Genomic DNA, 288,358 nt, shown 5'->3' with positions numbered 1-288,358 from the left:
ATATCTTTTCAGATTATTCTCCCTCCATCTGTGTTCACAGGACAAAAAAAAAGGGGGGGGGGTAGAGGAGATAAATGCACATGTACACACTATTTTAAATTGCACAAAATTTTGTTGAACTGTTTGAGATTAGTTTTTGTTTTTCTGTGAGGACTACATATTTGCTAGTGGTCCTAGGGCTATTGAATATTTTTAGAATCAATTATTCTAAGTTATGTATGTATAAATTGATTATTTGAGAATTGGATACAGATTTAATTTAGACAATACGGTAACACGATGGAAAATTGGTTGTGGCGTCTGCCTGACAGTTCTGACGCCTGGAGTTCAAATCCAGGCCCCACCTGCATGGAATTTGCACATTCTCCCTGTGGGGTTTCTCCGGGCATTCCGGTTTCCTCAAAAATCCCCAAAACATGCATATTAGGTTCAAGGAAGACTCTTAAGTTGCGCCAAGGTGTCATTGTGAGTGCGACTGTTGTCTGTCTCTATGTGCCCTGCGAATTCAGATCGTACCCCGCCTCCTGCCTGAAAATCGCTGGAATAGGCTCCTGCAATCCTGGAACTCTTGTGAGGATAAGCGGCTAAGGAAATGGATGAGTAATCATGATACCAAAAGTAAATATCCATGTGAAAATATCCATCTGCTCATCTGGTCACATCACGATCATTTATTTGATAGCTTGTACTAAGGCCTACGATAGCCAAGTACCCATGTGAAACACAATGGCGGCAATGTATTTGCATGTGTTTGCATGGCTTTGTTGGGTATAAGTAAGTTTCTTTCGGCTTGTCCCTTTCGGGGTCGCCACAGCGTGTTCGCACATATGTTTGGCACAATTTTTACGCCGGATGCCCTTCCTGACGCAACCCTTCTCAGGGAGTGGAGGCCCACTTCAATGGCGGAACATGAGGGCAGCAAAAAAAAACCGATGTATGGAATGATGCAATCAAACTTTCACCATGTAGTAAGACCATGATGAAAACATGCCATCAAAGGAACAAAGGAGTAAACATGGGGCACAAAAAGGAAGGTTTTAGACTACTCATGTCACTTTCTAGACTTAAAGCCGAAAGAACATGCATTTGGTCTTTTAAAGAGTGTGACGGGGTGAACTCTTATTTTCTTTCAAATGTCACTGAACTACAAAAGTGGAGTAAGTGCATGTCATCAACCTCATTTCTGTGATTACCATAAGGTTGCAGGTGTAACTCTATTGTCATTACATGTAAATGTTGAATAGATTAAAACAAAAAAAATCCTTTATTAAATCTGCCTCAGCATATTTAAAGGGAAGATTGTGAGATATTCAGTATTTATCAATTCAAAAGGTTGATCACAACCAATGTGATCCATCCATCCAACATTTTATGCACTTTATGCATGGTCACAGGAGTGCTGGAGCCAATGCCAGCTATTTTCGGGCACGAGGCAGGCTACACACTGAAGTAGTCACCGGCCAATCACAGGGGACATAGAAACAAACAACCATTTGCACTTACTTTCACACCTAGAGGCAATTTAGGGTGAGGAATTGTTAATTATCCTCAAAAACCATGTGAGAGAAAAAGTTGCATAACAACCAACGTTCTGGAAAAGGTTTAATTCTACACCACGCCATTTTGAAATAAGACAATTTAGTAATCAGTCAAACTTTATAGATGATAGTACAAGAAATGAGAGCACATGGAATAAATCATTGGAAGATCATGTTATATGCAAACAATTCTCATTACTTTCATTACCTTTCTTTTGCTTATCTTTTCTAACATCATTAACATTCTGACCTGTTTTTGAGCAATCTGAAATATTCATAGCATCCCACCAGGTAATCCCAGTTAAGGATGTACACACATACAGGCAGGCGAGCAAACAGACACGCACACACATGTGCACACAGGCAGACAGACAGGTTAACATCTGCTGTGTATTGGACTGTTGAATATTTCAGAACTACTCACATATCCTTCCACGAGCATTCCTCTGCTGTGGGAGGTGTCAAGGCCAATAAGCACATTCTTCACTTATTAATGCAACAGAGAAAGATGCTTCATGATGGATGATATAGGAAAATAATGAGAGTTTGGGCTTTTGATGAAGGTGAGAATAGATGACAGTGTATTATTTATGTGTTTGCTGCAATGTGCTAATTATGATTACTAGTTTCAACTTTTTGGGGATAAACTCAAAGTCTCTTTAAAATTCTTCCAGACATACTTTACATTGGATTTCCATTTATCACTGTCCGAGCATCTTCTCCTTCTGAATTATTTTGGACATAGCTGGCTACGTTTTCATCATAACAGCAAAATTGTAACATGTGCATGCCATACAGCATAATACATTTTCACTGCTTGCTTTGTAGTTAAACTGATTATTTTTGTGCTATATAGATTGAAAAAAAGAACAAAAAAAAAAATACAAACTAGCTGAGCAAAAGCTGATGAAGGTTGTAGGAGCTGACAGGAAAAATGTTTTTCATGCAACTGATGTAGAAGTGGTGTGCTTTTTTTTATAGACCTAAATTTGCTTTGCTTGGTCCTCTTCACACACTTGCTCAGTGATGGTGATTCACCTTTGTTTTATTCAGAGAAAAGCTTGTAAGCAGTGATTGGCCAATCCTGCGGGAACAGGCACCAGTTCTTCAATATCATCATAATCATCTTTAACCATGTATTTTGTCATCAGAGCCACAGTATGTTGTCTTAAGGATATATATCCATTCAATCATCCATTTTCTGAGCCACTTACAAGGGTCCCAGGAGTGCTTGCGCCTATCCCAGCTATCTTCGGGCAAGAGGCAGGGTACACCCAGGCACAGTTGAGGCAGGAACAAGAGGTGGCTGCGGCTCAGGCACCGCCGAGGCAGGAGCAAGAGGCGGCTGCGGGTTGTGCACCGCCAAGGCAGGAGTGAGAGACAGCTGCGGGTCAGGCACTGCAGAGGCAGGAGTGAGGGGCGGCTGAGGGTCAGTCACTGCCGAGGCAGAAGTGAGAGACAGCTGTGAGTCAGGCATCACAGAGATAAGAGTGAGGGGCGGCTGTGGGTCAGCCACCACCGAGACATGAACGAGAGGTGGCTCAGGGTCAGGCTTCGCCGAGAAATGAGCGAGAAGTGGCTCAGGGTCAGCCTCCGCCGTGACATGACTGGGAGGCTACTCGGGGCCAGGCACTGCTGAGACAGTTAGAGGTGACTCGGGGTTTACAGATTCCTCCTCAGCCTGCAACCCTCAGGGCTTGGTAAAAGGGGATAGGAGAGGAGCAGAGAGCACAGGGACTCTGAAAGGTTGACACGTGGGTAGTATGGAACAAATTGACAAGCCGTAGCTTGGGTGGAGTGAAACAGGAGGCATAAAGCTACTTGGACGTCTCCACTGGCCAAAATAGGGAGGGAAAAAACAAAATCTATCTCAGAGGCAGAATTGGACAGGTGGTCATATAAATTAAGGTACCCTCAAAATCAGAAAAATCAAAGTCTAAGAACGTGATAGTGAACGGGTCGGGCGTGGAGGATAATCATAATACATGGGGAGCGCAAGTGAAAAGGAAGGACAGTACAAAAAGACAGAGCCCACTCAAAGAGGGAACGCTTTGTCGGCAGGTTGAGTGCGGTGGGAGGCAGACTTGTGGTGTGACCCCGCTGTGTCCCATTCTGGCCAGTTTGTTCTGTCACGAATATGGGACAGGTGATAGGACACAAATGCAGGACTCCGCAGCAATAACAGGATTACAAGGATAGTTTTATTCCAGGCAGAGATCATATACAGGAAGACCATCCAATAAAGGCAAAGGCACAAAAAAAAAACATGGCAAAAGGCAACGTCCTTGGTCTTCTTTTCCTTTTGGCTTGTCCTGTTACCACAGCATGTCATCTTTGTTCATGTAAGCCTATCCCCTGCATCTTCCTCTCTAACAGCAACTGCCCTCATGTCTTCCCTCAGAACATCCATCAGCTTTCTCTTTGGTCTTCCTCTCCATTCTCAGCACCCAATATACTCTTGCCTATGGACGTGTCCAAACCATCGAAGTCTGCTCTCTCGAACTTTGTCTCCAAAACATCCAACATTGGTTGTCCCTGTAATGAGCTCATTTTTAATCCTATCCAACCAGCTCACTCCGAACAAGAACCTCAACATCTTCATTTTTGCCACCTCCAGTTCTGCTCCTCGTTGTCTCTTCAGTGCCACCGTCTAATCCACACATCATGGCTGTCCTCACCACTGCTTTATAAACTTTGCCCTTCATCCAAGCAGAGACTCTTCTGTCACATAACACACCAAACACCTTCCGCCAGCTGTTCCAACCTGCTTGGAACCATTTCTTCACTTCCTTACTACATTCACCATTGCTCTGGACTGTGAACCACAAGTATTTAAAGTAATCCACCCTTGTCATCTTCCTGGAATCTCACTCTTCCCCCTCCACCTCTCTCATTCACACACACATTTATTCTGTTTTACTTTGACCAATCTTTATTTCTCTCCTTTCCGGTGCATGCCTCCATCTTTCTAATTATTCCTACACCTGGTCCCTGCTTTCACTGTAGATCAGAATGTCTTCTCCGAGCATCATTTTCCAAGGGATTTTGCAGTCTAATATAATCTGTCAGTGTATCAATTACCACAGCAAACAGGAAGGGGCTCAGAGCTGATCCCTGATGGAGTCCCCCCTCCCCCTAAATTCTTCGGTCACACGGCACAACACACCACGGTTCTGCTGCCCTCATACATGTACTGTTGTATTCTAACATATTTCCATGCCACACCAGACTTACGAAGGAGTACCAAAGTTCCTCTCTTTGTACTTTGTCAGGCTTTCTTTAGACAAACAATGACACATTGTAGCTCCTTCTGATCTACTCTGTACTTTTCCGCTGGCATCCTCAATGGAAACAATGCATTTGTGGTACTTTTTCAAGGCATGAAACGCTGTTGCTCGCAGATACTTACTCCTGTCCTGAGGTTGGCTTCCACTACTCTTTCCCATAACTTCATTGTGTGGCTCATCAACATTTTTCCTCTAAAGTTCCCACAGCTCCGGAAATCTCCTTTGTTCTTAAAAATGGGAACTAGCACACTTTTCCTCCATTCTTCAGGCATCTTCTTCCCTGCTGGTATTCTGTTGATTAAGTTGGTCAAAGACTCCACAGCCACCTCTTCCTGCATTCCTCTACCTCCACTCTTGTAGAGTACCCCATGTTCCTGCCTCTTCTGGAAAAAAAGTGTTCACCACTGCCATTTCCATCCTTTTTGCAAAGTCCACCGCCATCTGTCCCTCAAAGTTTCTTTACTGGATGCTGTACTTATCCATCCCTTCTTCATCGCCAGTGTTTCCTTCACCAATATGTCCATTATTATCTGCACCAATCACAACTCTCTCTGTCTGGGATGCTCAGAACTACTTCATCTAGTTCCAGAATTTCTCTTTCAACTCTAATTCACATCCAACCTGTGGGGCATAGCCGGTAATTACATTATATATATATAAAAAAATTCAAATTTCAGCCTCATCACTCGATTTGATACTCTTTTCACCTCCAAGAAATTCTTAGCCAGCTCTTCCTTTAAAATAACCCCTACTCCATTTCTCTTCCCATTTTGTCCATCGTAAAATAATTTAAACTCTGGTCTTAAACTTCTAGCCTCGCTACCTTTTCAGCTTCTCTCTTGGATACACAATATATTAATATTTCTGGTAATGATCATGTCAACCAACTCCTGAGCAACATTCAAAGTCCTAACACTCAGTTGTAGGCTCTGTGCATCCCCCTTCTTCTTCTGCCGACAAACCCACTTTCCTCCTCTTCTTTGTCTTCAACCCACAGTAGCTGAATTTCCACCCACACCCTGCAGGTTAGCGGTGCTGTGGGCGGGCGTTGTAAACCTGGGCCACGACCGATCCGGTATGGTATTCTTTATATGAATGCTCATAGTTGTTTGGAAAAGTTCAACACCGGATGCCTTTCTTGACGCAACCCTCTGCATTTATCCGGGCTTGGTACAGATTGCACTGACTTGTGCCCCCATAGGGCTGCATTAAGAGGGCGTCTGTATACATTTATAAAATGTAATGCTCAATCAAAACAGTAGAATGAAATCTGTAGAAGTCTATTGACCGGACCTCTATGAAGGAAAAGGATAAAAGTTGTGTTCAATTGGTTTTGTTGGGTAATATTAGAATTTCCCTTGTCCTATTACAGTATCTATTTTTGTCCATTTGAAGTCCATGTGCTGTTAAAAAAATAAATCATAAATCTCCAATGAGGATTGGAGTAGTTTATTTTTGTTGTTTGAATAGTTACTGAATTTAAAATACTTTTCTGGAAGACTAATTTTTATTGTACTTGAATCATATTATTCAGAACTCTATCAGTAACAACAGTATTCTTACATAAGTACAATTTGTGGTTCAAAAGGAAGTAGGGCAAAAGTGCATTCTAGAAAGTTGTGTCATATGTGAGAACAACACACTCAACTCCACCACACCCTATTCGTATTTCACCCCATCCTTCGTTAGAAGGTCATGACAGTTGGTGTCTAAAGTTAACTTGAGTCATGATTTTTTTTTTTTCATTAAAATGTGTTTTTAAGTGTTTCTGTCAATCTAAGTTTCCACAAGCCAAAACTCAGGGATCATTCTCAGATGTTTTTTTTTCAGCCTTCAGACCTAAATGAGGTGAAAGGTTTGTTGTTTCTGGTGCTGTTTTATCAGAAAGCGCTTTTGGGTAAAAGGCAGTACAAACACTTGACGTGAAAGGGGGTGTTTTTTTTTTTTTTAAATATCTTTATACTCTTTTGATGGCTCAATTTGACTAGACTGAAGTCAACATGGAAATTTCATACTGATCTAATCGGGCATTCTATTCAATATGAAGCTGAGGCATAAGCAGATGTTTGATCTGACTGTTGTACTGCTTGCTTTGAAAAAAAAGTAGTTGACCAGGTTAATTACATTTAAAAAGTTGGTCTTTTGTGCGTGTGTGTGTGTGTGTGTGCGTGTGCGTGTGTAGGAAGTATATTTTTGCTCAAGATAAATAACGGTGAGGTAAATATACAGTAGAAGACTCAGAAGCGTGTTAACCACGTGATCTCTCCTCATTTCCATCTCCTACACGCAAACACCCACACATCCACACACAATTTGACTGTTTTGCTCACAATGTTGAAAACATTTCCAGGTGTCTAAATGACATCTGTGACATTCTTTTCTGAAACATTCTCAAAGAATAATAGAATAATGTCCGATTTTGGAAAATAATCTTGTGATATTGAAGGCCTTTTACAAGCCGGCTGTCGAATAAAATTAAGTCAGCCATAACATTCTGCCGAGAACCCTGATTGAAATGTCAAATACTTGCTATAATATGTGTAAAAATTCTTCTTTTAAGCAAAGGAAATTGTTTTTGTTTGTTACTGCCATTTTTGCATGTGCAAAGCATTCTGGGATAGATGACACATAGTGGTTTCTCTTGACTGACGAATATTTAAACTTAGAATGGACACTTGCATGCTGAACTGTCATTCATTGAAACAAAGTATAAATAAATAAATAAATTGCCACTTCCGTGTGAGCTAAAACTACGACAGTTTAAATCTAAATATGTGGTCTTCTTCACTTTATTATATATTTAGTTTATCATACAGTAAATATACAAACAGGGTGGCACAGTGTCCCAGCTGTGGCGCATTGACCTCACAGTTCTGCGGACCGGGTTTCAAATCTCCCCCCTGGCTGTGTGGAGTTTGCATGTTATCACTGTGCATGTGTGGGTTTTCTCTGGCCACTCCTTTTTCGTCACACATCCCAAAAACATGCATTCATTGGAGGTACTAAATTACCCCTAGGTGTGATTGTGAGTGCGACTGTTGTCTGTCCATGTTGCAAAAGTTCCAGTCATGTCAATGGATGCTAATGAATCTCATATTTGATTCCAAGCCCGTTTTACAAGTCCAAAGAGAGTCCAAAGTTATTTTTCTGATGTAACATTCCTTTAAGTATTTTTTCTATTCGTGTCTCCTTCATTATCTATTCATATGTTACCATCACAGAACATGATCAACATCATCCGTCACCGAAGAGGGATGTGAGGCTCACACATGCCCTGAAAAAGATTTTTTAAAAACGTGTGGTAAAACCTTTTCAACTTCTCTTGAACTTCTGAAACAAAGTGATGAATCAGTCAGACATTGAAAGGGGTTACAGTACATTAATTTGAGTGTTTCACTTGAAACGCTGCCAGGAATGCCAAAGGATTGTGAGAAAATAAAAAAAAATGCATCAAGATAAAATGAATTTCTCAGCAGGCAGAACAAACAAACAAACAAACCAAAATAGGGAAGGGAGTGGGAGAATGGAGAGGAAAGAAACGTGATGAGGAAAATGTGACTTTATCTTTCACTCCAACTGGCAGTGTCACTTTTTAGTGTGAGGAACAATTCCAACTCAATTTATTTTCCCATTAAAAATGTAATTGCACCACAAGATGAGATAGTGATTCAATCAAGACTTTGAAATCAAAACTCAAATGATAGGAAAGAATGTATTGCATATCCTGTAATAATGTAGTAAGGGAGTGGCAAGGTGTTTATTGCGATGACGACATTATTTCCATGCCAATCCAGGTACCTCAATTTGGTCGAACTGTGCCAAAATGGATGGATTCATTCTCTGCAGGCAATTCTAGGACTGCTGTTGGGCTGAGGGCAGAAAAGCTGCGTTTGGCAAAAAAAACAAAAACAAAAAAACGTGAAGCTTGACTAGGGACTTGAATTAGTTCTTTTGAATTTTTTGTAAGTTACATAACTTAAATTTTGAATTTTAATACATCTCAGTTACAAATAGGCTGTAAGTAGTCTGTACAAGTAAGTTACAAGGCTGGTGTACGTCGTATCTGAGTTTTCTCACCATGCTGTGAATTTGCATGTACATCAGGGGTGCTCAATACTTCAGATCGCGATCGGAAGTATTGTATGTAGTATTGTATGTAGTATTAAAGTCATGTTGTATTGTATTGCATGACATCGCGTGATATTGCATGACAGTACCCCCCTCTCAACGGCCCAGGAGCGTCTGGATGGGCCCCGTGGAAGTCCTCGATGAGGGAGGGGTCCTAAATGAAGCGCGAGGGGATCTGGTCCATATCCCTCCCAATCCACCAGGTACGGGAACCCCCTTCCTCTGCGCCGAGAAGACAGCAACCGGCGCACTGTGTACACCGGCCCGCCGTCCACCATGCAGGGCCCCCCCCCGGGTTTGGCCGGAGGAGCCAGCGGCGAAGGACGATCCGGACGTAGTCTGCTGACGTGGAACGTAGGGTGAACCCTCATCGACCTGGGTAGTCTAAGTGATACGGCGACCGGGTTGATGATTTTGGTGATTGGAAACGGACCATCGAACCTGGGAGCAAGTTTGCGGAATTCCAACCGCAGCGGGAGATCCTTGGTGGAGAGCCACACTCGCTGCCCAAAACTGAGTTCTGGTGCGGCTCTCCTCTTGCGGTCCGCTGCGGACTTGTAGATGTTGCCCATGCACAGCAGCTGCCTCCCAGGTCCGTTTGCAGCGCCGTACGACGGCCAGGGCCAACAGCACCGCGGAGTCTGTGGCCAATGAGGGAAACAGAGAGGGAGGATAGCCGTGCTCAACGTGGAGTAGAGCCATACCTGTTGAGGCGGAGGGTAGGGAGTTGTGGGCGTACTCAACCCATTTGAGGTGCTGGCTCCATGTGCTCTGGTCCCGAGATGCTAAGCATCGAAGTCCGGTCTCTAATTCCTGATTTACCCTCTCTGTTTGGCTGTTAGACTCCGGATGACGGCCCGAAGTTAGACTGGCCGAAGCGCCGATGAGGGTGCAGAATTCCTTCCAGAAGCGGGCGCTTCGATGTCCCAGGGGAACTCATGGTAGCGGACGACCTCGTCCAACACCACGACAGGTGAGAGAATACCTTTGGCATTATAGAAGAAAACTATACAACATAAAAGAAGATATGATGGATTTGTTAAACATCTGGAGCACCCCATATTGACCCCTTTGATGGGTATGCGTGTACATGTGCGTGGTGTTCAAACCTGTGAAGAACCCCTCTATCATCCTGTTCTTTTTTTAATCTTCTTTCATCTGCCTCCATTCTAAAGCCTTTAATCATATATTTATATTCTATTTGCATTTACGCTGTATCTCTATTTTTGCCTAAAAGTTTGAGAAACTGCACATCCACTTTGCAAGAATATAAAAGGGTGTCTTGGTGGCTCTAACAACTACTTTACAATATTGGTCTGGGTGTTTGTTATTCAAATTGTCTGGAGATAGCTCACAGTGGCCGCAGAGAAATGGAACCAGTGTTTCTGTACAAGTACACGACCAGGAGGTAAATTCGATTAGGAGATGGAGAGCGTGACAGAGTGAGAGAAAGGAAGTAAGAAAGACTCAGGGAGGTTAGCTCTGGAATGAGCTGTCAAAGTGACATGGTGTGAAAAAGAGCTTCAATATTTTCTTTCACCATAATTCACTACCCTTTTTCTGTGCACTCGCAGAAATATTCAAAACGGAGCCTCCGGAGAAGCTGTCCTTGAATCCTTTATCACAAATCTTTTTTTTTGCCAAGCTGGTTTGTTTGTTTTTTCTGTTGCAGTTTCCATGGACAGTGTTGGTGGGCGGACTGTCTTTTGTCACACATGCCAGCACTTGTCGTCATCAGGTAATTTAGATGCAGGAGGGATGGAAGGAAAATGCTTATTTTTTGTTATTTGCGTGTCATCATTGCCTCATTTTACTACACTCATGCTTGTTCCACAACTTCTTATTTCCTAACCCTAACCCAGTAACTACTTTTCATCCAATTGTTTGTGTACTAATGTGATTTCTTTGCTTGTCCGGGTTTTGGTGATGAGTTTTTGTTTGGACCGGCTGTTTTTCTTTTGTCGCTCTCTGTCCATCGCCTTTTGTTTTATTACTTACTTGGCTAATTTCAAAATGACCCAATGTCAAGTTTATTTGTTTTATTTTCATTTCTCTAATTCTTGGATGCGCTTTCCCCCCCTTAAATCAATACTGTAAGCTATTCATGTGTTTATTTGCTTTTGAATCCATCATCAGTGCCTTTTGCATCTTGATACAATCCAATTATTTTCTATATTACTTGTACTTATTACAGCTGGCTTTAGACGAAAGATTGACTGCACCCATGGACTTATTTCAGGTCAATCACAGGGCAGAGAGAAACACATCCTTTGAGACGCACATTTGTACTGCCACAGCATAAGAACTGAACCCATGCTGTCTGTATAGAATTTTGGTGAATGAACAATTTCCCAATCAGTGACTGTCCTTGAATCCCTGGATTTGTATGCATGCATTACATATTTTCAATCATTTTTGCAGCTCAGTATACATGTGGACCATTTTCTCATTGCTGATGTGATTTTTCTGACCATCCAAATAGTAAAATTTTCATTTTGTTTATTTTTTTTTGTTAAATAATTAAACGAAACTCTAAATTGACTATAACCTCTGCAAACAAAGTCCTTGTAATTTTGTTCAAGAGTTAATCAGGGATAAACAGCCACACATTTCTGAAATCATCAGTAAGAACCTCAACAATGTTCGCAGTCTGTTTGCTGGGGTTGACAAGCGCACAAACCCCCTGAATCAGATAGTTCTAGAACTCATAACAGATGATAAATGCAATTAATTTGCTTATTTTAGTGAAAAAATACAATCCATCAAGTTGAATATGAGCACAAATCAGCAAAATGGTACAATGATACTACATCTGAATCTGCCCAGGGAAAACGCTATTAGAATTTGGTATACAGTGAAGAAAATAAGTGAAGAAAATAAGTATTTGAAAACCCTGCTATATTGCAAGTTCTCCCACTTAGAAATCATGGAGGTCAAATTCAAAAGTATTTACACTGGCTTCCAGTCCGAACTTGTTTTGTATGGGATTAAAGAAGAACATTTTGGCTCATCCAGTTATGTTTTAGACAGTGACATGACACCTCAACTCAAGTGTAGTCATCTGAAGACACTGCTCCATATAACTGTCATCAGCATATATATGATAGTCAGAATTAAGGTTCTGAAGCATTTGACCCAAGGGTAGCATAAACAGGCTGAATAATAGGGGTCCATGAACTTACACTTGAGGGAACCCATAGGTCATTGCCATTTGATTCCAATGGCTACAAAATAGCTCCTTTCTTCCAGGTAGGATCTGAAGCATATAAGGACTGTTCCATTTAATCCTACCCATATTTCCAACACGTTGAGTAGTGTATTATGAGCCATCCTATCAAAAGAATCACAGAGATCCAACAAGACCAGAATTGACACCTTTGCCTAGTCCTTAATCAACCATACATTATTTACTACTTTGATAAGAGAAGGTTCTGTTCTATGATGAGTTCAGAAACCTGATTGAAATTTGTCAAAAAGTCAATTTAAATTCAAGAAATTGCTGAGTATATTAAAAGGAATGTTCTCAACAATCTTGGCTATGAAAAGGAAATTCGAGATGGGTCTTTGGCTCACTAACATACACTATATAGAGCTCGTGTACGTGACGTCACCATTTTCACGGCGCCATATTGCCGGTCAAAAAGAGCTGCTCGACAGTGTGGGGGACATTGAACCGGAGCAGAATATTCACAATGCCCGAGACTTGTTGTGCTGTATGTTGTTACAACAGATGAGACAGGTATTCAAAGAGGTCATTCTACAGAATACCAGCTGAAAAGAAGAAAATAGAGAACATATTGATGGATTTCGACATGATGCCCAACCAAATACACATGGCTGTGTAGCGATCTCTTCACTTCAGGTAGGAATTATTCTTCTCAATCTCAAATTCCCAAGAAGTATGTATAATGCCAAGTTGGGTCATTTGAGAACAATTTGTTTAAAAAAAAAAAAATGACAGGGAGTCATCTCCAACATGCACAGAAGTGTCTTACGGCCACACGTTAAATTTAAACTTCTCATCGACAGATGTTTTTTTTTTTTTTTTTTTTAATATGCATTGTTCTCAAATGAGTCCAATGCCTATTTAAAAAAAGAAAAGAAACCGTTGGTCACAGTGGTCTTTACGTAGGTTAACATGTGGTTGCAACACGCTTCCGTGTACGGGGGCTGAAGCCCGTCCCAGCAGTTTTTCTTTTTAAATATGCAATTGACTCATTTGAGAACAATGCATATTTAAAAAAAAAAACATCTGTCACGGAGAGGTTCACCGAAGGTTAACGTGTGGCCGCTTCATGTATGGAGGAGCCGACTCCGTCTTATTTTTTTTTAACGCATTGTTCTCAAATGAGCCAACTTGGCATTATAAATATTTCTTGGGAAACGGTACGGAGGAGCTGACTCGCTTGTCCTCTTTTTTTCCATTCAGTTAATGAATGCGAGTGGGGTCATTTATTTAAATATTGGTATTTGTATTGAATACTAGCTGGAAAGATCAATGGATTTCGGCAAAGGTTAACGTGTTGCCGAACACACTTCCACGTTTACGACCCGTCTCCCTGTTGAGAACAGATCCAGCAACGAAGTATTTGTATGCGTCCTGATTTTTCTACGCTTTCAAACTCTTCCGTGTAAATCTTGATGACTTACTCACCAGCTGTCCAAGACAAAAGGAATCGGGTTAACACTCCAATTTGTTATCGACGAAAACACAGACTTCAGCATTAAATATGGGCCCTCTATGCCAAGTGTCTCTCATTTTTCTACGTACCTTCGTTTATTATCACCTTCTAAATGTTTAACAGTATCGGACAAAACTCTGGGCGTTATGCTATAAGACGTATTTTCGTGTCATGTCCAACCGACTTAGCATTGAGCAATGCTTTGCTTGGGCGGCAGGAAGGCCAGTGATGTATGAGCTATATGAAATTGTCAACGATGTCGGATTGCCTCATAAGCGACAGTCACGCACCAGCACACTTTCCGGTCAGTTCAGTTTTTTGATCTTTTCACAATTTTTTAGACAGCAAACAATTCATGTGTTTCATGTGAATCAGCTTGCCTTTAGATGAATCTTTAATGCTATTATGCCAATTTTTTTTTAATCCAGGTTCAAATACTCATTTTCTTCACTTCAGAATTATTCAGCGCTCTGTTTTTTAGAAAAGGCTCAACAGCAGCTACTTTATGAGCTTTAGGAAATTCGCCTGGCTAAAATGAGCTATTGATTCTTCTTCTTCTTCTTTCGGCTTGTCCCGTGAGGGGTCGCCACAGCATGTCATGTTTTTTCATCTAAGCCTATCTCCTGCGTCTTCCTCTCTAATATTGATTTTTTTTCCCCGATTAAACATCCATCCATCCGAGTGTGGTAAGGAAGTGAAGAAATGGCCGGCCTCACCACTGTTTTATAAACTTTGCAAAGTTTATGGAGGAATTTAATCGGGAAAAATAAAATCAATGTTAGAGAGGATTAGAGAGATAGGCTTAGATAGAAAAAGATGACATGATGTGGCGACACTTAAAGGGACAAGCCGAAAGGAAAAGGAGAAGAAACATCCATCCATCCATTTGCTTTTGCCATTTATTCACACAAGAGTTGCGGGAGCCTATCCCAGCTGTCAATGGGTAGGAGGTGGGGTACACCCTGAACTGGTAGCCAGCCAATCGCAAGGCACCTTGAGACAGACAGCAGTTGCACTCACAATCACACCTAGGGGCAATTTAGAGTCTCCAATTAATGTTGTATGTTTTCAGGATGTGGGAGGAAACCGGACTGTGCGGAGAAAACCCACGCAGGCACGGGGAGAACATGCAAACTCCACACAGGCGGGGCTGGAATTGAAGTCTGGACCTCAGAACAGTGAGGCCAACACTTTATAGCTGCACCACCGTGCTACCCCCTATTAAACATCCCTTATTCCATTTTCTTTGTTGCTCATCCTCACGAGGGTCGCGGGGAGTGCTGGAGCCTATCCCAACTGTCAATGGGCAGAAGGCAGGGTACACCCTGAACTGGTTGCCAGCTAATTGCAGGGCACATGGAGACAAACAGCAGTTGCACTCACAATCACACCTAGGGGCAATTTAGAGTGTCCAATTAATGTTGCATGTTTTTGGAATGTGGGAGGAAAGCGGAGTGCTCGGAGGAAACCCACGCAGGCATGGGGAGAATATGCAAACTCGACACAGGCAGGCCCGGTATTGAACCCTGGACCTCGGAACTGTGAGGCCAACACTTAACTAGCTGATCCACCATGCCGTCCCCTATTAAACACTTGTTCATAAAATTTTAATTTGATGGTGTTGCCTCCTATAAAAGTTTAATAACAAAATTTCCAGAAAATGGGTCGTAATGATGTCATGGAATGGGAATGTGTTCTGCTCAATTTTCTTCTTTCATTCGAGCTCAGTGAGCAATATATCATGGAAACCAGAATTTGAATTACAATAAACGTCACCAAAATCCTCCTATTAAAATCTGTTATTTTGCATAATTTCACCTCGTCACAGGGATCACTGCACTACAGGTTCCACTTAATAAACCCTGGACAAGCTGATTTGTATGCTTTCAAGAACTTTACAAGCATGCAGCCCACACCACACAGGAAATGTTGCTCACAGTCGTAGTGGAGCAACACCACAGTAAATATGGTGCCGTCACATTCCCTCCTTGACAGTAGCTTACTTGGGCATGCAAAGCTGCAGGCTGAATGAGTCTGAAGGCAATAAATAAAATAAATGGGACAACAGAATCATTATTAGCACCGTATATCATATTTGAACAGCTTCACGATGCATCACTACTCTGCTTTCTTGTCAAGTGTCTTTCTCACCTGTTGTCCCCAAAGTGCTTTTGTACTTTATGTATTTTATAGTCTGTTCTTACTCTCCTTGTGTGATGTCTGAGCTCCTGCAAATTTGTCCAGACCGATATGATCACAATTTCATCATAATATGAAGTGAGCAGACAAGTAATGAAAAATATTGTAATATTGTGTGTACCACTAAAATGTCAATTGACTGCAATGGTATAAAAGCTGCATCAAAGGAAAATAAGTCTACTCCCCCCCCCCCCTACTCACACACAAAAGCCAACATCACATACAAGTAAGAATGGAAGCGTGCATTTCACTCTGTTATGCATGTGTAAGCCTAACGGTGAGAGTGTTGTGAGGGACGATTGTTGATACAAAAAGGCGTAAACAGCAAAATAAAGCTGAAGTTATCAGCAATTCTAATTGTTTCCACCAAAATGAGAGACTATCTACAATAAAAAATAATGTTTCTAGCTGCCATCTATGTGTTAAAGTAATAGGGGTAAAAAGTTGCAGCTTCTACAGTAGTTTCAACTTTTTGGTATATCCCGCCCTGTAAGAAATGAATATTTTAAGGTTTAAAAATTTTAAAATAAAACACTTGATGAATGATAAAATAGTCATTAAAACTTAAAACCTATTTGCTCATACAAATAATTAAGGTTGTATGATTATTAGTTACTTGTAAGGTGACAAGTTCACTCTGGCAGGAATGTATTAAATTAAAGTGTTTCTAGTGAGAATACATTTTTTTCGTTTGTTTTTTTTGCTTTTACCAAATTGATTTTTTAAAAAAAGATCTAAACAGTAATCAATATTTGCACTCAATTCAACAGGAAACTAATCAGTGGAAACATATACTGGAATGCTGTCTACTGCATATACCTACAGTATATTGTAACCACAAAAAATATGAGTAACAATATTGAATTATAACTGGTTGTACCCTAAAGGTATGGCATCATTACATTTGGTAATTGAACTTTTTTGTTATTTCAACTTGTTTTTTTCAAAAATGATTCACATCAGCCTGCTTATTTGTGCCACTAAGTCAAGCCTTTTACTATTTAAAATTTGGTATTTATGTTAAAAATACAAGATAAAGCTACAAATGGCATTGGGAAGGCCGATGGTCTAGTCACTGGCTTACCGACTGATACATACATTAAAGTGATAACATTCAATTGAGCAAAAGTTAATTATAAAACATGCGAGCAAAACTAATCGTCAATAATCCATCTTCGTCTCCACATTGCTTTTGCCCTTCCAGGACCACATCGACTTTGGACTGCAGCGCTGAGGACACCTTTCAAGCATGCCAGCATAGAAGTATGCCTCCACAGACAAAAAGACACATACCTGTACTGTATTCGCGCAAAGTGGACATCAGTGCAGCCAGGTGAGGAGGACAATAGGGGAACAAGAACATTAGCTTTCTACTAAAGGCCCCATGAGGCATTCTAAACAGTATTGCTATTTCAAGATCATTACTGCACAGCATTCATATCTATTGTCCTCTGTAATGACCCCTGCAAACCACTTTTCCTTCCTTTCTTTCCAAGCGTCCCATCCATCTTTTTAGCCTCTGTTCCATATCATCCTTTCTTGTTCTTTCTCTCAACTGTCATGTGGAGCACAGATAAGAGTAGGTTTATCTGGTCTAATTTTCCTGCTCCTCCTTTGCTTACACGATGTGCGATACAATACCGAGTAGAGTTCTATCAAAAAATTTGCTGGTGTATGTAGGATTCTTATAGAATAATGCAGTACAGTGCTCCTACGACACTTCAAGCAATAATAGGAGAAAGTCTGATAATCAACACAAGACTGAACAAACCTAATGCTCAGGTTGAGTGTACAGCAGTTGAGGGTGTTATTGAGCTACTTGCATCTCACTATTACTTTTTCTGTCTTATTTAGCAATTTTAAAAATATGAATTATGAATTATAAACAATATGGTATCTTCTTCTTTTCCTTTCGGCTTGTCCCGTTAGGGGTCGCCACAGCGTGTCATCTTTTGCCATCTTAGCCTATCTCCTGCATCTTCCTCTGTAACCCCAACTGCCCTCATGTCTTCCCTCACCACATCCATAAACCTTCTCTTTGGTCTTCCTCTCGCTCTTTTGCCTGGGAGCTCCATCCTCAGCATCCTTCTACCAATATACTCACTCTCACGCCTCTGAACATGTCCAAACCATCGAAGTCTGCTCTCTCGAATCTTGTCTCCAAAACATCCAGCTTTGGCTGTCCCTCTAATGAGCTCATTTCTAATCCTATCCAACCTGGTCACTCCGAGCGAGAACCTCAACATCTTCATTTCTGCCACCTCCAGTTCAGCTTCCTGTTGTTTCTTCAGTGCCACTGTCTCTAATCCGTACATCATGGCCGGCCTCACCACTGTTTTGTAAACTTTGCCCTTCATCCTAGCAGACACTCTTCTGTCACATAACACACCAGACACCTTTCGCCAGCTGTTCCAACCTGCTTGGACCCGTTTCTTCACTTCCTGACCACACTCTCCATTGCTCTGTATTGTTGACCCCAAGTATTTGAAGTCGTCGACCCTCGCTATCTCTTCTCCGTGTAGCCTCACTCTTCCCCCTCCACTTTTCTCATTCACGCACATATATTCTGTTTTACTTCGGCTAATCTTCATTCCTCTCCTTTCCAGTGCATGTCTCCATCTTTCCAATTGTTCCTCTGCATGCTCCCTGCTTTCACTGCATATGACAATATCATCTGCGAACATCATGGTCCAAGGGGATTCCAGTCTAACCTCATCTGTCAGCCTATCCATTACCACTGCAAACAGGAAGGGGCTCAGAGCTGATCCCTGATGCAGTCCCACCTCCACCTTAAATTCCTCTGTCACACCTAAGGCACACCTCACCATTGTTCTGCTGCCATCATACATGTCCTGTACTATTTTAACATACTTCTCTGCCACACCAGACTTACGCATGCAGTACCACAGTTCCTCTCTTGGTACTCTGTCATAGGCTTTCTCTAGATCCACAAAGACACAATGTAGCTCCTTCTGACCTTCTCTGTACTTTTCCACGAGCATCCTCAAGGCAAATAATGCATCTGTGATACTCTTTCTAGGCATGAAACCATACTGTTGCTCGCAGATACTTACTTCTGTCCTGAGTCTAGCCTCCACTACTCTTTCCCATAACTTCATTGTGTGGCTCATCAACTTTATTCCTCTATAGTTCCCACAGCTCTGAACATCCCCTTTGTTCTTAAAAATGGGAACTAGAAAACTTTTCCGCCATTCTTCAGGCATCTTTTCGCCCGCTAGTATTCTGTTGAATAAGTTGGTCAAAAACTCCACAGCCATCTCTCCAAATTGCTTCCATACCTCCACCGGTATGTCATCAGGACCAACTGCCTTTCCATTTTTCATCCTTTCTAGTGCCTTTCTGACTTCCCCCTTAGTAATCATTTCCACTTCCTGGTCCTTCACTCTTGCCTCTTCAACTCTTCCTTCTCTCTCATTTTCTTCATTCATCAACTTCTCAAAGTATTCTTTCCATCTATTTAGTACACTACCGGCACCAGTCAACACATTTCCATCTCTATCCTTAATCACCCTGACCTGCTGCACATCCTTCCCATCTCTATCCCTCTGTCTGGCCAACCTGTAGAGATCCTTTTCTCCTTCTTTCGTGTCCAACCTGGTGTACATGTCTTCATATGCCTCTTGTTTAGCCTTTGCCACCTCTACCTTTGCCCTACGTCGCATCTCGATGTACTCCTTTCGCCTCTCCTCAGTCCTCTCAGTATCCCACTTCTTCTTCGCTAATCTCTTTCCTTGTATGACTCCCTGTATTTTGGGGTTCCACCACCAAGTCTCCTTCTCCCCTTTCCTACCAGATGACACACCAAGTACTCTCCTGCCTGTCTCTCTGATCACCTTGGCTGTCGTCGTCCAGTCTTCCGGGAGCTTCGGTTGTCCATCGAGAGCCTGTCTCACCTCTTTCCGGAAGGCTGCACAACATTCTTCCTTTTTCAGCTTCCACCACATGGTTCTCTGCTCTACCTTTGTCTTCTTAATCTTCCTACCCACCACCAGAATCATCCTACATACTACCATCCTATGCTGTCGAGCTACACTCTCCCCTACCACTACTTTACAGTCAGTAACCTCCTTCAGATTACATCGTCTGCACAAAATATAATCTACCTGCGTGGTTCTACCTCCGCTCTTGTAGGTCACTATATGTTCCTCCCTCTTCTGGAAATAAGTGTTCACTACAGCCATCTCCATCCTTTTTGCAAAGTCCACCACCATCTGCCCTTCAAAGTTCCTTTCCTGGATGCCGTACTTACCCATCACTTCTTCATCGCCCCTGTTTCCTTTACCAATATGTCCATTACAATCTGCACCAATCACAACTCTCTCGCTGTCTGGGATGCTCAGAACTACTTCATCTAGTTCCTTCCAGAATTTCTCTTTCAACTCTTGGTCACATCCTACCTGTGGTGCATAGCCGCTAACCACATTATACATAACACCCTCAATTTCAAATTTTAGTCTCATCACTCGATCTGATACTCTTTTCACCTCCAAGACATTCTTAGCCAGCTCTTCCTTTAAAATAACCCCTACTCAATTTCTCTTCCCATCTACTCCGTGGTAGAATAATTTAAACCCTGCTCCCAAACTTCTAGCCTTACTACCTTTCCACCTGCTCTCTTGGATGCACAGAATATCAACCTTTCTCCTAATCATCATGTCAACCAACTCCTGTGCTTTTCCTGTCATAGTCCCAACATTCAAAGTCCCTACACTCAGTTGTAGGCTCTGTGCATTCCTCTTTTTCTTCTGACGCTGGATCCGGTTTCCTCCTCTTCTTTGTCTTCGACCCACAGTAGCTGAATTTCCACCGACGCCCTGCAGGTTAGCAGTGCCGGGGGCGGGCGTTGTTAACCCGGGCCACGACCGATCCGGTATGGGATTCTTTAGATGAACGCTCATATTTGTTTGGCACAGTTTTTACGCCGGATGCCCTTCCTGACGCAACCCTCTGCATTTATCCGGGCTTGGGACCGGCCTACAGATTGCACTGGTTTGTGCCCCCATAGGGCTGCATTATAAACAATATGGTATGGAGTGTACTATTCAACAATAAAAACCATTTCCTTTATTAATAATGTCAAATATCATCAAAAGTCCCCACTGTGTAATAAAGTTGACTGAACATCACAGTTCTCATCAAGGTGACATTTTCAAGATGAGTTGAACGTGGCCTAGGGTCAATGTTGGAACGGGACCCCGTGTCCTGGATCTGATGGTTTGTGCGAAGCCTCAGCACAGGAGTATTCATCTCAATAAAGACACCCCCTCCAAAGACATGACGCCTGAAAGCAGAAGCAGGCATATTCTTTATCGAGAGAAATTACAATAAATGATACGTTGGGTGAGTAATTAGGTCTTTTAAATGACTCCAGAGATAAAAAAGGTGGTGCAGCTCGAACTTGCAGAGGACTGGCTTGAAACATGGTGAAGGGGGAATTTGATGAATTGTTTTCATGTTCAGCAAGACATGCACTAAGATTAGAGAATGAATTATGATAAAATCCTAAATGTCAACAGTCTACAAGTTTAAAGGACCAGCTTCAACTTTTCACCCATGCATAATGAAATGAATCCAAGTCAGCATTGCATATCGAAATAGTGTGACCCCAAGTCTTCTCTCCTCATGGTAAAGTGGTTTTAAAGGTATCATGATGTATGGCTATGACAGAAACAACACAACAACTGTCACGAAAAAACAGTAATTTATTGTGATAGTAAAAATGACTATTGGATTTCGTTTCTGGGAAGAGCATTTGCAATACAATATGAATAATAACTAGGTCGGTTTGGAAGGCATCAAAATTGGGTGATGCATGAGAGGTATGGAAGAAATTGATGAGGAGACTAGGACTTTTAATGTAAACAACAATGAGCAATAGCATTTTATTTGTTGTTATATTTATCTTTTTGTTATGAGGAAAGCATCCAATGGAATTCTATTAGATTGGATTTCATCTCAATGTTAAACGGTTGCCTGCCAACAAAGGGAGCAAACTGTTAACAAGCCCCATAAAACAGATTAGGGTGATCCGTTTTGGGTGACAATTACAGGTTCTAAAGGCCACACTTAAGAATCTATCCTCCTTTCACAATCCAAACCATTGATTCGCTTGTGTGAAAATCCAATGCTTGTAAATCAAAAACAATTGTGATAGTGTGTAGACATTAAGAAGTAATTCTGAGATCAGACAACAGGGTTTTAGCTCCAATATTAGCCCAATTAACCATCACAGTAATCCTCAATTCCTCAATTGGGCCTGACATATTTTTGGGGGACCAATGCGATATGACACCAAAATGAAAAGTCTAACACAGGGGTGCCCAGACCTTTTTACTCCAAGATATACTTTTCAAGCAGCCAGCCTCACGCGAGCTACCGAGGGGGGGTGCTCCCAAGTCGTTTTATGGTGAATGCTATGTTGCCTCCTACATTTTTTATGCACTGTATTGTCTGTGATTTCATCCTGGATCAGGCTGAGCCAAGGTGAAATTTTAAAATTACACACCATCTCATCCTGCACTATTACATTGGCTTCTGATCTGACCTTTCCCACTCAGAAAAGAGAAAATCTCATCCAGCTTAACCACTCTTTCATCGATTATTCACATACTCCGACAGTGATTGCATCTTAAAACATCTTTTTTAACTTTCTCCATTAATATTGAAAGGAAACATAAGCAGCATGTATAGGTCATCTTTGCTCCACGTTGCCCAGCTAACTAAAGCAGCGGTGGTGGATGCTGTCATTATAAAACATATTGATGGGCTGAGTAAGTACTGTATTATTTGAGAGTGGGGGTGGGGTGTGTAAGGTAAACTAGAAAAAGAGAGTGTGGCGGAACAGCGGTCGTTGGTGGAGAAAGTTCCGTGTGCTGCCGAAAAGAAACCAGTGGCTTCTCCTTTTCATTTTTTACAGTACGTGAATTGTGCCATTGGCTGTAACAACCGGTCATCACTCACTCATTGAATCACATTACAAAATGCCACAAACTGAATAGCTGTATGTTATATTTTCAATTTGCATTGGATTTTTTTTTTTTTTTTTGTGCGCAACGCAGAATATCTGCGAAGAGACTGCATCAGCGGTGCACAATTGCGCACACACAGTTTGGAGGGAACATTGGCTGATGTTTTTTTTTTTTTTTTTTTTTTTTTGGCACGCGCCGTGCTGCGATCGAGGCATTGAGCAACCTTGGTCTAGCATGTTCGATTTTTTTTGGCTTCCATGGAATGTGACATATCAAAAACAAGTCTTGGACTGTGTAGCTTGATGTCAACCAATAGGACTCTGTATTGTGACCGGCACTTTGTCTTCTGTGGTTGCCGTTGTCAACATACTTGGACACAGTTGTCAACATTTATTCGTGCACAAACCAATGTTTACCAAAGCTAAAGAGCATGAATCGAAGGAACACGAGCATGTTTTCATACAACCATTACTGCACTAGCTTGCTAGGCTACATAATGTTTTGGTGGGTGCATACAAGCTGAATTGTATTAGAAGTATGGATACATAACTCAAACAATCCTTCAATGAAGGGTGACAAGTGTATCAAGTTGAATTGTCCGTGATATGTTTTCTGGTTCCGCCACTCCGACAGGGTTTCATTTGACAAGATAAGGCCCTGTGATCATAAAAGACCGGATTTAGTAATATTGGACATGTCGTGTAGTGTTGCCACTATCTGCCTTAGATACAGCAAGATTTTATGCCAATAGTCAGAAATAGTTGAATTAGGAAAGAATAAATTTGACTTTAAGTCTGATCAACATGTAAAATATTGTAGTCACTGAACTGATCGCAATTTTTGAATTGTGCCTCAGTGCAAAAGATTTTTTTTTCTGAGCTTTTGAGAAATTGCATCAGGAGTTGCAGTTCTACCTTTTGATGTGTGAAGAAACTTCCTTGCTGTAAGAATTAATGATACGACTTATTTCTCATTCTAGCCATAGGATTGAAATAAAATGTGTTGAAATGTTGCAGTGGGATGGAAGTGTCAAAAGCAATGCCTCAGTGAACCTCATGCTGATTTCAGACATCTGAATGAAATGTTCACAAAATGAACGTCCCTATTCAACCATCCTTTCTTATCCCAATCAAGCAGAAGAGAAAGTGATTCTCTCTTGGTTCGCTTTTATCTCTGATCTATGTCTCTGGTGCACACAGAGAACATCTATAATATGCAGCAGTACATATGGAGACAAAGTTGAGGAAAGCCCAGTGGGAAAAGCATTACTTTAAGGCACTCAAACCAGTTTAGGGCAGCAGATGCTGTACATATCGAACAAAACATTTCATTTTCAAACCTAGGTCCTTTGTCCAAATAAAAAATTAAAAACAAATAAAAATTGGTATGAGCCTTGGCATCTTCTTAAACCTAAAATTTAACAGGAGGAACAGTTAGAATGATGGAGGCATGGATTAGCAGAGAGAGGAATGAAGATCAGGCAGGCAGAATATATGTGCATAAATGAGAGCGGTGTAGTGGGAAGAATTAGGCTACAGAGAGAAGAAGTAAAGTTGAAGGAGAATTATTGGGGGTCAACAGTCCAGATCAATGGTAGCTGTGGTCAGGAAGTGAAGAAATGAGTCCAAGTAGGTTGCAAGAGTAGGAGGGAAATTTAATGTGTGTTAAGTGACGAAATAATCTCTACCAGGATAATTGGGCCAAGTTTAGAAGACACCTGTCATGCAGGAATTATAGACAATGCCACAGAAGAGGCAGGAAGCAGAGCTGGTGGTGGCAGAAATGAAGATGTTGAGGTTCTCACTCGGTTGGATACAATTACAAATGAACTCAAGAGAGATGACCAAGGCTAGATGCTTTGCAAAGAGAGAAGAGACTGTGAAGGTCTGGACTCGTCCAGAAGAGAGAGAGAGAAAGTACATTGGTAGAAGAGTGATGACAATGGAGCTGCCAGGTAAGAGAGCTACAAGAGAAGAGAAGGTTGATAGATGTAGTGAGGGAAGACATTAGGGCAGTTAGTGTCAGAGAGGAGGACGCAGGAGAAAAAGATGACACGCTGTAGAGACCCTTAATAGCGCATGCTGAAAGAAAAAGACCTGGTCACATTGTTGCCACACCAGCGAATCGCTGCAATTACGCATCGTCTTCTTCTGAACTGAGCTGTCGTTGTTCGATATATAAAAAGGGAGTGAGAAGTCACTTTGATTGGACATGACTGAAATTGACTGTGTTCACGCCTACAGAAGTGCAGACCTCCCTCTTTTAAATTGGATGATTTGCTCTCATCTGTAAAATTACAGAAACTTGGTCTAACCTGTTTCCGTGCAGATTTATGATGGGTATGAAAATGGAAAGCCTTGTGTTTTATTTTTTGCTCATGGTGGTGTTCCAGTAAAGTACAAAAAATAAAAATTCCATTAAAATAAAAAAAAAATAATGCATTTCCAAAAAAGGCAAACAATGATGGAGATAATTTATAATTAAAAAGTCCAAAAATCTAAAACAAAGTTAAAAAAAAAAAAAAGCAGCAATGGGGGACAAATAACTCACCACCACAAGACAGGACCAGGAAATATGACACATGACTACCCTTAATATACAACATTCAATAGACCAACAGAAACAAACAATTCAGGGAACTAAATGCAAACAAGGAGGAAGACCTGGACAAGATACGGGTGGTTGGGGGCGCTGATTGGTTGAAAAGAACAGGTGGCCTCAATAACTAAATGAGCATTAAGACCACGACAGTAATCAGACCCCTTTTAAAAAATAGATTACAGACCACATGACCACACAATGGTGACTTGGACGCATGTTTGATTGGTTGGAGGCGTGGAATGAGGTGGCTTGGGCGCCTCCGATGTCCCCCACGTAGAGGTCACAGATAGATGGCTGAACAATGGCCAAATAAAGGTCAGAATGTAATAACATTGGCTTGGACAAGCAGGGGTTGTAAAAGGGAAAACGTGACGGAATGGGTAAGAAGTTTAGTTGTCAGATTTAGGTCGTGTGGTTTCTGCTTGGTCCTTGAGTGGTTGATGCATTCTGTCAAGGTCGGGTTTTCATAGTGTTGAACGATAAGATACAATGTGGAGACCTAAGTTCAGGGAAGCAGGGAAGGAAGGCATGAGTGCAGGAATAACCAATAATGTTTTAACCCCCCCCCCAAAAAAAAAAAAAAGAAAAGGCAAAAGATGATCAAGGAGGTATCACTGAATTAACAAAAGTCCAAAAATCAAAACAGAAAGTAACATCTCACCACTACACGACACACTACACTACACTACATGTTTCCCGGTCCCAGGAAACATGACAGGAGACATGACTACCTTTGACCTACAACAAAGAACTGAACGAAACCAGGGAACTAAATACAAACAAACAGACGAGACAAGGAGGAGCACTTGGACAAGACATTAGTGGACGGAGGGAGCTGATTGGTTGACACAAGGTCTCCGAGAACAGTTGGACATGATGACTAAAGGAGCACACAAGACAGGAACAACATGGGACACAAAAGGAAACTAAAACGAAAAGACCAGGCTACTCACTATTTTGACAGAAAAATGTTTGTGTATTTTACACAATTCAATCAAAAATGTTTTTCATTCAGGCTACTACAAACACAAACAGATTCGTATTTTTTTTTTAAGAAAGTGCCATTATGAGAATATCATTTCAAAATTAGTTAGAGATGCCAATATTCACGAGGTTATTACTCATTAATTAGTGTTTGTTATAATCAAGTGTTTGAAGGACTTTTGCAAACTCTAGCACTTTAAGAGTCTTGAAGACACATTTGTTAGTATTACTACAACTCGTAAGTGCACCCAATAAGTTATACTTGGCAAAAAAATAGTTCACCTAAAATTCCACTTCTCACATCTAAAATGATCGCACAACAACAAAAATCACCGCCTTCACTGATCCAAATCCCTTTACGCTCTCAGAACCCTGAGCAATAATTGCTGTTACAAAGTAGGCCTAACACTTCTTAGTGTGATATAATAACAACAAAGCCATTGGCTTAACAATATCTTCTACTGCATTTCTCCTCTTGTCTCAGACAGTTACTGAGACAAAGGAGAACTGCTAAATTGCGCTAGAGCTGTTGATGCTCATGGTAGCGCTTGTGTCCATGATTGTGCTTTTTGTTTTGTCTCTTTTTTTTGTTCTTTTTTAAATAAATGTCCCATCCATCAGGATAAGCAATACGGTCTTGCTTCTTCCATCCGGTCATTCATTAGCTGAATGGTCTGTCTGGTACTGTGATGTCACTCATCAGTACTATGGTATTGCTGTGCCAGCAATTAGGGCACTGAGAAAACTTCCTTTCTTGAGGCCACCAATAGAAAAGTGATTAAAGGGTTGTCCTCTTTTGCATTTTTCCCTCTGATTAATGACTAAAAATTAAAATTCAAGTCCCAGTTCTCCTAATTGCGTTTTAATATTAAAAATGGTGACTTTTCCCTTAAAACATTCCCTGGTCGTTTCTTTAATCTTTATTATGGTAGATGTTTGACCTCCACTTTCATTTTTTCATAGGGAAAAAAGCTTTCCCGCTTTGTAATGCCTCCCAAAAATACAGGTGATTTGTATACACTGCAAACTACATCTACAATAATAAAGACGTTAATATGCCTTTGATGGTAACAATAAAAAAGAAAGCATTTTTGTTTGGAAGGTCAACATTTTACACTAAGCTACAGCTCATGAAGTTGTGGCAGTAATCTGGAAAGCTTCGGGATATATGTGCATATTTGCCAAAAATGAACAGTTGTCAATTAGTTTTTGTATTTTGCTTTTTGCCCAAAGGAATAGCAATTTTGATTTGCAAATATCTGCTTTCAGAATCATCAAGTTCAGCTAGTTGGAGTGAAATAGTTAAAGGTATTTGTCTCTTTTCCCACCCCCAACCAGCTCTAACACATGAGGTGGTTGAAAAATTTAGAGGGTTTTTCTTGTGACTGTTTTGTCTCCCAGCTGCAATCCATTCCCCAGCTCGACTGTTTCCCCAAGTGATTCAAGTGATAAAAGTGCTTCAATCGAGAAAGTTCTGGGCCCATTATTTCCTATCCTCATTTCCACAGCAAATGTGCAACACAGATAGATATGCAACGCAGAGAGATGTCAAGATAACGTGATAAATTTGCTACCAACATTGGCCATCGGGTGGCAACACACATTCAGCTATGAAGCCACAGAAGCTCCTGGCCCCACCGCCCACTGAACATAACGTCAATCCTTCTGTGAACAGTTCAAAAACGGTAAAGGTAATTCAAAATGAAATATGTCTGTGCTATTTTCCTCTATAAATATGTTTAATACATTTTGTATATCGAGCTGTCCATTTAAAATGAGACATGTGTATCTGAATTTAGTGGTATGACATTAAAGGAAAGCTTTTTTACAAAGGATACCTTACATTTTGTTGCTAATTTTGTGTTACAGATGCTGAACAAAACATTGTCCATCCTACTATTCATGTTCTGTACCGCTTATCCTTGCTCGGGTTGCTGCTGTGCTGGAGCCCATCCCAGCTATCTTCGAGCTTGAGACGGGGTACACCCAGAACTGGTTGTACTTGAACCCAGGTCCTCAGGACTGTGAGGCAGATATAATAACCAGTCGTCCACTGTGCTTCCCACGAATCATCATTTACATAAGTATACTATATATTAGTAATGTGTGGCAGACTGATGACAGCCCTAAAAAACGCATTTTAAGTAACAAGCAAAGTGATGTTACTTTTCCCATGAAAATAATTCCACTGCAATAGTTACTTTTGCATCATCGTCTCCCACCTATTACCAATTTGTAAGTGGTGATTTCAACAAAGTGTAGTCAAGATGCACAGAACCTTTTAACCAAGACCATTCTTCTCATCAACAAATAGAAGAAAGCAATTCGGCAGTGATTGTTTATTACACAATGCACATGATGGTACAGTGATATAGAAGTGCAAAAAAATATCGCCGTGCTATTTTTATTATTTTAAAGTTATATGACTGTTGTTACTTTCTTCTTTACACATTAAAAATACAGTTTTACTGGCCCATTAAACATGTAATGGATTCTCTGTTAATTATTCATCCCGACATAGGTGGGCAAAAATTCGTCATGAAGGACTGATTCATGGGAGGACTTACAATACTCAGCTCAAATAATATTTAGAATAAAAAGTGAGAACTTGTAAGCTGGTTGGACGTCTGTGCATGCGTTTGCGTGAGCGTGTGTGTGTGTGTGTGTGTGTGTATCACTCACATTTATGTACTTGCAGTGAAACACGCACACAGTTGCCGACGTGGACCGCAACAATTCAACTGAGAATAGTGTGCTTGTTTACATTTAGCTAAAGTACTGACTGTACTGTGTTGGCATGTCAAGTCTCAGTTGCTGATTTGATGTGGCTTCCACTACACTTAAGTTATTGCTTCTTATTGATGACATCATTCTAAAATTTGTGCAGCGTAATGGATACAGTTAAGCTAATGGTTTTTTTTTTTGTACTGTGGATGAGTGATATTACTGAAGCCTTCTGAAAGTAACTGAAAAGCAACAAAACAGTTACTGTTTCGCCCCCCAAAAATAAGTAATAATAATAATAACAAAATAAGTCACCCAACCAATCAGGAAAGTAACTAGGTTACCTTTTCAAGGTAACTGCGGCAACACTGGTGGTTGAAACCTTATGAATGTCTGAGACTTTCCTTCAATTTTTTGAAAGAACAGATTCAAAGCATTGGTTCTTCAGCGAAAACATTAGTCGGCTGCCTGTTGCAGCCGACTAATTAGTCGCCTTTACTAGGCATTAGTTGCCTGGTCGCCAAAAGAACTCACAACAACCTCAACTTAACTGCTCAACAAGACTCTTTTGTTCTTTTTCAGCAATAAAATCTAAAATACGATGTTGGTTGTTGTGTTATTTAGAATCAGAATAAAAATCAGAACAACACACAAGGAATTTGTCTCCGGCAGTCGGTGTTGCCCTGGTAAGACATACATGTTGAGTACAGAGAAGAACAAACAAACTTAATAAAAACCAGGAAGAGTATTTTCATAAGTCTGCTCATACGTCCATTTTCTGTACCGTTTATCCTCACGAGGGTTACGTGCTGGAGTCTAGCCCAGCTAACTTCAGACGGGAGGTGGGGTACAACCTGAACTGGTCCCCAGCCAATCACAGGGCACTAATAAACAAACAACCATTTCTACTTAGCATCAATATAGAGTCTTCAACCAACCATCCAATTATGTTTTTGGGATGCGGGAGGAAACCGGAGTACCCAGAGAAAACCCGCTCACGCACACAAAGGACATGCAAATTCCACACAGGTGAGGCCGGGAATCGAACCCCGGTCCTCAGATCTGGGAATGGAGGGAGATGTGCTAACCAGTTCGTCACCGTGCCATCAGTCTGCTTATGTTCATCTAAATTAAGGAAGATGCCATTAAAACGCCGGATCCAATATGCTGGTCTCACCTGCATCTTTATTAGAAAGGGATGACTTGTGAACGGAGACCAAAGTGTGCCATTACTGGTTTTTATTCAAACACAACAATTGTTCAATAGCTTATTTAGGAAGCACCAAGCGATTGAACAACTCGGTGGTTCCTAAATAAACACATTAGCGCCAAATATGCTGTCAAATCTAATGACAGCAACCAAGCCAGTTCCAGTTGTCGATACGTGTGGTGAAGCTTCAAACTTAAAATGGTCACATGATGTTTGGGGCATTTTGGAAGCTTTTGGCTTAATTTAAACATCACTCATGTATATACTGTACATACTAAATATTCTGTAGTTTGTGTGTGTCTGAGTGTGTGCTAGTACAAGCTTTATTGTATAGTACTACTACTGTACTACTATTGTTTATTGCGATAAAATACTAAAAATAAAGTCAGAGTAAAAGATTGTTACAGTGTGTGCTTGTCATCGATTGCCTTATTTTTCTCGTTTTGTGCTGTTGATCCATTTGTGCTTGTATAAAAGCCTTTTTCCAGTGAGATTTCATATCGAGAGTCTTCTTCCTGAGGCGAGGCTTGAGTTGGATACTAAACGAAACGTCTTGAGGTTGTCAGATGCAATAACAATTTGATTCTGTCAAAAGCAGGAACAGGCACTTTTATTGGATTTAAAAAGACACAGGTGATTATTATTTTGCCACCATTTTGCAGTTGTCATTCTCTTTCACTACTGGAAAAAAAACATTTTATAATCACTCGGTTTAAGAAATTGCTATGCCAGAAAATGTGTTCATATTATTAAAACAGTTAAAGTTTAGTGACCTACAAGAGCGGAGGTAGAAGCATGCAGGTGGATTATATTTTGTGCAGACGATGTAATCTGAAGGAGATGACTGACTGTAAAGTAGTGGTAGGGGAGAGTGTAACTCGACAGCATAGGATGGTGGTGTATAGGATGACTCTGGTGATGGGTAGGAAGATTAAGAAGACAAAGGTAGAGCAGAGAACCATGTGGTGGAAGTTGAGAAAGGAACAATGTTGTGCGGCCTTTCGGATAGAGGTGAGACAGGCTCTCGATGGACAGCAGAAGCTGGACTACGACAGCCAAGGTAATCAGCGAGACAGGCAGGAGAGTACTTGGTGTGTCTTCTTGTAGGAAAAGGGAGAAGGAGACTTGGTGGTGGAACCCCAAAATACAGGGAGTCATACAAGGAAAGAGATTAGCGAAGAAGAAGTGGGATACTGAGAGGACTGAGGAGAGGCGAAAGGAGTACATCGAGATGCGACGTAGGGCAAAGGTAGAGGTGGCAAAGGCTAAACAAGAGGCATATGAAGACATGTACACCAGGTTGGACACGAAAGAAGGAGAAAAGGATCTCTACAGGTTGGCCAGACAGAGGGATAGAGATGGGAAGGATGAGCAACAGGTAAGGGTGATTAAGGATAGAGACGGAAATGTGTTGACTGGTGCCAGTAGTGTGCTAAATAGATGGAAAGAATACTTTTAGAAGTTGATGAATGAAGAAAATGAGAGAGAAGGAAGAGTTGAAGAGGCAAGTGTGAAGGACCAGGAAGTGGCAATGATTAGTAAGGGGGGAGTCAGAAAGGCACTACAAAGGATGAAAAATGGAAAGGCAGTTGGTCATGTTGACATACCGGTAGAGGTATGGAAGCAATTTGGAGAAATGGCTGTGGAGTTTTTGACCAACTTATTCAACAAAATACTAGCGGGCGAAAAGATGCCTGAAGAATGGAGGAAAAGTGTTCTAGTTCCCATTTTTAAGAACAAAGGCGATGTTCAGAGCTGTGAGAATTATAGAGGAATAAAGTTGATGAGCCACACAATGAAGTTATGGGAAAGAGTAGTGGAGGCTAGACTCAGGACAGAAGTAAGTATCTTCAAGCAACAGTATGGTTTCATGTCTAGAAAGAGTACCACAGATGCATTATTTGCCTTGAGGATACTAGTGGAAAAGTACAGAGAAGGTCAGACGGAGCTACATTGTGTCTTTGTGGATCTAGAGAAAGCCTATTACAGAGTACCAAGAGAGGAACTGTGGTACTGCATGCGGAAGTCTGGTGTGACAGAGAAGTATGTTAAAATAGTACAGGACATGTATGATGGCAGCAGAACAATGGTGAGGTGTGCCTTAGGTGTGAAAGAAGAATTTAAGGTATAGGTGGGACTGCATCAGGGATCAGCTCTGAGCCCCTTCCTGTTTGCAGTGGTAATGGATAGGCTGACAGATGAGGTTAGACTGGAATCCCCTTGGACCATGATGTTCGCAGATGATATTGTGATATGCAGTGAAAGCAGGGAGCATGCCGAGGAACAATTAGAAAGATGGAGACATGCACTGGAAAGGAGAGGAATGAAGATTAGCCGAAGTAAAACAGAATATATGTGAGTGAATGAGAGAGGTGGAGGGGGAAGAGTGAGGCTACAGGGAGAAGAGATAGCGAGGGTGGAGGACTTCAAATATTTAGGGTCAACAATCCAGAGCAATGGTGAGTTTGGTAAGGAAATGAAGAAATGGGTCCAAGCAGGTTGGAACAGCTGGCGAAAGGTGTCTGGTGTGTTATGTGACAGAAGAGTCTCTGCTAGGACGAAGGGCAAAGTTTACAAAACAATGGTGAGGCCGGCCATGGTGTACGGATTAGAGACTGTGGCACTGAAGAAACAACAGGAAGCAGAACTGGAGGTGGCAGAAATGAAGATATTGAGGTTCTTGCTCGGAGTGAGCAGGTTGGATAGGATTAGAAATGAGCTCATTAGAGGGACAGCCAAAGTTGGATGTTTTGGAGACAAGATTCGAGAGAGCAGACTTCCATGGTTTGGAAATGTTCAGAGGCAAGAGAGTGAGTATATTGTTGGAAGGGTGCTGAAGATGGAGCTGCCTGGCAAAAGAGCGAGAGGAAGAACAAAGAGAAGCTTTACGGATGTGGTGAGGGAAGACATAAGGGCAGTTGGGATTAGAGAGGAAGATGCAGAAGATAGGCTAAAATGGAAAAAGATGACACGCTGTGGCGACCACTAACGGGACAAGCCGAAAGGAAAAGAAGAAGAAGAAAGTGTTATATCTTGGAAATCTGGATGAAAGAGGAAAATAGCATCGCAGGAAGGAAAGGGAGCTAACATTTGTACGAGTGCTTTAAAATCTTTTTAAAATCAAGGTCATTTTGATGAATGGCTCTAGCAAATGTGTTAATTACATATTGAAGATTTCCATTTGTTCCCATTTGTTCAATTAAATAATCTTGACAGATCCTTAACTAGATTTGAAATGAAAATTAAGACAGGGTTACGGAGTATGCTCAAAGGATGCAAAGTCAAATAGATGGCAATAATCTCTAAGTCTCTCAAACTATGTTTTATGTTTTATGACTCAAGAAAGTCACTGGCTACAAACACATACATAGTCTTAACACCAGATACGGTACATTAGTCAAGATTAGAAAAAGAAAATCTTACATTTTACATTTTTTTTTCTCAATAAACTCAAAGGGTTTGGAAGGCAAAGACAAAGTATTTTTGGAATAGTGACAACTTTGGCACTAGAATGTCTGAAATCAACTCAAGCATGATATTATGGAACATTAGATCATGTTATTATTATTTTTTTTAACATTTTCTTGTGCACATTCCAGTTACTTGGGATGAAACAAAATAATGTCATTAAATCTGCGACCCTTTTGAGGATAAGCTGCTTGGAAAAAAGATGGATGGTTGAATTGTTATCTCAACTAGCCAGTATTACAAATTAATACTGTCATTGTCTTAATAATAATAATAATAATTATAATAATAATATATTATATATAATGTATTATATTGTGAGCTACTCTTTGGTTGGTTGGTTCAGAACAACCTTTAATTAAATTGACATATACTATGTCCTTAAAATATTGTAAATAAAGTTAATTTTTGCCCTCATGTTTTATCTCTGGATTCATGAAATTGTGTGACTCATGTTTTATGAATTCTTCATAAACTGGGATTAGAAAAATATAGATAAATACTGAGTATAAATTTTATCCTTACTGTCTGAAAGTGTTCCTATTGACTTGTTGAACTAACAAAGACAACAAGGACATCAAAGAATGAGTTCCAGCCTTCTTTGGTTGGAATAAGAGATGTGAATGTGGAATAAATGAAATAATGGGCAAAGAGCAGCAAACACAGGCAGTCATTATTTTTATTTTATTTATTTTGCCCAACAACATACTGCACACAAGATGATAAAAGCAATCCGAGATGGAAAGGCAAGCTAATTTCATTTCATAACACCCACTCAAAGCCAGTTGGTCCATGTATCTTTCATGATGAAAAATAAAAAGTCCCTTTAAACATACATCTAAGAAATAAGGTTGTTAATTGCCTTATTGCTTTTTTTGTTTAGTGCTTAAGGCTTGAAAAAAAGGCATTATATTTTTAAGACAACAGTGCAAACATTAAATAATGAAAATATTTTCATGAGGAGCAACAATAATCCTGTGACATGTTTGTCAATAGTGGCGACGAACTAATAATAAAAATTCCTGGTTATAGTAAATATCCGTTTAACTAGGTCCCCACATCTTGACCAAACAGTGGAAAGCAACATATTTATTTGGTAATATAATTGCAATGAGAAAGAAATGTTAGGAGGCTTGCAGCAAGCCAGACAAGGTATTTCCTGTTAATTTCATGCATATATGTACAGGGTGAATGTATAATATATATGTCATACATTGTGATGTGTGGACTGGCAAGTTTAAGAAAATTGAAGAGGAGCTTATTGTGGCCGAGTGTCGCTCAGACTGACAGCTAGCCCGCCCACTCAAATAGTGTGCCATCTTGTCAGCACTACATAGTCATCACTGGGGATACTTCAATCTCAGTGTTCATCCAGACACCGACAGTACCACAAGAAGACCAAGGCACATTGCAGCGAGTGATATCACAGTTATATATGGATCAATTTTAATTTATGGACTGAGTCAGAATTTGAACAAGGATTATTAACTCTGGGCATGATGCAAATAGTGTGTACTATTTGTACGTACAGTATGATGTTGCGAGATCATTTGATGTGCAGTATTGTGACAGTGTCATGCAATAGTTTGCATGCCTGTGTCATCTTTGTTGATTTTATTTTTGCTTTCCTCCTGTGTCAGTAGTTCTTTGAAATGTTATTCCTCGGTGGTTGTCCAGAACAAATCAAATCAAATTTATTAAATAGCAATTTTCATGCCAATGCGATCTCAAAACCGGTGTGAAAAGTTCTTGCCCTCTGGTCTTTGTCAGCCTCCAGAGCAACTGAGTTCTGCAGTAGTTGTAGATTAGAGTCAAAAAGTAATTGATAAAGATACAGCAGGTGTCATCCACTTGCTGTATCTGTATCAATGACTTGGTGTCGTTACCTTAATGGAGCTTTCGCTGAGCAAATTAACGCATTAGACAGTCACATGAAGTTCACATGTGAGGATGTCAAAGACAATAAATTGCCTTATTTGGACTGTAATGTCCACATTGGACATAACAGGGCCCTCCATAATGGGGTTCACAGAAAAAATCTACACATGCTGACCAATAATTACTTTTTGACTCACAACACCCTCTGGAACAAAAACCATGCATTATCTTTACCCTACAACGCAGAGCAGAAAACATTCCAACCAATCCACAAACTGAGGAAAAGAGCACAGACATGTGAGGGAGGCCCTCAAAAACTGTGGTTACCCCAGATGTTCATTTGTGAAAAGCATTCAATTCCAGAAGGGATGGGAACAAGGTAGATGAGAGAGAAAGGAGTGACAGATGCAACTGCTGTATGGGGTCAAGCGCAATGAGGAATGCACAGATTCTTACAAAGGGGAAGCCAACTAATCACTGAGCAGCCACATGGCACAACACAGACGGGCAAACTCCTCAGGTCAAGACTCAGCTGTTTGCTTGCTCATCGAAGAGAAACAGGATTTTTTTTTGTGGACAAAAATATATACATTCTGGACAGGGAAGACAAATGGCTTGAAGGAAGGGTGGGAGAGGCCATACATAGGTGGAAAAAAACATCACTTAACAAAGGAGGGGGCTCGCGACATCTCCTACCTCCCACTTACAATGCCGACCTTTCGTGCATTCCAAAGAAACTCAATAATTCTCCCTCCAACAAAAAGCACAGAGTCACTGACTGTTGACAACCACTTTACAGCTGAATGGAATATCAATGAGGGAGTTTCCACCATCAACTCTGGTGGACAGACAATGGCGTCTTGGCTAGGTGGCTTCATGGCTGTTTCCCCTTTTTTTCCATTCCAAAAGAATGATTCTACCAGTCCATGATTTTCTTATTTTGTGTTAAAAAATGTTTGAGAAGATTGGATTTGTTTAGAATTTCCAATTTGAATCTAATTTACACTTATCCCTAAATTAGAGCATAAATAACTGAGTCTTCCACACAAAGTCTGGCTAGTGAGTGCTAACTGATGAAACCTGTTCGTTTTCTAAGACAAACAGAACAGTCCAGTTACAATTGATTAATTGCCCAGAGAATAATCTGATCCTTAGAAACTAGGGCTCACTCTATTCCTGTACTGTAACACTCATTTATCCAGTGATATCTATTTTGATACAAACCTAGTTATACAATTTTAGTAAAAATGCTCGTATAAAAATGACAAAAGTCATCAGCTCGACTTCACAATGTTCCCTTACACGTTGCTATGAACTCCAATCCCTGCCAAAGCGGTCCAAAGAAAGATGTTTTCCAGGTGCGCAATGTATGTTAACTTTGAGTGCAAGTGCAGAAAACCAGCTCAGCAATAATAGCAGCAAGATAAATAGAAATTAAAGCGTCTGTCAGCAAAACATCGCAAACATATCCAACACGCGACTAATACGAGACTTCATATTTGTGTAGCTTAAAAAAAACAGCTGGTTACTGTATTTTTAAGGGTAAAGCAATGTTTGAAGATGTTTGTAACACTATTAGTGCTTTGGAACCAAAGTTCTTGCTGTAATTATGGCTTAAAATATAAATATATGGAATTATTAAAAAAATTAATTTTCAAGGGCCAGCCATTCTTTTAAAGAAATTCAGTAATCATGGCTTGGCTGAGGTCAATATGTTACAGTGGAGTCTGGCTTTATTTGGGACAGTACTTCTCGACCCTGTAAGAGAGAGATACGATAGGATAGGAAAGGACAAGACAGGGCAGAAAAGGTCAGGACAGGAAAGAAACAGGAGAAGAACACGACAGGAGCAGTTTCTAAATACCTGTAGAAACTGAATGCAAGTGAGAGGACAGTTCAGAAAGTTCGCAGTCATAAGAATGTCAAGGGTCTCATATTCAATTTACCTTGGGGCTGATGGAGGCAGAATCTGGCTGAGGCTGGGTCGCAGCCTCAATGCACTTGCATGCGTGTGGTTTAAATTAGTACCGTAATTCCCAGCCTACAGAGGGCACTTGGTTACACTTGCGTTCGGCGGTCATAGCTTCCACGAAGGCTGTGCGTCGGGCTTTGCGACAGGGGCGGCTTTAAAGAACCCAGCCGAGAATGCATTACTCAGTCGCGTGCGTGCATAAAGTGTCCCGGCTCGATTGTGAACACTCCCCCCCCAAAGCAGCACCACTCGGCTCTGTCATAAGCCACACCGGCCGGCTGCGATGAGCCGCGATAGCTCATATCCACCACGGAAGTGGATCGGTCGGGATGCGGTTTGGCCGTGATCGGATATTATCTGAATATAGCTCGAAACAATAATGTAATATTGCGCCGGTAACTTCACTCGTTTGTGTGGTGCTGTCCTTTTCGAAAAGAACTTCGGTGTCAGAAGGGGCGTCAGAAAAATCCGAATATCTCTGTTGTTCGACTTCCAAAGTAGCAGGCACTGCGCGTTTTCAACGGCGGAAGTGACGATGACGTCAAAGACAGAGGACGCGAGTAATATGGCGACCACTTGGATGTCGAGGGACATTCAATTGTGCAACTTTGTGCATGGATGACGCGCTCTCCGCTCACTTTTTTTTTCGTATAGACATTGAAGTGAATACTGTTATATGTATTTTTCCATTACAATATCTATTTTAGAATGTTTATAGGGATGTCAGTCCCACTTTAAATGGCTGAAAGGGATGGTAGTTCAAACGTGAAAGAAAGAGGAAAAAAGACTTGTGAATATGTGTCCATCATATAAAGGTTATTTCGTGTCAGTGATTTGTTTGATTTCAATTTTGTTTGCTTGTGAGTTGCATTTAGCCTAGTTATTTATCAAACCAATGCATACAAATGAATGCAGACCAGCTTACTTCTACATTGTCTCTGCTCTCAAACTGTTTCCGTTCCCTTCCAAGCAATTTCATTTTGGCTTATTCCATTCATAAACAAATGCATTTACTGCATTATTTTTCATTGCTGCTGCATTGGCCAATCTGCTGTCTTAGTGACCGTCAGACTACAGTGACAGATACATTACCGCGCACCTTGTCATCCAGAAATGTGCTTAATTATCAGAGTAGGCCAGGGACCGACTGTCACACACCCAAAACACATATACTGTAAATAAATCCATTTATTCTCTCAGCACACACGTCTGCATATGTGTACACTCATTATGGTCAATAAGGGTTTAGAAAAAAAACGGTGAGCTCGACCAGTCATCACTTCTTTCAAAGAGACAGACACAGATGGAATAACACGCATTTGTACACATTGACATACAGCCTTCTGTTGTTCTTTACACACTGTAATGACCCACTTTCAAAGTGCTGAATGAAGGGATATAGTGACTTACTGTTTCTTTGTTTTCCTCGCAGCAATAGTTCAACATACAGAAGCTGACAGATGAAAAATAGCTCTTCATCGTTAGCCAGAAAGACAAATAAAATCTTGCTTGCTTTGCATTTTTCTGAGACTCAACCAGTGGGGTCCTTTTCTACCTTACCAATAATAAGAATAAATCACACTGCACCCATACAGAACCCTGAGAAATACATTGAAGATCACTATTTTGAGCGATGGTAAGTAACTAACGGTATCGTAATTGCATTTTGTCGTCGTATAGCTGAGCAAGAAACTTCACCCACAATGACTACAGATGAATGTGGTAGGATGTTTGATGGTGGTCGTCTGCGCAAAATGGGAGCCACGCTTCTGTCAGATTGTCTCAAGGCAGCTGTGACAAAGCAAGTAGCCTTCTACCGCCAGGTTGTGACTCATGAGTGAGTGAATGCCTCCAGAGGATTTTCATGGCGGGAGCTACAACAATCCATGTACGACAACATCATGACGTGTGGGGAAAAAACGGATGGGTCCATTCCAGCTGTCCTTTTTATATTAAAACCATTATGCAGTACATGTGGGTAGGACTTTAAGGATTCCTCCCCCCCCCCGCCCACATAAAAACAAGCAGATTTTTCCCTACAAAAATAATTTCAGTGATGTAGCATGTTCAAAAAAGTTGTCTTGTTGGGAAAATTAACCCATGCATTTACTGCAAAGGACCAGGATCTGTTCCGCCATCTTTCTTTCTTCCTTAGCCCCCTACCCCCAACACACACACACACACACACACACACACACACACACACACAAACGCAGACACAGCTTGCAGGAGAATACACACTGCAGGCAGATACCTCCATGCCAGGCCCTGTGTGAAGTGTAGAAAAGTTTGGCAATGACATCATTCTGGAAAGTAAGGATGGATGTTTTTCTTAGAAAGTAAAGCTTGGCTGACCATATCCAGCTTTGGCTTTCCTCAAAAATTTGGCCTTTAGGTCTAAACCCGGCATTTAAGGCTATTAAGCCCGTAAAGCATGTCTGGCAAACTCAGATTCCAGGACTGATGAAAAGAATATTCTACTCCTCCATCACAGCCTATCTTGCTTAATGGGTGGCAATGCTCAATGATGCAAACTCTGTTAGAACTTCCATCTATTACCCTATTCTGCTATTACCCAGCAAAATATACCACCATAGTAGTTGGGGTAAGTTGTATTTGTGTAATGAAAAGCACAATTCAAAACTATAACATTCTTTCTCAATTTTTTTTTAAATAATTGTCATGGTACAAACATGGTACGTGGTCATGGTGCATGGTAAAAAGTTCAATAAATTTATTGTAATGGATTATGTATTATGGTTACTTGTATTAATGTGTCACTGAAACAAAGAAGTTCTAAAAATGTCTTTTTTAAAATTAACACTTGAATTTACTTAATCGTGTGATCCATATATTTCATACGTTTCACCGTTTTTAAAAAACTTTTGTTTTCTTTCCATTCATACTCTCTTACATCTTCAGTTATTTAAGTATTCCTCCGTCAATCCAAAGATGTCCCGGACGACAGTCATTCACTGGATTTAGTAGTATTCACAGAAACCTGGCACTGATATTTGATTGATGGAAGTGCATGCACGCGAGGGGAATTTGGTCTTCAAATGTACACAAGCATCATTGCTGTGTTATTGCAAAGTTAATATAGTTTTTAATTTTTCTTCAATGCATGTAGACATCCCGACTGACTACAATCATCTCCCTCTTTTTTTTTGTCCAATCTCAAGCATCTGGTTGGAGCATCATTTGCTACTCTCTGCACCACAAGTGTCAGCTTGACAATAGCCCCACACCCTTTTAATTTGTTTGGCTACCACCTGAGCCATTGCATAAGTCTCTCCTGTTGTTTCTTTTCGCTACTGCCTGCAGGTATTTCTGAAAGCTTTTCCTCACACAAGATCTGTGCTGAATGCAGAGGGAATATACACAGCCACAAGCCATTGTTTCATGGTCTTGAAGCAAAAAAAAAAAAAAAAAACAGAGGAAAGTAAAAGAAAAAGGAACAGAGGACTTCGGTGAAGTTTGCTTGATGTGCCTCATTTCTATTGGGATGGAGAGGTTCAATCCCAGGGTGGGGTACTCCATCTCCAAACAAAGGTGCATTGAGCTCTGTCTGTTCTGTTCTGTTCTGTTCTGTTAAAATCACTCAGATATGTTTCAACATAAGCTTTCTCTACTGAATAATCACTCTTTATTCTGGTGCCATGATACTGTACATTTTGAACTGAAGAAATGTGAAGATGCTTGACATTGTCAAAATGGTTTCAGTCACTTCCATTTTTGCTGTAGACCTGTGTCACTGACATTCGCAAAAAGAGAGAAGTCTTGTGCGAGAGTATATTACCAACATAAAAGGACAGCTGTATACACGTTCCTCACCAAAGAAGTTAATTCAGTATGGCTGATTCAAGTCCTTCCATCTCTTGCGAACACACTATCACCAATGCAATTAGTAGTTTACATCAAAAACAAAAAAAAAGAGATTGTTTTTGAGAGTTTTTTTTTATACAAGAGTATTTTATTGTATTTATTTAGACCCCGGGCTGTTGAACAGTTGAAGCTTCACAGTAAGTAAATGGGAAAGAATTCCAACTAGAAACCTTCAACAATTAGTGTCCTCAGTTCCCAAACGTTTGTTGAATGTTGTTAAATGAAAAGTTGACGTAACACAGTGGTAAACATGACCCTGTCTTGGTTTTTTGAAACGTGCTCCAGCCATAAAATCCAAAGTTAATTATTATTTACTAAAAACAATAATGTTTATCAGTTTGAACATTAAATATTGTCTTTGCAGTATATTAAAGAAAATATAGATTGAACATGATTCACAAATGATTGTATTCTCTTTTTATTTATGTTTAAAATTATCGCAACTTCATTGGAATTGGGTTTGGATATATAATATAAACACAGTGTTACACTCATCCTCTCAAGGTTTTAAGCTACCCAGAGGCTGTGGAAAGTTACCCTGAATTTTTGTTGTTGTTGTTGTCATCTTACCCCCACCGTCGATGATTGGTTTCAAGCATGAAAAAGAACCCCAAAAGTCCTGTGCTCTCTCACACACATGCACACGCACACACACACAAAACATGTAAACTCACACACACAACACACACACACACACACCACACACACACACACAAAACATGTAAACACACACAAACACGCACACGCAAACATGTAAACACACACACACATGCACACACAAACAACAAATCCTGAGCATATAGAAATCCCACTGCTTTCCAGCAAATCCTAAATAAACTAATCCTGAAACATCAAATGCAATTTTCAGCTTAGCACAGCGAACATGCAAATGGAACACAACCTGGGGCACTGATCCAGTATGAGAATGTGTTGGTGATCGTGGCTTGTACTCAATGCTCAAGGTATATTCAGTTAGTAGAGGAAGTGATTCGTGTCAGACATCGTAGTTTTCAACAGTCCAACGAAAAGATGCTAAAAAAGATCTTTTCCATGGGGGTTACACAAGAGCTGAAAGCCTTTTATTCTGATATGAACTGACGCAAAGTGGAAAAGTGTGCAGCTACAAGGTGTCAACAATGAGTGTCCCCAATTCCCAAATGCTACCTGACTGTTGTTAAAAGGAAAGGCGAAGGAAAACTGTGGTAAACATTCCCCTGTCCCAGCTTTTCTGGCATATAGGAGGCATCAAATTCAAAATGAATGAATATAACTTAAAAAAAATGACAGTCATCGGTTTTAGCATTAAAGTGTAACCAAACTAATTTTTGCGTTTTGTTTCTGTATTCATTAAATATGCTTGAACCTGAGCCATGAAAATGTGCAAAGACTGAAAACAATATAATAATGGTTGAGATATGGCTTCAATCTCTTTTTCTTCTAGATTTTTCCCGACTTTCCCATTTGTACATTATGATGTTCAATAAACACAAATACATATTAGAATATATCAGTCAACCATGACTCATGATCTATGACTCACTCAGAATGGGTCTGCAAACTCATTTCATAAAAGCAGCATATTCTTTGTATCCTTGTAAAGTATGTATGTACTGTATGTATGTACAGGGCTCAAAGTTGACTGATTCACAATTGTCCAGAGGAACTCAAAAACCGGCACGGGCAAGCTACCAAAACATTCTCGATTCACGTTTGGGTAATCATATGAAAAAAATATTGATGAATTGCAGGATGTCACAATAGTCGTGATATTGCAAAAAAGGTGACTCGTTATTGTTGTGGCCTTGCCTCGGCATAAAATAATAAGCCATTTTGCTAAAAATGTAGTTTTCTGCTGAAGCCAAGCTGCTTAGCCAGACTGCTGTAGCAATTCAATTTCCCATTTGAGTGTAAAAACACCCAATTGGATGTGTAAACCACGTGAGCATGTGTGTACGTCTAAAGAAATACTGACTGGCCCATGTGACCGCAGCATTGAGAGGAGTGTGTTTGCATCACAATTGCATCACAGTGTCCTATACTTGTAATAGCGTCATTTCACAATAGACTGGGCAAGCGAGAGCAGCCTTGTTTTTCACACAGAGCCTCTGTCCCAGCAAATGTAGACCCACGTGCCAGGATTAGTTTCTGCAGACCTCTGCTTTGGCCTCCATTTGAGTGCAATTGATTGAACAGCAAAGAAGTTCAAGTTTGCCATTGGCAAGCAAAAGTTTTTTCACACTTAAACTAAAAACTATATGTAACCCGTGAGGACGCTGGACAGAGGAAAAACCACCTTCACCTTTCTTCACTCCTTTTTGGGGGAAGCACCACAGTGACACTGGGGTTTGAATTTCGTTTGCTTTGCCGGCTAGATTCATATTTGTTTGGGCCCTTAGCTTAGGTTAGCTTAGCACGTGTGCAGTGTGTACCTGTTTTGTTCAATTTATTTACTTAATGGCTGTTTGTTGAGTTCAGAGATTTGCTTTTCTAACCTTTATTTTGTTATTAAATCTTCACACTTTTTGTTACATAACCAGGTGTATTATTTGACTATCTGTGGGGTGTCACGACCCATCGAGATGGAGGAGGACCCAAATGCAGGACTCCAGAGACGCAGAGGCATTTTGGGAAAAGTGTTTATTCGTTGCAAGGTCAGGGATCAGGCAGGCAGTCAAGTAGAGCAGCCGTAACTAGGATGTCGGGCGTAGAGAGCAGGTCCGCGGGCAGGCAGGAGTTGGTGCACGGGAGATCGATCAAAGATAGCAGGAGTGTCAAAGGCGTCAGGCTTACGGGGTTGGTTGAAGAACAGGCGGAGGTCGGTACACACGGGTTTACGATCAGAGATACGGGAGTGCAGGAATGGGGCATGAGTTGCGACGATCTGGCAAAGCCAGACCGTCCACTGGGTTCTATATATACAGGGGTTAATCAGCCAGCATGAGGTGCAGGGGAACCCGCACAGCCAGGGCTGGACCGGCAGGACCATGACATGGGGAGTTTAAGTGATAGTTAACCTTTACTCATAAGGGAAACATTATTTCAGAGACTTTTTGATAGAGAATTAAGTGCACAAGTAAAGAGTAAAGTGGTAATAGACATTTAGAGTAATTACCATTGAGTTAATTTATTACTTTCCTACTTTGGAGTGAGGAAAGAACTCTTGTCGAAGTATTTTATACTATAGAGGCGCTACTTATATTTTAAGCTCTAACGCATGTGTCTATATATGTGTATACATGCATCATTTTTTGTTGTTGTATTGGCAGTATAAGTAAACGAGCATAGAAATACTTTCAACATTGTTTAATTTGGGTTCATTTGATCACTTGATGCTTACATTTTCCAAAACATAAGGTTTCATCTTTTTTTCTATTTAGGGACCCCAAATAAAACTCAGCAACTGCGGAAGTCTACTGAATCAATGCCTCCTTCTCCATAATTAGGCACAATTTTGGCCTGCACCAGTATGAAAGCGTTTTATGCAGACATGGCATATTAATTTTTTGCTGAGCCTTTCCGATGTTAACTTTAATTAGAGGGGAGGATGCCAGTTGTCAGCTTGAGTACTAATGTGTTAATAAGTCTTCTTGTCTACTTCTTGTGTCTTGCTATCAAGAGTACATGCTGTGTTATATATCCACGTTCACACAGAGCTGATTAAATACTTCACACTCAAAAGAGGATGGGGAATAGTGCAACCTGGACATATTTCTAAAATAAGTGGGGATTCATATCAATCTCAAATGAGTACAATGACGTGTGTTTGGGTATACATGTGTGTGCAATGGCGTGCACTCAGCTGGATGTGTGTCTCCTTTCTTTTGAGGAAGGGACCCAACTTATTGGGGGAAATTTAACCCACATACGCATGTACGCACCAAACACAAACAGTGAATATTTGCAACAATAGGATTTGCAATTCATTGTATTCTGTTTATTTACATTTTACACAGTGTCCCAACTTCATTTGAATTTTGTATTTTGGATGGGAGATTAGAGGAAGCACAACGATAATGGCAGATCATATTGCATTAAATTAACAATTTGTTTTGGAAAATACACTATCAGTCTTTCTGTTGTCAGAGAACCATCGGAAAATATGTATACTGTATGATAGCTGGATGTGAGTAAAGTTATGAGTCCATGTAAAGATAAGCATATTGGTTTCCTCACCATTGATGTGACTGAACACTGTTATCGACTCTAAAATTAAAAGACAGAATGAAGAGTTCTTAAGATGAGATAACCAACTATTTGATTTCTCTAGAATGACCCAAAATGATGACTTTCCTGAACCAAAACTCCGGTCTGCTACCAGGGCAGATTTCAATTAGTCCTAAATCAAACAACTTCCAAGAAGACAAAGCTCCCAGAACTGATATCACTTCCATCTCTTAGACAAATAAATTTGTGTGAGACCTCTACCCAGGCAGCGTTAAACAAAACAAAACAAAACAACAACAAAAAATACTACATGAGCAGCAGTGTTCACTTGGAAAGCAGTAGGGATCCAATTTTCAAGTTATTATTATTTTTTTTAACAAAAGAGCTGCGTGATTGAGTGTGTCTGCCTGCTGAATTCAGTATTTAAATTCCTTGTGGTCCCATGAGCCGTGTCTCTCTTTCCAATTTGTCCTCCTCATGAGATCAGGATCAGGACTAAATGAAGGGCTTTGGATCCCATTGCTTTGTGTTTTAAAGTCCTTCTTTTATTATTATTATTATTTTTAGGCTGAAGACTTTAACTAGGTTGATGAAAATACTTTCAATTGTGTTCATTACTGATCAATTAAATTCATATAATTTATAGTGTTCCCGTCAATATGTTTTTAAAAATTTGGAATTTGAATTATATTTGAATATCTGAAGACGGAAAAAAAAAGCATCTGGGTGGCTCATCATCAATACGAATGGTATTATTGTACAAGTATTGAGAATTTGAGCCCTTTTCTTATCCTGTTTGACAGAAGTACAGTTAAGTGGTCTACTGTTCCATATGTGTCATGTAGCTCTGACCAGCTATTAGTGAGCTAAACTGACACTAACCGCTTTAGTAGCTGACGTGCAGTGGGTTGCATTATGACAGATAAAGGTAGACATGGAAATACTCGTGTAACCTATCCATCCATTTTCTTAGCCGCTTATCCTCACAAGAGTCGAGTGCTAGAGCCTATTCCAGCTGTTGAGGCAGGGTACACCCTGAACTGGTTGCCAGCCAATCGCAGGGCACATAGAGACAGACAGCCGCAATCACAATCATACCTCGGTGGAATTTAGTGTCCAATTAATTACGTGTGTAACGTTCATTCCAATTATATTTGTGGAACAGTTAATCCTATTAAACTTTTACCTAAATCATTGGCTGTTCAGTTAGTAAACATGGTGTCGAAGTGGCAATCTTTAAGGCATGCCACCCATCCGATTGAGTAAAATAGGTTTTGGTAGGGGGGGACAGAACTGAAAATGGCTAGCACTTTTTAACACGCTTGGAAGGATTTCAGATGACTGCTGTACAACATTCTTAAAGGGTCAATCGAATCAGCAAATACTGTAGTTGTAAACTACAATGCATAGTCAATCATTGTCATTCAGGAGAAATTATAAATTTAAAAAAAGTCTTTATAGGCGGTGTTTGCTGTTGTTGTACTTGAAGAAAGTTTGTCCAGTTCTGAAAAAAAAACAAAACAAAAACTTTCATTCCATCTAAATGGTAGTGCTGTCTCCTCAGACGTCTCTGAACTGGGCACTGGTTCTCCAAATTGTACAAATTGAATCCTAGTGAGCGGGGGTGGACTGACCGTCAGGCAGAATGTTAAGATGGCTGGTGGACTAGCAGTTTTCAAGGGCTGATTTCGCCCCCAATCCCAAGAGACCAGCCCACAGTTTAGATTGGACAGTTTGTTGATCTCTATTTAATATAGACAGTAAATTGAACCAATCAGAATACAGTATGAAACCAGGTCAACCACTTTAAGAAATCTTGAGCGGTGTCCCACTAGTCCATCTTTAATATTTTTAATAGATTGAACCAATCAGAATATGGCAAGAAAGTGGGGCCTAGTCTATGGCGTCAGTTTGATATCATAACAACGAGAGCTCATACTACATAGAAACGTGCGCGAGAGAGTGGACACAATTAAAATGCTTCCTTATTTTTCCATAAGGACCTCTCACTTTCTGATTTCCACACTCGCTTCCATTCATTCCAGTCCATTGCTTCCAACTGAGCTACGCTTGCTTCCAACTGAGCTTCGCTTGCTTCCAGTTTACCAGGGGATGAGGTAACCGATTAAGACTTGACTAGACGATCACAAGGACCATGGCTTCAACAGTGGGTCTGGAGACAGACAACAGTCACACTCACAATCACACCTAGGGACAATTTTGAGTCACCAATTAACGTATGTTTTGGGGATGTGGGAGGAAGCCGGAGTGACCGGAGAAAACACATGCAGGCACGGGGAGAACATGCAAACTCCGCACAGGTGGGGCTGGGAATGTAACCGCACTCCTCAGAACTGTGAGGCCAACGCTCGAACCAATTGCTCCACCATGCTGCCTGAAGGAGGACCTTGAATCACATTTATTAAACAAAAGCATTCATATTTGCTAGTTGATGGACCAAAAGCCTCACATTCTCCAGATGCCATAGCTCCATGTAGTGGAAAGGCCTGGCTAAAATGCACACGCATTGATACCCAGGTAGGTGCCAATCGGAAATCGTCTAGTCAAGTCTTGATCGGTGACGTCATCCCCGGTAAAACTGGAAGCAAGCGAAGCTCAGTTGGAAGCAAGCGTAGAGCGTAGTGAAGAATCGAGAGCAAGGAGAAAGGAAGCAAGTGTGGAAATCAGAAGGTGAGAGGTGCTTTTGCAAAAGTGAGCGAGAATTTTAATTGTTTGCACCCACTTGCATTCATTTCTACGCTGTTTTGATTGGGGGATATTGCTATACTCTCCTCACCTTAGGATTCTAGTAGTCACACAACGTGAAACACGCTGCTTGTTTATTTCAGTCATGTAAAGCGTGCCAGTTTCCAATCTGGAAAAACAAAAGGAAGTTGCATGAAACTGAAGAATCACATCTCAGATGTTTCAAAATGTGGAAAATTCTTTTTTTTTTCTGAGGAACTGCTATAGCATCTAAGTTTTTGACAGCCAGTCACCAGGAAATGCAAGCTGAACAATCTAAAGACAGCAGCAGAAGGCAGTTGTACAAGCAGATGCACAAGCAGATTTTTGAAACCAGCTAAGAATCAGCATTAACAACAAAGTGAAACTGCCAGTAAGCAAATTTTAATCAAACAAACAATCTATTTGTAAGTGCTATTCACACAACAAGAAAAAAAAAATTCAAAGCGCTTTTTCATAAAATAAAAATGTAAATAAAACATAAAAACTGCCAGCCAATTGTCAACAAGAACTATGTTGGAATATAAAAAAGTGACTGAGGTGATGAAGCTTTCATCCGTTCCATGTCTTGTGTTCATTGTAGGCTACATCATAGCACATAACTGGCCAGACAGGAGAAATATGGAGTAATTTCTTCATGCCTTCAACTAAAATAAATAATAATAGTAATAAGAAGAATAAGAACTTATACCTGGGATGCTCACACTCTTTTCTACCCCAAAATCTACTTTTCAAGCAGCCACCCTCTTACGATCTACCAAGAGAGATGTGCATCGCCTCGACTCCAATGGAGAAAACAAGAGAGAAACGGTAATTAGAAAGCCAGCACATGCACAGTGAGATGTCAGAAGAGGCCAGGATCGGTCAATCAGTTGACACGCACGATCAACATATTGACCACACCTGAATCAAGGAATGAGATGGATGAAAGGCTGACATCTCTTTTTTTTTCGATGTATTGAGCAAACCTGCTTTAGACTATAGAACAACTGATGTTGCTCAGGAAAAGAGAATGGGAAAGAATTCCACCATGAAACCTTCAACAATTACCGTTTTCAGTTTCCAAATCATTATTGGGTGAAGTTAAAATGAAAGGAGATGTAACAGAGTGGTATAGGGTGCCGAGCTTTTTGGAACATGTTGCAAGCATTAAATTCAAAATGAGTGAATATTTTCAAAACAATTATATCTATGTGGGATCATTAAATATCTTCACTTTGCCATATATTCAATTAAATATAGGTCAAAAACGATTTGTTTGTATTCTGATTTTATTTACATTTTACACAACTTCATTGGAATTGAGTTTTATATAAAATGTCCAGTACACGCAAAACAAATAGATGCTTGTTCTGAATATTGTATGGCCAAAATTCATGACCCATGCACCTGCACATGTATCGGTAATTGGTCTAATTTTCAATAGATGAGTAGATGGGACAATTTATACTTGCATTAAAAAAACATGAACAGGGCCATAAATCCTGCAGAGAGTGAGTAATTAAATAAGAACGGACTGTTTCAGTATCACCTTTTTGTCTGTGCTACTTTGATACCCCTGACCGAGGAATTAACTTCCACTATAACAGGCCTCCTGAGGGCTGCTTGCTTAAAGAAAATCCCGACTTTGTCTTTTATACCACCTCCTGTGGTGAAAAATGATAAAAGGAGAAGATGTGGGTGTTAACGTTACAATCTTCTCTGTAACCCCATAGTGAGATGTGGAGCGAACATAGCCTAGACTGTATAGTTGTTATAATGAATGGATGACAGAGTGCACACCAAATTAATTATCCCAACGATATTACATGGTTGATGGTTTTACTGGGATTCATTAGAACAATGTCAAAAAGAATGAGAGAGAGAAAGAGATGACGCATCGCCTGGAAATTCTCATTTTGTCTTTGTATCAAGTAAAAATATGTATTGGGATCATGTAATGACACGTAGCCATCACCCCATACAAGTACGATATTTCATCTCTAAGCAACACAGTCATAATAACCATCCTGCCTTCCTACTGGAAGGATGTTTAAATTCTTTGAAAGTTTGCATTCAAAAGGGTGCTTTAGTCTCCATGAACATCTTATGTAATGTTTTCTTGTGCCACTTGTCAAGTTGAATGACACTAAGAGGGACGCATATTTGGCTTTACATTGAAAACTGATGTGCATATAATTTCAAACATATGCCAGTCGTGCAAGATGCAAAATGTGTAGTTGGATTTGGAGAAAAAGAAATCTGCTACCTGAAAGTTCAGACCCCTAACCTCTATGGCCATAGTCTTGGGCTCAGAGAAGGTTGAACTATTAGACCCAATAGAGCTTAATCCTATATATCAACTTTGTTTGGCATATGGCAGGATAAGTCATATTAGCAATGGAAACAAAAAATGATACTAAATGGGCTAAATTGATTGTTAAATATAGAGTTTATGTATCCCTGTGCGCTTTTTGGGCTGTTTTTTGTACTAGTTCAACTTCAACAATTTTTTTGGGGATTGTGAGATGGGCGACGGAAGGCGGGAGGTTTTGGTGAGCTCACCAGTCCTTTTATCCAGTTACTGTTGACCCGGCGCTAAAATCAATCACCAAATATAGTATTTATAGCCGCCTACATTGGAAAGGTTGTGCATCTTTGAGCACTTTTTGGATACTTTCCTTTGGTCATTCAACTTAACAACGCTTTTATTAAATTATGCAATGTGACTTGGTACACCTTCGCTACCGAATGAGCTAACTAGCCAAGGTTGTTGCCACATTTCTACATTTTCCAATAACCTCTCACCATTATGAAAGCTTGATGCTTATTAACAGAAGCCTGGCATTAGCACCAAGATCAGCCATCAAGAAGCCTCTCTGTTCAATTGACGACTAATGAACTGCTGCAGAGGGTCTCACTTCTAGAAACGAAGATCCACCGTCTTGAAGTGTACCTGGATGTGAATGGACAGTCGGGAAATGAAACCACCTTACCGATGTCTCAAAATAGTGAGCAGAGCAGTGCTAACAAACAGCCACTTAGCTCAACAACAAGGAGAGATGTGGTCTGTAGAATCAATAACGGATTATCCAACAAACCTCCATGGAATTCATTGGGAGCAAAGCCAAAAGATATGGGACCTCTAAAAGGGAGCTCACAACAGCAGCGGATTACTGATGAATCTGGCTGGCCTGAGCTACGGTCCACCTCCAGCCCGAGTGAGCGGCCATGAATGCTACAATGAAGAGCAAGAAAAAAGCTAAGTCAATGCACCATGTTGTGCAAGAATATGTTGACAACTCCAATAACACTACAAGACGATTGTATCACACAACTAATGAGATTAATGAGATAGAAGTGATATCGAGGTAAATCTAGCATTAGTGTTACAGGGACGGAATGGCTCATTATCTCTGTTCCAGTTCATCCCATAGCCTTGCATGCCTTTATGCACTTGGCTTTGTGCAGGGAGAACAGAAAAATACTTTAAGGCCTCCTAAAGTATTCCCACAGTTGGAAGCATACGAATCTTCAAAATGGCGTCTAAAATGAAAACTTAAATTGCAGAACAAAGCAGTTAATCCAAAATGTTTGATGAAAAAAATATTTTTTGTTCTTGTCAACGCAAGAAGTAATTGTACTTCTATATCTTTTTCTATTTCCAAATATATGATAATTATTGTTGCAGAAAGGTGTGCAAAATGGACCCCCGGCACCAATTTAAAGCAGGTGGAATATATTTCACACGCCTCTGACATTCTTCAGTCAAAATACACAAGATAATTAAAGTTCCCATATGATCCACCCATAAGACGGAGGTGAAATTACTTTTTTTTTTTTTTAACTTTTGGGGATGAAGTGTCAAATCAGCATTCCTCACTCCTCTCGTACAGAACTACTTGGGTGGATTGGGGTGAGTGGCGACTACTAACCTGGGCTGTGAGGTAAAAAGCATTTAAAGAGCTGTTGTAGTTTCACTCACGGATGCAGCACTTCACCACCTAACCCACTGATTGACACTGTCAATTAGTGGAGGTCAGCGATTCTCAAAAGTGGGATGTGGGCCCCCCTCTGGTGGTACCAGAAATAATCAGTGAATATTGTTGCAACCCTGCAGTTGTGTTGAGCATATTCTACATGAGTCCCATAATTTCCGATTTTCTGGGTGGCCACGGATGTAACAGAATGTGATTTGTGATTGGATTTACATGTCAAAGGAAGCAGCAAAGGATGAATCTACATTGGAGGTTGCACTACATACACCAGTTAGTTTAATGTTGTGTTGGAATGATTTTGGCAAACAGTAACAATTTATTTTGAAATAAAGAATTCAAGATGCGTATATTTGAAAAGGTCAGACAGGAGGAGTTTGTTAAGGCAAGCTCAAGGTTTAAACGCTGAAACGAAACAATGAAAGCTCAAACAAACCATTAGAATGGCTTCAACCTGTAAACAAAAATATGGGTCATTGAAGAGGATACGCGTGATCCAAGCACAGGTGTTGACAGTGGCTATTATGGGAACAAGTACAAGGCATTGAGAAAAAAATGACTACAACTATAGTACATATAATCTGGTTTTATTTGGAGAGGGCGAGAGGAAGAACCTGATCCGCAGTGTGAGGTTTGTGGCCAAGTGTTCAGCAATACATTTATGAATCCATCACAATCAAACACCATCGTGACAAAACAAGAGGCACTTGTGGACAAACCGGGAGATTTTCTTTGATGAAAACGTGATTAACTGAAACAATCGAAGTCCAGTTTTGAACCTTGCTGAGGCACAAGCGCAGTCAAAGCAAAGGAAGCTTGTTATCCTGACAGCTTCCAGAACCAGCGAACAACTGTTTACCTTTTGCACAAAAGTTTTTTTGCTTACCTTTCCAACCTTCGATCGGTGTGAGAAAAGCTTCTCATAATTTGTGTGCATTACTTTTGCTGGAATAAGGCACTGAAGTTTCTGACAGTGAGAATTTCTAGTTGTAGCTATGCATGCAGTTCTCTAAAATCCTTATCAAATATTTGTATTATATACTTAACTATGAATTTGAGAGAGGCCCCGTAGCTCAGTGGTTAGAGCACTGGTTTGGTAAACCAGGCGTAAAAATTGTGCCAAACATATATATGCGTTCATCTGAGATGACGCGCTGTGGCGACGCCGAAAGAAACACACACTTAACTATAAATTTGAGATCTGTGTGAGTGTAATGTTACTGTTTAAACTGCCTGTTAGTGTCTTGCATTTCTGACAATATTAAATATACAGTGAATATTTTGTAGGAATAAAACCTCTCCCTCGGTTTTCACAAATACATTGGCCTAATGCACTAAAGTATTTTAATGTTGGTCATGATGGTGGTACTTTGAGAGCCTTGTATTTTTTCAGGTGGCATTGTTGTAAAAAGTTCAAGAAGCACTGGTGTTGGTTTGTAAATGTGGAGCATGCACCCATTCAGCAAGCAAACGTTACACTGCTCATCAAAGTTTCCATGGCCTTACAGGGAGAAGATTTCTTTATGGGCAGCATGTCACCGAAATGTCTGCATTTAATCGAAAATGACCACCACATGACCTCCAAAATAGAGGTGCCAGCCAGCGTCGTCCTGCTCCATTCACTACGCCGATTGGCTCAGTGCTGTATTCATTGCCCAAGGTGTGTTGGAAGTCCAATGACTGCTTCACCCCACAGAACAAGAACACAGGCCTTGTTCAGCACATTTTACTGTGAAAAGCAATATCGACTTTTGAAATAACTTCATGTTTGCAATGAAGATACACTAATCATTTGAGAAAATGTCCCTGATCTCTCGCAAAAACAGGACAAAATACAATGAATAGCACTTAATGAGCATTAATAAACAGCAAAAATCAGCACCTGATTCCACCTCTGAGAGCTTTCAGTAGGGGAGAAAAAATAGTGAGCATTCAATTCACTATCTCACTCACATCATTGTGTAAGGTTCATCATTTAAACCACGTGTCAAACTCGTGGCTGGCACAATTGTTTGGTGTTGACACATTTGTTTTTAAGTGCCATCCCCTGTTAGACTGAGTTGAATGAACCGTACACTATTATCAAAAGCAATAACTGGTTTGGTTGAAACAGAACTAAGTGTGGGGGGCAGAAAGGTGGAAATAAAATGCAAACTTTACATACTTTAAAAATGATCACAAAACGTTGCTGAAAATACAGTAAATCAGATGCACACCGATGTGTATTCTGTTTTACTAGACTGTGGAAATCACAGACCGCTTTTCAAGTTACCTAAGGTGTGCTGCGCAGGGATGGAAATGGCCTCCTCAAGCTGGGAAATGCATTTGTTTTGACAGAGGCTTGTCAGACAAATGGAAACCTGCAGTCTGGCGTGCTTTCCTAAGGCTGGCATCGGTGTGCTGGATGTTTGCCGACTGTGTGGAGTACACATCGACAAACATACGTGTACAGTAAATACCCTCTTACCCCAGGGTGATAACTTAATTGAACAATTGAATATGCGAACTATTGCTAAAGCTCCTCCTGACAACTCTGATAGCAAACAGTAGTTCTTGGTAAAGCTGCAGCTCTGACATGATCATGCTTCCCTGTTGTCCAGTGGATGGACTGCGGCCACGGGCAGTTAATCGTCCACCCTACAGATGAAAAAATCTAGTTAAAATTTAAAACCACGTTGCTCAAGAACACCTTTTGAGAAATAGGTGGGTAACAAAATATTTACTTAAAAAACTACAAAACAAAACTGTATCTTCTAACAATGTTCTCCTGGAATGCATTGTTCTGTAGTTCGGAGCATCCGCATTGTTATTGGTGATTGCTTTTTGATAATTCAATTTTTTATGGATTCCAGACCTTGCTTACTACTTTACCACTTTTATTAAGATGGGATGGATTTAATGGTTACATTAATTTTTTCGAGAAAATGAATCCACAATAGGGTTAGTTTTCAATGCTGTTGAGTCTTATGAGGGTACTACAAAAATATAGAAACCCCTCTCTTATTAATCTTACTATATATATGTATGCAATAGTTATTAACAGATGTCATGTAATATATAGCCATAAGATCACTCATGTATCCCTCCATGTTGCCTCTCGTTCATGCAATAATGAACACCAGATGTTGATCTTAGGCGAACGAATTAAAGGTGAAATCTGTGTCAAGTCATTGGACATAGAGTTAGAAGCTCTAGCACAGCGTGTCAGGAAAGTAATAGAGGCACATGTTTACCCCAATTAACCCAAAGTGGAGGCTAAAACCAATCCTTGTTGAAATAAATACAAATAAATAAGGTGAGATAAATTTAGCAAGATGGCTCAAGGTTGGAAAGGTTGGAAAAGTACACTTTTGAATTAAATTACATGTAATCTAGAATACAAACCGCAGATCCTATGGGAGCAGAGAGGAAAAATTGTCCGTTCTCGAGACACTTTAAAAAGAATATCTTTATTTATTTTGTTATTTTATTGGTCTTGTTATATACATGGCATCATTTGTGCTTTTTATTATCAAGAGTAAAATCGTTAGGAGAACAAGTCAGAAACAAAAACAAGATTGTAGTTCATTTTTAAGTTGGCTATACTGAGACTACGTGGGGGTAGAAAAGGAAATGGGTAGGTAGGTCGATAAATAGGCTGACACTTGCAGATGTCCACCGAGGGGAGTGGGAATGTCCAGAATGGGATGTGCTTTTACCAACAGCAGCAAAGGCACCTGTGTATCGCTTTTGTAAAAAACAGTCCATCGGTCAGCCTCTGGGCCTTCATCCTACTGAGCACGTACTCCTTCAGTTCATTGTCCATTGGACTGTGGGGGGATGACACCTATTCAAATCATTTGTCACACTCTCATCACACCTTTCCTATCATTAAAAAAGAAACCAACCATTACGAAATGTTTTTGTTAAATCTATTGTTGAGTTTGGAGAGCTGTTAAAAGGTCAGCCAGAATGGATGAAACACATTCCTGTAGTCATTATGTAGACAAAAGTATTGGGACACCTGTCCAACAAAGCAAAAATGGCAGAAAATATGGAGGCGCAGTTAAAACAGCTTTCTTGAGTGGTTTGCTCACTCATAATCACAAAGATCTTTGGTGGGTCAGGTTGTTCCACACTAATCTCATCTGAGCATGCCGGACCACATAAGGGTCTTCTTAAAAAGTTGGAAGAGAAATGTCCAAATGTGTTGGTTGGTAAGATTAAGAATTCAGGGGGACCACTGAAGAAATACATTTAAGAGTTGTCGCAAGACTTTTTAGTGGAATCAAATATCAGATAAGCAACACATAAATGGGGAAACAAACCAGTTGTGGTTCATAGTTTCTAAAACTGAAATTATGAAAACCAAAAAAGGAATATACAGAAATTACAGTAAATATATTTAGGGCTTGGCTGGCAAACAGTTGACGGTGTACCCCAGCTCCTCGAACTTGGGATAGGCTCCAGCACTCCTGTGAGTCTTGTGATGATAAGCAGCTCAGAAAATGGGTATTTGGGAATACAGGAAGAGACTCTGAGGCTGTGTTCACATTGCACTTAAAGGCCAACTGATAGATATTGGTATGAAAAGTACATATATTATTCACTTCAATGTCTATACAAAAAAAAAAAAAAAGAGCAGAGAGCATGTCATTAATGATCAAAGTTGCGGAAGTCTCACTCGACATACCAGTGGCAGCCATATTGCCTGCAACATCATTTGCAGATGTCACACTGGGTGAGTCGCCATTGAAAACAAGCCATACCACCTGGTATGGGAGAAGAACAAGAGAGATTTTTGGATTTTTCTGACGCCCCTTCTGAAACTGAAGCTCATTTCAAAGAAGAGAACATCTCACAATCGGGTGAAGTGACCGGGGCAATATTACCCTTTCGTTTTGAGACAAATTCATATATGCGGATCACTTCTAACCAACAGCAGAGTCCTCAAGGAACCTAATGAAATATTCAAAATGACAGACCTATAATTGTTCGATTTCCCAACACTTTTACAAGTCTTGTGTATGTAGTGTACTTAGGAGGACCCATTGCGGCGAAGTTATTACTTCGGATGTGCCCAGACATCGGTGGTCGGTGAAGTGGGGGGGCTCCTTTTTCCTCCCTGCCCGATCCACCTTCGCATCGGGGATAATGCCGCGGCCGCCGGTGAGCAACAGCAATGCCACGGGCGCACACATCAACACGTTTTTTACCCCTAACTTACATATTTTATTAAGTTATTATGATGCGGGTCTTTAGTTATGTTCTGAGAGAAGGATTACGTCGTCGGACGCGGATGGGGCTTTTTATGATTGCTGTTTTCGGAAAAGTTTTTCGAGTTTGGTGACTAGGTCTAGTTAGCTAGTTAGCTCGTGTTACAGGCTACTAAGCTGTCTTTGTACTTCTATTTTGTTGTTGTTTTGTGTTGTATTGTATTGTATTGTGTGTGATTAAATTGTCTTCAACGCAATACAAGTGCTTTGTTATATTTTGCCAGTGAGACCAAGGGGATTTATTCTAAATTCACACATAACATATGTTATAAACTGTGAGACAAATTAGTCCCCCACAACTATTTTTTTTCAATAGCTCTATACACACCTACCTGTCATTTAGAACCCGCAAAGCTCTCGTCGTTTGCACCTGTGCAATTTATTTTTCACGAAAAACTGGGTGTTTTTGGAAAAGTGTGAAGAGTGAATACATCCTCCCGAGTGGTTGAGCAAAATCCAGCAATACAATCAACTGGCATTTTGGCTAACACAATGAAAAAGAAGTAATTTTTCGGCAGTACAATAGGTACAAACCAATATGAACACTCGACCCCGCTACTGCAGAAAATGACACTTCCTGATTCTTCCTCAACACAAATACCTCAAGAGGATTTTGATGGGGCAGCATGGTGGATCAGCTGGTATATTGTTGGCCTCACAGTTCTGAGGTCCCAGGTTCAATCCCAGACCCGCCTTTGTGGAATTTGCATGTTCTCCCCATATTCTCCGGGCACTCCGGTTTCCTCCGACATTCCAAAAACATTTAACATGAATTATTCTTCTTGTCTTTCTTTCAGCTTGTCCCGTTACGGGTCGCCACAGCTTGTCATTTTTTTTTTATCTAAGCCTATCTCGTGCATCCTCCTCTCTAACGCCCACTGTCCTCATGTCCTCCCTCATAACATCCATCAACCTTTTCTTTGGTCTTCCTCTTGTTCTTTTGAATAGCAGCTCCATCTTCAGTACCCATCTCCCAATATACTCACTCTCTCCCCTCTGAACATGTCCAAACCATCGAAGTCTGCTATCTCTAACTTTGTCTCAAAAAAATCCCACTTTGGCTGTCCCTCTAATGAGCTCATTTCTAATACTATCCAGCCTGTTCACTCGAACAAGAGCAAGAACCTCACCATTTTCATTTCTACTACCTCCAGTTCTGCTTCCTGTTGTTTCTTCAGAGCCACCGTCTCTCATCTGTACATCACAGCCGGCCTCACCACTGTTTTATAAACTTTGCCCTTCATCCTAGCGGATAATCTTCTATCACATAGAACACAAGACACCTTCCGCCAACTCTTCCACCCTGCTTGGACCGGTTTCTTCACTTCCTTACCACACTCACCATTTCTCAGCATTGTTGACCCCAAGCATTTGAAGTCGTCCACCCTCGCTATTTCTTCTCCTTGGAGCTTCACCCTTCCTCCTCTGCCCCTCTCATTCACGCACGAATATTCTGTTTTACTTCGGCTGATTTTCATTCCTCTCCTTTCCAGTGCATAGCTCTGTCTTTGTAACTGTTCCTCTGCCTGCTCCCTGCTTCCACTGCAGATCACAATAGCATCTGTGAACATCATGGTCCAAGGGGATTCCAGTCTAACCTCTTCTGTCAGCCCATCCATTATTACCGCAAATTGGACACTCTAAATAGCCCCTAGGCGTGATTGTGAGTTTGTTTGTGTTGATGTGCCCTGCAATTGGCTGGAAACCAGTTTAGGGTGTACCCTGCCTCTTGCCCGTTGACAGCTGGGATAGGCTCCACCACTTCCCACGACACTTTTGAGGATAAGCGACGAAGGAAATGGATGGATGGATGGATTTTCATGGCGGCAGAGGCAAAAATCCATATACTACAACATCCTGACGTGTAGTGAAAAAATGGATGGGTTCATTCTGGCTGACTTTTTTTCATTAAAAACATTAAAAATTATCTTTTAGGTGTCAGTTGACCTTTAAGATTGCCTGGTAACAAGCTGTAGTTTGTGGTGTATTTTGTTCACCCATTTCAAAACAACGATTTGTCTGCTACACTTCACAAATATGACTTAATAAATCGGCTTTACACTCGTCAATATTTGGTCTTACCAGTGTGAATGCTGAATGCTTGTGTTTTTTTTTTTCTTTTTTAGTCCTGTCCAAAAAAAAAATTACAAGAGTCAACACACCCTTAAAGTCCATTGTAAGACTAGAACTGATTAAACTGTTGCTTGGGTGAGATAGTGAAACCAACACCATGGCCCTGTTGATCTGCCGGTAACCTGAGCCTCCATCCACCATACAAAACAAAAAGGAAAGAGCAACTTGTAGTCACAACAATCCTACTGATGTTCTCCCTAGTGCTTGTATTCCTAAATATGTTTAAGTATAAATTTCAATAGTAAATTGTGACTCGAAAGGGTTCATTAGTGGAATAATTCAGGTGAGGAAAAAAATGTAATACGGAGAGAATGATATGAAGGCTGAAGCACAACTGGCTATTTTCTGAGAATTACTGACGCTGTTATGTGATTAATGCAAGGAGGTCAGTCATTCTTTAATATTTGGGTGAAAATACCACAGGGGCAAGGGGGGGAAGGCCTTTCTGGTTATAGCTTGGTCCAGTAGCTAGCCTCGGATTCCCATTAGATAAAACCAAAAGCGGGAGCTGGCCACAGCTTGAGCACATAATCATCAGTTGAGGTTAACTCACGATCCTTTTCCATGTTCCTGCTGGTGAGGTTGGGGTCTTTACTATTGTTTTATTAGCTTTTTGGTCATTTTATGAACTCTACACTTGCTTTCTGGCTGATGACCACTTATTTCGCACGGATAAAACCATAACGGACACAAGGGCGTGGATATCTGATAGTTCAACATAGTACAGTTGTCCATCCATGTCCTTCAAGTGACACCTTTATCACTGTGTCAGCTTTACCAAATTATGTTCACTCTCATGATGTATTGTCCGAGTCCATTTTAGCAAGTGACTTGAGCTGGTGGTCCATTATCCCCTCTTATAGTTCTTATCCTTGTTGATTCAGGTCTTTAGCTGGAACTGTCCACAGCCCATGATGACTAGTGCTGCCCAGATCTTATCAATATTACTGTGTATGAATTGCCATACCACACAATCCATGGCAACTGGTTTCTTGGCTTACGGTATAGCTTTAGTGCCAGTCATGATCCATATTGAGTCAGTGTGTTGGCTAGCTTCAGCTTCTCTCCAATGGTCTGCTGTCTTTTTGCTCTCTGTCGACCTACTTTCAACTCCAAAGGCAAAAGTTACTAGTTGTTTGGCAGGTGGAGCCTTTCTCAGCAGCAGATAGGTAGAGCTTGCCATTAGCGCAGGCACACAGTTCATAGACACCCGTCTGTTTGGTGTAGGTAGTACCCGCTGCTGCACCTTCCAGAGGGTCCGCTGCACTGCCAAGGGGAATGTTGCCCAGCCGGATGGTGTTTGCATCTAGAAAGATCTGAGAACATAAAGAATGTAAGTTTTACACATTCAAAATTTGACCGTAAAGAGGGATAAACAAGAAAACAACAATTTGTAATATAAAGAAAGGAGGAGTTTGATGTAGGTATATGAATTGTACGGGGGAGTCAACACAAGAGACAAACGACTAAAACTTGTAATTGAGATACAGACCCTAGGTGATTGACAGTAAGAATGATGAGGACCAAAAGTGATCACTTAGAGTGGTGAATTAAAACCAAAAGGTATTAGAAAACAAAGCTATTAGAAAACAAAATCTTTAAATGCTGAAAAAAAACCAAGCCAAAAAAACCCCCAAACAAATTCAGAATAACTCCAAAATGAACATTTTTGAAAAGAAGCAAAAACATCTCAAAATAGGTTAAAGTAAGAGGATTTACATGCAAATCAATGTAGCCAAATTAAGGATACAGCATTACCGGGTATTCCACCAATGTCGATGCAACATTGAAGAAGTAGTTGACCTTTTTTATTTTAGCCACAGGGATGACTAAGCAAAATGATGACGGCCGTATGAGTCAGAAAAGTACACAAAGTATTGTAAATTAGATTAGCACCCACTGATAGACAGCAACATGAGTTCTCAAAAGTATTGTGGAATGTTTTGTCTGACAATTATTGTTAAAAGTGAAGTGAGGTGACTTTACTGCTTTCTGCTCATTTTCCATTATGCTGTTTTTTTCATTTTTTTGGGTGACAGTGTTGAAAGTTTAAATGTTTTGTAGACATTTCCTGTACTGTTTTTGGGCTTTCAGAGGCAACAGTTTGACACTTCGACACATTCTCCCCACACTTGAGGTTGCACAAGAAATCGGTTTTCCTGTAAAGAAGGAAGTCTAACCAAAAGCTAATATTGGGAAAAACATTCAGAAATTTCTTCACAGAGGCCCAAACTTTAGGTTTTCATACAGGAATTCAATCCAATCAGATGTCAGATGTGCTAGAAGAATTGCTTCACTCAATTTGGGGACGACAGAAGTTCATTGTGTTAGATAGCTTTGACTGATGATTAGGAAGTACGATCAGGAGTCTCTAAAAATGTGGAAAGTCTTGAAAATGTACACAAACTTGAAATCCATCCAACAGATGAGGAAGACAGAATGATAAAAGTAGTATTTTACTTTGCCATTTTCAAAAGATGGGAAAATAAATACAGGGACAAATGACTGACAGGATGATGAAATAAGTGACTTTAGGGTTTACCAAAGAAAAAGGGATTGCACTTCAGAAATGTGGAGTGCAATGCCTGCTGGATTAAGGAGATGACAATTCAAGAGAATGTGCAGTAGGAGGTGGGAAACAAAGACAGGATGGCAACTTGATGGCGAGCCAAAGGACAAGTGAGGAATCACGTGAGAAGCAATTAGTTTAACTCATGATTTCACTTTGGCTGACGGGGCATATTTTGATGGGTGAAAAAGTACATGCACAAACACTATCGCTTTGTAAGATGACGTGAGCCAAAGTTAGAGCTTCAATTACCTTTTAAATATCAGCATAGCTAAAAGCAGAACATCCATCAGCCATTAATCCGGATCAAGATATGCGAGTAACCAGAACATTTCAAATGGACTCAATGGCTTTCAAATATGAACATCCTCGTCTCACAACATTCCCTGGATAATTACATGAGATTTCCTAACGTATGTGCTCCTTAGGCACTTGTAGATACAGTAATGAACGTGTAAAGGCTCAGCTCCTGATTAATATTTTTTGTTTTCGCTATCTAACAATGATAATTATTCTTCACTCTCCTCATAAAAAAATATAAGTGAATACCCCCCAAAATTTGGTTAACTAAAGTGGCAGGTATTCAGGGTGGTCACATTGTTGTCTCACGAAATACTGTATACTTCACAGGTTTTTGAATATACAGAGCAACTACTTGTATTCTAATCCATCCATCTTCTACCGCTTTTCCGGGTTGGGTCACGGGAGAAGTAGCTTTAGCAGGGATACCAGACTTCCCTTTCCCCAGCCGCTTCATCTAGCTCTTCCAGAGGGAGGTGTGAGTATACTCACACCTGCTCGGCGTCTCTTACCGTGGGGAACTCCAGAGTGTAACAGAGTCCAACCCCTCTCGAGAGGACTGGTACCAGACCCCAAGCGGTGCGTCGAGGCGACTCCAACTATATTTAGTCAGAGGTTTTCGACCTCCTGCACCAGCCCGGGCTCCTTCTCAGCCAGAGTGGTGACATTCCATGTCCCTAGAGCTAGTTTCTGTAGCCAGGTATCGGATCGCCAAGGTCCCTGCCTTCAGCTACTGTATAGTTCACATTGCACCGGACCCCCGTTGACCTGTGCCCAGGCAAGGGAAACCTGAAGCCATCAATTTTTCTCGTTACAGGAGGGGGCCTCCACTCCCTGAGAAGGGTTGCATCAGGAAGGGCATCCGGCGTAAAAATTGTGCCAAACATATATATGCGTTCATCTGAGATGATACGCTGTGGCGACCCCGGAAGGGACAAGATGAAAGAAACACATAGGAGTTTATGGAGCCGTACTTTTTCTGTACTACTACTACTTGTATTATGTACTGTAATGTAATGATACTTTCAGTCCCTCACTGTTTTACTTCAGGTACAGCAGTGCCGTGATATACATACAGATGACTCAAATTGCAAGTTTTTCAACATACAATCCCTCATTCAACCAATTTTTTTCTTGGATTTGAGATTGGAGTATTGTATGGAGGCTGCCAACAAGTCAACACAACTTACAACAAACAGCAGTTTGGCAAAGTTAACAATTCAACAAAAATTAGGCTTGAGGCTGTGTAATGCCAGCCCCAGTTGAAGTTGACTGTCAAACTTAAGATGAAATAAAGACGATTATACTCCTGCATTTGAAACATCCACATAATGTAGATTACTTAGAATTTCAGTTCGCATGCTTGATGCTGGCGATAGTATTTCCTGATTGAAATGCAGTTTCCCTTGCTACAACGCAGTTCACTTTACATTCCCTCGCTGTTACACACTGTTTTGTTTTGTGTGTGTGTGTAAATTTTTTTACAGTGTAGCGGGCTTTTTTTTTTTCTTTTACAGCACATGAATGTGCATTGTGCTCTGCATCCTGACTGACTAAGGGACTGTAATCCATTGTCAATCAATCTCCTTTATGCCATGTGTCCTATTATGTACAGAATAAATTCATCTTGAATAATTTACATAATTGTTTGATGCTTGCAGTGTGGCCCTTTAGTGCTGTACTGTATGTTTAAAACTTTTCTCCCAATTTCAAAATGCCACTGATGATCTGTCAGAGATGGCAAAGCCAGCACGAGGGGATAAGGGAGAAGAGGAAGAAGAGGACATAAGTGTTGAGGATGAGGAGGAAGGACCAACATTTGATTGCTAGACAACCATAATGAGATTGGCTAATAAACTTCAGTGAGCTGCACAAGAATGGGACCCTTTGATATTTCATTCATTACTGTTCTCAAAGGTGAATATTCTCACCCAGAAGAAAAAAATGACTGCCAACAATGACCCATAACTCGCAAAAAGACAGCCGCACAAAGGTGTTTCAGCGGAAAAATACACTATAGCAGAGATACACCAGGACGAAGAGGCACACCCAGAGGAGCTATAAAATATGCGTTTTCACTATATTCACTATTAATAATTTCATGTGTGTCCAACCGCATAGACTGATTGTTAAAATTAAAGTTATTTCTAAACACTATCATGGTTTTCTTTTTATAGGAAAACACATAGCGAGTCCCAGATAAAGCAGAAGGAAATGGATGGGATATTATTTGGCAAAGGACTTTATGTAATTTTCACTAAGCAAAGCATTTCTAGATTTATTTTTCAAAAAAATGTTTTGGTCAAAATAGGTTTTGATCTTTGGTTTCAGTCTATATTATGGTAGTTTGCTTTGTTTTTTTAATCTACAAAGGTTTGAACTTTGAGAGCGTTTAAATGACAGAAATGTGAGAATTGTAGTCTGTCTGAGAAAAGTTCATAAAATGTGTGGTTAAGGGTTTAACAGCCTTAAAACATATGTAAGAAATAAAAAAAATACTCTAAATAAAAAAAAATATTGAACAAAATAAACTGTAGACAAAAACATGCTCAGTAAATGGAAAAAAAAATAATCCTGTACATTAAAAAAATATCCTGTAAAAAAAAGAAAAAATCCACAAAAAAAACAAGAAAAAAACTACTACATGAATTATTATTTTTAGTAAAATGTGGGGGTTTGTGTACAATTATTGTTGTTTTTTGGGGGTGAGTGGAGGCTGGAATTTATCTGTGACAATCCAATTAATTTCAATGGGGAAAAAAACGATTTCGAAATGTTTTGTTTGAGTTGCAAGCATGGTGATGGAACAGATGAAATTCATGTGTCAAGGCACCTCTGCATATCAAAGGAACTGCGATCAAAATTTGATTAAAACAAGAAAATAGCCCCAAGACCTTTGCACAGTTTGCCTGTTCAGCCACCAAAATAGATTTGGTTGTATAGTTGAAGAAAAAAAAATGGTAAATTTGACAAACACTCAAATAAGCAAGGTGTTTTGTCCCCAGCCTCAAAACCTAGAAATAAACAAAAACAAACAACACAATGTATTGCATGAGCTTATAAAGTGATGATAGACACCACATTAAATGCATATAAAAAAATCATTTGGGTCCCAACCACAACTTTGAAAAATATTTTAAAATAATTTAAAAAAGATTGCCACCACAATCAGCCCATTGCTGTTCCTCTGATTTTTGACACAATTAGGCAAATTGATGTATTGAAAACTTACAGTATGTGAGCAACTTTCACCAAATAGGACAACACAAATAGTGCACAATCTTCAATTGTCAAGGTATGTCTTCATCACATACTCTAACCTGTTACCGTCCTCCTGCTTCTCCGATAAAAGCTGAGTTGGGCTAAGGTATTGCGTTTCAGAGGAACAAACTCAGTCATGATTGGAAACATGGCCTAAATATAATTTGACACGGCATACCCAGCATTGGAATGAGACCTAAAATGAACTACGGCATTTAAATTGGGTGGGGGAATGAAGAGAGATGGTTTTGTTTATATGAGCTAACACCGTCTGAATGATGGCGGAGGGTACAAGTGGTACCTGGGAATTCAGTGGAACTTGCCGATATTAATCCACGTCTTAATACCATCACTATCACAGCGCAATTTCACAAATAATCAATACTAAACAAAAACACAATTTAACAACTTGCAAATGTGCCATGTATGTCACCTGGAGCAGTTCAGGATCAATATTTATGTAATGACTCAAGATATACAAACAATTGCCATGAAATACATCTTACTTACCATAGATGCTGATTAATGTGTGCAGATAACGACAGGCGTTCATCAAACTCGAGATGGCTGCTCAACCAATCAGAGGACACGAAAGTGCTGACACTACTGAGGGCCAGCTCATTGGCCCTCCGAGAAAAACTTTAAATCTTATTAGTTTAAGAAATAGTCACATTGCCAATTTATTTTGAGTTAAGGCTCTCGGCTGATTAGAGTGACGTGACAGGCCTACTTTTGATTATATGATTAAAAAAAAAAAACATGTACTGGATGCTGAGTGGAGCGAAGAGAAATTCCATGGAAAAGAAACTGTTGCATGTTGAGGAGAGCAGTGAAATTTTTGTGGAAGCTGAAGGCCCTCCACTGTTTTTGAATTAGTTTTCTCTTCCATAACAATGGAAAAAAAACAACATCATACAATGTCGGTATGACCACAAAGATGAAGATCAGAAAGGCAGTGGACGCTGATTATAAAAAAAAAGAAGAGGGAGGGTAGAGTTGATGTTTTACAAAGAGAAAAGGATCAATGGAAGAGGCAGGAGGTGAAAATGAGATGGGAATAGACATGATCAGAAATCTGATGAGTGGAGGTAGAGCCATGGACGCTTGGAGGCTTGGGTATGTACAACAGAAATCATTTGTTGAAGCTTAAGTTTGGATTAGTACTGGAATTTATCCAAAATGAAAGTGTGTGCAAGTGTTAAGTTTGTGTTGGCAGCTTTAAGGGTGGGATGTTACTATTTGTCAAAAATGTAAACATTGGTCTTTGGTGCATGACCACTACGATTAATTCATTTGAAATTAGTCTTTGAAGAAGTGAGTCTTTTTAAGCACTATTTTTAGAGTATCTCTATTGCTTTTTAACTAACATCCCACATTTCCATACTATGTGATAAAAGTTGCTTAACTGAGTTCCATCCTGGAAGGCCGATCATTTCATCTGTGAGCCTCTCTCGAGGTTTCTTCCTTTTTTTCTCCACAAATGCCCCCTTGATGGAGAGTTTAGACCAGAGTGTCGTTGATCATTGTGAACTGTGAGCCTGTGAAGCCTTGTGAGAGTCTTTTGTGATTAAGGGCTACAATAATAAACATGACTCGACTTTTGGGATGCACAAAATAATGTGAGCAAGTCACGTTGGCATCTTACAACAAGAATAAGGGTACCCTTATGAATGACAGAGTTAATCAATTTGTATGGGCTGGGAATCAGACAAGCTCAAATTAGAACCACACTACAGAACGAATATATAGTTACTATACTTTGAGGTCAACATTAGCTGCAACGGTTACTGACAACTGAAACCTTTATGTAATGTTAAACAATTAGGTATTATCATTTACAACTGACAATGTAAGGGACCGCAGGGTCATTATTTGGCAAAGGACTTTATGTAATTTTCACTAAGCAAAGCAAAGCAAAGCAAATTTATTTGTATAGCGCATTTCATACATGAGGTAATTCAATGTGCTTTACATAATTAAAAGCATTTGAAAAGAAAGAGATAGAACATTTCAAAATGGGATAAAAGTAATAAAAATGACAAACAATATTAAAAAAAGACAAATTAAAACTGCATACAGTAAAAGTAATATGATCAAAAAGTGGATATATTCTAAAAAGCATGAGAAAAAAGAAGAGTTTTCAACCTGGATTTCAAAACATCCACACTTGGGGCTGACCTCACTTCTGTTGGCAACTTGTTCCATTTGTGTGCAGCATAACAGCTAAATGCTGCTTCACCATGTTTGCTTTGGACTCTGCGCACCACTATTTGACCTGAGTCAGTCAATCTCAGAGCTCTACTGGCTTTGTATTCCGTAAACATTTCTTTCATGTATTCAGGACCTAAATCATTTAGTAATTTATAGACCAGTAGCAGAACTTTAAATCTATTCTAAAGCTAACTCGAAGCCAGTGCAAGGACTTTAGGGTTGGAGTTACATGCTCTGACCACTTTGGTCTGGTCAGAACCCAAGCTGCAGCATTATGAATGAGCTGTAGCTATTTAATTCCCTTTTGGATGAGTCCAGTCAGAAGACCATTACAGTCGTCAAGTCTACTTGAGATAAAAGCATGGATGAGCTTTTCCTGGTCTGCTTGACACATACAAGACTTCAATCTAGATATGTTTTTCAGATGATAGAAGGCAGTTTTTGTGATTGATTTGATTGTTGAAAGTCAGGTCGAGGGGCCTCACAGGTCACAGCCATTCGCTGAGACCGAGCACCTCCAATGATCACAAAGTAGCTCCTTTCCTCCAGTTGGGACCTCGACCATTTAAGGACTGTTCCATTTAGTCATACCCACGTTTCCAACCTGTTTAGCAGTATATTGTGATCTACCGTATCAAAAGCCGCGCTCAGATCCAACAGGACCAAAATTGACACCTTTTTCTGAGTCAGTATTCAACTTTATATCATTTAGCACTTTGATAGGAGCAGATTCTGTACTATGATGAGTTCGGAAACCTGATTGAAATTTGTCAAAAAGTCAATTTAATTTCAAGAAATTGCTGAGTAGATTAAAAATAACTTTCTCAAGAATCTTTGAGAAGCTATGAACGGGAGATTTGAGATGGGTCTATAGCTTGCTAACATAGAATCGTCTAGTGCTCTGTTTTTTAGAAGAGGCTTAACAGCACCTACTTTGAGAGCTTTGGGAAACTCGCCAGACTGAAGTGAGCACTTGATTATTTGCTGCACCTCAAGCAGCACTGACTTCACAATAGTTTTGAAAAAGTCAGATGCTATTGAGTCGAAACAGCTCGTTGATGGTTTCAAGTGCTGAACAGTTTTCACTCCAGTTTTTTGATAAACTGTATCAAATTCTGACAAGTTAATTGAATTTTCTCTGGGTGTATTGATATGTGAGATCATTCTATCTTTTTGGTGATTTGTGCTGACTTTTGACCTGATGGAATGTATTTTGTTCACTAAAACTACCAAGTAATGACATATCAGTTCATAAAGGCTTCCTATGGGCTCACCACCTGTGGAAGGGGCCATAGGGTGGGGTGCAGTGTGAGCTGGGCGGTGGCTGAAGGCAGGGAACTTGGCATCCGATCCCTGGCAACAGAAGGTGGTTTTAGTGATGTGGAACATCACCTCTCTGGCAGGGAAAGAGCCCAAACTAGTGTGTGAGGTCACAAAGTTCTGATTAGATATAGTCAGACTTTCCTCCAAACTCCGCATGGTCTCTGGCATCAGTCCTCTTGATGGCTATGCCTGAACATGTTGGTGGACACCAATGGTGAGGGATGCTGTCAATCTGAAGAAGGAGTCCAATCAGGCCTTTTTGGCCGGTGGGACTCCCAGAGGCAGCTGGTGTGTACCAGTTGACCAAACGGAATGCAGCTTTGTTGGTTGCTGTAGCAAAAACCCGGGAAGGGGAGGAGTTCAGTGAGACCATAGAAAAACACTTCTGCATGGCTTTGAGGAAATTCTGGTCCACCATCCAGGATCTCAGGAAGAGCAGCAGTGCACCATCAACATTGTATATAGTGAGTATGGGGTGCTGCTGACCTTAACACGGGATGTTGTGAGTCAGTGGGGAGAATACTTTGAAGACATCCTCAATTTTACCGAATAACTTCCCCATGAGGTAGCAGAGTCTGATTACTCTGAGCCGGACTCTCCTATTTCTGGAATTTATGTCACCGAGGTAGTTAAAATGCTCCTTTGTGGCAAAGCCCCGGATGAGATTTTCCCCGGAGTTCCAAATGGATGTTGTGTGGCTGTCCTTCCGCAAAATTGCATGGACATTGGGGACAGTGCCTCCGGATTGGCAGACTAGGGTGCTGGCCCCCCTTTTTAAGAAAGGGGACTGGATGGTGTGTTCCAACTACAGGGGAATCACACTACTCAGCCTCCCTGGTAAGGTCTATTCAGGAATGTTAGAGAGGAGGATATGTTGGGTAGTTGAATATCAAATTCAGGAGGAGACACTGTGTTTTTTGTTCTGGCCCTGGAACAGTGGACCAGCGCTACACCCTCAGTATGGTCCTCAAGGCTGCATGGGAGTTCGCCCAATCAGTCTACCTTTTTTTGTGGACTGGAGAGGTTCGTAGCTGAGTGTGAAGCAGATGAGATGAAAATCAACATCTCCTCTGAGACCACAACCCAGATAAGTTGAGGAAGATGAATGGATGGACTGTTCACAAAGGATTTTACCAAGTTATTATGCAAAAATTTAAGTTAAAATAAATGTGTAAAACCTTTATGCTACTTTTATTTGATAATAAAGGACAGTTTACAGTTGTAAGCAATAACATTGACTTCACTAACAGCACTAGGACAATATTACCTAATGAGAGAAAAATGAAATTTATGATCAATTAGGTGATATTTTGTCTCAACCAGTTCGATTTTCCACTTAGTCCCTCAAGGGTCAGTTTTCGGAACTCTCCTGTTCAGCCTGCATATGCTATTCTTGGGTCGAAATTTCCATAACTTTAGTTTTACTAATTATCAATTAAAGAAGACAAGGGTTGCATGTGTCCAGGAGACCAGGAGAAGCTCATGCTGCTCAGGTTGTGAACAGAACAAACTGGTCAGAATATATAACTCCATTTCTGAAGTCCTTGCACTGGCTTCCAGACAGCTTTAGAATAGATTTGAAAGTTTTGGCACTGGTCTATATATCACTAAATGGTTTTGGTACTGAATACATGAAGGAAACGCTAATGGAATGCAAACCCAGTGGAGCTCTGAGACAGACAGACTCAGGTCAAATAGTGGAGTACAGAGTCCAAAGCAAACTTGGTGAAGCAGTATTTAGCTATAATGCAGCACAAAAATGGAATAAGTTGCCAATAGAGGTGACATCAGTCACAAGAGTGAATGTTTTAAAATCTTGACTAAAAGCATTTTTTTCTCATGCGTTTTAGGGTGCTTCCCCATTTCAATGACATTTATTGCACTAGAAGCTGTTTACATTGTACATTTCAAATGTTTTTATTTATGTATTTGAATGCTTTCACTCATGTAAAATGGTTTGAGTTACTGTACCTTGTGAAATACACTATAAAAACATTGTTTGCTTTGCTTTTTTCTGTAAATCATGGATGTGTGAAAGGGTGTTCCTCCATGTCATGGACAGCTCATGTCTTGGTATTGTCGACATTAAAAGGCACCAATTATGTGTGCTGAGCATAAATCATACATTTTTAAGTATCTACTGTACTTACAGTAGTTCAAAATAAGAGCAGTCCAGTCTGACAAACCAAATTAATAAACATTTCGGTATATTTTTTATTGCTACGTCAAACAAATTACACTTGGGTGCAGAAGATTCTCATAAAACCAACAGTCCAATGTGACTAACCAGATTAATAAACATTTTCAGAATATTTTTTATTGCTACATCAAACAAATTACAAATGGGTGTAGAAGATTCTCAGAAAACCAACAAAATCTAGCATTCATGATATGCCCGCTCTAAAGGCCGTGCAATTGGCCACATTAAAAACAGTTATAAATAGTCTGCCGTTGACTTTACAAACTCAAAACTATTTTGTACAATTTTTTTTTTGTCTAGGATTTACCAATCCATTGAATCACTAAACTAACTTGTATGACCATACTTTCTTCAACTTGCGACACCTTTCAACTGTTATTCCACTCCAAGATGGAATGCTGCTGCTGTTACATCGACAATACCAATACAATTAAAAGGAGAGTTTGAGAAAAAGGAGGTGAAACTTCAGAAATAATCAACTTGTTTAACACAAGAAAATAGTATTCGCACGTGTTAATCACCACAAATAATTCTGCACACAATGTTCATACCCAGTATTTACCAATTGTGGTCAAATAGTGACAAATTGTCACACTCACACACGCAAAAAAGCCTGTAGCAACACAAACAGTTGGCAGATGGTGACACAATCTGAGAGTGTTACACAGACCATTAGGCTCACTGAATGGACTGACTCACAACAGACCAAATGATTGAAGGACAAAGCGACGTTAAGTATGACCTGTCTGCGTGACCACATGTACATTCACATACATACATATTCCATGCGCAAGGCCACTGTAAGTTGTTATACTGACCTGCATTCACACTGTGAATTAGCGGTACAAAAGACATGTAATTAACATGCAGCTGGAATTATATTCAATCAAGAATTGAAATAAATAAAACAAAGAATGAGAGTGGCAAGTAAATATCACCATGTGGTACATACCGAGCGATATAGTCAGCATTGGCAAACTTCATTTTCTACATGAACTAGTTCAAAAGTGTATTAAGTGTTCCAAAAATGAAGTAGTCCAGTTCATTGTTCGTAATTCTGAATTCTGAATTACCTCAGTGTGCCAAAATGAAGTACTTCATATTTCTTCTTTTTTCTCACAAAATGTTGCTGAGATCTGATCAACTCCGGTCCTGCCTGGGTGGAGTTTGTGTGTTCTCCCGTGCCTTTGTGGGTTTTCTCCAGGTACTGTACTCGGGTTTCCTCCCACAGGCCCAAAACTTTCACAGTAGGTTATTTGAAGACTCTAGATTGCCCGTAGGCGTGAATGTCACGGTGTTCAGGGTTTACCCATCCTCTTGGCCGGAGATACCTGGGATAGGCTCCAGCACTCCAGCCACTCTAGTGAGGTTAAGTGGTATGTTAAATGGATGAATAAATTAATGTTACTGAGAGCTTTCATCCTCCAAATATTGTAATTTCTCCATTGTTCCCAAACATTAATTCCACACAGGTAGCCAGCAGCAGCTTTCACCCTATAGTCTCAAAACCTGACAAAAAAATTTCTTTTGATAGTATTTTCCAAATGAGCAATTAAAAAAAAAGATGGCTATCCTGAATGTACAAGCACAAACACAATCTGAGGTAGAGAATTAGGTGTCACTGGAGCTACAGCATTCCCCTCTAATTGCCCAACACTAACTAAATTCCCCCCTACCCTTCATGTGACACTCGTGAGGGTTTTTTATATGCACTTAAACCCGTAAGCATGGAAAGGCAACCGTAAAATGACAATCCAGCTGTCTCTTTGGAGTACTTCACTCACTTTCTTCACCACAATTTCAACCCCCCCATGAAATACGAAGGGAAAATGATTTTATTTCTACTCGCGACAAAAAAACACGAAGGTCCTGTTTAGACTCGCGTGTGTGGCAACTGTGGTGACGTCACTACGGCTATCTGGAACCGAGTTTGCCTTTATACTCGAGCGCAACCCACGCACTCAGTTTTGAAAATGTGCTGAAGATAGATTACTTTAAAAAGACAGGTTCCACTGAAAACAGACCTCAACATTGTACACCAAAGAAGTTGTGTATACAAGCTCAACGTCATATCTTGTAAAATTCAGTTATGAGAGCTGCCAACATTGCTGCAGAGTTTGAAGGGGATGACATGGCAGTGATCTGAAGACACGCCTCACACTCTATGCATTAATTTCTACATCGGTTGTCCTTTTTCTCAGTACCCTTAGGAAACCTTCGTATCGAATCTGGATAAACCCCACACCAGCATGGCCAGAACATCCAAAACTCCAGTGATGCTCCAACTTAGATTCAAAGCCAACTACGGTGGCTCTGAGGCAGACATCCCAACTGATATTTGTGCTCCTGTGGGGTGAGTCAAATCTCTAAGTCTATTTGTTGTTTTATTTTGTGCGAGCCAGTTTAATTTGAAAGTGTCATTTCCATTGTGAGGCCCAATGACTGTGTATAATCCTTTCTAACGCGCACAAATTCATTCGCTATTCTGCTGCTTTACCCACAGGTTAATGGACAAACTGAAGCAGAGCAGCCAAAATGCAACACTTCAGTCAAGCAACATCTCCAAATTACATTCTTAATAAAATGTTTTTATCGTTACCAGCAGAATGAGGAACACTGATAGTACTTCGTTCAGATTGCAGTAATAGATGTATGTTAAGATAAAGAATGTGTGGGTTGCGTCAGGAAGGGCATTGGCACAAAACTGCCAAAAGAATCATGTGAGTGCCCCGTCAATGGCTACACCTGACTGGATCAGATGAAAATCAGGACATCAATAATGAAAACAAATATAAATTATGTTTACTCAAGAATGAGGTGGTTAATAAATGTACGTATTCCATGAATCATTGTGTGACTGTGAATTGGGCCACAGTGTTAGAAATGCTTTAAGTATGCTCAGAGTGGAAAAGCTACTAGTACTAGTACAGTAGTGACGCCAATTTACCAATTATCAATTAAAGAAAACAGTAACACTTCCAACACACACAAATATGCACGCACATACTTTGGGTCCCTAAAATATAAACAGTATAGTGGATCCTCCAAAAAGAAACACCACCCAAATTTAGAGAGCCAAAATGAATGCCTGAAAAGCCAAACAAAGCTCGGAGCTCTAAGATGATCTTTTGTGATATCACCAAATCTTGGCTCAGTGAACATCTAAACAGGATTAACTCTTCAGCTGTGATTTGCATTTTCTTTTTTTGTGTGTGGGTGTGCAATAATACCACAGAGGTGAGTGCCTCCTGCTGCTCAATACAAGAGGAGATTTTTTTGTTTTCATGTGGCTTTTGACGTATTCCAGCAACACCTACAAAATGTCAAATACTGCAGTGACAGCATTACTCTCTTAACACTTTTAGGGTTCTCTTTCCATTATTGTTCTCTGGTAAGTGTTCTCAAAGGGTGAATAGTTAATTTTTTTTTTATTTGTATTTCACAGCAGTTTACTGTTTGTACAGTTATGATAATGATAAAAAATGACCTAAATTCCCAATACACTTAATAAAGGTTTTTCAGATAGTAATAGTCTGAGCATGGAGCAAATGCATTCATTTTGCATTATATGTGTGGGAAAATTGTTTTGAAATTATGGTTATATAACAACCCATTAGTTTTATTTTAGGCATCGATTTGTGAAATAAATACTGATGATTTTTTCGAGGTCCTTCACTTTATGGTGGGCTGGGATTAAATCAAATGTTCCCGGTGGAGATGGTAGGCGAGAATGAAAGATTAAAAAAACAATAACATAATTGAGGAAAAATAGAGGAGCCGCCAGATACAGAATAATTTTAATGGAAGTCATTGCCGGTTTACCTTTTTCCCATCAAGCCCTCCTTTCAGGAATGTCTTTCCTAACTTTCTCAATTTTAATAGTCTTCTTAAATGACAATTGCTAACATGAATTTCGTTTTGAAGGCTTGCCTTTATTTTGTCCTGCAAAACTGACAGAAACCTCTATTTTTTGCCATCCTCCTGTAGCTCCAACTCGTTCTACCCACAGTCACATTCTTCCAACATCAGCGAATGAAAGGGAAAAGAAGCTGGATAAGCTGTCCTTTAACAGATCTATATATGCTTATTTGAAAAATGGCTTCGGTGGGCATTTTGGCATATAGCGATGATTCCATTTTGTTTGAGATGATTGTAGGATGAGGCAACATATGCAGCGCAATGATGTGCTGGTGCTGCCTCTCATTTAACATGTTCAATGATGCAGAGAACAACATTTCCACAGCGCAAGACTGGAAGATGTCACCGCTCAGTCTCTTTCACAAGGTGTGAGCCTATGCTGGCATGAGGAGATTCTTTGTCATCCAGGTCACAGTCACCCATAAAAAAAAAGAAAAAAAAACATTCAATTGAAGGCAACATGATGTCTAGTTTGTGGCAAAAGGCATTTTGCTTTCAATCTAAAAAGCTTCTTATTCAACTCTGAACAGGCGAAGCCTTTTGAGCAACCTTCACCTTTTCTCCAAAAGGCTCTCCACACAGAAAATCTTTCCAATAAAATATCTTCAGCCACAAAGAAATTCTCCACTTGCCTTTCTTTGAACTGACTGGAATGATTGTTTACTGCCTGTTAACATCATGGCCATCTAGCAGTGACTCAACCCATCACAATAATTGTAGGTTTCACTGCTAAAATCAAGCTAATAGTCAAATCAGAGGCAACAGTCTCAGAAGAAATTTCTTCAGCCATAAGACATGACAGACTCTCAACACTTCAATTCACTCAATGCTCTTCACGTTGATGTGACAATGCATCCCAAATCCAGCACAAGCTTCTTATGTTTATGTTATACTGTATATTCCATGAATGGGGCCTAATAGACAATTTAGCTCTGAAGACTTTACTGTCATAATGGCTTTCTTGTATTAATGTATTAAAAATACAAATTTATTTAATAATAAAGGCTACTGTCATCACTCAAGTAATCACATTTACATCTAGATAACAATAAAAGCAGTCACTCACATTTGATGAGCGTGACTGCACCCGCACGCCTTCGTGCTCGCAAATCTGCACAGTTGAGCATGAAAAATGCCGTGCGTAAAATTTCTTTTGAGTAGAAAAAATAAATATTGAAAGACGTCGCTTATTTCGACATTAATTTACGTGTTTATTTAATAAGCGCTATTAAATAAAAAAAGTCTGCTCCGAGACAATCAGGATTCACCCGTAAACAGGAAATGCAAGTTCACCGTACGGAGCATGTTAGGAAGTTACAGGGCCCTCGCCATACGCGAACACATACTAAGTCTGGCGAGTAAAGTTTTAAAATGGCGAAAAAAATTGGCTGTTTGTCCTAGCATACGATTCTGTACTTTTATAGACTTTTATGTATACTACAAGAATTTGTATTTGATTCCAGGCTTTATCGTGACGAAAGTTTCGTCGGAATCTTTACCAGAAGTTGAGCAAATAATTGTTTACATCGGAGACAACTGCATCTGTGTTCCGCATCAAATCCACGCTTCGTCACCATCGGTTCATGCTACCTGTGGATGCTATGGAAAATGTCTAAATCTTTAGGATTATCTTCCGAAAAACAAAGAATGGCAGTGGTATAAGTGCAGCATGTCAGCTGCGACCTTTGACTGATATCCATTACGCGGGAAAGACACCCAACACAACTTTGTTGTCAGAAAATGTACATCCTGTGCAGGGCAGAGGCAAAAGATTTGCCAGGGAAGGTTTTCTAAATTCAAATGGCTCAAATTGAGAGAGACAATTTTTTTCTGGCAATGGTGTATTGACAGTGGAAGAAAAAATCTTCTCACACGCTGAAAATCATCGGTGGCGCCGAAGTTGGATGACTTCATGAAGCATCAGTAGGCAGCTGATCACAAGTTTGCTGCAACTGCAAAGACGTAGTTGACGTAGAACGTGGCTTCGGCAGGCATAACATTGTAAAAACATACGTAAGGAACTGTCTCAAAACAGAAAGTGTAAATGAACTCGTTAAAATTGAAAGCCCTAAATATAAATTGTTTGATTTTGATACAAGTCTCTATAAATGGGTGAGTAGTAAAAAGAGGACAATCTTTATGACAGGATTCATGCAAAAACTTAGTGTTGAACACTGATGTTATTTTCTACAGCCAGGAGTATAGAAGAGGATTGAGAAACTTTTTTTTTATTGTTATGACACTGACTCTGTCATTCTTGATGTTTATTAGATTCAGGGACCAATAAAAATATAATTCCTTGTATCACATTTACGTCTGAAAGTTATTTGTATGCATGTAACCTGAAGAACAAGAAAGAGTATTAGTTATGTTAGTAGACCGCAGTGTGACCGGCATGTGATTGGCTATTTTTTGGCTATGATTATAGAAAAGTGGCTAATGAAAATTAATTTTGGTGAAAAAAATGGCTAATGATGAAAAATGGGTAGCCAGGGCCCTGAGTTATGTCAAGAGCACATGCTCAGAACTTCTTCGCGTGCGGCGAGCACATTTACATTGAAAGTCATCAACATCATGAGGCATGTCAAAGGAAATTCAGTTACACTGAAAACATTTTTGGGATATAACACAGGTGATGTTTTGGTATCTAACTATAATAAGTATGAGATTGTGATTTACTTTGACTTGGTCTAAGTTCTAATGTTAGACTAGTCTGTCCATATATCATATATATCATAACGCGAATGGTCATTTTCCCCGTGGTATGCGTTATCTTGATATTGAAATCTTTTCTCCCCTACATGCTTTAGGAAGATATAGATCAACTACTGCTAGCTTTTTGACAATAGATAATTACTCTAGATCATAACAATACCTCACAATTGCCTACAGGAATGTTTGTTCCAATGTATCGCTAGCTTGTTGCCACTAACGCCGATTATGTCCAACTAAACTTTCAGCTTTTTCAAAACATTGCGAGTATAGACCGTTCGTGTTTATTCCTTGACAGGCCAGTGCATTTAACTTTTTTTCAGAGAAAGTGTGTCAGATCGAGAATTTTTATTGATGAAAAATTTTAAATACTGTTTTATAACATGTTCTACTAATATCGGTTGAAATTGGAAATTATCATTTCTGAGTTTTAAATTTTAGTTTTCTATTTTAGTTTTGTATTTGTTTATTTTATTTTTAATTTACAGTTATGTTATATAAATACAGTATGTTATTTTAAGGTCTTGAGACTCCATCCCGAATCACACCCGCAACTTTATCTGCAGGCATGACTGGTGGACCACACCCGTAACTATATCTGCAAGCACGACTGACCACACCCACATTCTGACCACACATTTTTCAAATGTGAGGGACTGAAGAAAAGTGTTACTTTTCAGCTGTATATTTGAAAACTATCAAAACATGACTGATGCTTGAGAATCAGAATCAATGACAGATTTAGCAGAGAAATAACTACAAATTTAGAGTTCAGTTTGGAATCGATTCCTTCCACACTTTTTCTGACCCGCTTCTCACAAGAGTCACAGGTGTGCTGGTGTCTATCTTAGCTAACTCTGGGTGAGAGGTGGACTACACCCTGAACTGGTGGCCAATTGCAGTCCATATATAGCCAACCATTCACACATACGGACAATTCAGTGTTGAATTATCTTTCCATGCAACTTGGTATCCGATCCCCGGCAACAGAAAGTGGCTCTATTGACGTGGAACATCACCTCTATGGCAGGGTAAGAGCCCAAACTAGTGTGTGAGGTCAAGAAGTTCTGATTAGATATCGTCAAACTTTCCTCCAAACTCCACTTTGGCTCTGGTACCAGTCCTCCTTATGGCGAGCCCCCGGTGGACACCAACCATGAGGGATGCTGCCAATTTGAAGGAGTTCTACTGGGCCTTTCTCCTCCCCAAACCGTCTCCCTGCCCAATTCACCTCGACATCAGGGAAAACACCACGACCGCTGGGGAACTACAACGGCGCAGCCACCGGCAAGTGACAACAATGCCGCGGCCGCTGGCAAACGACAACAACACCGTGGCCGCCATTGAGCGTCAACAACGCCGCGGCCGTCGAATGCCAGCGAACGACAACAACACTAGGCCACACACATCAACACATTTAGCACCCCTCACTTACGTACTTTATGAAGTTATTATGACGCGTATCTTTTGTTACGTTCTGAGAGAAGGATTACATCGGCGGACACGGACAGAGGTTTTTATTATTGCTGCTTTCAGAGAAGTTTTTCGAGTTTGGTGACTATACGTCTAGTTAGCTAAGTTAGCTCGTGTTACACAGTACTAAGCTGTCTTTGTACTTCTATTTTGTTATTGTTTTGTGTTGTATCGTATTTTGTGTGATTCAATTGTCTTAAATACAATGCAAGTACTTTGTTATATTTTACCAGTTTGACCAAGGGGATTTATTCTAAATTCACACATAGAGATGAATGTGGACATTCGTGAAAATTCCTGAAAATACAAATGTGAACAGTAAAGGTGTGAAGTCCTGCTAGGGGCTCTGGGGGCATGCCCCCCCCCCCCCCGGGAAATTTTTGGAAAAATTGATGGAGGGATGGATAGTTGTGCTGCATTCTGGCGATATCTGTGAACAAAATTTAGACAGAAGTTCCCCAAGGGCCAAGCACAGATTTTTTTGCCCCCCATTCCCCTATCACTGGATAGCACAAAATCACATTTGTCATTAAAATATGCTATCTTATCTCAAGACAAATGAATTAAGAGAACTATTCAATAAAAACACATCTAAAATTGTCCTTTTCCCCACATTACACACATTATAGTATAGCTATAGAATATACATATACATAGACATATCATTTCTACCCTGTACAGCAAAACATGTTAAAGAATTTGATCTGTAGTAATTACTATTAACATTTAAGTCTCAAACTTGTTACGTTGCGTTGTACTGATACACTCTGATACACATTGCTCGTATCTTGGATATCGATCTAGTAATACTAATAGTATATATATAGTAATCAGTTGCCTTTAATATATATATATATATATATATATTACACACACATATATATATATATCACTTACATTTGAAAAATGTACAGGTGTGGTCAGTCATGCTCGCAGATAAAGTTGCGGGTGTGATTAGGGATGGCCTTAAAATAACTTACTGTATTAATATAACATAACTGTAAATTAAAAATAAAAGAAACAAATACATAACTAAAATAGAAAACTAAAATTTAAAACTTAGAAATGATAATTTCCAATTTCAACTGATATAAGTAGAATATGATAGAAAACGGTATTTAAAATTTTTCATCAATAAAAATTCTTGATCTGACAAACTATCTGAAGAAAAGTTACATGCACTGGCCTGTCAAGGAATAAACACGAATGGTCTATACTCGCAATGTTTTGAAAATGCTGAAAGTTTAGTTCGACATAATAGGCGTTCGTGGGAACAAGCTGGCGATACATTGGAACAAAGATTCCTTTCGCCAATCGTGACGTCTTGTTGTGTGTGTGTGTGTGTGTGTGGGGGGGGGGGGCATGCACCACGGGACTGCCGTAAATAGGAGGCCGGCTTGCTAGAACCTTTATGTGCATGTGCTCGACGTATTGGCCACACCTGTTTTTTTTTTTTTAACGCCGTCACACTGCCTCGTAATCGACCAAATGAGCACCCCTGGTGTAACTGAATTTCCTTTGACATTGCTCATGATGTTGATGATTTTCGACGTAAATGCGCTCGCATTACATGAAGCAGTTCTGAACATGCAGTTTCGTACATGCTCCATACATGCTCAGGATGGGTAACTTGCATTTCCTGTTTCCGAGTGAATACTGCTTGTTTTGGTACAGGCTTGTTTAGTCAACACCGTTTATGAAATAAACACGTAAATTAATGTCAAGACCACACAAAATAAGCGACATCTCGAGAGAATGCGAGGGGAGGGGCGTTACTGTTACCAGTGTTAGTGCCTCAACATGGCTACGCTTGTGAAAGCAAAACAACGACCTCAAACGCATGTTCGTTCAATGTTATCAATTAATATCCGGATTAATTTTAGGCAATTTTCCTCAATTTTCCAGAGCAATTTTCCTGAAAATGTAAAATTCCGTAATTCTGGGAAAATCTGGAGGACTTTCATCACTGTACACATATCATATGCTATAAACTGTGAGACAAATTAGTCCCACACCACTATTATGTTTTTAATAGCTCTTTACACTTTCCTACCTGTCATTTAGAACCCAAAAAGATCTCATCCTTTGCACCTGTGCAATCCATTTTTCACAACGAACCAGGTATTTTGGAAAAATGTGAAGAGTGAATCCATCCTCCCGAGTGATCGAGCAAAATCCAGCAATACAATGAGCCGCCATTTTGGTTAACACAGAAAAAAAACAGATACTTTCCTGCCGGTAAAACAGGTAGAAGCACATGAATCTGCAAAAAAAGTCACTTCCTGGTTCTTCCCCAACACAAATGCCTCAAGAGGGTTTTCATGGCGAGAGATGCAAAAATCCATGTACGACAACCTCCTGACGTGGTGAAAAAACGGATGGGTCCATTCCGGCTGACTTTTTTTTCTTAAAAACATACTAAAAATGATCTTTTACGTAACTGTGGACCTTTAAGTGGCACTGAACTACTATACATGTCCTTCATGCTTGTGTTCCTCGAATAACTGAGCTTTTCATGCAGTCAATTCGTGCTACAATACTTGTCATCCATGTTATTGTTCCCATTCTGGGAAATATCTATTAATACATGGACAAGAGTAAGTGAGAGAGAGAGGGGTGGGGGAGAAAGAGAGCGAGAAAGAGAGCGAGAGATGAGAAGAGAATGGAGGATAAAGAATGCATGAAATCCAGAGACTGAGAACTGAAACAAAAGAGGAAAAAATATTCCCCTCCTTCTTTCCATAAAGTGACAGTCATGTTGATGTACAACCCTGGCAGAGGAAAGTTAATTAGATAGGCTGGGTTACTCAAATATGACTGACTGAGAGGATAGAGAAGGACGACATGTAAAAGAGGGCTTTCCGAACTGTGGTGGGAAAAACTATAAGAGTTCATTGTTTGAGTTACCAAAAAATATACCATCAATCTGAATTTAATGTTGGCTCTATTTATGTGTGAGTGTCTAAATATATATATAAAATCAAGGGTCCTGTTCAGTTCAGTGCATATTTATAGGGATGATGCTATGTACTTTTCCTGATTAAGAGCCACTGGGCAGTGGCAAGATAAGCAAAGAGGTGCGAGAAGAGCATACGACACTATTGTAAGAGGGTTGTGGACAGGAGGAAATGAGAATTGCATTTTGGAGAGGATGATCAAACATCTATTGTGTGTGTATTTGTGTGCGTATGTGCTTGGGAGAGTTGGAGAGAGTGAGCGAGAGAGATACGAGAGGAAGTGTATTTGGGATTGAAACGTATATGATGGAACCTGTCAGTTCGTCCAATGGATGGAGCATTCTTCTGTTAATTACAAAATTAATGGCACACTATGCTCCAGTGGACACATGCACTGTTGCATGAGTGGACACAGAGACACACACACATGCACACGCGCACACGCACGCACACACACACTGACAATGGCCAAGCATGAGTTTGTCGTTCCATGTACGTGACAGGCTGTTATTAAATAAGACAAGACACTAAGATAGCATGCTAGTAGAACACACACATGATGGCAGTGGATGACGGGCAACTTCATCAGAGCACCTTTAATGAAGTCACTTTCCAAAGCACAAGAGAGAAGGGGAAAAAAGACGAAGGTCACTAGATTGATGACGCTCATTAGCCTAATAAGGTACTTTAATGAAGGGGGTCTATACTGTCTTGTATCTAGAAACATGGAAACCAGTTGTGATGAATACATTCATACACACTAGAAATATTAATTGCAGACAGAGTCATGAAAATCCTCCAAATTCCTTTTTGAAGATCGTCTCAAATACTCAGAACTCACCTCTCCTTCTGAGGACTGCAGCACGAGCTCTTTCCTACATGACGCCGTGAAGTCTCCAACCCCAGCATTCACCTCCACACCTCGAGGTGCCTCCAGGCTTAGGGTACGAGTTGGGGATTCAAGCCTGAAAAATATAATAACACTTTATTTTTGGGAAAACACGGTCGATGTTGTAATCGCTATTGCTGAGCACATAATGTCAATGTTATCGAGGGGTGTTCAGGTTCTTGTAACAATGAACGCGAAAACTATTACAGCAATTGGTGAGGTCATTCGGTGTTACACTGTACAGTTCCCACTCTGAAGTTGGATAAAAATTTAAATGGATGAAATGTGTTTCTTTAGTACACATGGCAACCGAGAACTTTCCTGTTCTTTAAGAGGATAATTTGAATAAACAGCACATCAACAATAGTTGCAGTGCTAGAAAAAGTAACAGTATGTTTAAATATGGACAGCACAAAAAAAAAAACAACAACATTATACTTGTATTTCTACGAGTGAATATATAGTGTTTCAAAAGATCTTAGCGTCCCTGAAACTCACTGTGAACACTGAATCTGAAAAAAAAATTAACATTCTGAAGAGCTCAAAAGAACATAGACTATGGTTGGTGTTGCTCTCCTTGAAGCCGACAAGGTCAGAAGCTCTCGACAAAACAATATGAGAAGATTGAACAGCACGATGGCATTAGATAAGTGCTACTGTTCCGCTCAAGGGTAAGCTGGCAAATCAAATTGAATAAAAGGCCCTTTTGCCAAAGCGGAGTCAATTACAATTGGTGATGGGGGAGTATAATGAATTAAACAAGCACATTCACAATAGAATCAAATTGGAAAAATGCTTGGCTATTGGCACACTTGTCGAGATTAATTTTGTTCTGAGACTCTTCCTGTGGTTACCTAAACACTACTCGGGGATTGGGAAGTGAGTGGGGTGAGAGGCTGGTAGGGGGTATATCACAAGCCAATAAACAGGTTATCCTAATGCATGGTGTCCAGTCTGTGGCCATTAGGGGGATCGCGGGCAGTGTCATCCTCGTGCTTGACAATAGTTAAACTCCCCAGAGGAGAGAAAATTTATTCTTGGGCTCGCACTGAAAGATAGGGTTGCTGCTTTATCTTGACAATTTGCACCAAAAGCAAATAAGCAAGAAGCTCCTTAGAAGGATTCCCCCCCCCCACCCCCCATTTGTGCACAGAATGCACAGTAAAAATAAGCATACAAACTACGACAACTATCGCCTGGTACTGTATACTGAAGTTAAGAAGCCTGTTAAGATGGCCAGTAAAGCAAAATTGAAGGCTCCAAAATAATTCATTGGTGCAAGAAAGAGCAACAGCAAAGATGGGGGTGAGGGGGGGTGGAGAAATGGATGTGGCTCAGGAGACTAGGTGAATTGACCCCTCCGTGGATATTGCGCAATCCGCGTCACTGACCAATCAGAGGCCAGAGATCTGCAAAGACCAAAGCCCGTTTTTGCTCCCGCCATTTTCTCTGACAACATTGAATGGTCCAGTATAGGTTTAGTTAGCGTTTTATCGCGTATTTGGGTTATTTAACAAAAAATATGGTTAAGAGGTGTAGTCACGGACTTTGTAATCGTGACAACAGGTATCCTGAAAGGCTAGTTGGTGGAGTTCGATTCGTACCCTTTCCAAAACCGAAGACCCAGTACGAAAAATGCCATCGATGGATCAAACTAATGTGGAAGACCGCATCATCAACTAAATCCATCTAATATCAACTGGAACACATATGTTTGCACGAAGGTATGCCCTTTATTTGATTTTCAATAGATGTCTCGTATAAATGAATTCGAAGTTCTTCGCTAGCATAACACTGCTCCGTGTGAACGATTGCCACTCTTATTCTTTGTTGAGCGGTATTTAGCGATGATCGGACTGCACAAACGTGTTGATTTCTTGCTGCCTCGCGGCCGAAGCTTAACCAGACTGTGTTTGCACGAAGATATGCCCTAAATTTGATTTTTAATACACGTCTCGTATAAATGAATGAGACGTTCTGCGCTAGCATAACATTGCTACGTGCGAACGATTGCCACACTTATTCTTTGTTGAGCGATATTTAGCGATGATCGGACTGCGCAAACGTATTGATTTCTTGCTGGCTCGCGGCCGAAGCTTAACCAGACTGTGTTTGCACGAAGATATGCCCTGAATTTGATTTTTAATACACGTCTCGTATAAATGAATGAGACGTTCTGCGCTAGCATAACATTGCTACGTGTGAATGATTGAATGAAATCAGAAGCATGGCGTCTCTCTCAGTTAAGAATGTATTGTATTTAGAATCTATAATATATCGTTGATTTGAATGAAATCAGAAGCATGGAGTCTGTCTCAGTTCAGAATGTATTGTATTGTATTTGCCATTTTTACTGTTTGTCTTACGTCAGCGCACGTGGCGTGACGTCACTTCAGGGGGCGTGGTTAAGTGCCCTGTACGGAGGGGTCAATTAACCAAAGTCAAACAACAAGGAGCATAAACACAGGAAATAGAAACGGTTCATTGAAACAGCCTTAAAGGTCAGGTCACTTAAAGGAAACAGAGGTTGTTATATCTCAGAGATTGAAAAACATTTGTGGTATGTCTGTAACCAATACTTTGACTCACATGTCAGGAGAGTAAAACATGACTGCACGCTGCACACCACATCCTAACCCATGCACATGACCTCCAGAAAGTGTTTCTGGCTTTGCATTACCATGACGACTACAGCAGTGGTGACTTTTTTCCACGGGGGTGTTTTATAGGCAGCATAGTAGAAGACTGGCACAACCATATCATAGTTCTGAAGAACGGGGTTCGAATCCCAGACCTTCCTCTGTGGAGTTGGCATGTACCCATGCCTGTGTGGGTTTTCTCCAGGCACAGTGATTTCCTCCCATATCCCCAAAACATGTGTGGTAGGTTAATTGAAGACTAGCCCATAAGTGGTTGTTTATTGCCTGGCAACGAATTCAGGGTGTACCCCGCCTCCTGCCCTAATACATACACACACACACACACACACACACACACACACACACACACACACACACACACACACACACACACACACACACACATACACATAACAAACACACACGCACACACACAGCGGGTGAAAATTGTATTTAGCATATCACTATTTTGCTCACTAAATATATTTTCAAAGGTGCTATTGACATAAATATTTTTAAATCAGTTGTTGGAAACAGCCCAATTAATCCCCACATACAAAGAAAGTCGAAGAGACAGACATGAAGTTATGTGTCACGTGAAATGACAGTAGAGAAAGTATTGAAAACGCTAACTCGTATTTATTTAATACTTTCTACAACAGCATTTCTTTACATTGAGGGCTTCAAGATGCCTCTTGTATGGAGAAACTAGTGACATGCATTGCTCTGGTGTTGGTTGGCATATTCCTCCATACTCCTTCACAACAAAATTAGCATTCTTGTCATGTCGAATTTGAAGGTTCCGTGAGCTTCTTTTATGGACCTTGAGTTTCCATTCTTTCCATAGATTTTTGGGTCAGGAGATTGACTGGATCTTTCTAGGATCTTTAATTTTTTTGAAATCAATTAAATATTTCCTTGGCAGTATGTGTTGGATTGTTATCTTCAAGAAATGTCCACCATTGTTTAATTTTCATCATCTTCGTAGATGGCAGCAGATTTGTGTCAAGAATCTCTCGGTACATTCGCTCATTCAGCCTTCCTTCAATAATGTGAAGTTTACCAATACCATTTGTTGAAAAAGCAGGCCCACACCATCATGTTCCCACCTCTGAACTTCAGTGTTGGTTTGGTGTTTTTAGGGTGATATGCAGTGCCATGCATTGAGGCATCCAAATAGTTCGATTTTGCTTTTATTTGACCAGACTGCATTCCCCCAGTATTAAACTGGCTTGTCAGCACACTTCAGAGAAGCTTTAACATGCTTTTTTCTTCAGCATTGGGCTCCGGGGGTAAGCGTGTGTACAGGCCGTGGCAGTAGAGTACATTACTCACCATTTTAATTGTGATAAGCATACCTGCTTTTTGAAGCAGTCAACACGTGGTCAGAGCACACAAAAATAAATAATCATTAATGGTCACATTCACACCTACGGGCAATTGTGAGTCACCAGTTAACCTACCATGCATGTTTTTGGGATGTGGGAGGAAACCGGATTGCCCAGAGAAAACCCACGCCGGAACAGTGGGGACATTCAACTTTACATAAGTGGGACTGGGATTTTAACCCCGGTCCTCAGAACTAAGAGCCAGATGCTATAAATATTTGCCCATTGTTCCACCATGAAAAATGTTGAAATGTTCATTAAAATACAGTCTGGAAACAGTTTGACCTGGAACAAATTATTTCCATCAATACAATTCTTCATGGGAATATTTATTATACTTCCAACCTAATTATAGATCAACCAGTGTCCTGGAAAGTGTACTGTATATGGGGATTACATTGATATTGTGATGTAGATTGAGGGGCGTTATAAATGGACTCCTTTCTTCAGGACCTAGTCTGAGTGGCAAACCATTTGATTTTCATCCTGTTATGGTGCATGTGCAGTGGACAGAGAAAAAAATTGACATCATCTGACTTGACAGCTAACACAAGAAGGTTGAAGCGGAGATGAGTTGACACACACATGCTGACAACTCACAGCCCATTTCTCTGGCATCATTTTGACACCTTTACCTCCCTTTCCTACAAATGCTAACGCATCTTGTATTTCTCGTGCTCAGCTTTACATTTGCGTCATAATGAAAAGTAAACATCCTCATTTTTGCCAGGTTCTAATTCCATCCATCTATTTTCTGAGCCGCTTATCCTCACAAAGTTCGTAGGCGTGCTGGAGTCTATCCCAGCAATCTTTGAGCAGGAGGCGGGGTACACCCTGAACTGGTTGCCAGCCAATCAGAGGACACATAGAGACAGACAACAACTACGCTCACAATCACACCTTGGGGCAATTTAGAGTCTCCAATTTATGCCCGTTTTTGGGGATGTGGGAGGAAACCGGAATGCGCGGAGGAAACCCACGCAGGCACGAGGAGAACATGCAAACTCCACAAAGTTGGGTCCAGGATTTGAACCCTGGTCTTCAGAACTGTGAGGCCAACGCTCTCCTGTCCACAGTATTAAATTAACATGGTGTTAATTATTTTGGTAGTTGTTTTTACTGTTATAGAACTGGACTCCATCATACAGAGAGGAAAACCATTTGCACCTTTTGGGATGCAGCTCACGCAACGGCCCTCATTTGCTAATGCAAGTGTACGTGACATTTTGACTGATGTGTGTATAGTAGAGATTCCCTTTTAATGTCATTTCTATTGCTGTTAAATGACTTTTAGTGATCAGGTTCTCAATTCATGAATGTGCATGATTAATACAGCATGTGCACCAGCTTTACTGGATGCACAAAGTAAAATGGTTTAATCTGTTTATCAATCCCTTCAAGAATCATGTTGAATTACAATTCGGACATTTGTGTTGAATAAAAAACGCTCCTCTCATGAGACATTGACTTTACCGTTTAAAATTGGACTGTAAAAACTGGCTAAGACATTGTTTTACAATGGATCGAGGTACAGAAAGTCATCATTACATAATGTTACATAAGGATAACTGTCTAAAGGTTTTTTGAAGGTCTGCAGTCTTCCCCAAAAAAGTAAACTATTTCAGCACACTCATGGTTGGCAATCCTTCGTGTGCTTGATTGTGTGCTCAGGCTCTATTTTTATACACTGCACATCTAAAAAAGAACATAATAACTGGTGTTTCTTGATTTATCATGGAAGTAAAAGGCTCAGTCCTCATGTTTTCCAATTTATTTACACACATTCAAAAAAGAAAATGGGGTGGGGACCAGCACAGGGGGGCCACATGAACGATTGGTGTAGAGGCAGTCCTTAAGTGCCCAATTCACAGCGCTGATAATCTCAAAGATCTCCTTGACATCATTTCTTCATAGAGGATTGCTTGCAGTTCCCTGTAAATGCGTTTTGCACACTTTGACCTCCCTGACTTGAGCAAATTAATTTCTTCTTTGGCCATGTCAAAGACTCCCACTGCACTTTGAGTGTGATGCATTCCAAGGGAATGAAAATAGCTGCTATGAAGGGATAGGAAAGAAGTCTGGTGTGATCATACTCCGAACAGCATCTTTTCAGGACACTGGTATGTGTTGGACCATAAATTCATTGCTGGGTGTAAACCGTATGCATTGAGAGTTACATCACTGGATATATGCCAGTCACGAAAACAGAGCCCCTTAAGTTTGAATGATTTTTACTTTTTTTTTAATCTGTTTCTGACAGGTGAAGCTGAGGTTATTGACTGTCCACTCCAAAGTCTGTAATAATAAAAAATCCAAGTAGCGAAAAGCCTCCCAGGAACTTTTTTTTTCTCTAGTTCCGAAAGAAATTCAGGATACTAAAGGAAAAAAAATGGCACTGGATTCCACCACATGTAAACATCCTTTACTTTTTATTTTGGTTTGAAAAGTAGCGCGATAAGAGCTGCTCTCCAACTGGCTACTCCCGGAGCATATTCCTGGCATCATATTGGCTAGGAGGGATGTCAATCTTTACCCATGACGCACATCCTGTCTCTTGGTTTGTGTGGCGTGATAGATCTGCTCTACCATTGGCTTTCACGTAACATCTTCCTAGCATCACATCACATCACACCATTGGTTAGGAGGGACGTCATAGAGAATGAGGCATCCACTATTCCATCAGCCACAATAAAAGAAGTGTTGATGAAATTCCATGAGATTTCCGAATTTATTCAAAAGAATCATCCAGAAAATGTGTTGAATAGTCGGGCTATTGCTCACTTCGATGATGTTCGTCTTGCACATTTCTGCGAAAATATTAAAAGCTTTCAAAGGCTAATATCTTTGCATTAATACGTCACAAAACATTGAAAGCTAATGTTAATCGTTGTTTTGAATTCATAGTTTTAGCAATTCTTTTATTTTAGTCTAAGTTGTGTGTGTGCCTCCTCTGTCCCCCACAACGCCTCATCACCCATCGTTCTCTTTGCGCAACGTCAAAGGTACATGAATATCATTTTTTTATCATTATTTACATTATGTACACTTTAAATGCTTATTTTTAAGGTAAATTGACATCATTTTGTATTATTCCTTACATTATGTATAATTTGAATGCTTGCTGTTCACGGTAGGGGTGGGGGGGTTTACGGATTAGGCTATTTACATGTAAAACACGTTTCTACTTACAAAAGTTTCACATTATGAAACGGCTTCCGGAATGGATTGATTTTGTAAGTAGAGGTGCCACTGTAATTCAGTTTGACTCAGATGCTTAGAAGGATTTGTTTTATAAGAAATTAAGACTATATCCACATTTAATCAGCAAAACTCCAGCTGATGGTGATTGTTCTGAAAATGGCAAAAATTGTCCCTTATTATTCTGCTAGAAATTTCATCAGCTCCCACCGAATGTGAGTTTTCTATTTTTATGACAATATTACAAACTTCATTGCTGTTCGTGAGCTTCGCAAACAATGAATTAGAATAGCTGCCTGATGTACTGCTCAAAGGGGGATTTTGAAATTGAGTTACATCATCCAATCCATTGTGAACAACGGAAACAAATTCATCATTAAAAGCATTAGCTAAACTGGCCTTCAAATTGGAAGTGTCGGTGTGTAGGTGTATGTCTGTGTTATTAGTTTCAGAGAGTTCAACAGTTTTGAGCACTGTGATTTTCTTTTCTGGTGTGTGAATGAGAAAACAACAAAAGGCCGCAGGAACAATTCATCAGGGGAACTATTTTAGCAAGAACGTAATGCTGAATACAGTACAAGAATGCTAATTTTGGTGTGAAGGAGTATCTTGATTCAGAGTTCTAAATATTTCTCCATTTTCTACTGCTTTCCCACTTGAATTGAGAAGAGAGTGTGGGTACATACTGAACCTATCACAGTCAATGTAATCAAATAATATCCGCCAGGCCATCTACATCACAGATTCAAGCCTCACCAATTTTTATCGCTAGGCACAATTTGAAAAAGACAATCATCAATATTTCCCCACTGATCGGACTAGACGTGTCTTGCATTGGTGTTTGTAGAATGTGTTTTGCATAGACATGAAAGACTTACAGTATATTTCCTAATCAGCAGTCAATGCTATTTTTCTTCAGCGAAAGCAATATTGCTCGGGTAAAATGTTTATTCAAAAATGCCTGTCGACGTAACATTTCATGTGAGAAATAGTTTCTCCCTGTACTAAGCCTTTTCCATTTCCATTATTTCCCCGAAAACCTATTTGAAAGCAAAACAAATCAGGGATTGTACCGCATTCCTTGATTGGGTTTGACCTCGGAAGTTTCACTGGTCAGCTGAATCACTTAATACTTAACATTCCTGCCATTTTCAAAAGGATAGCTTTTGCAGAAGTTTAGATCATTTTAGAGCACAAAAGACCACCAAATAACAATATAATGCTTACTACAAATTTTAGCTGTCAAATTTCTGATAACTGTGTACACTCTGCACCTTTGTGTTGCAATGCGTTTACCTGGTAAGCAACAGAAATTAAACATGCTGAGTTAAAAGCATCCTTTTCCCAGCTGGGCCTTGGACTGCTTAACAAAATGCTAAGATTTCAAAACCATTAATGGCTGGGCATTGGGCCCAAGAATCACAACAGAAGCACTTTGTTTGTCCCATATGGTGTAAACTCTCTGTGAAGTCGCAGTTTACATGCCTGGGATGGAATTCATGTTTGCTCAGATAGCTGGATGGCTTGTCCCTGCTTGATCATTCATCAGGTGTATGTATTTTGGCAAATGTTTTGTTTCGAAAGACCTATGAGACATCAAGGAAGAATGGAGGGCGGAGGGGGTAATTAGGACCACCCCCTTCTCTCCTAGACAATTTGTTTGCAAGGGAGAAAAACTTCAGTAGACACCCAATCCAGGCCACACCCATCCACGAACAGTTTTTGAGGGGCATTGAGCCACCCCAATGAAATTTTTGTGGCAACACCACTGCTTAAAATAGAGTTGCAGAGGTGATTTATAAAGCACATTTTTTGGGGAACTTTGTCTCATAAATGCTATTGTCCAATTGGTCAATTAATTGTAAATCCCGCTGATGAAATATGTTACCATTTAAATGAAACAGAATCTATCAGTACAAAGGAGTAGCACAGCATGTCTGCTTCAAAGGTGAGACAAGTCTACGATCCGAAGCTTGGCTCAGGTCTTCCTATTTTGTGACGTTTACCTATCATCCCGATGCTCATGTTAGATTTCTCAGGGTACTATTGCTTCCCCCCAGATTCCAAAAATTTTCATGTTAGGCTAGATCAAGACTGTCCATATGTAAAGTGGGATTGGCTAGTGACCAATACCCCACCTCTTGACAAGTTAGCTGGGATACTGATTTCATTTTCAAAGCTTTTAATTTTTTCAATAAACTTTTAAAACAATACAAACAAATTTAAACACATAATAATAGTGAAAGACATTAATCCCAATGGATAACACAAAAATATTGTAAGATCCAATTAAAAAAAAAAAAGGAACAACTGTAGTAACGCTGAAAAAAATCTGGGATGTAGCGGGAACAAGGGCAGCATGGTGGGTGACTAGTTAACACTTCTGCCTCACAATTAGAGATGGAAGAAAAGAACCACGGCTCAAATCCCTGCATCGCCATTGTAGCGTTTGGATGTTTTTTCTCTGGGCACGCCGGTTTCCTCTCAAACCCACGTCCCAAAAACATGCGTGGTAAGTGGATTGAAGATGACTTTCCATCCATCCATCCATCCATCAATCCATCCATCCATCCATCCATCCATCCATCCATCCATCCATCCATCCATCCATCCATCCATCCATCCATCCATTTCTGTAGCCACTTATCCTCACCTTTTATTATATTCAAATCAAAAAATGTAATGTAGTCACATTTTTATGACACTTTAATGGAGGTAACAACACTTCGCGGATGTCGTAATGAGAGTACAGTATAAGCTTGTGCAAGACCGTTTGTTGGTCAAATACTGTATGTTTGAAAAGTGACTTTTAAATTTGATTTATGCTTCCTATAAAACTTGGGTGACATTCATCTTGCCCTTTCCTCTTCAGAGCCATTGAAGGCCTAAACACCTTGCCATTTGTGACACAAACCTATGACCTTTGCACATTAAATGCAGTGTCATCTGACTCAGTGCCTCTGTCACAGCTATTTAATCATGTTAATGAAGGATGTAAAACATATTAAAATGTTTTTTTCTAAAAGGTCTGAATGAGGCACTGACATAGGACTGGACTAGATCAAGTACAAATGTAAGAATATGTGATTCCAGAAGCCTCATGAGTTTGTGTTACAAGGAGGAAAGTTTGTTGCTCTGCCCCATGAATCGTTCAGGTATCAGAGAGAGAGAGAGAAAGAGAGAGAGAGAGGGAGAGAGAGAGAGACCCTCCAGCTTTTTCCAAAGGTTATATGGTCCCCACTGAGTTAGTGAAGTGGCTCTTGATTGAGCCAATGCACAGTACAGTTTTTGCTTTCAGGAGAAATTGGAAATTGTACATGTTTGTGTGCAGAGGTTATAGTGGAACTGAGATGCATCCACTTGAATAATGTCAACAACTGTTTTAGCAATTAATTTTTTTGGTAACTTTAAAGATGTGGAGTGGATATCAGTACTTATGGGCATACTGTAAAAACATTTGAAAATATGTGGAATCTGCAGTAGAAATTTACAATCCTCCTTGTCTGCTTTTTACACCACAAACCTTAACTTTACAAATGTGCCTGCTGTGAAATGAATAACAGAAGTCTGGGGGAAGAAAAAGTCAATTTCATGCTTTTGCCTCTAATGGGGCACCAAGCTGATAATTTAATCAGTAGTGAAAGACTAGCCACACTCCTCTGCAGGTTCAACCAATGTAACTGTGGTAGTACATTTACTTCATATATTCATTCGTTGGTAAAATGCAGCCCTATGGGGGCACAAACCAGTGCAATCTGTAGGCCGGTCCCAAACCCGGATAAATGCAGAGGTTTGCGTCAGGAAGGGCATCCGGCGTAAAAACTGTGCCAAACAAATATAAGTGTTCATCTAAAGAATCCCATACCGGATCGGTCGTGGCCCGGGTTAACAACGCCCAACGTTTCCAAGTAGGTTGGAACAGCTGGCCAAAGGTGTCTGGTGTGTTATGTGACAGAAGAGACTCTGCTAGGATGAAGGGCAAAGTTTACAAAACAGTGGTGAGGCCGTCCATGATGTATGGATTAGAGACGGTGGCACTGAAGAAACAACACGAAGCAGAACTCGAGGTAGCAGAAATGATGATGTTGAGGTTCTCACTTGGAGTGAGCAGGTTGGATAAGATTAGAAATGAGCCCATTAGAGGGACAGCCAAAGTTGGATGTTTTGGAGACAAGATTCGAGAGAGCAGACTTCGATAGTTTGGACATGTTCGGAGGCGAGAGAGTGAGTATATTGGTGGAAGGGTGCTGAGGATGGAGCTGCCAGGCAAAAGAGCGAGAGGAAGACCAAAGAGAAGGTTTATGGATGTGGTGAGGGAAGACATGAGGACAGTTGGGGTTAGAGAGGAAGATGCAGAAGATAGGCTAAGATGGCAAAAGATGAGACGCTGTGGCGACCCCTAACGGGACAAGCCGAAAGGAAAAGAAGAAGAAGATTCATTCATTGCTAAAACAGTTTGTAGCTGATATTTTGTTAATCAACTCCAACAAAAGTAAAATTAAGTAAACCGGGGCTGGCATTCCTGTGAGGCATACATGAAAATGGTGATGATGAGGTCCTTAAGTCAAGACAATCATGCACTAAATGATCAACTTGTACAATTTTTTTCCCATTTTTTTTAAGTAGCTGTACAATCTAGTTTTTTTTCAATGTCCCTTTAAGGGCTCTGTACAACAACATGTAAGTAATGTTAAAAAAAGGGGGATTTTATACAGAATGACTAATGACATTCAGATTCAGAATTAACTAAAAATTACTCATCCATGTCAATGCTTGTCATTTTTTATTTGCCATTATATGATGTCCACATACTGCAGATGAAATGTTCATGTTGAACTCATGCTGCCACAAACTTTTTCTCTATAACTGCCAGAAGTCGTTGCTCTCACTTCACTTTACTTTATAACGCCAACTCTTATTCTTCTCCGCAATTCCTCAGGGACACATTCAGCTCCTTGATGACGACACTCATAGCGTTCTTAGCTCTTCCCAGCCATACCATCATACCACTAACACTCTGCTTCGATGAAAATCACAATCAACACGCCTAAAACGGTCCAGAATCAGTCCTAGAAGCCCATAGCAGAGGTTTTTTTTTTGTGCATCTTTATGGCTGTGAGGCAGATAGACTTCCAATGTGTGTTTTTATTTGACACTAATGATGTAAAAAACGGGAAAACCAAGAACTTCAATGCATATAGAACAAACACAATGTTAGATATTTTCTGCTCGAATAAATGGAAATGTTCACAGCAAGATTAATACAATACACAAACATATTCACTCAGGATTGTTTATCATCACACAGATAACCTACTTTTTATCTAAGTCTACTTTCTCAAGTAGACTTGGCTTTTGTAATGGTCTTCTGACTGGACTCACCCAAAAGTGAATTAAACAGCTACAGCTCATTCATAATGCTGCATCTTGGGTTCTGACCAGACCAAAGTGGTCAGAGCATATAACTCCAAGGTTTTTCTTTGGCTTTTTGTGGCATTGGTCTTATTCCAAAAAGAAGACAAAGGACTATTGTCAACAAGAGGACAAACCACCTCTCAAAAAGAGATGTACACATAAGAATGAAGTAAAAAAGACACTATAAGTTACATTGGAAACAAGCATATATAGGCAGGACCGTAGAGCACATTCATTATCGTTCTATTACTTCCAATTTGATTCTATTGGCTTTTTACTATAGATGCATAAAACTCTACTGCAAGATAAAATGTCTGCATCAGGCCACCAACCATACTAAGTGATTATCCTTATTATTAACATACACTCGTGCAAAAAATGAAGCGCAATTCTTAAAGACACATTTCATGAGAATCTTTTCCCAAAGGCGCAGTTCAAAGAGAAAGTGGCTTATTCTAAAATCCAATGATATCCAATTACTTTGACATGAACCACACTTTTTAATCAAAAAAAAAAAAAAAAAACAGCCAAGGGCGGCCAAATTCAGTAAGTTTTATAGAACTAATTAGGTGGTGCTCTTTGGCATCCCACACTACATTCCTTCATCAAGTTCTTCAATGAAAAAGACGGTGAAATTAACGCTTCAACAATTATCTGTAAAATATTTTACTTCGGCTCCTGCTGTTTAAATAAAAGAAAAGCGAAGGCTAGGGCACGTTTTAGACACGTAATTTGTTAGACCCATGAGTTTAGCCCATTTGAATGTTCCAAGTCACTTGCTGAGAATCTCATTATACGCAACTCATCTCACTGGTTCCCTGTGTTTGAAAGCTATAAAATGTTTATTAATTGAATATATCTTCCAACCTTGAAGTAAGCTTTTGTTGTTTTGAAACCAAGAGGTTGAGAGAGGGGAGTAAGATTGAGTTTCAGTGATGACTCATTTCTCCACTCCCTCTTCTGAAATGACACATTTCTTAATTGGGCTGATGTGGAAGTGCGCCGCCAGGATGCAGGGCCATTAAGTCAAATTGCTTCTGTCATTTAGAGACGTACGACATAGAAACAACTTATAACCAAAGCAACAACAGACAAATATCCTTTTTGGAGTATGAGGGATCACACTAAAGCACCTACTTCAGGTAGGCTAGAGAGAATTGTGACAGAAATTAGGTCAGGACGTGATGTCCTCAATTTGGTTTAAATGTATCACTCTCCCATTGTTAAGGACACTGAGCCACACTCAAGGCTCACCACTTACTAAGTAAATACAGTAAAACTGGGACAACTGGTGAGATCATTTAGCAGTAATTACTTGTCCACCAGCACCACTCCAGGACTGAGATTGAAAAGGCTGAGGGATGAAACATAATCACTTGTTAGTTTTGCCCATTTAGAAGACTTATCAAAAAGACAGTAACTCGGATCTTTGAACAAAGGCCTTAAGGGTTTTGTTTACCCATGCAAGTGTTTTTAAGAACTGCTTGAATGTTTATTCCCGATAAATTACAAAAAGAAAAATTCCTTCAGTGTGTGAACTGTGTGCTTGACGGAATTTAGACAATTGTCTGACCGTATGGCGGCACGGTGAACGACTAGTTAACACATCTTCCTCGCAGTTCTGAAGACCGGGTTCAAATCCAGCTTTGCAGGTGTGGAGTTTGCATGTTCTCCCTGTGCCTACATGGGTTTTCTCTGGGCACTGTGATTTACTCTCGCATCCCAAAAAAGATGCATGGTAGATTCATTGAAGACCCTTACTTATCCATCGGTGTGAAGGAGAGTATGAATACTATGTGCCTTGTGGTGGGTGGCAACCAGTTCAGGACATGGTCTGCTTCTCGCCCGCAGTTAGCTGGAATAGCCTCCAGCATATCTTGTGATCCTAGTGAAGATAAGCGGTGTAGAAAATGGATGAATAGATGCCTTACTGTATATTTCTGTGTGAGCATATTACGTACATTTTGTACTTCAGAGACCAAATCTCTGTTAGTTCAGTTCGGACTTCTTAATTCTAATGATAAAAACGTCAAATGCATTCTTCCAAGATTCCACATGAGAATAGTTGGGTGAAGCTTAGCAAAAAAATAAAAAATAAAATAAAATCTTGAGAATGGAAATAATGATTTGGCGTGCATGGCAAGCTACTTGTCATTATTTCATGCTACTTAAATACTGGAACCTCAAAAGTAAATGTCTCTGAGTTAATGCAATAGGTATTTTTTTACATATTGGAATTTGCATCTATGACCAATGAAGGATTCACTTGCAATTGTTTTTCCCCTCTTTTTGCGTTTTTGCAACACTCACTGTGAAAAATAGGGACCAAAGCCATTGAGTGAAGATCATAAGAAGACAGGAATAATACACGAGTGATGCGGGAATCGATAGTGAAATCTGGATACCTCTGATACCAGATCTTTTTGCTCTAAAATTGATACTCAAGTCAACATAACAGTTTCACTAAATGTGCTTTAGTAATAGGAATACAGCGGAAACAACATTAACTAATTGGTCAGCCGAGATCAGGAGTCTCAACAGTTGGCCCGCGAGATGGTATTTTGTGGCCCCCTCCTTAATATGAAACTTTAATGTTAGTGCGGCCTTCAAGTTTTAAATGAAATGCACTTTTGCAGTATTGTGTGCGGCGCTGACGAACCTCCCAGTCACGATGGCTCTCTGGGGTATAACGTCGACAGGGCTTGATGCAAGCAGAGAAACATTTTTCAATGAGTGAAACTTACAGCAGCTTTGCCAGTTTTTTTTTTTATATTAGTTTGCACACAAGTTGCTCACACCTGCATCCTTCATCTTATTTTGTGTTTTGAAAAAAACAAAAAACAAAAGATGTCTGAGAAGATTTTTTAAAATTTATAATTTATAGCCTCAGCCAGACCTTGCCTCCAGCGGCCTCAAGGTAAAATGAGTTTGAGACCCCTTCTCTAGATGCAGTTTGGGAGTTTTGTGGAAATCATTTATGGTGAAGCGGACAGAAAGGGTGTTAATGTCAGCCAATACAGACACGAGATGTAATTAAACAGAGCCTTTGCAGTAAAATGCTAAGGTGAAATTGGAAAAATATGAATAAATATAGTTTATATGCCAAATCGCCATATAATCATTTAATTTGCTTCAAATTTAGATGAATATTTAAAAAAAGTTATATCCAGCCATTCATTTTTTGAGTTGTGGGAGTGCTGGAGCCAACCTACCAGTCATCGGGCAGGAAGCAGGGTACACCTTGAACTGGTTGCCATCCATTCGCAGGGCATACATAACTATTCACATTTACATTCACACCTGTGGGCAATTTAGAGTCTTCAATTAGAGAACATGCAAACGCCACACAAGGGGAGGCCGAGATTTGAATCCCGATCCCCAGAACTGTGAGGCCAGAACTCTACAGCTGCGTAACCCTGCCTCTTTTTATTATCTTTACATTTAATTAGAACGTTGTCATTTTTCTTCAGAATTGAGTGAAGAATGAGTGGTTAACACCTCCACATCACAGTTCTGAGGTTAGGGGTTCAAATCTGGGCTCCAGCATTCTTTTTTGAAGTTTGCGTGTTCTCCCCTTGCCTGTGTGGGTTCTCTCCAGGCACCCCAGCTTCCTCCCACATTCCAAAAGCATGCTTCTTGGATTAACTGAACATTCTAAATTCTCCCTAAATGTGAATGTGAGTATGAGTGCTTCTCTGCCTGTATGTGTGTACCGAAACTCTTGCCCAAACGTCGGCTGTGATTGGCTCCAGCTCACCCGCAACTCAAGTGAGGATAAGAGGTACAGAAAATTTGATTTTTGTCCAGTGATTGGCTCAGCGCAATTACATTTGAATATGGTTTCAAGTCAAATAATGAAAAACGATAGAACTGAGGCTGGTGTATGTGACTGGGTCATCCACAGATGAGCACAGGCTTTGGAGCATCTGGTCCAACTAATATTTAATGGGGAAGAGAAACACTATTTTAAAAAGAGTTGGGTCTAAGAATTATGAATACCCGAAAACAGTGTGCAGTATTCTCTCAAGAACTTGTATGAAGCCGAAGCATTGTATGTTATAAACTTGGACAAGACTGGATTATACAACCACATGAGTTTTTTTTTCTCTACCAATTGCATTGCATCTTTAATGACTAGCCTCAGCTGGGGTTTATGCAGGAATAGGGCTATAATTTGTCGCACTAAGAAATTGAAAACTGTGTGGTACTTGAAATCATAACTTAATCATGCTTAAAATGATTTTGTAAATAATGCTTCACAACAAAAGTAGGGTATTGCTTGTTTATCAAAGTACATAATGAGCAATACTGATATATGAAAACTTTTTTTTAAAAGTCCGGACTGACACTGTACTGTAATTTGCATTATTTTTGTGACTGTCTCCAGATGTAATACTCTCCCATGGCCTTTACAAACAGAAAACGGCGAAAGGTTCCTCTGCACGTGAAACTGCAAATGGAAGGTTACATGGATACAGTCTTGGGGATAAGGGCAAAATGGCAAAGAGCTCAAATCAGTGCCTTTGCCTATGTAAGAGTTAAGCCTTTCTCAGGTGCCATTTCAGATACCATGAAGGAATTAGATGAACAGAGGAGGCACAGCAAGAGAGAGAGGATGGAAGTTGCACAAGGGAGAAACTGACTCAGCAACAGCTTGCTTCTCTCTGATGTGGATCCAAGCAGATAAAGTTACAGGCCTGACTCAAATGTCTTGAAGCATGGTGATGTTGCTGCAGTGTGAGACATCTCAGCTATTGATTTTGTATTCCCTCCTCAGTCAAAGTATTGCTTTCCCATGCAGTTGTTTATTTATTGTTGCTGCCCTCAAGACTTGGGGATACTTAAGCACTCCTCTCCAATATGAGAACTCTGTGGCCCTTGTTAATATAAAGGTGATCATTAGTGTACTTTGAAAAGTTATGACCACTTTATCTACTGTATATGTTTGTGTATGGTGCTCAAAGGTACCTACATTTAAGATTAACAAGATTGGAGAGGAAAATTCTTTAGTCTGTAGTACACATAAAAAAAAATAAATCAGCAGAACCACAAGTCAAAGCTATTCAGTCAATATGACCTGCAAAAACAACAAACAAACAGACAACAGCATATGGAGCTACTCCTTTTCAACATTGTCCCATAAAACAAATTTCCATTTGTCATTGGTTTTCTGAGCTGCTTATTCTCATCAGGGTCGCATGAGTGCTGGAGCCCATCCCAGCTTTCAACGGGCAGGAGGCAGGGTACACCCTCAACCGGTTGCCAGCCAATCCCACAAAAACAACCATTCGCACTCACAATCACATCTCAGGGCAATTTCAGAGTCTCCAATCAATGCATGTCTTTGGGATGTGGGTAGAAACTGGAGTGCCCGAAAAAAAACACATGCAGGCACGGGGAGAACATGCAAGCTCCATACAGGGTGGCTGATATTTGAACCTCAGTCTTCACAACTGTGAGGCAGATGTTCTAACCAGTTGCTGCCGAATTTCTAGTCTTTGTTTTTAAGCAGTCACACAAATCTAATTACATTAAAAAGTCCAAATAATGGAGTGGAAAGAGATTTTCATTGGGTAGCAACAATTTTTTTTCTCAATAACATTTTGTTTCTTTACATAAACCTCGACAGAACTGGAACCCTTTCTTAGTCAATATTGTGATTCTACTTAAATATGTCAAAACAAGCCAGTTTCACATATTGTATGCTTGGTACAGCATAACACTAGTTTCCCTCCCAGCCGGAAGGCGAATACCGAGAACATGACTTCAAGTGGTTATCACAGAAGACACTTTGACAATAGATGGCAAGGTATGTTATTTGGAAAAGAGCATTTTGTTGCCAATAGCAGCAACTCCGTTCAAGCACTGTGAGCTTCCCTTTCAAGTGTCTGAAACTTCCTTCACAGTTTCTGTCCACGAGGGAACTCTTTTAACATTTCAAGTGACAAATAGTGATCTGAGGTGCCTCCAGCTCCCTGGTCACTGTGATTGACAGTTAGCAAGTAGAATCCTACTTGTCGCACAGAAAGAGCATGAAAAAGAACCATTTACTGTAGTTGAAGTGCTGGTAGAATTTTGGGGGTGGTTTTTTTTCAACTGTATAAATAGTGTACTATAGTAAATGGTATTACGGTTGGTTATAAAGTGATAGTCATAGAATAGTCAAACAAGGTAACTTATTTTCCTCCTCCTATTAATGTTTATCACATGGTAAACAAAGGTTCATAGTGGATTCCCTTTTCCATTCATTTTGTGGAGCCTTTGCATCTTATTTAAAAGAACATTACACTATTTCTATTTCACCAGAACTTCAAACTCTCTTCGTTCCCCACCAATTTTTAGTATGCAAAGAGGTGGATTTTCCCTGAAATGCATATGCTGTGCTTTCAGTTCCCATTTTCTTCTCAGTAGTTGTGACATTGGTATCAGAGTGGAGTAATTTCAATTTCTATTCTATTTCTGAACTAGAGACATTAGATAATGGATCGGATGAACAAAAGAATAGAAATAGAGAAATCTTGAACAAATGACCCCAAATTAGAGGGAGAAACCATTATGCCTGTAATGTTTATTCTACCACCATTAGCTGTTTCATCATACTATTGTATTACAATTACAAAATTTTGTAAAACTATGCAGTCATCAAATACTACTTAGAGAGAACGTTATGGAGTACCGGAGATTGTTAGTAGAGGGAGGTGGATATGTCTTAATGTGGTTGCATACGTCAGAACTCAATGACAGAAGAGGCATACTTTCTAGCGTGAGAGGAGAGTGGCCGTGTATCAGTTATACTTCTTTTGCCCTATATACAGCAAAGTACTCACTTTAAATCCTGGAAGGGCTCTGCCCTCACGTGTGACGTCTGTACAGAATGGCTAAACACGACTCCTTCTGACCCTGTGAAGCAGGAGAAGAGATAGATTTAAGGTAAAGTTTAGCAGAAGTAAATTAAATGATTAAAAACTGAATTCTGATACTATTCGTTTTTTTTTTTTTTGATAAATAATAGCTCCTTTCCCATTGCCTGTAAAAGCCAATCTTTTATAACTCAGACTGGGGTAACAAAGTCATCCTCCAAATAGCCCACCTTCAAAGTGTTTTGTATTGAACCTGAATCTGAGACTGCACCAAGACCAAGACTTCGATAGATACGGACAAAAGATGGTTTGGAACTAAAATCAGGAAGGGCTTTAGGTGAAAATTTCTTGGCAGAAATATCTGATATTGTTGGTTCCATTCAAATCTTAAATGATTAAAATTTCAAAACAATAAAAAAAAAATCATACCGAAGGTGATGCACCATAAAGACCCCCCCCCCCCACACACACAAAAAGAGTGATGTCAAGACTTAGACTGATTGCGTCACAACTAATGCCAAAAACTGCTCATTTTTTTAAAGGTTGCATAACAGCAGGCTAAAATGTTAGAGTTAATAAAGAATTTAGAAGTCAGTTTGACAGTGAATTAAATAATTTCAAATGTATTGATGTAATATAACTATTTATTTATTGCACTATGTATTTCCGATGGGAATAAATCATGTCGAAATCCAACAGAAGAAATGTGGTTCCCTAATCTGTAACTATGGCTCAAAGCAAACAAAAGCACAACACATTATACTTCAGTACAAGAGAGGCATGCTATTGTTCCTGCCGTACAGTATTTGTATTCTCTCTGGATAAGACATTAACTTCTAATGGCGCTGATCTCTCCCCAATTATCAGGATCAGCATGTGGATGAAAGTTTAACTTGTATTTGAATAGTTCTCCTTGGAATGTGTGTATTGTGTTTTTGTGTACTGTTGGTAAAGACAACAAAAGGGCCCTTCTAACTCGAAGTATTAGAGCACCTGTCACAATGAGTTTCTCTGTGCCGATGCTGATCTCCTCTTCGTCTGCAGAGAAAAGAACTCGCTCCCCATCGGCACTTTTCACCTCAAACCTCTGACACTGGACTTCCACTATTTCGGCACCTGGCAGAGCAAAGAAGAAAATTGGCTCTGAGTCAAAGATTTGGAGTACAGGAACATTCGAAGCGTACTTAATGTACCATGAAGATGGCTCCATATATGGCTTGCAACAGAACCACTTATGTGTGGGGGTTTAGCTTGAATGGCCCTTGAAGAATGCAAAGCCTGTACCGCAATATGATGAAAATTGTTCACTAACCCATAAATTATGCTGATACTCTGTGCGTTGTTGCTGGGCCAACTGTGCATGATCTGTTAAGTTTGTGATATTTTACTAATATCAGATATAGAAGATGCTAAATGAGACATTTACGTATTGTAACAGATTGCAAATGTTGTTGAAATCATTTGGAAAATTGGTGCAGACCTCCGTATTTTAACGAGAGTGCTACGCTTTAGGAATTTGAGAGCAGCAAAAGCTAAAAAATGAAGTTCGAATGATGGAACTGAACATTTTTTTGGTAGAGGCAAACAAACATTACTGACTTATTGAAATAAATGTATTGTTTTGCTAATTATAAATGACATTTAATCCATGTTTTGTATGATTGATGTTGCCCCAAATGTGTGGGAATGCTTTGTAAATATTTTGGCTTTTTCATGCGAAAATATTTTTACATTCCATCTCACTAAACCATATTGTTGAGCTAATTAAAAAAAGTCAACTGTTACAGTATCAGCAACTATTCTTCAGTGCAAGCTATTGCCGCAGGAAATACAAAACCATCCTTTGCCAAATTCATTTGCGCACTGTGGGGTGGGACATCTCACTAACAATTATTGTATTACAGAACAACGTGCAAGATTCGGAGATCATGAAGTTAATCACAAGTTTGCATTGAGCTAATACATTGAACAAACACAAAATACATATTTGCAGGTTAGAGCCTCCCTGGACACCTCCCTTCTTTTGCAAACTATTAAGAGTGCCAATTAGACACCAGGAGTGTCCTGTCAGTCACAATCAAACGTTGTTAGCTGCCATCAATGTGAGAGTAGCAACCAACCCATCACACCCCTACGCGCTGTCCTTGTTAAACTGAGACAGTAAGCAAACAACGTTTGCGTTATGAAAATTTCACTCCATCTAAACTGAAGTGTGGGAAAAATGCACCCAACGATTGAAGGTTTGGAGAACGTTGACAGACAGCATCACAGTGGAATGAAAGTCTTCTTCTTTTCCGTTCGGCTTGTCCCGTTAGGGGTCGCCACAGCGTGTCATCTTTTGCCATCTTAGCCTATCTCCTGCATCTTCCTCTCTAACCCCAACTGCCCTCATGTCTTCCCTCACCACATCCATAAACCTTCTCTTTGGTCTTCCTCTCGCTCTTTTGTCTGGGAGCTCCATCCTCAGCATCCTTCTACCAATATACTCACTCTCTCGCCTCTGAACATGTCCAAACCATCGAAGTCTGCTCTCTCGAATCTTGTCTCCAAAACATCCAGCTTTGGCTGTCCCTCGAATGAGCTCATTTCTAATCCTATCCAACCTGCTCACTCTGAGCGAGAACCTCAACATCTTCATTTCTGCCACCTCCAGTTCAGATTCCTGTTGTTTCTTCAGTGCCACCGTCTCTAATCCGTACATCATGGCCGGCCTCACCACTGTTTTGTAAACTTTGCCCTTCATCCTAGCAGAGACTCTTCTGTCACATAACACACCAGACACCTTTCGCCAGCTGTTCCAACCTGCTTGGACCCGTTTCTTCACTTCCTGACCACACTCTCCATTGCTCTGGATTGTTGACCCCAAGTATTTGAAGTCGTCCACCCTCGCTATCTCTTCTCCCTGTAGCCTCACTCTTCCCCCTCTACTTTTCTCATTCACGCAGATATATTCTGTTTTACTTCTGCTAATCTTCATTCCTCTCCTTTCCAGTGCATGTCTCCATCTTTCCAATTGTTCCTCTGCTTGCTCCCTGCTTTCACTGCATATGACAATATCATCTGCGAACATCATGGTCCAAGGGGATTCCAGTCTAACCTCATCTGTCAGCCTATCCATTACCACTGCAAACAGGAAGGGGCTCAGAGCTGATCCCTGATGCAGTCCCACCTCCACCTTAAATTCCTCTGTCACACCTAAGGCACACCTCACCATTGTTCTGCTGCCATCATACATGTCCTGTACTATTTTAACATACTTCTCTGCCACACCAGACTTACGCATGCAGTACCACAGTTCCTCTCTTGGTACTCTGTCATAGGCTTTCTCTAGATCCACAAAGACACAATGTAGCTCCTTCTGACCTTCTCTGTACTTTTCCACGAGCATCCTCAAGGCAAATAATGCATCTGTGGTACTCTTTCTAGGCATGAAACCATACTGTTGCTCGCAGATACTTACTTCTGTCCTGAGTCTAGCCTCCACTACTCTTTCCCATAACTTCATTGTGTGGCTCATCAACTTTATTCCTCTATAGTTCCCACAGCTCTGAACATCCCCTTTGTTCTTAAAAATGGGAACTAGAACACTTTTCCTCCATTCTTCAGGCATCTTTTCGCCCGCTAGTATTCTGTTGAATAAGTTGGTCAAAAACTCCACAGCCATCTCTCCAAATTGCTTCCATACCTCTACCGGTATGTCATCAGGACCAACTGCCTTCCCATTTTTCATCCTTTGTAATGCCTTTCTGACTTCCCCCTTAGTAATCATTTCCACTTCCTGGTCCTTCACTCTTGCCTCTTCAACTCATCCTTCTCTGTCATTTTCTTCATTCATCAACTTCTCAAAGTATTCTTTCCATCTATTTAGCACACTACCGGCACCAGTCAACACATTTCCATCTCTATCCTTAATCACCCTAACCTTCTGCACATCCTTCCCATCTCTATCCCTCTGTCTGGCCAACCTGTAGAGATCCTTTTCTCCTTCTTTCATGTCCAACCTGGTGTACATGTCTTCATATGCCTCTTGTTTAGCCTTTGCCACCTCTACCTTTGCCCTACGTCGCATCTCGATGTACTCCTTTCGCCTCTCCTCAGTCCTCTCAGTATCCCACTTCTTCTTCGCTAATCTCTTTCCTCGTATGACTCCCTGTATTTTGGGGTTCCACCACCAAGTCTCCTTCTCCCCTTTCCTACCAGATGACACACCAAGTACTCTCCTGCCTGTCTCTCTGATCACCTTGGCTGTCGTCGTCCAGTCTTCCGGGAGCTTCGGTTGTCCATCGAGAGCCTGTCTCACCTCTTTCCGGAAGGCCGCACAACATTCTTCCTTTCTCAGCTTCCACCACATGGTTCTCTGCTCTACCTTTGTCTTCTTAATCTTCCTACCCACCACCAGAATCATCCTACATACTACCATCCTATGCTGTCGAGCTACACTCTCCCCTACCACTACTTTACAGTCAGTAACCTCCTTCAGATTACATCGTCTGCACAAAATATAATCTACCTGTGTGGTTCTACCTCCGCTCTTGTAGGTCACTATATGCTCCTCCCTCTTCTGGAAATAAGTGTTCACTACAGCCATCTCCATCCTTTTTGCAAAGTCCACCACCATCTGCCCTTCAAAGTTCCTTTCCTGGATGCCGTACTTACCCATCACTTCTTCATCGCCCCTGTTTCCTTTACCAATATGTCCATTACAATCTGCACCAATCACAACTCTCTCGCTGTCTGGGATGCTCAGAACTACTTCATGTAGTTCCTTCCAGAATTTCTCTTTCAACTCTAGGTCACATCCTACCTGTGGTGCATAGCCGCTAACCACATTGTACATAACACCCTCAATTTCAAATTTTAGTCTCATCACTCGATCTGATACTCTTTTCACCTCCAAGACATTCTTAGCCAGCTCTTCCTTTAAAATAACCCCTACTCCATTTCTCTTCCCATCTACTCCGTGGTAGAATAATTTAAACCCTGCTCCCAAACTTCTAGCCTTACTACCTTTCCACCTGCTCTCTTGGATGCACAGAATATCAACCTTTCTCCTAATCATCATGTCAACCAACTCCTGAGCTTTTCCTGTCATAGTCCCAACATTCAAAGTCCCTACACTCAGTTGTAGGCTCTGTGCATTCCTCTTTTTCTTCTGACGCTGGATCCGGTTTCCTCCTCTTCTTTGTCTTCGACCCACAGTAGCTGAATTTCCACCGACGCCCTGCAGGTTAGCAGTGCCGGGGGCGGGCGTTGTTAACCCGGGCCACGACCGATCCGGTATGGGATTCTTTAGATGAACGCTCATATTTGTTTGGCACAGTTTTTACGCCGGATGCCCTTCCTGACGCAACCCTCTGCATTTATCCGGGCTTGGGACCGGCCTACAGATTGCACTGGTTTGTGCCCCTCATAGGGCTGCATTCACACAGTGGAATGAAAGTGAGGGGAATAAAATACTTTTAAGTTTGATGGCAAAAGAGAGGCAGCTTTAAACTGGAGTTGTGCTGCCGCAGACATCCAGCAAGTGGTGTGAGGCTGTTCAGCTCTGTCCCATAATATCGCTCAAAGAGCAGCTATCCTTGCATCAGAAGAGGTCAGCACATTTTGAAGGATGCGATGTGTGTTTTATTCACTTCATTTTTTTTTCTTGAGGGTGGATAAAAGATTTTAAGAAAAGCTGAAGATCCATGACAGTGCAAAACTGTGATAAATAGTATATATATCACATTTGGAGGGAAATGGAGTTCAAGTGGGCAGAAAATACACAGTGGGGACACATTTTCTTCAGCCTGTGTCCCAATGCATTTTTGTGACCTCTATTTTTCTCTCGAGTGTATATTTTTGAATTCAAACAAACAATGGCAATAACAATAACATGTTCCAGGATCTAGCTGGCAAAATCATAAAAACTTTTTGTACAGGGAAGTTTGACTGTCTTAACAACTACACTATTTTAGCACTTACAATGATTAAAGATTATAGTTTGATTTCTTTTCCCAATTTTGAAAGAACGTTTTGGACATTTTCCGTAAAAAAGTGGATTAAAACCATTGATTATTTTGGAATTAACCAAATATTTTTTCTTTACACAAATCATAAACTGATAAAACATGAGAAAATGCAAAAACAATTAAAAAAAATAGTTGGTTACATTACATGTGAATAGCATGTGGAAAACGTGATACATGATGGTGACCCAATGACAACAGCGCAAAATTTAGACAACATTGCTTCATATGAAAGCCCAGATTAAGTAAATGTTTCATTAAAAAGTCCCAACTTTTAAAGATAAAACTTGTTGTTCAATGCCTTCAAAAGACCATCTATGAGTCCCACCTTTCCAAAATGTCAGCGAAACAAAAATACATTTGAAAAAATGTGTCATTTTTGCAACTTGAGCAAAATGGCACATTTCTGGAGAGCCACTCACAAGCGTCACCTTTAGAAGTGGGAGGGGAAATCAGAGCTTTTGGAACTATTTTTCAAATCCATCCATCCAGTTTTATTGCCACTTATCCTCACAAGGGTTGCGGGGAGTGCTGGAGCCTATCCCAGCTGTCAACGGGCAGGAGGTGGGGTACACCCTGAACTGGTTGTCAGCCAATCGCAGGGCAAATAGAGACAAACAGATGCACTCACAATCACACCTAGTCCAAATAATGTTGCATATTTTTGGGATGTGGGAGGAAACCAGAGTGCCTGGAGAAAACCCATGCAGGCACAGGTAGAACATGTAAATTCCACACAGGTGCGTCCAGGATTGAACCCGAGACCTCAGAAATGTGAGGCCAACGCTTTACCAGCTGAGCCACAGGTTCCAAATGTAACTAAAATTACAGTGTAAGCATAAAGCAAATGTAATTTCATCACACATCATCATCTACTGAATTTATGGAATCTATATTTACGTGTAATTAGTTACTCTCCAAGATTGTCTACTACCTAATACAGCTTCCTTTGTCTAAATTAGGAGAGAGATATTTACAAAAATAAGATACTGAAGGTTGGTGAGCAATTTATAATTTTATGTATGCAGAGCTGTAATTAACAAAAGCCAGAAAAACAAAAGCATGTTTTGTTTTGTAAAAGTTATCCATCTTCCATGTCACAGAGTTATTCAATGTTAGTTCAGAGTGAAGCAAATGTGATTGGTCGATTTTCTGGCTTCTCGTCTGACAATACATTCCAGCTACAGTTGATCTACTGAGTAAAGTAACGACTGAAAGAGTTGTATAATTTAAACCCATGATAAAGAGTATCTGAATAATTCTGCGATCAATTTTCATTTCATAATTAAATAAAAGGGCCACTAAAATGATCACCAAGTCACTTTTGTTTTATTACTGTGCATTAAAACATTAAGTCCATAATAAAGTTATAAGGCCTGGCTATGGTGGACTTTTAATTCAAGGTTTTGAATTCGTGTTTGTAGCTACTGTATAAACGCAAATTATGCAAGATGGACTTCAGAAATTTTGAGGATTAAAAACAGAAAATAAAGTGTGAATTACACAAGTGAACACATAAGTTACATTACCAAACAATCACTACAGAGTTCTAATTAAAATTGTTTTTACTCTGGTTTGGCACAATGCAGTCCTACTTATACCTTTTTTTTTTAAATAAGTGCTTCTTTCATTCTTTGCCGCTGCAAGTAAATAGGGGTTTAGAGGGATAAAAAACTTTAAAATGTTAAATGGAACCGTAAGACTGTTTCACAACTTGAGCTCACTTTCACCGGTCCAGTATCTGCGTTATTGTTTTTTTGATTTACCCTTACTGCTTTGAATGGTCGACTGAGTTTGGGTTTGTGCTAAATGACTCATCACTGTTCACCTTTTAGGAATTGGAGTAAAGCTTACATTTCTCAAGCGAGGCAGACTACACACTTGGACTCAGTCAACCACGAGGTACACATGAAGACAGACGGCCATACACACTGATTTACAATTTATAGTTTCAGGAAAAACTTCACTTCCAATTTTGAAAGCTGAAGGTGTGTCCCTGGAGAGTTTGTGTTTGATCTTTAAAGGCTCCATTATAAAGTAGAATCGGAAAGTTCCCCACAGATATTTTCCTACTTATTTACGGTTACTCCATCAAAATGCGATACAATGCAATAAAGCTACTTTATACACTGGTTAGTTTGGTATTACTTGGCCATTGTGCCCATACAACAAGTATTTTCTGTGAAAATCAATATTAACATGACACTAGGTTATACTGTCGGTGGTTTAGCATAAGGAGATGCATGGAATTCAGGTAACATTGAATAATAATATCAAGAAAATGGGAAGGAAGAGGCTTTAAGTGCTTTTGGTCATTAGTCTGAAATTGATTCCAGCATAATTAGTTAATTTATAGTTTCTCAATGATTCAGACAAATCTTCTTTGTCTGCTCATATAATGACCAAGATGTTTGATTTGAGTGTTTTGTATGTAGGTAGTTAGCAGTAATGTGAAAAATGAAATCTAGGTCGAAGCAGCAAATTCCCTCTTAATTTAGTTTGGCAATGAGCCTCAAAGTAATCATGCTTCAGTGATAATCAACCCATTTGCTAGCCAGTCTTGCCTCGAGTGACAGAACTACACGGTAAAGGTTCTTGTTTGTGTTTTGAGCTGTTGAACATGTATCATACAATATCAACAAGGTAATACAGACATTTTTTTCTCTATAAAGCGGAAAGTAAGCAAAGCCGGAATTACTGTCAATGTGTACACAACTTCAAGTCATGGACCAAGTAAATATTGGTGAAAAGACCTTGAACCGTCAAAAGATGACACTCATTAGCTTGTCACATGCTTAAAGGTATGAGTGGATTTACAAACTAACATCCTGATGACTTATTCAAATTTATCTGTGGATTCATTGCAGCATTCTGTGGAATGAGTCAAGCTGATACGATTGCCTTTTCCTTCTGTCAAGAATATTGCATTTATTACATTTCATAAATATTCAAAAACCCTGTTGGCTGTGTTCTGTAAGGTAAAACATTAAGGATTAGAAAGATATTGAGTGGTGTGATGAGCATGACCTATTGATATGACATGCAGGAATGGTTTTGTGTTTTGTATTGATTAAAGGTAGATCAAAGTTATGTGTCCTACATCTTCAAACTGCTTAACTTAGATAAATATAAACAAGACTTGCAATGCCATAACACAAACAAATTCCAATGATGTTGTGACAGTCCTTTAAATTAAAAAAAAAATCAAATGAGGTTCATCCCACATTAATTTGAATACACTACAAGGACAAGATATTTAATGCTCAAATATATATATTGTGTTATTTTTAGCAAATAATAATTAACTTGGAATTTTATAGCCGCAACTATTACTTTTAGCCAATAATCATTACTTTCCGGACTATAAAATTGATCTTGAGTTTAAGTTGCAAAGAAGGAAAAAACATATAGAAGTCGCACTGGAATTTATGTTGCATTTTGGAGAGGAAATTTAATTGATAAAACCCAACACGAAGAACAGACATTTCATCTTGAAACACAGTTTAAAATAAAAATATACTAGAGAACAGGCTGAATCGGTGTACGGTATTGCTAACGTTGCATAACGCATATACGACGAACTGAGAACGTGCCTGGTTTGTTAATGTCACATAAGACTGATTCGGATAGCTGTAACATAAAGAACATGCTCACAAGCTTACCAAACCATCAGTGTCACTCCAAATCAATAAATCCAGTAAAAATCTTCATCCTCTTTGTCACTTCTAAACAACTCTAGAGGTAGACGACGCATTGTTTCTTCTTCTACGTCACTTTTGCTAGACTCATTGTCAGTTGCAGTTATACAACGAGCCTTTTCCAGCCTTTTGAATCCTGACAGGATGGTTCTTTCTGGTTGTCACTGAAGCCCGTACTTTGTTGAGTCATCCAATGACTTTCCAGAATGCTGCATGGCGCATGGAGTATTTTGGTTTAAAAAACTGTGCCAAACAAATATGAGCGTTCATCTCAGATGACACACTGTGGCGACCCGTGATGGGACAAGCTGAAAGAAATGCATGCAATTGCATTGTGTTTTTATTTTTTTAACACAACGTCCCAACTTCATTGGTTTTGGATTTATACATTGGACCTTACGAGTCAATTTTATTATTTGGGACTTTACCAGACTTTTCAAGAGAAATGTCATATAAACTCGGGAGTTTGAAGGAAGCGAAGTAATAGCAAAAAGTCAAAGATTCTTTAGATGCTTTTGTGACACAAATGTCATTGTAGGATTACTAGTGACCCTTTTGGCTCCATGACGGTTACTGCAATGTCTTTGTCTCAATTGATCGTCTGTTGTTGTACTTGATATGTATGCCATACTAGAGCGGGTCCAACTACCGGAGACAAATTTCTTGTATGTTTTTGACATACTTGGCAAATAAGGAAGATTCTGATTCTGATTAAAGTTATAGTTTATTATTTTGTTAATTTTGCATTTGATCGTGAACAACGGCTCAGCTATTTTTACATTTTTATGAGTGTAATTTTTAAATGTGACTTAATATGCTCCCTGTCTGATTAATAAAGAATTAGTGAGGGTGGCCATATCTACTTCCATTGTTTCCTTTGGGGAAAAAACCTTTTGAAATCTGAAAAAAAAGAAAAAACATTTAACAAGTGGATCTGGAATGCATTAACTTTAACTCAATGCATCGATCGCAGGCAGTCATGGTCGATCGCGACGGTGTGCCGAAAAAAAAGACTCCAGCCGGATTTTTCTGACCTTTAGCTTACTGCGCATGTGCAAACAATGACACAGTGCAGGAAAACACGCTAGTCAGCGAGTTCCCCCAGTATTTTAATCCCTCGCTTTTTTGTTAAATTAAAGAATTCTTATCAAACATGAGTATGGATGCTGGAGCAAAGAAGAAGACAAAAACGTATCACTTTCATACAGAATGAGAGGCTGACTTTTTTTTCATGATGTCATTTTCAAAGTGTGTTTGCCTCATCTGCCAGTGTAGTGAAATGTGGAGTGGCATTTTCAAACTGTTCATGCCAAATATGACACCGGCATTCCACCAAAAAGCGAGTTGAGAATAAGAAAAATGAACAAACTAAAATCCCAATTGGCCGCACAGCAGTCACTTTTCACACACCAGAGTTCAACAGCAAAAGTCACCATTCGTTCCAGGTTCGTCACCTCATTTTTAATAACAAGAAGTCCTTCCAAGATGGAGAGATGAGGCATAGCTGACTCGTTGTTGCGATCTTTTAAAAATAAGGTGGAAATATTATCTTCAATAAAATCTCTGCAGCTGGAAAGGAGTACAGTTACACTGTACTGTGAAGCCATGTCAGATGTGTGGAAGGACATTGGAGCTTTGTGAGTGTTTCTCACTGCAGTTGGACGAATCTCCTGACGTGAGTGACACAGCCCAGGTGTGCATTTTCATTCGTATGGTGTTTAGTGATCATCAACGTGAACTCAGATAGTTACAAAAAATGATCATTGTTATGTTGTGATGTGCAATATTGGCTCATGCGGTTATGCAAGGCACACAAACATACATTTACACTTAAAGAATCCTCAATACACTTTAAAATAAATGTTTTTGTCGTGGGTAGATCTTTGTCGCTTTGTCATTCTATTTCATAATTGTTCGTTCTAAAAAAAAAAAAAAAAAGAAGACGTCATCCCCCACGTCAATCGCGAGAGGCTGCCTGCTTGAAAAGTAGATCTTGTGGTAAAAAAGTCTGGCCTCCCCTTATTAGATGATAACATACCGTATAGGATTACAAGTCAAGCTGGTGATCGTCAAGGTCGACTGAGTAGGCTTATGAAAAGTGCCAAAAGAAAATTTAATTGATGTGGGATACTATTACTACACATTCATACAAATTGCATTTTGCAAAAATCAGACCTAATGTATACATTTCTATATGACTGAAAAGTATTTTTACTATTCAGTGAAGGGTTTGCACTTCTGCTAAATAATATTAAGCGGTTTATGTGCGCAATGTTGGAAAAATGACTGCTTGAATCCCAGTATAACCACCATTAAATCAAAAGTTTTTGTTGTTTAATATTTGAAATAAAAATGATGATGGATGGGCTTTGGAGCTGACAAAAAAAAAATCACCTTTCATGAAGAGAAAACTAAAGTTAATGGTTTGATGGAGGAGTTTGTTTTTGCTGCATTTACCTCCACTCAGTTGAAGAACCAGATTATATACAATAAAATAATAATCTATTTGTCTGTTTAGTCCATTCCAAGATAACAGAAGGCAAAATTTACCCTGGATTGATCACCTGTAAGTCACATGACAAACACATTCATATCCATACTGGAATGCCACAAAAGTTAGCCAGTGTGTCCAGCTACTCGCTCAATCAGTGTACCAAAACTCGCAATATCCACAAAATTATATATAATTGTACTTTCTGTAGTGGTAGGAGCAAACAAAACTGGTACTGTAACTTTTCATCATACGTAAGACCAGCCACTCCTCAGTGAATAAGAGAATGGATGAAAGTGGAGGCATGAAGGCCAAACGCAATTCCATTATTTTGGCACTTCTATGAGGCAACAATATGAAACCATAGGGTCACCACGCATGAAGGAAATGTTTTTAACTTGTCAAAAAAAAAAAAAAAACAGGCCAAGACCTTCAATGTTTTTAAGTATTTCTTGAACGACTATAAGGAAAGAAACTCATTTTGAACAAAAGTGCTTCATAGCAAATAAACCCACTAAAATGTAAGGACATTCACTTCTTTGCAATTGTTTCACATGGGAGCGCAGGAGTCATGTCGAGTGGGGTACAAATTCTTTTAATAGCGGATTATATTCATTAACAGTAAAAGATGAGAGGGAGAGGCAAATTACTCCTGTTTGTTGGCTTCATTCATCAGTCTTATCTCTTGAGTCTCAGATGGTAAATAGGAGTGATAAAGTGCTAAAAGAGATATGGTCTCTTTCATTTCACATTAAAATCATCCATTAACATAATATGTAATTCGGCTTTCTTATCCTCTGGTTGTTGGTATGCTTATTCACTCCAGTCAACAATGAGGTGATTCACTTGAGAACAGGGTTGACCAACCAGTCGGAGATTTTAAAACATCAAACACATCAAAGAGCCACATCATACACATGAATATCATTCACACAAAAAATAGAAGTTCAAGGACTAAGTCATCGAGCCAAACGGTGAATAGTCACCAACGTTGAACGAATGGTCCCAAACAGGCCAATGTTCTTTCCAGTGAATATTCACAGTGAACGAATGAGGCCCTGTAGCTCAGTGGTTAGAGCACTGGTTTGGTAACCAGGGGTTGTGGGCTTGTATCCCACTGGGGCCTCCACTCCCTGAGAAGGGTTGCGTCAGGAAGGGCATCCGGTGTAAAAATTGTGCCAAACATATATATGCGTTCATCTGAGATGACACGCTGTGGCAACCCCGAAAGGGACAAGTCGAAAGAAACACATTCACAGTGAATGAATGTTCCAGAAATCTCCAAAGACGAAAGGCAGCAGCATAAAAAGTATGAATTGAAAATAAAGAGAATAAAAATACACACACACATAAGAGTGTGGTGCGACATTTGAAGGTCTGATACCATTTGTTTAAAATTTTTGTTTTCAGGACACAAAATTTCACTGACATCACTGAGGCAGATTTTAAAAACAAATTACCCTTCAATATATGGCTTTTTGACCCTTCCAATGTTCCAAGTCACTTGATATGATGCAAGCATTGGTCTCTGGATGTTTCATTATTTTTCTGAAAAAAATGCATCTGCTTTTCTGAGTGATTTTTCAAAGTGAGTAACTTGTGACTGGGAAGTTTAGTCTCTTTTGAAAATTCCTGGTTGATGTTAGCGTGGAGTGAGCTGAAGTGAAGATTTGAAGCTGTAAAATGCGATAGATGTCTGAAACAAAAGGCAGAGTGGCTTGCTGTTGCGCTAACGAACGTCCTGTTATAAGACATAAGTATATATAAATCATGTCTGTAAAGAGATTGCTTTGTTTTGCAATAGGTTTAGATGAAAAAGGCATTGTGTAAAGTACAAGATTATTTAAAGAACTGCACATGGGCAGTTTTTTTTCTCCACTGTCTAGACAAATGTATAGCCATAAACTGCAGGATTTAGTTGATATTTGCGTATGATTTACCGAGATCTTGCAATAAGGCATAGTAACATTTTACTGCATTGAATGAGTTCATTTCTCTCACCAAAAAACAAACTTTTTTTCCCCTAATATCTGACACATCACAATCATGAAGGTCTGCCACATTTCCTAAACAGCTTTATCAGAATCTGATTGAGAATCAGACTTTATTTGCTGCAGTTTCCACTATACAACAATTTAACAGTATAATAAAGACCAAAGAAAAGGTTGATGGATGTTGTGAGGGTGGACATGAGGACAGTGGGTGTTAAGAGAGGTGGATGCATGAGATAGGCTTAGATGGATAACATGCTGTGGCGACCCCTAACGGGACAAGCTGAAAGAAAAAGAAGAAGAATAAATCTCACTTCTTTGATTTGACATATAATAGACAATGCACACATGTGAAAAAAAGGTAGCTTCAGTCAGTGTATGATCAAATCTGTGAGCCTACATTGCTATTACCCACAAAGTTAAATCATTTATCTGGCCAATAATGAGTGCTGAACATTTATATGTGGATCATTGCTAATATAAGAGTGAGGAAAAAAAGCAGTGACATTTCCCAAGAATCTCTTTTGGCTGTCATAAGGAGCAAGTATAAAACTAAATGTTGAAAAAGGGTTTAGTATACGACATGGATCTTTTATGGTACTCAATAAAATAATTTTCCGACACATTCCAAGCTCATAAAAATGCAACAAAAAAAGATGTCAGCTTTTTCCAGAATTCCTTTTACTTGATTAATATTGAACAGAGGAATGTTAGCCTGAATTTCAAGGTGAAGATTGTATCTTTAAAATGATGAGTTAGCTCTAGAATTATCACAGAACTATAAAATATGGCACATTTCCACACAGGTCAGGTGGAATAAGTCAGCGGCAGTTCATCAATGGTTTACAGTATGTGGAGCGCGTGGGCACCACAGACGGGCTAACAAAAGGAATAGTTTAGTAGTTTCTTTACAATCCTGACTGACATTCAATAAAAACTCCAGCTTGTCTATGACCTTTTCCTCAAGCAAAAGAGATGATAGGTTTCAGTGATAAAAGAGTTTGCAGACCTAAAGGAAAGTTTGTTCAAGTATTGTCACTGCCAGGTATTTGGTCCAAAGTCACCATTATTAAGTCCTTAATTACTTCTTCAATAAAGTATTTCCTGGTTTCTGTTGAAGTACATGGATCCTTATAATGTAGCAATAAACATAAAAACAATTTTCATCATCCTAATTGCAGAGCATCTAACAATCGAGGTGAGGATTAGCAAGGTCATGACTCGAAGTATTACACATTGTCTAAACAAGGTTATGATGTCGAGCTTGAAGCTAACTATCAAGTTGAAGTGTGACTCCATATGGCAGTTGCATCCATTCATACACATATGGAAAAGTGTTGAAAATGTTGCGTGGCGTATTGCACAGTGTGGTCAATTGCCCTTTGCTTAATAATGTTGAATTAAAGCTCGAGGATCAACAATGGCAGTACAGCCATGCCTTTATCGAGTCCTTGGCAGCTTCTTAAATGTATTTCAGTTCATTAATGTGTCAGCTATGTATTATTAAAAGGCTCATTAAAACTATTGACTTGATCATGGAGCGGCTTTGTAAAATTGGCAAGCTGGGCTGTCTGATCTATTGATTGGATAAGGCAGTGACGCAGAATCATACTAATTACAGAATTATCAGGTTTTTTTGGGGGGTTCACCAATTAAAGCCAGAGGCCTTGCTAGTTGAAAATGCGATTGCTGTGAAACATGATTGTTATGTACATCATTTGTTTCTTGGAGGGGGATTTGCGAAGATGTAGATTTGTAATTAGAATGTGTGTAATGGAACAATTGAATTTTATGCAGGGCTTTGCAAGCACTCACTCTCCACACTAATCAGAAACCAATTTTCGCTGACATTCAGCTGTTTAACCGCGACACCAACATCATGTTTCAAAGAACTTGATTACATTCATTATAGTTATTGTATTCTTTTTTTGTGTTGATGCAAATCCACAAGTCCTAACTACAGCGGGACATAAAAGCTTTTGCTTTTGGGACATTAACATAAATTTAAGTTTATACTGTATCATTAGGCACCTATTAACCTTTTGCCTTCAGTCCTTTAATTTCAACCGTTTTATAATCCCAATTTTGGAGCAATAGCATCGGAGAAATGAGCTGAGTGATTCCACTCTGATAAAAGAGAATGTAATTAGTGTAAGAAGTTAAAGATGATAACGATAAAATGGAGTTTAGAAGGCACTAACAAAGTCAATGGGGAATTAATGTGTTGCATGGAGATGTGAGATCTCTGCATGATTAAAAAGCTTGCGTCAATGGTGCAAATGACAGTCAAGGGGAGGGAGGACTAAGACCTTAAAGAAGAGGACACAAAAATATGCAGTCAAACAAATTATACTTCTTTTTCATTGACATTCATAGAAAATTAAAATTAGAAAGTACTTTAGGATGCACAAAAACATGCAAACGCAGCTTGAATAACACTGAGAAGAGCATCGGTGTCCACCAGTTGATTACAGTTTCTGCAATTGGCTCTGAAAAGATCAAGGTAGTGGCTTTGGGGAACTTTCATGCAAACAGAAAAATACAAACTTCAGTCCTGCTAATCGGTACTTAACTTCTGGTGCGACATCCAGTACATGCCATTATACACAAAATGCCAAGGAGAGAAAAGAAAATTTCTGTCTGAATGAATGTCAAATAAGAAAATAAAACTTCCATCCATCCATTATCTGAGCCGCTTATCTGCATAAGGGTTTCAAGAGTGCTGGAGCCTACCCCAGCTATCTTTGGGCAGGAAGCGGGCTACACCCTCAACTGGTTGCCAGCCAATCGCAAAGGCACATAGAAACAAATAACCATTCGCACTCACAACTCTAAAGGCCTAAGGGCAATTTAGATTCTCCTACCAATGCATGTTTTCGTGATGTGGGAGGAAACTGGAGTGCCCGGAGAAAACCCATGCAGCCACGGGGAGAACGTGCAAACTTCACACTGGTGGGGTCGGGATTTCTACCTCAGTCCTGAGCACTGTGAGGCAGATGCGGTAACCAGTGGCAAGAAACATGCAATGAAAATAGTTTTACGACGCTTGATTATACAGCTCTTATATTTTAATGATGGAATCTATTTAAATCTTCTCTATCACATCCTGGTAACGCTACCTCACTAGCAAAGACACAAAAGTCTTTCATGCAACCCTGAGCAAACAACTCATCTCCATCATTCCCTCAGTCTCCCCTCATCATGCAGGATATACAATGTCCCAAAGACCAGAAAAATAATCCCTAAAACAATCATTCACATCAACTCCAGTCACATCCGCCAACACTGGAGGATATGGTCAATGGCTGAACGGGATGATCTGATGGTAGTACATTTCTTTGAAGAAATCAATATATGATCTGGTCTATCAACTAACTAACTCACTCACTCACTCACTCACTCACTCACTCACTCACTCACTCACTCACTCACTCACTCACTCACTCACTCACTCACTCACTCACTCACTCCAGTTAACTTAAATTTCAGCTCTGGAATTTTATTATGAACCACTGTTTATCTAACAGGACAAAAAAAGAGGATGTTTGTGATTTGGATTATTAGATTAGATTCTTTGTTGCAACAAAGCTTCTTGGCAACAAATCGGATACCCTTGGAAAACCTATTTATTATCCTTTTAAATGGTGTCACATTTGTTGGGATCATGTATTTGTGGAGTGAGCAGCAGAGCTGAGTATTTGGGTTATACCCATGAAACATTTGCCAGTTTTTCCTGACAATGCCCAAAATCTCATTTTACTGTTGCAAGTGACTCTTATTTGGCATTCGGCAGATTGGGTTATTTAAATTTGAAGAAACAAGAGATGTTGGCATCTTAATGAGGTACTGTATTTATTTAACAATTAGGAGCAGTTCCTGGTCATCAGCCTGGTCACACACTTCTGCGAGATGGCATCCCATTCTTCAACCAACAGGGAAGTCACTCAACATGGGTGGTTTTGTTGGTCCCTTTGATATGAACACCATTGCAGATCTGAGCTGTCATAAATAAAGAAAATTTCTTTACAGTAGACTGGCGCAACTGTTAGTTATTATAAATATTTAGGTCATATTGTTATGTCATTTGTCTTGAAATTTAATTCAAGTGGTCATTTTACATCCTAAAAAGATGAGATGATTAAATTGTCAAGATAGCAGTATTTCATAAAAAAACAGCCATTTCTGTTTTAACAAATGTGCACATACTAAATACAATATACCATATTAGCATAGTATTACTTTAGAAAGTTCATCTGCGTAAATTTGTGTATTTTCAATAACCATGCTTTGCTATTATTTAATTGGTACCATTATGGGAGATCTCAACCATAAGCGTAGCGTCGGACCCTTTTCTTGAAGTGATTGGGCAGTTGACATTGACTAAAGAGTCACTTCCGTAAATAAATAAGTACATAAAAACAAATTTGTCTCAAGTTTGAAACTCCCCCCTACCCATTCACCCTTACCTTTCCAGAGATTGACATTAAAAAGTCTGCCCAGAGGAGTGGATTTTAATGAGCTATGCATGGTGTGCTCTCCAAGGTAGCTTGCAATGACTGCCTTAAGTCTGTTTGTCTTCATAACAAACATCATTTTATGTAACTTGTTTTGTTTTTTTGTTAATACCTATGAGGAAACTTAATCTACACATTTTAAACACACATTAAGTACTTTGTATACAGTACATGCACCATAGGAGCCCTTGCATAAAATACAAATAAAGCTAAGCTATCATTAGCCTCCATGAATTTAGGGGCCTTGCCTGAGGGCACATAAACAATGCTCTTAATTACCACTCACAATTTAGACATTTCTTTTAGGCACAAAGTAATCTCTTTAATTTTTGAATATAATGTGGAAATACACAACCTTATCTTTACAAAACGCATGTGACCCGTCTGGTTAGCCAAATAAAAGAATCGCACCACCACAAGAAGTAGATGCATCGTTGCTGCCAATACTTTACGTGGTTGAGAAACATGAGCATTCATTCGCGAATTATGCAGTTCAGAAGATTAAAAAAAAAAGATCTCCTGAATTGCCAGGGCAAAAAAACACTGTAGTGATGATCAGTCCTGCTAAAATACTGATGCACAAAAACAGGAATAAACCTGAGGAATAACTACTCTGGTCAAATAAAATACATGTTGAACTGCTGCTGTTTCACTTCAAGTGCACAACTTTACATTTGCTGAGAATATTAAGGAGGGACATACTAATCAAATCAGTGGTTGGGCTGGACTCCTTTGTCCTCTGAATCTTATAACGCTATCATATGACATTTTGGGCAATGCTGTAATTAAAAGTTGGGAACAGTTTGGGGAAGGTCCTCTTACTACATTCCAGCATGACTGTGCACCAGTGCACAAAGCAAGGGGCATAAAGCCATGCGAGGATGAGTTTGGTGTAGATGAATATGAGAACCCTGAGGTCAAGCGTATTATTTTTTTCGGATGAAAGATGGTGAGCCAGGCCATGAATGATATGAAGAGCAACTTAACAATGCAGTACAACTACAAAGCTTTTTTACAGTAAAATTAGTCAAAAAGGAAGTGGGAGATAGAATAAGTTCAATTTAAACTTGTAGTCTTTGTGCCATCTTCTGTGATGGTTCATCCCAATATTTAATATCTTGGAACTGTGCTGAGCCAATGGCCAGATCTGACCAGGAATACATTTGCCAATTCCTTTTGATGGATAGGATTGAACTCCCAATTCTACTACCTAGGTGGGTGAAAGGGTAGGGCTTCAAATCTCCAAGTCGACACATCATCTTTATGCTTGCCCATTAAGAAGACAAAGATGAAAGGTCCTCACTCACATAAATGAGCTGACAGTGGCAGAGGATGGAAAGAAAGAAGGAGGGATGAATGGAAGTGAGTGCAATAAAAAGGAGACGACGTGCCCAAGGCCAACAAGCGTACTCACTATCTTTTCTGCAGTGGATGGATCCTCAAGGGAGCTTACATGTTAAGTGTGTTTTTGAAACTTAAGTTACGGCGCTTACAAAGTGAGAAGTTTCTTTCATCACAAGGGAGATAGGAAACCAACCCCCCCCCCCCAACTTCAGGAAAGTGCTTTCACATGAACATCTACAGCTTTGTCTGGACTTTTTGACAATGACTTCATATAATGTACGCATGCATTAATCAGGTTCCTGACATACTTTAGTTCAGGCTCTCCATTTTTTTAACAATTCTTTGTGAAGCCCCACTTTACATAATTTACTTCGATACAGTATTTGGATAAACTAGGTCTGCTTCGCACAGTAGGTGACAAGCATGCTTCTTTCAACTTGTTTATCAGTGCATTATTCAAGAAGGAAAGGGTTGTTTTGATGGGAAGCTGGATTGTGATCACTACTTCTCAGTGGTTAAATTGATAATGTTAAAACTCTTTAAATGTCATAAAGAATGGGTGCTAATGTTTTATATTTTTGCACAAAGGTCTCCCTTGACCCCTGTGGATAAAGAAGTGATCAAATCCAAGAGGGAGGTGGACCAAATTAATCCTAAAGTGTTTCAGTGTAGTTGGCCCACTTTCACAGTAAAGGTCATTATTGATTATACAATCATAGCATATAATATACAGTAGTATAAAATGGAGACAGTTTGAAAAAACAAAATACACTATTGCATCCCATGTTAGAGTTTAAAACAAGTTTTATAAATCCAGTGCTACTTTTTAAAATTATTTTTCCAAACTACTTATTTTCTTGTTGATTAAATATTTAATATCAACAACAGAATAAAAAAATAAAAGTGGCTACATGGGAATGGAATGCTGTTTATAATCAAATAATCTGGGTGTGTTAATCCAATTTGTCAAACATTTCTCATTTATATTTTGTAACAATTAATTTAGTATTTGAAAGCTGGTTTATTTCCCTTTTAAAATAACAGCCCAATTGTAAGGAACGTGCATCTGGGGGATGAGCAGCGCAATTGGGTGTGTTTTACCCATGTAAAATGTATTTTGGGACATCATTTAAAATGGAAATTGGCTGGATTAAAATAAACATTTTAAAATAGAAATAAAGAGGATTTCTAACTGAACTAAATGTACTGGCAGGAAGCGATGGACTTACTGTGAGCCAGTACAGTCTTTTGTTTCATTTTTCCTTACAAAATATATTTCCAGGCATGCCTTTATTTTGAATCATTCGTAGTTAAGGTACAGTTAATTTTCCATCCATCCATCCAACCCCGGTCCTCAGAACTGTGAGGCTGATGCTCTACAGCTGCACCACTGTGGTGCCTGTTTCCATCTGTGCATTATAATCCATCCAAATTGTTACAAACTTCACATTTAACACCTTTCCATTTTTGTGATGTGATTTTGTGCCACTTGTATAGCAACAGCAGCTGGTGAAACATTTATGGTTCAAATGTGATAAGTATATCGCAAAGAGGGAAACATTTTTTGGGAAGTAAATCCCAAGAGAACTAACTACAATTCTCTATATGTTTTTTTGTGTGTGTGTGTTTGATAGCGACAGAGATGTGTTGCCAAGTCAGCACACAAGGAAGCAGTGGCAGGCCATGTCTCAGGGGTTTGAGAGAATCCTTCTGAGAATTAATTCTGTTCCATTCTGTCTTATCAAGAAACCACTTAGACCTTCAACTAATCGTGTGTGTGTGCGTGAGGGTTTGGGTCTGAACTGGTGTATTTTTTGAATACATTTGTCACTAGGTGTGCATTACGTTTTAATGTGTATGTAAAGGCATACATCATGAGAAATTCCTAGCTTGTGCCTGGCTTTGCCCAATGTATGTGCGTGAATGTGCATGTGTGTTACTACACAAGGTAGGTCATGCAACGAAGTTCATGTCATCCTCTAGCGGCCTGACTAAATTGACTGCAGACTGTCTCGCCAACCAATTTTACAGACTGATTCTGCCGACTCCAAGATAGGCATGCAGACACACTCACATACATCAGCATTAAAGTGGGTTTTTTGGTGAGGAAAGCTGCTTTGGGGAGCTTTAACAGTAGGAAGGGAGCTGTCAGGGATTTCCGACCTTCAAAGTCTGAGAGAAGGCAAGATTCCCAATATGTGTGGAGGTTGAAGTGCTTGGTCAGCCAATGCAAATACACTATGGTAAATAACACAAGATAAGAGAGCATTCAAAATAAAAAAAAAGAAAAAATCACCTAAATTTGTCATATTTCTCAAACCCAGCCACTAAAATACCAATTGTGATATGAGTTGTATTAGCGGTCATTTTATTTGAAACATTTTTACACTACCTTGTAATGTGTACAATAATAATAATATGTGTACTGCGTTTTTCTGGACCCATCTATACATTGTTGATATCACAAGACTCTGAACATAGTGGAATTGCTGCTGTTTTGTCACATAGCTGCCCCCTGCTCTTCTATTAATGGTGTCATTTGTTAGAGCTCTTGTGAGCTTGTGACAATCAACTTTAATGATGCATAAACAGTGGTTAAGAAAGCAAGTATGAAAATATACTACCATTATTATTTATATTCCAAATTGTTTCTCCACCAGAACTTGGCTCTTCTGCTAAGGGTTAATATTGTTATGTGGCTGTAATCATTGCCTGGGGAGTGTTTTTGAACAGAAATGTATTGTAAAGATTAAAATTTTAAGTTATCCAGACTGCTTAGTTAATCATTTTTCACATTTTATCCGATTTTTAACAAGTAAGAGACATCAAACACCAATAAAAAACAAAATATCTGTGTGTGGACTTATGGCACCTATAATATGTGGTGTACTTGAAGTTACCAATACAGCACATCACACATTCAAAATACCCATATAGCGGATATGCTCCGATCAACCGGAGGTGTCACAGTCAGTCTCCCATGACTTGAAGTGCTTTCTCTCAAGTTAAGTTGAGACTACCACGAGAAGACTCCTATTGGACCAAAAATTAATTAGCCGGTCCAGTAGAAATCTTGGTTTACAGTCAAGAAAGAGTCCTTTCTTCATTTGAACTGACAGCAGCCACAAGGTGGGATCATCTCTGTGGGAGACCAAGCTGGGACAAGGCCTCTTGTTGGCATTGAGAGGATCTGCAAAGCCATAGTGAACACACATTTGATGTTCACCCAATGAAAAACTTCAGGTTTATGGACGGCACGGTGCTGGAGGTATAGAGTCTTGGCCTCACAGTTCTGAGGACTGGGGTTGAAATCCCGGCCCTGCCTGTGTGGAGTTTGCATGTTCTCTGCGTACCTGCTTGGGTTTTTCTTTGGTTTCCTCCCACGTCCCAAAAACATGCATGATTTGGAGACTTCAAATTGACCCTAGGTGTGATTGTCAGTGCGACTGTTGTCTGTCTCCATGTGACCTGCAATTTGCTGGCTGTCACGGTCCTGCCGGTCCCAGCCCTGGCAGTGCAGGTCTCCTGCACACCTGCATGTCATCAGGGATAATTAACCCCAGTATATATAGGACCTAGCGGACGGTCTGTCTTTGCCAGATCGTTGCCATCCATGCTTCATTCCCGGACTTCCTCGTTCCTGATCCTGAACCCCTGTCTACCGACCTCCGCCTGTCCTCCGACCAACCCCGTAAGCTTGACGCTCTTGATACTACTGCTCACCCTGACTGATTCTCTGGCTTACAACCTTGGAATGAATAAAGATCTCCGTTTAATTGCCTCCCTGTCTACCGAGTCGTGCATTTCGGCCCTAGCGTTTTGGTTATGACAGAACAATATGGCCACGAGATGGACCCAGCCGACTCAGAAGCCATCCGCCGCTCTCTACAGATCCCGGGCAGACACCTGGCTGAGCAGGAGACTGCTCTTCAGGTAACCAACCAGAGACTTCTCGAGATCTGTGCCCGATAAGAGCCATGGCTAGCTTCTCAGGCTAGCGCCGCTAACGCCACATTGACAGGGCCCGCCACAGTTCCTACCTCAGTCCAGGTCACTCCGACTACCCCACCAGTCACGGAGTTTCAGTGGTTCGGGGCCACACCCCTCTCCCGGCCTGAACGCTTTTCCAGCGACACGGGGAACGTCAAACCCTTCCTTGCCCAGTGCGACCTCCACTTCAAGCTACAGGCTTCCGCCTTCCCGACGAACCGCACACGAATTGCCTTCATCATATCCCACATGACAGGAAGAGCAGAGGCGTGGGCCACAGCAGAGTGGAGTCGTAACTCCGAAACGTATCACTCCTGGACCCCTGCATCATGTGCTATGATGCAAGTTTTCCAGTATGCCTTGCTGGAACGCAAAGCAGTAGCGACGTTGATTATGCTACAACAGGGGTAACATCGTGTGGCAGACTATGCTATTGAGTTTAGCATCAGAGCAGCTGAAAGTCCATGGAATGAGGATGCGCTTTGCGACGCCTCTTTCCAAGGGCTTTCACCGCAGATCTGCAGTCACCTCATTGCAGTCGATCTGCCTACCTCGCTCGATTCGCTAATCACCCTATCTCTCAAGACTGACCAGGGGCTAGCGATCCAGGGACAAGTGGTCGCATTACAAGAAGGAGAGCAGGGTGCATCTGCCCCACTGGTTTCCCTTCTGCCGACGCCCATAACCACAACGGATTTGATGCAGGTTGAGAGGCTCGATAGAGGAACGACTGCGACGTCGGCGAGAGGGATGATGCTTCTACTGTGGACGCCTGGGCCACTTAAAAGCCCACTGTCCGGTCAGGCCCAAGCACTTCGCTCTCAAGATCATGACTCCGGTGATTGTGAATTACACCGTGGCGGGATTGAGTCGAGCACTGCTTCAAGTCATCTTGACCACGGGCACTTATTCCGCTACGGCCTTGATTGACTCGGGATCGGATGCTAACCTCAATAATCCATGGGTAGTCATGGCCTTGAGCGCAGTGACCTTTCAGGCACAACGGTTCCGCAATGCATTCACGGCCAATGGTAAATTCCTATGCCGAGTAACTCACCATACGCAATCTCTGAGGATGACATTTCCGGACGCTCACACCGAGAAGATGAGTTTCCATATATTTAACTCGCAGAGCAGCGATGTCATCTTGGGCAGACCCTGGTTTAAAAGACACAACCCACACATTGACTGGACCGCCTGTCAAATCAGGGCATTGGGCGATGAATGCAGTAAGATGTGCCTCGGGGCTCTAAAAGAGAGGAATTTACAGATCGCACCAGTCAACTTATAGGAATTGAAGTTCGGGCCAGAAATATCAGCAGTGCCGTCCTGTCATTGTGACCTTAAGGAAATATTTTCAGAGGCAAAGGCCAAACCCCTTCCACTTCACCGCCCGTACGATTGTGCTATCGAGTTGTTGCCCGGCATCCTCACCCTCTCGAGGGAGGCTCTTTTCATTAACAGGACCGGAACACCAAGCCATGAAAGAGTACGTGGAGGAGTCGTGTGGCGGCAGGACTCATCCGACCATCATCGTCACCGGCTGGAGCAGGATTCTTCCTCGTCAAAAAGAAGGACACCTCGTTACGGCCCTGTATTGATTAATGACATCACCATCAAGAACTAATTGCCACCACATTCGAGCTGCTACAAGGGGCCCAGATATTTCCCAAATTGGATTTACGAAATGCGAACCATCTGGTAAGCATCAGAGAAGGGGACGAGTGGAATAGACCAACAGGCCACGACTAGTACCTGGTGATGCTGTTTGGCCCGATTAACGCGCCAGCGGTGTTTCAGAATTTTATTAATGATGTGCTACGGGAGAGACTGAACAAGAATGTATTCGTCTACCTCGACGACATTCTGATTTTTTCTCCGGACGAAGCTTCCCACATCGAGCATGTCAGGGAGGTGCTGCAGCAGCTATTATGACATAACCTATATGTCAAGATGGAAAAATGCGAGTTTTACCGACCTTCCGTAACATTCCTGGGATTTATCTTGGCCGAGGGACAGATTCACATGGATCCCAGTCAAATCGACTCTGTTCTCCAATGGCCCACTCCCACCAATCACAGGGAGGTGCAGAGATTCATCGGATTCGCCAACTTCTACCGCAAGTTCATCAGGAACGTCAGTTCCATAGCTGCCCCCTTGGATGTCTTCACTTCACCCCGCAATTCATTCAAGTGGGATATGACCTGCCAGGAGGTCATTGATAGACTTGGGTCTAGTTTCACCACAGCTCCAGTCTTCATCATGCCAGATCCAGAGAGGCAGTTTGTTGTGGAAGTGGATGCATCGGACTCGGGAATGGGAGCAGTACTCTCCCAGACGTGTGCAAGGGATGGAAGACTTCACCCGTGCACCTTCATGTCTAAGAGACTGACTCTGGCAGAGCTGAATTTTGATGTGGGTGATCGAGAATTATTGGTGCTCAAAACGGTGCTGGGGGAATGGAGGCACTGGCTGGAGGGATCACAAGCCCCATTTCTGGTCATTATGGAGCATAAGAACTTGGAGTACCTGAGGACCACCAAGAGATTAAATGCTCGCAAGCCAGGTGGGCACTCTTTTTTTACTCGCTTCCGGTTCACGCTGTCCTTTCGTCCAGGCTCAAAGAATGGCAAACACACTATCCCGGATCCATGAAGGGGAGGGAACGGAGTCCGTGAGTGTTCCTATACTTCTGGAGACCTGCTTTGTGTCCGGGTTCACCTGGGAGATCAAGACACGGGTAAAGGAGGCTTTAAGGGACTCACCAGGCCCAGCCGAATGTCCTTCCGGCCGTCTATTCATGGTACCCTTGCTACGAGGAGACATCATCGATTGGGCCCACACGAACAAGTCCGTCTTGTTACCATTGTCACCCCGATATAGTGAAGACCCACTTAGTAGTTAAACAAAGCTTTTGGTGGCCAAACCTGGGAAGAGACGTGAGGGAGTATGTTAATGCGTGCCCAATCTGTATGGCCCATAAGACCTCTCCCTGCGACCTATGGGTGAGCTACGGCCGCTACCAATTCCCTCTCGCCCCTGGTCACACATTTCTCTAGACTTCGTTACAGGTCTACCCTGCTCCCAGGGGAACACAGTGGTGCTCTCAGTCGTCGATCGGTTTTCTAAGATGGGCCACTTTGTACCAGCTCCTAAGATTCCGTCCGCCAAGCAGACTGCGCAGCTACTGCTAGACAAAGTCGTCCACTATCATGGTCTGCCAGTGGATATAGTGTCGGACAGAGGACCGCAATTCGTGTCTCGATTCTGGAAGGAGTTCTGCACCCTCATCGGGGCAAAAGTAAGCCTCACCTCAGGCCATCACCCGGAGTCCAATGGCCAAACAGAAAGAATAAATCAGGCTCTGGAGACCGGTCTACGCTGTCTGGCATCGCATGATCACAGCTCTTGGAGCCAGCACCTTGGATGGGTGGAATATGCCCACAACTCTCTGCCTTCCACTTCCACAGGTATGGCTCCATTCCACATCATTCAAGGTTACCAACCCTCTCTGTTTCCATATGTGGCCGCCGACTCCGCCGTGCCAACCGCATTGGCAGTGGTGAGACGCTGCAAGCGGACCTGGCAACTAGCCCGAAAGATGCTACTACGTGTGGGCAGCTCCTACAAATCCGCGGCAGACCTCAAGAAAAGAAGGGCACCAGCGTTCAAAGTGGGACAACATGTATGGCTGTCCATAAAGGATCTTCCGCTACGGATGGAGTCACGCAAGCTAGCTCCCAGGTTCGTGGGTCCCTTTCCTATCACCAAGATCGTTAACCCTGTCGCTGTTTCCTTAACGCTTCCCAGATCGATGAGGGTTTATCCCATGTTCCATGTAACCCGGCTTCAACCAACTTGTCCATTGCCATTAGTGCTCCTAGTCTCCGCCAAATTATTCCAAATGTATGCCTTGATGTCTGCGTCAGTGCATTACCTTTACAAGGACAGCTGTGAGATTTTTAGAAGTTTTTCTAGATTTGACTCCAAGCACCATGCAATGTGATTTTAGCGATAAGCAGGTGATTTGCCAAGACTAAAGTTTCAATAGTCACTCTATATGTTTGATCTGTGAGTAGAGTAGAAGGTTGGGGGTAAGTTATATTAGCATATACTTTTAAACCCATTTTATGGGTCAAAATTGGAGGCTAGATTCAAGCTGATCGCTGTGGCTTTGTCAGGTCCTCAGTCCTGTTTGCAATGTCACCGGGGTACTTAACGTCTGACTCCCGCTCTCTTGGCTTCTTAGTTAGCTTCCAGATGGGTTGCTGCTGAGCTACTAGATATGCTCCCAGCCAAATGTGAGTTTTCCAAACTTGCTAACAGATCCTAGACCCAAGGCCGGGAGAGAGACGTCCTATTCTCCCAAGGAGGCATGACAAACAATGTTTCATCTTCTCCTCCTTTTTAAAATTTGTTCTGCATCTTTTTTCCTTATTCAACCATACCCGTCTCTGTGCTTCTCGAGATGATTGAGACAGACCACCCCACCTACCACTTGGGGGTAGTGGGATCCCGCTGTGGCTTGGTTTTCGGAGAAGTGCCGGCAGAGGTCAGCTGAGGCTTGGCTGTCGCTGGAGCGGGATGCCGCTGTGGCTTGGTTGTCGGCAAAGCGCCGGCAGAGGTCAGCTGAGGCTCGGCCATCACTGCAGACACGTGGATGGTTGATGGCTGCGTCCTGGCCGTTGTTGAAGCAGAAGCGGGATGCCCTTGTGGCTTGTTTGTCGACGCAGAGTGGGCGATAGTCTGCAGTGGCTTGGCTGTCTTGGTTGCCGCACCATGGGAGGTGACAGGCTGCACCCTGTTTGGGCGTCTCCTCTGGCCGCCACGCCCAGACTCATCAGGTGAAGGCACACAGGAGCAGGAAGCGTGGGACCGCGAAACAAACTCCTCGAGAGTCATCATGTTCATTGTCCAAGTCAGAATCAAGCAGTCAGTCATATAAATTTCAGTCTTCCTCTTAATCAGAAAAATCTGAATCCAAAACAATATGCAGCAGTGAGCAGGTTGTGGTCCTCCATTTACCTCCAGTGTGTAGTACTCGAGTTTTCATAAAATGCAGCAACGTTCAGATTATGAGATTGATAAAAAGATTTCTCTGTACTTTCCCTAAATTTCATCCTTTCAGGGACAAGGGAAGACATTTACCCTCATTTGTATCCTTTCAAAATTAATTACATTTACAGTGGTACCTCTACTTACAAAATTAATTCATTCCGGAAGTCGTTTCGCAACGTGAATCTTTCAGAAGTAGAATCGATTTTTAAATATAAATAGCCTGAGTATTTATATATTGGGTGAGGGCTAACTCATCAAAAAGCCTAAATGCATACTAGGGCTATGGCTCAGCCATGCCCAAAATATATGTGCAAATAAAATGGTGAAAAACTATTTAACGCTATAGCTCAATAATTCATTACTACAGTACATTGTTCTCAGTCTTTGCATATTTTCAGCAATTATCTTTTCACAGTATTGATCCTTAATCTATCAATGTGTTGAAGAAAACCGATATTCTAGCTGTATAAGTACAGATACACAAAAGCAGGTGAGTGGGAAGTTCCCACTGGGAGTTTCAGATTAAAAGTGAATATAATATGTGAAAAACTGTAAAGCTGTAATCAAATTTAAAAAAGGGTTTGAACAAATTTAACCACTGCAATGGTTCACTTCAAATTTGATAGAAATGACTGGCTGCACATTTATGCAACACTGCATATTCTTGTTTGACACAATCCATTACAGATACATATCCAAATAACTTTATTAACCTATAATTGAACCACACTTAGTTGCACCAACACAATGATCGTACAGCATCCCAACGCACCCGGTGTTGACATTGTAAGATGTGTACAAATGTTTATCATGCTCTCATGTCATCATTGTCATGAACTGTGCCCTGTAATTCCCCCCTCCATCCTCCCTCCTCCCCAGCAATTACCAAACCCTCGACTGCGCACCTGTTCCGACGCCAGAGTATTAACACTTGTTTGTGGCACACAGACCAACTCTGGTGTTTAAGTTCCTATCTGACAATCCCACCTGTACTTACTCACTTGTGTTTTCTTCCAATCCCAGTGCACGTCCCCTGCCTCCCGCTGTTGACCCCTTCAACCTCCTGATGTTCCCGCTACTGGCACATTCCATGGTCCAACGGACTGCTACCACGCCTTGGATACACGCACTCTGAGCCACTTCAAAATAAACCACTCATCTCCTCCCTCGCCTCAGTCTGCTTTAAGGTCCAGTCCAATTAGATATGATTATGTATCATGACAATATCAGTGGCATAAAAATAATGGTAAGATCAGTTATCTTGAAGGTTTTCAGGAAAATATATTGTTTTAAAACAATTTGCTATGGTGACATGGCCTAAACACTTAAAAATATAAACAGCACTTTTGTTTTTACTGCCATTTTGTTGTGAGCTGGACTCAAAGATGTAAAACTTTTTCTACATACACCAAACACCATTGGCCACTTATCTACTATTCTTCAACTTCATTAATTTGATAACAAGTAGAAATGGTGAGAAAAAACAATAAATATATAGAATTCATGCATTATTAACTTCCCATCTCCCCATAATGACTGGACCATTCCCGGTGACTTGATTTGAAGAGAGAATGTTTTTTTTTTTTTGGTGCATCAAAATAAACTTGTGAGAGCATGCATGTACCCATGCACACACGCACACACTCACACGATATATGATTCTGGTCAGCCAACCGGTTCTTCAAGAAGTAATGTCAATGAAAAACCCAAATAATGTTTCTGTAAGACCTAAAGCGTGTGTTCTTGGATTTTGGGCAGCCTGAATTTGAAATAGTGTGGTGACAAATGTGTATGGATTCACGTATATTAAAATTTATATTTTATTTGTTGTTTATTCTCAGATTTTTTTTCTAATCAGAAGTTACTCACGAGTTACATTTGCGTAGGGTTTTGAATGACTATTTTCTTACTTTTGTGTAAGTAAATATTTGGAGGGGAATTTTTACTTTTACTTCAGTCATATATTTTTAAAATAACAGTACTCTTACTATTTGGGTACTCTTCAAACCATGGGACATAAGGGAATGTCTCAATTGTTGCGCAAAAGTCAGCCATGTGAACCACTACACAAACAGGAAAAGATTGTGCTGTAACATATTTATTAGAGACAAAATCAGACTCTCAGCACACATGTGGTCTCAAACAATTTGTTGAAAAAAAAAAACTAAATTTGATCACAGGCAACATTAAAAGGAAAATAAAATCCATTGCTCAAAAAATAATTCAAATTTCTCGACTTTATGTTAAATTTCCACGGTTGGGAAATGTTATTTTAGCACAGACAACGAAGTTTACTCATTGCTTTTGTCGATGACAAATGTTTAGGACTTGATGAAGGTCTCTAAACGCTCACTGCTCTTGTCAGTTTTCAACTATAATGCTTACATCGACAGATGCTCTCTTCTTACGTAAGGCACAGAACATCATATTTTGTGATTGCACATTGCTAATAAAAAAATGCAAACATGCCATACAGCTTTTTTCTAATATGCTCTTCCTTGTCTGTCAGTTGATTTTTATTTTATATTTTTCTTGCACATTCTTGGGGAAAAAAAAAAAGTTAATTTCACTGCATCTTTCATAATGTATCATCTTTATGATCATGTGGTTGTGCATTCCATCAAGCCTTATGGTGTGTTTTTTGAGACTGATAATCCATCCATTTTCTGAGCTGCTTATCCTTAAAAGGGTTACAGGAGTGCTGGGAGTCTATCCCAGCTATCATCGGGCAGGAGGCAGGGTACACCCTGAACCGGTTGCCAGCCAATTGCAAGGCATATGGAGACAGACAACAGTCGCACTCACAATCACATATAGGGGGCAATTTATGTGTCCAATGAATGCTTTTGGGACTGATAAGATATGCACCTCCATTTTTCCCCCTTGTTACAGCATCTCAAAGAAATGTTTAAAAGTCCTTTAGGCTGCTCCTGAACTTCATGAATGTCACAAGGACTTATGAAAAAGGGGCAAACTAACCTCAAACAGCCTAGCTGCATTTCATTTACAACTCCTTATACACTTAGAGTACATTTGTTTTTTTATAATTTTTAGTGTAACATCATCATATGTGTGGTTCTACAACCAAGCTCTCCAACAGCAAACCACAACCATTCCAAAAGTCTATACAGTTCTAAAGTACATTTTTTTTCACTGTTGAAAAAAATTTACCAGGTGTCTTAATAACATTTATATGCCATGCTCAAAAGGCCTCTAGGATCATATAATGTATATGTAAAACAAATTTCCTTAATGCAAAACTCAAGCAATTTTATGAGCCCCCGCTTCTCATGCAGGTACATATACCAGGCCTCATCCCACTCTGTATATACACACTAAAGGTAAACCAAACATACTATTTTTAGGGTGCCATGGTGCCAATTTAACTGTCATGACTACAAAAGCAAAAGCTTTGAAGCAAACAACACAGTGACAAGCCATTATAACCTTTAAGGCTTTCGTTTTTGTTTTTTTTTTGGCCAAAGACCTCATACTGGTATGATTGTCACCTGTCTTTTGTAAAACAGACTGAAGGACAAGCACAGCGGGGAAGGATGAAATCCACAGCCTCCAGTGAGGAGCCAAATACACTTTTAAATAGGCACAACTATAAATACTTCTAAAAGAGTAATAAAGTAACCATCTATTTAATGGTGAATGATGGTGAAAAACATTTACCCGCATTATTCAATGGACCTTTTCCATTAAACCAGCCTAAAGACAATTGATTAGTGTATTTACATTCAAATGATCTATGAACTGGGTATTCCAGTTGTTACCATATTGAATACTCCAGTATGATCTTCATCATATTTTCAGACTGTTCCTTCTCACACAAGCGCAAGCAAGCACACACTCACAGCTCGATAGTCATAAAAAAACAAAAACGGCAGCACATTAATCAGAACTATACCGTAGTTTCACTCTCATAATTAGCTCATCTCTGTTTACCTTGTTCACGCGACATTAGGGGGCTAACCTTTCTAAGTCATTAAACTTTAATACCACTGGATACTTCAATTTACCACTGTCCAATCTATCAACAAGAAAACATTAACGATATCAGATGGTAAATTCCCATTGAGAATCAACACATCTGAACAACACATCACACTGATCTCCGGCTACTGTTGGATGAATGAGAGTGAGCCATATGTTGGACAGGCACATTTGTCATCCAAAGCATTACAGCATGCTACTTTCATAACAGATTTGTTCAAAGTCTTTGCATGCTTGCCAGAGTTATTAAATTCCATAGGAAGACGTCATACACGCCACACATGCTCTGAATTATGCCCTCTGAAGAACAATAGGCTTTCGCTAATCAAATTAGAGCAGATAAAAATGATACGGTCAAAGAAAAAATTACTTTCATGGCTCAGTGAGAAAGCCTAATGGAAACAGATAGTATTTAGTTCAGTAAACAGAGGGGGGTAAATGTATTTAGGAACTCAAGCAAAAACAAAGCAATATAATTTAATGTCCTTTGAGAAATTATTTTTTGCTTTTATCTGGTTTTGTGCGTGTGCGCTTGGGGGCGTGCAAGCGTGTGTGTGCATGCCTTACCCACTGTGAGCTGACCAGTCAGTTGTCCGTCATCAGTTCTTGCATTGATCGTCACATTTCTATCTGACTGCATGATCAACGGACTGTCCTGCAAAGAGCCACAGAGAGGTGTCATTAGAATAATCGCCTCCATATGTTGAAACAAATAAAAATGTCAATTTATCAACCTAATTACGCATACAACAAAATGAGGGAACAAATGAATTAAATCTCAGTGCTGAAATAACCAATAAAACACGTTATTATGGTCAGGAATGCAAGTACGGTGCATAAACATTTGATATATTGATATCAATAAATGATCACCTGCTTTAATTTTTTTGTCTTTTTCTTTGTAATGACAATTTCTTTCTTTTTCTTTGTAATGAAGATTTCTTTCTTTTTCTTTATAACTGAAATTTTAAATATTGATGAATTTGATGGAATAATTTTTACATGCAGTGGAACCTCAATATGACAGACCCGACTTTTGAATTTAACAGACAAAATGTTGGTTTTCAGTTCAAACTCAAAACGCCCTCTTGTGACGGACAAGGTCCATTCGTACCAGAACTGGCCGTGGTTGTTTTTTGTTACTATGTGTATATAACACCCATCATCCATCCATTTTCTGAGCCACTTATCTTCACATGAGTCGCGGGAGTGCCGAAGCAAATCCCAGCTGTCATCGAGCAGGAGGCAGGTTCCACCCTGAACTGGTTGCTAGCCAATCGCAGGGCACATGGAGACAGACAAGTCACACTCACAATCACACCTAGGGGCAATTTAGAGGGTCCAATTAATGCAGGTTTTTGGGATGTGGGAAGAAGCTGGAGTACCCGGAGAAAACCCACGCAGGCACAGGGAAAACATGCAAACTCCACACACACAGGCAGGGCCTCAGACCTCAGAACTGTGAGGCCAACACTCTAACCAGTTGTGCCATTGTGCCCTTATATTATATTATAGTATATGTAAAACAATTGCATACAGTTTTGTGTGAAAGCCTGTTTGTGGGCTTTCAAGATTAAAATGTTTCTTAACTATGACAAATACAATGAGTGAAAACCATTTTTAATGTCATTTTTTGCATTGCTGAGCAGTTCTTGAATGCATCACCACTGGGGCTCACATAAACAGTTACATGAGATGCAGAGCTGATCCAGTCCTCAAAAAACAAGTCATGTAAGTTGTCAAACTATTACATGTTGATAAGGTAGACAATTTATGTCAAATTGATTTGTAATATAAACATCAAGGGATCATGTATTTTGTGAAATAAGTTTTTCAATAAGTTGAAAAGAACAGCGACTGGGAGGCGCCTAACTGTTATCCAGCCCGAGCAGAACAAAAATTGTGTGTCCATCCATCCATCCATCCATCTATTTTCTTAGCCACGTATCCTCATAAGGGTCACAAGAGTGCTGGAGCCTAACTCACCTGTTAAATGAATTGGTTGGCAGCCAATCGCAGGGCACATCGAGACAAACAGACGCACTCACAATCACACGTAGGGGGGAATTTAGAGTATCCAATTAATGTTGCATGTTTTTAGGATGTGGGAGGAAACCGGAGTGCTGAGAGAAAACCCACTCAGGCACAGAGAGAACACAGGCGGGGCCAGGATTGAACCCAGGACCTCTGAACTGGGAAGCGAACGCTTTCCAGTTGATCCACCGTGCCGCCACAAAGACAAAAAAATAGATAATAGATTTGGAATGATATTATTATACCTGGTTTGCTGTTTTAATTAAATGAAAAAAAACCTTGGTTTGTGCTCACAAGTTGTGCTCACTTCTTTGCACATGAATAAAATGTTTCTTGTTCATTTTTAAGAACAATATAATAGTGGATTTCTAGACCTTAGTTTCGTTGATAAAAATCAATACCATACAATTACGATGCAATTAACCTTATGCATGTCAAATAGGACAAAAAGTAGCATGGACACAGGTATATTTTGTCATGTTCATTATATTCCACAGGTAATACTGTATAGCTTGAGTTGTAGCAGCCATTGAAATGAACAAGACTGAAGAAAAAAAAATGTTCAATATTTTCTCATGACCAAAACATATATAATGTGCATAAAATATTAATTTGATTTCAAATTTATTTTGAGATACTCTGTATTTCTGTTCAATCATCATCAAATGCATATGCTTGCATTGAACCACAGGAGGCAAATGGTGCTCCCAACACCACATGAAGCAAAGACACAAGCACGGCAACAAACAATGACACAAATGACAGGTGGGTACCAAGCGCTCACACACACGTGCACACACACCTCCAGAGTAATCAGAGAGGTTTTAATTAGGATCATCTACATGGTCACACAGGTCATTGCATACACACACAGACACACATAGACAAAAATGAGCACACATAGCTGCCACTCAGGTAGACAAGAAAATGCTTTAATGCACATTCTGCTTATTGTGTGCTCTCCCCAATGCATGCACACAGGATGAATTATTTTCAGCTGGGCATGAGATGGGCTTCACCATATTATCTTTCCACTCTGTTGAAGGTGTATGGCTGCTTTGTGCATCTTGACAGATGTAATGTTCTCCACATCATTCCAGTTCAACGGGCAGTGAATATGAGCAGCCGTGATGCCATTCACTTCATGCATTGCTCGGTGATTTAGAACTAGGATTGTATATGGAAATTCTCATTTCATTAAGTAACCATATGCAAAAGAATGCAAATGAGAGCTATAAATAATGAATATTAAGCAGACACTAATTCATATTTGTAAAACACCTGGATGACATAAAACAATGTGAGTGGTGAGAAGGGTAAAGTAGGCCATAATTGCTTTACGCAAGAGAACACAAGACATTCAAATCCTCTTTTAAAATTTTATGTGCGAACTAAATTAATCAATAAGCATCAGAGGAACACAAAAACATCGCATTTGGAAAAATTTTCTAATTTTTGACTGGTTTAGATAATTGGTCACATATGACCCAGTGGGCCTTAACTACCAAAAAAACAAGGCATTTAATGCAGACACATGTGAGACGTTGGGCTTTGGGGGTAAAAAGAGTAACTGTGGTGCGTTGTGTTTATACAGTTAATTACACTGGGTCATATGTGACCACATGGGATCTCTTGGGTTCACCTGTATTCGAAAATGAGGTACACGCAATCAATGCATTGTACAATGTCGAGTATCATATACCATTTCTGTGCTCCTTATCAGTTGAAGTGAAATGTAACTAACTATACATCATCACTATAAAACTGAGAAGGTTGCTCCGGAAGACCGATCAAATTGTTGCTTCATTATCATATATTGATTATTCAGTTGAGAATAAATATGATGGTATGTTATGTTAAAAATAACAGTTCTGCTGGTTTGTCACATACAGTAGCATGGTTTCTGTACAGATGTATAATAGTTTATTTGTGCTTTAGGTGTGTATGTTCCACAAATCCTCTTCATCTTTTAGTGTTGCTGCAGAAACTGAATTTTGATTTCATACAACAGATTTGTTGTATGGTCCAGGGAGTGGGTGGGGCACACAATAATGTTATTTTAGGTCTGGAACCAATATGCGGCTTCCTTACAGGCTATTTGTGGCATAGCCAAGTTAAAAGATCGATTTCCCTGCTTCACTCGGTAATCTTATGTTCTTCTTCAGTTTTGGAGGGGTGCGGGGACAGTGAGAGGAAGCCTTCACTTTCATTACTTCACAAAATGTTCCTTTAGACCAGTCAATGTGTTTTCTGAAATTATATTGATCACATTTTATTTTTTCATTGGCTCCATGCCAATAATTTGTCTTCACAGAGGCATCTTGAAAAATGCATAGGATATGTTGAAAATAATCAAATCATTTTCCTTCAATTGTCCATCCTTTATCCGATCCACCTATTTTGTTGTTTTCAAATGCAGTGACATTATTCCGGATTCAAATGTACAACCACATGAATGAGAATCTATGTGAAAAATATATAAATCCCAAATTTTCTTGTCATTGACAGTAGAAGCAATACAAGGACACACAAACCGTCTTCTAATCTGCCTGTCAACAGATCTGAAGCACATTTAGCTTGGCTTCACAATGAATACAGATGAGTTTAGCTCAGATAAGCCTCGACAATCCGACACCACGTTTACAAACAATCCTTTCGAGTAAAACAGCATTGATTAAAAAATACGAGCATACACCACCAGACCAGCCTGCAGCATTTCTTCATAAAACGTATCACATAGTGATAAGAGCATCCCTAGGTTTTCTTTTTCATTCATTTTATGACTCAAGACACGCGTAAAAATGCGTGTGCATGCACATGCGCGCACGCGCAAACACTACTATGACTCACTTTTGCAATCAGTTTTGAAAATGCATAGAAAACTCAAAGCTGCATAACAATCTTCTTATTCCACCACACATAACTCTGCTCTGCATAGAATATTTATTCTCAACTGTATTGAATACGTAGTATTTTTTTAATGTCCACTTCAAATGCAATGAAGTTTTGTGCAAAGCATTTTTATAATTGAAAACCTGTAAATGTGAGGGAAATGTGTATTTGTCTTGGGCGTAAATTGAACATTTTATCTTAGAGACGTAGTAATTTTGTCCATTTCAGACACTAGAATTGGGAATTGAAAACTGATTATAATGAAGAACCAGGTCTAATTGACAATTTCATTGGACGTGTACACCTCCAACATTGCCAGTTCACTTGAAGTATGTTTTGATTTCACAGCATAACGTCACTTCGTGTGTTGTCGCTTGCTGTACTATTGGCCTAGTTACAAAATATTTTGTCTCCTAAAAATGACCCAAAAACACATTTACTGTCAGAAATACTTTTACCAATGAAATATTTCAGCCGAGACACATATTGTTATGATGATGAAAGACAAAAAAAAAAAAAAAACGCAACACGCTTGTCAGCCTTGTGGAGTGCTAGCCTAGTACTACCTAGGCAAAGTTAACAAAGCTAACACGGTCAGCGGGACCATGGAATGGTGTCAAAGACCAAAGCAACACAGAAAAGGTTCATCATTATTATGTCAAATGATTCCTTTGCAATAACTGTGTATTAATTTGTAGAATAATATATATTAATTTTAGTGAGGTTAACAGAATTATAGCTATGAATCTAACTGGACTCATAATTTCTTAAAACATTTCAAATAACAGTAATAGTAAAAAGATGCTAAATTTGGAATAATAACTAAAACAATTACTATTATATCAGGTATTATATAAAGAAGAGACTGTATGGGGCCAGCACAAGTTCTGATCAGGCCACCACTCAAAAAGGATTAACATGCATTATTTGCTCGAAAATTTTCTGCAGAATGTCACCCCCTCTTAAAGGTAATCAGGAATCGTTAGGAGAATTTATAAGGAGTAGAATTAATAAAAGAACTATTGATAATTTTTCAATTTTCCCTTGAGATAGTGTATAATGTACTATAAACATAAAAAACATCGCATGAGGTATAAAATCACCAACACAATGCATCTGCAGTAAATGGTGTTTTATCGACATTATCGTGAATAGGTCCACCCTTTCGAAGCTAATTCTTTTGTCTCTCCTGGGAAGCCTTTCTACGAGATCTTGGCATGGGTATCTGTGGGAATTTTCCAGTGAGTTTGTGATATTAGAGTTCACTAAAGTCTTTGGTTCTAAGAAATGGCCTGGATCACAGTCATTATGCTGTTCTTGTCCCAAAGGTGTTTGATGCCGTTGTGCAGTTTAAGTTCTTCCAAATGAAAGTCATCCAACCATGATTTGATAGCTCTTGTTTTGAACACTGAGGCACATGCTGTCAAGTTGGAACAAAACATAAATGGGTGGAATTTCACTGCAAACTAGTACAATGAGTGATTTGTACATGCAGTGGATATTTACCACCAGCAAAATAAGGGCAAGCACATGAAAACAAGCACACATATTTTATGATGAATGTATATTTTTGTACATACCTACACTTCCTCTGTCTTTGAAACTATTATTAAAGCTTTTTGTTTAATAATAAGGATAACACAAACTTACAAAGGGGTTCTCACTAATCACATAACAGTTAGGTGAGTGAGCAGGAAGCACAGTTCCTGGTGTCAATAATGCTGTCCACCGCAGTGCAATCCAGACAATCAATGAATCAGTTCTAAGCTCTCTCTGGCAGACAAAAATAGGTCCCAAACTTTACTTGTAGTTCAAGTCAATTGTGTTTTCATTCTACTTCAACCTACCAGTGATGACTTTAATTCCATATTATACCTTTAAAAAAAAATCAATGCATGAAATGTCCCTCGAAGCCCTTCCTTCACACTTCAGCAGTGTCTGCCTGTGTTCTAAATAATGTAGCAACAAGAAATAAATGACTTGGGTGAGTTGAGACAGGCAGGGATGCCAGGTAAATTGATCTGTTTGGACTTGTACATTGTTCTCGCTTTAGTCAGCATTAAAAAACAGAATACCAATCAAATGGTGAGTGATTAAATAGCCTGCGGTGTCCCTCTATTTCTCTTTCAACATTCATTTTGGGAAATTTGAAAGCAGTGTTTAATGAGTAATGAGCTTGTTGTTTTGCAGCACTAAGGTCTTGTTTTGGTACTCAATACAATGTCACTGTAGGAATAGAGAAACATTCCCACAAGAGGTTTTTTTTTTTTTCACCTATTACAATATTTGCACTTCTGCTAGTCTTTTAAATGCCATGTTAGTCAAATTCAATCTCCCAACATTTCAGAGCCTGAACTGTCACCATCATGAAAACATTTTAAAACGTACAAAGTTTTAAATATTTGAATATTATTAATCATAACACATACACAGTCAGATGTTACCATACAGTGATTTCAGAATGCGGGAAACAGCATATAATAAAGTCAACTACAGTACCTAAATTTATCCAACAAAATGACATTTTTGCCAGTTGGTTTGTCTAAATTAAACAATAACATGGCGGATTGTATATAATTGAGCATGGGCTGCCCAAGGGGAATTTTAGTTTCAATTATTTTTAATCTATAAATGTTTACTTCAGTTTGAGTGCTGGCTTCCCTGATTGGGGGTTTTAGATTAGAGGATGTCGGCAACTGTGGGGCTGCAAAGCCCTTTGAGACTCTTTTCCAATTAAAGTCTATACAAATAAACTGAACTTGACTTGGCAATGTTGTCTGGAGACACAACATCAACTTCCACACTTAGGCAGATGACGGAGAGATGTACGTTGCAGCGTCTCCCGATGACACCTGGCCAATTGATAACGTTCTTAGCTGTAATTTAATTATTAAGTCACTGATGCTGGTGAATTTCCAAAACCTCACCCAGAACATAACAGAGGTTTTAGGTATTGGTAGTGAAGTCAAAAGAGAAACTTAACCCAAACAACAAGGTTTAAAAACCTCACAATGTGTTAAGAACCTGAGCATAATACTTTTACCCTAATCTTAAAGTGGGCCTGTCATGAAATGGATGATTTTTGGTATATTATTACTAAAAAACCCTCAGCCAATATGGTCCCATGTGTTTTGTTCACCACAAAACGTGATTTTGACGTATACAGCTTTTTGTAACTCCTTGGGCGGAAGTGACGATGACGTCAAGGACAGAGGACGCGACTAAGATGGCGACCACTTGGATGGCGAGGGACACTCAATTGCGCAACTTTGCGCATGGATGATGCACGATCCGCTCACATTTATTTTTTTGTATAGACATTGAAGTGAATACTGTTATATATATTTTTCAATACAATATCTATTTTAGAATGTTTATCGGGATGACTGTCCCACTTTAATGTCCCGGGCATCCAAAATGTAACTAAGATTGTTAATTACAGAATATAGCCAGGGTCTTCCCGTTTCCCTCTCAGGTTAATATGGAGGTGCTTATGCATGCTTTTATCTCCTGTTATTTGAAATACTGTAATGCCTCTACCCACTTCCCAAAACAAACACCTATACAACTACACTCCCCCCACCCCCCCAAATATTATATCACAGAAAAGTATTCTATAATTCCAATTAAAATGTTTAACTTTCATACTTATGATATTCGTAGACCCACAATTTAAACAATTTCCAGTATTTTTTTGTTTACAGGGCGGCATGGTTGATCAGCTGGTAAAGCGTTGGGCTCACAGTTCTGAGGACCCGGGTTCGATGCCGGCCCTGCCTGTGTGGAGTTTGTATGTTCTCCCTGTGACTGTGTGGGTTTTCTCCAGGCACTCCGGTTTCCTCCCACATCCCAAAAACATGCAACATTAATTGGACACTCTAAATTGCCCCTAGGTGTGATTGTGAGTGTGGCTGTTTGTCTCCATGTGCCCTGCGATTGGCTGGCAACCAGTTCAGGGTGTACCCCGCCTCCTGCCCATTGACAGCTGGGATAGGCTCCAGCACTCCCCGTGACCCTCGTGAGGATAAGAGGCAAAGAAAATTGATAGATGGATGTTTGTTTACATGAATTTAAAAAAATGAGAATACTGCGAAGAAATCAGCCCAAAATTTGCAGGCACCAAATGTTTTAAACTAAGTATTGCACACTAATCATCGACGAAACTCAAAGCAGCTGCTCAGGTTTCCCCAGGTGTCATTCAATTGCTTCAGTTGAGTTCAATATGGGATAGACTGCCGATTTGACAACTGGCCAGAACACCATCATTGATACACTCCACAGGATGAGTAAGACACAAAAGTTGCTTTTAGTTGTTAAATGTTTTAATACTATTTGATATCATATCTACCTGATATGATTTGATCATATCACCCATGCAGTTCTGAGGTGCTCTGGCACCTGCCTTTTAATTATTCCAAAAACTCCACAGAAAGGCTCTAATTAACGTGTTTCATTACATTTGTGGATTTACACAAGTTTTCAAACCCAATGAAGACCAAAGTGTTTTTTCAGCAATAAGGAAGATTATGCCCAAAGATCCCATTGGCATACTTTACAAGTATGAATTTGGTGAGGAAATAGAAGTGACTTCATACAAAGCACCTGGTGAACATTGCCAAAGCTCTCTGGATTTTGCATTCGTTGGCCTTCTTGTGACTATAAATGTGGTTTTGAAAGGCAAACTTTCTTCTATCAACCTACCATGCATGTTTTTGGGAAGTGGGAGGAAATGGGAGTACCTGAAGAAAATCCACGCAGGCACGGGGAAAACATGCAAACATAGGTGAGTCCGGGGATTTGAACCTTGGGACTCGGAACTGTGAGGCTGATATGCTAACCAGCCGTTCACCATACTGTTCCAGATGTAAATAAATAATTGAAAACAAAAGCTAAAATCTTCCTGTCTAAATTGGGTCTTTTGATGCCAAATACTTCCGACCTGCAGAAAAAAAAAGAACTGGCCTCGTTGTTGCAATATTTTTTGGGGGATTGTATTTGTATCTCTTTATGACAGCAGCTATTCCTTTAGTAGGTTTCCATGAGAAAACCTGAGCCCTAGCACTTGCCTTATACAGTCACAGTAGTGACAGTGATATAAAGCAGGACTGTCAGCCATCTGATGAATCACTGACTAAAACAGCTCCTATGGCATGTGTTAAATGGTCTGCATCTGTACTTAAAAATCAATACTCGGAGAAAATTTGATCTTATGCTTGAGCTGTCTAAACTCAAAGTACCTGCTGTACTCTTAGTACACCAAATGCACTATAGATCTGTTTTCGTCAATGAGTTTAATCTCACAATGCCTTTCTATCCCAGGCAACATAAAAATCATATTACCGCCTTATCATACTTTTTCAAACAGGTAAACTTGTTGGAGATGGATGCAGTTCCTTGGAACTATTTGGACTTCATAGATTCATTGCAACAGTCTAAAAAAATGAAGCTGCAAACCAATGGCCTACGAGAGAAGGTCATGAAACTGTCAAAAAAAGCATCTGCATTCTGCAATAAGTGCTGCGAGCAGTTATTAATTTGGCATAACCTGGATAAAATATACAAATGTTAATTTTTGCCCAGCACAGCCAAACATGACAGTTATCACAAAGTCCTGTCTTTTTGCGGATTGTTTCTCTGTCATCTCGCAACGATACATCAGAGTTGTCTTTTCCTTTCAAAGAACAGCGAAAAACCCGCTAACATTCCTGTTTCAAATCCCACAAGTACTCTATTTCCTCAGACAGTGCCAGGGGGCATTTATTTACTCAACTACAGAGATTACCAGGTGGTTATTTGAAGGGATCATGTGTCGGGGTGTAGCGTAACACACTGCTGTCCCTTGTTTGGTTGATATTTTATTTGCTGCATCAATACGTCTTTATTATTGTTTTTCCTTTGTGAGACTGGGATTTCACAGCATTCGCTGTGCTTCAAAGCTCTCAGCTATAATGGATGTAAATGTATGCCTGAACTGGATTTGTTTTGATTTACTCTGCATTTATTTCATACTTGCACCCAAGCTGAATAGGGCATCTCCAGTATGTGAAATTGTACACATGATGTAAAAGCTAGGACTTAATTACTCAGTAGCAACACATTAATAGGACTACCAATACCATTGACACACCATCATGTAAAAAAGTATTGCATGGCTTTGGAAAAAAAGGGTTTCAATGTTCTCTTGCTGATCCCATTTTAGATATCTGTTCAATAACACTATAAAAATGTTTCACTCTATAATGCTTATCTCCATGCACAACTCATGCCATCATTCAAAACAAGCATTTACGTGTTGGATCACGCTTCCTTCATTTACTTTTTATTGGACAAACTAAGTGAGGCCACATTGCATAATGAAATGTATGTTTTGTGCAGATTATTGACAATAGATGTATTGGTATTTCCTCGCATATTATGTCATAAATGGGTGGCTGAATAAATCATTGCCATTATTTTGCTATGCTCTAAGTAAAATGCAAATACTGAAACATTACTCAGATGACGTTGCAAGGTTTGTAGAAAAGTTGCTCACTGCTACATCAAAATGAGGTAAGAAGAAACAGATGTTGCCTCTATCTTGGTTGATAATAACCAAACATTCAGTCAATAACAAGCTAGCACGCCGTTGTACTGACTGGCAACAGTTAGTGAGACCTTTTTTTATTTCCACTCTTTCAATAGTAAGCAAAATCACATTTAGGTACAACAGCTGGTACAACTAATATTTCTTTGCATAAAACCAATAAATTTCATTTGAACTTTTGTTTTTCAAAGGATATCAACATTTGGTGTAGACATCTCTTTATTTGCATGTAATTTCCTATCTCAGGCTATCATTATTGTAAATACCAGCCTATGCATTTTACACCAAGGCATCTTCCATATTGTTAGTGGGATCATTGTGGTCAGTTAGATTTCTTGACATTGGCATCCCTACAGATCTCTTCAGTATGTAATGAAATCCCAGAGTTTTTACCTCGATCATTGTTGGGGCATAGTTTACAGGGAATGCTTGGATCTGACCATAAGACAAATTTGGTCTTTCCTGGTTGCACTGTATCAGACTACTGCAATCCAATCTTGTCGTAACTTGGTCTAACAGTGGCAACACTATCCCGTCTTTTACGATTACCGGACTTTATCTTGTCAAACCCAAAACTGTCAGAGAGGCGCAACTAGAAAACGTGAGACTGGTCAACACAACAACATATACTTGTTCGCATGGTAAAAACAATGCACTGCGTCAATGTAAGAAAAAAATGGGGAAAAACGTGTGTGGGTGGTCACCGGTGCTCGGGAGAGGACGTTCATTCGAGGATTGCTCAAGGTACCTTCACATACTTTTAATATGGCTCACAAGCAGGCAACAAAAAACAACGTAGCCAAGCAAGATAGTGCTCGGACTAACAGTTGAACACAATCCTGCATTCTGTTAAATCATGTTCTAAAGGTTCAGTAAACAGTTTGTGCATGTGAATACATGTTAACGGCATGCCAGTATGTTGATAACGGCAAGCACAGGAGGCAATGCAGTGGTCACAACATGCAACCCTATTGGTCCACATCGAGGTGAGCTGCCAGAGAATTGTCGTTGATAAGTCACATTATGCAGAATTTACAGTATATGTGAACAACAAAATATATTGGGCTTGACTGAGGAAATGCACTGCGATAGATAACTGGACCAATATTGGGGCTAAAATCCTGTAGTCATATCTGAGCATGAAGACAAGAGCTAAAAGTGGATTACAGTAATGGCCAATTGTAAATGTATTCATAATCATACAAGAGACTCATTATGTTGTTTACATGCTGATTGGTGTCGTGGGAGTGGAGATATACAATTGGTGCTCGTTTACATGTTTGTATTGTGTTTGATATTAGGGAAGATGATTGGTTCTTGTGTGCATGGTCTCACGTTGTTTTAAGGATGCACACTATTTTATGTCAGGTTGATGCTTCCATATGGTCAGGTTAAGACTTGGAAGCTGACAAAATGGGCGATTGCTTGTGTCCACAAAGGCATTTTGTGTGATTGATGTATGAGAGGAGAACCAAGGGGATGTTCAACGTTACCTCACACCTCAGGAACCTTTCAATTCCATGTTGAATGCAGCAGCCTATGAGGTATTTTTTTTTTGTATTATTACACAGTTAAGTTGTGTTGCCATGTTGATCTTTGTTTTTCCTTTCATATAGATAGCTTCAACTGCCAGTTTTGTACAGTGTGGTTGAATTGTCATTATTTTTTTCTAGTTTTTAGCAATTGCAGTGTCTTCATTAAACATATTCATGAAAACTGTCGTGCCTGGAGAGGGAATGACGCCAATCATTGCATATGTCATGCTTCTGGCATCCTCCCGAGGGTGGGTGTGGTCATCCAATTAGTCGACACACATCTGCACCCTGTTTCGGCTGATTACACCCAGTACTTATAGGACAAGGGGGACAACTAGTCCTCCACCAGATCGTTGATTCCCATGCCTCGTTCCCGCAATCCCGTATACCTGACCTACCGTGTACTGACCCTCGCCTGTTCCCTGACCATCCTAGTAAGCCTGCCTCTTTTGATACTGCTGCTTTTCCTGACTGACTCGCTGATCATTGACCATGGACCGAATAAAGGCTTTCTGTACACTACCTGCTTGCCTCTGGAGTCGTGCATTTGGGTCCGCCCTCGAGCCTCATTCGTGACAGCATAAAAATATTAACGAGCAAGATTTAATATATTAGTCTGTGGTGAAAAATTAGATGGAATGGAAGAATAGCATAACATTTATGGAAAAATACAGGATAATCTTCCAGGTGATTCAGTAAACTTTATAGCTTGAACATGGTGTCAGAAAATGTGAGTATTAGAGCAGCTGACTCATCATAATGGTACCAAGAGATGGTGGTAGTTGTTTGGGAAAAATCCATCCATTTTCTAAACCACTTATCCTCACGAGGACCACGGGAGTGCTAGAGCCTATCCCAGCTGTCAACGAGCAGAAGCCGGGGTACACCCTGAACTGGTTGTCATCCCGTTGACAGCTGGGATAGTGTCCAGCAGTCCTGCTACCCTTGTGCTAAGAAAATGGATGGATGATGGATGGATGGATATAGATTATATAGTTAAAATTCTAGATTAGATCCAAGATGAAGGGCGTGGTCTCCCTCCAGTTTCTCCATTCTCCTTTGGACACAACCTCTGGGTATTTAAACTCGGGTCCTGGCTCATTATTGTTTTGGTCTCTCTCCTTTTGGTTCCTGCTGCTATCTTTACATCTCTCTAATACACAGACACACACAGACACATGCACGCACACACGTTAAAACGAATTGGATTGATGTGCAAATTGAATTTCTCTCCTCACATCACAAAGCTCCTAAACAAACAAGCCAAAAAAAAAAACCCACTATATAAAGGTACCTTGACACAATGGACCCCTCGTTGGCTCCTTGCTGAAGCCATTGGTAGAGAGAGTAGAGAGATGAAAGATGATTTCACTGTCCAACGAGCCCTGGATGAGATATTTTCAGGAGCTCATGAGGAACAAACATATCAGGAATTTGAATAGGAAGATAGCGAGGAATACAACCCAAAAGATGATGCATCTTTAGCTGAAGAAGAGGAAATCCCTAAAGTTGACAGACTTTTTTTGTCAAAGACCAGCAACATTGGATGGTAATCAAATTCTGACAGCAACTCGGGAATAAAAGCACTAAACACCATAATGATGGCTCCAGAGCCAACAAGGTATCCAACTTTTTATGTCCTCGAGATTTCATCCATCGTTGGATTCTCTTGTACTTTGGAGTTGCCCACTATCAGAAGCGCCGAGCAAGTAGGGATATACCAGGGGTCAGCAACCCAAAATGTTGAAAGAGCTATATATGACCAAAAATACAAAAACAACTGTCTGGAGCAGCAAAAAGATTAAGGCCTTACATAAGGCTTATAGTGAAGGCAACGCGTGCTGTATGTCTAACAGCTCATTATCCAAATGACATAATGAACGTTCATGATTCAATGTTTATTTTTCTTGCAGCGCTTACTGGAGAGAATGATGCACCATGAGACAACTCTGCTGTATGGTGGTGTTTTAAGATTAACTTGCGTTATTGATGTGTTATGTTTTGTTGCACTGATGAAATTGTAGATTTTTTTTTCGTCATTATGATTTTGAGGATTAAAAAACAGAAAAAGAAATGGAAATGAAACCTGCCTCCTGTAATTTCGGACCTCCTCCCCATGGTAATAAAATGCAGTCTGCAATTATATGAATAAAACAGCAGCCCTTCAAAAAGGTAAAGTACATAATATTAAAATAATAGTTTAAGTTTGATTTCTGTGCATGATCCTCTTTAGTTTTTGCCGAATGGTAAGTGAGTGCAAGGTAAAATGCATCATCATCATCTCTTTTGTCACGCATGCTACAACGCAGCCATCCTCAAACCTGAGCAACAAAACAATATCCCTTGGTGTCATTCCAAATATGTACTGACAAAAAACGAACCCACTTAATAAACAGACAATTTGTTGCTAAATATGTGCTTATGACATAATTGTATTCTTACCCATTGAATGTCACCTGTGTTTATTGGATAATGGACAGCCTCTCTAACTCGGGCATGGAAAATCCATCCATCCATCCATTTTGTACCGCTTCCCTGGGTCAGGTCACGGTGGAAGTAGCTTCAGCAGTGATATCCAGACTTCCCTTCCCCTAGACACTTACAACTCTTCTGGAGAAATTCCGAAGCGTTCTCAGGCCAGTCGAGAAACAATCTCTCCAACGCGTCCGGCTTCGAGCCTGGAGTGTCTTTCCGATGGGACATGCCCGGAACACCTCACCAGAGAGGCGTCCAGATCAGATGCCCCAGCCACCTCATCTGGATCCTCTCTAGGGATTGAAAATGTTAACTTTAATCTTGACACGACTGCAAGCTCTTGTCTGTGAGGAGATTCCGGTACAGTATTTTGAATGAATGTAGTTCATTGAAGAATATTTGCTTGCATAGGTATGTTGATTGAAGATGGCTAATACTCATACTCGTGCATATTTCTTCATGTTCCTATAACTGTCAGGAAGAGCATTCCATGTTTCAAACAGGTTTCTCAGATAACGCGAGGCTTTCAATTTCGCTCCATTTTTGGCTATGGGCAAGCTGGGCTCTCTGTACCCCGATCAGAACCTGAGTGGTGTTCTGTTATTGGACTTCTGTGCTCATCACGGATTATCCATAACAAACATCATGGTCAAGCATGAGGGTATCCATAAGTGCACATGGGAACAGTTTGATGATCGAATTTGCGGTTGTGTTATCGGATTTGCAGCAACAAGTCTGCTGGGAATGTCTGGCAGAAGTTTGAACTTCCACCTCCATCAACTTTGCTCATGTGCCGGGCAGGGGGATATCAGGGTGTAGGGTGGGGTGGGGCGGGGGATATCGCATCCGAGTGAACAATGTTCCGTGCCTCCATTGCTAAGGTGGTCGACCGAAGCTGTGGCCATAAGGTGGTTGGTGCATGTCGTGGCGGCAATCCCCAAACATGTTGGTGGACACCAACATGAGAAATTTTCTCAAACTGAAGAAGGAGTCTTACCAGGCCTTTTTGGCCAGTGGGATTCCCGAGGCAGGTGATGGGTACTAGTGGGCCAACACAAATGCAGCTTTGGTCGTTGCTGAAGCAAAAACTCAGGAATGGATGAAGTTCGGTGAGGCCATGGAAAAAAAATTCAAGATGGCTTTGAGGAAATTCTGGTCCGCCATCCGACATCACAGGAAGTGAAGCAGTTCACCGTCAACACTGAATATCATGAGGATGGGGCACTGGTGACCTTGAGTCAGGATGTTGTGTGTCAGTGGGGAGAATGCTTCAAAGACGTCCTCAATTCTACCAACACCCCTTCCCATTTGGAAGCATATTCTGGGTTCTCTGAGGCAGGCTCCTATTTGTGGGGTTTAGGTTTCCAAGATGCTTAAAAGGCACCTCGGTGGCAAGGCTACAGAAGTGCATGAGATGACTCTAGAGTTCCTAAAGGCTGTGTTTTTTTGACTCGGAAAATGCATTCGACTATGTTCCTTGGAGAGTCCTGTGGGGAGTGATTTAGAAGTATGGGGTACCAAACCACCTGATATGGGCTGTTCTTTCCCTATATGACCAGTGTCAGAATTTGGTCCGGATTGTTAGAATTAAGTCACACTTGTTTCCAGTGAGGCTAGGACACTACCAAGGTTGCCCTTTGGACCTATTCTGTTCATAACTTTTATGGATAGAATTTCAGGGTGCAGTCAAGGCAGAGATGGGTTCTGGTTTGGTGACGTCTGTATTGAATCACTGCTTTTTGCAGATGATGTGGTCCAGCACCTCCCATTCTGAGACCATGGTCTTCAGTCCATGTAAGGGATGAGCTCCTGCCCCAAGTGGAGGAGTTCAAGTATCTTGGAGTCTTCTCACGAGTGAGGGAAGAATCGAACGAGATATTGACAGAAGGGTCAGTCCAATGTCTGCAGTAATGCAGACTTTGTGACAGTCTGTTGTGGTAAAGACGGAGCTAATTTGAAAGTCGAAGCTCTCAACCCAAGTTCCTACCCTTACCTATGGTCATGAGCTGTGGGTCATTACCAAAAGAACAAGATCCTGGATACAAGCGGGTGAAATGAGTTCTCTCCAGAGTGCCCGGGCTCTCCCTTGAAGATAGACTGAGAAGCTCGGTAATCTGGGAGGGGCTCAATTATGAGCCGCTGCCCTTCTGCATTGAGAGAGTCAGATAAGATGGCTGGGGCATCTGATTTCAATGCTTCTCAGAAGCCTTCCTGGTGAGGTGTTCCAGGCCTTTTCCACTGGGAGGAGATCCCAGGGACGCCTTAGGACACGCTGGAAAGACTACATTGCTGGGCTGTCCTCAGAATGCCTTGGGATCCCTCGGAAGAGCTGGATGTAGTGGCTGGGGAAAGGGAGGTCTAGGCGTCCCTGCTAAAGCTACTGCACCCACGACCCGACCACAGATAAGCGGTAAAAATTGGATTGATGGCATGTAATGGTCTGCTGGAAACAAAACTCATTTGTGGATGTTGCACCCTTGCTGTAACATGGTGGCCATCCACCAATCATCTGAATTCAGTGTGTATAGAATACCCAAAGAAGCACTTCATTCACTAGTAAAAAAAAAAAAAAAAAAAAAAAAAAAAAGAAAAATCTTGCCTTTCTGAAATCACTGCAAAATTTTCATCTTGTACATGTAATTAGGGATGGCCAAAATAAACCTGTATGCTTTACTGCAAGCAATCTGAACAGACATCTGTCTATTCTATTATCACTATGGTTACAGGTGTTCTTCAGGCTATGCTGTCTGATTTTAGGGAAGCGATGGAATACTCCTTGAAGTGGTTGCCAGCCAATCAGATAAGAACAAAATTTGCGATAACTTGCCCAAGAATCTGTTAAATATCACATTTATTCAACTTGAATACTATATGTATGGTCATTTGGAACACATCGTATGTGGACACTTTAAAACAGTGTTTCTTGTTTTTTGTTGGTCACAAACCCTGGTCAGTATTTCAGTCACTGTGATTTGACGGGAGCCATCGGGCTCGCAAATCTGCACAGTCGAGCACGAAAAATCACATGTGTAAAATTTGTTACAAGTAGAAATACATAGATGTTGAAAGACGTCGCTTATTTTGTGTAGTCTTGACCAATGTTCCCTCTAAACTGAGCCCTCTAAGTGAACCACAGCCTATTTTTTTCTTAACACGAAACAAGCCGCTACTCAGTTTACTTCTACTTCATAGTTTACCTGACACTGCCACCTTCCGCTCTTAAACACACACCCGTAACTTTATATGTGCGGGCATGACTGGTGGACCACACCCATAACTTTATATCTCCGGGCATGACTGACCACACCTATTCATGTTTCAAACGTGAGTTACTGGTATTTTGTTGATCACTTATCATTTCCCTTGTGATGTCATATCATCTGATCATCTTCAACAACTTAATAATTGATGAAAAAAATAACTTCCTCTTCATATAATGAAATTACTTTTGCAAAGATCGGCACAGTTGCTCAGCTGGAAAGCATCGTCCTCATAGTTCTGAGGCCTCGGGTTCAATCTCGGACCTGCCTGTGTGGAGTTTGCATGTTCTCCCCATGCCAGCGAGGGTTTTCTCCCGGCACTCTGGTTTCCTCACACAGCCCAAAAACATGCAACATTAATTGGACACTCTAAATTGCCCCTAGGCGTGATTGTGAATGTGATTGTTGTCTGTCTCCATGTGCCCTGCGATTGGCTGGCAACCAGTTCAGGGTGTACCCTGCCTCCTGCCCGTTGACAGCTGGGATAGTCTCCAGCACTCCCCGCGACCGTTGTGAGGATAAGCGGCTAAGAAAATGGATGGATGGATAGGTGGCTACTTATAAAAAATGTCTCATGTATAATGTAATTTGGTCTAAGATATTGTTTACAATCGGTTAGGATAAAGAAGCTAAAAAGGAAGTTTAAAACACTACATAAATACGGTGTCCGTGTCTTTATGATTTATAAAATTTGTATCTCATCTTAGGCTAGAGGCGGCACGTTTGCTCAGCTGGTAAAGCGTTGGCCTCAGAGTTCTGAGGTTCGATCCCAGCCCCGCCTGTGTGGAGTTTGCATGTTCTCCCCGTGCCTGCATGGATTTTCTCTGGTTTCCTCCCACATCCCAAAGACATGCAACATTAATTGGACACTCTAAATTGCCCCTAGGTGTGATTTTGATTGTGGCTGTTTGTCTCTATGTGCCCTGCGATTGGCTGGCAACCAGTTCAGGATGTACGCTGCCTCCTGCCCATTAACAGCTGGGATAGGCTCCACCACTCCTTGCGACCCTCGTGAGGATAAGCAGCAAAGAAAATGGATGGATGGAGCTTATGAGATATGTTAGTCCTGCCACAATCTGATTTCCCAAAATACAATGCACTGTAGAAAATCTTCATTGGGGGAGATTTCTGGAAACAAATTCATTTCAGTGAGAACCTCAGATTAACCACAGTTCTTGGAATAAACATGGCCAGAGCATTAATTCCAGACAGCATTTAAGATTACAGTATTTGTTGTGGCTTTTGAAGGATGTGAGTGACCTCGAAGACAGTGCCTGCGAGCAAGAGACATTTAATATTCTTCATTTTATCTCCTTTCCTCTCTCCTCTGAAAGGCTAACATGACTTACATTCTTGTGACATTCTAAGATCCTGTTAAATGTCAATAGTGGCTATTTTTACAAGAGTCTTGACTATGCTTGACACGGGCATACTGTACATTTTGGAAACAGCAGCTTCTTACTCAACATGCAGACAAATGGTATGCAGTACACTGCACGCACTTCTCATTTTTTGTCTATGGCGAGACATCTGATCATCCCTTGCAAACTTGGGATTACAAACCATCTCTTTCACTTTACATTTTTTGTATTAACAGTGGAAAAGTCGACTTCTTATTTAATATATTCTTAATATTGTGGGGTTGTTTAAACTTTTGAGAGACATTTGACAAGCTATCCACGTGTCTGTATGGCAAAGCTCTCGACTTCTGACATGTCACTTATCATCACAGTGTGTTGTAATAACTTCTGTATTCAGGTTGCCGAAAGAAAATGACACAGTGTGCGGGAGTTCGATTATTCAATTAGTAATTTCATGCCATTTGATTAAAAACTCAGGGAATATAGAAAAGATTCTCTCAGAGACTCAATTGCAATGAAAATATGCTGCTGCCAAGCCAAAATGTTGAAACATTTTTGAATTTCAATGTGAGTCTATGTATCTGGCATGGCAAAATCATCCCACCTAGTGCCCCTAAGATTTGTGCGGAGACCAGACATGATATGGGATCATTCTGACTGAGGACTAGCGCCAGAAAATTTCATAACATTGCTTTTGTGCTCATTATCCAATCATTGATGTTCTTGCTAAAAAAAAGTCAATCAAAATTGATCAAGATTAAAGGATGACGAACACGCAAAAAACTGCTTCCTGATTGTCGTCGTCCACAAGCTGGGCAATACAAGTAATATGAGAACTTGAAGCCACTAAGTTGATGTACAACCACAACTGAGGCAAACACCAATTTTGAGACATTTTCAACCACATTTTCCTCATGACAGCACATGACCTAAAAAGGTTGGTGAAAACACTTGAGCTTGCATCATGGGCATATTGGACCATAACCCAATAAAAATAACGCTTGAGGCGGTGTTGAAGATGTCTGCGAGTTCACCTGCATACTCCCTCAGAACACAAATGGGTATGTTTTGGGCAAAGTGGCTTTTTGTGTGTTGATCCTATTGAGAGATCATTTCACACCGTCCCAGATCAGTGCTAGCACTTGGTCCCCACGAGGAGGTGGGAGTCTTGTGTGCAGGAGTCCTGTTGTGTGCCTCAAATTGAGCAAAGAAGTCATTAAGCTCATTTAGCAGGGGAAAAAAATACTTCATAAACTGAGGTCTTTATCTGTCTGCTTCCATCTACCCTTAATTGCTTACAATGGTTCAAAGATAAAATCAATAGGGACTACCAAGATGGAAAAAGCCTAATGTTCCATTAGAAACCTTCTGCATTCAATTACAACTCTGGAGTTGGAAAAGATTCAGAAACTTCATGTTCCAAGGGAAAAACACAATAACGTATACGGTGGAAAAAGGGACAAGAATAAATCCATATTTGACAAGGAGCAGAAGAAAAAAGTTATCCTGGTCCAGTCTATCTTGAAGCTGTAACAGGGGATGCTGCATTGGAAGTGGTTCTTTGAATTATTTGAAATTATTATCATTTTCCAACCTTACCTTACCTTTGTACGTGTACATGTTATCATATTGTGTTACACACTTTGAGATTCATCCCTTTTACACTCCTCCTTCTCATAATATACTTTTATCATTCCTATTGGATTTGTATGTAACAGCAATTTCCCCCCAGGAAGCAAAACCCATACCAAGGCATTCGACGACACATAAATAGGAAAGTCTCTAGGGGGCCTGTATCACTAACATGGGTGACAGAGAAGCTTCCATCTCAAAACAAAAGAGATAAAAGAGGTGGCGTTTGTGTGGGGAAAAAAAGTGCATTGTAGATCATGCATCGGAGAAAAAAGCCAAATAAAAGGCAACAAACAAAGAAACTTGAAAAGAAGAGCATTGTCTTGTGGTGGTACAGGTTATGTGGTTCCTTTTGAGACAATTACAGATCTGGTGCCAAGAGGCTGTGTTAGTGAATGTGTGTGTGATTGTCAATAAGGATAGGCTTCTGTAGAGCAAACGCGAGAGTTGGGGTATTCAACTAATACATAAAAAGACCCAGGTAGCCAAATTTTTTGACAGTCCAGAATATATTGTATTTATTGTGATTCATATTTAAAGCTCAAGTTTCATCAAACGGATGCTTTTTGGTATATTAATGAAAAACCCACAGCTAATATGGTCCCATGTGTTTTTTCACCACAAAACATGATTTTGACGTATACAGTTTTTTGTAACTCCCGCCATGAAAATCCTCTCAGGAATTTATTGTCGAGAAGAAGCAGGAAGTGACGTAAAGGACAGTGGCGCCCCCCCATGGACTCGTTTGTTTCCATTAGTTTTACCTCCGCGAAGGTAGGTCGTTGTTCCTTCGTGTTAGCCAAAATGCCGGCTCATTGCATTGCTGGACATTGTTTGAACACTCGGGAGAGTGGAATTACCCTTCAAAAGTTTGAAAGAGACCCTGTTTGTTGTGAAAAATGGGTTGCATGGGTGCAAAGGACGAGAGCTTTGTGGGTTCCAAATAACAGGTAGGTGTGTATACAGCTACTAAAAAAAAAATAGTTTGGGGCGGACCACGTAATCGGTCTCTCTCATAACGTAGCAAAAGATCCGCGTATGAAATGTGTTGATGTGCATGTCGCCCAGCCAACAATGTCTCACTCAGCCTGCAACATAGCTCGGCTCCGCCCCCTCCTTATATAGCATGGCGGGCCGAAACTCAGCCACACCGGCTGAGGCGTTGGTTCGGCGGTCACATCTTCCGTGAAGGCTGCGACAGGGGCGGCTCTGAAGAACCCAGCCGAGAATGCGTTCCTCAGTCGCGTGCGAGCATGAAGCGCACCGGCTCGACCTTGAACACAAAGCTGCACCGCTCGGCTCCGTCATAAGCCACAGCGGCCGGCTGCGATGAGCCGCGATGGCTCATCTCCGCCATGGAAGTGGATCGGATGGGATGCGGTTTGGCCGTGATGGCATATCATCTGAATATGGCTCGAAACAATCGTGTAATATTGCCCCGGAACTTTAAGTCAACTAGTCATTGCAGCTACATCTAATTGTTATTAATACCTCATTCAAATACCAAAACCTTGTAACATTTATGACTGTCAAGTAAAACCAACCTAACCAAATATGTATAACTGCTGATAGGTGTCCATCAGTGAAGCATAGTCTTTGAACCTGTTGTTTTCTATACAGTTATGCACTGTACCTGTTCCCTACATGTACTTGCATTTTCCCTTGCTGATTTCTTGCTTCACAGATGTTAAAACTACATGTACATGAAGTGCAGGTCTGTCTCTCGGTCTCTCTCCTCATCTACGGTAACGGTGGAGCCAATGGTCACCGCACTCTGAGTCTCAGGTTTGGTTGAGGTTTCTTCCCAGGAAAGAGTTTTTGGGGTTCAGTTCAGTGAGGACTGTTGTTTTAAACCTGCTCCACATGTAATGTTCCCTGAGACAACTTCCATTGTGATTTGGAGTCATATAAATATCCCGGAAGTGAAATGCAGCATGGTAGACGAACTGCCAAAGCAGATGGCAGTTGTGAGGACTGGGGTTCAAAACCCGGCCCGGCCTGTGTGGAGTATAATGTTTCTCTGCGTGGCTTTTCTCCAGGCACTCTGGTTTCCTCCCACATCCTCAAAACACACATAGTGCGTTAACTGAAGACTCTGAATTACCCGTAGGTGTGAATGTGAGTGTGGATGTTTGTTTGTTTATATGTGGCCTGCAATTAGCTGGCAAGCAGTTTAGGTTATACCCAGCCTTCTGCCTGAAGATAGCTAGGATAGACTTCACCACTCCTGCGAATCTTGTAAGGATAAGCAGCTCAGCTAACGGATAGAAGAAGGATTTGACCATGAGGCCTTTTCTCCAGAAGAAATACTACATGCCCAACACAAGTCTGGAATAGACTCCCAGAAAGCCTTAGATCAGCTGGAACACTGAATGCATTTCAATCCAGGTTAAATACACACCTGTTTCTTTCTTTTCTAAATAAAATCATATTTTAAATAGTGATTTTGTATCATTTTAATGTATTGTTACCTCTTTTGTTTATCTTAAATTATATTTGTTTATGTTTTGATGTCTTTGTAAAGCACTTTGAATTACATTGGTGTTGAATTGTGCTGTACAAATAAACTTGTTTTGCCTTTTACCTAACTATTGGTAAGGCTGTAGTAGCATTGGCAAAAATGCAGGACTCTGACCCCATTACTGTCCAAATTTATGAATGTTGCTATGTTGGAGCAATGCTGTAAGAATTTTTCAAGAGCTTGAAATTGTGTTTTGGGATCATTGCTTTCAGTATATTAATTAGTTTAACAATTGATACATGATAAGGGATTCCAAACATTTTGAGGGACTGTCAATTATTTGTGTCTTTCCGTTGTTTTTATTGGGGCTCTGTCCGAGATTACTGTATAGCTGAAGCATTATGAATGAGGTGCAGGTGTTTAATGCTCTTTTTGGGGACTCAGAAGACCATTACAGTTGTCAAATCTACTTGAGATAAAATGTCAGAGTAAAGAAAATGTAACGGTGCTAATAAGACTCCAATCCAGACAAAGCCTGCGTTACAACCTAAAATGGATTATATCTGACCACAAACCACAGTTTAGAAATGTTTCTTTTTCTAACTGAAAAAATGGTCAAGGACTGTAGCTTTAACCACCCTGCTAGTTGTTGGGCATGCCTTGTCATTGAGCATCTCTCATGCCATGTATGATAGCCTCCAAGCACTGGTTAGAGACGAGGTTTTCAGAATTGGCTAACATTTTGGCCATTGAATAGCTTTATCCACTGTCCACACTGTCCTTACTTCAGGTCCTCGGTCTCTTCACACTTCACTGGTGTCTTTAAATGTCTACCCAACACTCCAGTGGTTCTATTTTTTTTGCCAAATCACCATTGTTCACATTAATGGTTTAAGCTATGTCTCCATTTGCTTACATTCAAACAAAGTTCAGTGCAAAAGGTATTACAGTTGTCAATTTAGCACTTCTGTAGTTATGTGTGATGATGATATATTTCAGTAGCACACAGACCTCTGCCAAGCTTCATTGGTTAAAAAAGTGAAAAAAATGTACTGTATGTCCTGCTTGTGTATGTTAATGTGTTCTTTGGTCCATTAGAGATGGAATTTTCCGAATAGATGAGCAGTGCTATTATAATTCAGCCATATTTTTTTTCATTTTTGCTTTGACTCAAACATGAAATAATAGTGCTGTATTGTAACAGTGAACTCAACTCACTTCACAGCAGCAGCACTTTGGAAAATAATGAAGAAGTGTATAAAAAAGTATGTCTCCAATTTAATCAGTTCACAGGTGGCTTGGAGGCACAGTTGTAGGGTGTTGGCCTTGCAGTGAATTGCAGCATGGTGGACAACCAGTCAGAGCATCTGCCTCACAGTTCTAAAGACTGGGGTTCAAATCCCGACCCCTGTGTGGAGTTTGCATGTTCTCCCTCTGCCTGCATGGGTTTCTCTGGCCACTCTCCTTTCCTCCCACATACCATTCCATGCAGCAGCTGCTGAAGGACGGCCTCAACAGGCCTCGTGGATCGTTACCGGCCTTGTCGACAAGGCCGAGCCGGCCGCAGCCTTGTTGACAAGGCCGAGCCTGCCGCCGGCCTTGTCGGCCGGGGTGGCTTATTGCCACGGTTGCTCCTGTCCGCCGCGGATGTGGGCTTTATCACCGCCGCCCAGAGGTGGATAGGGCAGGTAGGTGGTTTGGCCGTGATCCTCATGTAATCTAAATATGGCTTGAAACAATAGGGTAATATTACTTCACTCCACTTCACTCGATTGTGAGATGTTTTCTTCGAAAAGAGCTTCCGTGTCTGAAGGGGCATGTCCTACAATGTGTTTTCAATGGCGAATGTCCAGGGTGACGTCACAGACAGCAAATGCAGCTTGGATGTCGAATGAGACTTCCGCAACTTTGCGCATGGATGACGTGCTCTCCGCTCATATTTATTTTTTCGTGTAGACTATGAAGTGAATCATCTTATATGTATTTTTCATTTCAATATCTATTTTAGAGTATTTATAGGGATGACACTAGACCTTTAATATGTCAACAATTTTCTCCCTACATATATTTTCAAAGGTGCTATTGACGGGAACGTTTCACTAGATGTTCTGAACAACAAGCAATCCATATATAAGTAGAGCAAATTGGGTCAGAAATTAAGTTGTATATATTAATTTCAAATGACACAGAGATAACGTATTGAACAAGCCAACTGGTATTTTATTTAATATATTAAACCTTCTCTTTGCATTGACAGATTCAAGATGCCTGTATGGAGAAAGTCATGGTGTGATTTTGGCGTATTCCTCCTATTTGTAGATTGCTTTGTCAACCAGTTTCTTAAAGTGTGAAAACAATCCCAACTACTGTGTTAGTAATAACTACTGACAATAGACCTTCATCTTGATAAATGATGTGAATAGATAATGATCGATGTGCGCATGTCACACGGTGGTTCTGAGTAAAGCATGTTCACACCAGATTGGAGTATATCACATTTAATGCAAACAGTTGACCAGGGATCTTGAATCAGGATTAATCTAATCAAAATGACGAAAAAAACTCTCCATATAAACCCAAAAATGTCATGGTCTGTGTTGTGGTTTGGGTTGTGTTTGGTTTTGTTTCATGTTTTTTCGTGTCCTATGTTGTTCACGCCTTGTGTCCTCATTTAGTTATGTGTCCACTTGTTCTCATTAAACTTCTATCTTGTGTCAAGCAATCATCTCGCTCCAGCAATTCGTGTCTTGTCCAGGTGCTCATCATTGTCTCATCAACTTGTGTCTTTAGTTCCCTGGTGAGTGGCACGGTGGATCAGCTGGTATAGTGTCGGCCTCACAGTTCTGAGGACCCGGGCTCGATCCCGGCTCCGCATGTGTGAAGTTTGCATGTTCTCCCTATGCCTGCGTGGGTTTTCTCTGGGCATTCCGGTTTCCTCCCACATCCCAAAAACATGCAACATTAATTGGACACTCTAAATTGCCCCTAGGTGTGATTGTGAGTGTGACTGTTGTCTGTCTCCATGTGCCCTGGAATTGGCTGGCAACCAGTTCAGGGTGTACCCTGCCTCCTGCCCGGCGACAGCTGGGATAGTCTCCAGCACTCCCCCCAACCCTCGTGAGGATAAGCAGCAAAATAAAATTGATGGATGGATGGATAGTTCCCTGGTGTCTTTCAGTCATTATTGGTTCATTGCCATTGTCACAGTCACATTGAAGTCATCAGTTGCATCGCTAGTCATGTCTCATTTCCTGCTTTCTTTATTCCTTAGTGTTTCTTTGTTGCTTTGTTCTTTGACCTCCTTGATTCTTCTTTGATTTTAGGAGGAAATTAAAATATTTTTGAAATTACAGCACTTGTGTCTTGTCTCCCTGCTTCCCTGCACTTGGGTGATCTACGTTTTGTCTTTCCTCCCTTGTCCTTAAAAGGGTCATTCACGTATTGCCTTGCCTTCCTTGTCCTCAAAAACCGGCACTTGTGACAGGCTAATGGGAAGTCAATTAAAAAAAAAGAAAAAGAAAAAGAAATTGTGTTTGAGTAGGTGTCTGATTTTTTTTTTTTTGTGCTGAAAAGCCACTGTGGTGTCAAAATCTTCCTAGCCTTTCCCTGACAGCCACAAGTGACTTTTGCTGCATCATCAGATGAAGGCTTGAGCCCTGTTTTTTTTCCCTTTTGACACAAATTGTCCGAATCCAGGCGACACAAAGCCAACAATCTGCCTTAGCACATCTGCCTCACATTTCATGGATTGGGGTTCAAATCACAATCCCACCTTTAGGGAGTTTGTATGTTCTCTCCGTGCCTGCACAGGATTTCGCCGGGCATGCCGGTTTCCTCCCACATCTTAAAAACCTGGTAGGTTGATTGAAGACTCTAAAATGCCTGTAAGTTTGAATGTGAGGGTGATTGGTTGTTTGTGTCAAAAGTAAAATTGGCTGGCGACCAGTTCAGGGTGTACCTTACGTCTTGCCCACAGATAGCTTGGATAGGCTCCAGCAGGCCCATGACACTAATGAGGATAAGCGTTACAAAATATATATGTATGCATAATGGATGGAATAAATCTTCTTGGAAAGTCTTTTCTCCAATTCTTCGCTAACTTTCTTTCTCCTTTCCACTGAGGCACGGTCTATTCTTGTCAGCAAACAAATGCTCTCCATTACTCATGAGGACAAAATGTATAGTCTATATATGGATAGACAGGAAATTCCATTCTTTGGATCCGAGTCTGAGCCTATCCCAGCTCGCTTTAGGTGAAAGGCAGACAACATCCTCAACTGGTCACCAGTCAGTCGCAAGCCAGATAACACCATCACTGAGTGCAAATCGATCCCATGCTGCCTGCACAAAAGTCAGGAGTGTGTATCACTTACACCATCAGTGACTCAACAGAAAATTAGTGCTCTTAAAAACTCATCTTTTACACAATATCATGTATATACACTAACGTCTTGTTTCCGAGATTTTCCTTATTTTATGTATTATTAGGTTTCTCATTTCAAAACTGAAAAATAACTCCTTTTGCATCACCTACAAATAGGCACTTATGACACTCCAGGCCAATAATGATTTTGTCAAAAACAAATGCAAGCCATATACAGAGCAACAATTATTTCTTTATATTTCATCATAAATAAGCATATCCAGCCGCATCTCACTGTATGCTAAATTGTTAAAAGACAATGAAATTGAATAATGGCCTAACCATCCATCCATTATTTGAGCCACTTATTCTTACAAGGGTCACTGGAGTGCTGAAGCCTGTCCCTGCTATCTCAGGTCAGGAGGTGGGGTACACCCTTAACTGGTTGTGAGCCAATCGCAGGGCACAAAGAAAGATCTATTTGGTCTCACAGTCACACCTACGGGCAATTTAGAATTTTTAATTAACCTACCATGGATATTTCTAGGACGTGGGAGGAAACCAGAGTGCCCGGAGAAAACCCACACAGGTATGGGGAGAACATGGAAACATGCGAACTCCTCACTGGCAGGGCCAGGATTTGGACCAAAGTCCTCAGTCAGATGCTCTAAGCAGTCACCTACTGTGCCGGTGAATGATGTCCTTTCCAACAAAAATGGAAATTAGTTGCACTGTGTAGAACACAATCGTTACTCAATAGTATAGTACAAGGCAATAAACACCTGTCCCAATGGGTACTACGAATTTAACTGTATTCATTTCTTCTGCTCTTCCCCAATTAGAGTTTACTTCACTCTGACCACTTTGCTCCATTAAAACGTCCTCTTTTTCGGTCCTTTTACATTCACTTCTCATACTTCGCTGTCTTTCATCACCACTCAGCAATGAAATTCTTCTCCGTCGCTTTGAGAAATATGCAATTATTCAAGTTGAGCTGTCGCTGGAAGAAGCCACGGTGTGTACATGTGTCTATTTGTATAGTTCACTTGTCATGCTTAGACATTTTTTTTCATGAAGCAGAACATATTACCTTGCTTTTAGGGGAGGATTATTAAAAGTATGAATGTTGATAAAAGGGACGCATGAATACCCAAAGCAAACTCTAGATCCAATCCGATACCTCTGGGTATGATGAAAAATGACAAAAAACATGCATAGCATATCAACATCGTGCTTTTCTTCAGCAGCGCTTAGTTTACAGTATTCCAGATTATTGATGAGAAAAAAACATTATGTAACAATGTTCAAAAGTATATTATTTACACACTAATCTGTTAAAGGTCCCTTTGTCATCTCACACTGAGGCATAATATGTAAACGTGCATCAAGTGTCATTCTTCATGCGGGATTAGCAGTTCATGGTTAGATGAAAAAACTCACCGCAGTATTAAAAAGTGGAATAATTAATCTAGTATGTGGGAGAAATACAGTTGTAATTGAAATAGAATACAATTATTTGCACATTGTAGATGTGCCATAGCTCCACTGTACTCCCATTGATTTATGGCCACTCATTTAGCAGTATCCATCTCTTCATCCTGCCTTATACTGTAAGTACCTATTTTGCAGTACAGTATATATTCTCATAAAGTATATCAGATAATTGGGTCCTCTAGGAGTTTCATATACCTATGGTTCAGCAAGTTTCCCCCTCATCAAGTGCAACTACTGTATATTTTGCAATCAATAAAGGTTTATGTCAAAATAGGAGCCAGTAAACGTGCGGCTGGTTGGAGGTGTCATAAGCCGTCATTGCGGAAACTGGAAGCTGTACAAAGATCCCCGGAAGAAGAAAATGTCAATAACTGCTGAAAATTGTTTTAAAAAAAAGATCGATACTAAATCATATTTAGAAGCCGCAAAAACATTTATTGTTTTGTAACTTTAGTTAATGTGAAATGACAAAACAGACTCATCTTTATTTTACCAACTATGTCAAAAACAAGGAATTTGTTCCAGGTAGTTGGAGCTGGTCTACTATGACAACAGACAGGCAATTGACAGAGGACACTTTTGAAACATAAAAACTGAGAAAAACAGTCACTAAGCAGTAAAAGATTGCTAGTAATCTGCAATCCTGCAAATAGATGCAGTCCTCTGGCAATTACAGCAGTTTGAATGACTACTAGAGCAATAGCAATGATCATTACAGAAATTAGATCCCAATCGAGTAGCCTACTGGTTTGAGCGTCTGCCTCACAGACCTGGGGTTCAAATCTCGGCTACGCCTGTGTGGAGTTTGCATGTTCTCCCCATGCTTCCATGGGTTTTCTCCCACATCCCAAAAACCGGTACAGTATGGTAGGTTAATTGAAGATTCTAAACTGCCTGTAGGTGTGAATGTGAGTGCAAGTAATTGTTTCTATGTGCCCTGTAATTGGCTGGCGACCAGTTCAGGGTGTATCCCGGTGTACTCCCGCAACACTTGTGAGGATAAGCATTATGGAGAATGGATGGATCGACTGATGGATGGATGTAAATTTATTCAACTATTAATAAAGTACTGTTGCTGACAGATACTTACTTCTAGCCTTCACTACTCTTTCCCATATCTTCATTGTGTGGCACATCACCTTTATTCCTCTATAGTTCCCACAGCTCTGAAGATCGACTTTGTTCTTAAAAATGGGAAGTAGCACACTTTTCTTGCATTGCTTCCATACTTCCACATGTATGTCATCAGGACCAACTGCCTTTCCATTTTTCATCCTTTATAGTGCCTTTCTAACTTCCCCCTTACTAATCATTGCCACTTCCTGGTCCTTCACACTTGCCTGTTCTACTCTTCCTTTTCTCTCATTTTCTTCATTCATCAACTTCTCAAAGTATTCTTTCTATCTATTAAGCATACTACTGGCCCCAGTCAACACATTTCCATCTCTATCCTTAATCACCCTTACCTGCTGCACATCCTTCCCATCTCTATATCTCTGTCTGGCCAACCTGTAGAGATCCTTTTCTCCTTCTTTCGTGTCCAACCTGGTGCACATGTCGTCGTATGCCTCTTGTTTAGCCTTCGCCACCTATACCTTTGCCCAACGTTGCATCTCAATGTATTGCTTTTGCCTCTCCTCAGTCCTCTCAGTATCCCACTTCTTCTTCGCTAATCTCTTTCCTTGTATGACTCCCTGTATTTTGGGGTTCCACCACCAAGTGTCCTTCTCCCCTTTCCTACCAGATGACACAGCAAGTACTCTCCTGCCTGTCTCGCTGATTACCTTGGCTGTCGTAGTCCAGCTTCTGCTGTCCATCGAGAGCCTGTCTCACCTCTATCCGAAAGGCCGCACAACATTGTTCCTTTCTCAACTTCCACCACATGGTTCTCTGCTTTAACTTTGCCTTCTTAATCTTCCTACCATCCACCAGAGTCATCCTACACACCACCATCCTATGCTGTCGAGCTACACTCTCCCCTACCACTACTTTACAGTCAGTAACCTCCTTCAGATTACATCATCTGCAGAAAATATAATCCACCTGCGTGCGTTCTACCTCCGTTCTTGTAGATCACTCTACAATCCTGCCTATTCTGGAAAAGTGTTCACTCCGGGCATTTCCATCCTATTTTGCGAAGTGCACCACCATCTGTCCCTCAAAGTTCCTTTCCTGGATGCCGTACTTACCCATCACTTCTTCATCGCCCCTGTTTCCTTCACCAACACACCCATTACAATCTGGAACAATCACAACCCTCTCTGTGTCTGGGATGCTCAGAACTCCTTCAAATTCATTCCAGAATTTGTCTTTCAACTCGAAGTCACATCGTACCTGTGGGCCAAAGCCACTAATCACATTATACATAACACCTTCAATTTCAAATTTCAGCCTCATCACTCGATCTGATACTCTTGTCACCTCCAAGACATTCTTAGCAAGTTCTTCCTTTAAAATAATCCCTACTCCATTTCTCTTCCCATATACTCCATGGTAAAATAATTTAAACCCTGCTCATAAACTTCTAGCCTTACTACCTTTCCACCTGCTCTCTTGGATGCACAGAATATCAACCTTTCTCCTAATCATCATGTCAACCAACTCCTGAGCTTTTCCTGTCATAGTCCCAACATTCAAAGTTCCTACACTCAGTTGTAGGCTCTGTGCATTCCTTTTTTTTCTTCTGACGCTGGATCCGTTTTCCTCCTCTTCTTTGTCTTCGACCCCAGTAGCCCAATTTCCGCCGACGCCCTGCAGGTTACCAGTGCGGGCGGGCGTTGTTAACCAGGGCTACGACCGATCCGGTGTGGGATTCTTTAGACCAACACTCATATTTGTTTGGCACAGTTTTACGCCGGATGCCCTTCCTGATGCAACCTTCTGCATTCATCCGGGCTTGGGACCGACCTACAGATTGCCCTGGCTTGTGCCCCCATAGTGCTGCATTATACATTATCACAGATACTATTATTTATTCAGTAAAAAGTAAAACAATAAATTGCTGATTATTTATAAAATATACAGGAACAATGAATTAGTGATGTATTTTTAAGTCACATAAAAGTGGTCAAATTAAATGCTCATTTGAGGATTCATCATTGCCCTAAATTGAAATAGTTGCAATTGCTATTTTTATTTATTCAGTCATATCAGTTACAATTTGTACTAATAGATGTTAGTAATGGATTCATACATAACTTTTATGAATCAAAAAAAAAAACAATAAACACAGTGTAAAACAAGTTGTAACTACATTACTACATTACAGTGTGTTGCTCAATTCAGTTGTCTGAATTTCACCAACAGTTTTAATCCATATGTCTGGGTTCTTTGAAAGGATACCCAATTCAATTACATCCTCCAAACCCTTCAGCTGTTCCAGAACTCCATTCTTTGCTGAAGCCATTTCCACTGATAAAACGGGGCCATAGAGGGATGGCGTAATGATATCCTAGAGCTGCAATGATTACATGGATAGGGCGATGTGAAAACTGTTTCCATTGCAATATATATATATATATATATATATATAATATATATATATAATATATATATATATTATATATATATATATATATATATATATATATATATAATACACGCGCGCACACATCCAGACAGACAGCCTTTTCTGACTACGGTTATTACTTGGGAAAAAAAAGTGGTTCTTCAAGGATGTAAAAATACTCCACCTTGAATCAGATTATTGTCCTATCTGACTTAATAACACACCTTTCCACACATGAACATATCATACATGTCACAAATGTGCACTCACCAACTATATCACTTCCACTAACACAATCGATTACAGTTCTGTGAGGGTTTGATGGATGGAGATATTTTGACTGAACTGCCAGAATGTTGTATTCATACAAGAGATGTATGCACACACAGAAACACACACACATGCATGCACACACGTTGATACTTTTACGCGTAAGCATGAAAGCTATCATTCTGAGTCATCTTTATTATTTAATATATTGGGCAACTGTGTCTCGATAGGTAGAGGGGGTTTTCCAGTGACCTAAGGGTAGCTGGTTTGAATCCAAGCTCTGAATGTCTGCATGTCGAAGTGTTTTTGGGGAAGACATTGAAATGTATTTTACTCCCAATGGGCCTGGCAGCGCCCTGCATGGTAGCAGCTGCCCATTAGTGTATGAATGTGTGTCATACACTATCTTTAACAAAAATAACTGCACACTCATAGGAATCAGTGAAACTTTACAGTTGTGAGCAAAAAAAAGGTTTTACACACTTACCCTTCGGGACTGGATTTCTTTGACATATAAAGGCAATAGGAATTCTGAGACCCCCTCCAGTCTCACCCCTTCTTTGGTCACTCGCAGATTGCCCATTCCTTCCTAGAGGCAGAGATACAAGGTGATCAGAATGGTGGTCAGTGTTTTGGGGGAGTATCCACAGATATCATGATCATAATTATTATACAGTAATTATAAATAATTAAAATTATTATTATAATCACATCCTCTGGAAGGTAAAAACATTCAATGGCACCCCATAAGAGGAATTTGGTGTGTTTTTCAATGACATTTTTGGTAAGAAGGAATATCACATTAAAATCACAATTTCATAAGAGGAGAAGACAATGCATGCAGTCATGTCAAGTCATAATCCATTCATTCATTATTTTTTTCATTTTCTGTACAGCTTTTCCTCAGTGGAACCTATCCCTACTACCCTTTGGCAAGAGGGAGGGTATACCCTGGAGCGGGGACAATCACAGGGCACATAGAAACAAACCACTCGCACTCCCATTCACACCTATTGGCAATTTTGAGTCTTGAGTTAACCTCCCACGCGTGATTTCAGAATGCAGGAGGAGACCAGAGTGTCCAGAGAAAACCCACGCAGGCACGGGGAGAACATGCTAACTCCACACAGACGAGACCAGATTTAAACCCAGGTCCTAGGAACTGTGAGACGGATTAACTAACTTGTCAGCTAGTGTGCCATCAAGTAATAATACTAGATAAATTGTTTAGAATGGTCACAATTTTATGTCATAAATTACATGGAATACATTTAATAGAGCTTAACAATTGGGATAATGTCTACCTTTTTATTGTGTGAGTTTTTTTAAGTAAGAATGTGAATTTCTTTTGAGTCAAGGGAAAAACCTGTTAGAAAAGAAAAAAAAAAACGTTTTCCTTGTTTTCCATTATCCTTACTTCTTTTTCTTCCATTGTTTTGTGAAAAATCCCCAAAATTGTCAGCATCAAGAAGGACAAAAGCATAGATAACAACACAGGAATGACTTTGCGGGTAATATTTCAGCTCCAGCTTGTCTCAATTACATGATGAGTTGATAATGAGGGAGCTGCCACTGTTCTGTTCCTTCTGAGAGGTCAAATGATGTCACTCAATGAGTACACATTAGTTTGACTTCTTGGGCAACTGTTTTTTTCTTATTCTTCGGATTCACATAGATTGATAAAAATGCCTGAACGTTGTTTGAATGTGGAAATGTGCTTTTGCGACTTATCATTAATTGCTGCTGCAACAGACTACCAAAACGTTTGAAATTGAAAATCAACTAGAAGTGTTACAAAGACTACATTGAATGAAGATTTGAGGGTAAGGATGAGAGCTAGAGAAAATAGAGGATACGGAAAATAGATTCTATAAAAAAAAATGATGGACAGGGATGTTACATAGGTCAAGAAATCTCAAACACAAGTGCAAGATTGTGCACTTCTGCTCTTTTCTTAAGAATAAAAAACAGCCACATATAATTATGACATCCACAATGTAAATTAAATTCAATTTATTGCATATTGGAAAACAAATGTAAACAATTATTAGGGTGAGTGGCCATCAGAAAAGATGACAGATGTATGTGCAAAAATATTTCACGGATGCACGTGCAAAATGATTTCAAAAGCAAAAGAAAATGTCCAACAAATTTAGTTTAACAGGCTTGTCAGTATATTTAATGTTCTGAAAATAATGAACAAAAAAAAAAACAGATCAGGTCTTTAAATTTTTCACTTTTATACTGTATAATTTACAGCCATTTGCTAAAAAAAATGTAGGTTCATTTTCCCCTCATTAATGTACACACAGCACCCCATACTGACAGAAAAAGAGCTAATAGAGCCCTTAGTATTTGGGGAATGATCCAACAGGTTTTCACACCTAGATTTGGGAATCTTCTGCCATTCCTCCTTGAATATCCTCTCTAGTTCTCTCAGGTTGGATGGTGAAGGTTGGTGGAGAGCCATTTTGAGGTCTTTCCAGAGATACTCAATTGAGTTGAAGTCAGGGCATTAGCTGGGCGATTCAGTAACAGTCACAGAGTTGTTCTGAAGCCACTATTTCAGTATTTTCTGTGCGCTTAGGGTCATTGCCTTGTTGGAATGTGAACCTTCGGCCCAGTCTGACATCCTGTACACTCTGGAGAAAGTTTTCATCCAGGAAATGCCTTAACTTGGCTGCAATCATCTTTCCTACAATTACATCAAGTCATCATGTTTCTGGAGGTTCTATCTTTTCTCATCAGAAGAGAGAATTCTTTTTTCTCACCATCTTGGAGTCCTTGAGGTTTTATTTTAGGAGATTCTATCTAGGCTTTCGTGGACTGAGGCAAAGCTTCTGTTGGGACACTTTCCCATAAAGCCCAAACTGGTAGAGAGAGGCTTTCTATAACCTTCTTCCACCTTTCTACCGCATCTCTGGAGCTCAGCCACATATTTGGGTTCTTCTTTACCTCTCTAGCCAAGGCTCTTCTTACCTAATTCCTCCAGTTGGCGAGTTGTAGGAAGGTTTCTAATCGTCCCAAATGTTTTCCATTTAAGGATTACGGTGACCACTGTGCTCTTAGGAACCTTAAGTCTAACAGAATTTTTTTGTGACTTGGCTAGATCTGTACCTTGCCACAATTTTGAGCTCTCTCAGAATAGGAATCAACTTTCTTTGGACAAGTGTGTAAAAAAAACCACCCAAGGAATTTCCTCCAGAAGACGGTGCTGCCCTGGTACGACATACAGAACAAAGAACAACATGCCAACAACAGCATGGCCACCCCCCTGATGGGCTGTAATATAACAGAATAAATTAAAGGGGTCTAAAATCTTTGATTACTCACTGTGCAGTATAGTACACAAGATGCACACACCCAGATCCATTAAACAAGTAAAATGGAAATGTTTTTTTTTTTTTAATATTACAATGGAATAGAAATTTAAAGAAAATAACATAGATAAAAATAAATAAAAAAAAACAGTATTACACATCCCTCTGCAAAGTTTTGAGAATCAAAATATTTCCATTGAGAATGGATATTTTGGGACCCTTTACAAATACGCAATATATTAAATCATAATGAAACCACTGCAAAATTATTTTATGTAGGGAGATAACTACAGTGAAGAAAATAAGTATTTGAACACCCTATATTCCAAGTACTCCCACTTAGAAATCATCGAGGGGTCTGAAATTTTTATCGTAGGTGCATGTCCACTGTGAGAGAGATATTTAAAAAAGGAAAAAAATCCAGAAATCCCAATGTATGATTTTTTTCATGATTTATTTCAGTGATACAGTTGCAAAGTATTTGAACACCTGAGAATAACAATGTTAATATTTGTTACAGTAGCCCATGTTTCCAATTACAGAGGTCAAACGTTTCCTGTAGTTGTTCACCAGGTTTGCATACACTGCAGGAGGGATTTTGGCACACTCCTTCACATTGTGTCACGGACGAGACTCGGGGGTGGACCCAAATGCACGACTCAGGTGAGAGGTAAGCAGTGCGGAATAAGCCTTTATTCGTTCCAATGTCGGTTACCAGGGAGTCAGTCCAAACAAGCAGCAAGATCAGTAACGGCAGGCTTACGGGGTAGGTCGGGAGACAGGCGTTGGTCGGTACACGGGAGGTAGACGTCAGGAGTACGGTAGTGCGAGAACGAGGCATGAGAGGCAACGATCTAGCAGAGTCTCTGCCGTCCCCCGGGTCCTATATGTACTGGATCTTAATCAAAGGTCATGAGGCGCAGGTGTGCACCTTCAGATTAGCTGGCCACGCCCAGCCCTGGCTGGAATCCAGGAGCATGACACATTGATCTTCTCTAGATCAGAAAGCTTTCTGGGATGTCGCTGAGAAACACGGAGATTCAGCTCCTCCCAAAGGTTTTCAATTGGGTTTAAGTCTGGAGACTGGCTAGGCCATGCCAGAGCCTTGATATGCTTCTTACAGAGCCACTGCTTGGTTTTCGTGGCTGTTTTCTTCGGGTCATTGTCATGTTGAAAGACCAAGCCACAACCCATCTTCAATGCACTGAATGAGGGAAAGAGGTTTTTCCCCAAAATATCACAATACATGGCCGCGGTCATCCTCTCTCCTTAATACAGTGCAGTCGTCCTGTCCCATGTGCAGAAAAACACCCCCAAAGAATGATGCTACCAACAGCATGGTTCACAGGAGGGATGGTGATCTTGGGATGGAACTCATTCGTCTTACTCCAAACACGGTTAGTGGAATTATGACCAAAAAGTTACATTTTTGTCTCATCTGACCACAAAACTTTCTCCCATGACTTCTCTGTATCATCCGAATGGTCATTGGCAAACTTAAGACGGGCCTTGACATATGCTGTTTTAAGCAGGGGAACCTTTCGTGCCATGCATCATTTCAAACCATAACGTCTTAGTGTATTACCAACAGTCACCTTGGAAACGGTGGTCCCAGCTCTATTCAGGTCACTGACCAAGTCCTGTCGTGTAGTCCTGGGCTGATTCCTCACCTTTCTAAGGATCACTGAGACCCCACAAGATGATATCTTGCATGGGGCTCCACTCTGATTGAGATTGACCATCATGTTTAGCTTCTTCCATTTTCTAATGATTGCTCCAATGCATGGGGTGGACAGCTGTTTTTAAGCAGCTCACGACCTCACACAGATGCCTCTGATTCAGGATAATACATGGAGTGGATGTGGAGTTTTAAAGGTGGACTAACAGGTCATTGAGAGTCAGAATTCTCGCTGGTGTTCATTTTCTTATTTGCAGCTGTATCACACAAATAAATTGTTAAAAAAAATCATTCATTGTTCATTATTCATTATTTTCTGGATTCTTTTTAGATTATCTCTCTCACAGTGGACATGCACCTATGATGAAAATTTCAGACCCTTCCATGATTTCTAAGTGGGTAAACTTGCAATATAGCAGGGTGTTCAAATACATATTTTCTTCACTGTAAGTACACAGCAACATTTTATTCATTCATTCATCTATCTTCAGTCCTGCTTCTCCTCAAAAGGGTTACGTGTGTGCTGGAGCCTATCCCAGCTTTTTTCGTGCAAGACACGTTAAAAGGCTCAAAATATTTTCTCTCTAAAAATGCTTTATTTGATCACTTTTGTTTGCTGATGAGAAAGACAAACAATGGTGAGATGTCATGGCCAGTGACACATTCTCTACTGGTCTAAACATTATCAGAAGTATTGATTTGTATTTTCAAGTTAAATTGTAATACTTCCAGAAAACCATTGATTGGCAGTATACCAACTTTTGGAGTGGGAGGGTACAGTATTTTGGGAGCACATTTTTCAGAAAACTCATTTGCCACAGCGGGTGAGCACACACAGTGACGTTACCATAATGCATGCATAACATTCATTATTTGAAAAGGTTGGTCTTTCATTTCGTTACTCAGAAAATATTTTGTGGGTAAAGTCCACAGGCTGGAGACTAAGGTTGTCAGCAATACTCGCTGTCACATGATCAGGGGATTTTGGAAAAGCAGAGTTGAATTCATTGAAAACAATACTGCCCTTTCGTATGCTTCAAAGGTCAGGATGCACATTTTCAGAAGATTGCACCTTTCTGAAGAAGCCCATCGACTCGATACCACAAGGCCATCAATCCTCAGCTTTTGTTGGCAAGGAATCAACACACTTCCAAGATTCCTCTTGTGTCAAATTAATGTTACTACTATTAATTGTTTTTTTTTTCTTTTATTGCTGGCAGCTTGAAGTTTCTTTCTGTTCTTTAAATTCCTTAACAGTAGCACTGTATTATCAGGTAATCACCACCTGGTTAAAAAAAAAAAAAATGTGTTTTAACATATGACTAATGGAGCAAATATGCCCAGAGCAAAAGTAGGATAAAAACATACCCTCAATACCCTCGGTTCTGCCACCCATGTTTCCAACAGTACATTTTCTTTATCTTGTATCATTTCCCTTGGCTGCACAGCTCCCAGTATTGTATGTTGAAGTTAGTTTTTTTTTTGTGTGTGTGCATTAAAAATTCAGTCTCTAAGTGTTGCAATGTCAATCTATAGTATTAGCAGTGTTGGTCAATGTCGCTCAAACTACATTTTATGTAGGACTGCTTTTTTAATCAAATTATTTTTTTTTTTAAAAAGAGGAAAGACTAAAATGTTCTTGAGTACAAGAGTAAATGATTTTTAAGGGGAATTATGTACAATGCACATTTCAATAACTGTTCAATGCAGAAAAAAATCTCCCAGTACTATAAAAACATAGCCTTCCTACAGACCCAATTCCAATGAAGTTGGAAAGTTGTATCAGACAAAAAAAGACTGCAAAGATTGGTAAATCATGTCCAACCTCTATTTAATTGAATACACAACAAAAACAAGATATTTAATGCTCAAATTGATGAAATATTGTTTTAGTAAATAATCATTAACGTGGAATTTTATGGCTGCAAAAAAATCCCAAAAGCTATTACAGGTGGTTAAAAAATAAGGAAGTTGAAAAATGCTCATCAAACACCTGTTTGCAACAACCCACAGATGAACAGGCTAATTGGGAACAGATGGGTGCCATGGTTGGGTATAAAATGAACTTCTGTGTATTGCTTGGTCATTCACAAGCAAAGGTAGGGCGAGGTTCACTAGTATGGGAGAAAATAGTCAAACAGTTTAAGAGCAATGCTCCTCAATGTAGAATTGCAAGGAATTTAGTGATTTCATCTACGGTCCATTATATCAAAAGGTTCAGAGAATCTGGTGAAATCACTGCATGTAAGCAAAACCAACAGTGAATCTAAGCGACCTTCGTTTCCTAAGGTGTCACTGTATCAACATCTAACAACAATTTGGAAAAGATATCTCCACGTGGGCTCAGGAAGACTTCATAAAACCAATGTCAGTAAATACAGTTTGCCGTTACATCTGGAAGTGCAACTTAAAACTACTTAGCAAAGCAAAAGTGATTGATTAACAGGACCCAGAAAGAAATGTGGGTTTCTCTGGGTCTGACCTCATCTGAGATGGATTGATGCAAAGTGGAAAAGTGTTCTGTGGTCTGATGAGTCCACATTTCAAATTGTTTTTGGAAATTGTGGACGTCATTTCCTCCGGGCCAAAGAGGAATCGAACCATTGGGACAGTTATAGATGCAAAGTTTTAAGACCAGCGTCTGTGATGGATTGGGGCTGTGTTAGTGCCAATGGCAAGGGTAACTCCCACTTTTGTGAAGGCAACGTTAATGCTGAAAAATACAAAAAGGTTTTGCAGACATGCTGCCATCCAAGCAACGTCTTTTTCATGGATGGCCCTGCTTATTTCAGCATTACAATACCAAACCACATTCTGCACGTGTTACAACAATGTGGCTTGTAGTAAAAATTGTGTGGGTACTTAATTGTCATTCCTCCAATCCAGACTTTTCTCCCATTGAAAATGTGTGTCACATTACGAAGGATAAATGCAGCAACAGAGACCCCGGATTGTTGAACAGCCGAAGCCTCACATCAAGCAAGAATGGGATAGAATTTCACCTACAAAGCTTTCATAATTAGTATCCTCGGTTCACAAAATTTTTATTTAGTGTTGTTAAAAGAAAAGGTGATATAACACAGTGGTAAACATGATCCTGTCTGAGCTTTTTCAGAATGTATTGCAGCCATCAAATTATAAGTTAATGATTATTTGCTAAAACTGTTTGTTTGAACATTACATGTTGTCTTTGTAGTCTATTCAATTAAATATAGGCCAACAATTATTTGCAAATCATCGAATTCTGTATTTATATTTAACAATGTCCCAACTTAATAGGAATTGGGTTTTTAATATTGTGAACTTTGAAACAAAAAATTCTAAATTACCTGACAACTAAAATAATACAACTCAACACATTTTTTTTCAGCTAAGAATTTTTAAATAACAAGCTAAAGGTTTTGAGGCTGGAACATCACAAAACATTTACTTGTAATCATTATTGGAGCAAGAACAAATCATATTCTTCAGTAGGGCCATTTATGAGGAATATCTGCTGCTGTTAATGCTCTTTGGTTCACATTCTTCCAGGTGGCAGCTATCCCTGTTTTTCCCAATTCATGAGACCCCAAGATATTAATCAATAATGGTTTCAACTGTGATTTCACCTCTCTGTTTAAGACTCTTTTACAGTGTTGTCATCTACAGAAATTGATAAAAGTAAGAGGTTTAATTTGTCAGAATAGAAAGTACTGGCTGAACAAGGTAAGATTTTTTTTGTTGTTGACGCAAATGTTATAGTTGAGTTGTATGATCAATAATGTCATTGATTAACTCATTATGAACTGCAGCCTGCAGTCTCTCTCTCAAATCATAGATGGGGCTTTGTGCCTCTTCCTCCCCCTTCACCCCTTTTCTCTCCAGTCTCTCCAGCACGAATTACCTCCTCGGCAGTGCACCTGGTTCCAAAAACCACTCATCACAGCCTACACTTAAGCTTAACTGTTCTAGTGTTCTAGTGCCAGAGTATTCACACTCATACATGGTACTCATAGGGAAAGATCCCTGGATTACCCATGCCTGAACTCACTTTCTGCCGTCATCTTCCAGTGCTGTCCTGTGCCTCCTGGGCCAAAGCTCACTCCAACCACACTGCCAAGTGCACTCCAGACCCAGCTCAATCAGGCCCTGAAATTTTTGACCTCTCCCTTCACCCAGATAAAACCCTTCCAAGTGCTTCCTCAGTCTCTGTCTGCCTTTGGGTTCAGTCCAATACCATTTGATTAAAAACTGTGACACAACTACTCTTATGTGCGCCAGCTCTTTGACAAAAAAATATGTCACCATTGATCAGCAACTTACTGGGACACTAAGTACATAACAGGCCTGGTGGAAGTATGCCATACAAGCTCCGGCTATCTGTCACCACACACTCCAACTCCCTCATCCAATCTCATTCGAAGATCAACTTCCCTGCATTAGTCTCAGTCTTTATATACTAACAAAACCAATTTGTGTGACAAAATTTTAGCGTTACTACTTAAAAAAAAAAAGGACACACATGCACAGTGCTACCAGGCCCACTATGAGCAAATTCAGGTTCAGTGTCTTGTCCAAGGGCACTTCAGCATGATGAGAGTCAGAGAAGAGTTCTACCAACCTTTTGGTCACTGGATGACCAACTCTCTCTACTTAGCCACAGCTCAGACTTGTCATGAGACAGGCTGGACCACGGCCAAGAGGGGCGTGGCCACTGCCCTGCCTGGGGACACCTGTCAAAAACCCACTGGACATAATGCCATTGTCTCAGAGTCATGCCTTTGGGACCTCCCCCACACTGAAGCTTCATGACAGGACTGTTGCTCGAGTTCTATAAATTTTGTCTGTGAGGCTGTGAACGTGTCCAAGCATGATTTGAATGAGTGAGTGAAAGGGTGGTGCAAGGTGAAGGGTGCGGAGGAGTTTGTGTCATGATGGTTAAACACTTGTAGGTTCTTTTTGCGGGGTAAGGTCATGTCTGACAACCATTCATTTTGAAAATGAAGTTGTTGATTGGCCACTATATGTCCATGTGTTATGGTCTGAGCAGATGCCACAGTATATTCTCTGTCCTGTTCTTTTACAGATGTGTGTTTAGTGAATTCCAGAAATGATGGCAGACATCAAGATTTAGCCTATTTTCAGATAATTGACCCCTCCGTACAGGGCACTTAACCACGCCTCCTGAAGTGACATCACGCCACGTGCACTGACGTAAGACAAACAGTAAAAATGGCAAATACAATACAATACATTCTGAACTGAGACAGACTCCATGCTTCTGATTTCATTCAAATCAACGATATATTATAGATTCTAAATACAATACATTCTTAACTGAGAGACGCCATGCTTCTGATTTCATTCAATCATTCACACGTAGCAATGTTATGCTAGCGGAGAACGTCTCATTCATTGATACAAGACGTGTATTAAAAATCAAATTTATGGCATATCTTCGTGCAAACACAGTCTGGTTAAGCTTCGGTCGCGAGCCAGCAAGAAATCAATACATTTGTGGAGTCCGATCATCGCTAAATATCGCTCAACAAAGAATAAGTGTCTTCATCGTTCACACGCAGCAGTGTTATGCTAGCAAAGAACTTCGAATTCATTTATACGAGACATGTATTGAAAATCAAATATAGGGCATACCTTCATGCAAACATATGTGTTCCGGTTGATATTAGATGGATTTAGTTGATGATGCGGTCTTCCACAAAGTTTGATCCATCGAAGGCATTTTTCGTACTGGGTCTTCGGTTTTGGAAAGGGTACGAATCGAACTCCACCAACTAGCCTTTCAGGATACCTGTCGTCACTATTACAAAGTCCGTGACTACACCTCTTAACCATATTTTTTGTTAAACAACTCAAATACGCGATAAAACGCGAAGTAAATCTATACTGGACCATGCAATGTTGTCTGAGAAAATGACGGGAGCAAAAACAAGCTTTGGTTTATGCAGATCTCTGGCCTCTGATTGGTCAGTGACACGGATTGCGCAATATCCACGGAGGGGTCAATTTTAAGCTGCCTTTCAAGCACAGATGCATAAGATTTGTGCTTTTCTTAAATATTTCGGGATAGACTTGGATATTTTGCTGGTAACTGCCCTATTAGTCTCCTTTTTAATATTTGGGGCTATGGGGTCCCATATTTCGCTGATAACTGCCCTCCCAGTCTCCTTTTTAGTTCTTCGGGGGTATGGAGTACCAAACCCCCTCAGATGGGCTGTTCGGTCCCCATATTACCGGTGTCCGAGTTTGGTCCGCAATGCCGGCAATAAGTTGGACTCGTTTATGGTGAGAGTTGGACTCCGCCAAGGCTGGCCTTTGTCACCAATTTTGTTTGTAACTTTTATGGACAGAATCTCTAGGCTCCACCCGAGGCATAGAGTGTGTCTGGTTTGGTGGCCTCAGCATCACATCTCTGCTCTTTGCAGATGATGTGGTTCTGTTGGCTTCATCAAGCTGTAATCTCCAACTCTCACTGGAGTGGTTCACAGCAGAGTGTGAAGTGGCTGGGATGAGAATCAGCAGCTCCAAATCTGAAACCATGATCCTCAGTCGGAAAAGGGTGGCGTGCCCTCTCCAGATCATGGATGAGATCCAGCCCTAAGTGGAGGAGTTCAAGTATCTTGGGGTCTTGTACACGTGTGAGGGAAGAATGGAGTGGGAGATCGACAGGCAGATCGGTACAGCGTCTGCAGAGATGCGGACTTTGTATCGATCAATTGTGGTGAAGAGGGAGCTAAGTCGAAAGGCGAAGCTCTCAATTTACCAGTTGATCTACATTCCTACCCTCACCTATTGGCACAAGCTGTGAGTTGTCACCAAAAGAACAAGATCCCGGATACAAGCTGCCGAAATGAGTTTCTTCCAGTGTTTGGGCTCTCCCTTAGAGATAAGGTGAGAAGCTTGGTCATCCGGGAGGGGCTCAGAGTCAATTTGCTGCTCCTCCGCATTGAGAGGAGCCAGATGAGGTGGCTGAGGCATCTGATCCGGATGCCTCCCGGACACCTCCATGGTGAGGTGTTTCGGGCATGTCCCCACCGGAAATAGACGACGCAGGACATGCTGGAGAAACTATATATATTATATTATATTTTACTATTTATAATAGATTTTCCTCAAAACTCAAGATGACAATAGTATTATTATCGGTGATGTTTTTTGTATGCTTCTGGTATAATAATATTAGAGCATAATAAAGACTTGTACACAAAAATTCTTACAAAATTCTTCTTACAAATTCTGCCCTGCTAATCAAATATATGAGTACAACTGTGTAATGTCTCTCATTTATTAAATAACAGTAGGGCAACATTTCACAATAAGAGCATGTAAATAGATATGTGTTCAAATAAAGTGCTGAACATAAGAAAAATTAAGACCCTATCCCAGTTAACTTTGGGCAAAAGGTGGACTACACACTGAACTGGTCACGAGTCAGTCGCAGGGCAGAAATCGACAGCATAACTAAGAGGGAATCAATGCCATGCTGCCCGTAGCAAAGACAAGCATGTGTACCATTACTCCATCAAAAATTGATGTCTCAAACAACTTTTCATACTTTAACTTCACAAATCTTAAGTGAACCATTTTAGATGTGTTCGTCAAAAACCTTTGTTTTGGTTCATAATAGCATTTCACATATTATATGCACTTTTAATAAGAGCTCCCAGTGAGGAGTTCCTACTTAACAGCCTTTGAGCATCTGCATTTAGCATTTTGGGATTTTAATATGTTAGTTTCATTGCTGCACATTTATGAGCTTGGACCAAATGACGAGGAATAAGAAATATTCTTTGGAGAATTACAGTACAAGTCCATGAAGTTCAAAAATCACGTAAATCCTCCTCATTTAGGCTACATAATGATGATCCATTTTACTCCTATTCCTCACTGGCCACATTTGCCAAGTTTTTCAATGACTTGAAAAAGTTTTGCCACTTACAGAGCATCAAATTGGCCATATGCAGTCATGTCAAATAGTGCCCACAGTATACCAAAAACATAATATATATACCATTGTTTTAGTGCATTATACTGATCTTGTCACGGGAATTAAAACTAAAAAAGCCACACATTTCTTTACTTGTCTGACATATGCTGTCCTTCTCCCTTTTGGGGATGTTGTAATTGTGAATGCAAATAAAATTAAGGGGCCGTGGAGAATTGCGGGGTGCAGTTCTCTTCCGTTCTCCTAGCATGCAAGCAAACTGGTGATGAGTGCCTTCTCCTTATTTTAAACGGTTTTAACTAAATGTCATCCTGATTGAACCTGGCAGTGGTTATAATTAAAAGACACTCAGGGCCAGCATGAAGTTACCAATCGATCATACCGATCATAAGGTATAAGTTACAGAGCATAAGGTGCACTAAAAGTCTTAAATTTTCTCCAATATGGACCGGCCACTTTATAATGCCACATGCCTTGTATGTACTAAGTTCCAAAATCTGTAAATTTTGTTGTCTTGACACCTTTTGCACACTGGTCATTGCGCTGGACTATCGCTCTAATGTGCATTCTAATTGCTCGAAATGCTTCAAGACTGCATCCTTTGCACAGGTTTGCACAACTGTGAGTTTAAAAAAAATAACGAAAGAAATTCTTCCCAGTCAATTGACTGTCTATTGTTTTACGTATATGTATGACATACTATGGCGGCTCCAACTACCAGAGACAAATTCCTTGTGTGTTATCAGCGTACCAGATTTTCACAACCATAAGGTGCACTTAAAAGTCCTAAATTTTCTTCAAAATGGGAGAGGCAACTTATAATGTGGTGCACCTTATGCTTGCACCGAGTTCCAAAATCTGTAAATGTTTTTGTGTGACTTTGATGAACGCTCCACCTGACTGAATGGGAGCATTCCCTGCTGACGCGTTGCTTATATAGAGGAAAGGCGGACAGAGGACAACATGAGGATGTTAAATGGGGAAAGGTAGGCGTGCTAGAGGAAGCCAAAGGCACACCCCACAATTATTTGCTTTGTGCAAGACAACATCGTTTTGGCTAAGGACCCCCTAAAATGGTACCGACAAAGATACATGCTTAAGAAGCACAGTTTGAACTGCAAGTTATGAGTTTCACGGAGGAACGTGGGAATCAAGCAGCCGCAAGAGCATTCAAGATCAATAAATCCACAGTTTGCAAGTGGCGGAAGCCGGAAAATGAACGTCAACAAAATGAAGGAACTTCAACCACTGGACATTGGTGTAAACAAGGTGTACAAAGTGAAGTTGCGAGCGGTATGGAAGCAATGGATGACAAATGGAGAACACAGCTTTACTAAGCTTGGAAGGCAGCGCCGCACGAGTTATGCCACAATCTGTGAATTGAGTGTGGATGCTTGGGCTAGTGTGTCTGGTTCCACTGTTGTTCGATCTTTCGCAAAAACGTTTCTGAGGAGCCTCGCAGCAACTAGACTGACTGACAATGACGAGAGGGAACCTGGCATGTTTGATGGAGAATTTGCCCAGCTGGTCATTTCGAATACAGAAGATGAGAAGTTTGATGGATTTGTGGATGAGGATTGATCAAAAGAAAAATAAATAACAGTCTCGCTATTTGTCTCTATATTATTTTGTCACAGATTAAGGTCCAACTTTTTGCATTTTCAGAGTTCCTTTTTTTTTTAAACGACTTTATGCTTTGTGGTGGTTTGTGTTAGATTCTGTACACTTGATAAATATTGGTCAATAAATTACTATAAATGTATATCATGATACACAAACCGTTGAACAGTACTTGAGCCTCAAAATCTATCCCATCTGTCAGACTTTTGCCCCCCTCCCAAAAACAAAGGCAATATCACCACCATCAATTTAATGGGACACTAGCTACAGTATTGATTTTAAACTTTTATAGGTTGCCTTTAAAGATCTTCATGACCTTGGCCTTAAACGTGGAATGAGCTGCTTCAGTGGTCAAAAGCTCTCCAAATCTTCCAGCAGGCCTCCTTTAATTGAAAAAGTGTTTTGCTAAACCAATTTCTGAGCTTGTGTTTGTCTGTATTGGTTCAGCATTATGGTCAGATCCTTTGTTGCCCAGTTTAATGAATCTCAATTAGTTTCATCAAGAACTCTAATGGCATGAAACACTGACATGACTATCACTAAGATGTGTGAGTAAAAGTTGTGTAAATAGTAAATTAATATGAAATGTTAATGTTCTTATCAATTGAAGTAAAAGACTTGAGAAGATTCTCTTATTTAATATTGGTACTAAAGAAAGATCTTAAAAACTTTTTTAATTGTTGATAATATTCTACAGCAAATCTTGGGTTATAAATAATACAAGGGTATCTTTAGCTGTCAGATAATTGTAACAGATTTTTAAAACAGGGCAAGGTGGACTAAATTACACGAGTGTGTGACTATGTTTGCAGTGGGCTCCCAAATTGACAGGCTACCTATCTACGGCCCACAAGACATGACTGATTAGACTGTCTGTGTCTAGACAGTTTTGAGAACTGGGGTTCAAATCCTGGTCCCACCTTTGTGGAGTTTGCATGTTCTCCTAATGCTTGTATAGGTTTTCTCTGCACACCTTGGTTTCCTCCCACATCCGCAAAATATGCATGGTAGGCGAATTAATGACTCTAAATTACCCATAAGTGTGAATGTGAGTGTGAAGGGTTGTTTGTGTCTATGTGCCCTGCGAGTGGCTGCCAACCAGTGTACCCTGCTTCTCACCCTTGTGAGAATAAATGGATGGCCAACTGGACACGTGGAAATTATTGACGGAATATTAGCAACAACAACTGGGGTTTGTGAGTCACTGCAAAACGGGAAAAGTTGTCTGACAGTTTTCATGAAATTTAAATGATATTTTACGAGCTTTGCACAAATGCTGCCAGTGTACATCAGAATACTCGTGTAACAATGGACTTTTTCCCCAACAGGTGTGCCGGCTGAATCTGTTTGCCAGCCAGATTGGATTGTTTACCTCAGAGCAAACACGTAAATGTTGCACAAACAGCCGTGAAGCGTTAGTGGACATCAAACAAGGTTGAAACATTCATTGCATGGATTAAGCATGGTGCGTGAGGCAATGGAAAAGCTGTGCATTAATTGTTCATTCCACTGGTTTTAAAACAACAAATAATTGTAGGGTGAAATGCAAGACTAAAGACATCTTTCTTCCAGGACTGACATTTTTTCCTTGGTACAAAAAGCCAAAAGGTTTTGTTCTCGATGCTTTTTGTTCTCTGACTTGTCGAAGACACTAGCTACTAACCTGGAAGCTCTAACTCTTGCCACAAAATGCGGGAGATGCTCCGAAAAGGGCTAGGCCCAGCCAAACCTTTCTTGTTGTGCCGACAGCTGCAGGCTGCTGAATCACTTCACTTGCTCCGCAAAACCACACTTTTATGGGTTGGTTCAGCACTACTGAGCAGGATCCGGATGGTAGAATTTGCGGTGCAAGTTCTCTCTTAGCACATAGCCAACTCCGCTACTCAACACTTGAGTTATTTAATTTCCCCTTTTTTCTGCTTTTATCTTTCAACCGCTCTTTCAGCACTTCCACCCCCCAATCGAGAGAGTCAGCCAGGCTGGCTACATTGTGTTCTTTGTCACGGACGTACAACGTGCTGTTTGCCAAGTACAAATTGGTGCATCATTGAGTTATACCGACGGTCACAGAAATTTCCACCTCTCGTACTGCTGCCTGCAATTTCTCAATTTACGCTTAAGTCACAAGTTCAGGATGCTTTACGAGCATTTATCTGTATCGTTTGTAGTGAAGTCCCTCTGCATTTTTCCCAGTAGATTTACATTTTTGATAAAATTCCCCTTCCCATTTGATCATGTCAGTTTGAGCGACATTGTAAACCACTGTAATCGAGAACTATTCATTTTTAAAAATGTAGCATGCCTTCTAAGTATTAACTGATCAATGTTTTTCATCACATCCCAAGCTTTACAAATATAAAGAGATATGGTGCCCTACAAGAGACAAATACGCTTTGATTGTAGTGTTAAACATACATCAAACTAAACGGGAAGAAAACACAGCCATTCGCTTTGCAGTGTACTATTTCCCATAATTAATCAGGTTTTTATCAAAAACGAATATACGTCACACCGATTTCCTTCCATATCCCAAAAACATGCAATGTAAGTAAATTGAAGAAATGAAATTTTCTTTAGGTGGGGATGTCAGTGGGAATGGTTCTTTCATTGCACTGTATGTCCCCTGCGATTCGCTGGTGATCAGTTCAGGGTGTACCCCACCTCTCGCCTAGTTAGCTGAGATAGACTCCACCATACCTGCAACCCTTGTGAGGATAAGTGGTATGGGAAAATGATGGATGGATGGGTTTAAATCCCATAACAACTACTTTGTCAGTTCTCTGCCTGGGAAAGATCAGACCTGCATACCAACCAGAGTATAAAATATGACTTTGCTGTTGCTGTACTGTGTTGGACCTGATGTTTGTGTGTGCTGGTCCGTGTTAATATGAAGTTACATAACATGTCTGTGCACGATGCACTCACTGTTCTTGACATGAGTACATAAGACTAATTACACTGGCTTTGTTGAAACTAATTCATATCCAGGACAGTAAGCTGAGTAAGTGAGTGTCTGGCTGGGGAAGACAAATTACTATAGATCTTTGACCTACTGTTCCTCATGTATTGTGTCAAGGTTTGGCATTACAAAGGTGTCATTTTGGATTGGACAAATAAACTTCACTGGCCCGTTAGTTCATGTCAGTTATTAGACATGAAAGGGGTTTCATTCTTAGAGGCAGGACAGGTAAAATAAAACAAAACAAAATCATCCATCCATTTTCTTAGGCGCCTGTCCTCACAAGTGTTGTGGGAACAATAAAAAATAATAGTAATAAAAACATCACAGGAAGTGATGTCTGTGTGTTTGTGTGTGTGGGGGAGTGGTAAGTTCCAGGATATTTCTAAATAAAATTTCAGGGCTGTACGTCCTTCAGAAAGGCTGGTTCCCACAATGCATGTTCTGGTCAGGTGGCCCAACAAAGGTGGAAAAACAAGGATGTGTGTGGGTACGTGCGTGCCTGTGCGTGTGTGTGTGTGTGTGTGTGTGTGTGTGTGTGCTTGAATATACAGTGAAGAAAATAAGTATTTGAACACCCTGCTATATTACATGTTCTCCCACTTAGAAATCATGGAAGGGTATAAAATTTTCATCGTAGGTGCATGTCCACTGTGAGAGAGATAATCTAAAAAGAAAAACCCAGAAATCACAATGTGTGATTTTTTTCACAATTTATTTGTATGATACAGCTGCAAATAAGTATTTGAACACCTGTCGATTAGGTAGAATTCTGACCCTCAAAGACTTGTTAGTCCCCTTTTAAAAGTCCACCTCCACTTCATGTATTATCCTGAATCAGATGCACTTGAGTGAGGTCGTTAGCTGGATAAAGATACCTGTCCACCCCATACAATCAGTGAGACTCAAACTTGGAACATGGTCAAGACCAAAGAGCTGTTCATTGAGACCAGAGACAAAATTGTACAACTCCACAAGGCTGGAAAGGTCTATGGGGAAATTGCCAAGCAGCTTGGTGTAAAAAGGTCTCCCGTTTGAGCAATCATTAGAAAATGGAAGAAGCTAAACATGACGGTTAATCTCAATCGGAATGGAGCCCCATGCAATATATCACCTTGAGGGGTCTCAATGATCCTTGGAAAGGTGAGGAATCAGCCCAGGACTACATGACAAGACTTGGTCAATGACCTGTAAAGAGCTGGGACCACCATTTCCAAGGTGACTGTTGGCAATACACTCAGACGTCATGGTTTGAAATCATTCATGGCACGGAAGGTTCCCTTGCTTAAACCAGCACATGTAGGGCCGTCTTAAATTTGCCTATGACCATTTGGATTATACGGAGGAGTCATGGGAGAAAGTTTTGTGGTCAGATGAGATCAAAATGGAACTATTTGGTCATAATTCCAATAACTGTGTTTGGAGGAAGACGAATGATGAGTTCCATCCCAAGAACACCATCTCTACTGTGAAGCATGGGAGTGGTTGCATCATGCTTTGGGGGTGTTTTTCTGCACGTGGGACAGAACGACTGCACTGTATTAAAGAGAGGATGACTGTGGCCATGTATTGTGAGATTTTGGGAACAACCTCTTTCCCTCGCTCAGAGCACTGAAAATGGGTCGTGGCTGGGTCTTTCAACATGACAATGACCCAAAGCACACAGCCAGGAAAACCAAGGAGTGGCTCTGTAAGAAGCATATCAAGGTTCTGGTGTGGCCTTGCCAGTCTCCAGACCTAAACCCAATAGAAAATCTTTGGAGGGAGCTGAAACTCTGTGTTTCTCAGCAACAGCCCAGAAACCTGTCTGTCTGGACGAGTGAGCCAAAATCCTTCCTGCAGTGTGTGCAAACCCGGTGATCAATTACAGGAACTGTTTGACCTCTGTAATTGCAAACAGAGGCTACTGTACCAAATATTAACATTTTCTCAAGTGTTCAAATACTTATTTGCAGCTGTATCACACAAATACATCTTTAAAAAAATCACACATTGCGATTTCTGGATTTTTCTTTTTAGATAATCTCTCTCACAGTGGACATGCAGATACGATGAAAATTTCAGACTCCTCCATGATTTCAAAATTGGAGAAATTGCAATATAGCAGGGTGTTCAAATACTTATTTTCTTCACTGTACCATTACTGCACCAGTAGTGGTTCCTTATTGGAACTGTTATGTTCCCCTGCACTAAACATTTTGGGAGATTTGACGACTTGTGATCATAGCAGGGGTAATTTCGACTAAATAAGCATTGAAGGATTAAATCCACAAGGGTTTTGCTTTTTATACAACTTTTTTTTTGTGTTTTATTGTGATGCGGTATTAACAAACATGGCAAAAAAATTCAAATTAAATTTAGGGAAAGGTATTTGAATCCTCTGTTCTGGCTGGTCAATTCAGTATGACAAATTTGACAGTAGATAGTCAAAGAAAGAAAACATGGTTGCATATTGCTAAGTAAACCAATTAGTCTGTGAAATTATTGATGAATTTTTATGGATGACAGAATAATTATTAAAGCTACAGTTTGTACTGTTATTATTTTTTGTATAACTTAAACAAAAAAAAGCTTTTCCAAGCCACTACTAGAGGAAAAGACAATGCTGAGTAACCCTATTAACTCCTGTAACATCTTGCTAAATGTGTATTTCATTTATTATAGTTAGTGACTACCATAGCCATTCTTAGACTGGCTGACTTAGCGTCACACCGAAAAGTATAAAATGGGAAGACGCATTTTACAAAGGAGTCGATTAAGCATGCCCTTGTCTCCCATTTGAAAACAGCTTAACACATTTTGTGTTTTTGAATCAACCATTATTCATACAAGGATTACTGTGTAGATGGAAAAAATAATTGCTGCCAATAATATCAATACGGTAGCTTTCTGAGAATTCCTTATCTGCACAACAAGGTGTGTGTTGTAAAATACACACAGCGGACAGTGCATGCACAAAATGCAGCAATGACTCACTCTGTCTGCATTGTACTGCCTGGGACATTTCTATCTTATATCAACGTCACAAATTCAGACACTTTTCGATGATAAAGAAAACAATGTTGGACGTCTCCCAAGAAACAACCCCACACATTCTGAACGAGGTCTTAGCTGCCCAACAAGATGAATGATATTAAATAAATGTACAAAAGAGTAGCAAAAATGGTGGAAATTTGCAACAAGAAGAATGCACCTTTGCCCCCACCTGGCCCTAGTTTAAAATGAATTCTTGGAGAACGTTGTAGAATCATCCCAAACAAGAGGGTGTCTATACAGTAAAAAAAAAGTATTTGAACACCCTGCTATATTGCAACTTCTCCCACTTATAAATCATGGAGGGGTCTGAAATGTTCATCGTAGCTGCATGTCCACTGTGAGAGAGTTAATCTAAAAAGAAAAATGCAGAAATCACAATGCATGATTTTGTTCACGATTTATTTGTGTGATACAGCTGCTAATAAGTATTTGAACACCTGAAAAAACCTGAAAAAAATATTTGGTAGAATATCCTTGGTTTGCAATTACAGAGGTCAAACGGTTCCTGTAATTGTTCACCAGGTTTGCACACACTGCAGGAAGGATTTTGGCCCACTCCTCCACACAGATCTTCTCGAGATCAGAAAGGTTTTCTAGGCTGTCGCTGAGAAATATGCACTTTCAGGTCCCTCCAAAGATTTTCTATTGGGTTTAGGTCTGAAGACTGCCGAGGCCACGCCAGAAACTTGATTATGCTTCTTACGGAGCCACTCCTTGGTTTTCCTGGCTGTGTGTTTTGGGTCATTGTCATGCTGAAAGACCCAGCCACGACCCATCTTAAATGCTCTGACTGAGGGAAAGTGGTTGTTCCCCAAAATCTCACAATACATGGGTGCGGTCATCCTCTCCTTAATACAGTGAAGTCATCCTGTCCCATGTGCAGAAAAATACCGCCAAAGCATGATGCTACCTCGCCCATGGTTCACAGTAGGGATGGTGTTCTTCAGACGTGTCTTCCTCCAAACACAGTTATTGGAATTATAACCAAATAGTTCAATTTTGGTTCATCTGACCACAAAATTTTCTCCCATTACTTCTCTGTATCATTCAAATGGTCATTGGCAAAATTAAGATGGGCCTCGACATGTGCTAGTTTAAGCTCAGGAATCTTCCGTGCCATGCATGATTTCAAACCATGACGTCTTAGTGTATTACCAACAGTCACCTTGGAAACGGTGGTCCCAGCTCTTTTCAGGTCATTGACAAAGTCCTGTCATGTAGTCCTGGGTTGATTCCTTACCTTTCCAAAGATCATTGAGACCTTACAAGGTGATATCTTGCATGGGGCTCCACTCCGATTGAGATTGACCGTCATGTTTAGTTTATTCCATTTCCTAATGATTACTCCAACAGTGGACCTTTTTTCACCAAGCTGCTTGGCAATTTATCCATAGTCCTTTCCAGCCATGTGGAGTTGTACAATTTGGTCTCTGATGTCTTTGAACAGCTTTTTGGTCTTGACCATGTTCTCAGTTTGAGTGGACAGGTGTCTTTATGCAGCTAACGACCTCACACAGGTGCATCTGATTCAGGATAATACATGGAGTCGAGATGGACTATTACATGCAGACTAACAGGTCTTTGAGCGTCAGAATTCTAGCTGATAGACAGCTGTTCAAATACTTATTTGCAGCTGTATCACACAAATAAATCATGAAAAACCTCATACATTGTGATTTCTGGATTTTTCTTTTGAGATTATTTCTCTCACAGTGGACATGCACCTACGATGAAAATGTCAGACCCCTCCATGATTTCTAAGGGGGAGAACTTGCAATACAGCAGGGTGTTCAAATACTTATTTTCTTCACTGTATCATAGCAAAGCGACGAGTCTGTTGTCGTCGTACGGAACTCTAAGCTTTGGGGCCAACACAAGTGAATGAATTAGTTGATTATTTTAAGAATCGATTAATCTGTTCTTTATTTTTGTTTTGTATTCTGTTGACCATCCGTGAAGAGGACATGAGCCACATCTTCAAAAAACAAAAGCTTAACAAAGAGGAGGGCCCAGACCTTGTATTCCCATCCTGCCTCAAAGTCTGCACAGACCAACTTGCTCCAGTCTTCAGAAAGATCTTCATCAGGTCTCTAGAATTGTGTGATGTACCAACTTGCTTCAAACTATCATTATGGTCAGAAAGAAACCTCCAATCTCAGGTCTAAATGTCTTGACATTGGTGGTCATGAAGTCCCATGAACACCTCATGCTGGACCACCTCAAGAGCATCGCAGATCCTCAGCTAGAGTTGCTGCAATTTGTCTAACGAGCTAACAGGTCTGCAGATGATGGAGTCAACATGGGTCTGCACTTCATCCTGAAACACCTCAATAGCGTGAGAACGATGCAAGGATCCTGTTCATGGACTTCAGCTCTATGTTCAACACTGTCATCTTGAAGCACTTCTTCTCCAAGCTTTTCCAGTTCAGCATCTCGCAAGCCATCTCCGAGTGGATCTACAACTTTCTAATGGGGAGGACACAGCAGTGGAGGCTTTGGGACACCACTTCATCCACAAGCACCATCAGGATCAGGGCTCTTCTTCTGTGCTCTTCTTGCTCTACATGAATGACTGCACCTCAAGCCACCCAGCTGTCAAACTCCTGAGGTTCACAGATAATACCACAGTCATCTGGCTCATCAAAGACAGCGACAAGTCTGCATCCTGACAGGAAGTGAAGAGGCAGGAGCTCTTGTGTTACCAACACAACCTGGAGATGAACACACTGAACACTGTCGTGATTATTGTGGACTTCAGGAGGCATCATTCACAACAGTTGCCCCTCATGCTGTCCAACTGTCTTCTGTCAACCATCGAAATCTTCAAGTTGTCGGGGATTACAATCTCACAGGGCATGGAGTGGGGGACAAACATCAACTCCATCTTCAAAAAAGCCCAGCAAAGTATGCTCTTCTTGCGGCTTCTGTGGAAACACAGCCTGCCACAGGACCTGCTGAAAGAGTTCTACACAGCGGTCATCGAATCAAATCTGTATCCCTCCATCACAGTTTGGGCCTGCCACAAAAAGGAAAAACTCTGACTGCAAGAGACAATCAAAACTGCTGAATGGATTTTTTGCACCATCTGACCCATCCCTGAGGAATTGTACACCACCCGAACTTGGACAAGAACGGGCAGTATCCTATCAAACCCTCCACATCCTGACCGCTAGCTTTTCCAGCTCCTTCCATTGGGTGGGCACAATGTAAACAAAAACTAGGAGGCATTTCAACAACTCTTGCAATCAAATTCTTAAACTCTTGAACAGCGAACTTACAACTCTACTGCAACATGCTGCCAATTTTCTGCCTTGAGTTGTTGTTGTCACATCCTACTGGGCCAATTAGAATTAGAATTGCATACGGTAGTGACTAGCATGACTAGTCACCATAAACTGCATACATTCCTTGAAGTCAAGGCACAGTTTGCACAAAGGTAATTGCACTGGACTATCACCCTAATGGGGATTCTAAATGGTTTAAATGCTATAAGACTCTGCATCCTTTGGACAACTTTGCACAACTGTGAGTTCAGATGAATAAATTATTCCCTGTAAATTGACTGTCTATTGTTTTTCTTACTCAACATGTTTGTCATACTAGGGCGGCTCCAACTACTACTTCTTCTTTTTCTTTCAGCTTGTCCCTTTAGGGGTCGCCACAGTATTTAATCTTTTTCCATCTAAGCCAATCTCGTGCATCCTCCTCTCTAACATCCACTGTCCTCATGTCCTCCCTCACATCAGCCTTTTCCTTGGTCTTCCTCTTGCTCTTTTGCCGACTAGCTCCATCCTCAGCACCCTTCTCCCAATATACCCACTTTCTCGCCTCTGAACATGTCCAAACCATCTAAGTCTGCTCTCTTGAACCTTGTCTCCAAAGCATCCAACTTTGGCTGTCCCTCTCATGAGCTCATTTCTAATCCTATCTAACTTGTTCACTCTGAGCGAGAACCTCAACATCTTCGTTTCTGCTACCTCTAGTTCTGCTTCCTGTTGTTTCTTCAGAGGCACTGTCTCTAATCTGTACATCATGGCCGGCCTCACCACAGTTTTAGAAACTTTGCCCTTCATCCTAGCGGGGACTCTTCTGTCACATAGAACACCAGACACCTTCCGCCAACTGTTCCATCCCGCTTGTACCCGTTTCTTCACTTCCTGACCACGCTCACCATTGGTCTGTATTGTTGACCCCAAGTATTTGAAGTCGTCCACCCTCACTATCTCTTCTCCCTGTAGCTTCACTCTTTCTCCTCCACCCCTCTCATTCATGCTTATATACTTTGTTTTACTTCAGCTAATCTTCATTCTTCTCCTTTCCAGTGTGTACCTCCATTTTTCTAATTGTTCCTCTGCCTGCTCCCTGCTTTCACTGCAGATCACAATATCATCTGCGAACACCATGGTCCAAGAGGATTCCAGTCTAACCTCGTCTGTCAGTCTATCCATTACAACTGCAAACTCGGGCAGCTCCAACGAGCAGAGACAAATTCCTTGTGTGTTGTCTACATACGAGGCCAATAAAGCTGACTCTGATTTTGAAAAAAGCAGTGGACTAATCAATGATGGGCCTCCTCTATTTCAATGACAATACAAATGTGAATATACTGTATGTCTGTGTGTAATGTGCAAAAATAGGTTCAAAAGACCTTTCGACAGAACGTGTGGTAGCTCTATGTACAAATAGGATAAGTAGGAGTTTGTGTTTCAGGTTGTCTGTACACAAAACTGCATGTGATTTATGCATGGAACCCTTTCAGATAGTGGGTGCGTGTTTGTTTATGTGACGGTGTGTGGATGCCTCTAGCCAATCCATCAGTGCAGTGTACACATGGGAGCATGTAGACAGATGGTGAAGTGCATGTGGTGAGAAAGAGTTTTTGTTTGTGTATAGAGCTGACAAGGCTTTTGTATTGAGATGCACATGCATATTTCAAAGTGTATTGGCTAGATGTGCCCAACTTTCCAATAAGACTTTTAAAATTATCTTCACATGAGATTAAATGAGTGCATGTTGTGCCCAGGTCTACTGAACAAGGGTCTTACTCGTATGCTGTCAGTCATTGCAGACAGCTATTGGCTAAACATAATGGCTGGGAGGAATGGAGAGTGATGGAGATTGAAGTGGCTGGAGAAAAGATGAAAGAAAATAGCTTGATGAAGACGAGAGAAGTGAGCAAAGAAAAGAGTGACACACAATGGACCTCATTTATTTATGGTCCGTACTGCTTAAATTGCACATTTGACACACAACCATGTGATTTATAGAAATCTTTGTTGGTTTTCTTTGTATTCTCAAAACAATCAGTGATTTAAAAAAATACGTATGATCAAGAAGATAGTAATAATGTGACGTGACAGTTTAATTTTCTTTTTCTGAGAACTTGATTTCCTATAAAGTTGGGTAATGTGAATTACACAAAAAAATGCATTGAATACATCCAACCATACATCAATTTTCTTTGCCGCTTACCCTCACTAGGGTCGCTGGGAGTGCTGGAGCCTATCGCAGCTATCAACGGGCAGTAGACGGGGTACAGCCTGAACTGGTTGCCAACCAATCGCAGGGCACATAGAGACAGTCGCACTCACAATCACACCGAGAGGCAATTTAGAGTGTCCAATTAATGTTGCATGTTTTTGGGATGTGGGAGGAAACCGGAGTGCCCGGAGGAAATCCACGCAGGCACGGGGAGAACATGCAAACACCACACAGGAGGGGCCGGGATTGAACCCGGGGCCTCAGAACTGTGACACCAACGTTTTACCAGTTGAATCACCATGCCACCCGCATTGAATACGTAAAGAGGTAATTGTGAATTTAATCAATTCTAAAAATGTGCCATTTGTTTAAAGACAATTGCAATTCCGATCGAGTGTGTGCAAAACACGACCAACGAAAAAAACACAATCTCTCCAGTAAACTAGTTTCATTACCTCAGCCAAGGCCATTATGCTTGTACAAATTGTTGAGAATGATGAGGTGCAGGGTGTGATCAGGTTTTCCCACTATCTGGCTCTGACACTTTCCCCCATCACAATTACTTAAATGACATTCAATGCATATTTCACAGTTAAGGCCCCCATATTTTGTCTATTTAGACCTCTGTAGTGTCTTGAAAAGGCCCCTCTGAAAGCTCCTTCCATTTATCCCACTTTTGCATCTGCCTTTCCTCTGTCCTGTTGCCTCCTTTGAGAAGAGCCACTTGTGAGAACCCACATTTGTTATTTTGACTGCCTTGGCTTGGGGCAGAGATGTTTGCTAGTGACGCAGATAAGATCGAGAAATTCGAATAACCTGGTTTCAGGGCTCTCAGCAAAAAAACATATGGAACTTAGGAAAGCATGGATAATTTTAATTCATATTTCACATTTACTGAGGTACCATAGAGGCAATAAGACCTCAAATTTGAGAAAGAGTTGGTTTGGTAAAATATGGCACTTTTAAAGGAAAAATGTAATCAATTTCACGTAGCACTTTTCATAAAACTCAAACAAGCTCCGCAGACAAAGTAAAAGCGGTAAAAACAGGAAATAAGTGAAGTTACAGGGCAACAGGGGTTAAATGCTTGTTAAAAGAGCTATAATTTTTTGTAGCTGTTTTTTGAATAAGAGGTGTGTGTGGGTGGGGGAGAAAGATCCAGAGAGCGGGGGTGCAATGGACAAGGCTCTGTCAACCAAGGTACAGTGCTCAGATTTAGTGGGGGATTGAGGAGTTGCAGTCAGAAGATTTGAAGGTGACAGGAGAGGTGATAGCGCTGCAGAGGATAAGTGATGTATGTAATGGGGGCCATCTTATTGAGGGATTTCTAGGTGATGGGCAGGATTTTGAAAAGGATACGCTGTTGTATGGTGTCACACAAATGATTTTTTTCACATTGTCCAATCTCAATTATCACATTAAAAAAACACCTTTTAAACAGCCAGTTTTAAAGCATCTGCGCTGAAAAACAAAAGAACCAAGAGAGTATTTCAATATCTTAATGCCTTTTGCTAACAATACTCCTCATAGTCAATAATTAAAAAGCAACCTCAAAATGACATGAATATACTGAGCAAATGAAACATCTATAAAAATACAAGAATACTTTAACTTAAATCTTGCTAATGTAGAAAAATATAACAAGTTTTGAGAATCTTTGGAGGCACAAGTTAAAAACATTATTTCCCCCTCAAGGTTATTGAATATACCTTCAATTGTAAAAATGATCATTCTCCTGTTAAAGTGGTTCATAACCTGTTACCATTATGGCTACTTTCTAATGTACATCATATTTCATACGAACACTGATTAAAAAGATTTGCCATTTTACAAATGACCTGAATAATGATGACAATTCATCGTTGTCGCTGGTGGCCTCGATAAGTGGCTAACTGCTGAGAATACTTTTGCTGTCAACAAAGAGTGACAGGCTCTACTGAATGCATTTTTCTTTTTTTGCTTTCCAGATAATCACTTGGGTGATATTTCTTTGAATGAATAAAGACGTTTTTTGTTTTTTTTAGGCGCTAACATACAGTACCTTACACATAGGCTAGTTACAATGGTATTTGTCCACATGGCTTCGAAGACACCGCCACACAAATGGCTATTAGTGTGGACTGAATGGGTAGAACCAATGGGGAAAATGAAATGGCAGTATTTTAAGGATAGTAGCCTCTTAGTCACAATTAATGGTGGAGAAAAGAAATATGAACAAATTAATTTTTGGAACAGTAAATATTTTTGAATTTTTTGAATAATAAACTGAATGAGGGTGACAAGTGAGTGCATCAGCCTCACAGTTTTCAAGGACCGCGTTTCAAATCCCAGCCCCATCTGTGTGGAGTTTACATGTTTCTTGGGGCACTCCGTTTTGTTCCCACATCCCACAAACGTACATTGATTGGAAATGCTAAAATGCTCTGAAGTATAATTGTGAGTGTGAATGGTTGTTTGTTTCTATGTGACCTGGGATTGGCTGGCAAGTAGTTCAGTACCCGGCCTCCTGCCCAAAGATTGCTGGGATAGGCTCCAGCACTACTGCAACCCTGGATGGATGGAATTGAATGAGTTTAATTTTGAAATTGTGAGATTAACTTTGAACTAATTCATGTAGAAAATTAACGTCCTTTTAGGACTAAACTGTCCATAGCAACGTAATGTACATGGAAAGTAAATTTAAAACTACTTGAACATTATCTCCAGTTTGATCATCAATACAGTGCTTAAAACCATCCATCCATCCATCCATTTTCTGAGATCGTTAACCTCACAAGGGTTGTGGGAGTGCTGGAACCTTTCCCAGCTATCCTCAGGCAGGAGGTTGGGTACACCCTGAACTGTTTCCAACAGGCCACATAGAAAAAAACAACCGGTCACACTCAATTTCACACCAACAGGCACTTCAGAGTCTTCAATGAACCTACCATGAATGTTTATGGGATGTGGGATGAAACTGGATTACCTGGAGAAAACCCACGCAGGGGCGAGGATAAAATGTAGACTCCACACAGGCGGGGCCATCATTTGAACCCCAGGCTAAAGTATTTAGAGGCAGATGTGCTAACCAATTGTCCACCACCAATGTTTTTAGTCATGTCCCAAAACCTACATTTTTTTTTATTTGTATAATTAAAAGAAGAAATGTTGATTCTTCATCATCTGCATTCCAGGTGAACTCTGGTGTCAAACTCAAGGCCAGGGGCCATATCTGACCAGCTGCGTCATTCCATTGAAGGTTTCAAAAACAAATCATGGGTGTAAACTACCATGTTTGTTGCTGAAATATGTACCAAATTTTCTAATTTTCACAGAAAATGAATAATAACCTTGGAGGTATTGAAAGCACTCATTTTGTTACCAAAATGCTTTTAACAGTACGTTGAACAATGGTTACACACACTCTTATCCTTGACTTTTGATATGAAAACTATTAATCCATCAGGTTGTTGTTCTTTATATGTCATATTATGAGGAAGTAATTACACATGTAAATTGTTTCACAGTCACAACAGCCCTATGAGGGAAATCATAACTACAATGTGGCCCATGATAAAAAGATGTTTGACACCACTGCACAAAGAGACTGTAACACACTTTAAAGTGACTGATGTAGTCTGTGGGCTTCTGTATGTGTCTCAAAAACTTTTTCTTTCCTTTTTAAACACTGAGTGGCACTCTGTTCTCTATCTGATATTAGTAGGTATCAAGGACGTCCCATTTCCATTCAGAGTGTCTTGAAAGACATCTGATGGAATCTGTTGCTCCCTGTTGGGAGTCAGAGAAGGAATCTACTTCATCATCCATCAAATGAATTCAACTCTTCCCTGTGGTTATCTGAAATACAAACAATGATTCGCCCTGTAGAGTGTTTTTACAGGAACATATAGAATCCACTATATGGAGCCTAGTGCCTGAAGCATAGTTTTGCGGTAAAGAAAGGACTATTTTAATTTTTACAAAAAATTATATAATTATAAGTTTTCTCTACCCATAATAAAGCAGATTTGAAACTATGACAATAGACATGGATCTCACCTAAAATTGACAATGTGTGTTCTATGTATGTAGAATGGACATTGGTGTGTTGGCACCCACTTTGTCCAGTCTGGCAAAAAATGTATAGCTCAACATTTTGCAGCTCAACACCTTTCAACTGTGTAGGGCTGAATAAATATAATGCATAGTGAATATTAAACATCTGCAGTCACATGCTGATAATAAAATTATGACTTTAAAGTGCTGATGATCATATTTAAACAAAGCACCACAGCTTTTTTTTTTTAATCTCATATCAAACAGTGCGACCAATAAAGGTCCAGCTTTCTCACAAGTATTGCATCCAATGAATTATTCAACTACAGAATAAAGAAAGTGATGCGGATTTGAGTTTAGCTGTATGTATATAGTATTTTCAAAATGGTGTCATTTTCCCGCCAAACAAAAGTTTGGCAGGTGACAGAGAATGACAGCAGCAAAAACAGGTGTCGGCTGTCTTGCCGAACTAGGGCTAAGCAGTTAAACATGGCAATACTTTACTGACAAGTAGGGAAAAACTTAACACAAATAGCTAATTTGTCTTTTGATTACAGGACCTAAGTAGCATATGCTAGCCCCAAGATGAAACATAACGATTTCTCATTGGCCATCTGGCCTTATTGTTTTGATTGGTACTGAGCAACACATGGTCTACATTTTTTTTCAGAGGTTGTTTGGAACAACTATCCTATTGGTTTTGCTTTTTTAAAATTTAACAGCTTTCCCCTGTATGTCAGTGAACAATAAAGATGAATTACTACAGAGAGTGAACGCGAGACAATATGTTCCACTGAATTGAACCAATTGTACCTTTACTGTCTAATGTGGAAAGATGAGGAGACGCAAAAGAGGTAGTGAGAAATGAGAATGACTAACAGGGTAACCATTTCTGCTATACAGTACTTTGCAAGAACATACTCTACTTTAATTTGGAAGAATGAACTTGCTAATTCAGCCCAAGAGAACATTCTTCAAGAGCAAAAAAAATACAATATATCCATGTAAACCTTACTAACGTTGTGCATATGGGGAGATCTAACAAATCAATTATTCTGATTTGTTTCAGCAAACTAATCCACGCAATCAACTATATTACAACTATCGAGAACTTACCAACTCTCAAAACTTCCATTCAGTGGGCAAGAAAGTCAAAATTAAGTCAACAATTATAATGCAAGAACTAAAAATACATTGCAATGTGAGCTGTGTGAACCTGACTAGAATGAACCATCACAAAAATATGACAGTTGGCGACTGACACCCACACATTGAGCTATCAAGCCCTGCACATCTACCAAAGTTCTGTAACTTCAACTCTGTGTTATATTTTCAGGCTTTCTAACGGGTTCCTAGAAAAGAGGAAGTGGGTGAAAATAGTGTAGGTATTTTGAGAGACCGCCTCACCCTTGTTTCACTTACTGTACTTGGCATGCTACAGACATTGCTCTCATGTGTTTTGATGATGAGACTGCAGATGTTACCATTTCATTCACAGGTGTGTGTGTGTTTCTTATGGCTTGTCGTTTTCGGGGTCGCCACAGTGTGTCATCTCAGATAAACGCATATATACGTTTGGCACAATTTTTAAACGGCAGATGCCCTTCCTGACGCAACCCTTCTCAGGGAGTGGAGGCCCCAGTGGGATACAAACCCACAACCCCTGGTTTACCAAACCAGTGATCTAACCGCTGAGCTACGGGGCCTCCATTCACAAGTACATACTAAATTATGAATACTTATGTATTGTAAAATGTATCCTGTAAATATTTAATCAATCAATTGTTCATCGTTCATCCATTTTCCAAGCCGCTTAGGCTCAGAAGGGTCACGGCAGTGCTGGTGCACAGCCAACTTCAGGCGAAAAGCCAACTAAACTGGTCGCCGGTCAGTCACAGGGCACGTATCGACAACATAATTGCACGGGAATTGAACTCACGCTGCCTGGACAAAAGCCAGGCATGTGTACTACTATGCCACCAGTGACTTAATCAATCAGTCAATAAATTTCCATTGGTCAGGCAATAAATAAGGTGAAGTTTTTGTTATAATGACTTCTAATGCAAATAGTTTACTTTGTTTATATATTTCTGTTTTACTTCTTTTTCAGATGGATTTAATTTCTTTTGCAGAATAAAAAAAAACAACTCTTTTGGAGATTAAAAAAAATGGCCGACCAAGAAGCATGCTCGAGGTTTGAACAGCGGTCAGTTATCAAGATTTAGGTTGCCGAAGGGTGCAAACCAGTTGAAATTCTGAGGAAAAGGTCAAGTGACTGTGTATGGTGCCACTTGTTTCAGCCAAAAAAATGACTACAAGTGGGCTAAATTGTTTAAAGAAGGACAGAGGAATGTTGACGATGAAGACAGAAGTGAGGTAGGTCTCCTGAGGTGATCGAATCAGTCGATGACCTAATTTAGTCTGACAGAAGGGTGACAGTGGATGACAACGACATTGGCTACTTGAAGGTTAGCTGCCGGTGGGTACCATAGATGCTTACTGCAGAGGGCAAACAGCGGAGGGTTGAGTCGTCCCAGCAGTGTCTCTTTTGCTATGGGAAAGATGGTGATGAGTTTCCGAAGAAGGTGGTCACATGTGACGAGACATGGGTTTGGCACTATGAGCATGAGTTCAAACGGCAGTTCATGGAGTCAAAGCATGTAGGCTCCAAGTGAAGAAGTTCAATTCCTAGCGGTCCATGAGGAAGGTGATGGTTATTGTTTTTTGAGGTATGCAAGGCCCAATCACCATTTCATTCCTTGAGAAAGGAAGCACTGTGAACAGTGCAAACTACTGTGAATTGCTGAGGCAGGTCAAGAAAGACAAAGAACAAACACAGGGGTCATCAGTCAGAAGGAGTCATCTTGCATCATGACAACGCAAGTCCTCACACAGCAGCCCAAATAGTGCAGAACATCAACAAACAGTGCTGGGAGACTATGTTGAAAAAAAAAGTAAGCTTCTATGTGTAGTAGAAGTCCTTATACCAAAAAATTCATCTTATTTATTGAATGACCATCATATATAGCACTTCATACATGTAATACAACACACAGTGCTTTAGATGGCTTAAAATCAAGGCCCCCAGAAGGGACAAAGACACGCACACACATACATGTGAAAACAAATTGCAATGACATAAAACATACGACTCCGATTGGCTAACAACTAATTCAGGGTGTGCCCCGTCTCCTGTCTGAATCTGGCTGGGATAGGCTCCAGTACCCCCGCGACCCATGTGAGGATAAGCAGCTTGGGAACTGGTTAGATGGATACAACGCACAGTATGCACTCAAACACATAAATGACCTATGTAAGAAAACAGAAGCTGGGCACGAAGCATTCAGGTGGAGCAACACCATCTCAATGAGCCCTTTAGATTCAGGCACTACCATAGGTCACGGATGCTGACCACAAGCATAGAGTGCTCAGCAGTGGTGTAGAAAGTATCTGCACACACAGCAGCAGGGGACCCCATGAGACGAAACCACTACAATGTTCCAATCCAGCTCCCAGTGCAGTGGGCTCCCTCTAGGGAAACATTGAAAGTACTAAAATAGTATAAAACAGTACCAACAATGTAAGAGAAATTATCTAAAATAAATGATCTGTTGTGAGGGTTCATACAAATAAAGGATATTTGAGCTAAGAAAGTGTGAGTGAGTAAACTTCACAGAAAGTACCAGAATAAGTACAAATTTGTGTATAGAAGATGAGGTTGGATTATTAATGGTATGGGTCCCAACTTTATTCTCACTCAACATTCAGTTGATTCCTGGTCATCTCACGAGCTCAGCCATTCACTTTATATTTTGCTGGATGTTACTCCAGTCTTTAATTACATAGTTATTTCCCTCCATTTTCCCTGCACTTTTGACAAAAGTTCAACAAATCAAGCATTATGTTGTTGATTGGATGTGTTTGAGTCAAGGATATTGACATCTCCAGTGGTGGATTAATTTTATATAATTGTGACAACCCTTCCAGAAAAAAGATTGAGGATTTTTTTCATTTTGCCCTGTGGTTAGCTAATGAACAACATGTTGCCCCATTTTGATCCGAAATACACAGCCTTAGCCCCAGCAGCCTTACCACACCCTCCCGTTTCAATTGAAAGGGTACCCGGGGAATGAAAGAGAATGCAAATGTCCTCTGATCCATTAATACCTTAATTACAGTTTTTTTTAACACCAATATACTCTACATTCTGTTGATAGTGTTGACAGGTTTGTGCATGTGTGAGCAGACTAGCAAGTTGTAGTGCGGTTAAGCTCCTGTGGGAAGATGTAGTGAGACTATTATTGTGCTGGGTAGGCGTAGGTAGGAGCAATATCGTGGTGTGGGGGGTGTCAACAGCTCATCTGTAAGTGGAAATAATGACATCCTGGTTGTTACCGGCCAGTGCTGAATTGCAAAGAATGTTTGGCTGGACTCAATTTGGCCAAGTGAAAGAATGGGAATTCCAGAAAAGGTTGAAGTTATCAATGTATGTGAGTTCAAGATGACAATAGGACCCAGGTATTTAGACCTGTTAGATGACTGAGGCAATCAAAGCTGTGGGGTTGTGTCCGTAAGTTACGACTGATCCAGATTGACATTGCAGGTTTCAAGCAACGCAAATAGGATGTGAAAGAGGGTGACAATTGAGAAAGGCACAAGGGGATGTTGCCATCGATGTGACTCACTTGCAGTACACGCCAAAACACAGCAGCCTAAATTCAAGATTCTCAGCAGAGAAGCAAGGGACCAAATTGCGGGAGGAGTGTCCCGCACCAAGATTCCTTTCAGAGGACATCATTCTGTGTGCCGAGGAAGGGTCCAGGACAAACAACCACTGGATCAGCACCAGCACCAGTAGCAATCGCCACTGACAATGTAGAAATGGCTATGGGTGCAGCAGAATCATCTGTAATTTTACAGATTGTTATTTAACCAGCATTTGCCTGTTTTGACAGTGGCAGCAGGTGCCATGGCATATCAAATCTCCAGACTCAGCAATGGGTGGTTGTAGTCTCTGGTATTTTTTCCATGTAACATCACCTTAACCCAGATTGTTCCCATGGTGCAAGATTGAGCAGGATGGCCTCCGGCGGGTTTTTGGATTCAACATCAGTGTGCCCTCCATGGGAACTTTCAGCCGTCGGCATCGTTTCCTTCGAGGGGGCTTCAATCAATATTGATGAAAGTCTGCTTAATTGCCCAGCTATGATGACTGCTGAGAGCTAGCAGAGGAGCATCATGAAGCTGAAAGTCAGTGACTCCTTTCTCTTGAGCTCATTGAAAATAAAACCCCGATGACCGAGGCTTGTATGTTAGCAGGCTCGGCTGGAGGCTAGTCACCGTGGGCTGGCAAGCCAGCATGCTAAATTCAACCATGAGCAATTTCACAATTGTGGAGCAATGTCCATAAATTTTCGAACCCAAAAGGAAAACGACAGATCACACAGTCAGAAAGTAGATATGTTGTTCTGTTGCAGGGTCTATGTGACTTTTGTATTTCTATGGCTTGGTAGCAGCGTTGCAGCTGGCTGAGTCTTTCGAGTTTAAAACAGTTTTCATTTTCTGTGTGTGAAAACGTGTGGTTTTGACTGGCTGATATATATGCAATTATGCGACACCCTACACCGGTGAATATAATTTTGACTAGCAGCCATGAAAGCTCGTTGCTGAACTCTGCATGCAGTAGAACACTTGAGATGGGTTTGTCCACATTGCTCAGTGTGTAGCGGGATTGATATGAAGCAGTTCACCTGTAAAGTACAAGTACAATATATTTTTCTCTGCATGTCTGTCATTGCATCACTGGTTATCAAAAGTTAGGGTTGAGAGTGCTTTTTTACCCCCTTTTTACACCAGATGTAGTAAAGCATAATAAAATCCATCCATCCATTTTCTGTATCGCTTATCCTTAGTAGGGTCACAGGCATGTTAAAGTCTATTTAGCCTATCTTTGGGTGAAAGGCTGACCCTGAACTGCTACCCAATTGCAGGGCATATATCAACAAACCACTATTCACACCTGCGGGCAATTTAGTATTCAATCAAGATACCATATGTTTTTTTGATCTGAGAGTTTATCATAGTACCTTGAGAAAACCCAAACAGACACGGGGAGAATATTCAAACTCCACACAGAGGAGGCTGGATTTTTTTAACCTGGGTCGTCAGAAATGTGAGGCATATTTGTTAACCAGTTGTCCACTGTTTCACCATTGTAAAAAAAAAACAAAAACTAAAGTATTATAACAACATTATTTTTCTGACATGTAGCAGGAATGTCACATTTTATTTCCTGTTGGAATAATATTGGAACCACTGAGCCAATGAACTCTAGAGAGGGTGAGCTCCATTTTTGTCATTTTGCAGGAAAGTGGAAAAAAACGCACTGATGAATCAGGAAATGTGCTGAGTGCAGTCATAGGCTGGCCCCCCTATATGTGTAAATTAAAATTCAGTCAGGCTGAAGACACCTGTCCAAATTTGCCTTATGTCAATTTTCTCAAAATCATTGGTACTGGTCAGTTACTGACCAAGCTAAAGTGATATACAGGGTAAATGGTTTTCTCTGTTTGACAATGCAATATTAATGACTTCGCAAACAAGGATTTATTTTTTATTTTTTGGGAAGTGGGTTTCTAAATCGAAATTTTCCATCCAACCCCAGAAATTTAACCTTGACTCTTAATTGCCGTTAAGTGTAAATGAGAGTGGTTATTTGTTTATGTGCACTGTGATTGGCTGGCAACATATTCAGGGTGTACGCCGCCTCTTGCCCGAAGATAGCTGGGTTAGGCTACCTCGTGAGGATAAGCCGACCTTTTATTTTCATACCCCTCTTGAAATTCTGTTCTGTTCGACTGATTGACTCTGAGCCAAAATAAAACTACAATTAAAATTTGAAGAAATCACAGAGGAATCTCAAAAACTCCACTGTGACACAGTAAAACTATTCCAGCATAAAGAGGATGCAGCTTCTCCATTCTGCTTGATCTAACAGCCGAACAGGACACAAAATAAAAAAAGGATGGACGAAAGAATGATTGCAAGTGCGTGTGTGTGTGTATTGTGATACCAGAACATTGCCAACAGAACCTGATGATATAGATTGAAGTCAGTGGTGAACAGTGAGAAATTCTCAATAAATTAATAATATTTTAATACATCTTAACTTCGTCTGATGGTCGCTGTACGTTTTTCATCTCAGCCGTTACATACACAATGATTAAATGACAGCTGACTAATTTCGATAGCATGCTGATTTAACAGGTCTGGCACTACCTGAACCATTTTTGGTCTACAGCTGATGACAATTTTGATGAACATGAAGGGTACTTTGTGATGTGAATTATTAAATGTTTAATTCTTATTGCACGGTCACAATATTATTCAGATTCAGACTATGATGTTTTAACTAGTGACTTACAATGTGTACAATGTATTCTACCCAAAAAGAAAGATCTGATTTCGTTCCCCAATGAAGTTAAATGTAATCTTCTTACCAAATTTGTTCCAATGAAAATTTTTTTTTTCAATCCCCTGATCACTTCTTTTTTTCCTCTCGTGAAGTAAGTGCTGTTTGTTTTCTCCAATTCTGCAATCTGCATCTGTATCTATTTCAACCTGCAATATTTATTCTTATTTACATTCTTTTTATGTCATCACTGTTCAGTATCAACCTCCCTGTAGTGTTCTTTTTTGTCTCCCTGATCATTTCTTTTTCTGTGTAGTTCCACATTTGCCAACCTGCTTTCAGATTTTTTTTTTGTCTACCAGTCAGTCACATTCTCAACCAGGAGACAGCGATTCAATGGCTAATTACTCTCCAAGAAGTAAAATTGAGAAATAAGGCTCTTCTAACTCCTCAAAATGTTAGAAGACTGCATCCTTTACACAACTGTGAGTTAAAAAAAAAAAAGTTCTTTCTCAATCGACTGCTGTCGTACTCAACATGTGCCGTTATGTCGTACTAGGGTAGCTCCAACTACCGGAGACAAATCCCTTGTGTGTTGTTTAGATACTTGGCCAATAAAGATGATTCTGATCTCTGTTGAATTCTTTGTTTTCAGGGTTAGTGTCCGCGTGTCCTCCGACCAACCCCATAAGCTTGACGCTCTTGATACTGCTGCTCTCTCTGACTGATCTTTCGTATACCAATCCCTGCTTGCCCGCTGACCTGCCTTCTCCGCCTGACGTCCTGGTTACAACTGCTCCAGTTGACTGTCTGCCTGATTCCCAACCTTGGAATGAATAAACACTTTTCCCAAACTGCCTCTGCATCTCTGGAGTCCTGCATTTGGGTCCTCTCCCGCGCAGATGGATCGTGACAGAACGATCTGGCCACGACATGGACCCAGCCGACTCAGAAGCCATCCACCGCTCTCTACAGATCCAAGGCAGATGCCTGGCCGAGCAGGAGACTGGTCTTCACGTGACCAACCAGAGACTTCTCGAGATCTGTGCCCGATTAGAGCCATGGCTAGCTTCCCAGGCTAGCACCGCTAACGTCACATCGACGGCACCCGCCACAGTTCCAACTTCAGTCCAGGTCGCTCCGACTACCCCGCCAGTCGCGGAATTTCTGCGGCTTGGGGCTACACCTCTCTCCCGGCCTGAACGCTTTTCCGGTGACTCGGTGAACGTCAAACCCTTTCTCGCCCAGTGCGATCTTCACTTCGAGCTACAGGCTTCCGCCTTCTCGATGTACCGCGCACGGATTGCCTTCGTCATATCCCACATGACGGGAAGAGCAGAGGCATGGGCCACGGCAGAGTGGAGTTGTAACTCCGGAACATGCCACTCCTGGACGTCCTTTGCATGCGCGATGATGCAAATCTTCCAGTATGCCTCATCGGAACACGAAACAGCAGCGATGTTGATTACGTTACAACAGGGACAGCGTCGCGTGGCAGATTATGCTATCGAGTTTCGCATGAGAGCAGCTGAAAGTCGATGAAATGATGATGCACTTCTCAACGGCTTTTTCCAAGGGCTTTCACCGCAGATCCGCAGTCACCTCATTGCAGTGGATCTGCCTACCTGCTTGGATTCGCTCATTGGCCTACCTCTCAAGATCAACCAGAGGCTAGCGATCCAGGGACGGTTTTGATGGCCAACCTTGGGAAAGCTCCGGCCGCTACCAATTCCCTCTCGCCCCTGGTCACACATTTCTCTATACTTCGTTACAGGTCTACCCAGCTCCTGGGGAAACACAGTGGTACTCTCAGTCATCGATCGGTTTTCTAAGACGGTCCACTTTATACCAGCTCCTAAGTTTCCGTCCGCCAAGCAGACTGCGCAGCTACTACTAGACAAAGTCGTCCACTATCATAGTCTGCCAATTGATGTAGTGTCGGACAGAGGACTGCAATTCGTGTCTCAGTTCTGGAAGGAGTTTTGCACCTTCATCGGGGCAAAAGTAAGCCTCACTTCAGGTCACCACCCGGAGTTCAATGGTGAAACAGAAAGAATAAATCAGGACCCGGAGACCGGTCTTTGTTGTCTGACATTGCATGATCACAGCACTTGCAGCCAGCACCTCGGTTGGGTAGAATATGCCCGCAACTCTCTCCCTTCCACTTCCACAGGTATGGCTTCATTCCACATCGTTGATGGTTAGCCTCCCTCTCTGTTTCCATCTGTAGCCACCAACTACCGACACTAATACGCATGGGCAGCTCCTACAAATCCACGGTGGACCTCAAGAGAAGAAGGTCACCGCCGTTCAAGGCGGGACGACGTGTATGGCTGTCCACAAAGGATCTTCCGCTGTGTGCGGAGTCACGCAAGCTAGCTCCCAGGTTAGTGGATCGTTAACCCTGTCTCTGTTTCCTTGAAACTTCCCAGATTGATGAGGGTTCATTCCACGTTCCATGTAAGACGGCTTCGACCAACTCGTCCTTTGCCATTAGTCCCCCCAGTCAAGCACCCCCCGCCCTTCCGCATGATCGACGGAGGTCCGGTGTACTCGGTAGGCCGGCTTTTATCATCCCAGCGTAGAGGGAGGGGGGTTAAAAACCTGGACAATTGGGAAGGGTATGGCCCAGAAGTTCCTGGATTCCGTCCCGTTTTATCGTTGACCCTAGCATTATCAGGGACTTCCACGCATCTCATCCTGAGGCTCCTGGGCCATCTGGAGCCAGCTGTTAAGGAGCGGGGGGTACTGTTATGGTGCTGCCGGTCTCAGCCCTGGCACTGCAGGTCCCCTGCACACCTGCATCTCATCAGTGATAATGAACCCCAGTATATATAGGACCCAGCGGACAGAATGTAGAATGTGTTGTACAAACAAGTTTGATCCTCTGTACCTCTACCCCAACAAGGTTATATGTTTTTGGATTTTCGATAGTTTAAAAAAAGATATATATTTTGACTTTTGGAAATCCAGTTAGTCACAATACATATTTTTGTGTATGATTTTTTTGGTTTTTATTACGTTTTATTTTTTTAGTTGTTTAGTTCTTTTAGTTTTTTCAAAAATGCTTTATTTACATTTTTTCTTAATTTCGGTATTTTTTTTCCATAGAAAAAAAACCAATAATTACTGTGTGATTAAAAACAACATGTGTTTAAATCACTTTCTAACAGATGAGCAACCATCCATAAATCAAACATTTATTATATAAGTCCACAGAATTTCAAGTGCAACGAATGCAGTGCATAATTGTGCATTTAAAGTCTGATTAGATGCATCACAATTTACATTGAAACCATTCATCCGATAGACTGCAGTATGGCCTTTTTAAAAAATATGCTTTTATGTTTAAATTACAGAAATAAAATTTTAAGTTAAATTTCCAATTTCTTAAGTGGACGTTTTGTGTAAGTTTAATGGACAGATAAAAAGTCAAATTGCTTTTACCTTCGGTATCTCCAGTGAAAGGGCATCCAGACTTTTTATTTTATTTTATTTTGTGTCCATGATCATTGTGAAAGAACCATGTCTTTTTTCACATCTCCGTCTGCAGTCGTCTGTTTTTCGGAGTTTCCCCAAAAGACGAATAAATGTCATGGAGGTTTCATGAAGGCAAAACCTGTTCGGTAGCCATCCTAGTCGTTTCTGTTAGCAACACGTAGCAGTAAAGAAATGGACATAAAAGTTAGTTTACGACCTTCCTTCCTTATCTGTTCTGTATCTGCATTTAAAATCTAAATTAATAATAATAAATAATAATAAAATTTAAAACAGCAAAAGCATGTGTGAGAAAGTAATTGACAAGCGTGAAAATGAAGGAGATTTTCACTATAATAAAATGAATGAATTGTTTTGTTAATTAAAATTTGAAATTTTAAAAAAAAAATCTTCAGTTATTTTGGTAGTTTTACTTTACTGTAATAACCTTGCACCACACTGTTCTAAAATGTTTTGCCATATATTACATCGCACCATCTGAGGAATTGTGGCATCAACAAAAGGTGGCCTTAGCCTCCGTGAAGCAGGTTGTTAAGTGTTATGATGTCATTTTGACACCGTTGCAAATCCCAGAGGTAGCTGTCCAAAGTGATGGATCCCTCCATGTGCGCTCAAAGCTATCATCTGTGAATGATACCGATCAGTGTGTGGCACATGCCAGTAGGTTGTCAACTGTTTAGCTGACACACCCGATATCGCAACCCTGGTGGTGGGCCTCGTGTGTATGAGACAGCCTATCCATTCATCCATTTTCCAACCTGCTTATCCTCACAAGAGTTGCAGGAGTACTTTACCCTATCCCAGCTAACTTTGGGTCAAAAGCGAACTGCACCCTGAACGGGTCACCAGTCAGTCGCAGTGTGCCATCAGTGACTTGTGTGAAAAAGTGTGTACATGGAAAAGAAGAATACCTAGACTTGCACAAACTGCAGATGCCTGATGCATCTGCAACATTATTTTTTCAGCAGCTCACTACTCATGTTTTAAACATTTTGTAGGACAATGTAGCTTCCTCACCAATGCCCCACCCCTCCCAGCTCAAAAGGTGCACATTGTTTGAGGGCTCCTTTTACTCCGACATCTCTTCTTACATCTCTTCCTCCCAATTCTGTATGGTGTACAACACAAAAGATACAGCAGTGAGTTTAATTTTCCCCTTGAGGGATTATAATGAGTAAATTAATAATATAAATAAATAACTCAAATATAATAGCAAACTATCTTCCCCCAATACTTAGCATTTCAAATACAAACACCTTTGAACATTGCCGTACCCTTTAAAATATAGTACACTGAACAGCTTACAGATAAGCAGGTAGTTATGACAATGCTGAGTACCAGTACGTACACATCAACATTTGTGATGATGATGATTGATGGTGAACATGATAATGAGATTGACCATAAATTACTCTAGTCAGACTTGACGGCATAGCATAGTAACATTGATGGTAGCCTCCTCCCCATTCAAGGTGAACCTGCAGGCCCACTCTGGCCACCAAAGGTGAGTAAAATACCTGAATAGTGAAAGTTATACTCAAGTAGTACTGAGTAACCTGTGAGTAACTTCTGCTGTATTTGTTTCCAATCAGAGCATAAATACCAAATAAAAGAAAATTAACTACATGAAAAATGAAATGTGCAAACTCAAATATCGCTGCACAAAATCACATAATCTAAACCATGTACTTTATAAAATAAATTCTTTGTAAAATAAGATAAACTCAGCCCCACGTAAGTAGTAAGTAATGGTTTTTACTATATTGTTTCATCTTGTTAAACAACACAAATGGCTCACCAGGCAGATTACAAAAACAAGTCTGCAGTGGATAATAAAAAAGTATAGAGCTTGTGGACCTATGTCATAAAATCATGTGACATTGCCATATTGCCAGTCAAACAAAGCATTGTTGCAAGTTAATTCCATTGAGATCAAACGAAAATATGTCTTATAACACGACATCCAGAGTTTTGTCCGATACCGTTAAACAATCAGAGGGTGATAATAAACAAAGGTACGTGGAAACATTAGAGACACTTGGCATAGAGAACCCATACTGTATTTAATGCCGAAGTTGATGTTTTCGCTGATAAGAAATTGGACGGTCAATTCGCTTCCGCTTGTGTTGGAAAACTGGATATACACATGTATCTGGTGAGTAAGTCGTCAAGATTTACACAGAAGAGTTTGAAAGGGTATAAAAGTCTGGATGCATACAAAAACTTTGTTGCTGGATCTGTTCTCAGTCAGGAATAAATCCCACATAGTGATGGACCCACTCAGATTTTTTCAACACAACACACACCTAACCAATATTTAAATAAATGACCCCTGGTTTTACACAAACTCGCATTCATTAACTAGGATTGGGAAAAACAATTTGGGACAGGGCGTCGTCTCCTCCGTACACGGAAGTGTATTGCAGCCACCCATTAACCTCCGTAAACCTCTCTGTGACAGACGGTTTATTTATTTATTCAAATGAGTCAACTTGGCAATAAAAATCCTTCTTGGTTATTTGAGATTGAGAAGAATAATTGAAGAGTTTGTTTTCAAAACGAGACATAGCCATTTTTTTCAGATTTACGAAACTCGCGCCAAAATTATCCAGCTCCGAATGGATAATTTTGGCGCGAGTTTCGTAAATCTGAAAAAAATGCCTATGTCTCGTTTTGAAAACAAACTCTTCAATTCCTACCTGAAATGAAGCGATCGCTACAAAGTATGTACAAATGTATTTATAACGTATGCCAGCATGAGAGAGAGACAGAGAGAGAGTGTGAGAGACATAGAGAGAGAGAGAGAGAGAGAGAGAGAGAGAGAGAAGAGAGAGAGAGAGAGAGAGAGAGAGAGAGAGAGAGAGAGAGGAGAGAGAGAGAGAGAGAGAGAGAGAGAGACAGAGAGAGACAGAGAAACAGAACATTCATCAATTATCCAAGCATCTTATCCTCACAAGGATCATGGGAGAGCCAGGACTTATCCAAGATAGCTTCAGGCAAAGGGCGAACTAGACCCTGAACAGGTCACCAGGCTGTGCGGAGGGCAAAAACACTATCATTGAGCAGGAATCGATCCCATGCTGCCCGCACCAAAGTCAGGCGGGTGTACCACTAAACCTTCTACCTGAAAAATATGTTTAATAATTACATGTCACCAATGTTCCCTCTGATTTATTTCTATGTCTGAGCAAACACACCAAGACCGTGAGTGCTCCCTTCGACCACAGTGCACAGCATGCGATGTGTGCACTGTGGTCAGGTCGGTGCCATCCATTGAAGTTACATAGCTTGTAAAAAGATTCAGATTACAGCATTTAAATTGCCATCAGATAATCTTTAATAACAATTTATATTTTTGAAAGCTTACAATAAAAATTTACAAACTTGTGTTTTTTTTTAATAACAAAAAAAAAAAAAATACTAACCAAACCAAGTCACCTATAAAAGGACAGTTTCCAATCGAAATGCCATTTTATTTGTCGTGTGTTGGGTCCCTCAATTGATCTGAGTATTTACTCTGCTTTAGACAAAACTCCTGTGAGCAGCACTATTGTGCTCAATACAATATTGCCATCGAAACAGGAGTACTGAAACATTCAGAGATTCTCCCAATGCTGTGCAATAGGTTAAATTAAGTTTCCCTACATTAGTTCAATAGATTGAGAACATTTAATCAAATGCCCATGCTTTTCTGCAATCATGTTTTCCAACGAAAAATCGTCAGTAACAAGCTATGTTCGTTATTGTTCTTGTCTTAGTTTGTCACAATAAGTAGTAAGATTAAGTGATGCATACCACAAAGGTCAAAATGGCATCAAATGATTCCAGGGACATTTGCCATCGAAATTTGCATAATTCACTGTTTTGGTCAGTGGAATTTGACCTTTGGAGTAAATTATTATCTAACAGCATAAGGCATTTTTTTTTTTCAAGGTTGGCACAAAACAAAGTAACAAAGAGAGAAATGTGTTGATAGTGCAGGTACATGTTAGATACTTTGGGAATTTTTCCATTAAAAAATGCCAAACAGCTGTTCTTGGTTGTTTGATTTTGTTTGGCGAATTTGACTGATATATGTGGGGTATTTTCATGAATAAAGACCCTTATGGAGATAAAACATTTTTTATTGCTGTTATTACAATGGGCGGAAAGTTGATCAAATAAATATGGCACAAAAATAGTTGCTCCTCACTCAAAGGATAAAATGTTAATCTATCAATCCACAGTCTCCAGTTATCTATGCGATTAGGTCACTGGGTGATAAATCAATATTTATGACATTATTACAACCAATGACCAGGACATTTTGATAGAAAATTCAATGTGGTTAGCAGAAAATAGCTGTAATAATTTTTAAATGAGGGAACACCACCAAATTTTAATTTTATGAACAAGTGTCAAATTGGGAAAAAGTGGTATTGCTGTTATTTTTGAAAGATCATTTCAGTGTAAAAAAAAAAAAAAAATACTGGGTGATTAAAAGTGACCCAAAGGTTATAGTGTTTCTACAAGTTACTCATTTAAAGACCTTCAAGATACAACAAAGAATTTGTGGAAAATTTTTCAGAACTGCTGTCAGTTATTTTTACTGACTACAACGATTTTGTCATAATGGAGGACGTTAACATTCATGTTGACAATAACATAGAAATCACATCTAAAGTACTTTCTGCAATACTAAACGCATCTCCCAACATATTAAGAGTGCTAGTCACGCTCAAGGTCCATCAATTGACATTAAGGATATGGCTATTTCTGTCCATTTATGTGTTTTCTTTGAATTCCAGATTCTCCCAAACGTTTACATAGGCTTTTAAATTGAGGTTAAAAACTGAATTTTTCTGATGCTTTTGAATTTCCATTTTTAAAAGCTATTTTTTTGCACTGTATGCTTTTTAACTGTACTTTTATTTTCCCTCTGTTTTAAAATTTGCTAAGATGTTTTTTTTCTGCTTTTAAATGCTTTTAATCATGTAAAGAACATTGGTGTTGCTTTGTGCATGAAATGCGCGATATAAATAAATTTCCTCTGGTTTGATTTCAGTGGTAATGGAGCCGAATACAGACAATCAAAGAACATTAAAACATTCAAATCATCAGATGGTGGTCTTGCTCGCTGCTCACATGTAGTTTAGATTGATGAATGGTAGAGAAAGAGAGACGGAGAGAGAGAGAGAGAGAGAGAGAGAGAGAAAGGGAGAGAGAGAGCGAGAGAGAGAAAGAGAGAGAGAGAGTATGCTGACAAGGACACACACTATCACCTTGTATTCATACACTTCCTGGAGCAGTAGTGTGTGAAGCAACACAACTTCAGATTATCAAACCTGAGATTGGACTTGACTCATAGACTGACAGGGTATCACTCAAGAGGCCACTGCTGTGGATGTAAGCATCGAGTAGTAAATTAGTTTCTCTATTAGTCTGTTGGCACGTTATTTATCAGACTGCGTTGTTTTTTTCATCCTCATAAAATGCATTTTTATATAGTAGAAGCATGCGTGATTAACGCTGGAATTTTAAAAAATGGTTTGACCTCTTCTGTCCATCTATTATAGGTTTTTTAAGTGCTTGTGTGATAGTTTCTCTTTGACAACATAAACAGATAAGGAAAATGTAAACATTGCCTTTGGTTATCTATGCATAACATTCAGAAGCAACAAATTAGCAAAGATGATGCTCAATCAAGTCTGTAGACTAAAATCTTCAGACTTGCATCACATTTGGATGACGATATTTGCACATTTAGTTTGGTTAGGACCTTTGCTTGAGTGATTACAGTTTTCTCCTCAGCATGCAGTAGAACAATTTCATATTTGATAGCCAATTACATACATTCTACAAGTTATTTTTTTTGATTAAAAGAATTATGCTCCTCTTGGGGAAAAAAGCAAGCATCAGCATTTCTGCTGTAATAGCTTTTATTACAGTACTGCATGCATGATTAACTGTGCAAGTATGTACTTTGACATCTAAATTGGTCACCTCAGGGGCCTGACCGCCAGGATTATGCCATAATCTGAGGGGTACGACCCCCCCCCCCCAACACCACCCACCACCACTGTGATGCAAACAATACTACAAAGTAGATGAGGGATATTGCTGGAATCCACTGGCTTCCACACACACACACACAATTCCTAGATAAGGTAACATTCTTTGTTCCTATTTCCTCATTTGATTTATCACATTTTTTGGGTTAAAGATGTTTTTTTTCTTTTCTTTTTTGGGTTGTTGTTGCTGGATTATATCACTTGAATGTGATGGCTCCTATACTGTTTACTCATCATTGCTTCTGGATGCCAGTATCCCAGAGTAAAAGATATTAGATAGGTTACACAGAGGAGTGGACAAGTGGTCAATGATCTTCCTACAAGAGGGACACTCAGCACATGGGTCAGACAGCAGCTATTCTCTTCTGTAACATGAGAACAGCTCTTAAGTCCACTTCTCAGAAATACACTGGTATCCATCTGAAATTGCTCCAGCCACTGAAGCGCAGCTTGGCCGTGTCAGGACCCAAGCCGATCTGCAGCTGATCCCCTGTGCGTCGCTGCTCTGTGCTCAGTTTAGATGGGATTCTCCTCCCATGACTACATGGCCATCTAAGCTGTAATAGTGCACTGTGCATGGAAGCCATCTATCCAAGCAGAGAAGGAGCAATTATGAAGCTGAAATGCTTTACTGACACAGCTCATGCTCGGTTATCCCAAGTCCATGTCTCACTTGGGCTACTTTTGGTGAAACAAGCTTTCTTTTTATAAATACTGTAAGTGGACTACAGAGGTTATGTTTAAAGGACAATAATACTTTTGGTCTTCTGCATTTAAAGGCCCCACATGTTGGTGATTATGAGCTGGAAAAAAATTACTCCAACGTGGACCTATTATAAAAGTGTCAATTGCATCTAATTATATATTTATTGATTCTAACTTGTCCTATTCAGCTCCATGGCCGTGCAGACTGCGAACCAAAGGAGAACAATAGTTAGATAGTTGTGATGTATGACTACAAGTAATGTTACAGTACAACTGCCCAATTGTGTCCTTATTTGTGAATAGGTGGGTTAGGGACATACACCTCAAGAGGACATGCAACAAATAACCAAAAGGACAAGATGAGAGAGGACAGACAATGTCAGGGCAAAACGGGATGCGGAAAATTAGGAAGGCAGTGCTACTGAAGGGAAGGTGTGATGCTTTTTTTGTCTATGTGTGTTAAAATTGCTAGAGGAATCTTTGAACTGGTATTTTAATAGAACCTGTGTTGTTTCTAGTGGTCCCAGAACAAATAAAGCCGGGAGTGTATCTATGGAATTTATCAGCGAGAACAGTGAAATGAATGAACATTGAAAAGTTCTGCTACTGGTCTGTAAATCACTAAATGGTTTAGGTCCTGACTACATGAAAGAAATGTTAACGGAATACAAACCCAGTAGGGCTTTAGGTTTGACACTCGGATGAAATAGTGGAGCGCAGAGTTCAAGGCAAACATGGTGAAGCAGCATTTACTATTACACTGAAAAGATAAATGGAGTAAATTGCTAAGAGAGGTGATGCTAGACCCAAGTGTCAATCTTTTTAAATCCAGGTTGAAAACTCTTCTTTTTTTTCATGCTTTTGAGAGTAGTTTCAGTTTTAATATTTCCTGCACTGTAAATATATACATAGTTTTCATTATCTTTATTTTATGTTTTCTCCCTGTCTTAAATGTTTTATATATTTATATTCAAATTATTTTAATCATGTAAAGGACATCGAGTTACCTTGTGTATGAAATGTGTTATATAAATACATTTGCTTTGCTTTTGCTTATCGTATGTGACCTGTGACTGACTTGCAAGCAGTTCAGCATAAAAATACATTTTTTTCAAATTCCTCCCCATGTAATGTTACGATTAAGGAGGAGCACAGGAGGTTGCAGTTCACATAACTGGTATTTATTTAGATTTTCAAAGCATAAACCCATGTGAAAATTTAGGACTTTGGTGGGAATTTTAACTTCATTATTTTCTGGTTTTCAAATTTAAACTGCAACAAATAATGTATCTGTTTGAAAGACATTTCGAATAAAAGTTTGATATTTTGTAAAGTTTCCTAAAAATTGCTTAATATATATATATATATATACGAATATGAATATGTCATAAATAGTTGGAACAAGAAAAAAAAAGACTTTCTGTATTTGAACACTTCAGTTTGAGGCATTGTACCACCTCCAGTGGTGTGATGATTTTTTTTAAATAAAAGCCTGAGCCACAGAGTAAGAGAGCATATAATATTAAAGCAGATAAGTTTAAATTCCACAACCCTGTGATCTCAGCAGTTAGCCAAAGTGCATTTAGTCACAACCTTGGCATTACCATACTCTTTTCTTTACTGTCACACCACACATAGTTTACTCAACAAAGAGGAAGACAATTGTAAAACTAGAGTACGTTCAATGTTAGTCAAACATCAATAAATAAGAAAGTTTAGGATATCTGAGCATTGTTAAAATGTCGCACAATCCCTATTATCCTGAAATATCTGATTAGAAAATGTGCGTGGGGCAGCACAGTGACGGGACTTGTTGGAGCATTTGCGTCACAGTTGTGAGTACCGGGGTTCAAATCCTGGCTCCGCCTGTATGAAGTTAGCATGTTCTCCCCATGACTGTCTGTTTATTCTCAGGTGCACTCCAGTTTCCTCCTACATGCCAAAAAAAAACCCCATGCATTAATTGGACACTCTAAGTTGCCCATCGGTGTGATTGTGGCTGTTTGTCTCTTATGTTCCCTGCGATTGGCTTGCAACCAGTTCAGGGTGTACCCCGCCTCCTGCACTATGGTAGCTGGGATAGGCTCCAGCACTCCTGAGACCCTTGTGAGGATAAGCAGCTCAAAAAATGAAAATATGTGAGGAAAATTAAGCGAGACACTAATGTAAAATAACAATGAAATGATAATGAAATGATATGGGAATGACTGATTTGCTTACTAAAACACATCGTATCTTGCAACAAAGCATAGTTTAAACCCGAAGTTTAAAAGACTGATGAAGATGTGCCACTAATTTGACGCACCACTCTGTACTTAGGTCAGGAGCATTGAGAGAGTTTTGCCACCTCGGCTTCATGTTGCATGAGACAAAAACACAGGAATTATAACACAAACACAAACATCAGCATAAAAGTAAGCATAATGAACCTGATCCTTGAAAGACAAACACTTTAAGTAGCACACTTGCCTATGTTAGCACACACACACACACACACACACACACACACACACACACACACACACACTCACCTGAGGAAAAGATGTGTGTTCATTTTTTATCACTGTTAATATCTATGATCAAGTGGCAGCAGAGATAAGTATAAAAACTGCTGACTGATGTTTATTTTACCTCCCTACATATACACTAAAGAGACAGTAAAAATAAAATCCTCACTGTAACACACACACACGTACTGTCGATCTTATGGACCTGTACCCACTGCAGGGAAGAATTAGACTCACCATGTGTGTTTTCTGTGTCATTTTTTGACATATTGCTACTGAAGATAAGACTATAGTGCTGACTAAATCAAATGTAGCTGTCACAGGCAGTTGGTTTTATGCATAAAAGCACAAATCAGTTTTTTATGTTCTTTTTCCAACATCAAACTAAAAATGTTGCTGACACTATAAAAATATCTTCGCTTTTACAGAGGTGGGAATCCTATGCTTTGTGTGAGTGCGTGTGTGTGTTTTCCAGCGAACTCAAAAACATTGATAGCCTCTTCATTCTGTAACTAATTCCAAGAATGTAAATATTTAAGAGACAATTAATGTCCTGTGCTATTAATGATGACATGATCATTTTTTTTCATTTACTTTTAGAATGATACTACATTAACAAGAACTGAAAGTGAGAGCTAATCATGACTTAAGGTAATCAGTTTTAACCTGAATGCATCCAGTTTATATGGGCCTTTGTTTGATTTTTATTATCGTGAACTTACTGGGTGTATTTGTATGCGACCAAGGCATTTCTGGTTAACAGAGTTCAGCATTCTACCATTTCAGGATTGGCAGGATTGTGAAGCAGTATTTTATTAAACCACATTGCCTCAGTAACTATTTTCATGTTTGTGTGTGTGTGCGCGTGTCTGTTCACCAAGTTGCATTGACTATTCAAGCAATCAAAGTGTGTTAGGACTCTAATTCATATGTGACATTAACCTATCTTTCTGTATATGCGTGGGCTTGTGCGTGCGCCAAAGGAGAACAGTACATTCCACGCGGGACTCTCACATTACCTGAGGTCATCACTGTTACTGACAAAATGAGAAAAGTGTGTGTGTACGTGCATGTGTGTGTATGCAATAAACTCCAGTGCGCAGGTGTGAAAAGTCATAATGACTGAGAGGGAGAGAAGCTGAGTAAAGCAGGTTTCAGAGGTAATACTGCCCAACAGCAAACACCTACTTAACCAAACACAGATTATGTACAAGAAAGAGCAACCTTCAGTCAAATGTCTCGAAAGATGCAACATATGACGGAAAAATGTTTGTAAAACCTGGCAGTGTGATGGATGACTCGTTAGCACCTCTGGCTCACAGTCCTGAGGATCTGGGTTCAAATCCTGGCCCTGCCTGTGTGGAGTCTGCATGTTCTCCCTGTGGCTTTGTTGGTTTTCTACAGGCACCCGGTTTCTTTCCATATTAAAAAAACATACATGGTAGTTAATTGACGACTCTTAATTGCTCTTAGGTGTGAATGGTTGTTTGTTTTTCTCCGTGCCCTGCGATTGGCTGCCGATCGGATTGGCATTTAGAGCACTTATTGTCCAAAGATGCTTGGGTTGGACTCCAGTACACCCTTTGTGAGGATAAGCGGCATGCAAAATGGACAGATGAATGGATGACTGCCAAACTATCTTTATCTTCATGCTAGATGCAAGCAAATCACGTGGGATGTAAAGATGAGCTCCACAAGTTTGTTTAGTGTGTGTGTGTGTGTGTGTGTGCGCGTGTGTGAATGTGCGTGTTTTGGACTGCCACAAGATGTTTTCAGTCTTGGCATAGAAGAGATGTGCAATGGTAACAACAGAACCATCAATGCAAATCAACATTACTGATAAAAGAAGAATGCATTACATTGGGTCATCAATCCACGATGTCCTGAGAATTTCAATATGCATGCGTGAAATATGTAAATAGACACTTAAAAACAATCTGACATCAGCTCTGAATTGGAATTGGGCACTTGTGTACGTCCAGTTTTAGTCTAGTTGCACCACCAAGTCAGAAAGGTCAAACTTTTAGCTGAAAGGAAAGTATTTGCCACATTTTAAGTGAGTGATACTCTGAAGGTTGACGTGTTCTACAAACACACACATGCACACACGCACTCGACTACAAATCCAACAGTCTGTTGGACTAGCGGTTAGTTCATCTTCTTAAGTGTTTTGAGGTTTGGGCCTTGAATCCCAGTTGAAACTTTACTGTGTGGAATTTATTTGGTTTACCTATGCTTGCGTGAGGTTTTTTTTTTCATGTTAAGTTAATGATGTACTTTGAACTCTCCATAAGTGTTAAAAAAGTGCAACTGGTTAATTGATGATATGTGCCAGGAGGTACCGGACCAAGCTGTAATGTGACTCTTGTGCAAAGTCGGATGGGGGCTCTGGCTCACCTGCAGCCTGAATGATGGACAAGTAAAACAGAAATTGATAGGCGAAGTCCAATGTGCAATTCATTTGAATGAACTTTACAAAATGAGTAGTCGTATGGAATTTGATGTGACAAAAGAAATAAAATACTGTGAACACTGTTGTCACAGTTACCTTGAAAGAGTAACACTTAAGTAACTTAGTACTGATAACAGTGATAACTAAAGTAACTAAATTAAAAAATACACTTTAGTTACATTCAGCTGCAGCTTTTCCAATACTTTATTGGAAATCCATTTTTAACATTAACATTCAGTAACATATTTGATGAAAAAAAAATTCTCGACTTTCCCAACATAAATGTTTTTATCAAATAAAAACTATGAATTTAACTAAAATGGGCGACTGTACTTTTGTAAAAATAAATAAAGAGGGTCTTTGTAGACTTCAACCTTTATAAAGTACTGTAAGTTGCTGATAGATATCTTCTTTTCCTTTCGGCTTGTCCCATTAGGGGTTGCAAACAGCGTGTCATCTCAGATGAAGGCACATTTTTTTGGCACAGTTTTACGCCGGATGCCCTTCCTGACGCAAGCCCTCTACATTTTAGCCGGGGAGAGAAGCTTACAGCACTGTCATGATCCTGCCGCTTCAGCACGAGCTGTGCGGGTGCCCGCGCGGATGCGCTAATTGGGAGGCACACAGCTGCGCCTCATGCGGGCTGATCATCCCTTGTATATATAGGACCCGGTGACGACTGGTCCGCCGCCAGTTCGTTGAGCTTTATGTCCCGTTCCAGCACTCTCGTGTCCCTGATTGAACCTGTGTGTACCGACCTTCGTCCGTTCTCCGACCAACCCCGTAAGCCTGACTCCTTTGATACTTCTGCCTGCGTTGATTGTTCTCCCGTGTACCAACTCCTGCCTGTCCGCTCATCTGCTCTCTCGCCCGACGTCACAACTACCGCTGCTGCACCGGACTGCCCGCTCGATCCCCGACCTCTGCATATAATAAACGTGTCTCTTCTTGAACTACCTTGCGTCTTCCGAGTTCCTGCATTTGGGTCCTACTCTCGTTTCCGATGGGACGTGACAGAACGAACTGGCCAATACAGGGCCCAGCAGGGAAGACCCGGCGTCGCCGGGACCGATACAAGGTAGACCGTCTGCCGGAGGACCAAGCCTGTCCAAGCCGGGTAGGCTCCCTGACGTCCTCCACTTCCATGTCTTACGCTCCGCCAGGGAGGTATGAATACGTCCCGAACACGACCCGTCCGGCTCCTCATATTCTTCTGGACTCTGACTTTTCGTATTATGAGGAGGACCGTGATTTGTATGACCGGCTGCCTGAGTACGACTCCGACGACTTTGAGTTCGAATCTCTTTGCCCGGCTTTTCATCCCAGTCAGTTTGCTCCGCCTCCCCGCGTTTCCAGCACCAGAGCGACTTCGCCCGGTAGATCCAAGTACACCAATCGGTACGAGGGAACCCGATTGGCCATCTACCCGGGACCTCCGCGTGGCGGCCAGAGGAGACGCCCCAGCCAGGCACTCCCTGGCAACGAAGACACCGTCCTCCCACTCCTTGCCGGCAACGGCGAAACCCGCAGACCTGCAGCTGGTGGCAAAGCTTCCAGCCAGGAGGGAGGATGAGCCGCCAAATCACGAGGCGTTCCGCCGTGAAATGCGGGCAGAGATAGAGCGGCAGAGTGCGGAATTGGCGGCTCTCACGGCCCAGGTCCGGCAAGGAGTAGCGAACCAGCCGAGCTACGCTGACGTCGCAACGGCGACGGACTCGCTGCTGAGGCAGGCTCACGTGGCAGTTGGAACTGACCCACTTCCGAGACACGCCCACGTGTCAGTTTCGACTGACTCTCCGCCTGCTCAGGTTCATGTTGCCGTGGAGACCGACCCAGCCCCTTGCCAAGTACACGCCGCGGTGAGAACGGACTCGCCATCTCAAGTGAACGCTGCAGTGGGAACGGACTCGCCACCTCAAGTGCACGTCGCAGTTTTGGCTGTTCCGAGCAGAGTTCACGCGGCAGTCGGAACTGACCCGCTCCCGAGACAAGCCCACGTGTCAGTTTCGACTGACTCTCTGCCAACTCTCGTTCACATTGCCCTGGAAACGGATTCGCCACCGCGCCACGCCCACGTTGCTGTTCCAACGGATGCACTGCAAGCTCACGTGGCAGTGGGGACTGACCCGATGCCGCCTCACGTTGCTGTCCAGGAGGTGGCAATGTCTCCACAGCCGCTTCTCGTCCGTGCTCTGGAGTGGCAGTGGCGACCGGCCCGCTGACGCTCCACACTCCTGCTCTGTCGGCGACCGGCCCGCGGTCGCTCCCCGTTCCTGCTCTGCCGGCGACGGGCACGCCCATACGTTCCTGTCCAGGAGGTGGCGACGGTGACACTGACACTGCCTTCTCACGTTCCTGTCCAGTAGGTGGCGACAGTTCCCCAGCCGCCTCACGCTCCCGTCCAGGAGGAGGTGGAGGTGAATTTGGTGATGCTGCCTCCGCCTTCTTACGTTCCTGTTCAGGAGGTGGCGACAGTTCCCCAGCCGCCTCACGTTCCCGTCCAGGAGGAGGTGGAGTTGGTGGTACTGGCGCCGCCTTCTCACGTTTCTGTCCAAGAGGGGGCGGTACTGGCGCCACCTTCTCACGTTCCTGTCCAGGAGGGGGCGGTACTGGCGCCGCCTTCTCACGTTGCTGTCCAGGAGGGGGCGGTACTGGCGCCGCCTTCTCATGTCCATTCGGAGCTGGATAATTTTGGCGTGAGTTTCGTAAATCTAAAAAAAAATGTCTATGTCTCATTTTGAAAACAAACTCTTAATATATATATATATATATATATATATTATATATATATATATAGAGAGAGAGAGAGAGAGAGAGAGAGAGAGAGAGAGAAGTTGCTCAACAGGAGTGCTTGATGGAGTTGGGATGTTATCCATTAAGAAAATGTTCTTTCAGTTTGAAAACTGATGCAGAATCTGGAATTCATAGGCCGACCTCAGGTAGTCAATGACTTCCTTGTCTGCAGACTAGATTTCCTCTGGCTCTTCCTTGTTACCAGAAGCTCTTTGACTTGCTCCCTTTAACGTGCATCTCACAGCCAGCGAGGTTTGAATTTTGGACAATTGACAGTATGAATATTACATTCTATGTTCATGATAAATGATACAAAAATGTATAAGTACCTTGAAGATGGAACATATCTGCACTTGGGCATTTGGAAGCCCATCAGTCATCCAGGAGCGACTTTCAAAGTAAATGTCTTCTGCATCAGAACTACAAGTGTAGGAAACCAAGTCCCATAAGAACAGTTACTGTACCTTGTAAAATGTCCAGCGCTGCTGTCAGAGGCTTCTCTCTGGTACAATACCCATGGAAGAACTCGTACTTATTGAATTTGACAAAGATGGACAACTTGCATTAGTTGCTGAGCTTAGCTGATTCCGACAAGCTGGTTGGAGTTTGAACATATCTGCAGTGCTGTGACTTCAACTTCTTTTTTTTTTTTTTTTTTTTTTTTAATTAGATATGTTGTTCTCATAGCTTGACAATAATTTGTTGCCAGGACATAATGTACAACGGACCTTAATATTGACCTCTTTAACTGACAAAACTTTCACCCCCCCTCCATTTTATTTGCACCTCTGGCTGCTTGGGTACACGTGACTTTATTATATGCTATGTCATGTGTGGATCTAAGTTAGGAATACCTTAGAATACAGTGTGTTTCCTTTGTTCTCTTAGTCATAGCTAAACCAAAGACTAAAACAGTCTATACTTATACACCATCACTGAATCAAGTGTCTTGGCAACTGACTTTCCTCATGTTCCTTCACACTCTAGTTTGTTGAATGTCAACATCTGTAGATGTCTAAATTGTAACGGGAGGTTAAAATTACTGTAAAATATTTTCAAAATCCGAATCTTAGTAGAAAAAAGTAACCACTATGGCATAAACCAAAGTAAATATGAACTGAATAAAAAGTAACAGATTGCTTGTGATGTCAATGGAGCGCATTTTTGCAATAACATGTTACATAGTAAGTAGGTACAAAGTAACACATTGCCAGCATCAATGGTAGTGAATCATCGTTTATTGTGGCGATATCATCCGGACCCACTCAGGATAAACAAAAATCTCCGATAAAAGAGATGCTATTAAAAATGATTTTTTTAATAACTTTATCCCTTCTGCACACTCCAAACATTTAAACTCGAGAAAACACATGTAAATGTACTAAAACAATTTTTAATTACAGTTATATTGCTGAGCCCCTATTCTTTCGCGCTGTCAAGAAATGGGCGACGACTGTAAAACATCACCTTGAGGAAACAAAATGACATACACAACTCTTGAAATAAATGGGAACATCTGCTTCCTTTTAGTTGTTTATTTGTCACTCCACTGTTTACTGTGGTTATGTGGGGTTTCATATGTTGTTACCGTCTGTACACAATACCTTATTGTTGAGTATGATTTCTTATTAAAAGAAGTGTAAAACATGTTTGTGGAATATAACCTGAGAGGGGTAGATAGCCAAATATTGTACTGGAGTAAGAATACTGTTACTTGACAAAAATGTGATTCAAGTAAAAGTAAAAAAGTAGTTCTCCAAAAAAAATGGGGAAGCAAAAAGGATACACAATGAAGAAACTACTCGAGTAATGAGTAAATAGTCAGTAAAAATGAGTAATGAGTAAATAGTGAGTAAAAATGTGAATGTGCGAATTCGGATATTCTTGTGAGTTTGTGTGTGTGCATGTGCGTGTGTGTGCGTGTGTGTGTGTGTGTGTGTGTGTGTGCGCGCATGCATTTGTACAGTGTGAGTGGGATTATCACGTACCACAAGAGATGCATGCTTTACATTTGCTCTTGATAAAATACTGCCAATGTGGCTAATATGGGCAGGCAAAACAATAAAATATCTGCAATTCACTGCAAGGTGTTTTCTGAAGTTAGATTTGGGATGAAACAGCCTCGTTTCTGCAGACAATGTCAGACTGTGGTGTTTAAATAATTCACCCGCGGGACCTCGAGTTGGGGTGCGGGGTTCCACACGGACTGTTTTTGTTGTTGCGCTTCCGGAGTAAAGGTTAGCAGACTTCCCGCCGTTATGCGAGTAGTGTTTTGATGTCGAACAATAAAGCAAGTTCTGTTCCTGTGTCCGACACTCCGCCTCCGACTCCTTTTCGGCGTTTTTGAGACTGAAACGAACATGGCAACCGCCATTCTCAAATTGCCGGAGTTTTGGGAGACGTCCGCGGCAGCGTGGTTCGCACAGACGGAGGCTCAGTTCGCCCTCCGCGGGATCTCAGATGATTCCACGTGTTACTACCACGTTGTCTCAGCACTCGGGAGCTCAACGGCGGCCAGAGCAGTGAACGTCATCACCTCTCCCTCGGCCCGAGATAAGTATGCTGGGATCAAGGCTCACCTTCTCAAGGTTTTTGAGCTTTCACGGCCGGAGCGTGCCCGACGTCTGTTGGCTATTAATGGACTGGGGGACAGCAAACCTTCCGAACTCATGGAAATGATGCTAAACCTGCTGGGCACGGAAGAGCCCAATTTCATTTTCATGGAACTGTTTCTCAGGCATATGCCACCGCATGTTCAGACGGCGCTCGCGAACAGTACTGTCACTGAGCCCCGGGCCCTGGCCGAGGAGGCCGACCGTTTCTTCCTGGCAACCCAGCGCTTCTCCCCTGAGACGCTGGCCGCGACGCGCAGTTACTCGCCTGAGGGCGCGGGGTCGGCATCCAGCAGGGGCCCCATTGCCACCGACGGCCGTGCTGGCACAGGCTTGTGCTACTTCCATGCCCGTTTCGGTGCGAAGGCGAAGAGGTGCCGCGCCCCTTGCAACTACGACGCGTCGGGAAACGCCAAAGCCCACGCTTCGCAGCGACCGTGAGCGTGGGCATGAAGAGCCGGCTGCTGTTCGTCAAGGACAACCTTTCCAGGCGCAAATTCCTTTGTGACACCGGCGCCCAGAGGAGCGTCCTGACGGCCTCTGCGGAGGACACCGCTGGCGGGTCTCATGGGCCACCCCTACTGTCCGCTAATGGCTCCCCTATCCGCTCTTATGGCATGAGGACTGTGGACTTGTGTTTCGGGAGTCAGCGCTTCACATGGGACTTTGTCACTGCCGATGTCTCATTCCCTCTCCTCGGCGCTGATTTTTTTTGTGCCCACGGGCTGCTGGTGGATGTTAAGAGGGGCCGTCTGGTGGAGGCACTGACTTTTTCATGGTCGCCTGCGTCCGCAATGAAGCGACTTATGGTGGTCTCTCCAGTTCGCTCTCGGACGGCACCAAGTACCAACTCCTCCTTGGTGAGTTCCCTGGCTTGACACGGCCCACTTTCTCCTCTGCCACGACTAAACATGGGGTCGAGCACCACATTGAGACCAAGGGCCCCCCGATTCACGTGAGGGCCCGACGGCTTGACCCCGAGAAGCTAGCAGTCTCTAAGTCCGAATTTGCCAACATGGAGCGTCTGGGCATCGTCCGCTGCTCGGATAGCCCGTGGGCCTCGCCACTACACATCGTCCCTAAACCGAGTGCCGGGTGGCGACCGTGTGGTGACTACCGCTGCCTTAACGACGCCACTACGCCCAACCGCTACCCTGTTCCACACATTCAGGACTTCTCAGCCCACCTGGCAGGCAAAATCCTGTTCTCCAAGGTCGACCTGGTGCGCGGGTATCACCAGGTTCCCGTGCACCCCTCAGACATTCCCAAGACAGCTGTAATCACTCCGTTTGGACTGTTCGAGTTTCTGAGGATGCCGTTTGGTCTTAAAAGTGCGGCACAATCTTTCCAGCGTTTAATGGATTAAAGTCTATTTGGATGACATCCTCGTCGCCAGCTCCTCGGAGGATGAACATATGATGCACCTCCGCGACCTCTTCGCAAGACTTGAGCAGCATGGCCTGATCATCAACCCGGCGAAGTGTGTTTTCGGGGTGCCCTCTATCCAGTTCCTCGGGCACCTCATAGACAAGAACGGCGCCGCTCCCCTTCCGGCAAAGGTGGATGCCGTCTCCGCTTTTCCCCGACCCGTTCCTGGGGATGGTGACTTTCTACCACCGGTTCATCTGCCGGGCGGCCCACATCATGCGCCCGCTCTATGAGGCTCTTAAAGACAAGGCCCCCAACCGGGACATTGAATGGACGGCCGAGAGGATGGAAGCCTTCGAGGCTACGAAGGCCGCGCTGAGTCGTGCCGCTATGCTGGCCCACCCGACCCACGGGGCCCCTGTCGGACTACGCTGTTGGAGCCGTATTGGAACAGTGGGTCGGCGGCGCCTGGCAACCACTTGCCTTTTTCAGCCGTCAGCTGGTCCCCAGGGAGCGCAAATACAGCACGTTCGATAGAGAGCTCCTCGGCCTCTGGCTGGCGATCCGCCACTTCCGCTCCCTATTGGAAGGCCGTGAGTTCACGGCATATGTGGACCATAAACCCCTCACTTTTGCCATGTCCAAGGTGGCCGAGCCGTGGTCCACCCGCCAGCAACGCCAACTGTCGTTCATCTCGGAGTACACTACGGACATCCAACACATCGCCGGCAAATCCAATGTGGTCGCGGACTGCCTCTCCAGGGCGATCGTCGGCACTGTGCATCTGGGTCTCGACTACTCCCGCATGAGCGCAGACCAGGCCTCGGACCACGGGGTGCAGGCCCTCAAGACTTCTGACATGGGTTTACGCCTGGAGGAAGTCACGGTTGGTGACTTGGGCGACAGGTTGCTGTGCGACCTGTCGGCTGACCAGCCTCGGCCGCTGGTCCCTGCAAACTGGCGAAGAGCTGTTTTCGAGGCAGTCCACAACGTCTCCCACCCCGGAAGGAAACCGTCTGTGAGGCTGGTGGCCCAGAAGTTCGTGTGGCGCGGTCTCAAGAAAGATGTGCAGGCCTGGGTCGACTCGTGCGTGACCTGTCAGCGGGCTAAGGTGCATCGCCACACAAAAGCCCCCTTGGAGCCCTTCGCTGTCCCCGAGAGGAGGTTTGACCACGTCAACGTCGACTTGGTTTGTCCACTTCCTCCCTCGCACGGATTCACCTACTTGCTCACCATGGTGGACAGGACGACCCGCTGGCCCGAAGCCGTTCCCCTCTCCTCGACAACGTCGTCAGACGTGGCCCGGGCGTTCATCGGCATGTGGGTTGCACGCTTCGGGACCCCGTGCGACCTTTCCTCAGATCGTGGCCCTCAGTTTACCTCTGAACTCTGGAACGCAGTCGCTGAGAGTTTGGGGGTCAAGCTGCACCGCACTACCGCCTATCACCCCCAGGCGAATGGTCTTTGCGAGCGGTTCCACCGCTCCATGAAAGCAGCCCTGCGTGCCGGCTTGACGGAGGGCAACTGGTTGGATAAGCTCCCGTGGGTCATGCTCGGCCTCAGGTGCGCCCCCAAGGAGGAACTGTTGTCCTCATCCGCCGAACTCGTCTACGGCCAGCCACTGCGGGTCCCCGGCGAATTCATCCCGGATGCCACAGCGCCCTGGTCCACAGCCAGGCAACGGTCCTCCCTGCTGGAGGCCGCAAAAGGGTTCGCGCCGGTTCCCACGTCGCAACATGGCACCCCAGCTGCCCGGCTGCCCCGTCACCTGCGCTCTGCGGATTTTGTGTTTGTTCGTCATGACACCCACCGTGGACCTCTCCGCCCCCCATACGACGGGCCGTTCAGGGTCCTGGAGCACGGGGATAAGAGCCTGCTCGTGGACATTGGCGGCAGACCCGAGACTGTTTCCGTGGACAGGGTCAAACCCGCGCACCTGGACATTGCCCAGCCTTTGCGGTTGGCCCTCCCCCCGCGCCGGGGTCGTCCCCCTTTGCCCTGTGCCCCTGCACCTGCCGGGGTGCCCTTGACCCCACCTGGGCCCTTGTCCCGTGACTCAATGGACAGTGCGGCCCCACCCCCCTCGGCCCCTACAGTGCACACCTGCCGGGGACGGGTCGTCATCCCTCCACGGCACAAGGATTTTGACTATGGGTAAATTCTGGGGGGGCTTGTGTGGTGTTTAAATAATTCACCCGCGGGACCTCGAGTTGGGGTGCGGGGTTCCGCACGGACTGTTTTTGTTGTTGCGCTTCCGGAGTAAAGGTTAACAGAGTTCCCGCCGTTATGTGAGTAGTGTTTTGATGTCGAACAATAAAACAAGTTCTGTTCCTGTGTCCGACTCTCCGCCTCCGACTCCTTTTTTTCGGCGCTACAAGACAAACGTGACAGCTGCTGTTCTTAGAATGTTTCAATGCAAACGGGTCGCGTGAGGTTGCTTTCAAAAGATGTGATGACCTTCCCAAAATGGTTGCCATGTAGCCAGTGTTAATGCCAATGAACGGAACGCCCAATAGAAAAGTGATTTCCAACCTTTATACTAGGGGTTGTGGGTTCGTATCCCACTGGGGCCTCCACTCTCTGAGAAGGGTTGCGTCAGGAAGGGCATCTGGCGTAAAAATTGTGCCAAACATGCGTTCATCTGAGATGACACGCTGTGGCGACCCCGAAAGGGACAAGCCGAAAGAAACTTACTTACTTATTATAGAGCCAAGGCACATATTTTATAATTGAAAAATCCCATGGCACACCAACAAAAGTAAATGTCACCAAAAATGGATAGATTAATTACTGTATGTACTTCCTGCCATCTAATAGAAGAAGATTTTTTTGTTCTGTCTGTCATTGTTCCTTACTGGCATAAATAGATGAATAAATTACATTATTTCTTGGAAATGAATGTTTTTTTTTTTGGCAATTACATAAAATTGGATAACTTCCCAGGGCACACCTGAACAGCACTCATGGCACACTAATGTACCCCGGCACACTGTTTGGGAATCACTGCAATAGAAGAAGACGTGCGTTCATTTGACTTCATCGTGTACTATGATTAATGAATTTGACTTAAACGTCACGAGTGCATAATTTGGGTGGGAGTAAACCACGGCCAATGCAGAAGTTGAAGTCGTCGTTTGAACAGATAGGTCATACATAAAATTGATAAACTAGATGTAATTCATAAGTACTGTAAATGTAGTGGGCAGCATTTAGATCATTGCAATGGATTAAAAGTACCATTTATTCTTTTGATAAATACCAGAGTAAAAGTAAAAAGTATGCAGCATTAAAGGTACTTTGAAAATAATCATTCAACATTCAACTTCAGTAAATATAAAGGAATAAATGTAGCATAGTACTACCCACCTCTAAGTCAAGTGAAGCAAGTAATGGGGTGGGGGCGCAGAGGGAGAGTGGTGGGGGAGAGAGAGACCACAGCAGTGTGTGAGACTTAGGTTGATTAGGTGTCATAAGACTTGTCATTTTACATTTTCTTCTATAATGTTTTATGGCTATTTTATAATATACTACTACCTTTTGTTTCAAAATGTAAAAAAAGAAAAAGTGCTGAAATTTAGTGGGGTGTGGGGGTAGGGGGGGCTACAACTCATCCATTGGACCTGGCATGCCTTTTATCCAGTACTCTATTATTTATATAAAATCTGAATTTCTTCCACGCTTTGGACTTTAAACTTGCTTCAAGGATTCTGAATCTTTTCTGAATCTGCAATTCCTCCATGCATTTCCTTAAACTCCCAGCACAGTTCTATTTGATGTAACTGCGACAAGTCTCGAGATTGCGCCACCAGCCAGTTCAATCTTGATTGGGACGGATTCTTTAGTCTGTGTATCGACGTACCAAATCTCTTAGATCCAAAAGGATTTTCCAAGTCAAGTCAGTTTTTGTTACACCCCTTGGAGATGTATTTTGAGACAAGTGTTTTGAAATAAGAGCACTTTCAATGAACAAATTAATCTCATATCATAACGTACCACTGTACATTTAATGCAAAAAAAAAAACAGTTTGAGCAAACAATGTAATGATCTAAGTTAGCTGGCTAAATGATAACATGATCTAAAACACTATAGCTGGGCTAATGGAAACTAATGTTTCTTTTACACTAATTACAATGTTCCAAGCAACTGTGCATGTTACACACACAGAGCAGCAACACATTCAAAAAAAGTCATACAGCATTACTCAAACATATTTTCTCGTTACATTGTGGGATCAAGTAGTAGTGGAGTTTAATTGAGTCTAATACTGATAACATTACTGGATGAGCCAAAGTTTGCATCAACTGAACCACAACAAAGCTGAGATAATTATTTTGGGCAATAAAGAGAAAAGGATTGCTGTTTAAAAATGCCTGGGCTCAAGATCTTTATAAAAGCAAAGACCAAGTCCGAAACCTTGGTTATCTGATAGATTCCAAGCTGATCTTCAACAGTCATATCAAATCAATCACAAAAACTGATTTTTACCATTTGAAGAAAATATCTAGAGTGAAGGCTTTCATGTGTCAAACAGACCAGGATAAGATCATCCATGCTTTTATCGGAAGTTGATTTGACTATTGTAATGGTCTTCTGACTGGGCTCCCCAAAAAGAGCATTAAACAACTGCAGCTCATATGTAATGCTGCAGCTTGGGTTCTGACCAGAACAAAGAGGTCAGAGAATATAATGTCAATTCTGAAGTCTTTATACTGGGTTCTAGTCATCTTTAGAATAAATTTGAAAGTTCTGCTACTGGTCTATAAATCACTAAATGGTGTAGGGCCCAAATACATACAAGAAATGCTAATGGCAAACAAACCCAGTAGGGCTCTGAGATCAACTGACTTAGGTCAAATAGTGGAGTGCAGATTCCAACCCAAACACGGTGAAACAGCATTTACCTCTTACGCTGGAAAAAAAAAAGAATAAATTGCCAACACAAGTGATATCAGCCCAAGTGCAAGTGTTTTAAAACAAGATTAAAAAACTTCTCATGCGTTTGAGAGTACTTATCAGTGATATTTCTTGCACCATAGGCTGTTTTAATGGTACTTTTTAATTTTCAAATGTTTGCATATTTGGATTTGAATGCCTTTAATCATATTGAGTTACCTTGTGTATGAAATGCACTATACAAACAAAAATGCTTTGCTTTGATTGAATAACCCACAAGCATATGAACAACTCCCGCGCTATGGACCTGCCTACTTAGTGTTTCACTTCTACAGCTACAGCGCTATTTTTTATTTTTTTTTAACATTCGGTAGAACCTTTCAACGGGTTTTAACACTGTCTCCTCTTTCACCTACTGATGGAAGTGAATCATCATCAGGACTCATCGAGGAGGACTTTGTGGTTTAATATCTTGATCAAGGACACTGACAATTTCAGAAGGGCTGAAGGTCCAATCCACAACCTTCAGGTTGGAAGATGACCACTTTACCACCTGAGCCATGCTTCCCTGATGGTACAGCAAACTACAGACTACATACTACACCATGGTTGAAGACTTACAGGGTTACATTGTACAGAAGAGTTCAGTGCTAAATTATAAGGAAGGAAGATATGAGTTTTTCCTTTTCGATTTTTATTTGTTTTGTGACCCGTCTTCTGTTCTTCAGTATACTAGGGTGAAATAACATTTTTGTTTTCTCGGGTTAAGAAGAATGTATTCACCATTCCCATCAATTTACGAATTCCAATAAAAAAAAAATCTAACTAAAATGGTGCCATTTGATTGGAAGTGAATGAAATCATTTATCTTTCTCTAAAATGAGCAAGAGTGAATAAAGTTATCTGGCCACCTCCTCCTTTACTTTTGGCGCATTTGACTTACTCGTCAAGGCTCTGTCACACCATGACGTTCTGGTCAACATCCTCTGAACATTTCAATCATTCTATTTTTCAGCGTTCTCAAACGCGGATGACACATCTGCCGTGTGATTAACGCGTGTCTAATGCATGACTTAAAGTGTGTCTAACGCACCAAAAGCATGTCTAACGCACGAAAAGTGTGTAACAGAGACCAAATAAGATACCCCTAAAAACCATTAGCGTGTGCAAATGCGTCATTGGGGCGTGATGAGTGATTTGTCAACATAAGACGAGTGTGTTGAGTGACTGACCAATGGGTGAATAACAACAGAAAAGCATTTTGTTGGCGTGGAATTTTTACAGTGCAACCGGCACTAAAATGTTGGAACGTTCATAGTCACTTCAGTTGTTGTCGTGAGTTACAACAGTGAGCATCATGCCGCCGAGAAGAAAAAAAGTTAGGGCGCGGACTTCAGCAACTAGCGCTGCTAGTAAGAAAGCTAAGCCTCTTTCATCACGAGCAATGTGTTTGGAGGAAAAACAACAGCTGGAGGAAGAGCACGTCCGCGAAGTCACATACCATGTGATACCCCCTGGGGACCCTAAACACCTTGCAAACCCCAGTGAGGACGGTCCGACAGAGAGACAAAAGAAGCAGAGAAAGGATTGCAGGATCCTGGACCGGGCTGTTGAGGATAGTATGGTGGAGTTTTTACGCGAAAACGAACTGCGGCTCTCTGGATCTTCCATAGTAGGTGCTCTCTACTGTAGCTTAATATTAAATGGACCTTGCTTACAAAGCATCGGGTTATATACCCATATGCATGGAAGTTCGGGAAACGCTTGAATGACGCTCAATGGACGCCAAATGACGCTCGTTTCACTTTAGTTACATGCTGTGCGTGGTAGGGTATTGTTCAGTGGTCGTTGACAGGTCGCCAGTGAGTCGTTCACTGCAAAGCAAACGATTAACGACTAACGATAGGCAAACGCGTGCAACGCTCAACAAACCTTAATAAAACGTTCCACGGATGTTCTTGAATGTTCTGCAGCGTTTAAAATTAAACGTTGATGAACACTGGTCTCGGTGAGAACTTTTGTGCATGTTCAAAACTTTTTTTCCGGACCGGCGTTCTCCGCGGATTCCCAGCGATCATTGACGTTCACTGGGGTGGAAACAACGCTACTCTGGGGCTATCCCGGCGACTATGGGCGACTACCAACGTTTCCTCAAACGCTATAGGACGCTGGCCAGAACGTCATGGTGTGACGGGGCCATCAAGCACCGAAACATATGTAACATTTCATGGTTGCCAGCCAGTCGCAGGGCACACTACAAACACCACTATGGGCAATTCAGACTCACGATTTAATGAAAGTTTATGGGATGTGGGAGGAAACTGAGAACATGCAAACTCCACACAGGCAGGGCTGGGATTTGAACGCTAATCCGCAGAACTGTGAGGCAGATGCAATAACTAGTCGCTCAACTGTTCCACCTCTTCCTTTACATTAAATTATATTTTTAATTTGTTGGACTATTATTTTGGAATAGTACAATGAGGAAGACATGTAACTGATTTGATAATTGGTCATTTACGCTGTCACAAATACAGTTTAAGGAAATACAGTCCAAGTAATCCTCAGTGTATTCCCTCAAATTGTTTTATAACACTATAACCTGTTTTATGCCAACAATTCACATGGGAAACAAATGTTGAAATGCTTAGGAGGTGAAAAAAAATACATAAAATTGTGTGGCCCAAGTCTCCCACAGACCACAGGTTGTGTTGTTCTTGAGCTGTGAGGAAACCATGGGTCAGAGCGCTGACAGTCACACAGACACAGCATACGTCAAAATCTGCCAACCTGTGCTCGCATATCATCCAGTCGTTTCCATTCCATCAAGGAGTGAAAAAAAAAATCATCCCTGAGGAGCCTGGAGGCAGTGGACGGATGGGAGAGGCTGAGGGTGTACAATGGAACACTATTTTTTTTAACAAACTCGTGCAAAACAAACCAAACACACATAACATGCATATACTGTACATATACACTTTTCATCACGTCAGAAATAACTCAACTTATATTTTCTCAAGGATTTAAGATACTCCTGTGAAAACCTATATATATATTGGGTCTTTCCCACTGCTTGCAGTAATCTGCCATATGAGATATTTACAGTTCGGTAAAAAATGAAATCTAATTAATTTCTGATGACACTGTAAGCATGTGAAATATTTTTTCATCAACTTAACTATTGCATCCTCATGAAGTATGTAAATTACAGTGGAATGCACTTCACGGTTATCAAATACTAATCATGAATCAGCAGTGGGCGTCACATTGGGTCAGCTGGAAAGCGTTGGCCTTACAGTTCTGAGGACCTGGGTTCAATCCCGGCCCCCCCTGTATGGAGTTTCCATGGTCTCCCCGTGCCTGCATGGATTTTCTCCGGTACTCCGGTTTCTTCCCACATTCCAAAAAACATGCAACATTAATTGGACACACTAAATTGCCCCAAGGTGTGATTGTGAGTGCAGCTGTTTGTTTCTGCGTGCCCCGCGATTGGCTGGTTGTTCCAGTTCAGGATGTACCCCGCCTCCTTTCTGTGGACAGCTGGGATAGGCTCCAGCACTCCTCGTGACCCTCATGAGGAGAAGAGGCTGAGAAAATGGACGGATGGATATATTATAGATGCAAAAATGCAATGCTACAGAAAATAGCATAAACCACAATAAGTGGAAAAAAAAGTTTCCAAGGACACTTACAGAAGATAATGAAAAAAGTATTATTAAAATGAGGTCCAATCTGGTTTAGATACATCGGATTTTTAAGGACCGGATTATCGCTCAGTGTCATATATACTAAAAATATTATTATAGACATGTCTTGCTGAACAAAAAGTTATTTGAAAGCTAAAATTCACACTGGTCGCTGTTATTAATTGAGTCCACTTTGACTCTAATCTTAATTTACAACTCCAAACTGTTTTGTAGAAAATTACATGTACAAATCAAGAATACCGATAAAAGTTTCTAATTCATTACACTTTCGGACACTATTCCCTTTTTTTCCACGATACCATACTTTCTTTGAGGAGGCTTTAAAACTACAAAATTGTAGCACAACCGTGAGGGGGCAATCATAATAGACAGCATGTCAGGTGAAAATTAATTTTTCCGCAGAAAATGCTACGTTTGAAAGAGGAAGGCACACACGTATACACGGATCGACAGGCTTTCAGTGGCACCCAGCATGAGCAGGTGCTGAAAAAATGCTGGCACAATGCACGTTTATGAATATCTTTGCTGACTCACTGCCTTTCAACCACAGGGTGAGTCCCATGTCAATGCCTTCCACCAAAGTTTACTGCCAATCCTGTCTCTTCAAAAGCAAATCTCTTTTTGCTCTTCCTTTGCAGCCAGAACTAAACCAAGTCCAACAAAACAAATTTCCATAATTTACTGCTATCTATTAAATATCAGTATATTTTAGGGGGGGAAAAAACATTGTGAGCCTGGACGTAAAATACCCATTTGTTTATTTGTTCATTCTCTATTTTACTTTGTGTACAGTTTCCATTCCAGAATAAATAGAAAACTGCAAAGCTCTACAGTACCTGGAAATGTTTCTTGTATAACAATAGCAGGAGCAAATTCTAAAAGTCTAAACCCAAGCGTTTGAGAAACTAGGTACTCAGTTCCAACACCAGGCTGCCAGCTCATCATCCATTTACGTTTACTATAGTGAGTAGTAAAACTGATCAATGGGTCTCTATGGACTAAGAAGCCAGATGCTCAAAGTGAGATGCTGAACATGTATGCCATACTGTACATCTTTAACACTTTGATTTATAAGTGGAGTCAAAATTAACCCCACTGTTTTTTTGCAATGTTTTGGACATTTTAAATGTGTATTATTTAAATATTCCATATACAGTATTCCACAAATAGGTTATATTTGATAGGAGGCCATTTGGATGTGTATGCTATTATCGTATTGACCCAATTGCATTTTTTTTCCCGTATTGATACTATATTCTCAGGCCATTGAATCGATCACATCTGGACTCTATGTCCTAGAGGAAATTGTGGATTCATTTCATCCACCAAGGCTTAGGATGCACTAGCCAGTATTTCTGTGAAGGATGAATTTTGCACCTTTGTGTATTTGACCTACCTCATGTATCTTTCAAACCATCTGTCTTCTCTGTCTAGAATGTATACATTTGCATCCTCAGAAGAGTGCTGTTCCTCTTAGATGTGCAGGTAGACAGCTGAGTCTTGACCTGAGGAGTTTACCCATCTCTCTTGTGTCATGGGTCTGCTTAGTGGTTCCTTGGTTTCTCCAATGTATGTACTATCTGTGCATTCCTCACAGCACTTGGCCACATACATCGGATTCTATTTCTGTGTGTGATGTGTCCTGTCTTTGAGGTGTGCCAGCAATTGTCTCAGAGTGTTCCCATATTTGAAGTGTACCAGAATGTTGTCTTGGTGAAATATTCTGAGCTTCTCAGACAGACCAGATACATACGACATGACAATGACAACATTGAAGTCACTCTTTTCTCTCTTATACACTGCATACATATGTTACAAATGACCAGCTAGGATTACCACAGGTTTGGAGGACTTCCTGCACATATTGGTGGTCTCTCTCTCTCTTTGGCCTGTGGATTGGTGGGAACGTTATCAGCTCTGTGTTGGAGGATACAGATAATGCCCACGGCATTGTGTTCACTAACACTTGAAACGTTCCTTTAAGGAAAGGTCCGGCATAGGCCGCATAAATCCAGGGTTCGCACGCCGCCCTAAAGGCCCTAAAAACCCCTACATTTTCGAAGGTGCATTTAGGGGCTCCTAAAAGTCCTTAAAAATCCGCGAAAACCGGTCAAGCCCCTAAAAAGGCCTTAAAAAAAATCAAAGGGAGGACCTCTAAAAATTCTCCCTAAAAAAAAAAAAAAAATTATTTAAAAAAAATAGCGATCCATCTGGCGTCCAAAACAGCCGAAAATTGTCAACGGAAGTCACCGTGTTAACAACTAGTCGCAATCTTGTCGATATTCCATTGTTTGTTTTGAGAAGGCATTTCACTTCGTCTTCGTTAGGACGTGGCGTAGTTCTTTTAGAAGTGCATTTTTCAAGATGCTAGGGTTGAAAGTAAGGAGTTTGGGAGCTGGGTTCGTCGAGATCCAAAAGATCGGCACATGTTTTACTGCCATCTGTGCAAGCAGAGTTACCAGCTTGAAAAGATGGGCGTCAAAGCGCTGGAGTCGCACCGGAAAAACAGGAGACACGCTGATTTGGTGAAGACGCTCTCATCTTCCGTTAGTATGAATCTGTTTCTAAAATATCAAGATAGTGAAGCATCAACTTCAGCCAGTGGTACTGGAAGTGCATACGCACCTACAGTTGTCCAGTCATCGATTTCAACCAGCCAGTAGTCAGGCTTTATGAACGTAGTTCAATACACAAAGATGGACTCGTTAAAGGCAGAGATCATGTGGACTTTAAAAGTGATCTGCAGCCATTACAGTTACAAATCTTGCGAAAATAATTTGAAAGTGTTTGCAGTCATGTTCCCAGACAGTGACATTCCTAAAAACTACCACTGTGGGGAAAGGAAGACTTCGTACTTGGATACTTTTGGCATCGCTGCCCACTTTTCATCTCTACTGCCTCAAAACCAAAAAAGCCAGAATAGAGACTGACATATCTACGCTTATTGAGAAGGCTGACAGGCTGTGTGAGGAGGCAGAAGAAAAGAGGAATCTGAGGTTTATCACCGAGGCCAATGCACTCAGAGGCAGAGCAAAGGACAAGAGAGCCACTTTGGCACCTCTGCAGCAACAAATAGAGGAGGCACTGGGTCGGCTCAAGGAGCTAGAGTAGGGGTGCTGAGACAGACATCAGTAGAAGACATTTGTGTATATAATTGCAAGTGTAGTTAGAATCTGTTTTTCTGTAGACTGTTAAGTGAAGATATTGGCAATGGTCATATCAATGAGAACTACCACAAGGGTTGACAGGTGATCACTGTCATAGGTACTGAGGTACTTGAACATTTGATGAACCAAGAACGGTTGATGGCACCATTGGGGGAGTCTTTTTTCCTTACTCTTGATTTCCCACGATGGGCCTAAATTTTTCGTGTTGGCCCTAAATTTTTTCTGTGTCGGCCCTAAATTTTTCGTGTCAGCCCCTAAGAATGCCCCTAAAAAGCCCTTAAATTTTTTTCGTCAGACTGATTATGAATCCTGAATCCTTGACCAGGGTCACTCGAACGTTTCCAACGGGTGTCATGGGGCCTGGACCGGAGCTATATGGAAAGATTAACTTTTGTGACATGCATGTTCTGGACTTTCGACGTCCTTGTTCATTCCTGGGCACCATACGCATGATCGGCCCAAGGCTTTAATTTTTGTCTTTGTGGTGTGTATTTGTTGTGGTAATCTAATAAATTTCACTCTTCATGTGGTTGGAATAACAATGCATGCTCCCCAGAGAGCACCGCCATGTCTGATGGTGAGCTTCATTTTTCTCATCTGGAAAGGCTGGAGGTAGGGATCTATTTCAGCACGCCAAACTTTGACGAGGTATAACTTGGGACACAGTCACTTCTTAAGCAGTCCAAGTCAATTTGTTTTACATTGATTAATGGCTCATCCAATACATTCACCATCAGGACTTTAGCCCTCTCCTCCTTCCTTAATTTGAAGGGGACTGTCAGTTTGGACAATGAATATGCATTTGCTTGGTATTTTCTGTTTTGTAAACTATACTGTATTGCACATGCACAAGCACTGATGCAAATAGCTCACCTTTGCACTCAAAGTGATCCCATTTATGGACTCGGCTTTATCTCATTGTAAAGGTAGCGTGTGATCCATAAAGACAGTGAAGGTGTGTCTGTACAGGTATTAATGAAACCTTTACAGGCCCAACATGACTGCAAGTACTTCTTTTTATAGTTGTATCGTTTCTCAGCAGGCTGCAACATGCGTGAGACAAGCCCATGTGGCTTCTCCCTTCCATATTCCATGAGGTGTGATAATATTGCTTCCACTTTCTAAGGTGATGTGTTACCTGACAGAACTTACTTCATGATCCGCTGAGTTGTGCTCTAGTACATAAGATGTGTCAAGTCTTTCTCTCTTTTGAAGGATGCATTTTTCTCTGTGTTCCACATCCAACTCATATGTTTAAACACTTCATGTAATGCTGCAAGAAAAAAGTTGCCAAGATTGAAACAAATTTTTTGTAAATGTTTAGTAGCCCCAAGAATAACTTCAATTGTGTGACATTTCTTTGTGCGTGGGGCCTCGTAGATGGCTTGGAATTTTTTCTTTAGGGGATGAAGTCCTTGAAGATCCACTCTGTACCAGAGGTACTCTACTTCATCCTGAAAGGAGGCCTACTTTTTCTGAGAAGGAAAAGTCCAACTCATTTCAGATTAGCTCACACCATGTGCAGGTTTTTCAAGTGATCAGCTTTGTCCAAACAACTGACCAATATGTTACCCAAACACACTGCAAGTAGTGTAATTCCACATAATTTGTTTTGCTATTTGGAACATGGCCAGAGCTGAGGCCACATGGACTCTGTTGTATATGAACAATCCTCTGCGTGTGTTCACTGTAAGGTATTTTTTTAAGCTTTCATCCATGAGTATTTGTTGATATCCTTTGAAGAAATGCTGAACTTTTCTGAGTGCTGTGAACAGATAATTCACTCAAGGTTTGGAGTACTGCTATAGAAAAGTTAGTGTTTATTTACCGTAAAATTCAAATCCTCATCCAATGTGATGGTTCCAACTGGTTTCATTTTGGGGTACAACTGCGGCGACCCATTTTGAACATTTCACAGGTTTGGTAATTTCCAGTTTTATCAATCTGTCAAGATCCTTGTCCACTTTTGCTCTCATACCAAAATGAATTGACCTTGGCCAAAACAAATGAACAGCATTTTCTTTCACATGACAGCTTTGGTTCTCCTCTTTGGACACATCCTCATGTTGACACAAAACCTATTACAATTTTTTTCTTTGATGACATTTTTTCAGCCTTTACTGTATATACTACATATGGTGACATTTGTGTTTGGATTCGACCTTGTTCTAGTTACAATGACCTTTAACCATAACCTCACCCTGAAGTGAACCAAAAACTTCTACTGGGTCGCCTGTATAGGTCCCCAACTTTATTTGAACTGGAGTGCTCCGAAGGGTTTGGGTCTTTTTTCCATGTTGATTTAAATGTCTTTTTATTCGTTACTGAAAGGCTGATTTCTGCGTCTATCTCAAAAAGAACACTTTCTCCATTTAGTTCCTTGCGCTCAGTGTATGGATCCACATTCAGTCATAGCCCCTAACTTGAATTTCATGCATTTTAAGTTGAAAGGGCCATCCTCTGAGCTGTCATTTTCACTGACCTTTGGCTGCTCTTGAACCTTATGTGCACAGTAACTCCTCTGTTCCTTTTTCACATCATCAGATTTCCAATTTCCTTCGTTCAGTTTACTTTTCTTCCTCCCAGCCATAGCTATATGCCCCACCTTTTCCACAAGTATGATATTTTTCTTGTTTGAAATTACCTTGCAACGACAGCACTCATTTGCCGTGTTTTTCCATGTGCCACTGGCGTGCGACCCCTTGTTTACCTGGAAGCAATTTTCTTTGGCTCTCTGGTCTTGTAGATCCTGCACATTTATATTTGTTGTTTTAGCAGCTAATGTAATGGCAAATACTTTCTTCCAAGTTAAAATTGCTTCTGCGAGGAGTTATCTTTGAATTCCCACATCATTGATTCCACACACGATCCTGTGACTTAACTGCTACTGAAATGTATCATAGTAGTTACAGTACCTTGTCAGCCTCGGTCACTCTGCTAAATAATCCATTACTTATTCATTTGTTTTGTGACTGTGAGAATCAGACTTGTATCTTTATAATATTTCACTAGGTTTTGGAGTCAAAATGGTTCTTCAGTAGTAACACCAGATGTTGTTAAGCTTGGTGTTTTGTTCTTTTTCCCGAGTTGAGGAGGCTCCGTATTGAACTGTATGTCAACACACTCACCACACTGAGGAGTATAGGTCTTTGCTTATCTCCATCTTCAATCCCACTGGCCACAAAAAAAGCATTCTAATATTTCATAGTATTCTTCCCAGCTCCACGGCTGTAGGGTCCCTGAGAAAGATACCGATAACTCCAAACTGCTCCCTGGGCCCTTAAACTGACCCATACTCCAGTGTGCTCCACCAAGTATGTATGCAGGCATTTTAATGACAATAAAGATGATTCTTATTAAATATAGTTGCAGTTGTAGTTGCTGAAGCTGAGACTTCTTGGACTCTATAAGCTTTACTTGTTTTTTTTTCCAGTTTTAGGCAGTCTTTAAGTTTTTATTTTTGGAAACCATTTAAATCTGCCATGGTCTGTGTTGTGGTTTGGGTTGTGCTTGTTTTTTCTTCATGCTTTCCTGTCTTGTGTGCTCATTTAATTAAAATGTCCACCAATTCTCATCAACCTTTTACCTTGTGTCAATCAATCGGCCCCCTGCAGTCAGTCGTGTCTTTTTCAGGTGCTACTCGTTGTATCCTCAATTGGTCTGTATTAAGTTCCCTGGTTTCTTTCAGTTCTTGTCGGTTTATTGTCATTGTAGTATGTCAGTCTCAAATGTCGAAGTTGTTAGTTATAGAACTAGTCATGTCTTTGTTGTATGTTTTGTTCCTAAGATTTTCTTTGTTATTTTTAATTAAGTTGGTTGGACCTTTGCTAATTTAGCATAACCACCTCAATCCATGATTGCCTTTTTTAGAAATTAAAAAAAAAATTGATATCCCTGACTTGCCTCCCTGCATCCTTGCAATTGGTTCCTCCACGTTTTGCCTTTCCTTCCATCTCCCCCCGCCAAATCAAGACATGTTAATGTGGAAAATATAAAAAGTATATATTCTTGACAGTGATGACGTGTAGATATTGATGATAAACATATTGTGTGCCTTAAAGTGTAAATCTGGGGTTCTTGTATTATAATCCATATATTTCTGCTAATGATGAAAAGTTGTTTATTGCTTGCACTTTAAGGTATTCATGTCATGCTTTACTTATTCCACATTGAATTGTGTTTATTGTTTCTTTCTCTTTTCTTGCCTCTTGCCTTTATGACTTCAGTCTTATGGTTTTCCATATTGTTTTTCACACAGTTATAGCAGAGGATATTTCATAGGCTATTTATACCTTGTGCTGGCTGCCTTCCCGCAGCCATAAATAGTTTCTAGCTGCATCCTTCCTTACTTTTATTTTTTTTTTTATTTTTACTGCCCCTCTTACATTCACATATATATTGAAACAAACTTGGTGAAATGCTGCAGCATTTGCATGCAGCCCATCAAGATTTAGTCTTGGGCGCCTTGAGGCGATATAGGATATTGGTTGCTTGGGTGCAGTAACCCTTGGATGACATGTTTATAGAGAAGAGCTTCAGAGGAGGCGATCCCATTCTGATTGGCGAGGGTTTATGATGTATAAAATCTGCTTTTCCTACAATTGGATCAAAATTATTTTGATAGAACGCTGGCATGTAATAATTGCCGCAGCAATTCCAGATCACATACTTTAGTTGTTAAATCCAGAATTACTTGAATCTTTTTCTACTGATGTCCTTGTGGACAATGGCATGATTTGGATAGTCTGAAAATGTAAACTATTGAACAATAAGAGCAGGAATTGATCCATACCATTGAGAAACAACAGCTAAAAGAATACAGCAGTTGTGTCGTGAGAAGAAAAGGGCCAAGTATTTGTACCATAATTTTACAGAACATTTTGGTTGGTTTACAAATAGTGGGACATTTCTTTTACCTGACACCCTTTTAAACCACCCCTAAGACCGTTCCTCACATATACTCCCTCAGGAGCACTGAACCATATAATATTTTACCACTTTAATGACACACATTCAAGTCGCCTCTTACCGGAGTGAAATTCATGACTTTGAGTATCCAGATGGTTAGAGCCAGGTTGACAATCATGGTGACAACAAGGAGGAGAATAAAGAAATACAAGCATCTCTTCCTCCAGCCGTAGATTCCCACCGCGTGGTACATCTGGGCTCCGCATACCGACGACCCCCGTTGGTGCAGAGAGTTGGGCTGTGCTGCCAGGATATACTGCTCCTGAGTCATCTGAAAGAGGCAAATATGTAATGTTTGTTTAACAGGGTTGTGAAATATTGTATGCATTGCCATAAGCATTAGGAAACAACAACAACAACAAAAACCTCAACTGGGTTTATTCGTACAATAAGTGGAGATATTGTACATTACACTCAAGAACTGTATGCTAAACATGAGCTGCCTCGACCACAAACACCTTCATTTATAGTTTCTCAAAACACAGCATAGAAAAATGTTTTGTTGGACAATCAGCCTCATGCTGCTGCACCAAGTTTAAAGATAAAGACATTTTCTGATTACAGTGTGATTTGATCTGATCTAGGGGTGGAACTAATGATTTTAAAAATCAACTAACCTGTAATTTTTTTTCAATTAATTAATTAAAATATCCACTCTTTATCTGTAAAACAAGACATTATTTCCAACTTAAAGTGTAGAAAATAAACAAATTGATTATGATTCAGTTACCAGTTTGGCTTGTAAAGTCAGAAAAAATAGGCAAAGTTGGAAATTGTTTTCCAAAAGGATGATGTTTGCAAATCTCATATTTTGGTGAAACACAAAGATCATCAGGCATCTTTATTTTGTGGAGATTTTTTTTTATATGTGGGATATGGACAGCCGCCCAGTGTGGCAGTCCGTTGGGTCCAGCAATAAGACAAGTTGATGATAAAGATAGGGTTTGGACAAAAATATATCACTGGCCATTTATTTTGACAATTCCTGTTTTTAGTAGGTATCTTGTTTATGGGTGAGACTGTCGGGAAGAAAAGACAAATGAAAATTCCATACATGCAGTCAAAACACAGACAGGAATGCAGCAAATATGCCTTATGGAACAAATATTGACGGCACCCCCACAAGCTGATAACCTCCGCATTTGTGCCTTCTGACTATCAACAATTATATATTGCTCTGGGACCATTATGTTTATGAGTCACTCCAACCTTGCAATTGCAGAGTTTTACCACACTAAATGTGTGTTTTGATATTTTAAAACTTTGCACAAATGCTCCCAGTGTATATTATGATAATGTCACTAATTTCTTTTGGGTAAGTACGGCATCCAGAAAAGGAACTTTGAAGGGCAGATGGTGGTGGACTTTGCAAAAAGGATGGAGATGGCTGTAGTGAACACTTATTTCCAGAAGAGGGAGGAACATATAGTGACCTACAAGAGCGGCGGTAGAACCACGCAGGTAGATTATATTTTGTGCAGACGATGTAATCTGAAGGAGGTTACTGACTGTAAAGTAGTGGTAGGGGAGAGTGTAGCTCGACAGCATAGGATGGTAGTATGTAGGATGACTCTGGTGGTGGGTAGGAAGATTAAGAAGACAAAGGTAGAGCAGAGAACCATGTGGTGGAAGCTGAGAAAGGAAGAATGTTGTGCGGCCTTCCGGAAAGAGGTGAGACAGGCTCTCGATGGACAACCGAAGCTCCCGGAAGACTGGACAACGACAGCCAAGGTGATCAGAGAGACAGGCAGGAGAGTACTTGGTGTGTCATCTGGTAGGAAAGGGGAGAAGGAGACTTGGTGGTGGAACCCCAAAATACAGGGAGTCATACAAGGAAAGAGATTAGCGAAGAAGAAGTGGGATACTGAGAGGACTGAGGAGAGGCGAAAGGAGTACATCGAGATGCGACGTAGGGCAAAGGTAGAGGTGGCAAAGGCTAAACAAGAGGCATATGAAGACATGTACACCAGGTTGGACACGAAAGAAGGAGAAAAGGATCTCTACAGGTTGGCCAGACAGAGGGATAGAGATGGGAAGGATGTGCAGAAGGTTAGGGTGATTAAGGATAGAGATGGAAATGTGTTGACTGGTGCCGGTAGTGTGCTAAATAGATGGAAAGAATACTTTGAGAAGTTGATGAATGAAGAAAATGACAGAGAAGGAAGAGTTGAAGAGGCAAGAGTGAAGGACCAGGAAGTGGAAATGAAGTAGAGAAGTATGTTAAAATAGTACAGGACATGTATGATGGCAGCAGAACAATGGTGAGGTGTGCCTTAGGTGTGACAGAGGAATTTAAGGTGGAGGTGGGACTGCATCAGGGATCAGCTCTGAGCCCCTTCCTGTTTGCAGTGGTAATGGATAGGCTGACAGATGAGGTTAGACTGGAATCCCCTTGGACCATGATGTTCGCAGATGATATTGTCATATGCAGTGAAAGCAGGGAGCACGCAGAGGAACAATTGGAAAGATGGAGACATGCACTGGAAAGGAGAGGAATGAAGATTAGCCGAAGTAAAACAGAATATATGTGCGTGAATGAGAAAAGTAGAGGGGGAAAAGTGAGGCTACAGGGAGAAGAGATAGCGAGGGTGGACGACTTCAAATATTTGGGGTCAACAATACAGAGCAATGGAGAGTGTGGTCAGGAAGTGAAGAAACGGGTCCAAGCAGGTTGGAACAGCTGGCGAAAGGTGTCTGGTGTGTTATGTGACAGAAGAGTGTCTGCTAGGATGAAGGGCAAAGTTTATAAAACAGTGGTGAGGCCGGCCATGATGTACGGATTAGAGACGGTGGCACTGAAGAAACAACAGGAATCTGAACTGGAGGTGGCAGAAATGAAGATGTTGAGGTTCTCGCTCGGAGTGAGCAGGTTGGATAGGATTAGAAATGAGCTCATTAGAGGGACAGCCAAAGCTGGATGTTTTGGAGACAAGATTCGAGAGAGCAGACTTCGATGGTTTGGACATCTTCAGAGGCGAGAGAGTGAGTATATTGGTAGAAGGATGCTGAGGATGGAGCTCCCAGGCAAAAGAGTGAGAGGAAGACAAAAGAGAAGGTTTATGGATGTGGTGAGGGAAGACATGAGGGCAGTTGGGGTTAGAGAGGAAGATGCAGGAGATAGGCTAAGATGGCAAAAGATGACACGCTGTGGCGACCCCTAACGGGACAAGCCAAAAGGAAAAGAAGAAGAAGAAGAAGTCACTAATTTCTTTCAGGTCCGCTGCCAGTTTTGTTTACCAACCAAATAATATGACTGCTTTTACCCCAGACAACACGAAAATGTTCATAACAGACATTACGTTTACTTACCCACCCAAAAAAAAAAATTGAAACACTCATTGGTTAGATTAACCATGCTGTGTGAAACAATGCAAAAACTGGGATTGGATATCTTAATTTAGATCCACTGGTTTTAGACCACAGACAATTCTAGAATGAAATTCAATAGAGGTGTGTTCTGTTCTTCCCTCTTTTGCCTTTTGGGGCAATACGGTAGTCTTTTTCTTGGTACAAAAGACCAAAGGCTTTTGTTCTGTTCTCTCGTTTCTTGCTCTGCCGAAGACACTGGCTCCCAGCCCAATAGCCCCACTCTTCACCACAAGGTGAGGAGGAAAGTTAAAATGGGCTTTGCCTGGCCGAATCTTCTTTGACCTGCCGACAATCGCTGACCATCCATTTGGCGAGCCTTCTAAAGTACAGGGATTGATAGAGGTTTGTCGTCACTTGTACTAAGGTTTATCAACATAAAACAAGTAGACAGCTGTACATTAGACAAATGCAATGGGATTATGTTCTTCTAAAGTTCATTCACACCAGAAGTAGACACAGAGGTCTAACTTCTGGTTTTTCTTGACGCAAATTTCTCGAGATTTTATCTGAACCTGATATATGCTACAGGAAGGATGAACATAAATGACAGAGGGAGAGAGCACTATTACCGTTATTTCAGTGGCATTGGCTGTATATGTACATGATGTATATGATTTTAAAACAAAAATTGCATGCTATTTAGAAATGCATAGAAATGAATTTGACATACTGTAGCTTGAGTGAACAGATGCAAGGATGTGGAGAAAATTGTGGTGCAACCACCTGCCACTATAATGGAACGCTAACCACTGGAAAGAAACGGTCTCAAAATAACACAAGACCATTGTGCAATGAACTACACTACACTTTAAATTATGTGATAGACTAATTACGTGCCTCAGGGCTGTTGCTTTGATTAAATACATGGTCAAATGGGTTCAGCAGTTAACTCTTTATTATCCATGCATGAGCATTACTAAGTATCGATTCAGGTAATTAGTTACAATCCATTATCGTTCTTAAGGAAAAAAAATGGGTATCTTTTTCAAAGACATTCTTGAAGATCCAAAAAACAAATAAAATTAACACCACTGAAAAAGTATTGTTAACAAAGCAGACATCTACAGTATGATTAAAAAAAAAATAAAAGTACAGTTGAACATGCAAATGCAGCCCTATGGGGAGCACAAACCAGTGCAATCTGTAGGCCAGTGCCAAGCCCGGATAAATGCAGAGGGTTGCGTCAGGAAGGGCATCCAGTGTAAAAACTGTGCCAAACAAATATGAGCGTTCATCTAAAGAATCCCATACCGGATCGGTCGTGGGCCGGGTTAACAACGCCTGCCCCCGGCACTGCTAACCTGCAGGGCGTCAGTGGAAATTCAGCTACTGTGGGTCGAAGACAAAGAAGAGGAGGAAACCGGATCCAGCGTCAAAAGAAAAAGAGGAATGCACAGAGCCTACAACTCAGTGTAGGGACTTTGAATGTTGGGACTATGACAGGAAAAGCTCAGGAGTTGGTTGACATGATGATCAGGAGAAAGGTTGATATTCTGTGCATCCAAGGGAGGAGGTGGAAAGGTAGTAAGGCTAGAAGTTTGGGAGCAGGGTTTAAATTACTCTCCCACGGAGTAGATGGGAAGAGAAATGGAGTAGGGGTTATTTTAAAGGAAGAGCTGGCTAAGAATGTCTTGGAGGTGAAAAGAGTATCAGATCGAGTGATGAGACTAAAATTTGAAATTGAGGGTGTTATGTATAATGTGGTTAGCAGCTATGCCCCACAGGTAGGATGTGACCTAGAGTTGAAAGAGAAATTCCGGAAGGAACTAAATGAAGTAGTTCTGAGCATCCCAGACAGCGAGAGAGTTGTGATTGGTGCAGATTGTAATGGACATATTGGTAAAGGAAACAGGGGCGATGAAGAAGTGATGGGTAAGTACGGCATCCAGGAAAGGAACTTTGAGGGACAGATGGTGGTGGACTTTGCAAAAAGGATGGAGATGGCTGTCGTGAACACTTATTTCCAGAAGAGGGAGGAACATATAGTGACCTACAAGAGCGGAGGTAAAACCACGCAGGTAGATTATATTTTGTGCCGACGATGTATTCTGAAGGAGGTTACTGATTGTAAAGTAGTGGTAGGGGAGAGTGTAGCTCGACATCATAGGATGGTAGTGTGTAGGATGACTCTGATGGTGGGTAGGAAGATTAAGACAAAGGTAGAGCAGAGAACCAGGTGGTGGAAGCTGAGAAAGGAAGAATGTTGTGGAACCTTCCGGAAAGAGGTGAGACAGGCTCTCGATGGACAACCGAAGCTCCAGGAAGACTGGACGACGACAGCCAAAGTGATCAGAGAGACAGGCAGGAGAGTACTTGGTGTGTCATCTGGTAGGAAAGGGGATAAGGAGACTTGGTGGTGGAACCCCAAAATACAGGGAGTCATGCAAGGAAAGAGATTAGCAAAGAAGAAGTGGGATACTGAGAGGACTGAGGAGAGGAGAAAGGAGTACATCGAGATGTGACGTGGGGCAAAGGTAGAGGTGGCAAAGGCTAAACAAGAGGCATATGACGACATGTACACCAGGTTGGACACGAAAGAAGGAGAAAAGGATCTTGAGGATATTGGCCAGACAGAGGGATAGAGATGGGAAGGATGTGCAGCAGGTTAGGGTGATTAAGGATAGAGATGGAAATGTGTTGACTGGTGCCAGTAGTGTGCTAAATAGATGGAAAGAATATTTTGAGAAGGAAGAGTTGAAGAGGCAAGAGTGAAGGACCAGAAAGTGGAAATGATTACTAAGGGGGAAGTCAGAAAGGCACTACAAAGGATGAAAAATGGAAAGGCAGTTGGTCATGATGACATACCGGTAGAGGTATGGAAGCAATTTGGAGAGATGGCTGTGGATTTTTTGACCAACTTATTCAACAGAATACTAGCGGGCGAAAAGATGCCTGAAGAATGGAGGAAAAGTGTTCTAGTTCCCATTTTTAAGAACAAAGGCGATGTTCAGAGCTGTGAGAATTATAGAGGAATAAAGTTGATGAGCCACACAATGAAGTTATGGGAAAGAGTAGTGGAGGCTAGACTCAGGACAGAAGTAAGTATCTTCAAGCAACAGTATGGTTTCATGCCTAGAAAGAGTACCACAGATGCATTATTTGCCTTGAGGATACTAGTGGAAAAGTACAGAGAAGGTCAGACGGAGCTACATTGTGTGTTTGTGGATCTAGAGAAAGCCTATGACAGAGTACAAAGAGAGGAACTGTGGTACTGCATGCGTAAGTCTGGTGTGGCAGAGAAGTATGTTAAAATAGTACAGGACATGTATGATGGCAGCAGAACAATGTTGAGGTGTGCCTTAGGTGTGACAGAGGAATTTAAGGTGGAGGTGGGACTGCATCAGGGATCAGCTCTGAGCCCCTTCCTGTTTGCAGTGGTAATGGATAGGCTGACAGATGAGGTTAGACTGGAATCCCCTTGGACCATGATGTTCGCAGATGATATTGTGATATGCAGTGAAAGCCGGGAGCATGCAGAGGAACAATTAGAAAGATGGAGACATGCATTGGAAAGGAGAGGAATGAAGATTAGCCGAAGTAAAACAGAATGTATGTGCGTGAATGAGAAAAGTGGAGGGGGAAGAGTGAGGCTACAGGGAGAAGAGATAGCGAGGGTGGACGACTTCAAATATTTAGGGTCAACAATCCAGAGCAATGGAGAGTGTGGTCAGGAAGTGAAGAAACGGGTCCAAGCAGGTTGGAACAGCTGGCGAAAGGTGTCTGGTGTGTTATGTGACAGAAGAGTCTCTGCTAGGACAAAGGGCAAATTTTATAAAACAGTGGTGAGGCTGGCCAAGGTGTATGGATTAGAGACGGTGGCACTGAAGAAACAACAGGAAGGAGAACTGGAGGTAGCAGACATGAGGATGTTGAGGTTCTTGCTCGGAGTGACCAGTTGGATAGGATTAGAAATGAGCTCATTAGAGGGACAGCCAAAGTTGGATGTTTTGGAGACAAGATTCGAGAGAGCAGACTTCGATGGTTTGGACATGTTCAGAGGCGAGAGAGTGAGTATATTGGTCAAAGGATGCTGAGGATGGAGCTCCCAGGCAAAAGCGTGAGAGGAAGACCAAAGAGAAGGTTTATGGATGTGGTGAGGGAAGACATGAGGGCAGTTGGGGTTAGAGAGGAAGATGCAGGAGATAGGCTAAGATGGCAAAAGATGACACGCTGTGGTGACCCCTCACGGGACAAGCCGAAAGGAAAAGAAGAAAAGAAGACAGTTGAACATATATTTTTGTCTAGATAAGATCATTTGTGTTTGAAATTAGACATTTCGAACACTTTAATGTGTTTTTTCATAAGGAGAAGCGCTATCTAAATATAAATAGCCTCGTCCATTCAAACCCCACTCCTTCCCCAAAGGACATAATATAAATAATAATACAAATTATGTTCATTCACCCCTTTGGGGTTGAGCGATTATGCAAAGAGAAGGGTGAGAAGCAGGATGCAAATGTTTGAAAGGTGAGTGAAAATGTATGTTCGAATGCATGGACACACACAAACTAATTCCACTAAAGTTTCTTGGGGCCCATGGTGTAGAAAGATGAATAAACTTGCTACAAACAAACTGAAAAACACATGAAAAAGTTGTACTTTACCAATTTGCGCTAGCATGTGACAGAGCATGTGAAAGCCCTTGCCTGTGATTCGGTGACACCTGAGTGTCGAAGGGAAATGATGAGCATCAAGGGTAACAATTGCATTCTTTCTTAGCCAATGGGATGCCAGGAAGATGGTACGGCAATAGCCAATGAGAGAGCAGCTCTGTTGTGCAATTCTCAAATAAACATAAAGGACGTTTATGGTCACTCACATTTGAAAAATGTACGGGTGTGGTCAGTCATGCCAGGAGATAAAAGGTTGCGGGTGTGTGTTGTTTGTAATTATGAGTGTACCCCTGTTAGAGCGGAGGGGGGTGGTGTCTGGTAAATTAGGAAGTAGAAGTAGGCTGAGCAGTAGAGACCATGTGCTTCTGTGTTTAAACAAAAAAAAAAAAGACGCCAGGCTGTGGCTCACTGCCCTGTATTGGTTTTCATGTCCGCTAAGAGTGTGCGACAAGTGCGCAGCTTGACTACACAAGACTACACAAATTAAGCAACGTCTTTCAATTAGTATGTATTTCTACTCGGAACAAATTTTGGGTGATTTTCCGTGCTCGACTGTGCAGATTTGCGAGTGCGATGGCGCGTGGGCACATATGTGCCTGTCAAATCACAAAGAATGATGTTTACATTTGGTGGAATTTGGACTCGGTTTTTGCCTTTTGTATCCTGAATTTTCCTTGGTAACAAGACACATTTTGTAACCTGAAATTTTCGTTACAAGAGACATTCAGAAGTCGAGGCACCACTATGTATTTTTTGGGAGTTTTAGATATGGTTTGAAAGTTAACTGTACGCTGTAGTTGTAGAAATGTGATAAGTTATTAGGAATATGGGAGCAGCAATTCCAGTGAATGACCAACGCATAGATTAAGGGCACTTTGTACTTATATAGTGAGGGAGTGCTGTTTCATGCTGGAAAGTATATGCCCCAGCGCTCTTTTGTCATAGGATTATTTTTTTAAATGCAGCCAGTTTAATATCTTTAGAAACAAATCACAAAAATGACTTCACTGGGCCTATAAAGTGGATGACCAACTGTTGGACTGAATTATCCTGTGGAATAGAGGGAACGCTTACATGTGACACCCATGCATTTAAATGTTCTTTGCACAGTAATACTGTTGAGTCTCCTGTGCTAGGATTGGCACTACAATGTCTTCCCACAGGTCTAAAGTGCATGTTAAGTGGATTGAAGACATTAAATTGCCCATGGGTGTGAATGTGAGCATAACTGGTTCCATGTTTGATGGGGGGATGATAAGTCCCAGGCAAGCCTCTCAGCTTATGCCACTTGGGACATACTCCAACAGCATCGTATCCTACACAAGATAAGCCTGAGATTTGATGGACAGACGGAGTTCAAGATGAGGAGCATACTGTTTCTTACACCATAACCCTTAACAAGATAAATTGTATAAAATGGAGAGGTGGGTAGAAGAGCTAAATATTGTATTCAAGTAAAAGTACTGTTACACAAAAATAATATGACTCAAGTAAAAGTAAAAAGTGGGAATCCAAATATTTAAAGTAAATAAAAGTACCCAAGTAAAAAGTAACTTCTGTGTTTTTTTTTTTTTTATTTTAATCAAAAAGCATGGACATAATAGACACACACAGACATCCATCCATCCATTTTACGAGTTTTATGAGGGTCACGGGAGTGCTGGAGCCTATCCCAGCGGCTATCATGGGGCAACAGTTGTTGGAGGTGTTTAAAATGGATAGATGAATGTATTCAATGTTTTCGTTGAAGAAAAAGTGGATTGGGCATTGGCCAAGGGAGAAATGATTAGATTTGCTATGGATCCACTGCTTACATAAATCTCAATTTGTTGATTCATATGCTTTATAGCATGTGAAGCACCCCATACCAAGCATGCTTTTGCAGACTCCAACAGGTATCTTCCAGAATGGTCCTGTATTTGGCTCCATTCATCTTCAGCCTTTGTTTTTGTTGCAGGGCTGAGTGTGGAGATTAATACTGGCTAAGTGTGTGATACAGGAGGTGGTGAATAAGAAAGAGACTGAAGCGAGTGCAGAAATGCAGACAGAAGTGGATGGCAAGTGTAGAAGAGAGCGAATGATAGTGCATGAAGATAAGAAGCCAGAGGACGGTTGAGTCCATTAGTTGCCGTGCAGCAGGAGTCGTCAGTGGCAGGAGATGTGGACACTGGCTACATGGCATCACAATCAGGCTATCTGTGTCCGTCTCTGACTCTACAACTATTTTACCTCGCACTCTTGAGACACTTTCTCTCGCTTCCTTTTCACCTCCTCTTTTCTTCTTCACCTCTTCATCACAGTCGCACACATACAAATTATATCTCTATTTACTAAGCCTGCATGACTGTAAGAAATCAGTAGTTTGCCTTTCTCACTAAAAGGCCATTTCTTCATTCTTTTATGTGATGATACTATTAAGCATAGATAGGAATCCAGAAGTCCTGATGCTTGCCTAGTCTCTAGGAAAAACTAAAGAAAAAAACAGTCATTTTCCATTATGTTTTATTGTTTTCCAACATCATTTGAGTGTCTTATTTTCCTTTCTGGAGCGGCCTTGTTCGTTTTGTAGGAGGGCAAGCCTGTCTTATTGTATCCTGGCTATTATCTCCTTCTCAAAACAGAGTCTAATTTGTCAGATGGTTGAAGAGGAACAGGAGAATCTGTGATGTCATGTCATTATCCAAGCAGCTTAGCCTCACAAGGGTTGCGGGAAAGCTGGAGCCTATCGCAGTTGGCTTCGGGCAAAAGGCGGACTACACCCTGAGCTGGTCAGCAGTCAGTCGCAGGGCCGATATCGACACCATCCTTGAGTGGGAATCAATCCCACTGCTCACACCAAAGGCAGGCGTGTGTACCACTGCACCATCAGTGACATCAAGAGAATCTGGATTTATGCTACTGTAGCATCCACCTGCTGCCTTCATGATCCACGTTATCTCCCCAGATGCTCCTGAATTTTCTTAGGAACCCAAAACAAGCGCGTTAGGTTAACTGGTTCAATGATCTCAATTTCAACAGTAGTGTGGGCCTGTATTGTACCGGCAAACTTTCTCTCCTCAGGTCGAAGATGACGCGTTATTATCGTTCAATAAATTAATCCTTTCTGCACCCAACTCACTCAACCAATCACAGCGGCTGGCACACACAGCCACCTGGCCTAAACTGACATGCACGTTTTATGTATGTACGTAAAGCGCATGGGTGTGTGTTGACAATACATGAAAGTACAAGAACAAAGTAAAAGTGCATTTTGTAGCAGTCAGGTTTTATTTTAGAGTATTTCCCTGTGATTTCATGGTGTTCATGTGCTTGTGTCTTGTCCAGGAGTACCTTGTTGTCTTGTCATTTTGTACTTTGTTTCCTGGTTTCTTTCAGTGCTTGTTGGTACAATGTCAACTGTTGTTCCTTTAAGTCATCCATCCATCCATCCATTTTCTTTTGCTGCTTATCCTCACAAGTGTCGCGGGGAGTGCTGGAGCCTAACCCAGCTATCAACGGTCAGTAGGCGGGGTACACCCTGAAGTGGTTGCCAGTCCATCGCAGGGCACATAGAGACAAACAGCCTCACTCACAATCACACCTTGGGGCAATTTAGAGTGTCCAATTTATGTTGTTTTTGGGATGTGGGAGGAAACCAGAGTGCCTGAAAAAAACCCACGCACGCTCAGGGAGAACATGCAAACTACACACACCCGGGGGCGGGATCTGTAAGTCACATCAAGAGTAAATTCTTGTTTGCTGTTTTGGGTTCATTCAATAACTCCTTTGTTACTTTGATTGGTGATTTTGGGACTTTATTTGGCTAGATTTTTTCACATTCCACGGTAAACTGTTTTGTAATTACAGTATTTTTTCCTGTATAATGTGCCCAGAAGTATAATGTGCACACCCAACTTGACCTAAAAAAAAAAAAGCCTTTCTACCAATGTAAAATGTGTACCACCAATTTGCTGCTATCCATGTGCTCAAAACGTTTTTTAAAACAGTTTTTTTGTATAACAATCATGAATAATCATACCCTATAATAATTTGTGCATGTGCAGGTGTACCAACGTACATGTGTGTGTGTGTGTGTCACACACATATAGTGCCTTCTGAAAGTATTCAGCCCCCTTGAACTTTTATAACTTTTCCCACATTTCAGGCTTCAAACATCAAGATAAGATTACATTTTTTGTCAAGAATCAACAACAATTGGGACACATTCATGAAGTGGAATGAAATTTATTTATTATATATTTAAAATTTTAACAAATAAAAACCTGAAAAGTGGGGTGTGCAATATTATTGGGCCCCCTTGTATTAATACTTTGTAGTGCCACCTTTTGCTGCAATTACAGCTGCAAATCAGTTGGGGTATGTCTCTATCAGTTTTGCAGATCGAGAGACTGAAATTCTTGCCCATTCTTCCTTGCAAAACAGCTTGAGCTCAATGAGGTTGCATGGAAAGCAATTGTGAACAGCAGTCTTTAGCTCTGCCCACAGATTCTCAATTAGATTCAGGTCTGGACTTTGACTTGGCCATTCTAACACCATATATTTTTATTTGTGAACCATTCCATTGTAAAAAAAAAAAATCTCTGTCGCAGTCTCAGGTCTTTTGCAGACTCCAACAGGTTTTCTTCCAGAATGGACTTGTATTTGGCTCCATTTATCTTCCCTTCGATTTTAACCACCTTCCTTGTCCCTGCTGAAGGAAAGCAGGTCCAAACCATGAGGCTGCCACCACCGTGTTTGACAGTGGGGATGGTGTGTTAATAGTGATGAGCTGTGTTGCTTTCATGCCAAACATATCATTTTGCATTGTGGCCAAAAAGTTCGATTTTGATTTCATTTGACCAGAGTACCTTCTTCCACAAGTTTGGTGTGTCTCCCAGGTGGCTGGTGGCTTGTGGCAAACTTTCGATGAGACTTTTTATGGATATCTTTGAGAAATAGCTTTCTTCTTACCACTTTTCCATAAAGGCCATATTTGTGCAGTGTACAACTGATTGTTGTCCTATGGACAGATTCCCTCACCTCAGCTGTAGATCTCTGCAGTTCATCCAGAGTGATCATGGGTCTCTTGGCTGCATCTCTGATCAGTCTTCTCCTTGTTCGAGGGGAAAGTTTAGAAGGACGGCCGGGTCTTGGTAGATTTGCAGTGGTCTGATACTCCTTCCGTTTCAATATGATTGCTTGCACAGTGCTCCTTGAGATGTTTAAAACTTGGGAAATCTCTTTGTATCCAAAACCAGCTTTAAACTCATTTACACACAGGTGGATTCTATTTATCATCATCAGTCAACACTGGATCATTCAGAGATCCTCACTGAACTTCTGGAGTGAGTTTGCTGCACTGATCTAAATCCGAGTGTGGGAAAGCGGAACGCAAGTGGAGAAAAACTAAACTCCAAATTGATTATGACTTCTACAGACAGTGTCTTTGTAATTTTAACCAAGAGTTATTTTGAGCTAGACAGCAACACTTTTCTGAAATCATCAGTAAGAACGTCAATGATACTCGTGCTCTATTTGCTGTGATTGACAAGCTTACAACCTCCCCCCCCACAAAATCAGATAGATCCAGAACTCGTAACAGCTGACAAATGCAATGCAGTTTGCCTGTTATTTTAGTGAAAAATATTATTCCATCAGGTCAAATGTCAGCACAAATCAGAAAAAGATACAATGACCTCACATCTGAAGCCACCCAGAGAAAACTCCATTAACTTGTCAGAATTTGATACAGTTGACCAAAAAACTGTCGGGAAAACTGTTCAGCAACTGAAACCATCAATGAGCTGTCTCGACTCAATATCATCTGAATTTTTCAAAACTATTGTAAAGTCAGTGCTACCTGATTTGCAGCAAATAATCAATTGTTTACTTTAGTCTGGCGTGTTTCCCAAAGCTCTTAAAGGTCAAGTGTAATCCCTATAAACATTTTAAAATAGATATTGTAATGAAAATACATATAACATTATTCACTTTAATGTCTATACCAAAAAATAAAGATGAGCGGAAAGCACGTCATCCATGCACAAAGTTGCGGAAGTGTCATTCAACGACATCCAAGTGGTCACCATAGTGGCTGCATCCCCTGTCCGTGACGTTCGCCATTGAAAACACACGGTGGACCCTACTAGGGGGAGATGACACTGAAGCTTTCGAAGAAAAGAACATCACACAACCGAGTGAAGTTACCGGGGCAATATTACCCTATTATTTCGAGCCATATTCAGATTATATGTGATCACGGCCAAACCGCCTCCCCGTCTGATTCACTTCTGCGGCGGACATGAGCCATCGCGGGCCAGCACCGCGACGAGCCACCCTGCCCGCCGGCCTTGTCGATCGGGGTGGCTGCTCGCAGCCAGCCGGGGTGGCTCATTTTCGCCGCTGAGGTGGCTTATCATGGCACCGAGGCCGGACGCTTTACGGCGTTGTTCATTGCCGCCGCTGTACTCGTCGAGCTGGGGCGCTTTAAAGCGTTGTTGTCGCACGCGGCTGAGTGCAGCATTGTTGGCGGCGTTCTTAAGAGCCATGGCCGTCCGCGAGCCCGAAGCGCAGCCTTTGCCGAAGCTGTGAACGGTGGATGCGGCACCTTGGCTCAGTTTCGGTGCAGAGGTGGCTTATCACGGAGCTGAGCCCGGGTGCTTCACACCGTTGTTAATTGCCGCCGCCGTCCTCAATGAACAACACCTTCGAGCTGGGGCGCTTTACGGTGTTGTTCATAGACGCCGCCGTCCACGATGAACTACACCGTCGAGCCGGGGCATTTTACGGTGTTGTCGTCGCATGCGGCCGAGTGCTGCATTGTCGGCAGCGTTGTTCAGAACCACCACCGTCGGCGAGCCCGAAGGCTGCTTTTAATCAACTCAGCAATTTTTTAAATTTAAATGGACTTTTTTACAAATTTCAATCAGGTTTCTGAACTCATCACAGTACAGATTCTGCTCTTATCAAAGTGCTAAATGATATGAGGTTGAATACTGACTCGGGAAAGGTGTCAATTTTGGTTTTTGTTGGATCCCAGCGCGGCTTTTGATACAGTAGATCACAATATACTGCTAAACAGGTTGGAAACGTGAGTAAGACTAAATGGAATGGTCCTCAAATGGTTTAGGTCCTACCTGGAGGAAAGGAGCTCCTTTGTGACCATTGGAGGTGCTCGGTCTAAGCAAATGGCAATGACCGATGGGGTCCCTCAAGTGTCAGTCCATGGACCTCTCCTGTTCAGCCTGTATATGCTACCCTTGGGTCAAATTCTTCAAAACTTTAAGTTTGAGTAGCATAACTATGCAGGTGACACACAGTTATATTTGGCAGTGTCTCCAGATGTCTACAGTTCAATTGAAGTATTGTGCCATTATTTAATTCAGATAAATAACTGGATGAGCCAAAATTTTCTTCAACTAAATCACAACAAAACTGAGATAATTGTTTTTGGCAATTAAAAAAAATGCTCTTATCAAACACCTGGACTCTCTATCTTTAAAAACCAAAGACCAAGTCCGAAACCTTGGTGACTTTCAACAATCAAATATCAAATCAATTACAAAAACTTCCTTGTACCATCTGAAGAACATATCTAGAGTGAAGTCTTGTATGTGTCAAGCAGACCAGGAAAAGCTGTTTCATGCTTTTATCTCAAGTAGACTTGACTACTGTAATGATCTTCTGACTGGACTACCAAAAAAAAATAATATAATAATAAGTGTCTTAAACAGCTGCAGCTCATTCAGAATGCTGCAGCTCGCCTTCTGACCAAAACAAAGCAGTCAGAGAATATAACTCCAATCCTAAAGTCCTTGCACTGGCTTCCAGTCACCTTTAGAATAGATTTTAAAGTTCTGCCACTGGTCTATAAATCATGAAATGATTTAGGTCCTGAATACATGAAACACATGCTTACGGAATACCCAGTAGAGCTCCGAGATCAACTGACTCAGGTCAAATAGTGGAGCGCAGCGTCCAAAAGCAAACATTGTGAAGCAGCATTTAGCTATTGTGGTACCCAGAAATGGAATTAGTTGCCAACAGAGGTGAGGTCAGCCCCAAGTGTGAATGTTTTTAAATCCGGGTTGAAAACTTCTTTTTTCTCATGCTTTTTAGAATATATCCACTTTTTGATCATATGACTTGCACTGTATGTAGTTTTAATTGTCTTTTTTTTAATAGTTTGTCTGTCATTTTTATTGCTTTTATGCCATTTTAAATATTTTATCTCTTTTCAAATGCCTTTAATCATGTAAAGCACATTGAGTTACCTCGTGTATGAAATGCATTATACAAATAAAGTTGCTTTGCTTTGTTTTGCTTTGAAAGTAAAATTATTATATTCCATGCTCCACTTTTCAGTTTTTTTATTTGTTAAAAAAGTAGAAAATGTCCAATAAATTTTGTTCCACTTCACGATTGTGTCACACTTGTTGATTCTTGACAAAAAAAGTTTATTTTATATTTCATGTTTGAAGCCTAAAATGTGGCAAAAGGTTGAAAAGTTCAAGTGGGGTGAATACGTTCATAAGACACTGTATATAAATATGCAACATTAGACATTGTATACCAGATTGGAATGTAACTGTACAATTTTTTTCACCATTCTTTGGTACCTGTATACAACTACACAATATAATTTTCTTATTTTTAATCTATACCTAAATATAATGCACTCCATTGACTTTTTGAAAGTATTTTTGGAAATATTTGCGCATTATTCCGGAGAAATTACGGTACATACATTTTTAAATGTAATCCCTGCACTCCTGCCTAGCCTTGCTGTTTCCTTGCATATTCTTCCTCCATGTTTTGTGTTGTTTTTCAACACCAAAAAAAACCCATAGTAAAATAATTCAACCATCTCACCACCAGTCTGACGAGGGCTGATATATGATGCTTTGCTTTTGCTACTCGTGTGACTACTTTTACACTCCAGAGCCTTTATTACGCTTCAGTTAACAAATACACTGGGTGACTCAACCGTCATAAGATATTAAGGAACATATCCATGATGCAATGTGGGGACAAAACAAAATATGTCCATCGGTACAGTGACATAGGTTCTACAGCACAATCTATAAATGTTGGTGTGCACCTTGGAAAAAATTTGAGGCAACAGACATTTTATAGTATTTTGTCACTGTTAGGTGGAAACCTCTATCCAAATAGGGTACATTTTCAGAATCAAAACTATGTCATCACTTTGTCTGTTATTTATTGCACTTTATAAACCAATTAAAAGTGAGACACTTCAACTGTATGAGATGTGTTGTAGAACTCTTCCCTCACACTGCTGGAGCCATGAGGTATAACAGTATGTCACCACAAGAATCCTCATTTTGTCTCAATATTTTTTCGTCTACGGCAATTAAGTAATTTCGCACTCACTGCTAAGGACGCATCCTGGATCTGCTATGCTGTTGCAGTTTTACTACAAGTAACTTGAGTTCCAACTCACACACCTTTTTAGACTACATGGCAGTACTGTAAGTTATTATTTTTTTTTTTTACTATCCTAATGTTTTCCAAAAGCAACCTCGCCCTTCAAGAGCAATCATGAACACACACACTGCCATATTGCCAAGACATGCAGCTAGCCTTATACTTACACAAAAGTCGAGATATGCCAGTTTTTGCGCCGCGATGCAGATGTGACATGTACGAAAATAGGCCCCATTTCTGTGCGGAGTGTTTTTTTTTTGTTTTGTTTTTATCAATTTGAGGCCTGTAATTGGTATGTTACCATTTCCACATGTACCCTGCTTGTCACCTGAAATGATTGAATGAGAGTGTACCATACAATTTACAAACAAAGTACTCTTTTTAAATTCCAGTTGTACAAATGTCGTTTAGATGCTGTACAAAACAAATGAAGACCCACTTAAATCCTGCATGTGTTGCTCACACGTTTTTAAATGATGCTGACTGTCGAGCAAAAAAACAAATAAATTGCTGTCCTTGGATTCAGAAATAAAATGGTAGAAAGAAGTCTCAAAACAAAACAATATACCACAAATTGGCACCATACTGTACACACATAAGATTACCTGGTACATTGCAAAACCAAAGCCTGACAACAATAGATGAAACTGGCCCCGATTCAAAAATAAATCTGGCAACTCATATTTGGCCCAATCTACGCAGTGTATGCCGTCTTTGAGACAACAGACATTTTAACTAAGTGTGTTATGAATGTTAGAAACGCTAACAAGTAATGTAGAGCCTTGGGAGTGTCTTTACATACAATACCCTCATACCTGATATGAAACGATAACTCAAGACATTATACAGTATTTCTTGACCCTTTTATTGGCCTGTATTTTTTTTTTTTGCACATAATACCATATAAACATACCATATTCCTGTGTGTGTGGTAAAAGAAAACAAATAATATATTTATAAGGTTCACATATATGGTTTCCATCTTACAAATCATTATAAGAACCAAGAAAATGAATAAATAATTGTCCAAAATTTTTTTGTTTCTAAAAAATGATACATTAATACATCTCATAGGAGCATATTGTGTATACCAGATCTACCGATACATTTACAAATAAAAATAGCCTAAAAACACACACAAATTAGGGGGCTTGGTAAAAGGCGGCGGAATGGTGGCATTGTAAATGTAGGATCATGGATCAATGGAAAAATAGACCTGTGTTTTCCATTAAAGATGAAGGAATAAAAATCAACAGCCCTAATTTAATAAAACTAATACACTGACCAGAGATGTGGAGTCAAGAAAGATGACATTTTCTAAAGTTATCTTTCATCTTCCTCGGAGCTACATTTACTGTAAAAAGCTTTCAAAATCCATTCGAAGAAATATCCAATCACACTAGACGCATTCGACAAGAGGTTCTTCAAAGTGGTTGTCAGATCACACCGTGTCCTCCCTGCTAGCAATGTGGCTCAGGATATCATCACTAAATTGAAAAGTTCCATTTTGCTGCTGTCTGGCCTCAATTGGACACCAATGCATAGTCATGCTGTCTCATTATGTAACTACAGAAATATTAATGGATGCAGGGTGTGTAGTAAATGTCAAATCAGACATTGCTTTGCTGAATTTTGCAAAATGGTGAGTTTAAAAAAAAGATATATATATATATATCCATCCACCATCCATCTTCTTAGCCGCATATCCTCATAAGGGTTGTGGGTAGTGCTGAAGTTAATCCCAGCTATCATTGAGCAGGAGGCAGGGTAAATTTATATATATATATATATATATATATATATATATATATCGGTGCAGTAGTACTAGTAGAGTAGTTCTGAGTACTACTAGAACTATGTACATTTTGTATACAGTCAGAAAGGGGCATATGGGTGGAATTTTATATATATGAAAAAGAACAAGAGAGCCACAAACCCTAAAAAAAAATGTACAACTTAAGCTTCCTAGCTGAAATATGTATGATAGTGTCATTAGTATGCATGAGTCATGTCTACTCTTCATGGTGTATGTGAAGTCCTTGGGGCAATCCAATGTGTCTGACAATCAGCATAACACAGCCCCACTCTCCTCTCATTTTCTAATATCCATCCATCCATTTTCTGAGCTGCTTATCCTCACAATGGTCACAGGAGTGCTGAAGCCTATCCAAACTATCCGCAGGTAGGAGGCGGGGTACACCCTGGACTGGTTGCCAGCCAATTGCAGGGCCCATGGAGAGAGACAACGGTCACACTCACAATCACACCTAGGGGCAATTTAGAGTCTCCAATTAATGCATGTTTTTGGGATACAGGAGGAAACTGGAGTGCCCAAAGAAAACCCACCCAGGCATGGGGAGAACATGCAAACTCGACACAGGCGGGGTCAGGATTTGAACCCAGGCTCTCAGAGTTGTGAGGACAATGCATTTCTTTATTGGAAGCAGATGTCTGATAATAATGATCACAATTATTCCTACACTGGCTTAAGCAGGGGAACCTTCCGTGCCATGCATGATTTCAAACCATGACGTCTTAGTCCCAGCTCTTTTCAGGTCATTGACCAAGCCCTGTATTGTAGTCCTGGGTTGATTCCTCACCTTTCTAAAGATCATTGAGAAATGATCGAGGTGATATCTTGCATGGGGCTCCACTCCGATTGAGATTGATCGTCATGTTTAGCTTCTTCCATTTTCTAATGATTGCTCCAACCATGGACCTTTTTTTACCAAGCTGCTCGGCAATTTCTCCGTAGCCCTTTCCACCCGTGTGGAGTTGTACAATTTTGTCTCTGGTGTCTTTGGACAGCTCTTTGGTCTTGGCCATGTTACAAGTTTGAGTCTTACTTATTGTAAGGGGTGGACAGGTGTCTTTATACAGCTAACGACCTCACACAGGTGCATCTGATTCAGGATAATACATGGAGTCGAGATGGACTATTACATGCGGACTAACAGGTCTTTGAGTGTCAGAATTCTAGCTGGTAGACAGCTGTTCAAATACTTATTTGCAGCTGTATCACACAAATAAATCATGAAAAAATCATACGTTGTGATTTCTGGATTTTTCTTTTGAGATTATCTCTCTCACAGTGGACATGCACCTACGATGAAAATGTCAGACCCCTCCATGATTTCGAAGGGGGAGAAAATGCAATATAGCATGGTGTTCAAATAATAATTTTCTTAACTGTACATACCACACGTAAGCATATTAATACTGCATCCATTGTTTCTGGATTTTCGTTATTCCCGGGTGTGTAAAGAACGTAACCCCTGAGAAAAACAGGGGAACCCCTTTCTGTATATCTCCCCTTTTCTCTGATTGGTTGCCTCAATTTAGAAGACCCATTTGGAAGAGAATGTGTTATTTAAGAAATTCAAATGACCTGAATTAGGCCACTAGGCAGAAAAAAGAAAAAAAAAAGTCTGGGACTGAGGAATGCATGGATGTTTTTTTTTCATATTTCACATTTACTGAGGGATTACATCCCAAATTCAAGAAAAAATAGGGTTGACCAAATATTTCTATTCAAACATTCACTCTAAAGTGACGATACAATATCAAATAAAATTTGACATACCAGAGAATACCGGTAATGTGAACAAGGCTGCCAAATTCTATGAACTCAGGCTTCGAAACAGGCAAAAACTGAGATGTTCTCTCAGTTTGCAGACACTGTAGGTGTGCCCACTGAGTGTACTGAAAACGCACCTGCATCGGCTTTGACCTGTCATTCAAAGACTTCATGCAGTTTTTTGTACAGTACTGTACTTGTCTGCCCTGTGAACCAAAGAAATAACATGTACAGCTGTGCATTATGGGATCTAAAAACGACATAAAAGCAAAGAGGTGCTCTCTTTAGACGAGATTAACTCCGGGCCACGGGTCAGCTAGCAAGCTACAACAGTGATGCCAGCAACTAACTGCACGCTGTAGTGGTAGAAAAGGACCAAGTTAATATAACCAAGTAACCCATAATTGCAACAGATAACCACTGATGGAATTGCGGCACTCAAGCTATATCATCAATTCAGTACTAAATTGCTCTCATTCTTTACATGAGTAAATTTTAATGGAATTAAAGACAAACCAAAAAATCACATTACAGGGCTATTAATAATTGAGAGCTATATTTAGTCTGACTGATGCATGCATGTCAAAATGCTGTGAACAAATTGGGCATTGAACTATGAATAATGTTAATGCAACGTAAAATATACAGTACAATGTACTGATGGCAATGTGAGTTTGATTTTGGAATTGGAATTTACATTTTTCATTTTACCTTACTACTTTGAAGAGCAAACGATTCATATCTTTTACAGTGGACACCAAAGTTTAACAGTTATGTCAAAAATGTTACATTTTCACTTTCAAATTACAGAGAGGGCTTATTGATCTTTGTTGGCTGTACTAAGTCAAATAAGAGTCATTTGTGTTTGGTGTTTTAATGTTTATTACATATTACGTCCGAAAACAAACATTTCATATGGCAACAACGTTATGCAGCTATTCCAATACAAACTTCTCCAGCCTAGGTAGCTTCACTTTATTCATTTTCCAGCGTAGTGGATGAGTGGCTAGTACTGCTGAGTCCACTTGGTTTGATTCTAGCTTGGACCAGCTCATTTTGGGGGTTGAATGTCTTTGAAGTCGCCACACTTAGCAATTACGGTGCATTTTGAGAACTGATGAGTGTTTCTGAATACTTGCACAATGTGTCAGTGAGGACTCAGGTGTTTAGCCAGTGGATAAATCTGCAATTCTCAAACACATGCACACACATACCGAGGGCAGACAACCAGGCATAATAGTGAATAACTCAACACAACTTACTGAAATGTGGAAAATTACAATATGAGACTGTCTCTGTGGGCACCATCAAACACAGAGGAGTCTGCAAATCACAACACGTGCAAACAAAGCTCCTGTGTGGTGAGGTGTTAACTATTTCAGCAGATTTACGAGCGTGCTCTGCAGCAGTAGTATTGTGAAGGGAACTTTAAAAGTACAATATTTGCACTATATTTACCAATTCAAAAATATACTCAAATGTAATAGTCAGCCTGAAGTCAAACAAGTGTTCCCATTTCAACAAACAATGCAATATATAAAATAGAGTTGAAGCGGCTTGGTATAGAAAGAAGGACTAAAGCACACAAAGAATGTTTCAAATAATGATTCTAGATTTATATTGCACTTGTCAACATTACGGCAGCGGCAGAGGTGGAGCCTACAGAGAAAGCATTCCAACTTCCATTTGGACAAACTCAAGTTTTCAATCAACAAGAGCACGTAGTTTATTCAGAGGAACTGCAAGTGGAGTGAATGAGGTCACCAGGAAAGTGGTGAGAAGAGGAGTCCAAAGAAGAAATTTGATGTCAAATATATAATATTGCATGCTTAAACAACAGCAGCAGCAGAAAAAAAAAAAAAAAAAAAAACAAAGAAAATTAATTTCAAGTTATTCGGTTGGCTTTAGGTAGTTTGTATTTTAATTAATGCATTAGCAAATTTTGGTATTTTTTCAGTTGTCTGAAATGCCATTTTCATATTTTTTCTCTTTTAAGTCAAAGCAAAGGACCCAGCCCAACCACATTCATCTACCCAGACTGCTTTATTCTTGAAACACTCCCTTTCCACTCTGCCCTCAAACAAATCTTCATCTGCACCAACGCACTTTTAGAAAAAGTGTCAGGCCTTATTTGCTGACAGTCAGGCGAGACAAGGTGCGATAACCCATTACTGTCAGGCCATTTGAGCCAATCAGAACACAAAATAAAACTGTTCCCAAAAAGACAATACAAATTGTCAATCATAAGTGAGCTGTATAATGTTGAAAGTCTTGACAATAGCCAGAGTTTCTCGAGGACTGTTTCACGGATTGCAAATGAAGTAGAAGAAAGGCTGATGCAGAGCAAACACCCCCCCCCACCCTCCTGCCCCCACAATGTTTTAAATCACATGCGTGTGTTTCTTTATCATTTAAATTCCTTTGACAGTGACATTGTTGAATGCCAAGTTTGGTGTTAAATGGGTGTGCTTTTTACTTTGCTATTTATAGACGCACCTGAATGAAAACTCTCATTTGTCTGGCTTTATCTCTGTCCAATGATGTATTTTATTCCCCCAGGACCCCTGAGACTAATTAGCAGATGGTGTAAATGGAGAGGAATTTAGGAAGTCATGACAAGAGAAATGGAGTATGGATTTTTTGTTGTTGTTGTGGTTGTTTTAATCACGAATTGCTTGGATGCAATATTAGTTGTAAACTGATAACTGAAAAATTTAATTCTGGTCACTTTGCTGAATTAGTCTTGGAAGCTAAATGTCTCACGAGGGGAAATTTTTGCAAGAAAACAGGAATGAAATGTATTATTCTCTTGTGAGACACTTTATAAAATATCAGCTGGGATACATACTTTCTCAATATTGAACAATATTCAGAGGTTTGTAATTTTGTTACTCCATTTGAAAAGGTTGGAGTAATTAGTCTCTACATTGCATGGAGTGGAGATCACCAAAGGCAGGCGGACTTCATAGATTGCACTTAACTATCTCCTAAATCAAAGAACCTTTTATTACTTCTATGTAAAAGGTATCCTTTCTTTCACCATTAGTGCATGCCAGGGAAGTGAGTCTGTTCACATTAATGCTAACAGTTGCTTGTATTTGCCAAACACACTCATCCATTTGTCCTACATGGTGGTGTCAACACCAGATTGCTTATTCACCAGAGAGCGCAGACACCACCTTTTTCAACCAAGCGCATGTCCATGGCTATTTGGTTTTGAAATGGCGTTAAGTGGCTCCAAGTTGTTCATGCACAGCCTCAAAAAACACTTTTGAGTCCAATTTCCCAATTTTGACACTGTGGTGAATGTAGCTTATTCTCTCCACGTTCTTGTTGGTCGCACACCACCAACACACGAAAGATTCAAATCCAGTTGCCACTTGGTCAGCCAATTTACACTCCACGGGAACACCAATCCGCAGATTGTTGGATTGTTATATCCTTGGCATTCAGCTGCTCTCCTCCATGCCATTGTTCAAATGAAATTTCCTGCACAGTAGAAGTTGATTCAATAAAAGACATAGTTTGAATAAAGTACAATAATGTTACATTCTTGGGCAATTTCTTAAAAAGCCCATTATCTCCTTACCACTAATAGATGTTACTATGTGACAATGGCTTCAATGAATTCTTAATCACCAAAATGATTTTAAACATCAGTGCTGATACATTTCCCAATTTGTTTCTGGTTCCTAGCAAATGGACGCAAGTAAAATACCCGGTGAGAATCAGAAAACAATGTTTTTCATTTTTCAAAAAAAGTCAATGGATATACAGAATCCCATTTTTTGCATTCATTATGAGGTGCTGTTTTACTCATAACTTCCAAGGTGCAATTATCTGGTAATAGCACTGGTATAATCTGTAAAAGAGGTCTGGGACCCGTGCAAACGACGCAATCTTTTGATAAAGCTGTTGCTGCTTGTTCCACCATGAGAAGACCATTATTATTTTGTCCCAAAATGACTGTTATTACATGAAACCACTCATCAACCTTTAGGTTTTGGATCAACCTTACCTTTTCTAATGTTCCTCTAGGAGAAACGGTGCTAGCTGTTACCTCTGTACTTTTCACAAAGCATCAAAGTGAAGCGTGGAGTACCAGAGATGTAGACCCAGAGGTAAAAACCCCACATGAATTTGTTCCTTCATTATTTTCATCTGTCACCAAAGTGTCCCAACTTGTGTGCATTCAGATTATTCATCATATACCACTTAATTTGACTAAACACTGCTCCTTGTTCCCCTATCTGTCGGACATGACCATGCGATTATTATAAAATAAATTTTGGATCATCGTCACATGCATGAGAACCCAATTGTGGATCATTTAGGTTTTGGATTGCCGTAGGTTTTTCGTGCATGGCATGACAACATTACGACACCCCACAGATATCTCAAAAGCAGGAAAAATGTTACGATGGTTACGACCACTCCACAGCATCCCATTTAGGGACCTAACCACTTTAGGGTAGGTATTTCATCTAGGTATCCCTATAGGTTCAGTGTCTTTAAATTTCTTCACTGGCCGTCAGCTATTTTGAGATACTATAAATCTCCACCCAGCTTGTTAACCAGTCTTTAGCTCACCTCCCCAATCGGATCCTAGACTGAAATTACCTTCGTGGAATGTGCCAAATGAATCCAAGTCAACCTAATTTTGACAGCTGTGAGTGTTCAACAAAACCTGAAATGGACATTCCCACTTAGGAAAATACCAGTGCTTCTTTTTGCTCCTCACCAGGATCCAGTCTCCTGGTTCCACCAATGTGATATCCTGCTGATGTCGATAAGTCGAGATGCTCTGTTGGAAAGAGTTCTACCCATTTTGAGAACGCATCTATTATGACCAAGCAATACTTTTTTTTTCATATTGTGTCAGGTAAATACAATTCAAAGTAATAAGGAGAGAATACCTGTTTTCTGTTACTTGAGCTCAAAGAGAGAACGAAGAAGAGTCAGATACAATTCTTGAATGTTCTAAAGCAGTCTTGAAACCTCTCTTTATATTCAATTTAGGAGGTCCCTACCAACGGTGACAAATCTAAAGGGTGGGGGCGAGCAAAAACGTGTTTGTGTGACTATGTATCTGCATGTTGTTGGAAAGTTACGACATGTAAACTAACAAATATGTACGATAACGACATATGTGCTGAGCAAAGCGTTCTTTGCAAACAGAAGCATTTTCTTCATTGCAGCAAATGTGTGATAAACATACATTTTGATTAATAAATCTCACTTTGGTTTAAGTCAATAAAGTTCATGTGGACAATTTGGAGAATGTTTATTTTTTTTTTGTGAGTATAATATTAATGTTACCTGTCGTCCCATTTTTGTGAGTATAATATTAATGTTACCTGTCCTCCCATTGTCCCTCCTGTTGAGACACGCGTTAGCTCATGACTCAATTTAGACATGTTAATTTGGTGCAACTGGTTTATTGTTTGGTCATACATAATGTTGTTTTATTTTTTTTTTTATACAATTTGAGTTTTTTTTTCCCCATGCAGCTTCTTTGATTATTTTATCAGCAAAGAATTTCCCAATGAATTCATATTTTTTTGTTTGATGTCTGTGTGACTCTTATGGATGGAGCAACAGTTTTTTGCAGTTGTTTCATTTAGTATTTGAACTAACAATTTTGCATACATTGCCTGTGGATTAAATTATCAGGGTTTTCTTTTTTTTTCAGTATTATGCAAAAATATGAACCATTGCAAATGCTTATTTGTTGTTTGTATAAATCGTTAAATTTTTCTTTCATTAGTTTACATGCCTTAGTTAGTGTTAGTTGTACTGTTTTTGTAGAAAATGCTACAGCATATTCTGATTTGGTTTTCCCAAATACGAACACAACATTACCTATTGGTAATGGCTGGTCTTTCACATCACATCTGCTTTATTTATTTAAAAAAAAAAAAAAAACATTTCTTTCACAATTTTTGACAATCATGTTTTGTTCCATCTCCCGGAAATGGCAACATTTGCTGGATTAAGAGCTGTACATCTTTCTATTGTGATAGAAATGTCATGTTTCGCAGAAGGTGAAACAAAACAGTTAATGCACTTATTTCTATGAAGTCATAAAGTGACCTTTGCAAATCATAATCTTATCACAATTTGGTAAAATCAAGACCGTGCTTGTCACCAATCCTTGCTTTATGTTGCAAAATGTTTTTTTCACTTCCACCCTCCATTTCAACAATAATGTCATTTTTCAGTAATGGAGTTGTTAATTTGGCTAATTTGGTACCCAAATTCAGCATTAATTTGTCAGTCGCAAAAATGGCAAATTGTTGAATTGTTTGTGGCTTTTGAGTTTGTAAAATGTTTAACCTGTTATTGGCAATTTTGGAGTTTCTTTTTGCTTTGTGCCCGTCCTCAGCCAGATGCTTTAAAAGAGCCACTGTCTTTCGCGTTTCCTTATCACGGGACACTATCGCTACTTATTTAAATAAACCAAGGAGTTGAAATTTTGACTCCAAATGTGAATGCAAACCAAATTTGGCATTCTTTACCCACTGGGGTTGAAAGAAATGCATTACTTATATCTATTATGATGAATATTATTGCATCTGGTCTGAGGGAATTAAAAGTGTCAAAGTCAGGCACGCAAGGTAGTCTTATTTTTTTATTTCCTGAGGTGCAGTCGGCACACTGCCCTTAAAAAGTTTTAACCAAGTTCAGTCTGTGTCAGTTGGTCATTATTTTATGATGTCATGTCATATTGTGAAAAGGGAAGTTGGGGTAGAGAGGCGCGTGCACTCACCTCTCTGTTCTTAATTTTCAACTTTCCTTTATTGTCCTGATGTCAGTCGTTTTTCGTCATCATCTCTTCTATGAAACATAATTTAAATTTCTTTCTCTCAACATTCTCATCTCTCTCTCAAGCTATTTTCTTCCAATATTCTATATATCTCTTTATTACTACTTAGTATTACTTGCTTTATTATATACTCTTGCAAGGTTGCTATTTTCTGGCTATTTAACTGACCAGTGAAATTGCATTTGATATCCATTTATATAAATATTAGTTTTGTGTTGGATTAAATTTTTCAGACATATTTCCAATTTTTACACTGCACTGTGTCCCTAAGTTTTTCCTTACAATATTTTCCCCCATTTCATTTTATTATTTTACATATAATATAGAATATGTGGTCTTGAAAACATTACAATTATTTTAAATATTTTATGGGGTGACAGTTTTGTCATAGAAAATGTGGGAAATGAAAATGCATCACAGAACAGTTTTGCATTTTTTAGTGTACAGCACTGTATGAATTCGAGAGTACATTACCAGCATGCATGTTCATAATCACTGGACGAATGGGGAACTTAAGGAAAAAGTCAAAGCATGGTTACAACAGAATGTTTGCCTGCATGCCATTGAATTATGTGAGCAAAATAAAAAGCAAATGCTTTGAGCATTGTAGCATGTGTTTTCCTTTTCTCTCCATTTGCCATTATTACTATGTATCACCCCGTTTGAATTTCTTTTGCACCCTCCCATTCTTGGATCTTCTAATTCTAATCTTCTACTTGCTGCTCTGTTTCATTCTGCCTCCTGTGGAGTTTATTTACCAATCAAAAGGTTTCCATTGTAAAACCTACAGTAGTGTACAGCGACAGGCTAAGGCTAATATAATATGTACACACAGTATAAAGGAGGCAGGGTACACCCTGAACTGGTTGTCGCAGGGCACATATGAACAAACAACCATTCGCACTCACACCTACGGGGAACTTAGAGTCCTCAATTAACCTACCATGCACGTTTTCGGGATGTCAGAGAAAACTGGAGTGCCTGGAGAAAACCTTCGCAGGGCATGGGGAGAACATGCAAACGCCACAGGATTTGAACCCAGATCCTGACAATTGTGAGGCAGAACCTCTAACCAGTCGCACACTGTTCCACCTATATAAAGGGCGGAACGGTGGAACAAATGGTTAGAGCGTTGGCCTCACAGTTCTGAGGTCCAGGGTTCAAGCCCGGCCCCGCCTGTGTGGAGTTTGGATGTTCTCCCAATGGCTGCGAACGTTTTCTCCAGCCACTCTGGTTTTCTCCAATATCCTAAAAACATGCAACATTAACTAACCCCACCTCCTTCCCAATGACAGCTGGGATTGGCTACAGCACTCCCGTGACCCTCGTGAAGATAAGCGGCTCAGAAAATGACTATAAATACATACACAAACACACAGCGGTTCCCATTTACAATTTTCTCTCGATAATTTGGTGCACTATATGAATTATGCTTACATTATTTTTACTGAACAATTGGAAGGGTGCATTTATCCATCCACCCATCCATTTTCTTCACCGCTTATCCTCACAAGGGTCGCGGGGAGTGCTGGAGCCTATCCCAGCTGTCAACGGGCAGGAGCCGGGGCACACCCTCAACCGGTTGCCAGCCAATCACAGGGCACCCTGAGACAAACAGACGCACTCACAATCACACCTAAGGTGCAATTTAGACTGAATGTTTTTGGAATGTGGGAGGAAACCGGAGTGCCCGGAGAAAACCAACGCAGCCACTGGGAGAACATGCAAACTCCACACAGCCAGGTTCGGGATTGAACCCAGGACCTCAGAACTGTGAGGCCAACGCTTTACCAACTGATCACCGTGCCACAGGGTGCATTTAGATAATATAATTAGTCAAATTATCATTGTCGTATTATTGTATTCCTCATTATCTGTGTCAAACTCTTTCCATGACTGATGAGCATACATTAGCTTGCTAGAATATTTTTCAGTAAAAATGGCAGAGCAAATTGTGTTAAATACCAATTTAGTTTTAGTGTCTGTGTGTAGTTGTGACCATATACCATTCCAGCTATTTAAGTGCTGGCTAAAGACAGGAGCCATGCCAGGAGTTTTCCACAAGAAGTCCTCAGAATAGTGACTTCTGCAACTGATTTTTGTCACGAAAGTGAAACCAGCAGTTACACTTCAGCTGCCACTCATATTCTTAATAGCATATAAAAAAAACATCTATATTTTAAGACTTGACTGCTTAAAAGTTGAATGGTGATTCAAACAAAGAAACTGCCTTTATAGGAAGGGCAGAAAACATTCTCTTCTGCTGTAATCTAAAATGGTACAGAACAACAATCCATGTCTTTGTGGCAGTGTTTCAGTACAAGATACTGACACAAACAGGAATAGAACACTGAGATCGCATGAAGATGGCAAGAACAAGATTCTCTGAGGGCATGTTCTGAGAGGTGTGTTGGACTTCTGCTGAAAGAGAGTGTGTGTGTGTGTGTGTGTGTGCATGCGTGTACGTGTAAATCTTTGCTAGTGACAGAATAAGCACACAGGCTTTATGACCCGCTCTAAGCTGGCCTCCTCCATCATTACCCTTTCTCCAAGCTTCCTCTTTTTGTACCGAGAGTTTTTTGTTCCCTTCTTGCAAATTCACTCCATATTCTCTTGCATGAGGCAGGTCATGTGCTATAATAATATTAAAGTTGGCTATGTGTTTGCTTTGTAGAAAAGGGCAAAAACATTTCAGGAAATCAAAAACAGAAAAAAAAAATGCATTTACTCATGAGAGCTGAGATTGTCTCCAGCACTCCTATCACCCTAGTGAGGGTAAGGGGCTCAGAAAATGGATTTGTCTCCAAAGAATGAGGTGACTGTGCGTGGTCAGATGGTGCACTAGCCCACACTGGATTGGGCACCTTGTAATTCTATCTACTAGCAATGCCTGTCATTACTCCGCTCACCCCCCCCCCCCACACACACACACACTTTGTTAACGGTTTGTCATTATGTAAGTTCCAGAAGCATGTTTTATTCACTTATTTTTCTTAATTTGCTCTCATATGCCATGACAACGGTATGAACAGTGCCAGCCTTCAGCATTAATTCAAAACATTTTACCACAATTTGGCATTCAGTAAATAGGACGGAAAAACATTTTTTACAAAGGCCTTCTGTTTTCAGGGGCTCAAAAGCATTTAGACACATTGACTTGATTGTAAATACAGAAAAAAAAATTATAATAATCACATGTCAAGTTCTGCTTGAGTCTAATTTCTCTCATTTGTCTTGTTAGAACCTTTTTTTTAGATTTTTTTTTAGGTCAACTCTGCATGTTTTCTTCCCTCAATTGAATCGCTCAAGTATCTCTTGACACCACTCTACAGAAATGGCTGTGAAATAAAGCGTTTGCATAAACACATCAATTTTGGAGGAGCTCTAAATAGATCACTTCATTTTATGACAGAGGTTATTAGCTCAGTCTCATTCTGTGTATTAGATAAGTCACATCTGATTTATTGTACGATTACGTAAAACAACGAAGCAACAATCGGTCCAACATCTCTTTCGATCACAGGTCAGCATCACCTAATCCGAGTCATTATAGTTTATCCTTGCCCCTGCACCATTCACTTTTCTACCTCTGTGACCATCATTCACCCCACTTGCATTTCTTCATGACATTGTAATTGAGTCTTTTGTTGTCAGCCCAGCAGCTCTGCTCCAAGCTCTCTTTCACAGCTTGGGCCAAAGAGTGTGAGTGAGTGTGTGAATGTGAATTTTGTGTGTGATGTATGTCCAGCAGTCACTCATGTCGAAATTTCTCTGTAGACTGCTCGTATTTCAACCTGTGAGCACTACACAATAAATGGAATGAGGGGAATAAACTGGCTGACAAAATTGGCATGGAATCGAAAAGTAATTTGTGATAGTGACATGCATATATTAATGCAAGACACGTGTCCTCCCTCATGCCATTCCATTCACTTCAAAATGTTTTCAATGGCATCCCTTTATCATTGCAATTATTTTGCCTCTTTGAGCATTTAACTCATTGGGATATTTTCCCCATTAGATCACTTTACATACAGGACACCGTGGCACTCCTTGATACAAATATTGCAATCTCGGGTGTGCTGTACTGTGTCCAACAGGTTTCCTGTTTATTCATCGTATCTAACACTTAAGACTGTAATCTCTAACCTAAGTAACTTATCAAAAATAGCATGTGACATGTCTCAATGGTACAGTGGTTCAACCACCTGACCTCTCTGTTCAGGCAGCGGTGGTTCAATTTCCACTCAGATGGTGTCACTGTCATTGTCAATGGTTGTCTGTCTGGCTATCTCCCTTGTGATCAACTGACGACTGACCAAGGGTGTAGCCTGCTTTTTGCCCAAAGTCTTCTAGGATGGGCTCCAGCCCCATGAAAACGTCAACAGGAGAAAATCAATGGATAACAATTTAATTTAACAATTATTATTATTATTATTATACTATCAGGAGCCCCAATAGTCTGCAGAAAAATCAAACAGCCACAACAGCTTGCCATCTCCTCCTGATTCTGATTAACAGCTTGGTCACAAACTAAACAGCACACCCGAGGTGATACCAGAAGTGTTCAATGGGGTTTAGGTCAGGACTACTGGGACATCATTCTATCTTTTCCACTCCCAAATTCTGAAAGGAGTCAAAGGATGTATTCTATCGGTGCAGCAATCAGCAGACCAGTCACCGCATCGTCTTAACACTTAAATGCAACAATCAAACTCCCAATAGTGAAATCTGGATTTACAGTATGGCTGAATGTAATATGCATTCCTTCAGCTCAGTTTCCAATGCACATGTTGCTTACACCAGTTCAAACAGGACTGATGGTAAAGGGCAGTCATGACAAGGCTCCGGACAGCCTTAAGAGATTCAAGATTGGCTGCATACAGTCTACAATTTTACTGGCAGGGAGCTGGAGGCCATATTATACTGCCAACCTTGAGTGCAAATCTATAGAAGAAGGTCTACAGTACCAAAGTGCTGACAGGTTGAAGAAACAGTATTCCTGTAGTCTCATTTTCTCGGGGAATCCCATTTTATGGCCTGTCTCTGACATTCCTCTTTTTATAAAAGTTAATCTTTGGGTTGGAGATAGTGCTCCAGTTCATTCCAAACAATGCTCGAACTTGGTTTTAGTGAATACCCACTCAAGCAATAGTTGCCCTATTGCTCGGGCCCCATCCCAAATCACTTAAACGTGGGATGCCAATTGATGGAGCTGACACCTACACCGGGCTCAGAGAATTTGCCAATTGGGTGAATAAATGTTGCACAAAAAGCTCAAACAAGACACAATGACAATAGCAAAACAAGCTGTTTGGCATTTGGAGAACAGGTTTGGCACAGTTTTCATCGGTGCAACCCACATATAGACAGTACTGAGCTCTGCTGCTCTTCCCACTAATGCATGATCCTTTCAAATATGGGGTAATTTATAAAAAATAAACTAGTTTTCCAGGAGTACACAATTTACAGATAAGAACCATGATTATAACAAAAAAATAATTGACCAAACACAAATGTTTATAGTGTAACACTTATAGTACATACACACTATTCTCCTGTTAGTTTTACTTCTAAGACCCCGTCTCGAGAGACCAAAACAAGAGAGTTAAAATACAATTTTCTTGAGACGTAGCCTCTAAAACTCCCCTTTAGAGCCTTCCTAAGATTAAGACAGACACTACTTTAAAAATACACTACACAAATAATACCCAATAATATTTAAAATAAAAATGTACTTCAGTCACATACTTAAACCTTCTGGGAATTAAACTTTTTAAATATTTAAATATGCATGTACAGATTAAAAAAAAAAGGTTTATCTCAGGACCACCTGTGGTGCTCTGGTACTCATAAAACACTTGTCTTGCTCAGGGATACTGTAGACTCTGATATTCATTTCTTGACAGTTTGACTTAAAGGAAGACTCTCACAAAATTCATTTTTAAAATAAACCCTCCAATGTGAAATAATATTATTATTACATATATAAAAAAATTAAAATAAAGAACATTTCTGAATTCCAAGCAAAATCTGGATATATGCCAGCTTTCACAGCTAAACACGGAAGAAACATCCTTGACCACGCCCCTGACATCACTGGTGCTTAGCATTACAGACCATTCGTTCCATCTAAGACAAGATGCCGACGCATTGTGCAGCAAAACTAAGAAAACACACCCAAATTTAAAGTGACAGGATAAAGCTGTGGCTGTCACAGTTGAGGCTTGTTCACCAGCCGACGAAATTTGCACATATCTAAGTTCATTACTGGTTATTAGCCGCTTGGTTATAGCCTATCATGCTGGCTATAAGCAACAACATACTTTATGAGGCGGCATGGTGGTGCAGCTGTTCAATCCCGGATCTCCATGTGTGGAGTTTGTATGTTCTTCCCATGTCTGCGTGTGTGTAAACCTGCCTCCAGCCCGTTGACACCTGGGGTAGGCTCCAGCATTCCTGCGACCATCGTGCGGCTAAGAAAATGGATGGATGGATATATACGTGTAAGCACACAACACTTCCCGGGTACTATTTACAGCAATGCGCGCATGCAAACCCCCCTGACCTCCCTCCCGCCATCCCCACCGCCTGGCCACAGCTGCTTTTAACCAACTCCTCAGAAAAGCATTAAATCTCTGCAGTCCATATAACGGGACTGTTATTGTTCGTCGTCAGCACCACGCCCCTCCCAACGCGTCAACTTCCGCCTGTGTGTATTCTGGCTCAAACGCTTGACCATTGTACGTTGTTATTTTTGTTTGGTTTTCTAAATGGTAGGAGTAGTAATAGCACGGAGCATTGACTCGCTGTTATACTCGCTTTGTTGTCTCTGAGCACACAACACTTCCCTGTTATTATTTACAGCGATCCGCCCGTGCAACAAATCCACCCCTCCACCCCCACCGCTGGTCGTTCATGAGAGGCTGGCTGCTTGAAAAGTAGAACTTGGAGGGAAAAAAAAGTCTGGCCACGCTTGCTGTATAATCTCTACATCGAAACCAACTCCTCAGAAAAGCATCAAATCTCCACGGTCCATATAATGGGACTGTTATTGTTCGTCGTTCGTGCCACACCCCCTCTCCAACACGTCAAGTGGTGGCTGTGTGTATTCTGGGTCAAGCGCACACGCTTGAACATTGGACATCATGGTATTTTTGTTTTGTTTGTTTGTATTTATTTTTCACAAAAAGCGGCCACAAAATGCCAGATAGTCGACATTCCCTGTTCGGTGAAACGTATCCACGAGCAATGGGGGTCAAAACAGGAAGTACTGTAGGGGTGGCAAAGGCTGATTGGCTGTCAGTTTTCCAGCCTGGCTCTTGGGAATGTCTGAGCAAGAGAGGAATGTCGATAATACTTTTCCAATTTAGAGATGTTTCTTGGTGAAATCTGTGGATAACTCTGGCATTAAAACACTGAACCCTCATCTACTAACTTTTAATGTGTGTGCCCATTCCTATTAGTTTGGACAAAGTGTTCCTTAAAGGCAGTCTTCTCGATCTCACGCTGACAATATATAGGAAGAAAAGTCCAAGGTACAAGTGCAAAGGCATATATTAGGCACACTTGTCGATTACTGGCACTGTTGAACTATGCTTAGCTTAATCAGGTGTATACTATGCATCTGCAGTGCACACAAACTGACAGGTGGTTGTAAAATATCGAAAAAAATAAAGGGAATCCGGGAGTCCTCGGGGTCTATTGTATTCTACATGCACAATAAATAAAAAAAATGAAGTTTATTAATAACCAGTTTATTAAACGGCAACATTCTTACTCTAGCACCAAGCGCCACAGTGTGTGTATTGTAATTCAACTGTTGTTTTAAACCAATAAAAAGGGTTTGTAGGTGTATTTAGTCAAATCAGAACAGTTTAGTGTCTTAAAGCATTCACTAATTCTGCTTAACATGCTGCAGGCAGACGCATACACACACACACACATTCAAGTTCTTAGCAACAACAAACAGATGCCTTATTCCCCGCACACAGCACTGACCTGTGCCTGCTGTTACTGTGCAGCGATGACGCATTAATTAGTCTCCTGTTTCAATGGCTTGTTAAAGGACAAATTAGATGAGGTACTTGTATAAGGCTGAGTGTGAGACTGATTTATCGCTCCTATCACACAATGGGAGTGCCCCCAGACATGCAGACAAAATCCCAAAGTTCACCGAAGAGACTCCGATTTAACATTCAAGTCCAGCACAGTTGACGCTGCACATGGACAATGTGATCCTCTTTTAGTTTCGGGCTATAGCAGGTGCCCCAAGTGTGTATCTACATTATAATATGAGCCAGCTAGAACGAGAATTTAGTAATATACAAGTAGTCAAGGCTTGGCAAGGATAATGCTGAACTGCAGAGAGGCATTCACAATAGAAAAAAAGGTAAAAAGTTGAAAAATTAAGAAAATAATGCACTGTATATCATGCTTATGACAATTGTTAATTGTTTTGCTTTTTGTAAGCAGTACAGCAAAAATGATGGCTGCATGGATGATTTGTAAGTCTACAGTAAATGTGGAACATAAGCAGTCTTTTCAATCATATTTTTTTCATTTGCAACCAATGAGAAGAAACTGAAAACATGAAACATTTTGCTAATGGAGCCATCACTTGCAGTAATTTGAAATTGTAATTCAACATCTTTGGTTACAGTTGAATATTGCCAATTGGGATTATGTTAGCAAAAGGGATGATAAACAACCTTCTTCAAAAGAAAACAGATTGAATAGGAAATTATATAATTAGAAAATAAAGCATTGTGGATTAAACAAATTGGTCATTCTAAATTGCCCCTATGTGTGATTGTGAGTGTGACTTTTTGTCTCCATTTCCCTGCGATTGGCTGCCAACCAGTTCAGTGTGTACCCTGCCTCTTGCCCGTTGACGGCTGGGTTAGGCTCCAGCACACCCACAACCCTCGTGAGGATAAGCAGCTAAGAAAATGGATGGATGGCTGTGTTAAACATCACAAAAGTGAAGTTACGTAGCTAATAGCAAATTATTTATTTTTTTCCACGATTAGTGATCTGAATTAAAATGTTGTTCAGGTTTTGAATGAACTGTCCTAATATGTATAATTTCAATTGTAATACATCTGTGTCATACTGAGCAGATTAAAGTATAACTATCATTAACTCAAAATGCAGCATGACAGCATTGAACCTGCTTATTGTATATGAGTAGCGAAGAAACAAGGACAGAACATCGTGTTTGCCGCGAAATGCCCTCGAAATGGTACGTGATCAATTCGAGAGTGGTGTCGCGGGCATGTCTCAAGGTGCATCCAATAGCAGAGGGGCTGGAAAAGTGATTCCAGAGTGCTAACAGCAATAGACCATAGAGTGGGAAAAGCCTTCCTGTTACTTTCCGGTTGGTTGCTACGCAAATACCTCCTAACATGAGCAAGCCAGCACCAGAACACTGCCGTGCTTGCACGCTGCCCCATGGTAAATAGGAAGAAGACCAACTGAAGTTTAAAAAGTCCTCAATGCTACCTGTAACAGTTTTGCAAAAGTCATGGTCTTTGTGAAAGTGGGCTCTAAACTATGACATAATGTTCTTCTTCAGGCAGCAAACTAGAGGATATGGTCATGTACTGTATATGTTATTGATATTTGTCAGGAGATCATATCTATGTGTACAAGCATAGTTGTGTAAAATATCAATGTCATATCTGAATGGGTTTAATTAAAGTGGTGACAAACTGCGGTGATAAATAGATGGAAAAAGTCAAGGCCTGAAGAAGAGACTTGATGCAAGGACAGGAAGTGAATGAAAAGGGATGCAGGAAATGAAAAAAAATGACTAAAAAGGTTTCAGTGGAAGTAAAAAGGACGAAGAGGATAGAACAAAGTCAACAGGATAGGAATGGGAATGGGACAAGAAAATCGAAAGAAGACGAAATCATACGGGGGACGTAAGGCGGGGGGTGGGGGGGTAGTTAGCAGACAGGCACTAACTTCAGCTCCACTCTCGTACTGTTACAACAGAGAATGTGAGTATGTGCATGTCACAGCCTGTGATCTAAAGTCTTCAGTGTCACTCTACTGCCTCTGCTGCCATAGCAAGTCATTCATCACCTCAACATCTGGCACTGTACAACACCCCTCTCTCTCGTGCCATGTCCTCCATCATCCGACTATCTCATGTTCATCTCAATACTTTGACACCCACATAAATTTAATCCGGAATTTCTCTTAACATTACTTGTATTATCACGATTGTGAAATATTTTTTTAAAGCCAATTTCCCCCCAAAAATTGATTAGTACTTTTGCAGACATTCATCATTGCCATCTTTAAACAAAACATAATTGCGGATTGTTATTCAACAAATACAAGACGACTTAAAGGGTACCCTTACAGCACAGGTGTCAAACTCAAGGCCTGGGGGCCAGATCCGGACTGCTGTATGATTTCATGTGGCCCGCAAAGGCAAATCATGTGTATCAACTTCCATGATTTTTTTTAAATATGTACCAAAATTTCTAATTGTCATGTCATAAATGATAATGTTCAGATATTGCAAGCATGTTTTGTGTTAGCAAATGACAGTTTAAAAACCCATTACCCTTGAATTCTGATTCCAAATCTCACTCATAAATTTAATATATAAATATGATGAGGCAAAAGGTTTTCATGGTTTCAAAGTCATAACAGTCCACTAACGCAGTGATTTCCTACCTTTATAGAGCCAAGGCACATATTTTAGAAATTGAAAAATCCCACGGCACACCAACAAAATTAAATGTCACCAAAAATTGATCGATTAATTCCTGTATGTACTCCCCGCCATCATATAGAAGAGGATTTTTTTGTTCTGTCTGTCATTGTGGTTCACTGGCATAAATAGATAAATAAAGATACATTATTTCTTGCTTGCTCTTGCTCTTGTTTGGGAATCACTGCACTAAGGGGAAGCATAATTACAATTTGTCCCGCACCAAAAATGAATTTGCCACCCCTGCCTTACAGTATGTCCACATATGTACTTTAATTCCCGGCCTACAGAGCGCACCTGGTTATAAGCCTCACCGAGTACATTTGTAAAGGAAATACCATTTGGTACACACATACACCACAGCTGTATAAAAGCCGCAAGTGCCCACATTGAAACCCACATTCAAACACAAGATATTTGCAAAGAAAGATGGTACACAGAAAATGCTTAACGCTAGTGCAGCGCTTGGGCTAGCGTTAGCACAGCGCAAACAGTGCTGGTAAAAGTCACTTACTCGGCATATATATTCTACCAGTCTCATTCTTACCTTATCCGCTTGAGTGACCCCTTGCAGGCCTGAAAACGTGAGAAAAAAGTCGCGGCTTGTAGGCCGGAAATTGCGGCTATGTACTGTGGTCCTGTGCCCCATGAATGCCAAGCCGTGTGTCCCGGACGCCACCCGGAGGATGATCGCCTTCAAACTGCATCATGTGTTGATGATGCGTGATTTAGCAGACGCTTGTGTTGTTTCATGCACACTAGAAAGGACTACGGAGAAATTGCCAAGCAGCTTGGTGAAAATAGGTCCTCTGTTGAAGCCATCATGAGAAAATGGAAGAAGCTAAACATGACGGTCACTCTCAATCTGAGTGGAGCCCCATGCAAGATATCACCTAGTGGGGTCTCAGTGATCCTTAGGAAGGTGACGAATCAGCCCAGCACTACAAGACAGGGCTTGGTCAATGACCTGAAAAGAGCTGGAACGACCGTTTCCAAGGTGACTGTTGGTAATACACTAAGGCGTCATGGTTTGAAATCATGCATGGCAAGCAAGGTTCCCCTGCTTAAACCAGCACATGTCAAGGCCTGTCTTAAGTTTGCCAATGACTATTTGGATGATACAGAGGAGTCATGGGAGAAAGTTTTGTGGTCAGATGAGACCAAAATGGAACTTCTTGGTCATAATTCCACGACCCGTGTTTGGAGGAAGACGAATGATGAGTTCCATCTCAAGAACACCATCCCTACTGTGAAGCATGGCGGTGGTAGCATCATGCTTTCGGGGTGTTTTTCTGCACGTGGGACAGGACGACTGCACTGTATTAAAGAGCAGTGGCTCTGTAAGAAGCATATCAAGGTTCTGGCATGGTCTAGCCAGTCTCCAGACTTAAACCCAATTGAAAATCTTTGGGAGGAGCTGAAACGCCGTGTTTCTCAGCGACAACCCAGAAACCTTTCTCATCCAGAAAAGATCTATGTGGAGGAGTGTGCCAAAATCCCTCCTGCAGTGTGTGCAAACCTGGCGAACAACTACAAGTTTGTCCTCTGTAATGGCAAACAAAGGCTACTGTACGAAATATTAACATCGGTTTTCAAGGTTCATGGTTTTCAAGTATTTAAATACATGTTTGCAGCTGTAGCACACAAATAATTAAAAATCATACATTGTGATTCCTGGCTATTTCTTTTTAGATTATCTCTCTCACAGTGGACATCCACCTACGATGAAAATTTCAGACCTCTCCATGATTTCTAAGTGCGAGAACTTGCAATATAGCAGGGTGTTCAAATACTTATTTTCTTCACTGTATGTGAACAAATTAGCAAGATTACTCTGATGTAAGAAACTTTACAGCAAACATTCAACCAGAGTCTGTCTTTATCATTATTATTATTATTATCAGGCGGCACAGTGGCGCGACTCGTTAAAGAGGACTGGGGTTCAAATCCCGGCCCCACCTGTGTGGCGTTTTGCATGTTCTCCCCATGCCTGTGTGAGTTTCCTCCCACTCCCATAAAACATCTATTAATTGGAGACTTTAATTTGCCCTTTGGTATGCTTGTGAGTGCGACTGGTTGGTTGTCTCTACATGCCCTGTGATTGGCTGGCAAACAGTTCATTGTGTACCCCGCTTCCTGGTCAAAGATAACTGGGATAGGCTTGAATACTCCTGCAACCCTTCGAAGAATAAGCAGCTCAGATAATGGAGGAATGGATGGATATTAGCAGTAACAACAGAGGTGTGGGTCAATTCCACAGGGGTTATTGGCCGACTGGGTGACCCCATGGTGGCAGTGAGGACGTGGTGCTGGTCTTGGAGAGTTGAGAGAAGGAGGAGGAGGAAGAGGAGGAGAAGGAAGAGAATGGAAGCCGAAGCACCAATAACCAGACTGGTGGAGATGTCACATATAAGGCCGAACTGGGTAGGCATTTATATTACACATTCAGTGTATACAGCAAAAATGATGAGGCCTAAAATCATTGTCACTCCTCATTGGTTAGTATTTGGGGCTTCGATGCAAAAAAAAAAAAAAAAAAGGGAAAAAATGAATAAATTGGGGCCCAGTACATCCTTGGTAAACACCTTCCCACTCCCTCTCCATTAACATGTCATTAAAGGGTGACGAGATTTAATTTATTTTTATTTTATTTTTACAGTGGTTAACGTACATTTAGACATATGACTGGTAATAATGTTTAAGTGTTGTCTGTCCACTTGTTTTATGATGACCTCAAGTTTAACCTCAAAAGAATTAATTAGCTTTGGAAAAATATTATGAATGCAAATTGGCAGTCCAAAGTGTACCCCACCTTTAGCCCAAAGTCAACTGGCATAAATTCCAGCACACCCATGAAGTGTGCTGTGTATGTACCTCTAGGGAGGTTAAACAATAGGATGATTGGATAGATAAACATTTTGGAGAAATTTGAAATCTTGGAACCACGATCATAGAAAGGATTGTTTTCAAATTTGCTCCACTGTAGTTGTTAGCTGAAGCATAAAGTGGAAGGACAGGCCAAGCAGAGGCAGAAAGAGGTTGACCTTTGTTAAGGAGAACTTGCTTGCATCGTGTACCGTGTACAAGGGCTTTCATTCCAACACATGCTGTGCAAACAAATGGAAAAAAAAACAAGGTGACAAAGGCTTTTTGTGGAAATTTACTTCCAGGAGACTGAGGCCGAACACTACCATTAAGGACATTGCTTGATTCCCCAGGGAGACTGTGGAGATGAATGTTAATCTTTAGCTGCGGTGTAACGGGAAGAAATGTTGGAAAACCATAGTCAAAGGTAATTGAGCTAATTATGACTAGTATGCTGCTGAGAGTGGTATACTTCTCATAGCTTGACCAATGCTGAACATACGGGAAAACAAAGTAGATTATGAATGTTGAAGACAGTACAATTTTACTGTATATGTTGCTTGTATATGCTCCAGCACTCCCTGCAACTCTTGTGAGGATAAGCAGCTAAGAAAATAGATGGATGTTGCTTGTATTCATTTATACATGCAATATGTC

General features: G+C 40.7%; 1 protein-coding gene and 1 long non-coding RNA gene across 2 annotated transcripts; one reads left to right on the top strand and one right to left on the bottom strand.

Annotated features, from left to right (window-relative positions):
- The first annotated feature begins 48,319 nt into the window (after positions 1-48,319).
- Positions 48,320-74,443, top strand: LOC133506153 (uncharacterized). The gene is made up of 3 exons (XR_009796413.1): positions 48,320-48,400; positions 73,882-74,033; positions 74,184-74,443. It is a non-coding gene; the product is annotated as an uncharacterized LOC133506153 (long non-coding RNA).
- On the bottom strand, positions 60,923-249,254 carry LOC133506152 (zeta-sarcoglycan). Its single transcript, XM_061829983.1, has 8 exons — positions 249,246-249,254; positions 246,358-246,567; positions 170,578-170,679; positions 136,790-136,877; positions 104,123-104,245; positions 103,097-103,169; positions 83,582-83,705; positions 60,923-61,132 (listed from the first exon to the last, which is right to left on the bottom strand). The coding sequence occupies exons 2-8, from the start codon at positions 246,565-246,567 to the stop codon at positions 60,923-60,925; spliced, it is 930 nt and encodes a 309-aa protein (XP_061685967.1). The 5' UTR covers positions 249,246-249,254.
- Between the last annotated feature and the right edge of the window lie 39,104 nt (positions 249,255-288,358).

This window comes from Syngnathoides biaculeatus, chromosome 9 (assembly GCF_019802595.1).
Source record: "Syngnathoides biaculeatus isolate LvHL_M chromosome 9, ASM1980259v1, whole genome shotgun sequence".
Classification (NCBI taxonomy): Eukaryota; Metazoa; Chordata; class Actinopteri; order Syngnathiformes; family Syngnathidae; genus Syngnathoides; species Syngnathoides biaculeatus.
Note: the sequence above shows the minus strand (reverse complement) of the source record. Positions and strands in the feature narration are given on the sequence as shown.

What these genes read in the sequence shown, in the direction of transcription:
- LOC133506152 (XM_061829983.1), bottom strand. Translation starts at nt 246,567, where the DNA reads ATGACTCAGGAGCAGTATATCCTGGCAGCACAGCCCAACTCTCTGCAC. An exon ending in AAGAAATCCAGTCCCGAAGG is followed by an intron (nt 136,878 to 170,577) that starts GTAAGTGTGTAA and finishes GGCTCTTTGCAG; the next exon opens with GACAGTCCGTTGATCATGCA. An exon ending in TGCAGTCCTCAGAAGGAGAG is followed by an intron (nt 61,133 to 83,581) that starts GTGAGTTCTGAG and finishes TTATGTTCTCAG; the next exon opens with ATCTTTCTAGATGCAAACAC.